The sequence below is a fragment of the Oncorhynchus masou genome, chromosome 21, assembly GCF_036934945.1.
Source record: "Oncorhynchus masou masou isolate Uvic2021 chromosome 21, UVic_Omas_1.1, whole genome shotgun sequence".
NCBI classification, from domain to species: Eukaryota; Metazoa; Chordata; class Actinopteri; order Salmoniformes; family Salmonidae; genus Oncorhynchus; species Oncorhynchus masou.
Window position 1 is genome coordinate 15,604,965 of NC_088232.1, and position 288,358 is coordinate 15,893,322.

Here is a 288,358-nt window from a genome sequence, read left to right on the forward strand (position 1 = left end):
GGTTCATTGGTCCGTTCCGTATTTCTCAGGTCATTAATCCTGTCGCAGTGCGACTTCTTCTCCCGCGCTATCTTCGTCGCGTTCACCCGGTCTTCCATGTCTCCTGTGTTAAGCCCGTTCTTCGCGCCCCCGCTCATCCCTCCCCCCCATCCTTGTCGAGGGCGCACCTATCTACAGGGTTCGTAAGATTTTGGACATGCGCCCTCGGGGCCGTGGTCATCAGTACCTAGTGGATTGGGAGGGGTACGGTCCTGAGGAGAGGAGTTGGGTTCCCTCTCGGGACGTGCTGGACCGTTCGCTGATCGATGATTTCCTCCGTTGCCGCCAGGTTTCCTCCTCGAGTGCGCCAGGAGGCGCTCGGTGAGTGGGGGGGGGTACTGTCATGTCTTATTATGTCTGTTCCTGTCCTTTCTCTTCACTCTGTCTCTCTCTGCTGGTCTTATTAGGTTACCTTCCCTGTCTCCTTCTTCAGCTGTTCTACATCTCCCCTAACTAGCTCATTCATCCTTTCCCACCTGTTCTCTCTTTCTCCTCTGATTAGGTCTCTATTTCTCTCTCTGTTCCTGCTACTTTCAGTGTCAGATTCTTGTTTGTGTTTTTCATGCCAGAAGCAAGCTATCGTCTCGTTTGCTTCCACCTTGTCCTATCCTGTCGGAGTCGGCCTGGCAGGTGCATTGACAACGTCGGAAGAGGATTTATGCCATTCCTGTTTTTTCATTAAAGAACTCTGTTTTCTGTTAAAACCGCTTTTGGGTCTTCACTCAAGTACATAACAAAAGGAATATAACTTTTCTGAAGATGACAGAAAAAGCGTTCCTACCTCTCATAGTGCATCAACATGATTTGAGCATGAGCACGCAGGGCAAAACATAAGTACACACTCTGCTATTACCAGGATGCAGGGATGCAAAATAACAAATCAACATGCTATATTAATATATGAACCTGGTGAAATTCACAAAGTATTTTAATTAACAACTGTTACCCTGGAAACAATCAAATGTATTTCCTTTATCAATATGGAGAAATTGACAGTGGAGTTGGTTAGAGTCTACCATGGACTTCTGACTCCCATGTACACGTTCCCATTGTCAAATAACAAATATAACCGGTAGTGGAATGGCACAATATGTGCATTTTTATGTAAGGCTGTCCTAGTTTTCCACTCAACAATAAATGTCATCAGCCCTTGATTTTATAGAAAAAATGCAATATTTGTCTAAAATAAAATAAAAAAACACATTAGTCAAGGATCCACACTTGACAAGGCAGGTGATATTTGTATTGTCTGTCATTTGGAGGAGATGAGCGGGCAGTTAATCCTTCATTAGCCTGTCCTGGTAGAGTATGGTGTTGTTGAAAACCTGTTATTAGGGTCACTACAGAGGCGATACGCTCACACACCCTCTCTTCCGTCCTGTCCTCTCACATCTAGTCACACTCCATCCCTCGTTTCTCTGTCCTCTGCACCTGGATAGGGGAAGGATGGTGGTGTGAGTGACAGAGAGAGGGAGAGAGCGAGAGCGAGAGTGATGTGTGTGTGTGTGTGTGTGTGTGTGTGTGGTGGGTGGGATGGGGGGGGGGGGTACATAATCAACAGGAGATGGGTGTCAGTGTATCCATTAACTTTTGTATTCTCTCTCTCCTAAGAGGATCTGACAGCCTTGTCCATAGGCTCTCTGCTCACCTGCACTGAGTTCCGGATGTCACACTGATTATTGCATCTTCCTTTAATTAATCGAACAGAAAAACATTGTTTATGAAACTGATTCAACTAGATCTAGTTTCAAAGACATATATTCGCTTTCCAGGACACAGATTAAGTTTAGTCCTAGACTAAAAGCACTTTCAATGGAAAATCACCATTGAGCATGCTTTTTAGTTCAGGACTATATCTGTGTCCGGGAAACCGACTCCTGTATTCATAAAACATTTACGTAGTTATAGCAATAGTGCTTAAAGCTAGACTCTGCAGTTTAAACAATAACAAAGTGCCGCCCTGCCTCTGTTTTGGTACAACACTGAGGGATGGGCCTGGAGAAATGTAACCACTCTCAAATTCGTAGACAGAGCTATGGATGCCAGGACTGACCATCCATAATATCTAAATTATAGTTGTCCACGTTTCGAATCTATACAGTTTTGGTTTGCGTTTACATTGTGTATAAACATTGGAGTAAAACAAGCGTATATTTTGGGTTCTGATGGGGTGCGAGAGTTGATCTAAGCTGGTGACGCATTCATAGTTATATTCTTCAAGAATCAATGGGAATATATCATTAATTTATAAGTCCAAAAATCTATGTAGCGACTAAGGATTCTAGCTTGAAAATTCCATACAGGGAAAACACAGTAAAAAACATTTAAAACACAAAGTTAAACTTCCAGCTGTAATAATGACATTGGGACATGTACTTTCATGAAATTGGGACACTGGGACATGTACTACATGAAAAACGACAATAGTATACTGTAGTCTTACTATATACATTTTTTAAAATTGGGAACTTTACTGCCGTATTCACTGTTGTGTTTTTGCTCAGTGTTTTGGCACAAAAACACTAGTGAATACTGTAGTACTTTCTGTAATGTTTTAGTGGACATTACTGTGGCACAGGGGTTGGAAAGGGTTCAGGGAACAGAACCAAATACCGCAAAATTACAAAACTTTTCAAGGAACAGAAACGGAACCGGGAACAAAAGTGATCGGTACTGTTCCATAACAGAACCAGTATTTTTTAAATCATGGGAACCGGTTAATATCGTTCTTTTACGTTCCAGACATTTTTTTGTACCCCCCCCTCCCCCCCAAAAAACCCACTATGCAAAGCCCTCACTGTCACTTGTCTTTAGCTTAACTTAGTCTGCAGTGTCTACCTGCAAGGTGGAAATCTTTGCCAGTGTGTGTGTGTTTCGGCTAAATGCCCCTTCCTCCAACAAATCATAGGCTACTGTACAAGCATTATTACAAGCATTATTTGTTATTAGCTAGAGAAGAATGGATTAACTTGTTCAATGCTAAGTTAAGGATAGGCCTAGTTTTCACGTTTCACGTTGGATTTAGTAACTACAAAAAGGTAAGACATCTTTTTAATTCTGGTGCCGCTCTGTACACACAAGCTTGTTAGCTAGATAGCTCAAAGAACATTAATAGTTCCTCCATAGAAGGACCTCATATAATTATATGGACCTATTTCAGATAATGCATGTCACAACAAGATGCCCAGTGCTTCAAAACTCCTCCTTAACCCACCCTCTCTCTCTCTCTCTCTCTCTCCACCCGCAAAATGTCATTCGCATCTTGCGCCATACTGTAGGCTACACTTGTCTGTCCGCATGTAAACAAATAGCTTATCTTGCTCTATCCGCACTGGTAGGTGAAGTCATTTAACGAGTTAAATGTAAAAACAAAAATTAATTCACAGGGTAAAAAAGGAACAGAACGGACCGATACAAACTTGTTTTTTTGGGGGGTTCGAACCGGTCAGAACTTTGTTTTACTGGTCGTAAAAGTGGAACGGAATGAAAAAAATGGTGGTTCTGTTCAGAACAAAAAGATTGGGGGAAAAAATGACGGTCCCAGTAGGATTAACTTCAGTGTTTTTGTTTTATAATCTTTTGTTTTATTATCTTTAAAAACAAAATTCTTGGGGGGGATTTCTCATTGAGGAAACTCACTGGACAAACACTAAAATTAGTGATGGGATGATTGATAGCGGAGCTCCGACACTCGGATGCAGTTTCCTAACCACTACTGATTCGACACAACATTTGACAGATGTTGGAATCTCTATTGCACTCCACACTGCCCTTTCCCACCTGGACAAAAGGAACACCTACATGAGAGTGCTATTCATTGACTACAGCTCAGGGTTCAACACCATAGTGCCCTCAAAGCTCATCACTAAACTAAGGACCCTGGGACTCAACACCTCCCTCTGCAACTGGACCCTAGACATCCTGATGGGCCGCCCCCAGGTGGTAAGGGTGGGTAACAACACATCTGCCACGCTGATCCTCAACACGTGGAACCCTCGAGGGTGGCGTGCTCAGTCCCCTCCTGTACTCCCTGTTCACCCATGACTGCATGGCCAAACACGACTCCAACACCATCATTAAGTTTGCCGATGACACAACAGTGGTAGGCCTGATCACCGGCAACAATGAGATCTGGCAGTGTGGTGCCAGGATAACAACCTCTCTCTCAACATGATCAAGACAAAGGAGATGATCGTGGACTACAGGAAAAGGCGGGCCAATCATGCCCCATTCTCATCAACGGGGCTGTAGTGGAGCAGGTTGAGAGCTTCAAGTTCCTTGGTGTCCACATCACCAATGAACTATCATGGTCCAAACACACCAAGGCAGTCGTGAAGAGGGAAGGATAACACATATTCCCCCTCAGGAGACTGAAAAGATTTGGCATGGGTCCTCAAATCCTTAAGAAGTCCTACAGCTGCACTATCGAGCGCATCCCGACTGGTTGCGTCACCACCTGGTATGACAACTGCTTGGCTTTCGACCGCAAGGTGCTACAGAGGGTAGTGTGTACGCCCAGTACATCACTGGGGCCAAGCTTTCTGCCATCCAGGTCCTAAAAATGGTCAAAGACTCAGCCAACTTAGTCACAAACGAGGTATAGTGACGCAAGTTACTTACCTTATGACACAGACAGCTTCATCGACAAAGACAGGTAAGGGGCCTCCCGAGTGGCACAGCTGTTTAAGGCACTGCATCACATCACTAGAGGCGTAACTACAGGTCCGGGTTCAATCCCGGGCTGTGTCGCAGCCTGACCACGACCGGGAGACCCATTAGGCAGCGCACAATTGGCCCAGCATTGCCTGGGTTAGTGGAGGGTTTGGTCAGCTGGGATGTCCTTGTCCCATCGCGCTCTTGCGACTCCTTGTTACGGCCAGGTGCATGCACGCTGACTTCGGTCGCCAGCTGTACAGTGTTTGACACATTGGTGCTGCTGGTTAAGTGAGCAGTGTGTCAAGAAGCAGTGCGGCTTGGCAGGGTCCTGTTTTGGAGGACGCATGGCTCTCAACCTTCACCTCTCCCAAGTCCATACCTGGCTTGATAGAATAGTGGGCTTATTCCCCAGGCAAAGCAGATTATTTTGGTTAAGAAGTGCATTAGCAAAAAGCTTTGTCCTTTCTTTCGAACAAAATGCAATTTACCACTTGGCTGTCTATTATATCACCCTGTCACAGGACCTCCCAGTCAACACCACCTCATAACATTGCCTGCTGCAGTTGCTCAAGAGATGTCCAGTTTGCAGCAGAACATGCAGCATAGGGAAGACCAGCAAGAGAGCCCTCATCAGAATCATGCAGACATGCTCTCGCTGTGAACATTCCTATGAATGGAACAGTCAGCCACATGTTAGCAAGTTTCCGGCCATCAACCTTCACCTGTCAGCGGCAACAGCTTTCACAGGCTCATCATTTGTACAAATACAGAAGGTAACCCACTTAACTACATTTGATAACCCAATTGTGAAACATCATTTATGTAAACTTACATTATTTGATGCTCATTTTCTACTTCTTAGATGCATATAATGCCGAGGGAATAGCCTAGCCTGATGGAACTAGGTGGAATAGCCTAGCCTGTTCACCATTCTATTTTACTTAACATTTTATGATATCTGAAGTGAAATTGAAAGGTGAACACAGCAATCAGGTTGGTTCTAAGGCTAACCATATCCACCATTGATAATATAATCAGTGCTCTCTGAGTGTGTGTGTGTGTGTGTGTGTGTGTGTGTGTGTGTGTGTGTGTGTGTGTGTGTGTGTGTGTGTGTGTGTGTGTGTGTGTGTGTGTGTGTGTGTGTGTGTGTGTGTGTGTGTGTGTGTGTGTGTGCGTGTGTGTGCGTGTGTGTGTGCTTGTGCGTGTGTGTGTGTGTGAGAGAGAGAGAGAGAGAGAGAGAGAGAGAGACCTGCATCTTTGATGAGGGTCCAGGAGCTGATCAACGCTGCTGTCCCCATCAATGGGTTTCTGGCAAAGACTTCACCTCCAGCCTCACCTCTTGCCAGCTCACCAACGGTCGTCGATGGGGAGAACAGAATTAGGTAGGTTTTGTTTGACCTGTCAAACTCCAACATAGTACCTGTTTGTGTGTCAGATGTTACCTATCCTAACTGTCATTGTTGATACAACAGTGACTTTGTGTGTATGTGTTCACAGAAGCATGTATGGAGACTTGCAAAATGATGTGATGAAGTCAACTGACAGAAGGGCTTGATATTGATGTCTCTGATTGGAGAGAGACCTGGCAATCGGCACAACATTTTTACGAGACACCAGTTTGACTTGTCTTGACTTTTTTCATTATTGAATTGAATGGTATGAGTCAATATAGGGAGGGAGAACCCCTGTGTATTCTTCACCAGGATCAGGGAACTCCTGTTGTATATGGGACACCAGGAGGGTAAAACCACTCTGACATGTTTGCCAAGGTGGCCCCATTACCATCAGACAAAATGCCAATAGACACAGTAACTGTATCAGCTGGGAATGACAATGAAAGATGAACTGTGCACGTTGTTAAAATAGCAGATGACTGCTTCTATGCTTCTATGCTCTATTATGTAAAGGGTTGTTTATTCTTCATGGACCTGTTGCTACTTTTGAAAGTTTTCAAAAACAAGTTTAGAAAATCGTCATAAATTCAGCAATTGCATTCTCATATTACTATGTAGGCTACTGACCTATTCAAAGCTTATTCCAGCATCTCTCCATTCATCTCCTGTTTCAGCCTCCAGTATTTATGCTGCAGTAGTTTATGTGTTGGGGGGCTCGGGTCAGTCTGTTATATCTGGAGTATTTCTCCTGTCTTATCCGGTGTCCTGTGTGAATTTAAGTATGCTGTCTCTAATTCTCTCTTTCTCTCTTTCTTTCTCTCTCTCGGAGGACCTAAGCTTTAGGACCATGCCTTAGGACTACCTGACATGATGACTCCTTGCTGTCCCCAGTGATCGGCTATGAAAAGCCAACTGACATTTACTCCTGAGGTGCTGACATGTTGCACCCTCGACAACTACTGTGATTATTATTATTTGACCATGCTGGTCATTTATGAACATTTGAACATCTTGGCCATGTTCTGTTATAATCTCCACCCGGTACAGCCAGCAGAGGACTGGCCACCCCTCATAGCCTGGTTCCTCTCTAGTTTTCATCCTAGGCTTTGGCCTTTCTAGGGAGTTTTTCCAAGCCACTGTGCTTCTACAGCTGCATTGATTGAAGTTCCCTTTAAACACCAACCTCTACTGGGTACCTTAATTACCCATTTAGTTTGAATCACCTGAACAGTTGCTCAGCAGGTGGGGACAGGGATTTGGGATCAGACACCAACATAGGCACAAGATTGAATCCTGGCTATGGTTTATTTTTTTATATCAGTGAAACCACATTATCTTGCTAAATGTGTTTAATTTAGTGTCTACAGGATTTTGTGTCTTCAACAACCCAAGTAATACCACGGATGCACAGTTTAAAATGAATTGTTAACCTGCCAGCTAAAAGGATAAGTAGGATGTGAACCCAACCTTCTAACTAAATGTAGTGTACCAACGCTCACACCTATCCAAAGTACCATGATGTTTTGATGACTGCAATGAGAAAACAAGTCTATGTAAACCAGAGTATGTGAGCAAATATGGGCAGTCGGAACTCTTGCTCACAGCACAGCACTGCTCCTGTGCTCTGCGAAAAATTGCTTGTTGCTCACAGGAAATAAAAACTACGGTCCAAATTCGCTCTATTCATTAAAATCACAATTTAACCAACACCCATCGATTTTTGTGACTATTTGGACCAACCATTCGAAGTATTGAAACCAAACCATATGATTTGAATGAAAATATTTTTTATGAACATGAAAAGCTGAAAGTAAGAAGCGCTAATCATTTAAAAGATTGTGCTCGTGATGATCAAAGCTCAAAATTGGAGAGGCCGAGAAGGCAGATGCTCCATCCTTTGGGATCTCGCTCTGCTCCTCCCTCCACTCCAGCTCCGCTCACATACTCTGATATAAACATCAAACATGCTGATATTTATTCCATTGCATTGTGTTACAAGCTCAGAGCAATTAGCAATTTCTCAGAAAAAAGGGTAAAAGTAAAAAAAAGTGGATGCAATCTGGTATGAAGTATCTGGGGATTATATTGACATCAGAGTTGAATAAAATAGTGGGCCATCAATATGCTTCCAGTTCTGCAAAAAATAAATGGACAAGGGAAAGTTGTGAAATCTTAGTTTATGGGGGAAAATGTTTTCAATTAAAACAGATGGTTGTTCCTAAATTGAACTATAATTCAATGATGCTACCGACATGCATTCCATCATACATGTTCAAGCAGTGTAATGGTATTGTTAAGATATTATATGGTCAGGAAAAAAAACATGCATCAGTATGCAGAAAATCCATACCCCTAAAGAAAGACAAGGGCCTCCCAGATGTGAAACTGTACAATGTGGCTTTTGAGCTGTCCAGAATGGCTAAGCACTGAGGAGAGAGGGGGCTGGGGAGAGATTGGACAGTAGTTTGACAGCTCCTTTGGACCATTACATATTCTATCCCAACAAAGAGCCAATAGTACAGATCTTCAGGGCATCAATTCTATGCCATTCTAGGGCATTGTGGTTGTCAATACATCAAAGGATTAAAGAGTCTCCACATAGACAAATATACAATATGGTTCTGTATGATATAATCCTGCTATTTGTGTGGGGAAACTGTCAATAATGTGGGGAAAAAATGGATAAGAGAAAGGTTCATACTTTGGGAGACGTTGAAGAAGAAATGGGGAATAAATATAACCTTTGTGATATTGACCTATGGAGATATATGCAAATGAAAAGCTGTGTGTCAACACTAGGTGGTGCCATTATGAAAAAGGCAATAATGTAGAATATTTATTTTCTCCACCACGCTCTGTACAATCAGATTCTTAATTTTGCGAAATGCTGTTAAAGTAAAAAAACTTGAGAATTGTGTGGCAAAGGGATTTACAATGTGAGCTACATACTGTAAGAAGACATGGATGTATATTATTTCAAATATTTGGCAAGATGTCAGACAACCCAAGGGAAAAAGTATACAATTTAAAGTTTTTCAATTCAAAGGTTACATAGGATGGGTTTATCACAGGATGATGTGTGTTGGCGATATGAAGGGGCAAAAGGAACTGTCCTTCATGCACTGTGGGAATGCCCAGATGTGCGCCCCCTATGGGACAAAGAATTACAGTGCATGGGAGATGGCATTGGATTGTACCTTGGTCACCATGGCTGTCTGTTGAGTAACAAGTCTAAAACAAGGGGGATTTAAAATATGATGTTTTAGGTATTGTATCAGTTCAAAGGCTGGTCCTGAAACATTGGAAAAGCTCTCATGAGCCCATGTTCACAGAGTGGATGAATATATTGACAAAAACAACAGTGGATTAAATCATGTTAGAAAAAGGCTGGGGACAAATAATAAAAACTCCCAAAAGATATCGGAATGATTCTTGAGTTTCCTTAATGGCACATAAAATAATAACATGGCCATGAAATAGCATATAATTTACCAGGAAGAAAATGTCCCTATGTATTTGTGTTTTTGTTTTGTGTAATGCGTTGGTTGTTTTGTGTTAAAGATGCTTGAAAAAAAATGGACTCAGTTGAGTTGAAGAGGGCCTGATACAGATTGTTAGGAAACCAACTGCATAGTAAAGGTTGTATAAATCCCCAGTGAATATCTATGTGTGTAATCCTCTGCAGTACGCCTCAGCTACAGGCCACCTCCTGCTGAGCAGCGACTGGGTGCAAGAAAAGAAGCCACACTCAACAAAACACTCACCCACGTCCTCGCACAATACCCCAAGCAATTAAGATAAATTCTGTAATGATTTTGTTACTTCATCTTCAGTTTCATTTAACAGCAGGGTAAAAAAAGGGAAATTGTGTGCTTACGGCCTAATTGTACAGTCAATAGGATAAAAAGCATGAAAAGATTTTGAAAAATCCTACAAAGAGATTGGAACTTGAAGGCAGGGTAATAGTGAAGAAGGCATGTTTAGTATTTATGCACATGGGAGATGAAAAGAGGGACTTTCAAGACATTGCCATTACTCAGCATGAAAAGTAGGGCATACAGGAAAAATGTGTGTTAGTTATTGTTCTTAACTGTGCTCTCTCTCTCTCTTTATCTGTCTCTCTCTCTCTCTCTCTCTCTCTCTCTCTCTCCCTCCCTCCCTCTTGTGTGTGTGTGTGTGTGTGTGTGTGCGTGCGTGTGCGTGTGTGTGTGAGAGAGAGAGAGAGAGAGAGAGAGAGAGAGGTGTGTATGTGAGAATGAGAGAAGGGAATATCTAACCTCTGTGTGTACTGGATGTGTGTGTGGATGTGTATGTGCACTTGCACGAAGGTGTGTTGGTTTCTTTTTTGTCCACGCTGCACACACACCTTATCAGCAGCCCTAAACCAAATGGTATTGATAAATGTAGGTAGGCTATAATCACTTGCCAATGTACCATTTAGGAAGCCTCTATACCAAAACAGCATATTTGGATACAGCTTCAAGTAAGGCCTAATCACACCAAAAGTTCACATTTCCACATCTGCATAACAGCTCAGTAAAGCTTACCAAAATGTTGGGGAAATGTGTGGAACTTTTCCTTGATAATGCCTGACGAACAATACATATTATTAGTTGACATAATCGTCTTTTATTGAGCTGCACCAAGTTCATCAATCTAACTACTGTGTTGAATATTCATTATCAGTGAAGTTATTATGATAAACAGTTTTATATAAACGTCGAGCAAGCAATTTTATTTTATTTTATTAAATGCAGTATAGATCATCATTTTATTATGTCTAGGAAATGGGAAATTAACACGTCGCTTGCTTTTGACGTATTCGCACGATGTGCTTATTTTTAGTCCTGACCGATTTATCTGAAAAAATATCTATGAGCTTTTGTGAAAAATAACAGAAGTGATTTGCAAATACTAGTGCATTAAACCCCCCAAAATGTATTTCACATAACTACAACAATAAACATAGTTAAATTCCTATAAATCAAGCTGTTGTACAGAACTCAAGACTTCAACACCCATAATGCATATGGGCTTTAGTTTAATCGAAACTATAAACAAGTGACGGGTTGAGAGGTCGAAGCGAGAAACCGGTTGAATGACAGCACGGCTGTACGTTTGGCTGTGATTAAGGTAAAACATCTTACCGACATACAAAGTACTGGTTTTCAGTTATCCGATAGCTAGTTATGAATTATATTATTTCACCTCACGTATATGTTTGTTAGAACAGGGTTCGCTGTCTTGTTCCCCGCATGTTACAAAACGTCTTGCATAAGTGAATGCCATACTCTGCGTCTCACCACAACCACTGTTCCATTATATTACACAGGAACCGATACTGGAAGTATTGAAATGTTCATTGATGTACTCGATAGACTATATAGCTGTGGCTCAGGTTGGTGCTGCAGTCATTTTCTGCGTGACTGTGACCAGTGATGTAGCTAGTGGTAAAAAAAGGTTAGTAAATTATCACCTCGAGATAAAAACGAACAACTACCGATATAAACCAAGACATCACTTTTTTATTTTTTATTGTTTGATTGCACGGATATTTTTTTGTTGTTGCTGTGTATGTGTTGCTTTACTGTCCAAATCAAATGCCTGGATAGCCTCTCTGTCTGCTTGTTTTTGCTCTTGCTTTGCTTACTGCATTACAGCCTGCCTCTGCTTCACCAGCCTGGTCTCAGAGCATTTTGTATTATTCTGTATGTAAATCCGAGCCACTCCATTTAGTATGATATGCTACGTTTCGTATGGTATGTATTAATTTGTGGATGTCCGTCACCCATTTTGTATGTTACGAATTGCAATTTGTATTATGTTACAGTATTCTGTTACAAATTTGCAAATTGTATGGTATGTTACAAATTCTAGCTAGGTGGCTAACGTTAGCCTACCAGACGAGTTAAATAACTTCTATGCTCGCTTTCAAGGCAAGTAACACTGAAACATGCATGTTCCGGACAACTGTGTGATCACGCTCTCCGCAGCAGATGCGAGTAAGACCTTTAAAACAGGTCAACATTCACAAGGCCAGATGGATTACCAGGACGTGTACACTGAGCATGCGCTGACCAACGGACATTTTCAAGCTGTCCCTGACTGAATCTGTATTACCAACATGTTTCAAGCAGACCACCATAGTCCCTGTGCCCAAGAACACTAAGTTAACCTGCCAAAATGACTACTGACCCATAGCATGACTACGACCCGCAGCATCTGTAGCCATGAAGTGCTTTGAAAGGCTGGTCATGGCTCACATCAACACCATTATCCCAGAAAACCAAGACCCACTTTGCAAACCTCCCCAACAGATCCACAGATGATGCAATCTCTATTGCATTCCACACTGCCTTTCCCACCTGGACAAAAGGAACACCTATGTGAGAATGCTATTAATTGACTACAGCTCAGCTTTCAACACCATAGTGCCCTCAAAGCTCATCACTAAGCTAAAGACCCAGGGACTAAACACCTCCCTCTGCAACTGGATCCTGGACATCCTGACGGCCGCCCCCAGGTGGTGAGGGTAAGTAATAACACATCTGCCACGCTGATCCTCAACAAGGGGGCCCCTCAGGGGTGCCTGCTCAGTTCCCTCCTGTACTCCCTGTTCACTCATGACTGCATCTCCAGGCAAGACTCCAACACCGTTAAGTTTGCCGATGACACAACAATATGACCGCCTATAGGGAGGAGTTCAGAGACCTAGCAGTGTGTTGCCAGGATAACAACCTCGACCTCAATGTGATCAAGACAAATTAGATGATTGTGGACTACTGGAAAAGGATGACTGAGCATGCCCCCATTCCCATTGACAGGGCTGTAGGGGAGCAGGTTGAGTGCTTCAAGTTCCTTGGTGTCCACATCACCAACAAACTGTCATGGTCCCAACATACCAAGACAGTCAAAGAGGGCACGACAAAACCTATTCCCCCACAGGATATTGAGAAGATTTGGCATGGGTCCACAGATCCTCAAAAGGTTCTACAGCTGCACCATCGAGAGCATCCTGACTGGTTGCGTCACTGCCTAGTCACTGCCTGTCACTGCAACTGGTCGGCCTTTGACCGCAAGGCACTACAGAGGTTAGTGCGTACGGCCATGTTCATCACTGAGGCCAAGCTTCCTGCCATCCAGGACCTTTATACCAGGCGGTGTCAGAGGAAGGCCCTAAAAATTGTCAGACTCCAGCCACTCTGGTCATAGACTGTTCTGTCTGCTTACACATGGCAAGCGGTACTGGATCGCAAAATCTATGTCCGAAAGGCTTCTTTACAGCTTCTACCCCCAAGCCACAAGATAGAGTTCCTCTGTCCAGTGTCTGTGTTCTTTTGCCCATCTTTTCTTTTTATTGGCTAGTCTGAGATATTTTTCTTTGCAACTCTGCCTAGAAGGCCAGGGTAGCCTAGTGGTTAGTGTGTTGGACTAGTAACCAGAAGGTTGCAAGTTCAAATCTGTCGTTCTGCCCCTGAACAGGCAGTTAACCCACTGTTCCTAGGCTGTCATTGAAAATAAGAATTTGTTCTTAACTGAATTGCCTAGTAAAATAAAAATAAATCCCGGAGTTGCCTCTTCACTGTTGACTTTGAGACTGGTGTTTTGCAGGTACTATTTAATGAAGGTGCCAGTTGAGGTGTCTGTTTCTCAAACTTGACACTCTAATGTACTTGTCCTCTTGCTCAGTTGTGCACCGGGGCCTCTCACTCTTTCTATTCTGGTTACAGCCAGTTTGCGCTGTTCTGTGAAGGGAGTAGTACACAGCGTTGTACGAGATCTTCAGGTTCTTGGCAATTTCTCGCATGGAATAGCCTTCTATTCTAAGAACAAGAATAGACTGACAAGTTTAAAAAGTGAGTACTATGTTTCTGGCCATTTTTGAGCCTGTAATCGAACCCACAAATGCTGATGCTCCAGATACTGAACTCGTCTAAAGATGGCCAGTTTTATTGCTTTTTTAATCAAAAACAAGTTTTCAGCTGTGCTAACATAATTGCAAAAGGGTTTTCTAATGAACAATTAGCCTTTTTAAGATTATAAACTTGGATTAGCTAACACAACGTGCCATTGGAACACAGGAGTGATGGTTGCTGGTGATGGGCCTCTGTACGCCTGTGAAGATATTGTCGCCGTTTCCAGCTACAATAGTGATTTACAAAATTAACAGTGTCTGAACTGTATTTCTGATCATTTTGATGCTATTTTAATGGGAAAAAATGTGCTTTTCAAAAACAAGGACATTTCAGAGTGACCCCAAACATCTATGTGTACATGCATACAGTTGAAGTAAGAAGTTTACATACACCTTAGCCAAATACATTTAAACTCACAATTCCTGACATTTTAATCCTATTAAAAATTCCCGGTCTTAGGTCAGTTAGGATCCCCACTTTATTTTAAGAATGTGAAATGTCAGAAAAATTGTAGAGATTTATTTCAGCTTGTATTTATTTCATCACATTCCAAGTGTGTCAGAAGTTTACATGCACTCAATTAGTACTTGGTAGCATTGCCTTTTAAATTGTTTAACTTGGGTCAAATGTTTCAGGTAGCCCTCAAAAAGATCTCCACAATAAGTTGGGTAAATGTTGGCCCATTCCTCCTTCAGAGCTGGTGTAATTGAGTCAGGTTTGTAGGCCTCCTTGCTCGCACATGCTTTTTTTCCCTTTCAGTTCTGCCCACACATTTTCTATAGGTTTGAGGTCAGGGCTTTGTGTTGGCCACTCCAATACCTTGACTCTGTCCTTAAGCCATTTTATCACAGCTTTAGAAGTATGCTTGGGGTCATTGTCCATTTGGAAGACCCATTTGCGACCAAGCTTTAAATTCCTGACTGATGTCTTGAGATGTTGCTTCAATATATCCACATCATTTTCCATCCTCATGAAGCCATCTATTTTGTGAAGTGCACCAGTCCCTCCTGCAGCAAAGCACCCCCACAACATGCCGCCACCCCCATGCTTCACGGTTGGGATGGTGTTCTTTGGCTTGCAATCCTCCTCCAAACATAATGATGGTCATTATGGCCAAGCATTTCTATTTTTGTTTCATCAGACCAGAGGACATTTCTCCAAAAAAGTACGACCTTTGTCCCCATGAGCAGTTGCAAACCGTAGACTGGCTTTTTATGGCGGTTTTGAAGCAGTGGCTTCTTCCTTGCTGAGCGGCCTTTCAGGTTGTGTGGGTAAATATACTTTTGTACCGGTTTCCTCCTGCATCTTCACAAGGTTCTTTGCTGTTGTTCTGGGATTGATACACTTTTCGCACCAAATTACGTTCATCTCTAGGATACAGAACGCCTCTCCTTCATAAGCGGTATGATGGCACGTGGTCCCATGGTGTTTATACTTGCATACTATTGTTTGTACAGATGAAGGTGGTACCTTTAGGCGTTTGGAAATTGCTCCCGTGGATGAACCAGACTTGGAGAGGTCTACAATTTGTTTTCTGTGGTCGTGGCTGATTTCTTTTGATTTTCCCATGATGTCAAGCAAAGAGGCACTGAGTTTGAAGTTAGGCCTTGAAATACATCCACAGGTACACCTCAAATTGACTGAAAAGATGTCAATTAGCCTATCAGAAGCTTCTAAAGCCATGATCATTTTCTGGAATTTTCCAAGTTGTTCAAAGGCACAGTCCACTTTGTATGTAAACTTCTGACCCACTGGAATTGTGATACAGTGAAATAATCTGTCTGTAAACAATTGTTGGAAAAATGACTTGTCATGCCCAAAGTAGATGTCCTAACCGACTTGCCAAAACTATAGGTTGTTAACAAGGAATTTGTGAAGTGGTTGAAAAATGAGTTTTAATGACTCCAACCGAAGTGTATGTAAACTTCTGACTTCAACCGTGTTACAGTGGGGCAAAAAAAGTATTTAGTCAGCCACCAATTGTGCAAGTTCTCCCACTTAAAAAGATGAGGCCCGTAATGCTCAACATAGGTACACTTCAACTATGACAGACACAATGAGAAAAAAAATAATCCAGAAAATCACATTGTAGGATTTTAATGAATTTATTTGCAAATTATGGTGGAAAATAAGTATTTGGTCAATAACAAAAGTTGATCTCAATACTTTGTTATATACCCTTTGTTGGCAAACGTTTTCTGTAAGTCTTCACAAGGTTTTTAAACACTGTTGCTGGTATTTTGGCCCATTCCTCCATGCAGATCTCCTCTAGAGCAGTGATGTTTTGGGGCTGTTGCTGGGCAACACGGACTTTCAACTCCCTCCAAAGATTTTCTATGGGGTTGAGATCTGGAGACTGGCTAGGCCACTCCAAGACCTTGAAATGTTTCTTACGAAGCCACACCTTCGTTGCCAGGGCGGTGTGTTTGGGATCATTGTCATGCTGAAAGACCCAGCCACGTTTCATCTTCAATGCCCTTGCTGATGGAAGTTTTTCACTCAAAATCTCACGATACATGACCCCATTCATTCTTTCCTTTACATGGATCAGTCGTCCTGGTCCCTTTGCAGAAAAACAGCCCCAAAGCATGATGTTTCCACCCCCATGCTTCACAGTAGGTATGGTGTTCTTTGGATGCAACTCACCATTCTTTGTCCTCCAAACACGACGAGTTGAGTTTTTACCAAAAAGTTATATTTTGGTTTCATCTGACCATATGACATTCTCCCACTCTTCTTCTGGATCATCCAAATGCTCTCTAGCAAACTTCAGACGGGCCTGGACATGTACTGGCTTAAGCAGGGGGACACGTCTGGCACTGCAGGATTTGAGTCCCTGGCGGCGTAGTGTGTTACTGATGGTAGGTTGTGTTACTTTGGTCCCAGCTCTCTGCAGGTCATTCACGAGGTCCCCCCGTGTGGTTCTGGGATTTTTGCCCGCCGTTCTTGTGATCATTTTGACCCCACAGGGTGAGATCTTGCGTGGAGCCCCAGATCGAGGGAGATTATCAGTGGTCTTGTATGTCTTCCATTTCCTAATAATTGCTCCCACAGTTGATTTCTTCTAAACAATCTGCGTACCTATTGAATGAATGAATATCGGCATGAAACTGATTTCAGATCAATGATTGGTATGCAGATGCTGCATGGATGTTTCACCGTTAACTGTACAGAACTAATATAATGACAAACGCAAGAGTTCTGCTGACCACACCCCCTTGGTTTGAAGCAATTGAAATGGTAAAACCAGCCTATTTCCCAGAGACATGCAATTTCACCCTTGAGGAGGTAGATAATGTGTTGATTTCCCTACCAAACAAGGCAAGTGAATCCGATGGTGTCACTTATGAGGTTTTTTAAAGGCCACACGGCCCCAGTCCTCCCATGCCCTCATGCATATCTTCAATGCCTGTCTGATTAATGGAAAGGTACCCGATTCATGTCTGGGTGCTCTTATCCACGGAATACTAAAAAACATTCAATGTTCCAGATGATCCATCTATACTGAACAATAATATAAACACAACGATTTCAAAGATTTGACTGAATTACAGTTCATAGAAGGGAAGTGTGATCCCGCAGGGGAAGAAGCTGAGTGTGGAGTTCCTGGGCTGGCGTTGTTACAACGTGGCCTGTGGTTACGGGGCCAGTTGGACGTACTGCCAATTTCTCTAAAGTGACATTGGAGTTGGGCTATAGTAGAGAAATGAACATTACTTTCTCTGGCAACAGCTCTGTTGGACATTCCTGCAGTCCGCATGCCAATTGCACTCTCCCTCAACTTGAGTTATCTGTGGCATTGGGTTGACACAACTGGCCTTTTATTGTCCCCAGCACAATGTGCACCTGTAATGATCATGCTGTTTTATCAGATTCTTGTTATGCCATACATGTCCGGTGGATGGATTATCTTGGCAAAGGAGAAATGTGCACAAGAAAAGAAATAAGCTTTTTTTAAAAAGGGACCAACACGAAACATGTTGCATTTTATATTTTTGTTCTGTATACATGGAGAGACAATTCCCTCTTTCCCTTTGTAAAGTGTTCATGAAATGCTTGCTCGCCCACATACTACCATGGCTGTTAGATTCAGGCATTCTCTCCCAAACAAAAGGCATATACAGACACAGACGGCATGAATGAGCATGTTTTCTGCATAAAAACTGGAATTGCTGTCTCAAAGCATGAACTGATAAGCCCCCAACACTAGTGTTCTCTCTGCATGAAACATACAGCTATCATGAATGTAAGTTAAATGTTGCTAGCGGGGGGGGCTTGTCCATGAGTATTCAACCAGACTTGAAATTATTGACATTTCCCCTCTGCCTGTGGCCATGAAGCTAGATGCTGTGAGATCGGTGGTCTAGCAAAGATTCAACATCTGCTTGCCAATGTGCTTATACCAAGTAGGTTCTGAGTGAAATTAATAACAAAATCATTCAAGTGGTGAGAAAGTGGCTATGCTTAAACACACACCACACGTGACGTTCTACTGCTACCAGACTGACTCACCTGTTGAACATGCTCAACAGAAACGATGTGCCAGTTTGGGACTTAGCCAGAGCCTCCCTCCTCCTGGACCAACAGAAGTGGAATGTGCCACTGACAATGAGGACAACTTCCTGGGCTTCAGGAGGAACCCCAATTGGACACTTGTGCTGCTGCCTTTGGAGTCTGGTCAGACTGGCCGGACCCGTGCAACCGGAGCTCAGATGGGCATGGACTGATACGCAAACTGAGCCAGTGACTGCCTCTGATGCAGTTGTGGCAGACCCCTGTGTTGTGGAGGCTTCTTGTCACCCATGACGGAACATCTCCTCCTACATCAAGGAAAACACTCCTCGGTATCAGACGGATGCAGCTATGGCAACACTGGCCTAAGTATGCAGCTGCAACTTGCAGCTCCAGACTGCTGACACCTCTGTCTCCCATTCCATGTATTGTACCAGAATGCTGCCATTGGCGAGGACATTCTCACCTCTACTGTTAAGCTGATACTGCAATTTCAACAAACAAAATATAACCTAGCACTCTTGTACCCTGCAAACCATGACCTATTTTGTGTTCTTCATGAGTCAAATGCAATGGAGTTTGTTTCCCTTGTTGTGAATGGTTACTGTTCATACAGTGTTTTGTACATTGTTAGACATGACTGCCTTGTCGACCTGATAGACAGCGAGGTGAGACGGGTAGTCTCACCAACAGCACACATTTATAAATATTCTTGTGTTTAAGAGGATGGTTTGATGTTGCTGATGTGTTTTCCTGTGTGCCAAATATGCCAGAGGGAGGTGCTCATTTGATGGCTGCATGGAGCAGGTCTCTGCCGACAAGTTTCTTAAATGCCAGCCCCTTGTGGCACACTTGGACAGCCTCGGGTGTAGGTGCAAGCTGGTTGCACAGATATTTGGACACGTACATTGGCTGACAGTGTGTGGCCTCCAGATTGCGGGGCTACCAAAAACTAGGGCTGCTCTATTTCGTCTTTTGTGGGAACCCTAGCTGTTTGGAGAAGGTGGTGCTTTTTGTACCCTTGACTGCTATGCATACAGGGACATTTGGAATGTTTTGGATCCTTTTAAAAAAATATAAATTTTAGTAATGGATTCAAATAAAGTATTTAAAATGTGCGTGCACAACATAAGCTTGTCATCATGCTTGTGTGTCTTCCATATATCACTCAATGCCAGCCTGCGTGTGCTCATTCTAAGTATGACAGTGGTGACTATTGCACTGGAGTTAAAGAAATCTATGATTTAAATGCAGACGCTGCTACATTCAGTGACTGTATTGAAGACTGTCCTCTTCAAGCAACAGTAGTTAAATACTTGAGTATTATATAATATTTAGAAACACTACTTTGCATCCTGTTATCTCTCCCCACAGTCTTTTTAAAAGCTACTTTAATGAATGTAACCTTTACTGTTTGAAACTTTTGTACACGCTATTTGTTTATTAGTTGAAGGTTTGAAAGTGCAAAGAGTTTGGAAATGGTTTATATACAGTAAACACTGAACAAAAATAAATGCAACAATTTCAAATATTATATTGAGTTACAGTTCATATGAGAATAATACATTTTTCGATTGACTGAATCTATGGATTTGACATGACTGGGAAAACAGATGCATAAAATGGGCCTCAGAATCTCATCACGGTATTTCTGTGTGTTCAAATTTCCATTGATAAAATGCAATTGTGTTCGTTGTCTGTAGCTTTTGCCTGCCCATACCATAACCCCACCATGGGGCACTCTGTTCACAACGTTGATAATCCGCAATCCGCTAGCCCACACGATGCAATACAAGTGGTCTGCGGCTGTGAGGCCGGTTGTACAAACTGCCAAATTTTCCGAAATGATGTTGGAGGCAGCTTATGGTAGAGAAATTAACATTCAGTTCTTTGGCAACCGCTTTGGTGAACATTCCTGCAGTCAGCATGCCAATTGCACGCTCCCTCAAGTTGAGACGTCTGTTGCGTTGTGTGACAACACACATTTTCGAGAGACCTTTTATCATCCCAAGCACAAGGGGCACCTGTGTATTGATCATGCTGTTTAATCAGCTTCTTGATATGACACAACTGTCAGGTGGCTGGATTATCTTGGCAAAGGATAAATGCTCACTAACAGGGAGGTAAAACAAATTTGCTTTTCGTATGTTAGGAACATTTCTGGGTTCTTTTTTATTTCAGCTCATGGGACCAACACTTTACATGTTGCATTTATACTTTTGTTCAATGTGTACTTCATCAACTTTATTTCTTTATTATTAGTTGAGTATACCAGAGTGTAATGTTGTTGGACCATATTTTCCTCGCTCCCCCAGTGCCTCCAATGGCTGGCCGGCTGCTGAAAGTGTCGTCTGTTGCAACGGCAGTGGTGGCGTCGTCAGGCTTCTACCTCTACTACAACAACAAAAAACTGGACCCCAATGACATCAGCCTGGTCCGCTTCGGGCGGGCCGCAGCTACGGTCAGTACACAACCACACAGACCCTACTGTAGAGCCACAGCACATAACCATGAGTACACAAACACATCCGTCTGGTCAGTATAGTATACCAACCACACAAACTAGGGTTGTAACGGTACATGTATTCGTACCGGACCGCTCTATATGGGGACTTCGGTTTATGCATAGAAAAGAACTAGACCTGTAGGTTATGTCTCCGCGGCAGTGTATGCCTCTTGAGCGAATCTGAGCTGAAAAAATATTTAAGGTCTATTCAGTTAAAACAAATAGAACCTACGCGCACGTTGCAATTAAATTCCAATCTTAATTGGCTCATTTCAAATTATCCTTTTGTGAAGAGCAGCCGGGAACTAGTTCTGTACAATGGTGAGTGGTAGGGTCGATTAGCCAATGGCATTCTCCATTGTTTAAATCTCCAGTTTGGGAACAATTTGGCTTCCAAGTATATGACAATGGGGATGGACAGAGACTTTTGCCACTGCTCAAAAATAATACAGTGCATTCGGAAAATATTCAGACCGCTTGCCTTTTTTCCCCACATTTTGTGACATTGCAGCCTTTTTCTAAAATTTATTAAATGTTGGGTTATTGTGTAAACTGGAAACCAGATATCCTGAGGTTGCATTTATTGTAGCTGGGGATTTTAACAAGGCTAATCTGAAAACAAGGCTCCCTAAATTTGATCAGCATATTGAATTCGCGACCCCGGGCTGGTAAAATTCTGGATCATTGTTACTCCAACTTCCGCGACGCATACAAAGCCCTCCTCTGCCCTCCTTTTGGCAAATCTGACCAACTCCATTTTGTTGCTGCCAGCCTGTAGACAGAAACTAAAACAGGAAACACCCGTGCTCAGGTCTGTTTAACGCTGGTCCGACCAATCTGATTCCACACTTCAAGATTGGTTCGATCAAAATATATATAAAATATATTTTGATTTGTTTAACACTTTTTGGTTACTACATGATTCCATGTGTTATTATATAGTTTTGATGTCTTCACTATTCTACAATGTAGATAATATAAAAATATAGTAAAACCCCTGAATGAGTAGGTGTTCTTAAACTTTTGACCGGTAGTGTAGGGAAAAATACACGTTTAAAAATGTACACCAATCGATTGGTTGAAAGAACGGACGACCTAGAGTAGACCAAGATGAAATAAAAATGTGTCTTGGACAGCCCTACCCAGCTGCTATTGCATTGGTGTTTATGGGAGACCCACTTCAGTAAGTAGACAGGAACTGACAATTTTTTTCCAATGGTAAACGACTTGAGTGAACTATATTCATTTATCCACCATCTTTGCTATTGCGCCGCTCAGTCGTGACTTGCGAACTTTGCAGGTGTTTCTGATTTGAATTAACAATGCCATGCTGGTGGGTGGTACTATTTTAAATTAAACCCAGCTCAACAAAACAGCAACAACAACAAATAAAATACACATGTCATTTTATAGGGTAAGATACGCCGTAGGCAAGAATTTGCACGAAGCCTGCAGTTTGGTTCAACTAAACTTTGATTAAAATGACTTATTGACTTACATCGTGACACAAACACATCAGTCTCTGATCTCCTTTTGGACAGGCTGCAGCTATGATCAATAACCACAACCACCCAGATTTCGGGCTGAATCCACTGTTGGTACACAACCATGCAAGCACATTAATGAACAAATATGTATTTTTGACTGTTTTCCTTGTAGACTGCCGTGATCAGCTATGACTACATGACATCTCTGAAACATGTGGAGTATGGATCAGAAGAATACTGGGCGCTCAAATCCCAGGTAAGGCTTGGGTTTGGCTATATGGCCAAAATATCACTGTGAAATGTTTCATATTTTTGATGGTATTTTATGTTTAAAAAAATAGTAATTAGTGCATAGGGTTGAAACACATACAGTGCCTTGCGAAAGTATTAGGCCCCCTTGAACTTTGCGACCTTTTGCCACATTTCAGGCTTCAAACATAAAGATATAAAACTGTATTTTTTTGTGAAGAATCAACAACAAGTTGGACACAATCATGAAGTGGAACGACATTTATTGGATATTTCAAACTTTTTTAACAAATCAAAAACTGAAAAATTGGGCGTGCAAAATTATTCAGCCCCCTTGATTGGTATACTGCTATTGTGCATCTCTGAGCGACATGAAATGACTCAGGGAATCGATTTAATGTGTATCTGAGCTATTGCAGTTCAAGCAGTCAGAAAATCGGCCGTTATGATGTAGCATTGAGATAAACGCTCTCGCTACATAATCACGAAAACGTCTGTCATACATGTCAGATGGCCGATGTCATAACGCGAGAGGTTGTCGTCTCTTGAATTAGCCATTGATTATATTTTAGCAATATTTCTAACTCGAGAAATATAATTTAAGAGGGTCTAACACCGTTCTGCCTCTTCAGTCCAGGGTGCATTGTTTGGTGCCATTATGAATGTGTCGTGGTAATTATTCTAATTGAAGGAGAGACTTAGATTTCTTCAAAACAACTGAACTTTTTAAATTCCTGCAGTAATGGAGCATTAACGGGCACCCAATGGTGTAGAGTTAAAGCCCAATTAAACAGGATTCGGTTACAACTCCTTTTTTTGTCCTTGTGACAAAGAACAGATACGTGAACAAAGGTTCATTGTACTCTCATGCAACAGACATCAAGATTTACATTGCGCCACATCTGTCGCTAGTTCAGGTACTGCTTGTTTATACAGAAATACTAATGCAACAGGATACTAAGCCCTTCCCTCAGAATGATGGAGTCCAGTATTCATCTGCCATATGGGATAAATAAACTGAAGATTGGGTCACCCTGGCACTGACAGACAGGCACACAGACACTAATCATGGAATGGAATGTTGTCTTATCACCAAGCCATTGTAAGTCGACAGTCAGCATTAAATCTCAAACACATGAGCTCTTAAGACTCCTATTCTGTTGCCTCCAAGAAAAACAGTGTGAATGTTCTAATATATCAAGACATTATAATATAAAAGTAATTTTGTAATTCTACGACAAATGTCAGACTACTCTGAGGCACATCGATCTGCAGGTTGAACGTTGTGAGAATGTACACTGGTAAATTGGTAGTGCATGGTGTTTGTTCTATACAAGATAAAGGGAAAGGGGGATACCTTGTCAGTTGTCCAACTGAATGTATTCAACTGAAATGTGTCTTCCGCATTTAACCCAACCCCTCTGAATCAAAGAGGTGCGGGGGGCTGCCTTAATCGACATCCAAGTCTTCGGTGCCCAGAGAATTGCATTGTGGGTTTCGTTGTCAACTTGAGCTGAAATAGATTTTCACAACGATTTTCACGTTGCTACCAAACGTGTTATTAAAAACCCCAAAATGAAACATATCTTCACAAAAAACATTGTTCACATATTAGTGTTGTGTAACAGCGCATTCAGGAAGTATTCAGACCCCTTGACTTTCTCCCCCATTTTGTTACATTACAGCCTTATTCTATAAACAATTTCCTCCTCAATCTACACAATACCCCACAATGACAAAGCAAAAACAGGTTTTTTCAAATGTTTGCAAATGTATTAACTGAAATATCTTAACTATTCAGACCCTTTGCTATGAGACTTGAGCTCACGTGCATCCTGCTTCCAGTGATCATCCTTGAGATGTTTCTACAACTTGATTTGGAGTCCCTTTGTGGTTAATAAAATTGATTTGAACATGATCTGGAAATGCACACACCTGTCTATATAAGGTCCCACAGCACAGATCGTGCATGTCAGAGCCAAAACCAAACCATGAGGTCGATGGAATTGGCCTTAGACCTCCAAGACAGGATTGTGTCGATGCACGGTTCTGGGGAAGGGTACCAAAACATGTATGCAGCATTGAAGGGCCCCAAGAACACAATGGCCTCCATCATTCTTAAATGGAAGTTTTGAACAACCAAGTCTCCTTCTAGAGCTGGCCACCCTGCCAAACTGCGCAATTGGTAGAGAAGGGCCTTGGTCAGGGAGGTGAACTTCCAGAAGGACAACCATCTCTGCAGCACTCCACTAATCAGGCCTTTATGGTGGAGTGGCCAGACAGAAGCCACTCCTCCAGTAAAAGGCACATGACAGCCCACTTGGAGTTTGCAAATAGGCACCTAAAGGACTCTCTGGACATTACACAACTCTCTGGTCTGATGAAACCAAGATTGAATTCTTTGGCCTGAATGCCAAATCCATTTTAGAATAAGGCTGTAATGTAAGAATGTGGAAAATGTGAAGCGGTCTGAGTACACTCTAGCTCGCTAAAATATTAATGCATTGCCTATTCCTCTGGTACCGTGCTGTATTAGATACCTATGTTTGCTCTGACTCTTAAGTACATTTAGCAAGCTAGCTAAATTCAAATCAAAGAAATGTTTATTTGTCACATGCTCCGAATACAACAAGTGTAGTAGACCTTACTATGAAATTCTTACTTCCTTACAAGCTCTTAACCAACCATGCAGTTCAAGAAATAGAGTTAAGAAAATATTTACTAAATAAACTAAAGTAAATCAATTTTAACGGAACAATTAAATAACGAGGCTATGTACAGGGGGTACTGGTACCCAGTCAATGTGCAGGGGTACAGGCAAGTTGAGGTAATTTGTACAGCAGGTAAAGTGACAGCAGGTAAAGTGACTATGCATACATAATAAACAGCGAGTAGCAGCAGTGTAAAAACAAAGGGGGGTCGTCAATGTAAATAGTCCGGCTGGCCATTTGTTTAATTGTTCAGAACTCCTTCTTGGGGGTAGAAGCATAATATAGGTCCTGGATGGCAGGAAGCTTGGCCCCGGTGATGTACTTGGCCGTACGTGCTACCCTCTGTAGCGCCTTGCGGTCGGAGGCCGAGCAGTTGCCATACCAGGCGGTGATTCAATGGTCAGGATGCTCTCGATGGTGCAGCTGTAGAACATTTTGAGGTTCTGGGGACCCATGCCAAATCCTTTCAGTCTCCTGAGGGGGAAAAGGTGTTGTCGTGCCTTCTTCATGACTTTCTTAGTTTGTTTGGACCTTGATCGTACGTTGATGTGGACACCAAGGAATTTAAAACTCTCGACCCGCTCCACGACAGCCCCGTCAATGTTAATGGAGGCCTACCTTTTCCTGTAGTCTACGATCAGCTCCTTTGTCTTGCTCCCATTGTGGGAGAGGTTGTTGTCCTAGCACCACACTGCCAGGTCTCTGACCTGTTCCCTATAGGCTGTCACATCATTGTCAGTTATCAGGCCTACCACTGTTACGTCGTCAGCAAACTTAATGCTGGAGTTGGAGTTGTGTTTGGACTCCCAGTCGTGAGTGAACAGAGAGTACATGAGGGGGTTAAGCACCCACCCCTGAGGGGCCCCAGTGTTGAGGATCAGCGTGGGAGACACGTTATTGCCTACCCTTACCACCTGGAGGTGGCCCGTCAGGAAGTTCAGGATCCAGATGCAGAGGGAGGTGTATAGTCCCAGGGTCCTTAGCTTAGTGATGTGCTTTGTGGGCACTGGGGTTGAATGCTGAGCTGTAGTCAATGAATAGCATTTTCACATAGGTGTTCCTTTTGTCCAGGTGGGAAAGGGCAGTGTGGAGTGCACTTGAGATTACGTCATCTATGGATCTGTTGGGGAGGGAAGCGAATTGGAGTGGGTCTAGGGTTTCCTGGATGATGGATGACCAGCCTTTCAAAGCACTTCATGGCTACCGATGGGAGCGCTACAGGGCAGTGATCATTTAGGCAGGTTACCTTCGCCCCCTTGGGCACAGGGACTATGGTGGTTTGCTTGAAACATGTAGGTATTAGACTCAGTCAGGGAGTGGTTGAAAATGTCAGAGAAGACACTTGCCAGTTGATCCACGCATGCTTTGAGTACACGTCCTGGTAATCCATCTGGCCCCGTGGCTTTGTAAATATTGACCTGTCTAAAGGTTTTGTTTTCATCTGCTACCGAGAGCGTGATCACAGTTGTACGGAAAAGCTGGTGCTGCTTCTGTTGCTTGTGTTGCTTGCCCCGAAGTGAGCATAATGGGCATTTAGCTCATCTGGTAGGGTCACGTCACTGTGCAGCTCGTGGCTGGGTTTCCCTTTTGTTGTCCGTAATAGTTCGCAAGCCCTGCCACATCTGACGAGCCTCAATTTTAAGTCCTGTATTGATGCTTTGTCTGTGATGGTTCATCTGAGGGCTTTGCGGGATTCGTTATAAGCGTCCGGATCAGTGTCCCGCTCCTAGAAAGCGGCAGCTACAGCTCAGTGCGGATGTTGTCTGTAATCCATGGCTTCTTGTTGGGATATGTATGTACGCTCATTGTGGGGACAACGTCGTCGATGCACTTCTTGATGAATCTGGTGACTGATGTGGTATACTCCTCAATGCCATGGGATGAATCCCAGAACATATTCCATTCTATTCGATCAAAACAATCATTACATTCATTAAATTGCTGACATTTATTGAATCAACTATGTTTAATTGTTAACCTATTTTAACTTATTTTTTTATTTATTAATCTTGTAACAATAAACTCATTAGAAATTTGGGGCACCGTGAAGTTGTTTACCATCTCACGAATTACTCTAAAATATATGATCTATATATCTCTAAGTCACTTATTAATCATTACCTCATATCAAATTCTGAACATCGCAGACTTCTTGAATCTGCACAAACCCGAGTCTTATTGATCGTTCCGTACCACACATTGATTTGATTATTTTCAAACTAAATGATAATACAGGATAAAGGTCCCTTGCGGAATAACACAAATGACACTCATTATAAAAGAGAGACAACACTTGGATACATTTAGGAACTACGCTCACAGTAATCCTAATACCTTGCCCCGAACTGCCGCCCATTTGGGAAAGTAGTAATGCATGTACTTACGTGTTGGAGGTCTTCCTTCGTTGTGTATCTAGTACTTAGAACAACCGTAACATTGATTGTTAGAGGCTACTTTGTCTTCACCTCGTTGATTTTCAGGGTCATGACCAATGGAGACCTAGCTGCAGCTTGAGTCCTTGAGTATGTTAATTCTTAACCTCTTGGATTTAGGGGGCGCTATTTTAATTTTTGGATGAAAAACGTTCCCGTTTTAAACAAGATATTTTGTCACGAAAAGATGCTCGACTATACATATAATTGACAGCTTTGGAAAGAAGACACTGACGTTTCCAAAACTGCAAATATATTGTCTGTGAGTGCCACAGAACTGATGTTGCAGGCGAAATCCAGATAAAAATCCAACCAGGAAGTGCCGCATTTTTTGAAACCGCCTCATGCCAATGACTCCTTTTATATGGCTGTGAATGAGCTACAAATGAGCTTACGTTTTCCATGTATTTCCCCAAGGTGTCTACAGCATTGTGACGTATTTTTAGGCATTTCCATTGAAGAATGGCTGTAAGGGACCATATATAGCATGTGGTCACATGGTGTCTCCCGCAGAAAACCTTGCGTAAAATACTGAGGTAGCCATTTTTCCAATCGCTTCTTATGAGAAACCAATTGCCTCGACGGATATATTATCGAATATATATGTTAAAAACACCTTGGATGGATCCTAAACAACGTTTGCCGTGTTTCTGTCGATATTATGGAGCAAATTTTGAAAAAAGTTTGACGTTATAGTTGTAGCATTTTCCGGTCGATTTCTCAGCCAAGCATGATGAAGAAACGAGAGCTATTTCGCCTACAAAAATCTTTTTGAAAAAAGGAACATTTGCCATCTAACTGGGAGTCTCCTGAGTGAAAGCATCTGAAGTTCTTCAAAGGTAAATGATTTAATTTGTATGCTTTTCTTATTTTCGTGAAAATGTTGCCTGCTGCCAGCAGAGCCTAGCATAGCATTATGCCATGATAAACTTACACAAATGCTTGTCTAGCGTTGGCTGTAACACATTTTGAAAATCTGAGATGACAGTGTTGTTAACAAAAGGCTAAGCTTGTGTTTGAATATTTATTTCATTTCATTTGCGATTTTCATGAATAGGAAAAGTTTCTAGGGGTATTTATGTCCGTTGCGTTATGATAATGCGTTTGAGGCTATGATTACGCTCCCGGATAGGGGTTTGCTCGTCGCAAGAGGTTAACTCAATCTTTTACACACTTGGGTAAAAAAGGGTGTTTCTGTCATCCTGGCACGCTCTCTGAGCCCCCTCGGGCATGGCTAGTTACTTGCAAAGTACCATAAAAACTATTTCTTGTTAGAAAGGAATGTGAATCTTAACAAATATATTCTCTTCATCCTTTTATTTCATATACAACATAAAGGATGTAAACTTTACATGGTGTGAAAGCTCTTTTTTTTTAAGTGGTAGAAAAAAAATATTGTAACTTAAATGACATCACAAAATAGTCATATCTCATCATTCCCCACATTCGGATGTTGAAAATATTGTCCCAGTGTTCCCTTTTTGACGTTAAGTTTTTGGGTAGCAAAATCTTCTGTAACAGATTCCAATCACCAATACTAGAAACCAAAGGAGTCGTCTGCTGCATGCAATTTACGATTGGTGTGAGATCATAAAACCCCCACCAATTCCTCCTCCCTTCTGTGGGTGAGAGGGCCCAGTAGACATTAATCTATTTTAAACTGATCTTTGGATCCTCACAGGAGAGTCATGACCATAGCATCCCTCATCTGACCACTTCCGTATTGAGCGAGTCACTGGTACTGCCTGCTTTAGTTTTTCCTTGTAAGCAGGAATACGGAAGATAGAATTATGGTCAGATTTTCCAAATGGAGGGCGAAAGCTCTGTGTGGAGTAAAGGTGTTCTAGAGTTGTTGTTTTTTTTTTAATTTAAAAATGTTGTTTTACATTTAATTTTAATTTAATTTTAAATGTAATTGATTTTTTCTCTGGGTACACATGTGATATGCTGGTTAAAGTAGGCAAAACATAGTTAAGTTTGCCTGCATTAAAGTCCTCGGCCACTAGGAGTGCCACTTCTGGATGAGCTTTTTCTTGTTTGCTTATGGCTTTATACAGTTGTTTGAGGGCAGTCTTACTGCCAGCATCAGTTTGGTGGTAAATAGACGGCTGCGAATAATATAGATGAGAACTCTCTTGGTAGATAGTGTGGCCTACAGCTTATCATGAGGTACTCTACCTCAGGCGAGCAATACCTCGAGACTTCTTTAATATTAGACATCGCGCACCAGCTGTTATTGACAAGTAGACACTCACCCCTGCCCCTCGTCTTACTAGACATAGCTGTTCTGTCCTGCCGATGCATAGAAAACCCAACCAGCTCTGTATTATCCGTGTCGTTGTTCAGCCACGTTTCGGTGAAACAAGATTTTAAAGTATTTAATGTCCCGTTGGTAGGATAGTTTTAATCGTAGAGTATCCATTTTATTTTCCAATGATTGCACGTTGGCCAAACGTACGGATGGTAGTGGAAGTTTACTCACTCGCCTACGAATTTGCAGAAGGCAGACCAACCTCCGCCCCCTCATCCGCCCCCTGGTTGATGATATTACTAGGTTAACTAGCTTGTTTTGCGTTGCATATAATCAATACGGTGCCTGTTAATTTATCATCGATCACAGCCAAGCAGGTGATGATTTAACAAAAGCGCATTCGTGAAAAAAAGCACAATCTTTGCACAAATGTACCTAACCATAAACATCAATGCCTTTCTTAAAATCAATACACAAGTATATATATTTTTTAAACCTGCATATTTAGTTCAAATAAATTAATGTTAGCAGGCAATATTAACTAGGGAAATTGTCACTTCTCTTGCGTTCTATGCAAGCAGTCAGGGTATATGCAACAGTTTGGGTCGCCTGACCATTTCTTCCTTACAAAGACCGTAATTTGTCAGAATTTTACATAATTATGACATAACATTGAAGGTTGTGCAATGTAACAGCACTGAAAGAATAAACATTTCGGTTTTGAATTGATACTTTCCGGTTTTGACAATATTAATGACGTAAGGCTCATATCTGTGTGTTTTTTATATTATAATTAAGTCTGATTTGATAGAGCAGTCTGACTGAGCGGTGGTAGGCAGCAACAGGCTCGTAAGCATTCATTCAAACAGCACTTTCCTGCGTTTGCTAGCAGCTCTTCGCAATGCTTGAAGCACAGCATAGTTTACGACTTCAAGCCTATCAACTCCCGAGATTAGGCTGGCAATACTAAAATGCATATAAGAACATCCAATAGTCAAAGGTTATGAAATACAAATGGTATAGAGAGAAATAGTCCTATAATTCCTATAATAACTACAACCTATAACTTCTTAACAGGGAATATTGAAGACTCATGTTAAAAGGAACCACCAGCTTTCATATGTTCTCATGTTCTGAGCAAGGAACTGAAATATTAGCTTTTTAACATGGCACACATTGCAATTTTACTTTCTTCTCCAACACTTTTGTTTTTGCATTATTTAAACCAAATTGAACATGTTTCATTTATTTGAGACTAAATACATAAATAAAATCTATATTAAGTTAAAATAAGTGTTCATTCAGTATTGATGTAATTGTCATTATTACAAATCTATATATAAAAATTGGCCTTAAAAGCCGATATTTTTTTTTTTGGTCCTCCAATAATCGTTATCGGCATTGAAAAATCATAATCGGTCGACCTCTAGTTAGGAGCCTGTAAAACAGCAGTCATCCCCTCCAGCGTCATTCAATTGTAATAGCCAGTTTACTAGCGATAAACATTAGCAGCTAACAAGATTTATTTGAGCCACAACTTGCAAAGAAAAGACAAACTAGCAGACAGTAAGATACACTAACTAATAGTTTAATTATGGAATGCTTGTGGAAAACATCAACATCTTTTGCATCTATCTGACCATGCAGACTGCAGAATGAACAGGCAAGGAAGTGCTTGTAACTCTGGTCGAGCAACTACTCTCTCCTTGAGTGACGGGGCATGGCTTGGTGTGGGAATCGGCAAGCAGCCAGGGGAGAGAGAGAAAGACAACTTAATCAGCAAACTGAGTCAACCATAAAAACTGAAATTACATGCGTCTGACGATACATTGGAATTATACAATGACTGAGGTTAAAGAGCAGACTGTCAGCTTTAATTTCAGCATATTTTCATCCACTTCTACATTAATGTGGATGCTTACATGATTACGGATAGTCCTGAATGAATCGTGAATAATGATGAGTGAGAAAGTTAGACGCACATATCATACCCCCAAGACATGCTAACCTAAACAGGGGAGGTTAGCATTTTTTTTGGGGGGGGGGTGTCTGACTCAATCCGTAATCATGGTAGCATCCACATTTTAATGTAGAAGTGTTAAACATTATATTCTTATTTACAATAAAAGTGACTCCAAAATGACAATACATTGTTTACCATTAATTTCTATCAACCACAAAATAATCTGAAACACAACCAAAACCAACAGCAAATGCATCCAACAAGTTTGTAGTCGCAAGCTTGATGTAATCATTGCGTATGAGGAATATGGGACCAAATACAACAGGAGACTATGTACAAAACGTGCTGTAGTTTGACTCGATATTTATGACATTTATGACCCTCAAATTAAAGCTGACTGTCAGCACATTAATCTCCATAGTTGTATGAAGTACTGGAGTACAGAGCCAAAACAACATTTTGTCACTGTACCAATACTTTTGGAGCTCTCTGTATGTTGTGAGAGTATTGTTGTGAACTGACGTGGGCCTTGAGTTCATGATGCGGCTTTTATTCCCTGCTACCAGAAACCTCTTGATATACTACACTAATTCCGCCACTGTAGCCCACCCCTGTGCTGTGATCTGTGCTTTGTTTGAGAGCGAGACACAGGACCAGGTGATGCTGATGGGTCATGGAGAGTTGACCTTCGATACTTTATATTATATTAGGTAGCATTGTTTAAAGTGGCTAGTGATATATTTTGTATGAATTCGGCTTCTTTGAGAGAATAATCTTTTTTTTTTCTTTTTCTGAGTAAAGACGCAGAGCTGACTTCCACCTCGTTTCTGCCGCATTGATCCACCTCATAAAGGCTCTTCTGAAGCTGAACTCGACGCCGCTCAGATTCTTATAATTCCTTTCAACAGATTCCTATTTTCGCAAATGGTGAAATTACTCGGGCTCGAGTATGAAAGGGGGTTTATTTTGAAAGGGAGGATGGTTGCGGAGGCTTGTGAATTCAGTGTGAGTATGTAGAAGCGGAGGGGGATAAAAGCTAGTGCTTAAGGGGCTAACGTGACAGCCACGGTGTAAACACTTTAGCTCTGCCTCTCCAGATACCTGACCCATACAAGACCTCTGTTCTTCTACTCTACTCTACTCCTCTCTCTCTCACACACACAACTGCACACTTCTTTTCACACTGTTTCTCCTATTGTCACACCGACTCAGTCATCCCATGTATCCCATAATGTGTGTCTCTCTCCACCCCTTCTCCTCTCCCTCACTTTTTCTCTTCCTACCTCTCTCTTTTCTCTCTCTATACAGGCATCAGAATGCATTTTTTAAACCTTCAAAGATGTTCTGACCTTTTATAATTCAGTAGCAAATAGGTATTTTACCCTGCACAGGCTGTGCCTCTTATTCTCACTGCAGGTGCTCACAGGTGCTCACACACACAGATACCCTCATACATGCTGTCATATGTAATTTATTCTCTGTTACCAAGCACACCTTCGAATAAACCATTAGGGAAAACAAACAAGTTTGAAGTTAAGTGTAAATACCGGATAACCATGATTTGTGCCATTTCCAGTTCCCCCTTAAAAATGCCAAAGCCCGGCTCAGACGGCAACACTCAGCCGACCCACACTCGGAAAGGTCAAAGTATCTCACCTGTGCTGCTGTGTGTGTTTGTGTGCCACTTGAGGAGTGCGATGAACCCTGAAGAGCGTGGTTCAACATGACTGCCTCGGCCAGGGTGTGTGTGTGTGTGTGTGTGTGTGTGTGTATACAGAGGGATAGGGACACACACATGCACCCTCTGGGCCCTCTGGTCAAGGCTGGCTACACACTCTGATTAGAATTAATGCAGGGCTGTGATTTAATCCAGAGAGGCGGTCTGCTGCCTGATTATGATGAAGCCATGGCGGTGAGGAAGTGTGTGTGTGTGTGTGGCCTTCATTATGCTGTTCGTTCCTCTGTTTTAAAGGAAGGTTTATACTTTGTCTAACGACATGTCTGTAGGCAAATAGAATGCGATTTAGTCTTTGGTCAAAACTACATTTAATTTATCCTCCTGTCGAATGTTTGTCGACTGTCGTTGCAATAGTCATTTTCCTTGTCGCAGGGACACGAAAAAAGTTTGTCTGTGACGGTCGCAGCCTCTTTTAGTTGCCGGAAACTCAATTGTCATATTTGCCAGAAAGCCATAGTAACAAGACGGTGTAGGCGTTGTAAAATTGTAAACCGGTAGATTATTACTATGTTAATGCTGACGTGTGTACTCTATATAGATTAAAGACGGATTGCCTGGTGTTTGTCTTTATCCTGTGGATTTCATGGACAGTCACATAAAAATAGATTGGACATTAAATTGTGTAGCCTAGGCCTCCGCTAAACCATGTGCAGATGTAGTGGCTCAGGTATTGAGCTTGTGTCTTTAGAAGATTTTGTAACTTGTAGATTGTGTCGTGTGTACTGTTTCAGACATTGTGTTGCTATTGTGTGTTGCCTTAGCTGTAGTGTGGTGTTGTCCAGGTGTTGTTAGCTCTAGTGTGTCATTGACTCAGATGTTGTGATTCCCAGGTGCTGTACGTTCGGTACTAACCGGTCCATGTGAATGCTCTGGTAATGAGCTTTGTTCCACACAGTTAGCTCACTCGCTCTCTCTCTTTTCTCTATCCCTCTCTCCCCCTGCCTATCTGTGGCGCAGGGGCCAGCTGCTCAGTGCTCTTGTTGAAGAGGTTTCGTCAACAGCCACTTACCGAGCCAGCCACTCTGACTCTCTCTCTGGCAGGCCTCATCAAAGGTTGTCTGGAGCACTGAGGGCCATTCATTGACAATTAAGACCTTATACAGACAGCCAAGGGAAGGTTTGGGGCCTCACAGATGCACTAGCTAGGGATTATTAGTGTTCATTGGGGTAGGTGTGTGTGTGTGTCTAGTGGGGATGACGTGGTAGGGGGTGAGCTTGTTTGATGTCTCATAAGGGCCAGGAGTTTTTCCTCCTAACTGTGGCTTGAAGAGGAAATGCATGTATGGATTGTTACAGTTGAGTGGGGATGGGCAAGGCGGGGATTGTTAGTCAGGATGCACTGGTTTGATACAAACTATAGGTAGTTATTAGGCCAACACACATCAAAGGCTGTCTTTGAACATAGATCTCTGGTTTCTCTGGTTTCCCCAACTGCTGTAAACTCATTTAGGACTCCACCGTGACATGGGACATTTCCTTACCAGAAGTATATTTTCTTTCACCTTACTTCGTAGTTCGCAGGTCTGTTTTTCAGTTGATGAGAATAATTTAAATGGCCTTTGGTGTGTGTGTGAGACGCGTACGTACAGTACCAGTCTGGACACCTACTCATTCAAGGATTTTTCTTTATTTGGACTATTTATACATTGTAGAATAATAGTGAAGAAATCAACATTATGAAATAACACATGGAATCATGTAAAAACACAACGGTGTTAAACAAATCAAAATATATTTTAGATTCTTCAAAGTAGCCACCCTTTTGCGTTGATGACAGCTTTGCACACTCTTGCCATTCTCTCAACCAGCTTCACTGGGAATGCTTTTCCAACAGTCTTGAATGAGTTCCCACACATGCTGAGCACGTGTTGGCTGCTTTTCCTTCACTCTGCGGTCCAACTCATCCCAAACCATTGAAGTCTTCACTATTATTGTACAATGTAGAAAATAGTACAAATGAAGAAAAACCCATGAATGAGTAGGTATGCCCGAACATTTGACTGGTGCTGTACATACACATCACACACAGAGAGACAAGCATGCCACAAAGGCCATTTAAATTATTCTCATGGACTGGCAAACATACCTGGAAGGTGAAAGAAAATACATTTTGGTAAGAAAAGTCCTAAATGAATTTACAGCAGTCAGGGTTTAATAAGGAAGCCACAGATTCATCTATGTTCAAAGGTAGCCTTTGATGTTTGGTTTGCGGTCGGGTGGTTGTGGAGGCCAAGTCATCTGATGCAGCACTCATCACTCTCCTTGGTCAAATAGCCCTTACACAGCCTGTTGGTGTGTTGGGTCATTGTCCTGTTGAAAAATAAATGATAGTCCTACTAAGCACAAACCAGATGGGATGGCGTATCGCTGCAGAATGCTGTGGAAGCCATGCTGGTTAAGTGTGCTTTGAATTCTAAATAAATTTCCGACAGTGTCACCAGCAAAGCACCATCACACCACCACCTCCATGCTTCACGGTGGGAACCACACTTGCGGATATCATTCACCGTTCACCTACTCTGTGTCTCAAAGACACAACTGTTTGAACCCCAAATCTCAATTTGGACTCATCAGATCAAATTACAGATTTCCACCGGTCTCATATCCATTGCTCGTGTTTCCTGGCCAAGCAAGTCTCTTCTTATTGGTGTGGGAATTTTTTTTCGTCTAATAATGGACTGTCGTTTCTCTTTGCTTATTTGAGTTGTTCTTGCCATATGGACTTGGTCTTTTACCAAATACGGCTATCTTCAGTATACTCAAACGCATTAAGAAGGAAAGAAATTCCACAAATTAACTTTTAACAAGGCACACCTGTTAATTGAAATGCATTCCAGGTGTCTACCTCATTAAGCTGGTTGAGAGAATGCCAAGAGTGTGCTAAGCTGTCAAGGCAAAGGGTGGCTACTTTGAAGAATCTCAAATATAAGATATATTTGGATTTGTTTAGAACGGGTTACTACATGATTCCATGTGTTATTTCATAGTTTTGATGTCTTAATCAAATTATTCTGAACCCTGGAATAAGTAGGTGTGTCCAAACGTTTGACGTGCGTGTGTGCGTGCGCACCATCGGGTATGACAAGAGGAGGCTGAGCAGACAGTGAAACCTGCTGTCGGATTTCTATTCCCTCCCTCGACTCCCTCAGCTGGGGCTTTTTCACTGCTCACAAGTCAATAGTCAGCGGTGTGAACTAGAGAAATGGCTATCTTTGTCACTTGCAGTAGAGGAAAAACTGAGACAGAAAACAGAGGAGGTGGAGGGAGGGATGGAGAGACAGACAGACAGGGAGAGAAGGCCACATTTTTTAAATCAATAATGAATTTCTTTCACCGCAGCCTTAGTCAGCAGTTTGGGAACAAGGAATTGAATTGGTAACAGTAAATCAAAACATTCATTCAAGGTGTATTGTTTGCCTACACAGATTTGCTGGTGTTGTAGCAGGTGCAGCGAAATGCTTATGTTGCTAGTTCCAAAAGTACAGTAGAATGTCTCTCTCAAATACAAATACACAAATAATATATAAACAACAAATTACAGAATTTTCAATTAGTGGACTCGCTAGAGATGAGATGTGAAGTGAATGCTGTTATCTTCTGCTTATCTAAAAATGGCCGCCTGGGAAATGCTATCAATCCGTTGAGTGTCATGTCTGTCAGGCACACAGTTTTTCTTTTAAACCACTACTGCTTTCAGGCATAAACCAAAGTCTTTATTGGCTAGGCTAAGTATCGCCTCTATACTGATATCTTTTCCCAATGTGTCTGGAGAGTGTCTGACCATCTGTACTCTCCCTCCCAATTTCACTTTAGCCCCTTTTATAGATCAGAGGCTGTGGGGAGCAGTGTTATGAACACACACACACACACACACACACCCAGGTCAGAGCAGTAGGATATCGGCAATTTGGGAAGTTGTGATTACGATGCGGGATACCTGGTGTTACCGTGACAACAACAACCGTAACAACTCCGAGAACAGCGTAGCACTACAGCCTTAATTCGTTATTCATCACCTCCAGGGGTGCTGCTGTCGGCTGCTGTGCTGCCCTCTCTCTCGCTCTCTGAAAGCAGCTGTGTGTAATGTATTTTCTCTCTAGCTGTAGGAGGATGGGGTGGAGGTACATATCTAGCTGTAGGAGGATGGGGGGGTACATATCTAGCTGTGGGGGGGTACATATCTAGCTGTGGGGGGGTACATATCTAGCTGTGGGGGGGTACATATCTAGCTGTGGGGGGGTACATATCTAGCTGTGGGGGGGTACATATGTAGCTATGGGGGGATGGGGAGGGTACATTTCTAGCTGTGGGAGGGTGGGGAGGGTACATTTCTAGTTGTGGGAGGGTGGGGAGGGTACATTTCTAGCTGTGGGAGGATGGGGAGGGTACATGTCTAGCTGTAGGAGGATGGGGAGGGTACATTTCTAGCTGTAGGAGGATGTGGAGGGTACATTTCTAGCTGTAGGAGGATGGGGAGGGTACATTTCTAGCTGTAGGAGGATGGGGAGGGTACATTTCTAGCTGTAGGAGGATGGGGAGGGTACATGTCTAGCTGTAGGAGGATGGGGGGGAGGGTACATGTCTAGCTGTAGGAGGATGGGGGGAGGGTACATGTCTAGCTGTAGGAGGATGGGGGGGGGGTACATGTCTAGCTGTAGGGGGATGGGGGGGGGGGGGAAAACATATCTTGCTGTATGAGAATTGGGGGGTACATTTCTAGCTGTAGGAGGATGGGGGGGGGGCTCATGTCTAGCTGTAGGAGGATGGGGGGGGGCACATGTCTAGCTGTAGGAGGATGGGGGGGTACATGTCTAGCTGTAGGAGGGGTACATGTCTAGCTGTAGGAGGGTGGGGGGAGGGTACATGTCTAGCTGTAGGTGGAAAATGACACTTCCTCAACCCCTGCTGTAACAGCCCCCCCCCCCCCTGCATCATCTCACACCTACTGTACCTGGCTGCTTGCTACAATGGTCTCTCTCTGTCTCTCTGTAAGTTGTGAGTTGTGGCAGTCACTCTCTGTTTCTCTAAAGGGAAGAACAGGGTGTCAGAGTGAGAGAGGAGAGCAGAAACCCCCTACACTCAGCACAGTGCCCAGCCGCCTAACTTGCCTGCTGTGTGTGCGTCTCAGGGCCATGCTGTGTGTGTGACCTGCTGAAGTTCAGGGATGAGTGGGTAACCAGCTGCTGTTCTCTGGGAGGAGAGCTACACAAGAGGTACTAAAGAGACCCAAAGGCCCCTGCTCCCTTACACACTACTGCTACACACTGGCGGCTGTGTGACTGAGAGTAAGAGTGCAGTTTAGGGGTTGTTTATGAGTTAGTGAGAAAGAACGATAATTCAGAAATGTCAGTCACTGCTGTCCATGGTACTGAAGTTAAAAGGTAATGGTGATTCATTTTGAAGAATGACATAAGGAAAGAAATGGTGCATTAGCTATATCATCTTAACATTGGGGTTTAGACCAGATTATTATAGTCTCCTGGTATAACTGGGTTGATGTAGATTATTATAGTGTCCTGGTATTACTGGGTTGATGTAGATTATAATAATCTATATGGGGGTACATATCTAGCTGTATGAGGATGGGGGGGGTACATATCTAGCTGTAGGAGGATAAGGGGGTACATACAGTGCCTTGCGAAAGTATTCGGCCCCCTTGAACTTTGCAACCTTTTGCCACATTTCAGGCTTCAAACATAAAGATATAAAACTGTATTTTTTTGTGAAGAATCAACAACAAGTGGGACACAATCATGAAGTGGAAAGACATTTATTGGATATTTCAAACTTTTTTAACAAATCAAAAACTGAAAAATTGGGCGTGCAAAATTATTCAGCCCCCTTAAGTTAATACTTTGTAGCGCCACCTTTTGCTGCGATTACAGCTGTAAGTCGCTTGGGGTATGTCTCTATCAGTTTTGCACATCGAGAGACTGAATTTTTTTCCCATTCCTCCTTGCAAAACAGCTCGAGCTCAGTGAGGTTGGATGGAGAGCATTTGTGAACAGCAGTTTTCAGTTCTTTCCACAGATTCTCGATTGGATTCAGGTCTGGACTTTGACTTGGCCATTCTAACGCCTGGATATGTTTATTTTTGAACCATTCCATTGTAGATTTTGCTTTATGTTTTGGATCATTGTCTTGTTGGAAGCGAAATCTACGTCCCAGTCTCAGGTCTTTTGCAGACTCCATCAGGTTTTCTTCCAGAATGGTCCTGTATTTGGCTCCATCCATCTTCCCATCAATTTTAACCATCTTCCCTGTCCCTGCTGAAGAAAAGCAGGCCCAAACCATGATGCTGCCACCACCATGTTTGACAGTGGGGATGGTGTGGTCAGGGTGATGAGCTGTGTTGCTTTTACGCCAAACATAATGTTTTGCATTGTTGCCAAAAAGTTCAATTTTGGTTTCATCTGACCAGAGCACCTTCTTCCACATGTTTGGTGTGTCTCCCAGGTGGCTTGTGGCAAACTTTAAACGACACTTTTTATGGATATCTTTAAGAAATGGTTTTCTTCTTGCCACTCTTCCATAAAGGCCAGATTTGTGCAATATACGACTGATTGTTGTCCTATGGACAGTGTCTCCCACCTCAGCTGTAGATCTCTGCAGTTCATCCAGAGTGATCATGGGCCTCTTGGCTGCATCTCTGATCAGTCTTCTCCTTGTATGAGCTGAAAGTTTAGAGGGACGGCCAGGTCTTGGTAGATTTGCAGTGGTCTGATACTCCTTCCATTTCAATATTATCGCTTGCACAGTGCTCCTTGGGATGTTTAAAGCTTGGGAAATCTTTTTGTATCCAAATCCGGCTTTAAACTTCTTCACAACAGTATCTCGGACCTGCCTGGTGTGTTCCTTGTTCTTCATGATGCTCTCTGCGCTTTTAACGGACCTCTGAGACTCACAGTGCAGGTGCATTTATACGGAGACTTGATTACACACAGGTGGATTGTATTTATCATCATTAGTCATTTCGGTCAACATTGGATCATTCAGAGATCCTCACTGAACTTCTGGAGAGAGTTTGCTGCACTGAAAGTAAAGGGGCTGAATAATTTTGCACGCCCAATTTTTCAGTTTTTGATTTGTTAAAAAAGTTTGTAATATCCAATAAATGTCGTTCCACTTCATGATTGTGTCCCACTTGTTGTTGATTCTTCACAAAAAATATAGTTTTATATCTTTATGTTTGAAGCCTGAAATGTGGCAAAAGGTCGCAAAGTTCAAGGGGGCCGAATACTTTCACAAGGCACTGTATCTAGCTGTATGAGGATAGGGGGGTACATATCTAGCTGTAGGAGGATGAGGGGAGGATGCATATCTAGCTGTAGGAGGATGAGGGGAGGATGCATATCTAGCTGTAGGAGGATGAGGGGAGGATGCATATCTAGCTGTAGGAGGATGGGGGGAGGATACATATCTAGCTGTAGGAGGACGGGGGGAGGATACATATCTAGCTGTAGGAGGACGGGGGGAGGATACATATCTAGCTGTAGGAGGACGTGGGGAGGATACATATCTAGCTGTAGGAGGATGGGGGAGGATACATATCTAGCTGTAGGAGGATGGGGGGAGGATACATATCTAGCTGTAGGAGGATGGGGGAGGATACATATCTAGCTGTAGGAGGATGGGGGGAGGATACATATCTAGCTGTAGGAGGATGGGGGGAGGATACATATCTAGCTGTAGGAGGATGGGGGAGGATACATATCTAGCTGTAGGAGGATGGGGGGAGGATACATATCTAGCTGTAGGAGGACGGGGGAAGGATACATATCGAGCTGTAGGAGGATAGGGGGAGGATACATATTGAGCTGTAGGAGGATAGACATATCTAGCTGTAGGAGGATGAGGATTACGTCTCTGGCTGTAGGAGGATGAGGGGAGGGTACATATCTAGCTGTAGGAGGATGGGGGGTACATATCGAGCTCAAGGGGGTACGTCTCTAGCTGTAGGAGGGTAGGGGGTACATCTCTAGCCGTAGGGGGTACGTCTCTAGCTGTAGGAGGGTAGGGGGTACATCTCTAGCCGTAGGGGGTACGTCTCTAGCTGTAGGAGGGTAGGGGGTACATCTCTAGCCGTAGGGGGTACGTCTCTAGCTGTAGGAGGGTAGGGGGTACATCTCTGGCTGTAGGAGGATGGGGGGGTACATCTCTAGCTGTAGGAGGATGGGGTACATCTCTAGCTGTAGGAGGGTAAGGGGGTACATCTCTAGCTGCAGCTCTAGCTATAGGAGGGTAGGGGGTCCACCTCTAGCTGTAGGAGTTACACCTCAAGCTGTAGGAGTTACACCTCAAGCTGTAGGAGTTACACCTCAAGCTGTAGGAGTTACACCTCAAGCTGTAGGAGTTACACCTCAAGCTGTAGGAGTTACACCTCAAGCTGTAGGAGTTACACCTCAAGCTGTAGGAGTTACACCTCAAGCTGTAGGAGTTACACCTCAAGCTGTAGGAGTTACACCTCAAGCTGTAGGAGTTACACCTCAAGCTGTAGGAGTTACACCTCAAGCTGTAGGAGTTACACCTCAAGCTGTAGGGGGGTACACCTCAAGCTGTAGGGGGGTACACCTCAAGCTGTAGGGGGGTACACCTCAAGCTGTAGGGGGGTACACCTCTCGCTGTAGGGGGGTACACCTCTCGCTGTAGGGGGGTACACCTCTAGCTGTAGGAGTTATACCTCTAGCTGTAGGAGGGTAGGGGGTACATCTCTAGCTGTAGGGGGTACATCTCTCGCTGTCGGAGTTACACCTCTAGCTGCAGGAGGGTACACCTTTCGCTGCAGGAGGGTAAGGGGTACACCTTTCGCTGTAGGGGGAAAATGACACTTCCTCAACCCCTGCTGTAACAGCCTCCCCCCTGCATCATCTCATACCTACTGTACCTGGCTGCTTGCTACAATGGTCTCTCTCTGTCTCTCTGTAAGTTGTGGCAGTCACTCTCTGTTTCTCTAAAGGGAAGAACAGGGTGTCAGAGTGAGAGAGGAGAGCAGCAACCCCCTACACTCAGCACAGTGCCCAGCCGCCTAACTTGCCTGCTGTGTGTGCGTCTCAGGGCCCATGCTGTGTGTGTGTGACCTGCTGTAGTTCAGGGATGAGTGGGTAACCAGCTGCTGTTCTCTGGGAGGAGAGCTACACAAGAGGTACTAAACAGACCCAAAGGCCCCTGCTCCCTTACACACTACTGCTACACACTGGCGGCTGTGTGACTGAGAGTAAGAGTGCAGTTTAGGGGTTGTTTGAGTTAGTGAGAGAGAACGATAATTCAGAAATGTCAGTCACCGCTGTCCATGGTGCTGAAATTAAAAGGTAATGGTGATTGCTTTTGAAGAATGACATAAGGAAAGAAAGGGTGCATTAGCTATATCTTCTTAACATTGGGGTTTAGACCAGATTATTATAGTCTCCTGGTATAACTGGGTTGATGTGGATTATTATAGTGTCCTGGTATTACTGGGTTGATGTAGATTATAATAATCTTGCTTGTTTGTCGGTGACCAAATACTTATTTTTCACCATAATTTGCAAATAAATTCATAAAAAATCCTACAATGTGATTTTCTGGATTTTTTTTTATTAGTTGAAGTGTACCTATGATGAAAATTGCAGACCTCATCTTTTTAAGTGGGAGAACTTGCACAATTGGTGACTGACTAAATACTTTCCCCCCCCCACTGTAGTCTCCTGGTATAACTGAGTTGATATACATTATTATCGTCTACTGGTATAATGTAGATTATTATAGTCTCTTGGTATAACTGGGTTTATGTACATTATTATAGTCTCCTGGTATAACGTAGATTAATATAGTCTCCTGGTATAACTGGGTTGATGTACATTATTATAGTCTCCTAGTTCAACTGGGTTGATGTACATTATTATAGTCTCCTGGTTCAACTGGGTTGATGTACATTATTATAGTCTCCTGGTACAACTGGGTTGATGTACATTATTATAGTCTCCTGGTACAACTGGGTTGATGTACATTATTATAGTCTCCTGGTACAACTGGGTTGATGTACATTATTATTGTCTCCTGGTATAACTGGGTTGATGTAGATTATTATAGTCTCCTGGTTCAACTGGGTTGATGTACATTATTATAGTCTCCTGGTATAACGTAGATTATTATAGTCTCCTGGTATAACTGGGTTGATGGACTTTTTAATAGTGCTTCAGTCCTCCAGTTCAATGACTGCAGATACAGACTCTAGTCTACAACCCCAGTAGATCCCGCTATCAATCTGCATGACTGGATCCTCCTTATACTCATCCAGCTCTGTTGCTCTCTTCCTTCAAGCATTCTCCTTTAAACTTACAAGCAGCGCCTGTCTAACGTAGTGTTTTCAAGCAGTGTGTGAATGAGTGGGCTGATCCAAGTGTGAGAGACTTTCCCAGCTTCCAATCTCATCTACTCTGAGTAAGAGAAGGGGAAAGAGAGAGAGAGCGAGTCACACTTCCTTACACACACTTTCTCTCTCTCTCTTATATATATATATATATATATATATTATATATATTATATATTATATATATTATATATTATATATATATTATATATTATATATTATATATATATATATATATATATATAATATATATATATAATATATATAATATATATATATATATATCTCACACACTCCTGCTCTGCACACACAATCAAACTTTTCTGATGTAAGTGATAATCTTGTCTATTAGTCTGGGGAGAGTTCATAAGATGGCCGCCGAAGTTGTGATGTGATTAATGACTGTATAACAGGCTGGTAGAGAGAGACGAGGCCAAGGTCAGACTCTACAGTACTGTAGCTCTCCCATCCTGATTACCATTAGCACGGACCCATTCTGAAAGCCCTCATCTATCACTTAGACTTTCAATAACTTTTATTCACATTTTAGGTGAGGTGGATTTGGTGGAGGTGGTAATAAAATGCGAGTTAGGGCCAGAGCTTCATTGTGTCAGTCTTTCAGTCATTCCATCTCAAATGACACCCTATTCCCTAAAGTAGTGCGCTTTGTATGGAATGGTGCGGTTTTGGGACAGTCGAGTAAAATGGTGGATGAAAGGTAGGGCTGGGAATTGCAAGGGACCTCACAATACGATATTATCACAGTACTTAGGTGCTGATACGATATGTATTGCGATTCTATAATGTGTAAATTGACGTTACAAACATATTGCTTTCAGAAAGTATTCACACCCCTTTTTAGACATTTTTGTTTTTACTGCGGGATTAAAAATGTATTAAATTATTATTTTGTGTCACTGATCTACACATAATACCCCATAATATGAAAGTGGATTTTTTTTTTTTTTTAGAATTTTTTGAGAAAAAAATTAAATTAAAGCTGAAATGTCTTTTAGTTAAAGTATTCAACCCGTTTGTTATGGCAAGCCTGAATAAGTTCAGGAATTAAAATATCTTTCAAATCGCTTAAGTTACATGGACTCATTCCATGTTCAACAATAGTGGTTAACATGTTTTTTATGTCTACCCCAACTCTGTGGCCCACACATATAAATGATCTGTAAGATCCCTCAATCGAGTCGTGAATTTCAAGCACAGATTCAACCACAAAGATGAGGGAGGTTTTTCAATGCCTCGCACAGAAGGGCACTGATTTGGTAGATGTGTAAAAATGAAAAAAAGACGCTGAATATCCCTTTGACCATGGTAAAGTTATTAATTAGGCTTTGGATGGCGTATCAATACACCCATTCAGTACAGTTACAGGCGTCCTTTTTGAATTCACACTGTAACAAAACAAAATGGGTAATAAGACAAGGGGGTTTGATACTGTCTGAGGGCACTGTATGTCTACTGCAGAGAGACGAGGGAGCTTAAGGAAAAATAGTTTTTCTAAGTCGTGGAAGTAAAAGTGCTGAAAACGAACTTGGAGAACAAGCCATAGGAGGAAAAATACCAGATTTTTGGCGCTTGTACAGCCAACTAGCAATAGCTAACGCTATCTAACAACATTTTTTTTTTTATCGAGATAATATTGTTGAAAAATTGTGATATGTAACTATCGCGTTTTTCCCCAATCAATAATGAAAGGGTGAAAAGGAGGAAACGGCCTACATTCGACTTCTACCCTCATCTTTCTCCCTCCAATTCCCACCCCTTTAAAACAGAGCATGCAGGACAAATGAATTAATTTCCCTTTAAAAACCTCAAGGTTGCAATACTATTTTAATTTTTTCCTTTTTCTTTACAAATTTGATAGAGACAACCTGTTGTTGCTTGTCTTTTGGACCAGATTGCCCGTAGTGATATTCAGTAAGACAGTTTGGGTACGATCTGTTTGTTTTTTTAACCTTCAGGCTTTATATTAACCAGGACCAAATGGACCCATTTCTCTATATTTTCAGCAAGTTGCACAGACACTGGACACTATTGTACTAGATACCCTCTCTCATGCTGTGTGTGTCCACTGTGTCTACTGCTTGTGTGTGTCGGCTTCTTTTAGTTGTGAGTGGGTCAACCTGAGACAACAAAGCCCCTGTAGAGAGTAGTTTAGCCTGTGATGTAGCGTGTCTGTACATTTTATAAATCACACAGCAAGGCCTACCATGGGCCGTAAGGGGCCTCAAAGAGCCCGTAAGTGGAAATCAATAGTGAATATCAATCAAAGAGCGAGTGAGTGTATGAATACGACACTGCCCACAGGCTGACCTTCTCTCTCTTTACCTGCTGCCTCCCACAGGGTAAATAGCCAATTACACACAGGCTGTGTGGGGGAGAGGTGTGTGTATGCATGCCTATATGCAAGTGTGTGTGTGTGTGTACGCGTGTTTCCATATCTGTGTGTGTAAACGAGCATCTTCCCCGATATGGCTAATGGGGGGTAATTAATCAGTTTGTGAATGTAAAGTGCTGAGATGTGGGAAGTCATTATTACTGGGCTGCTGAAACAGCATCTCTCACTGGTTCTGTTGAGAGGGCATGATGGCAATGGTGGATATGAGGGCCTCATAGCACTTACACACTCACTCTGCTGGCTGCCTATTGTCAAGGTGATAATGAGGTGTGTCTGGGGAAAGCCTTTTTCTCCATAATGTAATCAGGTTAGAGATGAACTAGGCCTATTTGTGTGTGTGTGTGTGTGTTGTATAATGTAACATAAATCCGCTGCCAAATTCTTAATGAGTCAGTTGACCTTAGGTGCAGCCTTTCGAGAAACAATCCACTGAAAGTCCTTCCATCTCTGCGTTGACACAATTTATATTTACCAGCCATAGACATTGATACAATTTAAATTTACCAGCCAAAGACATTTGTTCAGCTGTCTTTCACACGAGCCTTGGACGAATGGACTTTCACTCAACGCGTCTCCGGCATAGCCAACTCTCAACAAACAACAACAATAAAACACACCACTTTGCAGTCTTCACATTCAAACATTGACTCATCACGGCCCACCACAGACCACGTCCCGGTCCCTCGCTGACTCTGCTGATGAGAAGACCAAGTAGAAGAAGAATAGTTCACACACCAACAGAACTCTGAGGAGAGGACAAGGCAACAACAAAGCTGCGAGCTGGCTGATGCAGATAGTGTTATCAGTGTATGAGATTATGCAATCCTCAACACTTTCACTCTTTGTCTCTCTGTCTCTCTCAGGCACTTGGAGGGCCTTTGGTTCAGGGAATACAGGCTCCTGAGCTATTAGCATCTCATTACCCGCAACGCCAGCAGCTGATTGGCAAATTAAATGTAGCTTACTTAGTCCTCATGAATAATGCATAGGGATACTGGCTACTGTAGCGAAGGGGTGTGTGTGTGTGTGTGGGGGGGGGTTGGAGCTGTGTTCGGATAAAGGGGGTTAATAGTGCCGTCTGTTAGGGAAGAGTTTGGTGTGCATCAGGGAAAGAACCATCCACCTCAGTCACAGTGCTCGTAGCAGATATACAGACTTGTTCAGAACAACGTGTGGTAGGCCGTACAATGTGGAGCTGTTACTTTGGCTCCAGATCTTTAAGCTATACCTTTTTTTTTCTTTTTTTCTTACCCCCTTTTCTCTCCAATTTCGTGGTATCCAATTGTTAGTAGTTACTATCTTTTCCCATCGCTACAACTCCCGTACGGGCTCGGGAGAGACAAAGGTCGAAAGCCATGCGTCCTCCGAAACACAACCCGACCAAGCCGCATCCAACCCGGAAGCCAGCCGCACCCGGAAGCCAGCCACACCAATGTATCGGAGGAAACACCGTGCACCTGGCGATCTGATTAGCGGGCACTGTGCCCGGCCCGCCACGGGAGTCGCTGTTGCGCGATTTTTTTTATTTTATTTGTTTATTTCACCTTTATTTAACCAGGTAGGCTAGTTGAGAACAAGTTCTCATTTGCAACTACGACCTGGCCAAGATAAAGCATAGCAGTGTGAACAGACAACAGAGTTACACATGGAGTAAACAATTAACAAGTCAATAACACAGTAGAAAAAAAGTCTATATACATTGTGTGCAAAAAGCATGAATAATTACAATTTTGCAGATTAACACTGGAGTGATAAATGATCAGATGGTCATGTACAGGTAGAGATATTGGTGTGCAAAAGAGCAGAAAAGTAATTAAATATAAACAGTATGGGGATGAGGTAGGTAAAATTGGGTGTGCTATTTACCGATGGACTATGTTCAGCTGCAGCGATCGGTTAGCTGCTCAGATAGCAGATGTTTGAAGTTGGTGAGGGAGATTTTTTCAATTCGTTCCATTCACAGGCAGCAGAGAACTGGAACGAAAGGCGGCCAAATGAGGTGTTGGCTTTAGGGATGATCAGTGAGATACACCTGCTGGAGCGCATGCTACGGGTGGGTGTTGAGACAAGGATATCCCTACCGGCCAAACTCTCCTTAACCCGGATGACGCTAGGCCAATTGTGCGTCACCCCACGGACCTCCCGGTCGCGGCCGGCTGCAACAGAGCCTGGGCGCGATGCAGTGCCCTAGACGACTCAAGCTAAACCCTTTTGAAATAAATAACCACGTCTGACTTGGCAGCCCTGTTCCTTGAGTGAGACCCAAGCATAAATCGAAATTAGGAATTTTCTTTCTATTACCTTTCTGAGATACTTAGTCCTCTGATTTTATGAAAATGGTCTGTTTTTTGGATTTCAAGTTCGTAGGACAATTTTCAGGCAGCGTTGCATAAATGGTTTGAATTTTGAAAGGATCTGTCGCACACCCGGACGTTGATGGTGCAATAGATGAAGGGTAACACTGAAATGGAAAAAGGGCATTCAAAAATTATATTAGAATTAGTAAAAGCATCAAAGGAAAAATATACTGTCATGTACTTGCATAGATGGCTTACAAAATATGTTTGTTTTTTAGGGTGGGGGGGAAGCGTGGCCTCAGACAAGTGGACAGGTCTTTAATGTTTCAGATGCTTCTGATGCCACAACCACAACCATACCGACACACAACAAATACCAGTAAGAGAAATCTGGGTCTAAGGAGCTGCACTAATGTTTGACATTGAACATAAAAATACGACCGGAACATGATGCAATTTTAGGACACATCGCCTTTTTACAACTGTGGGTCTTCCAGGGTTAATATGCATGGCGAGGGTTGGGTCTGTTGTTCTGTTGCATTCCATTCTAGGCAGATCTAAAAATTACTCTCAGTGCGTGTAGCCTTAACGCTATCAGACAGAGTGATGTTGATGGGAGACGACGGGAGAGCGGGAGAGAGAAGCAGTGCTTGATTAGCATGCCGAGAGATGAGAAATGCACCCTGGGTACCAGGAAATGGCGGCTAGCGAGCGTGCCAGAAGTCACACAGATGTTTCATTGTTATGCTCGTCTTTACAAAATCAGCGCTGTTTAAAAAAGGGGCCGTACCGGCAAACGAGAGAGGGAGGAGAGAAAAAACAGAAAGCGATGTCACAGAGAGGGGACAAACGAAGCTGATTCCTGTGTTTTTCTCAGCTGCGCAGCGAAAAGGCAGCCACATAAACAAGACTGATTTTCTATTTTGAGGGTGGCCATTTTGAAGGTGGCTTTTTCAAAAAGCCCCGGTTCACTCCACACATCTGCAGCGGGTTTCAAGCTAATTCAACACACAACACCCTCTCCTCAGGGCAAACAGACACTCAGTTCCTCCTCTGCTGAAAACTGTAAATCTCTACCCCCCCCTCCCCATTACAACAAACACGGCCTCTGAAAGGAAAGCTATCTCGAGTGAGGTTCTGAAATGGAAAAAGCAAGTTTAGATGGTTCGATGGTAAACCGTTTCTTTTCTCTATTGAGAAGGTAATGACACAGTTGGTGGGTATCTGTGAAATGCTCCAGTCATATGAACACACAGTGGGATGTTTGCTCAGCACAGTGCTCTCAGACAGAGGCTGGAATCAAAGGAAGTCACCGCTGATTGGGTGGGTTTTTCTATATGAGAGAAGCAGGTGTTTGGCTATAGTAGTGTGTTGCCAATTGGGTTCATATTAAACAGCTCATTGACTTCTCTAAGGGACCGAGTTTCCAAGCTTCAAAGGAAGTCATACCTGATTGAGTGGGTTATACAGAGATGCAAGGCAGGTACTGTAGTAGTGTGTTCATCAGTGTATTGGTGGAGAGGTGCTGTCTGATTTGAAGGTGTGTGAGTTGGATTGGCCCATTAAGGTCGTGCTGATTTTGCAACTCTTTAAAAGGGGATTTTTTTTTTTCTCCAAGAGATATCAAAGATGAAAAACAGTATGAGCCCTAGTCCATTCTAAATACAATTGAATCAATACAGTCAAGGCCTTAATCCTTGATGTGGTAGCACCTGCAATTTATTGACTTAGATTCACAAAAACTCAAGGTGATCAGACATCAATTTCAATATTCTATGAATAATTGAGCTGGTAGGTTGTTCAGTTGACTGCCCTTCTAGAAGTAACCATCAATTACCTTATTCTGAGTGAAAGGTGTTTTCTCCTTTAGTTAAATAAAAGCTATGATCCCATTGACTTTGCATTACGTTGTTCATTCATTAGGCCGTTTGGGTGAAGAAGTGGCTTTAGTCTAATTGATTGGCTTAGCCCTCTGAGTATTGGAGAGTGTGTTATTTGCCCTATTGGCTTTTCCGCTACAGATATTAATGAGAAACATTAGATGGGAGAGCAGGCTGGCAGACTCCGAGGGTAAGTGTAATTGTCATTTACTGTGCATTGGCCCTGCTCTCCAAAATGTGTGTGTGTGTACGCCTCCTTCAGGCTGGAGAGAGATTGGGGACGGAAGAAGTGGCTTCAGTACGGTTCAGTTCATTAGGGAGATGTAGTGGAAAGGAGGTGCCCAAAAGTCACTAAGCAATGTCCATTATCACGCTCTAGAATCAGGCTCACGACATAAGACACTATTTGTAAATTGGTTATTTTAGTAGTTGAAACAGCATAATAACACGTATCTGGTAGAAATACAGGACATTTGTTTTAAAACTGCAAAATGTTCTCTCTGCCCCATGGCAATGTGTAGAACTGCTGAAAATAAGCTTTGATGCTGCAAAGGTTTCTCTCTGTGAACAGTTTGGGGTCGAATGGGTGGTTTGTTACTACACCGATAAACGACAATAGCCATCTGGACCTTTGCCAGCTAGGAAATTGGTGTGACTCAACCTTCTCAAATAGTACTTGAGTACTCATGCAGTAGACTAGAGTATAGCAATATTAATAATGCTGTTTGCACCCTCCACCACTAGAGAGCAGCACTGACCACAGTCCTTCAGTCTGAGAGAGAGGAGCGAGACTGCTCTTAACATCTGCTTTGATAAGCCTGTGCTGTCATTGTGCAGCAGGCAAGGCAGCTCTAAACTGTTGTTGTGAGGGACGGATGTAAATTCGGGAATACATAACTCACGACCTTCAAGTCCTCTTAGCCACTCTGTTTCCCCCAACAAGGTTGAGGGATCCTCGGACAAGTTGAGGGGGGGGGGGGCGCAATTGGAGCGTTATCATTGGTATCCCGGCGCCGTTCAGAGCAGCGCTGACGAGCCCAGTTCCAACATCACACAATTTTTTTTTCTCTCCCTCCACCACTACCATGGGCAGTGGCACCCTGAACAGAAGCAGTCTGTCTGTGTGTCTGTCTGTCTTAGGCCTAGTTTTTGAGTGACATTGTTCATTTCATTATCAATATCTAATTGATTTTATAACTCTAGCGCCGTTGATTAATAGGCTAGTGGAAGGCTAATTAAAATGCTTTTAGCACATGTAGTCCAGGCCACCACTTCCACCATAACCATTACAAGACTGACGCTTACATTTGCCAGCACTTATGGCAGAGCCCTGAGTCGATCCATTAACGTAAACAGGCCAATAAAAGGAGTTTGATTGGAGTTAGTGGTGAATTAAGCACTGTACATTTGGAGCCAGACGAGAGAGTCTGTATAGAGGGAGATTTTCTGTCTAACATCATTCTGATGTAATTCTTTCCACAGGATAAATATAGTCTCAATGAATACACACAGAGTTGAAGAGGCCCACTCAGTAGTCATGTCTCTGGGGACAGGGAGCCTCTCTTAGCCCCATGTCCATCTGGAGGGGACCCTGACCTGGGCCTCTGTCCCTGAGGAGCCTTGGATTTGAGTGAGAAACCGAGAGAAGATAGAAATTATGCCATGTAATAGAAGGCTGTTTTTCTTTTCTCCACGTGTACACATTATGTGTTGACTAGAGAACAAGAGACTGGTAGATGGTAGTAGAGTAGCCATTTTATCACCATCCAGCTTACATACCTGGTTCAGACCATGACTTTTTCATTACACGAGCATAATTCTATTTTATTGCTCCCCAAAGGGGAAATTTGACTGCTACCCGACGCTATATCAGACACTATAGAACGTAAAGACTGCCGCAGTCGGTCAACATTGGAGAGGGATGAACATTTCATCTATATAAATATATATGATGAATATTTTAAAGTATGTATTCCCAGTGTTTCACTGCTCTGTAGTAACCAGGCCAGTTCTCCCTCTGGCTATAGTGGCTAATCGGTCCATACATTAGAGGTAGATGAAGCGGAAACATTAGCATTGTGTGAGCTGCTCGGGAGTTATGGTGTTGGGATGTTCTCCTTCCCAGGATGTAATAATAATAATAATAATAATAATAATAATAATAATAATAATGGCATAAGAGTGTTGTGTGTCTATTGTTAGTTTGCCCATTTCTTTTCACATTTTTAGATGTTTTTAGTCTTAAAAGCTAAATTCAGCCATTGTAGTCTATTAGAAAGAACAAGAATTAACAACCAACTCTTCTGTCGCTAGCTACAGTATACTACCCCATGTCTCTGGAGAAATGGAGAGCAAGAGTTAGAATCTGTCGTCTTCTCTGGCATGTTTTGGTACAGAAATGAAAGGATGCCATACAATTACATTCAAGCCATGTGTGAACAAACAAGCTATAGGGCATTTTAGAAGGTTGCAGAATCACGCGCACAATTTACATTTGTAAACGCTTTTTAAGTAACTAGGAATTTTAAATGTGCTTTCCATCAGACTGCTTTTTTTGTCCAGATCTTAGCATGGCGAGTAGAGGATATTTTCCTGGAACCAGACTCGGTGTCTGAAATGGCACCCTTAATAAAATGCACTACTTTTGACCAGAGCCCTATGGGTGCCATTTGGGACGCATCATAACTGTATCATTCTTACCTCATCTCTCTCTCTCTCCCTGCCTGGCCCTGGGCTGGGGATGGGAATGGGGAGGACGGTGACTTACCTCATCTCTCTCTCTCTCCCTGCCTGGCCCTGGGCTGGGGATGGGAATGGGGAGGACGGTGACTTACCTCATCTCTCTCTCAATTCAATTCAATTCAAGGGCTTTATTGGCATGGGAAACATGTGTTAACATTGCCAAAGCAAGTAAGGTAGATAATTGTTATTGTTTATTTCACTTTATATATTAACAGTAGACATCACACATACAAAAGTTTCAAAACAATAAAGACATTACAAATGTCATTATATTTTATATATATATATATATGTGTGTGTGTGTGTGTGTGTGTGTGTGTGTGTGTGTGTGTATATATATGTATGTATATGTATGTATGTGTATATATATGTATGTATGTGTATATATGTGTGTTTTAACAATGTACAAATGGTAAAGGACACAAGAGAAAATAAATAAGCATAGATATGGGTTGTATTTACAATGGTGCGTGTTCTTCACTGGTTGCCCTTTTCTCGTGGCAACAGGTCACAAATCTTGCTGCTCTGATGGCACACTGTGGAATTTCACCCAGTAGATATGGGAGATTTTCAAGATTGGATTTGTTTTCGAATTCTTTGTAGATCTGTGTAATCTGAGGGAAATATGTCACTCAAATATGGTCATACATTGGGCAGGAGGTTAGGAAGTGCAGCTCAGTTTCCACCTCATTTTGTGGGCAGTGAGCACATAGCCTGTCTTCTCTTGAGAGCCATGTCTGCCTACGGCGTCCTTTCTCAATAGCAAGGCTATGCTCGCTGAGTCTGTACATAGTCAAAGCTTTCCTTAATTTTGGGTCAGTCACAGTGGTCAGGTATTCTGCCGCTGTGTACTCTGTTTAGGGCCAAATAGCATTCTAGTTTGCTCTGTTTTTTTTTGTTAATTCTTTCCAATGTGTCAAGTAATTATCTTTTTGTTTTCTCATGATTTGGTTGGGTCTAATTGTGCTGCTGTCCTGGGGCTCTGTAGGGTGTGTTTGTGTTTGTGGACAGAGCCCCAGGACCAGCTTGCTTAGGGGACTCTTCTCCAGTTTCATGTCTCTGTAGGTGATGGCTTTGTTGTGTAAGGTTTGGGAATCGCTTCCTTTTAGGTGGTTATAGAATTTAACGGCTCTTTTCTGGATTTTGATAATTAGTGGGTATCGGCCTAATTCTGCTCTGCATGCATTATTTGGTGTTCTACGTTGTAGACGGAGGATATTTTTGCAGAATTCTGCGTGCAGAATCTCAATTTGGTGTTTGTCCCATTTTGTGAAGTCTTGGTTGGTGAGCGGACCCCAGACCTCACAACCATAAAGGGCAATGGGCTCTATGACTGATTCAAGTATTTTTAGCCAAATCCTAATTGGTATGTTGAAATGTTTGTTCCTTTTGATGGCATAGAATGCCCTTCTTGCCTTGTCTCTCAGATCGTTCACAGCTTTGTGGAAGTTACCTGTGGCACTGATGTTTAGGCCAAGGTATGTATAGTTTTTTGTGTGCTCTAGGGCAACAGTGTCTAGATGGAAATTGTATTTGTGGTCCTGGTGACTGGACCTTTTTTGGAACACCATTATTTTGGTCTTACTGAGATTTACTGTCAGGGTCCAGTTCTGACAGAATCTGTGCATAAGATCTAGGTGCTGATGTAGGCCCTCCTTGGTTGATGACAGAAGTACCAGATCATCAGCAAACAGCAGACATTTGACTTCGGATTCTAGCAGGGTGAGGCCAGATGCTGCAGACTTTTCTAGTGCCCGCGCCAATTCGTTGATATATATGTTGAAGAGGGTGGGGCTTAAGCTGCATCCCTGTCTAACCCCACGACCCTGTGTGAAGAAATGTGTTTTTTGCCAATTTTAACCTCATACTTGTTGTTTGTGTACATGGATTTTATGATGTCGTATGTTTTACCCCCAACACCACTTTCCATCAGTTTGTATAGCAGACCCTCATGCCAAATTGAGTCGAAGGCTTTTTTGAAATCAACAATGCATGAGAAGACTTTGCCTTTGCCTTTGTTTTGGTTTGTTTGGTTGTCAATTAGGGTGTGCAGGGTGAATACATGGTCTGTTGTACAGTAATTTGGTAAAAAGCCAATTTGACATTTGCTCAGTACATTGTTTTCATTGAGGAAGTGTACGAGTCTGCTGTTAATGATAATGCAGAGGATTTTCCCAAGGTTACTGTTGACGCATATTCCGACAGTAGTTATTGGGGTCAAATTTGTCTCCATTTTTGTGGATTGGGGTGATCAGTCCTTTGTTCCAAATATTGGGGAAGATGCCAGAGCTTAGGATGATGTTAAAGAGTTTTAGTATAGCCAATTGGAATTTGTTGTCTGTATATTTGATCATTTCATTGAGGATACCATCAACACCACAGGCCTTTTTGGGTTGGTTGGAGGGTTTTTATTTTGTCCTGTAACTCATTCAATGTAATTGGAGAATCCAGTGGGTTCTGGTAGTCTTTAAAAGTTGATTCTAAGATCTGTATTTGATCATGTATTTGTTTTTGCTCTTTATTCTTTGTTAAAGAGCCAAAAAGATTGGAGAAGTGGTTTACCCATACTTCTCCATTTTGGATAGATAATTCTTCGTGTTGTTTGTTTAGTGTTTTCCAATTTTCCCAGAAGTGGTTAGAGTCTATGGATTCTTCAATTACATTGAGCTGATTTCTGACATGCTGTTCCTTCTTTTTCCGTAGTGTATTTCTGTATTGTTTTAGTGATTCACCATAGTGAAGGCGTAGGTCTCTGTTTTTGGTTGGACAGGTTTCTCAATTTCTTTCTTAGATTTTTGCATTTGTCATTGTTGTTAATTTTCTTCGGTTTTCTATTTGAGATTTTTAGATTTGATAGGGAAGCTGAGAGGTCAAATATACTGTTAAGATTTTCTACTGCCAAGTTTACACCTTCACTATTACAGTGGAACGTTTTACCCAGGAAATTGTCTAAAGGGGATTGAATTTGTTGTTGCCTAATTGTTTTTTGGTAGGTTTCCAAACTGCATTCCTTCCATCTATAGCCTTTCTTAATGTTACTCAGTTCCTTTGGCTTTGATGCCTCATGATTGACTATTGCTCTGTTTAAGTCGACTGTGATTTTGCTGTGGTCTCCCTGCCTGGCCCTGGGCTGGGGATGGGAATGGGGAGGACGGTGACTTACCACATCTCTCTCTCTCTCCCTGCCTGGCCCTGGGCTGGGGATGGGAATGGGGAGGACGGTGACTTACCTCATTCTCTCTCTCTCTCCCTGCCTGGCCCTGGGATGGGAATGGGGAGGACGGTGACATCTGCTTGATAACTGTCAGAATCGGGACGCTTTAATTACTGCCTCAGACAATGGAGCGTCGGAGCTCTGACACTTTCCTTTAGAACGTTCCCGGAACCATTGTGTTGTTAATCTGTCAGTGGGGACTAGGGGTTCTGTGTGGGTTTGTGAGTGTGTGTGCCTGCAGCGGGTGAAGGGATTCGGCAGGGACTCGCTCTGCTCGCAGGGTGAACTCATTTGCATATATATATTTTTTTTGCTGTGTACTCTACGAACGTTGGCGGCCGTATATCGGGGGCAGGAAAAGCTTCCTCAATGATGTATGGACTTCTAGTCCAACTGACACACACACACAATAGTGTGGTGCGTTCTTGGTCGATGACACTGATAGTTTCAACAAAGACCCGGGGCAGATATTGTAAGGGCATCATCAATGAATAGGCCTAAATGACATGGCATGTTTTTATTGTCCCATGGGGGATGTTTCGAGGAAAGTGTGTTAAGGTGTGTAGGACTTTGCAGGGCCTTTTCAGGTTGCATTAACTGAGTGCATTCCTTAGCTCGCTGAATTAATTCTGACGACTTCCTTTGTTGGTGCACTTGTGGAAAATGGAGGTGATTTCCCCACAATAATTTAGTGTTTGTGAGCAGCCCTTCTGAAGCTTCTCCTGTTGATAGATGGTGTAATTGATGTAGCTCGCGGTAAACACTTTAATGATGGACGAAGCATCTTCACGATAGGAGAGAGAGAGTTATCCAGGACCAAGGGGTAGCCCTTAACAATACCTCAGCTCTGTTTACATATTGCAAAATGGCGTTTATGATCGTCACTCTTACAGCAGTTTAATTCACGTCGTAAAGAACGAAAGTAAAATTGCTCAAATTTAATGACTTGGATGGGTTGTGTGTTTTCGTATCTTAACTGTATTAGGTTATACACTGTAATGTGCTCTGTTGCATTTTTTTTTTGAAAGACTCCAAGAAGGCAGTGTATTGTTATTTCTTACTGTTTGGAGTCTATATATCCAACTCCTTTTAATTGTGATAGAGTTTATACTAATAATATAAATATACTTTCTGGGGAAAAGTTGAAATCCTTATCTAATGCAAATATTAAATCCATTCACCTCTGGATTAACATGACTAGGTAGGTTAAATGAGCTTGCACAGGAGACAACATTTCTCTGACTCATGACACGGATAGGTCTATATTACAATATTTTTCTTTTTTACTTTTGTTGAGGAGAAATTGGAGAGGAGGAGAAAGTGAAGATGTATACATTTCAACTAGCTGTTAGACTTGGTGAAATGTACCTAATGGTGACGATTATATTCTATATCCATATGATTGTCATTGCGCATCACAGTGACAGGCTAAGCACTAGGGGACCTTGGAGAGTACTGAGGAGGCTCCTGTGACTCTTTGTCACTGAGGTGGGAAAGAAAGACATATCTGATCCTGAAGACCTTTCCTCTCTTTCAATTATGGCAGCACCCCGCACCTCTCTGATTCAGAGGGGTTGGGTTAAATGCGGACAACACATTTCAGTTGAATGCATTCAGTTGTACAACTGACTAGGTATCCCCCTCTCCCTTTCTGCAATCTACTGCTCTCAACAGCTTTCTGCAATTTACCTCTCTCGCAGTTATCTCATCTTTCCATCTCTTTCTGCTATCTTCTTTAGCATGTATCAAGCCATAGGCCTAGCAGATAGGCTACACAGACACGTGATGGATAGAGCAAGGATGTTGAAACACTAGAGGCTTCTCTGTGTGTGTCACCCTATACGATTGCTCATGGTAGGCCTGTTTCATTGTGTGTGTGTGTGTGTGTGCGCGCCACCCAGTGGCTTTTGGTAGACCCGTTCAAGTGTGTGCGTCTGGAAGCAACGCTGGAATTACTGATGCGTGACAATAAAATGCAGAGCATGAAATTAGCTGACGCTCCCAGCAAAATCACTACTGTTCCTTTCTTCTCTCTCTCTCCCTACTCCCTTTGTTTTTAACATCTGACATTCAGTAATGTATTCATAGCTATTTGTATTATTTTTCTACCCATCACATTTCATATGACGAGTAAAGTCGATGTATAAAAATAAATCCCCGACAGCTGTGAAGGAAACAGGAAGTTTCGTTACATTTGTGTAAAGGCCAACAGACAATTTGTTTGAACAACATGGTGGGGGCCTTTCTGTGTTGGTATTATTAATAATGCGAGAAAGGACAGTGGATCTTCTTTAGGTGCAAGTATTGACATAATAACCATATTGAGGCAAACTTGAAGTCACGCGATGATATGATATGTGTGGTTCTCCCGCTACGACCTGGGAAAACCATGCCGTTTATTAGGCTACAGATGAAATAAATGATGAAGCACTTCACAGGGTGGTGATAGTGCACATTGATGAGCTTGATGCTCCTTTCCAATAAATCAAGGGTCTTATTTTGGTGACATGGTGATCGATGCTTGGCTGCCGTTTGACAAATAAAAAATATTCTCTACTCGTCATGTAGACTAGCCTGTCCGGCACAGCCTACCTGCACTGTGTCTGCCAGCTATTGTCTAGAACGCAGATGCCAAGACGGGAGTAGGCACATTTAGCTTATTTAATGCAACAGTTTGGGACAAAATGATCAGTAGAGTTGAAAATGCGATTAAGTTCTCAGCAACAAAACCAAAAATTGTTGCTCAAATAGAAAGGGGAACTAACAACAACCAAAGCCTAAACAGGTGGGGTTTTAGGAGGGGTTCGGAGTGACGCATGGGTGTGTCCACTGAAAGTTGACTAGCAACAACAACTTGGCCATAAGTCACCCACCATGAAGGCCCACTAAATTAGTCAGAGGCAAACAGAAGAAAAACCCACACCAAATTTAGACAGGAAGCAAACAAAAAAAGTGGAGCAAAACGGGGAAGATAATATATTGTTTGTCTGGAACTCAAATAGGGAGAGCCAACTAAAGGTATTTGTCCTCCACATCTCTCAAGACAACTGGAGCTCTGGTCCAGCCATTCTTAAATAGCACCATGGCCAGCACAGGTGAAACACCTTCCCTCTAACGAGATGACCGACCACCACAAGTGTAATACAGACTGACTAACAAGGTGACACCAAAAGGTGAGCCCTATGTGCTAACGTCCAACCTTGAAGTATAATATTGTAACACCTTCCCAATTAAGACAACAAATATACTGAACAAGGAAACTAGGTGTATGTCGCGGGCCTACTTCACAGGAGAGGCATTTGAACATAAACATTTTTTTTTATAGCTAGCTAAAAACTAACCATAACTTTTCTTTCTCTCTACCGCACCTGCTGTCTCGACCTCTGACTGCTCGGTTACGAAAAGCCAACTGACACTTTACTCCTGAGGTGCTGACCTGTTGCACCCTCTACAACCACTGTGATTTATTATTTGACTCTGCAGTTTATCTATGAACATTTGAACATCTTGAACAATCTGAGTCTTTACTCTTATCTCTACCAGGTACAGCCAGAATAGGACTGGCCACCCCTCAGAGCCTGGTTCCTCTCTAGGTTTCTTCCTAAATTCCTGCATTTTCTAGGGAGTTTGTCCTATCCACGTGCTTCTACATCTGCATTGCTTGCTGTTTGGGGTTTTAGGCTGGGTTTCTGTATCACGTTGACATCTGCTGATGGATTTATAAATTCATTTGATTGATGGTTTACAACATTACTTTTAATTGCCTGGTTTGCTATATTGACATATAGTAAATTAATTAGTCTGCCAAGTTTGATGTCGGACGACAATAGAATGTTCATGATGTCACTGCGACAACTGTATACAGACATGTCGATAGACGTCGTACAAACCAGCCTTTAGTCTTAATCTTTGTTGAGGACACTACTGTACTCACTCTGGTAAGCACATGGCCTCACATGTGAATACTTAAAGATGTGGGGCGAAGGCTTAAGAGGGTGTGAACGATACTGAATTGGTGTAGACACAGAAGAGCTCTCCAGTAGTAGTACCAAAACATTCAACGGCCATTTTCACAAAAGTGAGGTTACAAGTTTATCAACTTTCAAAGCAGAATTGCTTTCCCATTTGTTCCTCAACTAGTGTATGATATATATAATTTTTTAGTGCTGAGTCTTTACGTTTATCCAATGTAAAAAAACACAATTTCCAATTTATGTATGTAAGATTGAGCCGGTCTGTCACAAATTTGTTTACATCCCTGTTAGTGAACATGTCTCCTTTGCCAAGATAATCCATCCACCTGTGGCATATCAAGAAGATGATTAAACAGCATGATCATTATGCAGGTGGACCTTGTGCTGGGGACAATAAAAGGCCACCCTAAAATGTGTAGTATTGTTACACAACACAGATGTTTTGAGGGAGCGTGCAATTGAAATGCTGACTGCAGGAATGTCCACCAGAGCTGTTGCCAGAGAATTTAATGTTAATTTCTATACCATAACCCAATGTCGCTTTAGAGAATTTGTCAGTACGTCTACGCCGACCCAGGACCTCCACATCCGGAGTATTTCTGTCTGTAATAATTCCCTTTTTGTGGGGAAAACTCATTCTGATAGGCTGGGCCTGGCTCCCCAGTGGGTGGACCTGGCTCCCAAGTGGGTGGGCATAAGCCCACCCATGGCTGCACTCCTGCCCAGTCATGTAAAATCCATATATTAGGGCCTTATTTATTTAAATTACTGATTTCCTTATATGAACTGTAAATTTATTAAAATCCTTGAAATTGTTTGATGTGGCATTTTTGTTCAGTGTATATATCCTATATTTTTGTTTGACAAGTTTGCTCACAACCAACAGAAAATAACTTCCATCTCACAACATGATCAACTTAAATGCGTCGCCTTCTCCAATATAAACATGGTGCCGCGACTGGCTGTCAACAATTAGTTAAAATAGGAAGTTTACATACACCTTAGTCAAATACATTTAAACTCAGTTTTTCACAATTCCTTACATTTAATCCTAGTAAAAATTCCCTGTCTTAGGTCAGTTAGGATCACCACTTCATTTTAAGAATGTGAAATATCAGATAAATAGAGCAAATTATTTATTTAAGATTTTATTTTGTTCATCACATCAGAAGTTTGCATACACTCAATTAGTATTTGGTAGCATTACCTTTAAATTGTTTAACTTGGGTCAAATGTTTTGGGTAGCCCTCCACAAGATTCTCACTGAGTCAGGTTTTGAGGCCTCCTTGCTCGCAGACACTTTTTCAGTTCTGTTCACACATTTTCTATAGGGCTTTGTGATGGCCACTCCAATACATTGACTTTGTTGTCCTTAAGCCGTTTTGCCACAACTTTGGAAGTATGCTTGGGGTCATTGTCCATTTGGAAGACTCAAACTTTAACTTCCTGACTGATGTCTTGATGTTGCTTCAATATATCCAGTTTTCACTCCTCACGATACCATCTATTTTGTGAAGTGCACCAGTCCTTCCTTCCCCCACAACATGATGCTGCTACCCTTGTGCTTCGGCTTGCAAGCCTCCCCCTTTTCCTCCAGACATAATGATGGTCATTATGGCCAAACAGTTCTAATTTTGTTTCATCAGACCAGAGGACGTTTCTCCAAAACGTACGGTCTTTGTCCCCATGTGCACATGCAAACCGTAGTCTGGCTTTTTTTTATGGCGGTTTTGGAGCAGTGGCTTCTTCCTTGCTGAGCGGCCTTTCAGGTTATGTCGATATATGACTCGTTTTACTGTGGATATAGATACTTTTGTACTGGTTTCCTCCTGCATCTTCACAAGGTATTTCGCTGCTATTCTGGGATTGATTTGCACTTTTCACACCAAAGTACGTTCATCTCTAGGAGACAGAACACGTCTCTTTTTCCTGAGTGGTATGACGTGCCCTGGTGCCATGTTGTTTGTACTTGCGTACTATTGTTTGTACAGATGAGCGTGGTACCTTCAGGGGTTTGGAAATTGCTCCCAAGGATGAACCAGACTTGTCTACAATTTATTATTATTATTTTTTAAATCTGAGGTCTTGGCTGATTTCTCTTGATTTTCCCATAATGTCAAGCAAAGAGGCACTGAGTTTGAAGGTAGGCTTTGAAATATATCCACAGGTACAAGCCATGAGATCATTTTCTGGATTTTTCCACGCTGTTTAAAGGCACAGTCAACTTAGTGTATATAAACTTCTGATACACTGGAATTGTGAAACAGTGAATTATTAGTGAAATCATTTGTTTGTAAACAATTGTTGGAAAAATTACTTGTCATGCACAAAGTAGATGTCCTGACCAACTTGCAAAAACTATAGTTTGTTAACAAGAAATTTGCGGAGTGTTGAAAAACAAGTTTTAGTGACTCCAACCTAAGTGTATGTAAACTTCCAGCTTCAACTGTAAATACAAGGCAAAACAGCCACCGTGTGTTATTTTTTTTAAATAAAGATTTTTTTATGATCAACCACGTGACAATAATTTGTTCTGTTCCACAAAAACGAGCAAATGAAAATCGGAACTGGCACCCAGAACAGTAGAAATGGTAAGATGATAAATTGTGTGCGCCACCTATGAAATCTTTATAAAATAATTGCCTCCACGTTTCCATGGTCAGATTTTGGCTATAGACTTTTTTTAAACCAAGGTGAGACATGCCTCATGATATGAGGTAAAACATGCAGGTTTCAAACAATTAAGTATATTTACAAAATGCATACTGCCTGCAGCTCACGTTGTAAAGTGGAGGGTGACGCGCTGACAGCCTGTTGCCTGCACTTGAATGGGGAGGAGCACTTCAATTACCATTTGAGAAATAAAAATAGCTCCTTTTTTATTAGTCGTTCACAAAAAACAGTTTGTAACACGCGATTGCATTTAGAATTGTTGCTCAGTGAATGAATGGTCTTCATAAAGCACATGTTTTACTCCAGCTGCACCCAGCTGAGGAGCAGCAGGTGAAATCCCACTCAAATAGTCTGTATGCTGTGCACGTGTAGTTGTTGGATAAATAAGATGCATGACAACTAACAAAAATACAACCAGGCCAATTTCATTTTAAATTATGCAAATGTTCCTATAGACCGATAAGCATGACGGTCAAATATTTATTTCCATCGACTGGTATTTCCATCAATTAATAAAAAACATTATTTTGCAATGAGATTTTTTTTCTTTGTCAGTTTGGCCGGCAATTTTACTAGATGGTCTGCTGTGAGCTGAGTAACGAGCAAATCATCAGCATCCTAATAATGAATAGACCTTGTTCATTCTCCACTAATCTCTCACAACAGACCACACACACACACACACACAGCATCCAATAATAAATAAGCCCTGTTCATACTAATCACAGTCATGTAACGTGTGTGTGTGTGTGGGGCAGCAAAAAATCAATTACTGCTCTAGCCCCAACCCACACAAGCCCAGAGCTGCTCTTGTCTGAACGGAGGGGTGAGACCAACCCTCCAAGCTCCTATGTAGGACTCCCCATAGAATTAGAATAATTTTTTTCATTTCTATGCTAGGCCCTAAGCATATTGTTTCATGTATAAATAAGGTTTTTGTGTGAATATTTGAGCTATATGTGTCTGTGCATGCACATGTTTATCCTACAATGTATCTCCATACATTTGAGGTCTGGCATTGTGCCATTATTAATCTACTATCTGCCCATGTTACCCTGCCGGACCCTAGTAGTCTGCAGCACAAAGAAGCAGGATTCCTAGTAAACTATTTACCGTCAGTGCCTAATGGTATCTGAAGGCTGGTTGTTGGACCCAAGGCAGATTGAACCAGGCCCCAGAGTCAACTCTTTAATTACAGGCCTCCACAGGGCCATCTACACCTATACGAACCTAGGGATGTATGCACATGGGAACACACACACACACACACAGTCTTACCTCAGCTTGCAGCAGACAAAGAGAGAGGACGTCTATAGCAGGTGGACCCAGAGACATCCTGCTGTTTAAATGAGCGAGGACAGGTATTCAGGCTCTGCACTTGCACACGGCTGACGGTCTACAAGTATGTCTACCTCCCTGGTACAGGCCGAGTGGTCCTAATGCCTGCCAGGTTCACAAGACTAAAGAAGCTATGGTAAGGTAGCGCAACATACGGTGGGAAAGAGAAAGGGAGAACAACTTTGCGAGACTGAGGAAGAGCGAAGGTTATACTGCGTAGAGAGGGAGATGAGAGGATGAGAAAGGGAGAGAGAGCAGATGAGCAGTATAACCTTCTCAGTTCTTCCTGAGCTCTCTGACTCTTTCTATGCCTGTTTCTGTCTCTCTCTTCCTCTCACTTTCTCTCTGCCTCTCTCTTTCTATGCCTCTCTGCTTCTGTCTCTCTGTGTTTCTTTTTCTGCCTCTCTCGTTCTGGCCTGTCTCGCTCTCACTCTTTGTCTCCGTTTCTGTCAGACCCTATAGACACTCGACGAGAAAGTCCATTAGCCTCTCCTCATTAGGAGGACGTGACATCATTAAGTACAGTCGACGCTCTTACATTGTCATCAGACAGCAGCACTACTGATACACTACATCCTGTATTGTCATCCATCCTTCATCCGCTGTCTCTTTAATAGGATGTGTCGTTTAAATGTCACCCGACGCATCGCCTGTAAGGAATTGTCAAACAGTGGTCGTCAATGCTATGCCTCCTGGTTACAAGTCCTCATGATAGTAATGTATCGGTCCTCAAAGCACTTTACGATGTAAGAAGGGCGATTTTTAAAACCCAAATGAGAAGACAAGAGAACACATTCCTTGTCTTGTTTAAACCATCAGTCATCGATACTGAAGTTCCCACTTGGTCCCACTGGTTATTTCTTGAGGATCCAAGACACAGACATAGAGGAGCAGCCTCCACCTAAACCCTTAAAGCCCTAACTGAAAGGAACGGCTTGTCGGCTATTGAGCCTGTAGCGTAATTAATGGCAACACTGAGAGGGGCCTGTGTCTCAGCGCTCTCTTTCAATTGTAGGTAATTGATCTTCAAAGCCAATACAAACAAATGGAAAATCCTGAGTCTTGGACTGTGTTTGTGTGTGATATGATGAATAGATGTGTGTTTGTCTGTGACTGTGTGTTTGACTGTGTCTCCTCTCTGTTATAGTCGATGCACTCCAGTCAAGTTGTTAGTGCTGGCTCCTCTGACCTCTTATCCTCTTTATCTGACCACACCTTACATCTAGCCAACACCACTAAACTTCAGACATTTCCATGACATTTGAGTCATTTAGCAGACGCTCTTATCCAGAGCGACTTACAGGAACAATTATGGTTAAGTGCCTTGCTCAAGGGCACACCAACATATTTTTCACCTAGTCAGCTCGGGATTGGAACCAGCAACCTTTCGGTTACTGGCCCAACACGCTTAACTGCTAGGCTACCTGTCGCCACACACGACAGGTAGCCGAGCCTTCACTCAGTCACACACTGCTGGCTTGGATTAGCAAGCATCTCATTCAGAGAGTACGCGGGTATGGTAGTGGTTCCTAGTGACGATCTGAGTGTTGCTGTGGGGATCAAGGGGTTGCGGTTTGAGGAACCAACTGATTTAAATGCACTTATTGTAGCCTCATGGCTCTATACTGGAGTACCACCCAGCATTATTGCTATTTTGGTATTTTATTAGGATCCCCATTAGCTGTTGCGAATGCTGCAGCTACTCTTCCTGGGGTCAACACAAAACATGAAACATGACATAATACAGAACATCAATAGACAAGAACAGCTCGAAGACAGAACTCCATACATTGTCATGACTCCCACCAGGGGCCTCATGGCCCTATACTGTGTAGTACCAGATACCATTATGGCGTGGCTCCACCAGGGGCCTCATGGCCCTATACTGTAGTACCAGACAGCATTATGGCATGGCTCCACCAGGGGCCTCATAGCCCTATACTGTAGTACCAGACAGCATTATGGCATGGCTCCACCAGGGGCCTCATGGCCTTATACTGTAGTACCAGACAGCATTATGGCATGGCCCCAAGAATTCACTTTCTCAGAATCAAATATCCTATATCTCTGTACTGGCCACTCCAGTACAAAGAATGAGGAAGTGGACTAGGCCTCTATTTAAATGTTCACTCACGCTCCCACACATTAGTAGTCACAAAATTAAAAAAACATTTGTGGACTTTTTTGTCAAAGCTTTGGGTGTTTGATCAATAAAAGAAGAGTCAAAAGCACTTGTGTGTTTTGGTTAAATCATTAAACAATTTACACACACACACACACACACACACCATTCTCCCATTGTGTGACACACAGATTATATTGAAGCTCTGGAGCATTAATCCACACCGGCTTGGCTCCTGGTCTGTTTGACATAGAAAGACTGCATTAGACATCATTGATTAGCCATCTTGCCTCGGGGGCCACAGGCAGCGCGAGACAGATTTAAACATCACTTCAGATGAGTGTTGTGGTGGGCTAACGACAGAGCGGGACTAGGGAGAGCTCGGAGGTCTTCAATGTAACATGACAGAGCAGGGTTTTAAACTGCTGTATAGATGACTCAAGGGCCCGGTTTAGGGTTTCTTCAGTTGGTGTGAACATTTTGATCATTTTTAAACATTTATTTAACCTTCATTTATCCAAGAAAAGCCCATTGAGACCCAGTCTCTTTCAAGGGGAGACCTGGCCAAGAAGGCAGCAACAATCAGAACATTACTTAATTAAAACATTGAACAATACAACAACATGATCCAGCCTTAGTAGTAGACACAGTGCACATGTGTGTACATCTCTGGCTGTCTAAGTTGTGTGTGATGGGTCTGTGGTAACCCCTTGTGGCTCATGTTAGTGCTCTGGCTGTGATGAACATTGATAATGACCCTGTAGAATCCTGACAGTGTTTTTGCACTGCTCCTCTAATGGTGTGTGTGTGCTAATGTCATTAATGTCTGCAGTTATCATCCCTGTCGCACACACTGCTCTGCTATTGGGAGAGGGAGAGAGCTGAGAATAGCTGCGAGGGGGGGTGGGAGCTGCTAGAATAGCTGCGAGGGGGGGGAGCTGCGAGAATAGCTGCGAGGGGGGTAGGAGCTGCTAGAATAGCTGCGAGGGGGGAGCTGCGAGAATAGCTGCGAGGGGGGAGAGCTGCGAGAATAGCTGCGAGGGGAGAGAGCTGCGAGAATAGCTGCCAGGGGGAGAGAGCTGCGAGGGGGTGGAGAGCTGCGAGAATAGCTGCGAGGGGGAGAGCTGCGAGAATAGCTGCGAGAGCGGGGGAGAGCTGCGAAGGGGAGGAGAGAGCTGCGAGGGGGGGGGAGCTGCGATAATAGCTGCGGGCGGGGGAGAGCTGCGAGGGGGAGGCTGCGAAGGGGAGGAGAGCTGCGAGGGGGGAGGCTGCGGGAACGAGAATAGCTGCGAGGGGATGGAGCTGCGAGAACGAGAATAGCTGCGAGGGGGGAGAGCTGCGAGAACGAGAATAGCTGCGGGGGGATGGAGCTGCGAGAACGAGAATAGCTGCGAGGGGGGAGCTGCGAGAACGAGAATAGCAGCGAGGGGGGAGAGCTGCGAGAATAGCTGCGAGGGGGTAGAGCTGCGAGAATAGCTGCGAGGGGGTAGAGCTGCGAGAATAGCTGCGAGGGGGGGTAGAGCTGCGAGAATAGCTGCGAGGGGGGTAGAGCTGCGAGAATAGCTGCGAGGGGGGTAGAGCTGCGAGAATAGCTGCGAGGGGGTAGAGCTGCGAGAATAGCTGCGAGGGGGTAGAGCTGCGAGGGGGTAGAGCTGCGAGAATAGCTGCGAGGGGGTAGAGCTGCGAGAATAGCTGCGAGGGGGGTAGAGCTGCGAGAATAGCTGCGAGGGGGGTAGAGCTGCGAGAATAGCTGCGAGGGGGGAGAGAGCTGCGAGAATAGCTGCCAGGGGGAGAGCTGCGAGAATAGCTGCGGGCGGTGGGGAGAACTGCGAAGGGGAGGAGAGAGCTGCGAGGGGGGGGAGCTGCGATAATAGCTGCGAGGGGGAGAGCTGCGAGGGGGGGGGAGCTGCGAGGGGGGAGAGCTGCGAGAATAGCTGCGAGGGGGGAGAGCTGCGAGAACGAGAATAGCTGCGAGGGGGAGCTGCGAGAATAGCTGCGAGGGGGAGCTGTGAGAACGAGAATAGCTGCGAGGGGGGAGAGCTGCGAGAATAGCTGCGAGGGGGGAGAGCTGCGAGAATAGCTGCGAGGGGGGTAGAGCTGCGAGAATAGCTGCGAGGGGGTAGAGCTGCGAGAATAGCTGCGAGGGGGTAGAGCTGCGAGAATAGCTGCGAGGGGGGTAGAGCTGCGAGAATAGCTGCGAGGGGGGGAGCTGCGAGAATAGCTACGAGGGGTGAGAGAGCTGCGAGAATAGCTACGAGGGGTGAGAGCTGCGAGAATAGCTACGAGGGGTGAGAGAGCTGCGAGAATAGCTACGAGGGGTGAGAGAGCTGCGAGAATAGCTACGAGGGGTGAGAGAGCTGCGAGGGGGGGAGGGATCTGCGAGAATAGCTGCGAGGGAGGGAGTGAGCTGAGTATAACTACGAGGGGGGGAGGGGGGAGAGCTGCGAGGGGGAGAGAAATGAGGAGCGAAATGTAGGGATAAAGAGGGAGTGAGGGGGCTGGGGTTAGTTGAGGGAAAGAGGGAGACTGAAATGGATGGATTGGGCTAGATAAACAAAATAGAGGGAAGAAGAGAGGAAGTGAGGGGGCTGGACATAGCTTAAAGTGAGAAGCTGAGGGGGAGAGAGAAATGGAGGTAGAGGGGTAAAGACATCGATAAATGGAGAGATGGAGTGAGGGGGCTGGCGATCGGTATAGCACGGAAGCAGTAGCATGGGGACAGTTTCTGTGTGTGGGTATGTGTGTCTGCATAGCATGTTGAGGATGTGCTAACATTGGACACCCCCTGTTTTGAGAGTGGGCCATAGCCTTGGCTCCCTGAGCGGCGCGGTCTTCACGCCCAATACAAATCTACAACACCATGATGATGGCATTCTGTTACACTGCCACCAATGGGGAAGATAATTAACTGCAGTGACTGAAATAGGAGAGGGTAGATGGAGAAGGCGAGAGAGAGAGACTGAGGGGGTTTGTGTGTGTGGTGCCAGGGTAAGGCTGGAGGGGTGACAGGTGGCACGGTTTTTCCCTAGAGGATAAACCAGTGGAGAGGAAAATTCAACCTCCTTCCTCTCATTCCTATCTCATTTTCCCTCTTCCCCTCCTATCTCATTTTCCCTCTTCCCCTATCCTATCTCTCTCCTCATGTACCCCTTCTTTTTATTGACAATGTTTCCTTCCCTCCTTTCTCCTTCAGGCCCTGTTCCATACCAACTCCTCAACTCTTCAAATCATCCCCTTTCACGCACTTTTTTTAAATTCCTCCTCTTCTCTCCTCTCCTTCCCCTTTTTCCTCGGTAGCTCACTCAGTGTGTGTGGGGGTGAAACAGCCCATGTTTGGTTTGGCTCCACGGTGAAGTGAACGGTCTCCTCATGGCCTGACTGTGTAATTATCTGGGAGCTATACAGAAAGACTCATGCGAAGACCAAATTACAGCTGAGGAATTTGTTGATGCAATGAAAGCCTTTAAGTCCCAGGAAAACTCAAGTACTGGGGGCATACCAAACCTTTTTTGATGTACTCAGTGGATCATTATTAGCATTTTTTTAAACCAATCCTCTAAAAATGGTAGATTATCCAATACTGAACAAGGTCTGATTTCATTATTACTGAAAACTGGAAACAAAAATCTGGGAAACCAGGCCTGGTATTCATAGCTGACTTTGAAAAGGTTTAATGTACGACTGGAATTTATATATAAATGCCTGGAATATTTCAATTTTGGAGAATCACTTATACAATGGGTTAAGGTTATGTATAGTAACCCTAGGTATAAACTGGTAAATAATGACTACTTCTCAGAGAGTAATAAACTGCCAAGAGGCGTAAAGCAAGGTTGTCCACTATCAGCATATCAATTTATTATGGCCATTGAAATGTTCGCTATTAAAACCAGATCCAACAATGGTATCAAGGGCCTAGAAATCCTGGGCTTAAAAACATGTCGTTATTAATATTTTCATTTAAATCCACAATTAGAATTCCTCCACAGCCTCATGGATGATCTAGATCCTTTCCCGATTACAACCAAATTATGGTACTATATTACGTATTGGATCACAAAAATATACAACTTTTACATTACCGTGGAGTTTAACAATAAAATGGTCTAACGGTGAAGTGAACATACTTATATCTACTTATATTCTGAAAGAAAGAAATTATCTCATTCCAACACATTTCAATAGAAAGTTAGCAAACAAAGATAAGATCTTGCTTCCATGGAAAGGAAAATACCTGTCTATTTGTGGAGAAATCACCCTGATCAACATTATGGCCTTGCCTACACCTGGCAAGCCAGACCCAATTTAATGAGCCTATTTATATAATGAATAGGGCAGAAATGGTTTAAATGTTAAAGCGTTAGTCCTCTCACTAAAGGCTTTAGTAAGATGTTCAAGAATGGCCTTTTACCCTTTTATTCAGATTACAAGCGCACATTCAGGTATTTTAAAATGATATAATCTCTCAAATATTGCTATTTTTAAAACAAGCCATATACAGTTAGTTGCAAATTCAATTTAATCCCCCGGAAAAGACAAGAAATATTACAACAAATATTATGGTTAAACAAAAAAAAATGTTTTTTTGAAAAAGGTATATAATATTTGTAAATTATATCCTAACTAGGGCTGTTGGAGATATGTCACACACGTAGCTAACAAAAATATATGGAAATGTCTGCTCTACTCAAAATTACAACCAACTAATTGCAGCATTACTGCAAAAATGGAGAGGTAAGTGGAAGGGGGAGAAAGTAAGGAACTTGTTTGTCAGGCATGCATTAAAGGAAATTATGATAAATTAAAAGTACCAGTTTAATTTAAGGGCTGAAAAATTGAAAGCTGTGCCATAAAAATTGCACAATTCTTGGGGACGAGATTTTTAATTGTACCGATTCCATGGCACATGGTTTTTGAACTGATACACAAAACAGCGGCAGATTAAAAACTTTGAAATTATTTTCCAAAATTCTTGCAACCAGTAGAATGTTATATATATGGCGGATACAACCATCCCAGCTCTGCAGATTTAGCTGCAAACTGTCCACATTTATTCATTCAAGGATTTTTCTTTATTTTGACACATGGAATCATGTAGTAAACATTTAAAAAAAATATATGTATATATTTCATATTTGAGATTCTTCAAAGTAGCCAACCTTTGTCTTGACAGCTTTGCACACTCTTGGCATTCTCTCAACCAGCTTCACAGGGTAGTCACCTGGAATGCAATTCAATTAACAGGTGTCCCTTACATTGATGGAGGCCACAATCTATCTGCAATATTAAAGCTGATCTACCCCCTAAAAAATAAAAAAATAATTATCTGGGAGTTGGAGAGAGGAGAGGCTGCTGCTGCCTATAGTGGATCTGGCCCGGCTCGTTCTCTCTCACTCTCTCTCACTCACTCACTCACTCACTCACTCACTCACTCACTCACTCACTCACTAAAATGCCCACCGAACAACCATCCAATCTCCCACCCACCCTATTGTGAGAAGATGATGCTTAAAGGATGCAGGGTTGAAGTGTGTGAATGTGTTTTTGTCCGTGTGCCTTGAGCATGTTCATTCCTCAACAAACGACTGAAACACTGGAAACCAGGGAAGCTCGAATGTATGTAGAAATGGAGCACACTGCATACATGTCCACTTTAGCCAGTTCTAGTGTCACTGACGTTAATGTGCTGCTAACAGTTTAACTTCCTCCACTGCCCGACTGCCCCATACTGGGCTACAAACCAGTGATCTTCTCAAATCAAATTCTATTTGTCACATACACATGGTTAGCACATGTTAATGCGAGTGTAGCGAAATGCTTGTGCTTATAGTTGTGCTTATAGTTCCGACCATGCAGTAATATCTAATAAGTAATCTAACCTAACAATTTCACAACTACCTTATACACACACACAAGTGTAAAGGAATTAATAAGAATATGTACATAGAAATATATGAATAAGCGATGCCCGAACGGCATAGGCAAGATGCAGTAAATGGTATAGAGTACAGAATATACATATGAGTAATGTAGGGTATGTAAACATTATATAAAGTGGCATTGTTTAAAGTGGCTCGTGATACATTTATTACATACATTTTTCCATTATTAAAGTGGCTGGAGTTGAGTCAGTATGCTGGCAGCAGCCACTCAATGTTAGTAATGGCTGTTTAACAGTCCAATGGCCTTGAAATAGAAGCTGTTTTTCAGTCTCTCGGTCCCAGCTTTGATGCACCTGTACTGACCTCACCTTCTGGATGATAGCGGGGTGAACAGGCAGTGGCTCGGGAGGTTGTTGTCCTTGATCTTTTTGGCCTTCCTGTGACATCGGGTGGTGTAGGTGTCCTGGAGGGCAGGTAGTTTGGCCCTGGTGATGCGTTGTGCAGACCTCACTACCCTCTGGAGAGCCTTACGGTTGTAGGCGGAGCAGTTGCGGTACCAGGTGGTGATACAGCCCAACAGGATGCTCTCGACTGTGCATCTGTAAAAGTTAGTGAGTGTTTTCGGTGACAAGCCAAATTTCATCAGTCTCCTGAGGTTGTAGAGGCGCTACTGCGCCTTCTTCTCCACTCTCTGTGTGGGTGGACCATTTCAGTTTGTCTGTGATGTGTATGCTGAGGAACTTAAAACTTTCCACCTTCTCCACTACTGTCCTGTCGATGTGGATAAGGGGGCTGCTCACTCTGCTGTTTCCTGAAGTCCATGATCATCTCCATTGTTTTGTTGACATTCAGTGTGAGGTTATTTTCCTGACACCACACTCCGAGGGCGCTCAGCTCCTCCCTGTAGGCCTTGTCGTTGTTGTTGGAAATCAAGCCTTCCACCGTAGTGTCGGCTGCAAACTTGATGATTGAGTTGGAAGCAGGCATGGCCACGCAGTCATGGGTGAACAGGGAGTACAGGAGAGGGCTGAGAACGCACCCTTGTGGGGCCCCAGTGTTGAGGATCAGCAGATGTTGTCTGGGAGCAAGACGTGGTTCGCGACGGGGCTGGTATTTCTTTTGTAGTCCGTGATTGACTGTAGACCCTGCCACATACCTCTCGTGTCTGAGCCGTTGAATTGCGACTCTACTTTGTCTATACTGAAGCTTAGCTTGTTTGATTGCCTTAGAGGGAATAGCTACACTGTTTGTATTCGGTAATGTTTCCGGTCACCTTGCCCTGATTTAAAAGCAGTTGTTCATGCTTTCAGTTTTGCGTGAAAGCTGCCACCAATCCACGGTTTCTGGTTGGAGAATGTTTTAATAGACGCTGTGGGTACAACATCACCGTTGCAATTGCTAATGAACTCACTCTCCGAATCAGCGTGTTCATCAATGTTGTTGTTCGACGCTATGCGGAACATATCCCAGTCTACGTGATGGAAGCAATCTTGACGCGTGGAATCTGATTGGTCGGACCAGCGTTGCACAGACCTCAGCACAGCTGCTTCCTGTTTTAGTTTGTCTATAGGCTGGCAGCAACAAAATGGAGTCGTGGTCAGCTTTTCCGAAAGGAGGGTGGGGGAAGGCTTTATATGCGCCGCGGAAGTTAGAATAACAATGATCCAGGGTTTTGCCAGTCCGGGTCGCGCAATCGATATGCTGGTAAAATTTAGGGAGCCTTGTTTTCAGATTAGCCTTGTTCAAATCCCCAGCTACAATAAATGCAGTCTCAGGATATGTGGTTTACATAGAGTCAAATGAAGTTCTTTCAGGGCCGTCGGTGTCTTCTTGGGGGGGAATATACACAACTGTGATTATAATTCAAGAGAATTCTCTTGGTAGATAATGCGGACGGCATTTGATTGTAAGGAATTCTATGTCAGGTGAACAAAAGGACTTGCGTACCTGTTTGTTGTTATGATCACACCGCTTCTCTTTAATCATAAGGAATACCCCCCCCCCCCCCCTCGCCCTTCTTCAAACAATGGATCCACTTCGGGAAAGTCCTATTCCTGGTCGTAATGTTGGTGAGTTGCCGTTGCTCTTATAGTTCCTCTCTACTGTATGTAATAAAACCTAAGATTTCCTGGGGAAAAAAATGTAAGAAATAACACACAAAAAAACAAAATATGGCATAGTTTCCTAGGAACGCGAAGCGGCCATCTCTGTCGGCGCTGGACCATACTCCTTAACAGCGTTCCAACGGGTTGAGCCACCCAAAAGGTACTTCTTGGATGGCTCCATCTGACATTGCAAGCTGGCTTTGGAGTTTTTTTGTTTAAAATTTCTTATCGTTTTTGCATTGTCGAGAGGGAACCGGCAAGTGATCATTTCGTATACCATGTGTATCCTGTGCAAATGACTATTAAAACTGAAAACTTGAGTGAGCTTACTGTATGTTCTTAACTCTGTTACAATAGGATGGCTGATGCTAGCAGATGGAAAGGCTAATGCTAATTGATGACTAGTAGATGATTGCCAATGGTAGCTAATGCTAGCTGTTGGCTAGTGCTACAGTGGTTGATATCTAATGCTAGCATGGAATCCATATAGCCACATCTGACTGGCTAAAGGAGAAGTCATATAATGAAGTGAGCCTCTGTTCCCAGACGGTGCTGATGTGGAGTGGTCCCCTGACGGTTAAGGGGGTTACAGAGGGGTACAGGGGGTTGCAGGAAGAGCCAATGTGTGTTTTTGGCAGGGGTAAAGGGCTAAAGGGAGCTCATTTCACGCCCCTTTATTTGCACAGGTCCCAGGAGAGCGACATTATCAACTCCACCAGCTGGTTCACACACGGCATGGAAATCACATAACACTTAACGGCCCTTCAGATGCAACAATGTGCTTGAGAGATAATGCTGAACGTGTGTGTGTTTTTGTATTTGCCATCTATTTTCATGCCCTGTTGGTACAAAACTGAGTCTGTTTTGATAACGATGATGACGTTCATGTCATTGTTAGCGGCAGTGTCGACGTTGACTATGATGACCTTGACTCATGGCCATGATGTTGATGATTACGACGATGACAATGAAATGGAGGACGATGATGAGAAGTCAACCATTATTCCAATGACGTGTTCTCCCCCCTGCAGGTGCACCGTCGGTCAGCTGAGAGACTGCGTAACCTGTGCTGCGCCAACAGAGGCACCTTCATCAAGGTGGGTCAACACCTGGGAGCCCTTGACTACCTCCTACCTGAGGAGTACACCTCCACCCTCAAAGTCCTGCACAGCAGAGCACCACAGAGTTCTATGGAGGAGATTCAGCAGGTCATCAGAGAAGAACTGGGGAAGGAGGTAGGCCTGGGGGGGTGGGTGGTAGATCCTGGAGTAGATGTGTTTGTATGTTTATTGATTGTGAATATGGGGACAGTGGAGTTTTTCAGCTTTTTTGAGCATTTAATCCCACTGTGAACTAAACAAGTGGGAAGATTGTCTGGTGAAAAGCTTGGTAAATCAGGCCCTTGGTTCTGAAAGCACATTGGGTCTAAATAAGGACTGTTCCAGAAGCATTTTGGTTATACTTTAGATGGGTCTTGCGTCTGTTTTGTTATGACAGTCTTTTAGACTGTGTCTGAGACGAGGTAATTGTTCTGTTATTTGGGCACGACTTTACTTGGTCCCTCTGTCACTTTCTGATCTCTGTGTGTGTATGTGCGCATGTTAGATGGTCTTGTCATGGTTAGTTGGGTTCACTGCAGCAGCCAAATTATCCCTCAGTCTCTCCTCTCTTTTCTACTCCTCCATCTCTGTCTCCATGCACGCACCTCTGTTTATGACAGAGTTGTTCAGTTGAAAAGCCAAAGCTGTTTCCCACGTCCCCTGGCTCTATTTAAATCAGGAATTATTGATAGTACAGAGAGGTGTAGCTTGGAGGCAGACAGACAGGTTGTTTCTCTCTTACAGCAAAACACTGATCCTGGACCTGATCTTATTCTTATTTTCAATGACGGCCTAGGAACAGTGAGTTAACTGCCTTGTTTAGGGGCAGAATTACATATTTGTACCTTGTCAGCTCAGGGATTCGATCTTGCAACCTTTCGGTTACTAGTCCAACGCTCTAACATTGATCCTGTGATGAAATCATCCAGCCAGAGGCACTGTACTAAACACTTAAGCAGACTTCTGCTTAACATTAAAGGTACCAGGCTTAACTTCATTTGTCCTGAGATTTTCATTAAACATGTGTTAGCTTCAGTATGTGAGTCAGAGGAGGAATTGAAGTTTATCTTTCATGTCTGACAGATTTCTGCTTCCTTACTCCTGAGGAGCTGACCTGTTGCACCCTCGACAACCACTGTGATTATTATCTGAACATTTGAACATCTTGGCCATGTTCTGTTATGATCTCCACCCGGAACAGCAAGAAGAGGACTGGCCACCCCTCATTGCCTGGTTCCTCTCTAGGTTTCTTCCTAGGTTTTGGCCTTTCTAGGGAGTTTTTCCTAGCCACCGTGCTTCTAAACCTGCATTGCTTGCTTTTTGGGGTTTTAGGCTGGGTTTCTGTACAGCACTTTGACATCAGCTGATGTAAGAAGGGCTTTATAAATACATTTGATTGATTTAACTTTGTTCAGTTGTCAATAAATGCCATGTTCATTGTGAATTTAAAGTTTCAACAGCTGTCTACTTTATTATAAATTATTTTATTATTGGTAATTAGAAAACTACCTCAACATTTCTTTGTCACTCGTCTGTTGTTCCTCATATGGTTAGAGAAGTTTCAGAACTCTTTTTACAGATTACTCTCGTGTGTGTGTGTGTGTGTGTGTGTGTTACAGGTCTGCTGCGGCAGATATTACTTTGTCTTTGTTTCCAGCCAGCTTATTAAGTCAAATCAGGGTAGGCTATTTGTGTGAGAACGCATTCATTGGCAGGCCTATTCTAGATTTTTCCCGGTACATCATCATCATTCAGTGCCTCGGAAGAGATTAAGGTTGTACGAGCAGCAAGGCGTGACATCCACACACATTTCCTGCTCCTGAATATGTGTAAATACCTTCTCTCTAAATACAGGGTAGGGAATTATCAATGTGTTGCCTCTGATAGTCCCGACACACACACTGTGTGTGTATTTGCGCCACACACAATATGAGTGTCAGGTATCACAACGACAGTAAGGGACTGGTACTTTAGATAGCTACATTTTTTAACCTGGGTGAGTGGTGCTAAAACATACCAGCGACATTTTGTAATTATACTATACCATTGATGTGCTGAGGTCGTGAACTCTCACATGGTCGTGGACAAGGCCTAAGTTATTATGTTCAGAGGGCCTACAATGTGTTTCATGCGTGTTTACTGCTTAAGACATCATTTCCTGAGAGCAGACTTGAGGCAGAATTTTTAACTCATTCTCTCTCCGTCTCTCTTTGTGTTTCTTTTTATTCCTCCAGATTTACCAAATGCACCACCAAAATACAACATTTGACCCTCCTTTTCTGTTAAAAACCAGAGCACGTCTCGCTCTAGCAGACTGTTAAGACCTGCACCCTTTACTGTAGCATCCTTGAAGAAGGTGTGCCTCTTGGAGAAATTATACTTTTATTATTTGGGCCGTAAAAGTCCTTGTTTTTATGAATTTTAGATTAATACGAATGAGGTGTGCTTGAATTAGGAATTGTTCAGGCTTCAAGTTGGCTCAAAATAGGCTATTGCTGCTGTGGCAGGAAGGGAGCGTTCAGTGGCTGGCAGGAGTGTGTTTGTTTTTCGATTAGTTTGTTTAGTGTGTGTTTGTGTTTTGCCGCTGCTCCCTCATGCACAACCTCTTTACTGACTGAGTGAACCACATTAATCAGTGTCTCACACATACACGCACACACACACATCATGGGACTTATGGAGAAGGAGGGGTGAAGTATGATAGAGGGAGGAGCACCACGTAGTGACTTCAGAACGTATTCACACCCCTTGACCTTTTCCGTATTTTGTTGTCGAAAATCTAAAATTGATTAGATTTTTTTGTCATTGTCCTACACAAAATACCCCATAATGTCAAAGTGGATTTAAACACAAAAAAAATATGTTTACAAATTAATTAAAAGCTGTAATGTCTTTAGTCAATAAGTATTCAACCCCTTTGTTATGACATCCTAAATAAGTTCAGGAGGTCACATAATTTGCATGGAAAATAACAGTATTTTTTGAATGACTAACTTATCTCTGTCCCCCAAACATACAATTATCTGTAAGGTCCCTCAGTCGAGCAATGAATTTCAAACACAGATTCAACCACAAAGACCAGGGAGAGTTTTCATTGCCTTGCAAAGAAGTGCACCTATTGGTAAATGGGTAAAAGTTTAAAAAGCAGACGCTGATTATTCCTTTGAGCATAGTGAAGTTATTAATTACACTTTGGATGATGTATCAATACACCCAGTCACTACAAATATACAGGCGTCCTTCCTAACTCAGTTGCCGGAGAGGAAGAAACCGCTAGTGGTGATTTTAAAACAGAGTTTAATGGCTGTGATAGGAGAGAACTGAGGATGGATCATCATCATTGAAGGTACTCCACAACATTAACCTATTTGACAGAGTGAAAAAAAGAAGCTGGTACAGAATACAACAATTCCAAACCATGCATCCCGTTTGCAACAAGGCACATTTTTGGGGGTAAATCCAATACGACACATTATGGAGTACCACTCTCCATATTTTCAAGCATAGTGGTTGCTGCATCATATTATGGGTATGTTTAATAGTTTAGGACTTGGGAGTTTTTCAGGATAAAAAAGAAATGGAATGGAGCTAAGCACAGGTAGAATCCTTGAGGAAAACCTGGTTCAGTCTGCTTTCCACCAGACACTGCGAGATTAATTCACCTTTCAACAAGACAATAACCTAAAACACAAGGCCAAATCTACACTGGAGTTGCTTACCAAGAAGACAATGAATGTTCCTGAGTGGCTGAGCTACAGTTTTGACTTGCATCTAGTTGAAAATCTATGGCAAGACCTGAAAATGGTTCTCTAGCAATGATCAGCAACTAATTTGACAGAGCTTTGACAAATTTTGAAAAGAATAATGGGTAAATGTTAGGCAATCCAGGTGTGGCAAGCTCTTATGAGACCTACCTACAAAGTCTCTCAGCTGTAATCTCTGCCAAAGGTGCTGCTACAATGTATTACTCACAGGTGTGAATACTTATGTAAATTAGATTACTTTATTTCATTTTCAATCAATTTGCAAAAATGTCTAAACATGTTTTCTCTTTGTCATTATGGGGTAATGTGTGTAGATGGGTGGGAAAACCAAATCAATTGAATCAATTTTGAATTCAGGCTGTAACACAACAAAATGTGTAATATGTAAAGGGGTATGAATACTATCTGAAGGCACTGTATGCTGCTGCCATAATTGTTTGATTATAGTGATTTAATATTACCATTTGTTGCTGCTATATTGTTTATTACAATTATTATGACCATTTGTCGCTCTGGATAAGAGCGTCTGCTAAATGACTTAAATGTAAATGTAAATGTATTCTGCCACTTTTACCCCGTTTACATGTACATTCCTTCCTCAATCCCTCCAGCACCCTCTACATTGGAATAATGGTATTGCACTAAACTGTATATGGCGTTTTCGTGTTTCTTTTCTTCTTTCTCTTCTCTCGCATTTCACTTGTTTAATTTCTGATCTATATTACTACCTCTATTGTGCATTTTACATTCAGCATCACTGCGTCAAGGGAAATCTACTATTCTTTCTAACAACAAAGATGTCTACATATGCACTGTGTACGAAACATTAAGAACACCTGCTCTTTCCATGACATCGACTGACCAGTTGAATGCTATGACCCCTTGTTTATGTCACTTGTTAAATCCACTTCAATCACACAACTCGATATTAGGAAGATGGGTTTTAATGTCTTGCACATTCAGTATATTTCAGGATGTTGTGTATCCCTGGAAATAATCAGAATTCATGTAAACATGACAGTTTTCAAAACATAGTTTGTCCAAAAAAAAGTGGTCTGTTGGCACAACTTTCCCGGGTATGGTGTAAGTGGAGAATTGGGACAGGGTAAGTTGAGCTGCCTTTGGGACAGTGGGTGATGGTGCTGGTTGATCAGTTTAATGAATGGAATGGGGGTGTGGTATATTGTATATCGTAAATGTATGCATCCCTACAGATTTACACTGAGTGTAGAAAACATTAGGAATACCTTCCTTATATTGAGTTGCACCCCCTTTTCCCCTCAGAACAGCCTCATTTTGTAGGGGCATGGATTCTACAAGGTCTCAAATGTTCTACAGGGATGCTGGCCCATGTTGACTCCAATGCTTTCCACATTGTGTGAAGTTGTCTGGATGTCCATTGGGTGATGGACCATTCTTGATATTCGCGGGAAACTGTTGAGCGTGAAAAACCCAGCAACGTTGCAGTTCTCGACACACTGAAACCGGTGTGCCTGGCACCTATTACCATACCGGCTTCAAATTCACAGAAGTATTTTGTCTTGCCCATTCACCCTTTGAATAGCACACATGCACAATCCACGTCTCAATTGTCTCAAGGTTTAAGCGTCCTTCTTTAACCCCGTTATCTACACCTATTGATTCCAAGAACACAGGATGAGACCTGTGTTCTCGGATGTGGATTTAACAAGATTCATCAATAATGGATCACAGCGCTCACTTGGATTCATCTGTTCTGTCTATGCCATTGACAGAGCAGGTGTACCTAATATTTTGTACCCTCAGTGTACATCTCTGTTCAATATCTCTTATTCTTCCATTCCTTGACCACTTGTCTGGGACAGGGATGTTGTTTCAATGTGCCAATTAATAGGCAAGTTCTCATCATTTGAGGCTACTAAGTCCATGAAACTGGTCTCTGAGATTCTTGATAGGTTTAGGAAGCTCAGACTCCGTGTGTGCCCTGCTATCATGGCCTCTCTTTTGTACAGGCAGATGTTTACTTCTTTTTTTTTTTGTCAGTGTACCTCTTCTGTGTCATTCAGTCCATTTTTTTCATCTCTTGATGCTGCTTGAATGGACTTCTTCCCTTCTCTCAAGTCCTTGGCTGCTCTCTCAAGAACCTCAAGAGGGGATAGAACCCTTCCTGTTTTGTGTTTGTATATACGGGGCATGATGATGTCTGCTCTGTAACAATAAAAATGCTCCATCATGAGTTCATATTGCATGACACATTGCAAAAATACTTTGCGTATTGGCCCAGGTCCAAATCGGAGTTGAGCGTGCGTAAATGGAACATTTCCTTTTTTATGAGCTTTTCTCTCTCTTCGTATTCTGACCTTGAACTTAAGCTCGAGAATAGCATGCTATTCACCCACTATTCATGGGTGCTCAAATAAATGGTGTGGAAGAGGTGTGTATACAGATATGCCGTATTCTGACCTTGACTTAATTCCCCCCAATAATGCCACCACCTTTACGTGCGAGGAAATGATGAATAAGGTCGAGCAAATCCCACCGGTTTCAAGGTGGAAAAAGCATTTACTTAATTTTTTTCTGATTAGAAATAACACCATTGTCTGTGCACTGTAATTTACAACTTGATAAGATCTATTGATTAGAGCTAGGTCAATGAGTAATCCGTTTGTAGAAGGGGATTGTAAATATGCACAGCTAATATTTTAAGGTCATTTTTTCCTTATGATGCCTGTATGTGAAACCAGCCATATGGAAGCAAACTGAAAATAATATCAACGTGATGTATTGCATAGTGAAATAGGCTAGAAATAGCTGTCATGTTATTCATGACAATTGTGGGCCCTTTTTATAATTTGCCTGGATGAAATTTGGAGACCCAAGCTGTAGGCGTCTGTAGAGCTGACCCTGCCGAGTTGATGTTTTACCGTTGTCATGTTACCGTTGTCAACAGTTCCATGATTAGTGAGAATTAGGGTAGATTTATAGGACTATTGTTGAACCCCTATTGTACACTTTTTTTTTCCATCTTCCAATATTTAATGGATTGAACTTGAATATGGCAACTTTCAGGATGAATCAACCCACTATTTATTATTCATCAATGTACAGTATGTCATGAGTAAAGCTCTCCAAACTTAAAAAAAAATGATTCATACATACTTTCCTAACCCTAAAATGTGCCTAAGTAATCTACAAGATCAGAGTTTTTTTTTTTTATCTACCAGTTGGTGCTGAAACGGAGTCAAATGTGCATAGATGGCTTTATTTCATTGATCTCTATATTATGAACCTTTTCTGTTGACAAAATTATAATCAAAGTTCACCATATTTAAAGATAAATGTAGTGAAAACCCCTTTGAATGAAAACTCCAAGTGGGAGGGATTTCATCGGTTGAATGAAATATATTCTGAGTGCGCAAGGTAGCCACACCTGCAAGAGCGCCTTACTAAGTTAAGTCTGAATACTAGAGGTTGACCGATTAATCGGAATGGCCTATTAATTAGGGCCGATTTTCTAGTTTTCATAACAATCGGAAATCGGTATTTTTGGGCGCCGATTTAAAAAAAAAAAATATATATATATATATATATATATATATATTTTTATACCTTTTTTAACTAAGCAAGTCAGTTAAGAACACATTCTTATTTTCAATGACGCCCAAGGAACGGTGGATTAACTGCCTTGTTCAGGGGCAGAACGACCTTTTTTCACCTTTTCAGCTCTGGGGATCCAATCTTGCAACCTTACAGTTAACTAGCCCAACGCAATAACGACCTGCCTCCCTCTCGTTGCACTCCACAAGGAGACTGTCTGTTACGCGAATGCAGTAAGCCAAGGTAAGTTGTTTAGCTAGCATTAAACTTATCTTATAAAAAACAATCAATCATAATCACTAGTTATCATCAACCATGTGTAGTTATTACTAGATATTATCTAGCGTGTCCTGCGTTGCATATAATATGACTGAGAATACAAGTATCTAAGTATCTACATACATTCAAACAGCACTTTCGTGCATTTTGCCAGCAACTCTACGTTGCGCTTCAAGCATTGCGCTGTTTATGACTTCAAGCCTATCAACAACCCGAGATGAGGCTGGTGTAACCGAAGTGAAATGGCTAGCTAGTTAGCGCGCGCTAATAGCGTTTCAAACGTCACTCGCTCTGAGCCTTCTAGTAGTTGTTCCCCTTGCTCTGCATGGGTAATGCTGCTTCGATGGTGGCTGTTGTCGTTGTGTTGCTGGTTCGAGCCCAGGGATGAGCGAGGAGAGCACTGTCAATACTAAAGTGCCTGTAAGAACATTGAATAGTCAAAGGTTAATGAAATACAAATGGTATAGAGAGAAATAGTCCCATAATTCCTATAATAACTTCAACCTAAAACTTCTTATCTGGGAATATTGAAGACTCATGTTAAAAGGAACCACCAGCTTTCATATAGCTTTTTTACATAGCACATATTGCACTTTTACTTTCTTCACCAACACTTTGTTTTTGCATTATTTAAACCAAATTGAACATGTTTCATTATTTACTTGAAGCTAAATTGATTTTATTGATGTATTATATGAAGTTAAAATAAGTGTTCATTCAGTATTGTTGTAATTGTCATTATTACAAATAAATAAATACAAAATCGGCAGATTTAATCGGTATTGGCTTTTTTTGGTCCTCCAATAATCGGTATCGGCGTTGCAAAATCGGCAGATTTAATCGGTCGACCTCTACTGAATACCAAAGGGCCTCCCGAGTGGTGCAGCGGTCTAAGGCGCTGCATCCCAGTGATAGCTGTGCCACTCGAGATTCTGGGTTCAAGTCCAGGCTCTGTCACAGCTGGCCGCGACTGGAAGACCCATGGGGTGGCGCACAATTTGGCCCAGCGTCGTCCGGTTTAGGGGAAGCTTTGGCCGGGATGTCCTTGTCCCATCGCGCACTAGTGACTACTGTGGCGGGCCAGGTGCAGTGCACACTGACACGGTCGCCAGGTGTACGGTGTTTCCTCCGACACATTGATACGGCTGGGTTAAGTGGGCATTGTGTCAAGAAGCAGTGTGCCTTTGGACGCACGGCTCTCGACCTTCGACAAGACTAACTTCTAATAATAATTTCTATGTGCTATGGTGGCCATTGGCTCAACTTACCACATGGCAAACATTTTGACTATATTACACTAAGACAGTTAAGGATGAACTTTCATGTTTGGTTTCCGACTTCATATTTTAGCTTATAGAGACCCAAACTGATGTATAAAACAATCTTTGGTTTGGATGCAAGCATCATGAAACCTATTACACAAATTAAATAGAATTTGTGAAAATCCTTTTTTGGACCTAACTTGCTTACCACTTTTTCCATGTGGTTTCTTCCTTCACAGACTCCATGAACTGAATGGAGTCTTCCTAAATATTTGCTCATCTGATTCATTTTGTGTCTGGTTTCTTAGAAACAAGCGGTGGCTCAACTAACCCCACTCTCCCCGTACATGTAACAGAACTTGAAACTTTCAGCCAGCTGAGCATGTAAATGTACATCGTCTCCCTAATGGCGTGTGTGTCTTGCTGTTTTAGTCTTCAAGAGATTGAACGGGATCTTAAGCACTTACAAACTCGTAACATATTGTACGAATTGGAAACTTATACAAATCTTCAGGACGTTACCTTTCATACAAAACAGATGATGTTGTAGACAATTGCAACATTTTCCTGGACCCATTTTGGCTTGTGAGTGCTACTTTCAGAAGTATATATAAAACCTCTATCAACACTTTAATGATTGTATGTGGACTGGACATCCAGAGGTGATGCGTCAACTGTGAAGCCCATTATAAACACACAATGCTAACTAATAAGATAGGGCCCCCCTCCCTATCTGTGTCCATCTGTGTCCGGTCACATCATTTAACACTGCCTGAACGGTGCCAGCCCTCAGCCTTGGATAAAAGAGAAGAACATGCTTTATAAGGATTGGATTCCAAAATATCACCAACACATGTCAGTGTGCTTGGCAGCAGTGGGTTGTCTTGTTGTGTCGGGCTATATGAGTGTGACAAGATGGCTTCTGTTCCGCCCAACACACACCGCCTCCATCTACCCACGGCCACAAAGAGGGCATGCTCACCCTGTCCTTCCTGTCTCCATATGGGCTCTTTGGGCTCTTCCTCTTGTGACTCATCATTCTCTTTCTCACTGCCAAATGCTGGGCGTTAGCAAGTGACTTGCCATAGCCTAGGACAACCCCATCCTACACCACACACTATCCTATACAACCCCTTCCTACATATTTTACATTTTAGTAACTCTTTTCCAGAGCGACTTAGCACGTGTAGACTCGCAGTCTGAGTAATAAATATTTTCCTCAAGTCAGTACTCTTAAGAAAAGACAAATGCGCGTAAAAAAAGACTGATAAGACTGAGATGTCTTATTTAAAGTAAAGATTCACCCATTTTGAAAGTTATGCTGTTTTTGTGCATCTCTGAGCAATGTTCTATCGATTCCCTGGGTCATATCATGTTTTCATGTGTATCTGAGCTATTGCTGTTCAAGCAGACAGAAATTTGGCTAATATGATGTAGCACTGCGATAAAGGCACTCTTCTAACACGTTTCCTATTTGTCTGCCTCTTTAGCCCATTCGCTGCGGCACCATGCAATGCATGGTGCCGCAGCGAATGTCAAACAACTGCAGGTTGAACAGGGTGAGATCGTAGGATCCTAAATTGATAGCTGTAAAATCACCTAAACAAACTGCACTAACTACTATTTCACGTTCTGATATTGACTTCGCTATTATTGTGTGTAGCTACATTTGCTAACTAGCGAGCCAGCAAGCCCATAGAGAGAGCGTTGCATTGTGGGTTTTATAGTCGACTTGAGCTACAACAGATTTTCACATGTTGCTACCAACCTTATTATAACGACAAAATTAAACACTTGTTCACAAAACATAACACTGACAATTATAGATTGGTTTTGTGTGGATTTGTCCTTTTAAGATATTCTTTGAAGAGGTAGGATTTTAGACGGTTTTGGTAGATGGGCAGGGACTTTGCTGTCCTAGCATCTGGGGCAACATTGGGTGCCAGGACAGAGAAGTACTTTGAATGGGCTGAGCGGGAGCTAACCTCCTGTAGACGTGGGACGGACAAGAGACCAGTGGTGTCAGAATGGAGTACTCTGGTTGAGGTGTAGAGGTTGAGCATAGCCTGACAGTAGGGAGGGGCAGTTCCCCCTCACCGCTTTGTAGTTTTCTCAGCAAAAAAATATAATAATCATAGGGGTCAGGAATGAGTTGATGAGGTAGGTGAGGAATGGGAGAAAGTCTCCAAAGATATTCTGGAAGAGGGGATGGGGTTGAGTGGGCAGGTTGTCGGGCGGCTGGACATCACTAGTCATCTGGAGAGAGAGGGAAGAAAGAGGTCAAGGCGTAAGGTAGTTCTGTGTGAGTGGGACCAGTGGACTCCGTAGGCTGAGTGAATGAGGAGTGGATGTCATCAACTTTTTTTCAAAGTGGTTGACAAAGTCGTCCACAGAAATTGAGGGAGGAGAAGGTGGAAAATAGTTTCCTGGTGTCGGAGGCAGAGGCTTGGAATTTAGAGTGATAGGAAGTGGCTTTAGCAGCAGATACAGAAGAGGAGAATGTGGATAGGGAGTGGAAGGTTGATATGTCCAACGGAAGTTTAGTTATCTTCCATTTTCTATGTGCACGCAGTGAGTCATTCCGTCACGGAGCGGGAGGGGAGGTTTGAGCCATGCAGGAGGAAAGGGGACAGTGGAAGTCAAAGTAGGCGGAAAGGGAGGAGAGTAGGGTCAGAGGCAGAGTCAGAACACAGGAGGGAGAAGGATTTAGCAGAAGGGAGAGCTGATAGGATAGAAGAGAGAGTTTAGATTGCAACGTCACATGACCATCTGGGTGGGGGCTTAGTGGGTTGAGGAGAAAGTGAGAGAGAAAATAAACACATTTGTGATCAGAGACCTGGGGGGGTTGCGGTGAGATTAGTAAGCGAACACCCTCTAGTGTAGATGAGGTCAAGTGTATTGCCTGCCTTGTAAGTGGGAGGGGACTGGGAAAAGGGTGTGGTCAAAAGAGTCAAAGAAATTAGTTGAAGTCAGGCATAAGGAGGTTGATGTCGCCCCGTAAGAGTTGTTGCCATCGTCGGGAAATAAGCTTATCAAGGTGTCAAGCTCATTGAAGAACTCCCCAAGGGCACCTGGTGGGTGATATTTGACAAACAATGTTAAGCTTGAGTGGACAAGTGACAGTGACAGCATGGAATTCAAATGAGGAGATGGACAGGTGAGAGAGTGGGGGAAAAGGAGAAATGAGTAGCCCTGTGCCACCACTATGACAACCATATGCTCTTGGACTATGAGCTGACATGATGAGAGAGCAGCTGGAGTAGCAGTGTAGTGTTCTCTGGGGTAATCCATGTCTTCGACAGGGGCCAGAAGGTCGAGGGACTTTAGGGTGACAAAGACAGAGGAAGTCAGCCTTGTTGACTGCCTATCGGCAGTTCCAATTCCACATGGGTTGTGCGTGCAGGGTAGACTAGATGAGAAGGGTTTCAGCCACTGGGAGAGGAGTGAAAAAAAGATTGAAATCGCACACATACTTGACCAAGCTACAAAAGAGCAAAATGAGAAGAGAGTCGTGTGAAGCCTTCCTCAAATAACTCGGCAGACCAACTTGGCTGAACGTCTTTGTTTCGGGCGGCAATACCGGCGCTTGATTGAAGTGCTAACACTATTTGCTCATTGCCTGGAAGAGGTGAAGAAAAATACCCCCCCCCCAACAGACACAGCCACCAAGTATTACAAAGTTATCATGAATTGACCTGAAACCAGTCCAAGTCCATGTTCCAATACTTCAGTCACAAGTACTGAGCATTCAGCAGTTCAAAGCAATGATTAAGTAGGCTATTGAGTAGAAGGGCAGCACTTAACTAAAATTTCCCTATCCAGACTTTAAACAACAACACTTATTGAAAGACAAAACATATACACTAGTTGACCAAAAGTATGTAGACACCTCATCTAACATCTCATTCCAAAATCATGGGCATTAATATGGAGTTGGTCCCCTCCTTTGCTACTATAACAGCCTCCACTCTTCTGACAAGGCTTTCCACCAGATATTGGAACATTGCTGCGGGGACTTGCTTCCGTTCAGCCACGCGCATTAGTGATGGGAGGCACTGATGTTGGGCAATTAGGCCTGGCTCTCAGTCGGCGTTCCAATTCATTCCGAAGGTGTTCGATGGGGTTGAGGTCAGGGCTCTGTGCAGGCCAGTCAAGTTCCTCCACAACGATCTCAACAAGCCATTTCTGTGTGGACCTCGCTTTGTGCACGGGGGCATTGTTATGCTGAAATAGGACAGGGCCTTCCCTAAACTGTTGCAACAAAGTCAGAAGCACAGAATCGTCTACAGTGTCATTGTATGCTGTAGCGTTCATATTCTCCTTCACTATAACTAAGGTGCCTAGCCCGAACCATGAAAAACAGCCCCAGACCATTATTCCACCTCCACCAAACTTGACATTTTTCACGATGCGTTTTGGCAGGTAGCGTTCTCCTGGCATCTGCCAAATCCAGATTCGTCCATCAGACTGCCAGATGATGAAGCGTGATTCATCACTCCAGAGAACACGTATCCACTGCTCCAGAGTCCAAAGGCAGCGGGCGTTACATCACTCCAGCCGATGCTTGGCATTGCATATGGTGATCTTAGGCTTGTGTGCGGCTGCTCGGCTATGGAAACCCATTTTATAGAGCTCTCAACGAACAGTTGACCGAGGCAGTTCTAGCAGGGCAGAAATTTGACGAACTGACTTGTTGGAAAGGTGGCATCCTATGACGGTGCCACGTTGAAAGTCACTGAGCTCTTCAGTAAGGCCATTCTACTGCCAATATCGGTCTATGGAGACTCCATGGCTGTGTGCTCAATGTTATACACGTGACAGCAACGGGTGTGGCTGAAATTTTTATGTTACAGCCTTATTCTAAAGTTGATTAAATAGCTTTTTTCCTCATGAATCTACACACAATACCCCATAATGACAAAAAAACAGGTTATTAGAATTTTCAAATTTATTACAAATAAACTGAAATCCCGTTTACATAACTATTCAGATCCTTTACTCAGTACTTTGTTGAAGCAATCTTTGGGAGCGACTACATTCTTGAGTCTTCTTGGGTATAACGCTACATGCTTGGCACACCTGTATTTAGGGAGTTTCTCCCATTATTCTCTGCAGATCCTCTCAAGCTCTGTCAGGTTGGATGGGTAGCGTCGCTGCACAGCTATTTTCAGGTCTCTCCAGAGAGGTTCAATTGGGTTCAATTCCAGGCTCTGGCTGAGCCACTCAAGGACATACAGAGACTTGTCCCGAAGCCACTCCTGCGTTGTCTTGTTGGAAGGTGAGCCTTTGCCCCAGTCTTGAGGTCCTGAGTGCTCTGGAGCAGATTTTCATCAAATATTTATCTGTTCTTTGCTCCGTTGATCTTTCCCTCAATCCTGACTAGTCTCCCAGTCCCTGCCACTGGAAAAACATATCCACAGCATGATTCTGCCACCACCATGCTTCACTGTAGGGATGGTGCCAGTTTTCCTCCTGGCATTGAGGCTTGGCATTCAATCTTAGACCAGAGAATCTTGTTTCTCATGGTCTGAGTCCTTTAGGTTCCTTTTTATCAAACTCCAAGTGATCTGTCATGTGCCTTTTACTGGGGAGTGGCTTCCGTCTGGCTTTACCATAAATGTTTGATTACTGGTGTGCTGCAGAGATGGTTGTCATTCTGGAAGGTTCTCACATCTCCACAGAGTGACCATTGGGTTCTTGGTCACCTCTCTGACCAAGGTACTTCTCCCCCGATTGTTCAGTTTGGCTGGGCGGCCAGCTCTAGGAAGAGTCTTGGTGGTTCCAAACTGCTTCCATTTAAAAATGATTTAGGCCACTGTGTTCTTGGGGACCTTCAATGCGGCAGGCATTTTTAAGTACCCTTCCCTGTACCTCAGAGCTCTACGGATAATTCCTTTGACCTTAGGGCTTGGTTTTTGCTTTGACATGCACTGTGGACCTTATATAGACAGGTGTGTGCCTTTACAAATCATATCCAATCAATTGAATTTACCACAGGTGGACTCCAAGTTGTAGAAACATCTCAAGGATGATCAATGGAAGCAGGATGCATCGGAGCTCAATTTCGAGTCTCATAGCAAAGGGTCTGAATACTTATGTAAATAATGTATTTCTGTTTTTATTTTTAAGAAATTAGCATACATTTCTAAAAAACTGTTTTTGCTATGTTATTATGGGGTATTTTGTGTAGATTGACGGGGAAAAAGTGTGTAATCCATTTTAGAATAAGCCTGTAATGTGGCAAAAGGGACAGAGTCTGAATGCTTTCCAAATACACTGCATTTGATTGAAGTTTTATGCAAAAAAAAAATGTATAATCAAACAAACAGTCCTTCGTTAGAGTTTAGAAATGAATATTCTCTCTGCACACTCAACAGTCTGTCACAGTGTGTGTCATGGAACAGCTTGAGAAGAAGCAGTGTTGATGAATACAGTAAACCAGTTGGCTCTTTGAGAGGAGAGCGTTCTTTTTTTCCTTCCGTTTTCGCACTGTTTCCATTTTGTGTTTATTTTCCCCCCTAGTACCATTTGTGGTGACATATGCAGTCCCACTGTGTGTATCTGGACTGGTGCTTACTGTTGGCTCCACAAGCTGTCAGCTCTCCTCTCTTGTGAAAAGACTAAAAAAGCATGGCTCTGCTATGCCGTTTCACCAAACTAAAAGCATGGCTCTGCTATATGCCGTTTCGCCAAACTAAAAGCATGGCTCTGCTATATGCCGTTTCGCCAAACTAAAAGCATGGCTCTGCTATATGCCGTTTCGCCAAACTAAAAGCATGGCTCTGCTATATGCCGTTTCGCCATACTGTAAGCATGGCTCTGCTATATGCCATTTTGACAAATTAAACTACATTTGCATATTTGATAATCAGTGAAATTAACATAAATGGTGAGCCTTCTATGGAGAAGGTGTGGTGCCCCAAGCACGCGGGCAGATTGCTCCCTAGTCTGTTGAGGGTAAGATCTACAACTGATTAAGGATTCCTAGATGTTCCACTCTGGCAATACATGCGGTTTTACCTGGACTTTATCACAGTTTGGCATATTTACATAATGAAGTCGTTTCCATCAATACTGTTCTCATATGTAGTCCCCATAATCATTGCATCAGACCCACATACTGTAATTATATAATTCATAATCGCATGATTTAATGATGAGTTTGAACCTGCTAGTCTCACTCCTGACCTAACACTCAAACATGAACGTTAGCCCTTCACACATCTTTTTCTGAGGCAGTACAGGAATAGAACACTCCAAGGCACCGACAGCATTCATGTCTTATTTCAAAGCAATCTGAGCACCCAGAAAGTCAATACTTTATTGTCATTATTCACCCTATATTTAAAGGTAGCCTGCTCGTCTCGCGTTACAATACTCTCCAGTCTCGTTCATCACTCGGAACAAATATATAGGAAGCTTGGGAACCGACGCTAGTAGCTAGCTTTTTAGTGATAAACATGTTTGGCCTGACAAAGGACATCAAATTAAAGTTTATTTGTCACGTGCGCCGAATATCTTACAGTGAAATGCTTACTTACAGCCCCTAACCAATAGTGCAAAAAAAGGTGTTAGGTGACCAACGGTTAACTAAAGAAATAAAACAACATTAAAAAGACAGGCTATATACAGTAGCGCGGCTACATACAGGCACCGGTTAGTAGGGCTGATTGAGGTAGTATGTAGATATGGTTAAAGTGACTATGCATATATGATGAACAGAGAGTAGCAGTAGCGTAAAAGAGGGTTGGCGGGACAATAGCGCTACAAGACTTGTTAATGTTATACAAAAAAATACATTCATATCGGAGCAAATTCATCTCCGGAGTGATCTCAGCGCCATTGTGTTGGAACCATTTTAGAGTTGATCGTGCAGAGTTCCTGTCTGCTGTTGGGTGTAGCCTCTCCAATGCACAGGGAGAGCTTGATAATGTAGCTGCTTTCCAATGTACCCCTTACTACTGTGGAATAAGTGCTTTACAATCTCCCTCTGTGTCGATAAAGTAATACAGCTTCTGAGGCCATGATATTGTGCATATGGTACTCTATGCCTGAGGTACAAGGCGGAGATGATTTTTATGGTGGCGCTGGTATGGCTCAGACACTCCTCGGCCTATCAGCAAGCACTATGGGGTTGTCAAGAATCCAGCTGTTTGAGATTGTAACAGCTTTTAGAACGTGACTGCTTTAGAATATACCGGTAACAGATTTTTAGAATATGACTGGATAGGAATTTAGCAGCTTGAGAATGTTCAGGTAACCGTTTGAGAACGTGACTGCGTTAGATTGTTCCGATAATAGCTCTGGAATGTTTTTTTCGAACTGCTTTCAGAACGGTACCGCTGAGGCACATGTAGAGAGGGGATTGAAAAGCAGAGGGGGTGCCTCTTGGCTCTGTTCTCTCCATATTACGAGATTAACATAGTAGTACCATAAAGACACTGTCACTTTCTCTCTCTCTCTCTCTCTCTCTCTCTCTCTCTCTTTCTGTCTCTGTCACTCTTTGTCGCTCTGTCTCTCGCTCTCTCGCTCTCCCCTCCATCATCATCATCATCATTCCTCTATTCCCTGCGGCAGACTTGTATCTCTCCATCTGCACAGTGCTCACGCTTATGAGACTCACATTCACATTACCATGCTGTTCTACTCAGGCTCACTGGGTTCCCCCACTACAGAATAGGAACATCATTAAGTCTGGAGGACTGTAGCCAGGAACTAATGGACTGTAAATGACAGGAATGAATGTATAGGGAACAGTAGCAAGTATGTGAATATGTAGTGAAGCTTTTGATTCTATCGAGCTATATGATTTACAGTGCATTCGGAAAGTATTCAGACCCCTTGACTTTTTCCACATTTTGTTACGTTACAGCCATATTTTAAAATGGTTTTAAAAAATTTTTCCCTCATCAATCGACACACAATACCCCATAATGACAAAGCAAGGTTTTTGGACATTTCTGCAAATGCATTACAAATTTAAACTGATATCACATTTACATAAGTATTCAGGCCCTTTACTCTGTACTTTGTTGAAGCACCTTTGGCAGCGACTACATTCTTGAGTCTTCTTGGGTATAACGCTACATGCTAGGCACACCTGTATTCAGGGAGTTTCTCCCATTCTTTTCTGCAGATCCCCTCAAGCCTTGTCAGGTTGGATGGGGAGCGTCGCTGCACAGCTATTTTCAGGTCTCTCCAAAGAGGTTAGATCGGGTTCAAGTCAGGGCTCTGGCTGTGCCACTCAAGAAAATTCATAGACTTGTCCCGAAGCCACTCCTGTGTTGTATTGGCTGTGAGTTTAGGATTGTTGTTCTATTGGATAGTGAACCTTCACCCCAGTCTGAGAACCTGCTCAAGCGCACTCAGGATTTCATCAAGGGTATCTCTCTTTGCTGTGTTCATCTTTGGCTTCAGTCTGGCTACTCTACCATAAATGATTGGTGGAATGCTGTAGAGATGGGAGAACCTTCCAGAAGGACAACCATCTCCACTGAAGAACTCTGTCACTCTAACAGAGGTACAATCGGGTTCTTGATTACCTCCCTGACCAAGGCCCTTCTCCCCCGATTGCTCAGTTTGGCCAGACGGCTAGCTCTAGGAAGAGTCTTGGTGGTTCCAAACTTCTTCCATTTAAGAATTATTCAGGCCACTGTGTTCTTAGGGACCTTCAATGCTGCAGAAATGTTTTGGTACCCTTCCTCAGATCTGTGCCTCGAAACAATCCTGTCTCGGAGCACTACAGACAATTCTGTTGACTTCATGGCTTGGTTTTTGCTCTGACATGCACTGTCAACTGTAGAACCTTGTATAGACAAGTGTGTGCCTTTCCACATCATATCCAATCAATTGAATTTACCACAGGTGGACTCTAATCAAGTTGTAGCTGAGCTCAATTTCGTGTCTCATGGCAAAGGTTTTGAATACCTACGTAAACAAGTTATTTCTGTTTTAAATTTTTTTAATAAGTTTGCTAAAATGTCTAAACTTGTTTTCGCCTTGTCATTATTGAGTATTGTGTATAGATTGATAATGGAAAAAAACAGTTTAATACGTTTTAGAATAAGGCTCTAACGTAACAAAATGTGGAAAAGTCAAGCGGTCTGATTACTTTCCGAATGCACTGTATAGTTCACGGCAGGGCTGGGCAAGCTTCGTCCAGTGGGCTGGAGAAATTGTAGTATGTAGAAATTAATTTTGACAAACAATTCGGTAAAAAAAAAAAAACGTGGCACTCTGTTGAATTTCGAAATTTCGATGTGGCCCTCGAGCCAAATGTTTGCTCACCCCTGGTCTAGGAGGGTGAAAACCTTTTTGCTTTTACATGTTCATTGTTCATTGTTCACAATGTTTAAATGTTCAGCATGATATCTTGACAGTAGGTCACTGTTTTGAATGAACCAATATTGTTATTTATTGATTTATTTGAACCCAAATGCCTCCTAGAGCAACCATCCACCATTATTGTTCTGATAGACCGTCTCTCGTCTTAACTTCCTAAGCAGGTCAGACAATAGAAGTTGTGAATGGAGTTTTAGGTCAGAGTGGAGTGGCGCTAGTAGCGATCATTACTGGTCCCAGTAAGTTTTGACAGGTCTGTGATCATGATGTATGGTGGGGCCTGGGACTCGGACTCCTCTCTGTCTGCCATCCCTCTCTGCCACGGTCTCTGCCTTCCGGCTTAACACGAAAACCGCTAAAGCGGCCATTTTGACTGCTCATAATTTCATTTTTTTTATTACTCCAACATTTTTTTAAGTCATTTTTTTTTAAGGCTATATAATACTGCCAAACAGAACTAGGGTTATAATCAGTTTTAGGAAGTCATGTCATTTTCTTGAATGGTTTTCCTCGTTGCCCCTCCCAACAGTAGGGCCTGCTCTGCTCATTCTTCAGACTAGAGGTCGACTGATTAATCGAAATGGCCGATTTAATTAGGGCCGATTTCAAATTTTCATAACAATCGGAAATTGGTATTTTTGGACACCGATTTGGCCGATTTAATTTTTAATTTTTTTTTATTTATTTTTTTAAAGCAGCTCTTCGCTCTGCTTCAAGCATTGCGCTGTTGATGACTTCAAGCCTATCAACTCCCGAGATTAGGCTGGTGTAATTGATGTGAAATGGCTAGCTAGTTAGCGGGGTGCGCACCTATAAGAACATACAATTGTCAAAGGTATATGGAATACAAATGGTATAGAGAGAAATAGTCCTATAAATACTATATTAACTACAACCATAAAACCTTAAAAGTCTCATGTTATAAGGAACCACCAGCTTTCATATGTTCTCATGTTCTGAGCAAGGAACTTAAACGTTAGCTTTTTTAAATGGCACATATTGCACATTTACTTTCTTCTCCAACACTTTGTTTTTGCATTATTTAAACCAAATTGAACATGTTTCATTATTTATTTGAGGCAAAATTTATTTTTATTGATGTATTATATTACGTTAAAATAAGTGTTCATTCAGTATTGTTGTATTTGTCATTATTACAAATACATTTTTAAAAATCGGCAGATTTAACCGGTATCAGCTTTTTTTGTGGTCCTCCAATAATTGGTATCGGAGTTAAAAAATCATAATCGGGCGACCTCTACTTCAGACAGTTGAAAGTGCAGTGCCCAGCTCATAATCACCCCGACAACTGAACCTAAACTACACCGAAACTAATTTCACACACATAACAGATAAAATAAATGAAGGAAAGTATGATGGGGAGAAGGGGTGAGTTGATGAGCTAGGGGAAGCAAACAATGCATAATTATGTAATCACCAATTGTGAACGAAGAACAGGGCGGGCCATTCTATTGATCCATTCTAATCATAGTTCTAATCTTAAAATGGTAGGTACCCTATATCAGTTCACCGAATCTAAGCTTTCTTGTCTGTCTACTCTGGTATACTTGGAGTCGGCTACACAGGGGGAGCGTGGGTAATTGTACATGCTGATGAACGGCTCTTAGTATCCACATCGGGCAGTAGGCGCAAGTGTCGGAGAATATGGTGATGAGGCTTGTGGGACCTTACATTGGCATGGGGAGCAATGTCACCATAGACACAATGCTGTATATCAAATTGTGTCAACTGTTAGGACAAGGATAACAGCTCGATTATATCCAACTGATGACTTGCATTAATTTTAAGCTTTTATTGCTTTTGCGCCGAGTTTCCCTGTTTATCAAGGCCACTTGGCACTTATGATGTTTAGGCTACTGATGTTTTCATCATTTGACTGCGTCTTCTCACTGGCTTGGTTTTTTTTTACATTTATTTTGTCGTTATGAAAATAAGCTGTTACTGTGTTCTGACGCATATGCTTGCTGTTTCATAGTTGTAACAAAGACACTCCACAAATAATATTTTTTTGAACACTTGCATTTTTGGCATGTTTTGTTTTTACATATCGCCTACTGTATCATAACACAATAGCATTTTCATTCGTTTATTGGAAATTAAATACAAAATCGTTTCCTGTTACCCAAGGCCTTCATAAACACAACCAAATTATTATTTTTGCCATAGCGTATATGAAATGTATCAATTACTGTTAGAATGTTGTGGTCAGAATGACTGCTCTTTAGCTTGAAGGGTGTTCCATCGAGGCCCAGAGGTTCTTGTGTTAAACAGCCTGAATGGGAATATGGAGGTTAAAGGTGACTCTGAAGACTACACTCACCCTTCAACGTTTTAAAGTGATAAAAATGCTAAATTTATTGATCGACTTATGGCGTATGTTGACTGTTATTCATAATTTTATAGTTGGTTGAATAATTTATGAATGAATGTAGGGTTCTTAGACTAGAGACCTCAGTGCTTTATTCAGTGTGATGATACTCATTCAACATGACAGTATATTTAACAGGAATGTGTGTTCAAATTCTACCAATCAAAGACATTGTTTACCAATCAAATACATTGTTCTCAGATGGCTATCTGCATAACATGCACCCGGCATGGATCTCTGCCTCTCAGAGTGAAAAAAAAACTGATTGTCTGCCTGCTGTGTTCTGTACAGCACTGCAATTTCATCCGGAAGTTTCTAAATTACAACATACACCCTTTCATTACTTCTTAGAATCGGATTTTGTATCCCCTTTAAAACACGTGCTGACAGATCGAGAGAGAGACTCCAGCTCATGTAGCATCCGTTCCCAAAGTGGGCTGGTACTCCGCTCATCTGTAAATGCCAATGAGAAAGAAGGGAAGAGAGAAATAAGATTACAGCATTTTTTTAATTACACCTTGTGAAAGAAGCAACAATGTTCACCACTATTAGTGTCAGCAGCAGCGAACAGGACATTGCATCAGTGGCTGCGAAACACACTCTGCTGTTTGGTTGTGCTGTTTTGTCTGTGTGTTTTGTTGCTAAAAGTAGTCATTACCTCTATCGGCCATGTTAAAGTGACAAAGCCACCAGGCTACAGCGGTCAGGCCACTATAAGAAAAATATTCCACTGCTTGGATGTGTCGACACTGCTAGGCCTTATTTAACTTCCAATGCAGTAGGGAAAACAGATTGCTTTGGTATATACTGTTTGTGTGATGTGAATTGGTGACTGTTGAGTGTGTTGGTACAATACAGTACACAGTAGGCTTGGGAAGTATCCAGATTGTCATACCTTCATACTGACCTTATGCCATCCTGGGATATCCAGTAGTACCGTCACCGAACACAAGGGGAGCTATTTTTAAACCCCACTGAGCCTCTGTAATCCAAATGTGACCCACTGGCCCGAGTCGGTCTTATGTAGCTAAATCTGAATTATTTTTTTTTTTTTCACATTTTTACATTGGATAAAAGTAGACTTGGAGCTAAAATAAAATGGTATATCATACACTACAGTTGAGGAACAATGGAACAGTAATTCTGCTTTGTAAGTTGATAAAAATGTAACCTCACTTTTGAGAAAATGGCCTTTGAATATTTTGGTACTACCACTGGAGAGCTCAACAGGCAGCTTCATTAAATAGTACCCACAAAACACCAGTCTCAATGTCAACAGTGAAGAGGCGACTCCGGAATGCTAGCCTTCTAGGCAGATTTGCAAATAATCATAAAACACGGGACGAGATGTTAAAAACTGTCCATTGTGCCAACAGATGGAATGCACTCACATGAGATTTGCCGTGATGTTGACAGAGTGGCATGGGAGGTTTATTTCTTAGACTGGGTTAAGATGTCAATTTTGGGACACATCCTCAGTAGTGTGCCTTCGAATCAGTGGGTGTTTCGGCCTTTAATCACTAAACACCCTCATCAAAGGTGGCCAGCTAAAGGGTGATCAAGCCTTAGCTTGTGTCCCATGCCCAATTAAGATGTCCCACGGGACTATGCAGGGCAGGGGCGTCCTCTTCCCTGAGCCAGCCCTACAGCTGACCGCATACCTCATGACCGCAGCTGACAAAGGTACAAATCTGTCGTTCTGCCCTTGAACAGGCAGTTAACCCATTGTTCCTTGGCTGTCATTGAAAATAAGAATTTGTTCTTAACTGACTTGCCTAGTTAAATAAAGGTAAAATAAAATATCTCAGACTGGCCTAAAAGAAGAAAATATTAAGATAGGCAAAAGAACACACACACTGGACAGATGAATTTTGCCTAGAAGGCCAGCATCCCGGAGTCGCCTCTTCACTGTTAACATTGAGACTGGTGTTTTGCAGGTACTATTTAATGAAGGTGCCATTTTAGGACTTACGAGGTGTCTGTTTCTCAAACTAGACACTCTAATGTACTTGTCCTCCTGCTCAGGTATGCACCGTGGCCTCCCACTCTTTCTATTCTGGTTCGGGCCAGTTGGTGCTGTGTTGTGATGGGAATAGTACACAGACCTCGTACAATGCTTCAGTTTCTTGGCAATGTCTCGCATGGAATAGCCTTCACTTCTCAGAACAAGAATAGACGGATGAGTTTCAGAAGGAGGTTATTTGTTTCTGGCCATTTTGAGCCTGTAATCGAACCCACAAATGCTGATGCTCCAGATACTCAGCTCGTCTGAAGGCCAGTTTTATTGTTTCTTTAATCAGAACAACAGTTTTCAGCTGTGCTAACATAATTGCAAAAGGGTTTTCTAATGATCAATTAGCCTTTTAAAATTCTGATAAACTTGGCACGTTGTGTTAGCTAATCCATTGGAACACAGGAGTGATGGTTGCTGACAATGGGCCTCTATATGCCTATGTAGATATTCCATGAAAAAATCAGCTGTTTCGAGCTATGATAGTCATTAACCACATTAACAATATCTACACTGTATTTCTAATCAATTTGATGTTAGTTAATGTACAAAAAAATTGCTTTTCTTTCAAAAACAATGACATTTCAGTGACCCTTTTGAACGGTAGTGTAGGTCTATCAACAGTTTTTGCAGTGACATCAATAAATAAATAAAATGTATTTTTTGAAGCCCGTTTTACATCAGCCAATGTCACAACGTGCTATACAGAAACCCAGCCTAAAAGCCCAAACAGCAAGCAATGCAGATGTAGAAGCACATTGGCTAGGAAAAACTCTCTAGAAAGGCAGGAAGAAACCTAGAGAGGAACCAGGCTCTGAGGGGTAGCCAGTCCTCTTCTGGCTGTGCCGGGGGAGATTATAGCAGAACATGGCCAAGATGTTCAAATGTTCATAGATGACCAGCAGAGTGAAATAGTAATAGTCACAGTGGTTGTAGAGGATGCAACAGGTCAGCACCTCAGGATTAAATGTCATTTGGCTTTTCATAGCTGAGCATTCAGAGTTCGAGACAGCAGGTTTGGTAGAGAAAGGGAGTAGAAAACAGCAGGTCTGGGACAAGGTAGCACGTCCGGTGAACAGATCAGGGTTCTATAGCTACAGGCAGAACAGTTGAAATTGGAGCAGCAGCACGACCAGGTGGACTGAGGACAGCAAGGAGTCAGGGCTCAGGTCCTCAGAGATGGGCGGATAATTAAAGGGAGCATACTTAAATTCACACAGGACACTGGGTAAGACAGGAGAAATACTCCAGATATAATAGACTGACCCTAGGCCCCCAACACAAACTATTGCAGCATAAATACTCTCCCTAGCAGAGCTGGTTAACATTCTATTGAAATGGTTACTTGCATAGTGGAGTTTTTTGTTTAGACATGTAGCTAAACAATGAACCATAATCCCAACTCATGGCTCTGTGATACAAATCATTTTACTACACAGATCATACACGTAACATCAGATTGCGAGCCAGCCAATGCTAGCTAGCTAGCTAACAGTACTTTTTAACTTGAAATGGAAACTACTTTCTGACCAAATTAGAAATGTCTAATATATGAAAGTATCAACAGTTTTTATATATATAGCTACACTTGCATACTTTCATATATTACACATTTCTAATTTGGTCAGAAAGTAGTTTCCATTTCAAGTTAAAAAGTACTGTGTGTGTGTGTATATATATATATATATATATATATATATATATATATATATATATATATATATATATATATATATATATATATATATATATATATATATATAAAAAACCTTCACACTTGGCTGACACAATGAGTGGGCTGGACATGCTAAGAGATGAGTTCAGATTGGTCTGCTATGCAAGCTTCTGTCTGTTGGAGCTGGTCATGTGTAGGTAATCCTGACTAATACCGTGTGTGTGAAAAATATATATATATATAAATATAAATATATATATAAATATATAAATATATATAAATATACATATATAAATATATATATATATATATAAATATACATATATATATATAAATATACATATATAAATAAATATATATATAAAAATATATATATTTATATAAAAATATATATATATATAAATATATATATATATATAAATAAATATATATATATATATATAAATAAATATATATATATTTATATATATTTATATATATATATTTTTTTTTTTCACACACACGGTATTAGTCAGGATTACCTACACATGACCAGCTCCAACAGACAGAAGCTTGCATAGCAGACCAATCTGAACTCATCTCTTAGCATGTCCAGCCCACTCATTGTGTCAGCCAAGTGTGAAGGTTGCTGACTTTGTTTGTGACTAAACCAACTAGGGTCGTAATTTTAACAATTGTATTCATACTTAAAGTTGGCATACAACTTTTATTAAGGCACATGAAAGTTCACATGTTCCAGAAGGCATTTCTGCCCCCCCAAAAACCTAATTTAGATTATTTTTTTTAAAGCTTTTGTTCAAATGACTCTCCTGTGAAGTAGTGACGTGCGATATATGCCTAGTTTCCTGAAACGAGTCACAAATGTTAGCAATGATAACAAGTATATGAAAAATCCCATAGCAAATGGGACCCTCAAACCTGGCTCACTTGCTCTACCAAGTGAGCCTCAAAGGATTTTATACAGCATGTCTCTTAATCCAGTAGGGGATTTTCTGCTGTTACAAGGGAAGCTTGATTTTGAGAGAAGCCTACCACTTAGTTAGCTAGCTACTGAGCGAGCAAACCAAATGAACAACTGCAGAGCATTTGGCACATTTCAGACAGTTAACATGATAGTTACAAGATGTCTAGCTGGCAAACATTTAGTTGTTAATTCCATACGGTTACTAGATCATCTGGTGCATGCTGCACAACAGTGGCAGAGTAGCCTAGTGGTTAGAGCATTGGACTAGTAGCCAAAGAAAGTTACAAGTTCAAATCCCCCAGCTGACAAGGTACAAGTCTGTCGTTCTGCCCCTGAACAGGCAGTTAACCCACTGTTCCTAGGCCGTCATTGAAAATAAGAATTTGTTCGTAACTGACTTGCTTAGTTAAATAAAGGTAAAATTAAAATAATAATAAACTCACAAGGCAACGTGGCTGAGGGCTACCGCTAAGCTTCATAATGAAAAAGGTGACCAGTGAAATACGTTATCTCCTAACGTATTGTACATGTTGACTGCATGTATTTACTTATACAAGTAGCTACAAATATTGTAATTTATAGAAGAAGAAAAAACAGTTCGACGGCATTGGAAAACCATTCTGTGGCTATTTCCAAGTCCCCCTGTATATGTGGTACACAGACTAGTAACGTCACATGCACACATACACAAACTGTGTTGGCATTTCCTGTATTCGGACTGTACATCATGTCACAACACCGTGCTAATGTATTCCTTTATGTGTGCCAAGTGCCAAAATTGTTGTGTGTGTGTGATATTCCAAACGTGTCCAATCCCAGGGCATAGAATGGAAACATCATTTTCTGCTCCTGTTGTCCCCCCGGCAGGTAGGCGTATAGCTTTAGTAATACGTTTCCCTGAGAGCTCTCTGTCTGATAGATGTACTATCAGCAGACCCACTAAAGAGCTACTCACAGGCCCCTGTTAAAGCTGGAACAATCATTTCGGTGTGAGTCCCAAATGGCAGGCTGTTCCCTATTTTAGTGCACTTTTTTTTACCAGGGCCCATGGAGAATAGGGTGCCATTTGGGACGCTGACCCAGCCTCGCCCAAACCTGTCCTTCACCCACATATAGTAGCCAGACCTGCACTCCCAAAATAACTCATATTGAGTAGTCTACATATCCGGGTTTATTTGATATGGTCCCTAGGACTGCAGCGTTAAAAGGTTTTATATGTATATTCAATTAGTGAATTAGTGTAACGTGTGCAATATGAACACAATCTGTTTTAATATGGAACCACCTCTACAAACAAAAATTCAAACAGCAATCCTGGGAAAAATGTGTACTTATAAAAAAAAACTTATGTCCAGGATGGAGGGAGAGCCAGAGAAAACATGTAATGGGTCCATAGCCTGGAGGGCAAGGATCGAAGTTAATTTGCCTGTTTAAACATGCCCAGATGAAACGCTTGTTCCTAAAGAATTTTCCTATTCAAATGTCACTTTGGATCACAGCTGGTGTGTGTGTGTGTGCGCGGCCTGGGGCTAAGTGGAGCAGCAGGCTGGTAGGATAGGACTCGTCTTTGACCAGTCATCATAGCTCTGGCCACTCGTACACTCTGTAGTGTCCCCCTGCCCGCATAAGATTGAGAGAGACCATCCTTCCTTCCTTAGAGCTGGGTGCCATGTTGCTGCCTCCAGAAATCCTATCCAAGAGTATCTGGATTCTGGATAAAATTCTGAGTCATTCTAATCCCTCTCCTCTACCAAAGCAACAAAAAAACTGTTCTTCTCCTATACATTATGATGATTTAGGGATGTAATTTGACAGGGTTGACCTACTAGAGAGTACAAAACAGGATCAGATCGAGTCGTTGTGTTCAGAGAGGAAGAAAATGTTCCAGGTGACAGGTGTTTAACGTTGTTGTGTACCTGTGTTTATCCATGCATGCGTATATCCTTCTCTGTGTGTGTACTGCTTTATCTCCTAAAGTGTTATACAAGTTGACTGCAGGTATTTACTTAAGTGTAACAAAAAAAGTAGCTACATTCCGTGGCTATTTCCAAGTGCCCTGGTATATGGTATATACGGTATACTGCCCAAGTCTAGTAAACAGGCTAGTATGGTCACACTCACACATACACAAACGATGTCTTAGCATTTTCTGTATTTGGACTGTACATTAGGTCATAACGTGGTGCTAATGTATTCGTATGTGTTTTTGACCTTCACCTGTGGAATCGTCTGAAAGAGTTGCTGAGGAGGTATTTCTGTCGGTAATAAAGCCCTTTTTTGTGGAAAAACTCATTCTGATTGGCTGGGCCTGGCTGCCAAGTGGGTGTCCACCCTCAGCAACTTATGGGTGGGCCTTCCAGGCCATGGCTGCACCAGTGCCCAGTCACGTGAAATCCATAGATCAGGGCCTAATTCATTTTATTTAAATTCACTGATTCACTTATGAACGGTAACTCAGTAAAATCTTTGAAGATTTTGAATTTATATTTTGATTCAGTATAATATTGCAAAAAATGTGTCAAAGAATAATCCTGAATACAAAGCATTATGTTTGAGGCAAATCCAACACAACACATCTCTCAGTACTACTCTTTATATTTTCAAGCATACTGGTGGCTGAATCATGTTCTGGGTATGCTTGTCTTTTGCAAGTTTTTCAGGATAGAAAGAAAATGAATACAGCTAAGCACAGGCAAAGAGGAAAACCTGGTTCAATTTGCCTTCCAACAGACACTGGAAGAAAAATCCACCTTTCAGCAGGACAATAACCTAAAATGCAAGTCCAAATATATACTCGAGTTACTTACCAAGATGGAATGACTGGCTGAGTTTTGACTTACATCTATGGCAATATTTGAAATTGGCTGTCTAGCAATGATCAACAACCAACTTGAGAGCTTGAATTAAAAAAATAATAATGGGCACATATTTTCCAATCCAGGTGTGCAAAGCCCTTAGAGACTTACCAAGACTCACAGCTGTAATCACACCTGCCAAAGGTGACTGTATTGACTGTATTGCTTGTATTGACTCAAATTTGATATGAGTATGTTGTGTAGATCGTTGATTTAAAACAAATTATCCATTCTAATCCCACTTTGTAACACAACAAAATCTGTGCGAATACTCTCTGAAGACACTGTGTATCCTTCAGTGTGTGTACCTGTGCTTATGAATTCATGAATGTGTTTCTGCATTGTGTGTGTGTGTGTGTGTGTGGTGTCATGGTAGGCTGTAACCCTGAGGCTTGATCTCAGCAGGTGCCTAGGGGTCAATGCAACCCCCCTCTGGGATTTGTGCTCTGCAGGGTCCATGGTCCAAAGATTTCCTTCAGATAAGGCGCAGCATGAGAGCGAGAGAGAAGAGAGGAAATGAAGATAGTGGGGGAAGGAGAGAGAGAGAAAGAGAAGGATGTGGATGGAAGAGAGAGAGACCCCTGTACTGTATAATGTCAGTACAGGAGATAGCGAGGCCGGCAGCTAAGTGCTTTTGTCCCCGTTTTATCCTCTGAGCCGAAAGGTCCCGGATAAAAAGGCTGGAGCTGCAGAACAGTCTGTCATTCTTTCTCCCAGGCCTGTGGTTACACTGGCTACCTGCAGAGAGGAAGGAGGGAGGGAAAAAAATAGAAAAAACGAAAGGGAAGGTTACGGTGACAGAGAGATTGACCTGACCTCGTTTTCAAACACTTTCATTTTCAAACCCAGTCAGTAAAATGGTTCTGCTTTTCAAGGTGACGTTATTGGGTTAACTCCCTATAGGCCGCCCGTGTCGCGCAGCTGAGAGTCGAGTGGAGACGAACGGATTTGGTTCAGCCAATCAGTCGTCCTGATTGGCTGGGACTTGGAAGAGTTTTCTGAATCATTAAGTTTTTGAGTAATTGTACATTTTTACAATATTTGTACTTTAGCGGTCACCCTGGCCTGATATTGGATACACTATCTAGCTACCTATCCTTACTGCTGGACAGCAGTGCTTGGCAAGAGAGAGCGAGGGTCACTGTGCCCCATGTTGCCAGCTTGCAGTGCAAACTCTCCCAATTGTGCAGTGTAACGTTCTGCTGTATCACAGTGACATCCAGATGGTTACTACCACTATTACAAGCTATTTCTCATGTAGGCTGCTATCCTACTCCAAATCAAATGAAGTGGGATGGGACAAATTGGACTCATTAACTACCACCGGCGACTTGATACAGCAACTGTTGCCCGATGGGAAGCAGCTCATGTCGGCAAGCATGTCAATACAACAGCGTTGCACTGGCTTGTCGTAACGTTTATAGGGACAACCCCCTTTTTTCAATTTTCACCTAAATGATATACCCAAATCTAACTGACTGTAGCTCAGTACCTGAAGCAAGGATATGCATATTCTTGGTACCATTTGAAAGGAAACACTTTGAAGTTTGTGGAAATGTGAATTGAATGTAGGAGAATGTAACACAATAGATCTGTAGAAGTAAATACAAAGAAAAAAAAACGTTTTTTTTTCTCTTACACCATCTTTGAAATGCAGCAGAAAGGTCCTGTTCCAGCCAACACTCTGGTTGTAATTCCAATGGTGTCCACAAGATTGCAGCAGTGTGTGTACAAAGTTTCAGACGGATAACTTGAAATATGGCATTTAGCTTGAAGTCACTCAGGTATATTTGGGCAAATCGTGAAGGAGACATTTGCATTCATATTACATTTGTCTGCAAAAAAATTGTAATCTGTATACGTGGACTTCGATTTAGCTTCTCCAGTATTAGTAGCCATATTATAAGTTCTACATTTGCAAAACAACCAGTTTTCATAATTGAATATTCTTATAATTTTTGTCCAAAATGAAAAGGCATGCTGTCGTACAAGGTTAGTAGCTACATTTTACGACAGATACATGGTTTCCGGATACTCGCATAAAGCCCGACTCATTGGCTATCTAGCTAGCTTTTTTTGACCCCGATTTGATGCTTATTTGACAAAGTTAGCCGTTCAAGTGAAGAACGCCGTGTCATCAGCGTGCCATGAATCCGTCGCTCTCTGACCAAATATGGTGTTCTATAGGCTATTCTACACCCCTAATGATATAGTGAAGTCTCGTTACGTTCTAAGATATCTGATGAATACATACGAACACAATTTGACTGGTTGAAACAACAACGTTTAGGGTGAGATTTTCAGATTCCTTTCTTTGCAAATTGAGCAAGTGGAAATACAAAATCAATCGTGCATGCTATATGGACCTTTTTAGGATATGAAAAAGGATTTTATCTAACAAAACGACACTTCATGTTATCTCTGGAACCCTTTTGATGATAAATCAGAGCAAGATTTCAGAATGTAAGAACACATTTCACCTTCAGAGGTGAATTTATCAAACCTATCACTGTGAAAAGTGTTTTGTTAGGAGCTCTCCTCAAACAATAGCATGGCTTTTTTTTGCAGTAATAGCTACTGTTAATTGGACAGTGCAGTTATACTAACAAGAATTTAAGCTTTCATCCGATATAAGACACCTATGTACCGACATTTTGTTGTTTCCCTTAAACCTGTGATGGATGAGTCCTTCCCAGCTAGTTAGCTGGCAACAGCATGGCGCTAGTTAAAAGGTATATAAAAAGATCCGATCCCTAACTAATTGGCATGTCATGGTGATATCCAGATGGTGACCAACACTTCAAGTTATTTCTCCCTCTCCCATTTGAAATAAACATGGCTTTTTTATATACCTTTTAACTAGTGCCATGCTGTTGCCAGCTAACTAGTTGGGAAGGACTCATCCATTCGTCTCCACCCGACCCTCAGCTGCGCGAATTACGTCATCAATTTGGGCACCAGTCGTGTCGGTATAGCCTCTCTCCTCTCAGAAATGTCTTTCAGTCTCTGAATGATGATGTCATTCACAGCTAGTTATTAGAATAATTGGATTGGTCGAAACTAGAGTAACAATGTTTACCGTACTAACTGCAATTTAATTAAATGGACACACATTATCAGCTAGGCCGACTTCTTAATAAGCAACACTGGTGCACACTTATTTAAAAAAAATCTAATTCCATTTTTTTCCTTGCTCTAGCCTTGAGAATGAATAAAGTGATTTTATTTATTTTATTTTTGCCCCCAATATGGAATTATTAGATTTGGCCATGTGTCCATTTAAATGCATAGCCTCGGAAAACCAAAAACTATTTCAAGTGGAAGAGAGCAACAGCAGCCTGCTTCATGTAGAACACTAGAATTTTTCTATTTCAATGATTTAAGATAACATCACCAATTTCAAAAAGAGGTCCACAGTAATGTGGCCCTGGAAGGGGAAAAAGATAGTTTTGCCAATAGGGGGGAGAATTTTTTTGAAATAATAATTGAAACTACACTTTACTATAAAAATGTTAATGTTCAATCCGTCTACAGAGGGTAATTCAGCCGCTTATAGAGGGGAGAGGGAGACAAAGAGATACTATATACGGAGAGAGAGAGAGAGAGAGAAGAGCGAGCAAGGAAGCTGTTGAAGGAAGAGGAGGAGAGGGGAGAGCCTGTGGTGTAAGAGGGAACACTCAGACGTATAGACACCTTAAACAGATACAGCTCTTCACCTTCAGGCATCCATATTTATAACCCAGCAGGACAGCAGCTTCTACAGATAATGGACATTTCATTTACTGCAGAGTGTGAAGTCAGTGAAGTGCTTTCAAAGACATGATGGTTGTGTGGTTGGCATGTGTGGGTGACTGGCCTACTGTGTTTTGTGTTGCTGAATGATTGTATTGGTCTTCGGGTATGTGTTATGGGTCTTGACCCAAAGCCTCTTTCTCTAGAGATGCATCTCTAGGCCTGCTCTCTACCTCTCTCTTACCCTCCCTCCCATCCACCTTCTCCTCCCTTCTCTCTATTGTTTAATTTCTCAGTCTGATTGAGATGATATCGCGTCGCTAACAGTCATGGTCGCCGGCGGCCTTCCCATTGGCCATCGGTTGGAGGGTTAGTGTCAGGGGTCAGGCGGGCATTATCTGGCCAATCGCAGCCGCCCCGCAGATCTGCCTTCCCAGTCATCTGAGGTTTAAGATAAACTGCTCTGCTGTCTGCCGCCCGCCGCAGGGCAGCCGCGAAAAACACGCAGATTATCTGATAATTTCATAAAAGGACAGGCCGGGTCAGCTAAGCAGACAGGCGTGGGAGACGCTGCGGAAAAAGGAGAAAAAAATGGAGAGAGAGAGGAGAGGAAAACAATGAGAAGAGAAGTGGTGTTGTGTTGACATTGCTGTGGTCTTTATAGATAGATTACATATTTTTGTCGGGATCTTATCATTTGATTGCGACACGTGACATATTCCTATGTGTCAGCTGTCCCAGTCATTGTGATGCACGCAGCATAGATGTTTTCTCCTAATTTGACCAGTTTCTCAAATCAGGAGAATCATCCTGCTGCAACAGGATATGTTAATTATACATGGATTGTAGAGGTTGATGCCGTTATCGTTTGGTCAAGTCTGAAATCATAAAGTGGCACTTGCGAACTTTAGAAGACTTTTTAAAACCTTGAATACACAACAAGTTTGCAGTTGCAGGGAAATTCTTTGTGACAACACAGTGATTTAAGATGGTACACCTGTATATGTCGTGACCATATTGCATATGCCACCTTATTGAATAAGTATCCTTTACTAGTATGATACTATAAACTATTACAATACAGTGTTGTTCCTGGGGGGAGCATATTACATGTGAATACACCACCATACATAGCCAACCATAAATCGTTTTGTGTGGGGAAGCATATTGCCTGTGACACCTTGTTATATTACCACACTATCCCACCCACCATCATTAGGCCTATAGCTGTGTTGCGGTAGGGGAGCATATTGCCTGTGACACCTTGTTATGTTAACAGGCTATCACACAGGCTATTACAGCACAATAGAGTGCCTCAGTGGGGAGTGTATTTAATGTGACACGCAGGCAGGCAGGCTGTATGCATACTGTAATGAGTCCGGTCCCAGAGGACTGTCGCTGCTTAACCTTCGCAACCCCTTCGCTAATTACTGATCCAACTGCTACTGCAGCTGAGGGAAGGGAGGGAGGAGGAAGGGAGAGGGGAAGGAGGAGAGAAGGTAACCCCCAGTTTGGTGATCAGTGATATTAATGAAGGAGGGAATACCCATTACTAGACTTGAGGAAAGATCGGTACTGTTATTGGAAGAGATTTATAATATAAATATGGGCTCGGCTACCCGAGGGGAGGAGTGTTAGGCTACCAGATGCCTGATAAATAGTCGTGGTATATAGCCTAGCTCTTATCCATGTACTGGAGCAGTACTGTGTGCGCTCGTCCTTTGTTCTAGCTATGTGTTTCCACATGTGTGCCAAATTCCTGTGGAGTGTGTGTGTGCGCGTGCGCACTTTCTATTGGTTGTGTTTAGTCATGGGTTTTCCCCAACTGCAGTTAAGCAGGTCAGAAGGTACATTTGAAGTCATTTAAACTCAACCACTCCACAAATTTCTTGTTAACAAACTATAGTTTTGGCAAGTCGGTCAGGACATCTACTTTGTGCATGGCACAATACATTTTTCCAACAATTGTTTACAGACAGATCATTTCACTTCGAATTCAATGTATCACAGTTCCAGTGGGTCAGAAGTATACATACACTAAGTTGACTGTGCCTTTAAACAGCTTGGAAAATTCCAGAAAATGTCATGGCTTTATAAGCTTCTGATAGGCTAATTGACATAATTTGCGTCAACTGGAGGTGGACCTGTGGATGTATTTCAATGCCTACCTTCAAACTCAGTGCCTCTTTGCTTGGCATAATGGGAAAATCAAAAGAAATCGTCCAAAAATTGTAGACCTTCTGAAGTCGTGTGTGTGTGTGTGTGTGTGTGTGTAAACTACCTTACAAAAGTTTGGGGTCACTTAGAAATGTCCTTGTTTTCCATGAAAACATACATGAGTAGGAAATGTTGACAAGGTTATAAATAATGATTTTTAATTATAATTGTGTCCTTTCGTCAAAGAATCCTCCATTTGCAGCAGTTACAGCCTTGCAGACCTTTGGCATTCTGTTGTCAATTTGTTGAGGTAATCTGAAGAGATTTCACCCCATGCTTCCTGAAGCACCTCCCACAAGTTTGATTGGATTGATGGGCACTTCTTACGTACCATACGGTCAAGCTGCTCCCACAATAGCTCAATAGGGTTGAGATCCGGTTACCATGCTGGCCACTCCATTATAGACAGAATACCAGCTGACTGCTTCTTCCCTAAATAGTTCTTGCATAGTTTGGAGCTGTGCTTTGGGTCATTGTCCTGTTGTAAGAGGAAATTGGCTCCAATTAAGCGCTGTCCACAGGGTATGGCACGGCGTTGCAAAATGGAGTGATAAATCTTCCTACTTCAAGGTCCCTTTTACCCTGTACAAATCTCCCACTTTACCAGCACCGAAGCACCCCCAGACCATCACATTGCCTCCACCATGCTTAACAGATGGCGTCAAGCACTCCTCCAGCATCTTTTCATTTTTTCTGCGTCTCACGAATGTTCTTCTTTGTGATCCAAACACCTCAAACTTAGATTTGTCTGTCTATAACACTTTATTTTTTCATATCTGTCGAGTGTCCGGGTTATTTTGCCCACCTGAATCTTTTTTTCTTTTTACTGGCCAGTCTGAGATGGCTTTTTCTTTGCAACTCTGCCTTGAAGGCCAACATTGAGACTGGTGTTTTGCGGCTACTACAGTGAGGGGGAAAAAGTATTTGATCCCCTGCTGATTTTGTACATTTGCCCACTGACAAAGAAATGATCAGTCTATAATTGTAATGGTAGGTTTATTTGAACAGTGAGAGACAGAATAACAACAAAGAAATCCAGAAAAACGCATCTCAAAAATGTTATAAATTGATTTGAATTTTAATGAAGGAAATAAGAATTTGACCCCTCTGCAAAACATGATTTAGTACTTGGTGGCAAAACCCTTGTTGGCAATCACAAAGGTCAGACGTTTCTTGTAGTTGGGCACCAGGTTTGCACACATCTCAGGAGGGATTTTGTCCCACTCGTCTTTGCAGATCTTCTCCAAGTCATTAACGTTTCGAGGCTGGCGTTTGGCAACTCAACTTCAGCTGCCTCCACAGATTTTCTATGGGATTAAGGTCTGGAGGACGTTAATGTGCTTCTTCTTGAGCCACTCCTTTGTTGCCTTGGCCATGTGTTTTGGGTCATTGTCATGCTGGAATACCCATCCACGACCCATTTTCGATGCCCTGTCTGAGGGAAGGAGGTTCTCACCCAAGATTTGATGGTACATGGCCCCGTCCATCGTCCCTTTGATGCGGTGAAGTTGTCCTGTCCTCTTAGCAGAAAAGACCCCCAAAGCATAATGTTTCCACCTCCATGTTTGACGTTGGGGATGGTGTTCTTGGGGTCATAGGCAGCATTCCTCCTCCTCCAAACACGGCGAGTTGAGTTGATGCCAAATAGCTCCATTTTGGTCTCATCTGACCACAACACTCTCATCCAGTTGTCCTCTGAATCATTCAGATGTTCATTGGCAAACTTCAGACGGGCATGTATATGTGCTTTCTTGAGCAGGGGGACCTTGCGGGCGCTGCAGGATTTCAGTCCTTCACGGCGAAGTGTGTTACCAATGGTTTTCCTGGTGACTATGGTCCCAGCTGCCTTGAGATCATTGACGAGATCCTCCCGTGTAGTTCTGGGCTGATTCCTCACCGCTCTCATGATCATTGCAACTCCATCTTGCATGGAGCCCCAGGCCGAGGGAGTTCTTTTGTGTTTCTTCCATTTGCGAACAATCGCACCAACTGTTGTCACCTTCTCACCAAGCTGCATGGTGATGGTCTTGTAGCCCATTCCAGCCTTGTGTAGGTCTACAATCTTGTCCCTGACATCCTTGGAGAGCTCTTTGGTCTTGGCCATGATGGAGAGTTTGGAATCTGATCGCTTCTGTGGACAGGTGTCATTTATACAGGTAACAAGATGAGATTAGGAGCACTCCCTTTAAGAGTGAAAGACATGTGGAAGCCAGAAATTTTTCTGATTGAGAGGGGGTAAAATACTTATTTCTCTCATAAAAATGCAAATCAATGTATAACATTTTTGACATGCGTTTTTCAGGATATTTGTTGTTGGTTTTCTGTCTCTCACTGTTCAAATAAACCACGCTACACGTTCCCCAAGGTCACCCCCCCGACCCCCTCAACTCAAAAAGTGGCACACAGAATGCAAAAATATTCTTAGAAATATTTAACCTCCACACAAGTCCAATAGCTCAAATGAAAGATAAACACCTTGTTCATCTACCCAGCGAGTCAGATTTCTAAAATGTTTTACGGCGAAAACATAGCACATATGTATGTCAAACCACCACAAAGACACAGACGATATGTAGCCATTTTGTTGAACAAAAGATGCAATCACAAACGCAGGATTAAAAGAAAAATAATTCACTAACCTTTTGAAAATCTTCATCAGATGACAGTAATAGGACATGTTACACAGTACATTTGTTTTTTTCAATAATGTGCAATTTATATCCATAAATCTCTGTTTACATTGACGCCATGTTCAGAAAATGCTAAAAAATGTCCGGAGAAATTATAGTTAACTCCGCCAGATAACAGCAATACACATCATAAACTTTGACTAAATATACATGTTCTGCATATAGTTAGAAAGCTACACTGCTTCTTAATGCAATCGCTTTGTCACATTTCTTTTTAACGTTACAGAAATCGTTTACTATTCAATAATCTGAGACGGCGCTCAGACATAAGCAATATTTCTCCGCTATGTTGGAGTCAACAGAAACACAAAATTACAACATAAATATTCCCTTACCTTTGATGGTCTTCAATCAGAATGTAGTGGAAGGAGTCATACTTACCCAAAACATCGTTTGGTTTCAAGTCATGTGTCTTTGTATTAGCAAATGCGACAAGTTCCAGCTGAAATGCATCCAAAATGACTTCTGGTCCCGAGGGGTTGCGCATCAAAACTTCAAAATTACATATTATATGTCGACTAAACTGGTCAAACTAAGTGCAGAATCAAGCTTTAGGATGTTAATAACGTACAAAACAATTGGCGATTCAACCGGAAAAAAGCAATTCCTCTCAGACAATCTGGAACGGAGGAATGACTGTGTACAATTCGTGTACAATATTTTGCCTGCCAAAGGGTCAAAGCTCGCGGGATTTGCACAATTAAACGCTCTACTTATAGAAGACATCTCGCAGAAGACATAGAAACTGTTCCCAGATCCATAGCTGGTTGGGAAGGGTGGGGGCGATGACGTCAAAGTTGGCCCAACTTTCCTGATGAGAAAACTTGTTTGGGAGATTGGCTGCCCTGTGAGTTCTGCTATACATACAGACATAATTCAAACGGTTTTAGAAGCTTTAGTGTTTTCTATTCAATAATAATTATTATATGCATATATTAGCAATTTTGGACAGATTTTTTTTCAGTTTACAATGAGCACGCAATTCATCCAAAGGGGGCAGTATTGTCCCGAGCCTTAACAGGTTAATTATAGACTATTCATTTCTTTGTCAGTGGCGAAAATCAGCAGGGGATCATACTTTTTTCCCTCACTGGGAAAATGTAATGAAGCTGCCAGTTGAGGATGTGAGGTTTCTGTTTCTGATCACTTTTAGGTTATGTTAACGGACACAATGTGCTTTTCTTTCAAAAACGAGCAGATTTCTTAAGTGACTCCAGACATTTGAACGGTCGTGTATAAGGTTGGGTTTCCCCCATCTGTATGGGAGAAGGTGACTCTTCGGACTCAGGCGTGCCAGGAGTGCCCACTTTTTCCCCCTGGCATTGCCACCTGTCATCTGGCACAGGTGACACAGCTCACCTGGCACCGCAGGGCAGAAACAGACCCTGGCCTCTCGCCCGGGTCTGTCTCTGCCCGCTCCGCTGCCTGTTTTATGCCCGCTCACCGCCTGTTTGGCTGGCTGTGTCCACTCCTGTCGCCATCCTGACTGACACACACATACACACACCTGTGATGACTGGCACACAGGGCAGAATCCCAGACAGCCAGCCCAACACCAACACACCTCTAGACTTGCAATATATCATCCAACTCTCACTGGATGTCACAAGGTATTGGTGCCATTTGTATGTTCGTGTGTGTGTGGTGTGTGTGTCTGCTCGCATGAATATGTTTACTGTATGTATGCGTCTGTAGTTTGGGGTCATTGGGCTGTGTTTCTTTGCTGCAGTGCCCAGTGTGCTGTCTTTGATATTAAGGGCTCGATGAGTGTGGGCTGGGTGTCATAGACAGTGCAGCTTGGTGAAACTGTGCCCATGTTTGTTCTCTGTCTGGCTGTCTACGGTCCTGTTCCATACATACCTAGAGGGGCCAGAGAGGGGTAGAGGCTCACCTTGGCTCCTCCTTGACTTTCAGTGGGCCACCATTTTAGAGAGAGCGGGATTCACTGTTCATTTCGGATTGTTTGTTTGTTTTACTTCTATTTATTGTTTAAACATATGTTTCCCATTCCAATAAAACCCTTTGATTTAAGTTGAATTGACAGATGGAGAGAGAGAGAAAAAAAGAGCGGGATAGTCATGAAGCCAGTAGGCCAGCCTTGTGTGAGAGAGGCGGATGGAAGACGTGATGGAACAGAATTGTAGAGAGATGTCATTGTATTTCTTGCTCATAAAAAGAGGGGGGAGAGGGAAACAGCCTGTAACACAGCCTGGTGGCTGTTGTTCCTGCGGCTCCATTAGAAAAGGCCAGTCATGCAGAAAAGCCCTGACTCACTGATTGATAAGGGGCTCAACTATACACAACACACACACATACATACGTGCACACAGACACGCATACACAAACACAGATGGATGCATGCACACAAAAACACACATCCCGGGGGTGCTGCTCCTCTCTAACTATCTCTCTCTCTCCCTCCCTCAGCTCTCTGATCTGTTCATCTCCTTCGACGTGAAACCCCAGGGCGCGGCGTCGCTGGCCCAGGTCCACAAGGCAGTGTTACATGATGGTAGGACGGTGGCTGTGAAGGTCCAACACCCCAAGGTCCAGACACAGAGCTCCAAGGACATCGTGGTCATGGAGGTAATGCCTGTCTCTCTGTGTTCAATTTCCGTCGACGTATCTTCTGACATATTACCTCATCAATGGTCTCTCCATAATGTCTTTCTCTCAGTCTCCCTGTCTCTCTTTCTGTTTTCTCTCTGTCTCTCTCTCTCTCTTTGTCTCTGTCTCTCGCTCTCGCTCGTGTTTATTTGTGTATGCATGCGTGCATGTCTCTGTGCATATATATGTGCCGGGCGTACATGCGTGTTCCCCCTCTAGGTCCTGCTGAACATGGTCCACTGGCTGTTCCCAGACTTTGCCTTCATGTGGCTGGTGGAGGAGGCTAAGAAGAACATGCCTGTAGAGCTGGACTTTCTCAACGAGGGACGCAACGCTGAGAAGGTGGCGGTCATGCTCGCACACTTCCCCTGGCTCAAGGTACACACACACACACGTTGTTACGCTGCTGGAGTATACAGTATATTTTTCCTTGTCGTCTATTTGTCTACTGTCTATTTCCCTATTCTTCTTTTAGCTTCGGTTGAATGTGGCTTAGTGTAACTGTTCAGAGAGCATGATTGATTAAGAGCAGCTACTATCGATCAGTGTGATAGTGAATGTTTGCAGAGAGATATGATGCCTGTGTGTTTTGGGGAGGTGTGGAGGAAAAGAATAGCAACTCCTCTAACGGTTGCGATCATGTTGTCATGCAATTGTGAAACATCCTCCCTTCCTCCATCCCTTTCTCAGGTACCTAAGATCCACTGGGACCTGTCTACCAGGCGGATCCTGACCATGGACTTTGCCGAGGGAGGCCAGGTCAACGACAGAGACTATATGAGGAGACACAGCATCAACGTCAATGAGGTACGACACCATGGCCTCATTTATTAAGTCACACCGGAGCAGAATTTTTTTAGGGGACGAACAGCGAAAATGAGCGTTTGTTATTGGGCAAATCCATGTAGTCCCTCCCTGTTTGTCTGTTTTCTTCTGTTTGGTGCATATCGAATATGAGCCATATCGTGAGCTAATCCTCACTTCTGTGTATTTCCCTGCATTTTCGTCCTCATTTTGGGAACGTGAGTGAGGCCCACAGTAAAAGTCCAGACTTGACTATTTACTATCGTCAATGCATAACGTCGTCAAACTACTTCAGAGAAAGAAACAGTGCAGAGAGAGGGAGAGAGAACAAATGAAGCTTCCTAGGCTGACGTCTTATACAGCCATCCTTTTCTTCCTCCCTCCCACCCTCTTCCCCCCCATCACCAGATGAAGAGGGAATTAAAGAAATCTCTTTTTCATATAAAAGACTGGTCTCTGCAGATGGATTACATTTATTCTCGTTTGCCGCCTATTGTCGTGGCAGCGGCTCCGTGTCTGACAGAGTACTGTTTAACTCGGCTGCCGGCTGCATTCAGGCCTGGGCAGCACATATTGGCAGGGGTGCGATACCGATCATTACACCTAGGCACAATGGTGGAACACAAAAGCCATGGGAGTCTGTGGAGAGCTGGCTAATACTGGGGAGGCGTGGTTGGAATCATAGGAGACTGGTTTGATAAATACCGTACAGTCAGACGTGTGTGTGTGTGTGCGTGTCTGGGGGAGGGATGCACTTGGGAGGGTTTGTGCGTGCACTTTTGTAATCTGTTAACGTGTGTGTTGACCCCGCTGTCTGTTTGTGTTGATCGTTATGCATGCTTATACGCACCTGTGTGTGTGCGTGTGTGTCAGGGATGTGGCTTGTGTGGGCTTTTGACAGAATCAGCAGAGAGACACTAATGGTTTATTGATTGATAATAAAGTGTGCGTTATCACTGAGGTTTTTGGCTGGGAGATTGCCGCTCTGCTCTTATTGTTTTTCTGTTACTGTGTGATGTCTTCCTGATAGAAAGAAAGATAATTATTGTTTCCTATCTCTCTCTTGCTCTCTCTTTCTTCCATCTCTTTCTTTCCGTCTCTCTTTAGGTCGTTCTCTTCCTCTCCCCACTCTTTGTCTTTTTTAAATGTCTGGGAAAGAATGAGAGACAGAGGAAGAAAGAGACAGGAAAAAGAGGAGACGTGTACATGACTGCTGCCCTCTGCTCACCCAAGCCACGGCTGCCAGTCAGGGCTCTAGAGTGCAACCATTTTAATCGCATATGCGCGTAAATATTTTGCTGTGCGACCTGGAATTTTAACTTGAGAGCACCAGTGTGCCTAGAAAAATGTAAGGATTCAAGCTTTATTACCTAAAATATTGTGCACCTAAATTTATTTGGCGCACACGTGCTCCTTGTAAAAAAAAAAGTCAGCATAGAGCCCTGCCAGTATATTACATTGCAACATCATGTTCCGCTGTGGATGTGTTTCCGTGTGGGTGTGTTTCCGTGTGGGTGTGTTTCAGGGTGTGTTTCCGTGTGGGTGGGTGTGTTTCCGTGTGGGTGGGTGTGTTTCCGTGTGGATGTGTTTTAGGGTGTGTTTCCATGTGGGTGGGTGTGTTTCCGTGTGTGTGTGGACAGGGTTAAAGCTCCATTCCAGTTCACACATGCTGATTATTTGGCTGATGATCTGCTGATTAGTTTCATACATCTCTATTAAAATGAAACGTTTTGCTTACTCTTTATGTATCCAATCAATCACGCCTCAATGTGCCCTCGAAACATGGACACACACAAACACTTGCACTCACACACCCATATGCACACAGGATTTCAGATGTATATTTCAGTGCTGCACCTACAGCCTCAAAATAAGCCATTACTCTTCATAACAGTTAATTTCATGCCTTGCTTTACAGCAACAGAGAGGATGGGAGCGAGGGGGTGGGGGAAAGGGGGAGAAAAGAGAGAGGGAGAGACGAGTGAAAACAGGGTAAGAAATTGCAAGGAGGAGAGACACAGTAGAGCGAAAGAACAGAGAGAGGGAGCAGAGATGGTGACACCTTCACTTTTTCCACATTTTGTTATGTTACAGCCTTATTCTAATATGGATTACACTCTTTATTTCCCTCATCAATCTACACACAATTTCTCATAATGACAAATCAGGTTTTTCAATATCACATTTACATAAGTATTCAGACCCTTTACTCAGTACTTGGATGAAGCACCTTTGGCACCGATTACAGCCTCGAGTCTTCTTGGGTATGACGCTACAAGATTGGCACACCTGTATTGCACAGCTATTTTCACGTCTCGGGTACCTTACCCGTTTGTATACATGGCTAGCATAATAAATGATTATTATTTAACGTTCAAACGGCTCTCCTGTGACGTAGGTACGTGCGACATGCTCCTAGTTTCCTGAAACGAGTCACAATTTTATGTGGTTTGAAATACTATCAACTTTTAGGATGCTGATGAAGGTGGCACCTTGACAAGACGGTATCTTCATGCGCATTCTCGTTTTCTCAAGATGCAAGAAATGCTTAATTCTTCAGGAGTTAATATTGAGGCTGTGTGTGAGGTTATAGACCTTCTGTCAGAGTCCAGATTTCCGTTTCCATTTAACCCATCAGAAACAGTAGGCCGCAGATCCCTTGACGTGCCATAGGCCTCTTCTAAGTCCCCATCTTGTGACGGTCTAATTTGTATAGTGCCTAACACTGCCGGCACTGCTATCATCCTTTTTTTTTATCACTTCACCAAGTCTTTCCCAAACATGGGGCTACTTTTCTGGCCCTCCCGTCTCTTATTTTCAGCTCCGTTTCAAAGCTTTTCTCTTATTGAATTCAACTGAACTTTTTTTTTTTACTCTGAAGATTGACAATGACATTTTTCTTGCCCATTCCAAAAATTATGTGCGATAGGGGGGGTAGGCTATTTGGCACGTGCACAGTTAGACCTTAAAAGTTAGACTTACGCACAAGAATGATACATTTATGGATTTTTTTTAAAGGTATTGCTTCCCAATATTTCATGACCCTGAACCCGCCCGGGTTATGAGTCAACCCACGCATCTAGCATGCATATCTTAGTAGGCCAGAGGTATGGGCAAGTCAATGGGCGGACATAGCGGTAATGGATCAAGCTATAATTTCTCTCGGTGTAAGTCTGTCACACTAGTAATATTCCATCAGCTTTGGCCCCCAGGTGTTGTCTGTGGAGCCGTTACACACTCGTGCAGGCATGCACACACACATGCAGGCAAAGCGCACACACACGTATGCAGACACACACATTTTGTTATTCTATCATCATGGGCCCCTAAAAATGTATTTCTATTCAAAATCTTATTTACCCTAACACTTACCCTAACCCTAAATGAGGGAGAATTTTCCTTGTTTTACTATCCTTGTGGGGACTATAGGGGATTTTAGGTCCCTACATGGATAGAAGAACCCCGCCCTCCTGAGGGGTAAGGAGTGATTCTGCCTGCCTGCAAGCCTGCTGTGATGCTGTGCTCCATCTGGTAGACACTCAGACACGTTACTGTTGTTATTGATGCACTTATGAATACTGTTAGTCACACAGCTGTCAGTGATCCTGTGTGTGTGTGTGTGTGTGTGTGTGTGTGTGTGCACATATGCACGCATCTGGAGAGATACCCGTAACTCTGAAGTGATGCTCATTGACTCACACTTATCAGACTGTATCTTCCTCCAGCTCTTTATAGTTTGATCAATAAAAGCCAGATAGGGCAGGAGAGAGTATGATTGAGAGCATAGATTACACAAATATTATTTGACTGATCATCAACACACACATACAAAGAAGATAGACTCCCAGGCATGAATCATACTGATCACACACACCAGTGATGTTGTGTTCTAGGCATGAATCATACTGATCACACACACACACACCAGTGATGTTGTGTTCTAATGTGCCCCAGAGTGTGTGTAGGAGGCCCAGGGATACAGTCAGTGTGAAAGATCAGTATGATTAATGTCTCGAGGTCTGTATCATTTAATTCTCTCTCTCTCGTAGTGTGTAGACAGTGAGTGATGAGTGTGTATGGTGACTCTATGCCTGATGACACACTCATTATTACTATGACATAAACACTATTGCTGTCAGCCACACTCTCCAATGATATGAAGAAGAATAGGAGGGTCTGGAGTAGGGACTGGGCAAGAGGCTGGGTGCAGATGTAGGGGTTGGATCTAGAACCCATTGGTAAAGGGTTGGGGCGAGAACCCATGAGAGGTTGCAAAAGAGGACAGCAAGATAATGAGAAAGGAGAACTAGATGGGAGAAACGTTGTGAGAGAAAGTTTAGACAATTAAATTGCGAAACACCGAGAAGGAGATGGCGATAGAAGGAAAAAGAGGGATGGAAAACGAGAGAGTTGTGACGATGAGAGAGAGTACCCTGTTGAGGGTTCATCAGGCAGAGGCTAGCCAGGCTACGCTACATTATGCTAGCAACTCCGAGAGCCTGGCTGAGTGAGTGAGATGGAGAGGAGGACACTTAACTCTGTAAAATGCTGTTTCCCCAACTGTTAGTTGTATTAAAACCTACACAAGAGGAGGAGAGAGAACTGCTCATCTGTTCACTTTCCTCTGCATAGATCATTTTACAATAAACAGAAGTGTGTGCACAAATACACATAGTACACACAGATTATCCAAAACTCTGCATCATCAGCATTCTTAACAGCGTAATATATGTCTTGGATATATTCGCCAAACTTTTGTCTCCCAAATCATCTCTATGGTTGGATAAATGAAAAGGTAAATCTGTTTATCCATGCCGTGCACGTCGGGGTCGAGTCCAGAGAAAAGTCTATTTGGTCCATCATTAATCTTTTGATTACACACACGGTGGCGACTCGCGCGCCCCCCCCCCCACACACACACACACAGACCTACACAGATGCCAGGGCCAGTTAATAATTCTATCCATTCTCACCTGGCCGGACAGACTCATTTATTATGTCTAATAACGCTCACTATCAGCTAATGCCCGGGCCCGCCGCTACTGTGGCCCCGTACAGTGTGTGTTTGCGTGCATGGAGACAAAGATATACACTCTTTTTATGACGTCAGATAATTCTCTATCTATCCGGATTTAAAGTAAACTGTCTTTATGTGGGTTGCTTGCGAGGCAGTAGCCATCTGCAGTTTTCCAATTTTCAACCAAGTGCCGTGCAGAGTCTTTGTAATGATTTGATAGAAACAATGGTCTCCTCTTTCTAAATGACAAGCACAGTGCAGATGTTAAGACGGAATAAACTGGGGATTGTGTGTTTATAAACTGGGATTTGGAGAGAGAATATGACAATCCAGACTTGTAATCCCATGAGAGGAGTAGAGATTACAGACAACACAGATTAGGAGTGTCTGGAGGCACGACAACTTGCATCTGCTATATTGTTTCATCAGACACACTACACAGTCTTTGAGGAAACCGTGTCAGGCCATGGCTGTGTTTCTGACTGTGGGATGTCTTCTCAATTGACTATCTCTTTAAGCAGTATGTATTTTATTTTAAACTATGGTTATGTTAGCTCTGCGCTACAGACCTGTGCTACACTATGCCTGTGTTAGCGTTAGCATGGTCACTATGTTACAAAACTCAGCTAACCCAAACCATTGCCAGTGCCTTGACACACCATGTTAAGTGGATACATTGGCGTAGCTGTACTGTATGCCTGCTGGAGTGGTAAGTCATTGGTGCTTTGACAGCGTTAGATAACCAGCCTAGAGAAGAGGGTTGGCGTAAAGGTATGCTACTGAATTCTTCTATGAGAGCGCCTATGAGAGCCATTAAACCTAAATTACCCACGTCACAGCACTGTACCCATAACAATAGGCTCTGCCCCAAATGGCTGTGGTCAAAAGTAGTCCACTATATAGGGGATACACTGCCATTTGGGATGCAACCATAGTAATTCAATGAGTTGCAATGGAGGCACTTAATTTCTTTCAGCGTGTCGACTCGCAGTCTCGATGAGTCTCAGGGGTTTGTGTGTCAATGTGTCTGCATGCCATGCGCGCATGAGTACCAGTCATGACATCACAATGCCCCATGTCAACTTGATCACCATTCCAGAGGTACAATTACATATGATTCATATGTGAAAGCTGAGCTCTGCATGTGGTTTGCCTGTGGATGTATACTGGGTCTTAGCTATTCAAACATTATTCATATTTAACGTCCTGGAACGCAGCCATCAGCTGGAAGCCTTACACGAAACCCAAACCGGCTGCGCACGTGCGCCATCGAGCATAAATGTATTTTGTACCCCCACACCAAACGCGATCACGACATGCAGGTTAAAATATCAAACCAACTCTGAACCAATTATATTAATTTGGGGACAGGTCGAAAAGCAATAAACATTTATGGCAATTTAGCTAGCTAGCTTGCTAGCTAATTTGTCCTATTTAGCTAGCTTTCTGTTGCTAGCTAATTAGTCCTGGGATATAAACATTGAGTTGTTATTTTACCTGAAATGCACAAGGTCCTCTACTCCACCAATTAATCCACACATAAAACGGTCAACCAAATTATTTCTAGTCATCTCTCCTCCTTCCAGGCTTTTTCTTCTCTTGACTTTATATTGCGATTGGCAACAACCATAAATTAGGTGCATTACCCACACTGACCTCGTTCGTCTTTCAGTCACCCACGTGGGTATAACCAATGAGGAGATGGCACGTGGGTACCTGCTTCTATAAACCAATAAGGAGATGGGAGAAGCAGGACTTGCAGCGCGGTCTGCCCTTGGCAACGCAGACGCTCTTTGGCGCGTGCACAATTATTGAATAACGCATGCGACGCGAGCGGTGTAGTCAGCCTGTCACCTGACGGCTTCCCTCATGAGAAGAAGGGAGTGTGGCGCAGTGAGGTTCATCCACTTAATGTCCATGCCCTCACCTACACCACAAGCCATGTAATCAGCCGGGAACGCGCCCACTTGCTTGAACATGCACAGCTGAATTCAATAGGCTCATTAAGGGTTTGGCTGGCTACTCAATCAGGCACCTCACTTATTAGCTGCTGGTTTCCCCTCACTGAGAGAGCAAGTCGGAAGTTTACATACACTTAGGTTGGAGTCATTAAAACTCGTTTTTCAACCACTGCACACATTTCTTGTTAACAAACTATAGTTTTGGCAAGTCGGTTAGGACATATACTTTGTGCATGACACAAGTAATTTTTCCAACAATTGTTTACAGACAGATTATTTCACTTATGATTCACTGTATCACAATTCCAGTGGGTCAGAAGTTTACATACACTAAGTTGACAGCTTGGAAAATTCCAGAAAATGATGTCATCGCTTTAGAAGCTTCTGATAGGCTAATTTACATAATTTGAGTCAATTGGAGGTGTACCTGTGGATGTATTTCAAGGCCTAACTTCGAACTCAGTGCCTCTTTGCTTGACATCATGGGAAAATCAAAAGAAATCAGGCAAGACCTCAGAAAAAAAATGGTATACCTCTACAAGTCTGGTTCATCCTTGGGAGCAATTTCCAAATGCCTGAAGGTACCACGCTCATCTGTACAAAAAATAGTACGCAAGTGTAAACACCATGGGACCACACAGCCGTTATACTGCTCAGGAAAGAGACGTTTTCTGTCTCCTAGAGATGAACATACATTGGTGCCAAAAGTGCATATCAATCCCAGAACAACAGCAAAAGACCTTGTGAAGATGCTGGAGGAAACAGGTTCAAAAGTATCTATATCCACAGTAAAACAAGTCCCATATTGACATAACCTGAAAGGCCGCTCAGCAAGAAAGCCACTGCTCCAAAACTGCCATAAAAAAATCCAGACTACGGTTTGCAATGTCCTCTGTTCTGATGAAACAATAATGGAACTGTTGGGCCATAATGACCATCGTTATGTTTGGAGGCAAAAGGAGGCTTGCAAGCCGAAGAATACCATCCCAACCATGAAGCACGGGGGTGGCAGCATCATGTTGTGGGAGTGCTTTGCTGCCGGAGGGACTGGTGCAATTCACAAATAGATGTCTTCATGAGGAAGGGAAATGTGTATGTGTATATATTGAAACAGCATTTTAAGACATCAGTCTGGAGTCTGGAAGTTAAAGCTTGGTCGCAAATGAACAATGACCCCAAGCATACTACCAAAGCTGTGGCAAAATGGCTTAAGGACAACAAAGTCAAGGTACTGGAGTGGCCATCACATAGCCCTGACCTCAATCCCATAGAAGATTTGTGGGCAGAACTGAAAAAGCATGTGTGAGCAAGGAGGCCTACAAACCTGACTCAGTTACACCAGCTCAGGAGAAATGGGCCAAAATTCCCACAACTTATTGTGGGAAGGTTATGGAAGGCCACCCAAAATGTTTGACCCAAGTTAAACAATTGAAAGGCAATGCTACCAAATACTAATTCAGTGTATGTAAACTTCTGACCCACTGGAAATGTGATGAAAGAAACAAAAGCAGAAATAAATCAGTCTCTACTATTATTCTGACATTTCACATTCTTAAAATAAAGTTGTGATCCTAACTGACCTATTTGAACTTGTAACCTTTGGAATCAGAGGCAGATGCTTACACCCATCCGCCATCCCCGTCCGTAACGCTTTAGCAAAATCAAAACCTACTTGAAGGTAACAGCACTCATTGTTGCCCCTAGAGGCCGGTTTCCATGTGATCTCCTGACGTCCTCATACATGGATGGACGTCAAATACTGACTTGTATCACGGGTGACCTGGCTGCTTCATCAAGCATTCATATCCCAGGAGTGGGTGGAATGTCCTATATAGAGGAGTGCTCAGTGTCATCACTTCCTGTAACCTGAAACAGGATGGGGATGTCACTGATTACTGCCCCTATATACAGAACCTTCCACCCCCACCTGGGATATGAATGTGTGTGGCGTTTTCCTTTTTATTTTTCATGAGTTCACCTCTAATACCAGCACCTCCAAAAAAGTACCTTGATGTGCGTATGTTCTTCAGCTTTGGTATAGGGGAACTCATGCATGCAGACATACTGAAGCACAAACCTGCACGCGTACACACAAAGACACAGGTACACACAAGCCTTCGAGTGGACACGCTGAAAGAAATTAAGTGACTCTATTACAACTAGAGATGGGCACGGTTATTTGAATATTCCAACAGACGTTAGTATTTGATAACATGCAAGAGATTTCATTTAAAAATGAACACAAAAATAGATCTTAGTGAAAAGGCTTTGTAATTAAAAATAAATATATCTGTGACATTTCTACATTCAAGGATAGAATAACAAGCAGAGTCTCTCACACGGTCACACACACAGTACCTGTGCTCTCACACGGTCACACACGCTGCTTCACGCTGCTTATTGTTGCGGAAACTGACCCACTATGCTATTTACTTTCTATATCTACGTTGTATCGCTAAGTCACACATAACCCCCTAGAGTCAATGTCTGCGCCCCGTGGAAATCTAATTAGCATAATAAAAAAATCCTCCTAAAATCTGTCAATTAATTATTATTTTTCTATGTGTCTCAAATCACCGCATATGCCGATGTCCTGCTTCCGCAGCTGCGGTGACAGAGCTAGAGGTCTTTCTCAGTATCTCAGATATAAGACACCGACACTTCAGAACAAACTTCACTTCCTTGATGTTTTTTGGGGGGGGACTATCTGTTGTTCCATGTAGTGAATCTGTTATTCAATGCTTTTGTATGAGCTGATTGCAGGAAAGCTCCCCCAAAATAGTATTATGCTGACAACAAGTAGTAACGTATTATGCATGCTGACTTTAAGTGACACGCTTTCCAATTTTGTTTTTAGAAACAGGACAAGAAAAGACCATTTGATTTAGCCTTTCATTAGCTTAGAGTCTTCTGATCCACGTCGCACCATCAGAAACACGTCAGTTTGCTGCCAAAGAACATGTAAAGTGTAAATAGTTTGAGTCAAGCATGCCATTTATTGATTTGCCATTAGTAGTGCTAGAAACATGCTAAACGCCTTGATGACTAGCATCTAATAGACTGTGTTAACATTTGCTATGGGATTTTCCCCAGCATGCTACAGTGTGTCAGTCTTAAAGAAGGACATGATTGCGATTTTACACTGCTAATTCTCCCTCTGGGTTCCCTCCTACTGACTTAGTTAGCCTCATAGCATATTTCAGCCACTTGAGTTACTGTGGGGGGGGGGGGGGGGGGCAGGGGCGAGAAAAGGTGGGTTGGTTCTATCCTTGTGGAGACCTAAAATCCCCCAAATTCCCCACAAGGATAGTAAAACAAGGAAAATGGTCCACGATGGGAAAATTTCCTACGTCCCCATGATGACAAATGCTATTTTAAGCGTAGAGGTTAGGTTTAGGAATAGGGTTACATTTAGGTCCCCACGAAGATAGAAAAACATTACGTGTATGTCTATTTCTTGGGTCTACTGTGATATGAGATTTGGATTATCTTTGTGTGTGTGAGAGAGCCTTCCCTCTCTCTCCCCAATGAGAAATAGAGTTCTAATTAATGGCCATTAGTAGATGCCTATTCCTTATCAGCTCTTTTGTTTGCGGTCTGTGTCCTTATTAACTTGTGTGTGTGTGTGTGTGTGTGAGATTAATTATATGCAGGGCTCTCCAGACAGGTTGAATGGTGTATCAGAGGGACCCTAGCAGCGTGATGTCTTGTACAGCACAGACGTACACACAGGGGCCACTGTTTAACTCTGTGTGTTTGAGTGCGTGTCTGAACCTGTCCTGTGTCTGTAGTGTTTCAGCTTTCTGCAGGACGACAGCTGTGTGTGTGTCTGTTTCTTGGGTCTGCTGTGATATGACCCACAGTCTGTATCTCTGTGTGTGTGTGAGAGCGATTGAGAGACTCACTGACGTCCTTCCCCCAGTCTTTCTCTCCTGTGATGTTACTATTTTTAGACTGATGATAAAAAGAGCTGTCCTGGGGGATCCCTGAGAAAGAATCCCCCTTTTTTTCTCTCTTTCAGCCCCCTCTGAGAAAGAACAGAGATACCTGGGGTTGTGTCGTGCTGCTTAGTCAATATGGTGTAATATGGTGCCAAACACTTCAACTATGACAGACAAAATGAGAAGAAAAAAAATCCAGAAAATCACATTGTATGATTTTTAATGAATTTGTTTGCAAATTATGGTGGAAAATAAGTATTTGGTCAATAACAAAAGTTTATCTCAATACTTTGTTATATAACCTTTGTTGGCAATGAGAGGTCATTGACCAAATACTTATTTTCCATCATTTGCAAATTAATTAATTAAAAATCCTACAATGTGATTTTCTGGAGAAAAAAATAATCTCATTTTGTCTGTCATAGTTGAAGTGTACCTATGATGAAAATTGCATGCCTCTTTCATCTTATTAAGTGGGAGAACTTGCACAATTGATGGCTGACTAAATACTTTTTTGCCCCACTGTATATCTCATTTAAAAAACAAGTACCATTTTAAGATTAATTTATTGAAACTTTAATGATTATATTAGATCGTGGAACACAGTCTTCAAAAGGTAGTAACATCAGCAGTGGCTCTTGCTTGTGGAAGCCTATGGCTGTGCAATGGCAAAGCCTTGTTTGGTCAATTTAACAGACAAGATGCTCTTATTTCCCAAGACCTTATCACAGTCAAGACACCTATTTTATACTGAAGAACATGTAATAGAACAGAATAAAATAAAACGAGCGATCATTTGACAGTGCTCTTCTTTTTATTTTTTTTTACTTGGCAAGTCAGTTAAGAACAAATTCTTATTTTCAATGACGGCCTAGGAACAGTGGGTTAACTGCCTGTTCAGGGGCAGAACGACAGATTTTGTACCTTGTCAGCTCGGGGGTTTGAACTTGCAACCTTCCTGTTACTAGTCCAACGCTCTAACCACTAGGCTCTTTCAGCTCTACAAGTTGAAAGACACATTTTTCAGGGTTACAAACCTAAATCTATCTATCTTTTTGATATACAGATGTTCAATTTAGTTTATGCCTGTTTTTTGTTGTTGTTCTAAATTGATTAACAATTCTTCATTGAACACTGCATGGTGATGAAATACAGTGCATTCGGAAAGTATTCAAACCCCTTGACTTTTTCCACATTTTGTTACTTAACACCCTAATTTTAAAATTGATTGAACTTTTTTTGCTCATCAATCTACACACAATCCCCATAATGACAAAGCAAAAACAGGTTTTTAGACATTTTTGCAGATGTATAAAATATGTAATAAATCAAATCAGATGTTAATGCGAGTGTAGCGAAATGCTTGTGCTTCTAGTTCCGACAATGCAGTAATAACCAACAAGTAATCTAACTAACAATTCCAAAACTAATTTCTTATACACAGTGTAAGGGGATAAAGAATATGTACATAAAGATATGAATGAGTGATGGTGCAGAGCAGCATAGGCAAGATACAGTAGACGGTATCGAATACAGTATATACATATGAGATGAGTATGTAAACAAAGTGGCATAGTTAAAGTGGCTAGTGATACATGTATTACATAAGGATGCAGTAGATGATAGAGTACAGTATATACCTATACATATGAGATGAATGATGTAGGGTATGTAAACATTATATTAGGTAGCATTGTTTAAAGTGGCTAGTGATATATTTTACATTTCCCATCAATTCCCATTATTAAAGTGGCTGGAGTTGAGTCAGTGTGTTGGCAGCAGCCACTCAATGTTAGTGGTTGCTGTTTAACAGTCTGATGGCCTTGAGATAGAAGCTGTTTTTCAGTCCCTCGGTCCCAGCTTTGATGCACCTGTACTGACCTCGCCTTCTGGATGATAGCGGGGTGAACAGGCAGTGGCTCGGGTGGGTGTTGTCCTTGATGATCTTTATGGCCTTCCTGTAACTTCGGGTGGTGTAGGTGTCCTGGAGGGCAGGTAGTAAGCCCGCCAGGATGCTCTCGGTTGTGCATCTGTAGAAGTTTGTGAGTGCTTTTGGTGACCAGCCGAATTTCTTCAGCCTCCTGAGGTCACTTCTTCACGATGCTGTCTGTGTGGGTGGACCAATTCAGTTTGTCTGTGATGTGTATGCCGAGGAAATTAAAACTTACTACCCTCTCCACTACTGTTCCATCGATGTGGATAGGGGGGTGTTCCCTCTGCTGTTTCCTGAAGTCCACAATCATCTCCTTAGTTTTGTTGACGTTGAGTGTGAGGTTATTGTCCTGACACCACACTCCGAGGGCCCTCACCTCCTCCCTGTAGGCCGTCTCGTTGTTGTTGGTAATCAAGCCTACCACTGTTGTGTCGTCCGCAAAGTTGATGATTGAGTTGGAGGCGTGCGTGGCCGCGTAGTCGTGGGTGAACAGGGAGTACAGGAGAGGGCTCAGAACGCACCCTTGTGGGGCCCCAGTGGATCAGCGGGGTGGAGATGTTGTTGCCTACCCTCACCACCTGGGGGCGGCCCGTCAGGAAGTCCAGTACCAAGTTGCACAGGGCGGGGTCGAGACCCAGGGTCTCGAGCTTGATGACGAGCTTGGCGGGTACTATGGTGTTAAATGCCGAGCTGTAGTCGATGAACAGCATTCTCACATAGGTATTCCTCTTGTCCAGATGGGTTAGGGCAGTGTGCAGTGTGGTTGAGATTGCGTCGTCTGTGGACCTATTTGGGCGGTAAGCAAATTGGAGTGGGTCTAGGGTGTTAGGTAGGGTGGAGGTGATATGGTTCTTGACTAGTCTCTCAAAGCACTTCATGATGACGGAAGTGAGTGCTACGGGGCGGTAGTTGTTTAGCTCAGTTACCTTAGCTTTCTTGGGAACAGGAACAATGGTGGCCCTCTTGAAGTATGTGGGAACAACAGACTGGTATAGCGATTGATTGAATATGTCCGTAAACACACCAGCCAGCTGGTCTGCGCATGCTCTGAGGACGCGGCTGTGGATGCCGTCTGGGCCTGCAGCCTTGCGAGGGTTAACACGTTTAAATGTTTTACTCACCTCGGCTGCAGTGAAGGAGAGGCCGCATGTTTTCGTTGCAGGCTGTGTCAGTGGCACTGTATTGTCCTCAAAGCGGGCAAAAAAGTTATTTAGTCTGCCTGGGAACAAGAATAACTTATTTACGTAAGTTTTCAGACCCTTTGCTATGATACTTGAAATTGAGCTCAACTGCATCCTGATTCTGATCATCCTTGAGATATTTCCTCAACTTGATTGGAGTCCACCTGTGATACCTTCAATTGATTGGACATGATTTGGAAAGGCACACATCTGTCTATATAAGGTCACACAGTTGACAGTGCATGTCAGAGCCAAAACCAAGCCATGAGGTCGAGGAAATTGTCAATAGAGCTCAGAGACAGCATTGTGTTGAGGCACAGATCTGGGGAAAGGTACCAAAAATGGCTGCAGCAATGACGGTCCCCAAGAACACAGTGGCCTCCATCATTCTTAAATGGAAGAAGTTTGGAACCACCAAGAGCCGCCCATCCAAACTGAGCAATCGGGGGAGAAGGGCCTTGGTTACTCTGACAGAGCTCCTGAGTTCCTCTGTGGAGCAGCACTCCACCGATCAGGCCTTTATGTTAGAATGGCCAGATGGAAGCCACTTTGGGACAAGTCTCTAATGTTCATTTAGTGGCCTGGCCAGAGGCCAGAGTTGAACCCGATCTAACGTCTCTGGAGAGACCTGAAAACAGCTGTGCAGCGAGGCTCCGATCAAACCTGACAAAGCTTGAGAGGATCTGCAGAGATCGCTGTCTAAGGTTCTTCAACAAATTTCTAAATAATGGTCTGAATACTTTTCAAAATGTGATATGATGGGGGGTTTTTGCAAACGTTTCTAACCCTGTTTTTGCTTTGTCATTATTGGGTATTGTGTGTAAATATTATTATTTATTTTTTTATGCTTCTGAATCAATTTTAGAATAAGGCTTTAATGTAAATAAATTATGCACTGTATGGCCAGGACATCTGTTTGTGAGCAGGCCTAAGCTTAATGATTCTGATCAAACAAATATTTTTGCATATTTTCAGTGTGGAACCGGTCTATGTTTAGAGGGGTAATAACCTAGGCCAACCAATTCTAAATGCCACTATCAGTTGACAAAGTAGGGTCGTCACTGACGTTAGTTACCACAGCCACAGTCATAAACCCTGCCTGTTTCTACAATTGTGTTTCTTAAAATCTGATTTTGAACCTAATCCTTAACCCACTGTTCCCCGGGCATCGAAGACATGGATGTCGATTAAGGCAGCCCCCCCCCGCACCTCTCTGATTCAGAGGGGTTGGTTTAAATGCGGAAGACATATTTCAGTTCAAGGCATTCAGTTGTACAGCTGACTAGGTATTCCCCCTTTCCCTAACCTTAAGTCCACAAACACACACAGTCCCTGAAGCTGAGAGGAGCAGGGATAACACTGTGCTGACAGGGATGCCCTTATCTCTCTTTCGTATTCTGCCCAATGACATGACACTTGTCAGCTCACAGACACCTCATATTCTCTCTCTCCCACTCTGGCATGATGGGAAAATAAGTGTTTTACAGAGAGGGAGAGAGGGCAAGTAAGGTGAACAGAGGGGACTCTTGGCACTGCTCTGTAAACTAATTTTGTGCTCCGTGGACATGCCCTTTAATCAATTACAAATATTGGTAGATGCTGCTGCCTCTCCTCTCTCCCTCCCCCTCTTTCTTTAATGAGTAGGGGCATGTGTACCAAAACGTTGGTGCTTTTTTGATACGATAACATGACAAACGGTCCGTTATTTCAATTTGATCAGTTCTTCTATCGAATGTGTCACACATTTTGGAAATCCACTAATGGAAAGGCGTTCCCAGTGGGCATTCGTTTAGATTTTTGCCAGACCTTGAAAGTGGTCTCCTGATGTGGTATCAAATGTTATTTGTCACTTGCTTTGTAAACAGGTGTCGACTGACAGCGAAATGCGTACTCCTTTTTCAACCATGCAGAGTTAAAGAGAGTGACACAAGGAATAAATACACAGTGAATAACAATAACAATAACATATTGTAGCAGGCTTAAGGGTGTGGGGTTTCCACGTCACCAAGTTCAATAACAAAACATGCACCAGTAGCACAAATATGATGCAAGTGAGAAGTTTATTAGCGATTTTCGTACACCAATTACTTCAGTCCACAAGCTGTTCTCGTTGTCCGTTCCGTTCTCCAGCGGTAATCCTAAAACAGCCAATCCGACAATCCAGGTCACAAAGGATAATCTCACAGATATTGTTCTCTCTTCTACCACTCTTCATAAATCAAGTTTTTCTCTCCATTCTCTGCCCCTTTTTGCAGGCCGCTTCCTCTTATCCTCCACTGCTCCCTGGCTTAATGATCCACAGGCTTGGGCAGGAAGTCCATATAAGGCTCGGGGGTGGAGCCAGCGGGCTGCAAGATATCTCCCCTCAATAACCACTCCCCTCAATAACCAGTCCCTTCACCTCTCCCTGCCGTCTGCCACCATATGTAGAGGGAGTACCAGGAATTGGGCATGGACTCGACAAGGTGTCAAGTGTTCCACATGGACGCTGGCCAATGTTGACTCCAATGCTTCCCAAAGTTGCCAAGTAGACTGGATGTCCTTTGGGTGGTGAACAATTCTTGATACACACGGGTGAAACTATTGAGTGTGAAAAACCCAGCAGCTTGACACAAACCTGTGCGCCTGGCACCTACTACCATGGCCAGTTCAAAGGCACTAAATCTTTTGTCTTGTCCATTCACCCTCTGAATGGCGCACATACAAAATCCATATCTCATATCTCAATTGTTTCTCTCCTTCTCTAACCTGTCTCCTCCTTCATCTACGTTGATTTGAAGTGGATTTAACAAGTGACATCAATAAGGGATCATAGCTTTCACCTGGATTCACCTGATCAGTCTCTGTCATGGAACGAGCAGCTGTTCCATATAGTGTATAAGCATTGTTGTGGGCTTAATTTCAGATGGTGTTTTTTTTGTCAGGTTTTCACTCTCAAATCGCACTTTTGAAATAGAAAAACAACACAAATTATCGTGATATTTAACTTGGTATTGAAGTCAAATTCTGGTAGGTGCAGCAGATAGCCTAGCAGTTAGAATCCCGGGTCTGATGGGAGAAATCTGTCGAAGTGAGCTGGCAACAGGAGGGTTGCAGGTGTCAAATGCCAATGTCTGCCGTTGTTCCCATCAAATCAATCAAGCCCATTTATTTTCTAAAGCCCATTTTACAACAACAGTTGTTACAAAGTGCTATACAGATACCCAGCCTGAAACGTCGAAGAGCAAGCAATGCAGATGTAGAAGCACAGTGGCTAGGAAAGGGAGAGAGAGAACACAGATGTCTGCGTGAGGATGATGGTAATGCACTCCGTATGAGCTGCATCCTAAAGATGTGTCATTATTCACAATACACACAAACAAAAACTGGTCAGGAAATGCCCAGGCTGCGTGAGGCCTTGTGGGGGTTCTGACATTAGTCGACTTAGCCCAGCCCAAAGACGAAGACCACTTCATGGGGTTCCTATGGCTGGGTAAAGTGGGTGAAGGATTTTGAAATTGTGTACTTTTTTATGTTTAACATACACACACAAACACCCTCTCATCTGCCTTCTCTCCAATAATAAAGCTTTTGACAACGTAACTACACACTGAGTCAGAGTTGGAAGTGATTGTTTCTTTTCTTGTTGAATGTTTTGTCTGGTGATTTTCGATTGACACACACTGTGCCCTGCTTCTCCTCTGTGAGACTGTCACACACACATCACGACGCAGTGACTCAACATGCTGTGATTCATCTGCGCATCAAACACACACGCGCGCGGCCCCCTGGACTGATTGTCTCAAACAGACACCTGTGTGTGGGTGCATATTTGGCTATGTATTTGGTTGTAGGACAAACTGTGCAGCTTCATTGTAAAAGTGACATTGCTGCAGTCTGCTGTGTCCTCCCTGCTTTTTCAAGATTGCATTGCTGTGTGTAGATCCATATCACAACTGAACCAAAAACGAATGGAATGATTGTGTAGGATTTATAAACCTGTCTGGCTTTGTATATTCTGTTCTCTCCTTGTATACTATAGAACTGTTAAGATGCTGAGTACAAATAAAGTGAAATGCCCAATTTATACCAGCCCAGCATACATATACAGATAGTCTGTGTGAGTGTGTTTTAGATCATGCTGATGATTTTAGGTTAGCTATACTGTATTGTAGAATGGAAGCACACACACAAGCACCCCATCTCTTGCACCACACTTATCTCTCCCTCCCTCTCTCCAGATTTCTCAGAACTTGGGGAAGATGTACAGTGAGATGATATTTGTGCATGGCTTCGTCCACTGTGACCCCCACCCAGGCAATGTGTTGGTGAGGAGGTGTCCCAACACCAAGAAGACTGAGATTGTCTTACTGGACCATGGCCTGTATCAGGTAAGATGGGAGGGGGGGGGGTGTTCGGGTGTATATTTTGTAACAGGATCAGGCCCTCTATCAGATGAGGCATTTGAGGTTCTAGCCAGGCCGATGGAGGAACCTGGTAAAGCAGCATTAATCACACATTACACCTAATTTTTACCCGACACCCTGGGTCATCAGTATAGACATACACACGCAAGTAGAGAGTAGCACAGTCATGAACGTGCTCACACACACTGACCAGTGGAGGCTCCTCAGAGGAGGGAGGGGAGGACCATCCTCAGTGAATTTCATCAAATTAAAGTAGTGAAACAAAAGTTATCCTTAGATAAAACTATACTAATTTATATTCACGTCACGAAATCATTCATCAAAACACACTGTTTTACAATGAAGGTGTACAGTAGTCTCAACAATACTCTCTGGGATAGCACCATGGTGTAGCCAGAGGACAGATATTTTCCATTCTCCTCTGGGTACATTGAAGTCAATGTAAAACCTAGGAGGCTCATTGTTCTCACCCCCTTCCATATACTTGCACAGTAATTATGACAACTTCTGGAGGATGTCCTCCAACCAGTCAGAGCTCTTGCAGGATGAACTGACATGTTGTCCACCCAATCAAAGGATCAGATAATTAATCCAGCATTGAGAGCATAAGCTACAGCTATCTAGCATTGCAGTGCATAAAATGTGGTGAGTAGTTACAGTTTTGAACAAATGAAATTCTTCAAAAATGGAGGAGAGCAAATGGAGCGAGCTAGTTTAGCCTGCTTAAACAGGGAGGGATATTATGTTTGCTAGCTGGCTATGGCTAACAAATCAAACTGTCACATGTGCCAAATACAACATGTGTAGACCTTACCGTGAAATGCATACTTACAAGGCCTTAACCAACAGTGCAGGTTACCTTCACTTTCTTGGGCACCGGGACTATGGTGGTCTGCTTGCAACATAATTGGTATTACAAACTCCATCAGGGAGAGGTTGAAAATGTCAGTGAAGACACTTGCCAGTTGGTCGGTGCATGCTTTGATTACACGTGCTGGTAATCCGTCTGCTTTGTGAATGTTGACCTATTTTAAAGATCTTGCTCACATCAGTTACCAAGAGCATCATCACACAGTCATCCAGAACAGCTGGTGCTCTCATGCATGCTTCAGTGTTGCTTGCCTTGAAGCGAGCATAAAAGGCATTAAGCTCATCTGGTAGGCGTGCGTCGCTTGGCAGCTCGCATCTGGGTTTCCCTTTCTAGTCCGTAATAGTTTTCAAGCCCTGCCACAGCCGATGAGCGTCAGTGCCAGTGTAGTAGGATTTAATCTTAATCCTGTAATGACGCTTTGCATGTTTGATGGTTCGTCTGAGGGCAGAGCGGGATTTCTTTTCAGCTTCCGGATTAGTGTCCCGCTCCTTGAAAGCGGTAGCTCTAGCCTTTAGCTCGATTTCGGATGTTGCCTGTAATCCATGGCTTCTGGTTGGGATATGTACGTACGGTCACTGGGGACGAAGTCGTCAATACACTTATTGATGAAGCCGATGACTGAGGTGGTATTCTCCTCAATGCCTTACCTCCTTGCTTCATTTGCACATACTGTATACAAATTGTTCTATTGTGTTATTGACTGTACATTTGTTTATGCCATGTGTAATATTGTGTTTTGTCGCACTGCTTTGCTTTATTTTGGCAAGGTCGCAGTTGTAAATGAGAACTTGTTCTCAACTGGCCTACCTGGTTAAATAAAGGTGAAATAAATAAAATCCCGGAACATATTCCAGTCTGTTTTAATGTCCCGTTGGTAGGATAATCTTAATCATAGGTCCTCTGTTTTATTTTCCAATGATTGCACGTTGGCTAACATTGGAAGTCTTCCAAGTCTAGGTAAGCGTTTGGTTTGATTAATTTATTGCCACCAGGGCCCTAGTAGCTATGCTGACTATAACGTGAGCTAATATGGTAACAATGATGTAGGCTGTGTGTAGCAGTTAGCGGTTATGCAATGGAGGTTTGGCTTGGAAAGGTTTTTTTCGACCGGGTCAGACAGCTGTTATCTTGTGCAATGTAGTACGAAGGGAAAAGGTGAGAGGATGAGAGCACGTAGATGTGAGAAGGAATTATGTAATGACCATAGTGATCATTTTTATGTGGCTGCCATGAGTTAATTGTGTTTTCGGGATAGGGATGTATTCATTCCGCTGATTCTGTTGAAAAACGTTTCTTAAACAGACGCAAACGAGGATGAATGTACCTGAATTTGTCTAATAGAAACTCTTGTTTGCAACTGTTGTACTAAAGATTACACACTAGGTCAGCTAGGTGCTGGCAAGAGTGTGCAAGGCGGCATTGAATGTGTCACTGTCTCACACCTTGATTACGCACATTTGTCTATCGACCTGTGCATCTATGTTGTACATTTCTATTCGTACGCTAGGTTGTAGCAACTTCATGATGGTTATGGGGAAAATTTGAGTATCATGTGGTAAGTAGCCTAAACCTTTCGACATTGAGCTGGATGAATGGAATATGAATGACAGTCATCCTATATGTTGTAATAGAAATAAGGCCGTGCTCACAAAAAAAACAAAAAAAAACATCCTCCCTCATCTTAAACGGCACCAACCGGCACTGACATACATTCACGCTAGAGCAGACTGAAAGCTTTTCAATAAACTGCAAAGATGTGCTTCACCATCAGACAAATCCAGCAGCATGTTTGACAGTCACACACATATACACACACACACATACACACACACACACACACAGGTGCGCCATGCATACAAATCCCTGGGCCTCTGTCAGCCCAGGATGGTAGATGTAGTGGTTGTAAGTGCAATCATAAAGATCATTTGGTGATGAATTATGCTCCTCTGATGCTGGCTTATGAAAGGATGAACAAGAAAGAGAGCGTGAGAGTGAAATAGAAAGAGAACCCACTCTCCTCCCCTCTTCCTTCCTTTGACCATAATGGAACCAATTTAGCAGTAATGAGTTGAGATCTGAGCCTGGCTTTGGACAGAATGTTAATTCTCCGCTTGTGTGTTATTTCTATTGGGGGCAATTTTTCCATGTTACACGCTGCTTTCATGTTAATGGTGTGTGTGTGTGTGTGTGTTTGTTTGTTTGTTAATCGTGTGGTAGTCTCAAAGTGCTGCTGTGCTTCATTGGTATGCTAATGAGCAAGTGTTCCTTTGATGGGGATTGGCTGAGCTTTTTACTCTGTAAATACAGCGAGGAGGAGAGCTTGGTTAATGCATCAGGACGCTCTTGTCGTGCACTTGTACACACATGCACGTACACACACATACTCACACATTATCACTTATTTATATATATATATATACATACATACACACACACACACACACACGAATAGAGTAATAGCCGCCTTAATGCATCAGAATGATTGTGTCTTTCACTCTCTTGCTCGCTCGCACGCACACAGACACACACTCAGTCATGAATACTTTTCATTTCACAGGTACTGTTTTTAGAGTTGAATTTTAAGTCTCACTGTTTTAGACTCAGTGAGAACTGGACTACTGGTGCATTTTTAAGCCCCTGTACTTTCTTTTCCCTCCAGATCCTGCTGCCAGACTTCCGGCTAAGCTATTGTCGTCTGTGGCAGTCCCTGATTAAGGGGGACCTGAATGGGATCGAGAGGTACAGCCGACGCCTGGGTGCGGGGGACCTCTACCCCCTCTTCGCCTGTGTCCTCACTGCACGCTCCTGGACCTCTGTCAATGCTGGCATCGGCAACACCCCCGTCACACACTCTGAGGTACCCATTCTCACTCGCGCTCACACACACACACACACACACGAGGTGGTGTAGACACACACACAGTCCGACGCTCTGTACACACGCACATGCTGGCATACACACTCGTCACACAGAGGTAAACGCATACGCATTTTTTTTGTGTATGTGTTTCTGTGTGCGTTCATGCATGCATATGTGTGGGGCCGGGACCAAGCAGGAGTGTGTCTATGGGTGGTAGAGTGCCATCTGTGGAGTGATGGGGACTGTGTTATGCAACACAGGGACGGGTAACACACTAGTATGTACTGCCAGAATAGTACATGCATAATAATTATGATAGCGAAGCTATTTGCTATAATACTGTTTATCAGAACACAACAAACTAGAAGCTCTTAGCCCGGCAGATACCCAACATGTACAATCGCAACCTCCAAGGAGAGCACATTTATGACACCACATTGTGTTCTGTTTTGACTCGCTCGCTTGCTCTCTCACACACACCCTCCATCCCCTCTTCCAGTTAGACTACAAGGGGATGTTTGCCAGTAGTCTGCTCTGGTGTAATTAAGTGTAATTATAAAGTCAGGTTGGCAACATACAGCTCTGACACGGGCAGAAAGGGAGCCGCCGGCTCATTAGCATAAGAAAGAGGCGATAAGGACATTGCATTGGAGCCACACGATAATAGGCCCTGTGAGAGGGAGTGGGAGAGATGGAGGGAGAGATGGGGAGAGGGGAGGAAGAGACCATTTGATGGTGGATTTTCAGTACGCACATTACAGGGCCTACTGTCTGAAAACGGCATTACTTTTTACAGTTTCAAAACAAGCCCACATTGTGGCTTGTGCCGCCAACTCAACTCAGATATTTCCCTTGAATCAACACATTTACATTACATTTAAGTCATTTAGCAGACGCTCTTATCCAGAGCGACTTACAAATTGGTGAATTCACCTTCTGACATCCAGTGGAACAGCCACTTTACAATAGTGCATCTAAATCATTTAAGGGGGGTGAGAAGGATTACTAGGGGTGGGGGGTGTGTTAATTACTATTACAGGGCTACAGACTAACATGTTCCCTTGTTGTCACTGGTGCCACTTACTTTTTCATATGGCGACACCAAATAGTAATCTTAAGAAGTAATTCATAAGTATAATAAACACACTACTGAGGTATTCAAGAATTAAGTTGTTTTATCTAACACGTCCAAGCAGGAATACACAATTCAAGATATGTTGATGTGCAACCTAATCCAGTGATTGTCATGAGTTTTGGGTTGTCAATTAGACGATATAGTTGCTATATTTTACTGTCAAAATAGGACTCCAGCTTTTTTATTTTGAAAAGACATGAATTGCGTACATCTTTATGTGCACTAACTAGTATCATAGGCTAATTAATTTGGGGTTCAACAGCTGAGGAAGTGAAAACTCAAAGCACATTAACTGGATCGCTAACTCTGACTATAATACTCACTTCTAGTGTCCATGTATTCATCCAACAGTAAATGTAAAGACCTTAAAAAAAGTTGGAGTTGTAAGCTACTACCCATGAGACATATAGACCTCCATATCTCAAAGCTATATGAAATATGTTGGTTGTAAAATAGTTGCTCTTGAGCTGAATATTGAGTGTTGAGAAAAGAAATATACTTTGACAGGAATGAAGGGGCGACTTTTCCAAAGCTTTGTTTTTCCCTGAATTGCATTTTGAAATGTTATACGATCAGACAATTTTTCTCTCGATAGGATGGATTGGGGGGGGCGAGAGAGTGGCGGGAGAGAGAGAGTGGCTCGCTCATCACAGCAGCAGGCCCCAGCAAGGGCACAGGGCAGGGCAGACACTTTCATTACAGGAATCAAGAGGATAATGCACTTTACTGTTCGACTAAATCATGGTTTTAGCCGGCCAAAAAATAGGACGTTTTGAGTGAGGTGACAATGTAGAATGTGCTCTACCTTTATAGGCACCCTTTCCGTTTTTTACGATCCATGACCTTGGCTGTCTAACTGATGACAGCGTTGGAGCAGGTGTCTGCTGATGCCACGTTTTTGTGTGAGCTCAGAATACCGGGCCGGCCCATCTTGGTTGGGAGGGCCTGCCATTGTCCTCTGATCAGCCAAAGGCTCATTAAAGATTAGTATAACAAAGAAATTGTGCAAAACATTTTTTTTTAAATCTTAACAGGCCTCTGGCCACGTCACCTTTTTCAATGTTTTATATTTATGTAAAAAAAATAACATTTTGCTTGTGCAAATTGTGACAAGCCCACCCAACAAAACAATTGTCCAGCCCGTCTGGCATTTGCCAGAATTGTCAGATGGCCAAACCGCCTCTGGTTAAGTTGTCTACATTCTAAATGGGGCCAGAACACTACCACTGTCTGTGTTGTCAGTGTTAAAGATCAGTGATGATTTGTGTGGGTAGGAGGAGTTTGAGTGGCAGTTGACTAGAGTGTTGTTTCAAATACAGTTAGAGGTCACTCTATCTCTCACCTCTCTCTATCCTGTCTGTCTCTGTCCTGTCTGTCTGGTGCTCTCATTACCATACTGATGAATTCATGCTGTTCACATCAATCTGCAAATGTGCCTTTTGTCTTTAAATTAATACATTTAAGAGGGTGTCTGTTAGCTTTGGGTCACAGTTGGTTTTAGCATCAACTTTGTTTAGCTTTTCGAAACCGTATCAGCAAAATATTTAGCCAACAATGTTCTATTATTTTACTGAAAAGCCTTTTTACATTAGCAGATTAATCTGCTAATCCTTGTATGTTGACAGAGAGGCATGGGGAAAGTTGGTATATGTTGGCTTCCTTTTAAAGATGGTTGACATGACGAGTGAACTTATAAAATACAATCTTAGTGTTAGGCTTTCATAGGGCAATTCGGAGAAACCGATCGTAATGTTGGCGTGCATAGAAAAGAGTCGTGCGTGCATTCAGGTGCGCGCTCCACAATAGACAACCGTTGGCTCATTCTGTACAGAGCAACCCGGGGTATGACGCCATGTCATCTTGTAACTCCACATCAAACATGGTGATCCTAAACGTTGACACGTGTTTTACGATATGGAAATGTGACACGTGACACGTTTGGACTCACAGGAGTTTGGCTTGTATGACATCAAAGTTGTATTTATTATAACCCGCAGCATCTCATCTTTCAAAATACATTGAGTCCTTTTAATTTACAGCACTTCCCTCACTCAAGACATCAACAAATGTGCAAAAGTTGCCTAATTAAGAAGGAGGGATTGGGGCAACTTCTTGTCGGGTCTCTTGCAGCTTTAAAGCTAATATCCTGTAATTCTACACGTTTTGCCAAGAGGCAGAGAGAACTTTATAGTTTTAAAGCTTACATTACAGTGCATAAGAAGTATTGAGTTGTAAAATGGATGACAGTTGGAGAAACTTTACTGTGGATACCAATATCCATGTGAGCCTCCCACACCCATGTTGCCCAGGTTTAAGAACATATATTCTAGATGAATAATATCACATTGTATAATTATTATTTTTTATTTTTTTCACCTTTATTTAACCAGGTAGGCTAGTTGAGAACAAGTTCTCATTTGCAACTGCGACCTGGCCAAGATAAAGCATAGCAGTGTGAACAGACAACGGAGTTACACATGGAGTAAACAATTAACAAGTTAATAACACAGTAGGGAAAAAGTCTATATACATTGTGTGCAAAAGGCATGAGGAGGTAGGCGAATAATTACAATTTTGCAGATTAACACTGGAGTGATAAGTGATCAGATGGTCATGTACAGGTAGAGATATAGGTGTGCAAAAGAGCAGAAAAGTAAATAAATATAAACTGGTAAAATTGGGTGGGCTATTTACCGATAGACTATGTACAGCTGCAGCGATCGGTTAGCTGCTCAGATAGCAGATGTTTGAAGTTGGTGAGGGAGATTTTTTTTAAATTCGTTCCAGTCACAGGCAGCAGAGAACTGGAACGAAAGGCGGCCAAATGAGGTGTTGGCTTTAGGGATGATCAGTGAGATACACCTGCTGGAGCGCGTGCTACGGGTGGGTGTTGCCATCATGACCAGTGAACTGAGATAAGGCGGAGCTTTACCTAGCATGGACTTGTAGATGACCTGGAACCAGTGGGTCTGGCGACGAATATGTAGCGAGGGCCAGCCGACTAGAGCATACAGGTCGCAGTGGTGGGTGGTATAAGGTGCTTTAGTAACAAAACGGATGGCGCTGTGATAAACTGCATCCAGTTTGCTGAGTACAGTATTGGAAGCTATTTTGTAGATGACATCGCCGAAGTCGAGGATCGGTAGGATAGTCAATTTTACTAGGGTAAGTTTGGCGGCGTGAGTGAAGGAGGCTTTGTTGCGGGATCGAAACTTTGTGCAACCGACTCTAGATTTGATTTTAGATTGGAAATGTTTGATATGAGTCTGGAAGGAGAGTTTACAGTCTAGCCAGACACCTAGGTACTTATAGATGTCCACATATTCTAGGTCGGAACCATCCCGGGTGGTGATGCTAGTCGGGCGTGCGGTTGCATGCAGCGAACGGTTGAAAAGCATGCATTTGGTTTTACTAGCGGTTAAGAGCAGTTGGAGGTTAGGTAGCACAGTGTCCAAGGATGGGCCGGAAGTATACAGAATGGTGTCGTCTGCTTAGAGGTGGATCAGGGAATCGCCCGCAGCAAGAGCAACATCATTGATATATACAGAGAAAAGAGTCGGCCCGAGAATTGAACCCTGTGGCACCCCCATAGAGACTGCCAGAGGACCGGACAGCATGCCCTCCGATTTGACACACTGAACTCTGTCTCAAAGTAGTTGGTGAACCAGGCATTAGAAAAACCAGGCATTAGAAAAACCGAGGCTACTGAGTCTGCCGATAAGAATATGGTGATTGAAAGAGTCGAAAGCCTTGGCCAGGTCGATGAAGACTGCTGCACAGTACTGTCTTTTATCGATGGCGCTTATGATATAATTTAGTACCTTGAGCATAGCTGAGGTGCACCCGTGACCGGCTCGGAAACCAGATTGCACAGCGGAGAAGGCACGGTGGGATTCGAGATGGTCAGTGACCTGTTTGTTGACTTGGCTTTCGAAGACCTTAGATAGGCAAGGCCGGATGGATATAGGTCTGTAACAGTTTGGGTCCAGGGTGTCTCCCCCTTTGAAGAGGGGGATGACTATGGCAACTTTCCAATCCTTGGGGATCTCAGACAATATGAAAGAGAGGTTGAACAAATTACACCCTCTAAACTTATTCCACAGATCCCTTGGCCAACATGTGGTTAATATGTTAGTAATACTCATAAACATATGAAATGTAATATTACAGTACCAATCAAAAGTTTGGACACACCTACTCATTCAAGTTTTTTTTTAAATATATTTTTTACTATTTTCTACAATTTTTTGAATAACAGTGTAGACATCAAAACTATGAAATAACACATGGAATCATGGAGTAACCAAAAAAGTGTTAAACAAATCAAAATATATTTAGCCACCCTTGGACTTGATGACAGCTTTGCATATATATATATATATATATATATATATATATAATATATTGATCTGGCTGCGGATACCCTGCAGTACCTTCCTCTGACCTACTTTGAGAACCCCTGGTGTCGCGCACTGTACACTCTGGAGAGAGCAGAGAATTAAAAAATATATATTTCACCATTATTTATTAACTAGGCAAGTCAGTTAAGAACAAATTCTGATTTACAATGACAGCCTAGGAACAGTGGGTTAACTGCCTTGTTCAGGGGCAAAATGACAGATTTTTACCTTGCCAGCGCGGGGATTCGTTCTCGCAACCTTTCAGTCACTGGCCCAATCCTCTAACCACTAGGCTACCTGCAGCCCCAAGGAGAGCAATGATGAGGAGAGAAGAAGAGGAAGGGAAGGATGAGGGAAGAGAGGTCAGCGTACCTAGCTGGAGTGTATAGTTGTGCATTTAACATCAGATCCCATCTGAAAGCGCAACATGTTGAACGTTAGGACATAGTAGTTATTCACTACTTCAATTGAGCCTTCCTATCTGAGAGAGAACAGATAAGAGCTCTGTTATAGCCACAAAATGTGTGTGTGTGTGTGTCAGTAATAAGCCTGGGTTCAGTGCTGTGGCTTTTCTACCAGGGCCGAGTGGGGCGCATAATTAGAGGCAGGGAGAGACTGATGGAGAGAGAGCTTTCATCAGACGAAGGGAGGGAGAGAGAGAAAGGGGCAGAGAGAAAGAGAGGATCGATAATAGGAGAGGTAGGAGAGGAGTGGAGATTGAGGGTGGATAAATGAAAGGGGGAGAAAAAAGAGAGGAAGAAATGGGCAAGAGCAGGGTGACGAGATTGTGAGACTGGACAGCAGTCATAAGGACAGACTCTCTCGGTTTGATCTCTCCCTATGGCCCTGGCTCTATGTACCCAACTCTGTCTGAATGGCTGTCTTTCCTCATCTGTAAAAGTGAGTTCCAATGCAATGCATTTAGGCTTGGGCGATATATCTTTATACCGTATACCGGGGTATTTCAAAATACAGACGGTAGATTTTCAATACCTTTATTTATATATATATATATATATATATATATATATATATATACACACACACACACTACCGTTCAAAAGTTTGAGGTCGTTTAGAAATGTCCTTGTTTTTGAAAGAAAAGCAGTTTATGTCCATTTAAAATAACATCAACATTTCTTTTTTATTATATGTTTATTATTTTAAAAAATAAAAGACAGCAACATTGACATGCACTGTTGAATGGGATGTCCAATTTAGAGGACAAAAGTTAACTCACCCATACACAAAATAAAACTAAATCCTATTAGGTGGTACTTGTATAAGAAGACAGCATATAGCCATTAAAAGCAGTGTTAAGTCAAAAATAAATATTGAGTGGAGTACAGCACAGAGTAGCAGCAGATTGTCAACCCAGTTATGAAGCGCTACTTGACCATTTATCCAGTATCGGCTGACATATTTTGTAAAACCCTGGACTTCTTGGAGGTATTGTATCGAATCTTTTCCATATGTATTACATTCCCTAAATCCCGTAACCACATTCCAAAGGTAGGTACAGTCTCCAACTTCCAAAATTGCAATATGAGCCTTTTCGCTAATAGAGTACAAAGAGAGACAGCCTTCCCTTCCTGGTTATTCCCATCAACTGTACCAAACAGAGCGATCAATGGATCTGGGGCTATAACTCTATTGAAGGCTTTAGATAAGTAATAGAACATGTAACTGAGGACATGTCCAGAATAAGTGGGTCAACGTCCCCTCATCCTGCTTGCACCTCTCACACAGTGGTAAGGTGTCCGGAAATATTTTATGTAGTTTCACTTTTGAGTAATGTAACCTGTGTATCACCTTAAACTGTACAAGGTTGTGTCTGGCATTCCCTGAACTGTGGTTTATATTTCTGAAAGCCTCTACCCAGTCCTCATCTGAGCTTTATGAACCAAGTTCTTGTTCCCAAGCCCTTTTAATAGTGTCTGTGGATACCTCTATGTGGGCCTAGCACATCATACATACCAACCCTTTTGAATGGGGTTTGACAAGGATCAGGCTTTGACAAGGATCAGGCTATCTAATTATGTAGAATTATTTGGCTTAATGCCATACTGTGGGAAATGTGTCCTTAAGAAATTCCTGATTTGGAGGTATCTGAAAAATGTGTTGTTGGCATGTTAAAGTTACCCTGTAATATTTGAAATGAAGCTAACTGACCATTAATGTATAAGTTACCAATTGCTGTGAGCCCATTCTCCCTCCACTGTGAAAACACCATATCATCCAATGCAGGGGGGAAAGCATGATTCAGGCAAATTGGGCTGTCTATGTAAATAGTGGGTATGTTAAGAAAATACCTCATCTGTTTCCAGATCCTAAGCGTATGACAAATGATTGGATTAGAGTCATAGGTGGCTTTTTTCCACATATGCTGGACTATTACCAAGTGCAGGGAGTGAGGAACGTTGACAGGAGGCCTGCTCAATCAAAAGCCACGAAGGCATATAATTCTGTCGCATCCCAGGTAAACCTTCCCTCCAGAAAGACACACTGTTCAGATTAGCAGCCCAATAATAGTTTATAGTGAGGAAGGCCAAAGCCCCCCTCTATCTTGTACTTGCACAAATGCTCATTTCAAATTCTGGATGCCTTGTTATCCCATAAAAATGGAATTACTATTGAATCCAGTTTCTTAAAATAGCTTTGTGGTATGAAATTGGGTAGACATTGGAAGAGGTAAAGAAACCTGGGTAGGAGAACCATTTTAATAGTGTCTATACGACCAACCAAGGAGAGGCAGAGTTTTCCAAAAATCTATATTTTGTTTAAGCTGATAAATGTTTGTTCCTATTCACTTTCAATAGCTGATCAAGTTCTCTTGTCACAACAATGACAAGGCTTGCGAACTTGTCCATCATTGTTCTAAATGGGGTAGATTGCAGAAATTGCATATCCACAGGCCGTGATATTGGCATCAATTTGCTTTGCTGCCAGTTCATCTTGTAGCCAGAGCAGGAGCCGAATCTATTTTTCAAGTTCAGTAAAGGGGGAATAAAAGTTTTAAGCTTGGATAAAAACAAAAGAACATCGTCTGCATATAGGGACATTTTGTGCTGCATGTCTTTTATTTTAACCGGAGCTATATTGGCACATGCACGAATGAGAGTTGCAAGGGGTTCCATGGCTATAGCGAAGAGAGCAGGCGAAATAGGGCACCCCTGTCGGCAGCCCTTGAACAGGTGGAATGACTTTCCAAACCCAAAATGATCCAGAACAGATATCAAAAACTCTTCTCTGCGTCAAGAGCTATTACCACTGCCTCAACTTTATGATCATGATACATTACGTTGAAAAGGCGTCTCAAATTGTAGTGTATATGTCGGCCCGGGATAAAACCTGTCTGGTCAGGGTGTATGATGTCGGAAATATATTTTTTCAATCGGTTTGCCAATATCTTTGTCAATACCTTATTTTCTATGGGGAGTAATAACACTGGGCGATAAGACGACATCTCCATGGAACCTCTATCTCTTTTCAAGATCAATGCTATTGTAGCCTCATACAGTGTTTGCGAGAGTTTGGCATTTTCTTTGGAATGTTTAAACATTCGCAACATAAGTGGAGTTAGACTGGCACAGTACTTCTTATAGAATTCTATTACATATCCATCGGGCCCAGGGGCCTTGCTGTTTGGAAATTGTGCTGTCGCTGTGTTAATTTCCTCTAAAGTTATCCCTGCATTGAGTGCAGCAGCTACCTCCCTGTCTAGTTTAGGAAGTAAGTTCACATTCAGTGAGAAAGTGTTCCATAGTTTGTGGATCAGTAGCATCACATTTTGATTGGTATAGCTCTGAGTAAAACCACGCAAAGCATGTATTAATTTCCTGTGGATCTGTTACTATTTTACCCGTCTTGTCTTTTATTTTGTGAATAGCTCTAGATGCCTGTACATGCCTTAGCTGTCTTGCTAATAATTTGTGGTTTGTCACCCAGTTCAAAATAACTTTGTTACGTTCCAGCAAGTTAAGATCCCAACCGTTTCGAAAGGATTGTATTGTATTCATATTTCAACTTAGTGATCTTCTCAAGGACTGCATTCGAGGAATTCGTCCTAAAAACGTTCTCCTGTTCCCCTAACTCTCAATTTCTCTCGGCCTTGTATTGGCGTGTTTCATCCTCTCTGATGTATAATAAATGTAACCTCGAATCACAGGCTTTAGAGATTCCCAAAGGGTGGAGTCATCAACATCCGCTGTGTCGTTAGCGCCGAGGAAAAAGGCAATCTGCTCCTTCAAATACTGACAAAAAGTCTCATCTTTCAACAAGCATGCGTCTAAGCGCCACGGTCGCCGACCTGTAGACTTATTGTCGAGTTTCAACACAATGGACAGAGGAGAGTGGTCCTTAATTAGAATAGGGTGATGGGTAACTGATGCAGTTGCTGAAATTAGTTTGGAGTCTTCTGGAATATGATTTATGAACTGACAAAAATAAAGAATAATCCCAATCTGTTGGGTGCGTCCGTCTCCAAATATCGACAATGTTAATAAGATTTGTCATCAATGTATTTAGACAGACACTGGCATTTGATTGTTGAAGTGACCTTGATAGCTGTTTATCTAAAAGAGGATCTAACGTACAGTTAAAGTCACGCCCAACAATAACACTTGTATCCAAGATATTTGGTATGGCCTTAAATACCCTTTGAAAAAAGAATGGATCATTGAAGTTGAGTCCATATAAATTGACCACAATACTATACCGACCACTAGGATCTGAAATCAAGGATGATTAAACAAAAGGAATGGGTTTCCTTATCAGGATTGCTACCCCTCTCGCTTTTGCATCAAAATTAGACTGGTATATCTAACCGATCCAGTTGACTCGTAGCTTGGCCTGAGCCAAGCGTTTAATATGAGTTTCTTGAAGAAGCACTATGTCAGCGCCCAGTGATTTAGATGAGAAAGAACCTTAGCTCGTTTCACGACATGCCCTAAGCCATTACAGTTCCAGATGACTATCTTTATTCCACCAGGTCTACTCTGTGCTCGGTCACTATGTGGCATTTCTTACTTAAGAGCAAGTTGTTGCTGGCATACAAAACCCAAAAGAAAAACATCCCACCATGCAGGAGCTTGTCATGCCACCTGTATTAAACATAAAACACAGAACCCATCCCCCCTCCCGTCCCATTACTGAGTGACTTCACCAAACGAAGCACTCGTTGACCTCCCCAAACGAATCCTTAGTTGAAGCTGTATATCTAGACACCCTAAGTCATCTATAGATGCTCCGCATATAAACAAATATTAAATAACACTTAACTCTCACGTTAGGGGGGGAGCGGCGCTAAAACATGATAGACTAAACAATGCCATAACATCTCACCCATCCATATAAGTCCCAATGTCTGATCTTCTAATCGAAAAGACATAGGCAGGAAATTCAAATACATTCCTGGCCTGTATTTATCCTCAGCCAGGGAGCTTGCTTGACAAGAACAGATTGGCCTCTTGGGTTGTCAAGCGTACGTGTTGATCCCTCGACTGTCACCTTAAACCGGGCTGGGAGGAGGAATCCAAATCGGATGTTTACCGACCTGTGTTTTTTGCTTAACTCATCATACTCTTTCCATTGGTTCCTCACCTCCAAAGTAAGATCTGGCTAGAATTTGTATTTATTTATTTCACCTGTATTTAACCAGGTAGGCTAGTTGAGAACAAGTTCTCATTTGCAACTGCGACCTGGCGAAGATGAAGCAAAGTCGTTCGACACATACAACAGAGTTACACATGGAATAAACAATCATACAGTAGAAAAATCTATATACAGCATCTGCAAATGAGGTAGGATAACCTCTCTGGGATAGGGGGCAGTATTTTCACATCCGGATGAAAAGCCTGCCCAACGTAAACTGCCTGCCACTCAGGCCCAGAAGCTAGGATATGCATATAATTAGTGGATTTGGATAGAAAACACTCTGAAGTTTCTAAAACCGTTAGAATAATGTCTGTGATTATAACAGAACTGTTTTGGCAGGCAAAACCGCGAGCACAATCCATCCAGGGAAAAACATTTTTGAGGTCATTGTGTTTTCCAATGGTTTCTATGGGGAGCCCTATTTATGAGGAACCTAGTTGCAGTTTCTATGGCTTCCACTAGATGTCAACAGTCTTTAGAGTGTTCGTTTTTCTTTTGAGAAATGAAGAAGTAGGGCTGTTCTTTGTAAGTGTCACTCCAGGTGGGCTTCTACTGTTTTAGTGCGTGTGAACTGGAACGCGATTCACATTGTTTTTATCTGGTATTGGGAACAGTTTATTCCGTTAAATTTGATTATTTACATTTTAGGATACCTGAGGTTGGATTAGGAACGTTGTTTGACATGTTTGGACCAAGTTTACAGGTAACTTATTAGATACTTTGTAGTCATGTTGGGCAAGTTGGAACCGGTGTATTTCTGAATCAAACGCGCCAAATAACTTTTGGGGATATAAAGAAGGAATTTATCGAACAAAACGACCATTCATTGTGTCAATGAGACATTTGAGATTGCAAAAAGAAGATAAGGTATGGCATTTATTATATGGCTATTCCTGACTTTTGTGTCGCACCTGCCTGGTTGAAAAATTATTTTCATTTGTTTGTATGCGGGGCGCTGTCTTTTTGAAATCTGACACAGCGGCTGGATGAACAAGAAGTTAAGCTTTATTTTGATGTATTACACATATATTTTTGTGAATGTTGAATGTTGATATTCCTGTAGTTTGAATTTGGCGCGCTGCCATTTCACTGGATGTTGTCAAATCAATCCCGCTAAAGGGATTGGCGCGTGAAGGGATCCGTAAGAGGATAAGAGAGGTAAGGCAATAAATAGGCCATGGTGGCAGAGTAATTACAATATAGCAATTAAACACTGGAATGGTAGAATGTGCAGAAGATTAATGTGCAAGTAGAGATACTGGGGTGCAAAGGAGCAAGATAAATAACTACAGAATGGGGATGAGGTAGATTGGATGGGCTATTTACAGATGAGCTATGTACAGGTGCAGTGATCTGTGAGCTGCTCTGACAGCTGGTGCTTAAAGCTCAATTGGAAAGTCACCCTGGCTCTGTTGTAGTTAAAGGGGAATTTATGACTAGCCAGCTTGAGGATGAGATCCCTGGTCTGGGGATAGTGCAGCCGTGCGATGAATGGTCTTGGTAGCGCGAACTTGGCCGGCTTCGTTGCCTGATCTGTGTGTGCGGTCGATCAGGATGGCCGTTTTGAAGTGTTCACTCCCAAGCAATGCCCGTATCAGCTCCGAAACTAATTCAGTGGGTTTCCCGCTCTGTGTCCTCCTGGATCCCACATATTCGGATGTTCTGGAGTCTTGAATGCAACTCGGGCTTTCAGGGTTTTGTTGTCATTTTTGAATGTTGTGCACTGTTTCTCTTTGTCCTGTAGCCTGGCCACGTGATCAACTGTCGTCTGCTCAACTTCATGCACCCTGCCCTTAGCTGCCTTCACAGTTTCAGTCAAAGTCCCAATACTCTTTGAGATATCAGCCAACCTTGTGTCCACCTTCTTGCTTAGTGAGTTGATAGCATGATAGCAACCAGTAGGTCACTTTGAGTAGGTTCGGTGGGGAACTCTTGGGAGCTAACGTTATCATCTTCAGCTAACTCCTCATGGGCCGGCCATGTTGAAATTGGTTCCTTGTGTATCTCATTCAAATGATCTTGTTTAGCTTCCCCTTTTTTGGTGCCTTTTACATTTGTCATATTGCCAGACAACATTTGAAGTTATAGATTGTGAGATGTTAAGATAAATATGAATTTGTTTCAGAATTGAGTGGAGCTCAAGCAAAGCACGTTCTCTAGCGCCCCCCCATCCCAATAACATCAAATTGATCAGAAATACAGTGTAGACATTGTTAATGCTGTAAATGACCATTGTAGCTGGAAACGGCTGATTTTTAATGGAATATCTACATAGCCGTACAGGGGCCCATTATCAGCAACCATCACTCCTGTGTTCCAATGGCACGCTGTGTTAGCTATTCCAAGTTTATCATTTTAAAAGGCTAATTGATCATTAGAAAACACTTTTGCAATTATGTTAGCACGGTTGTTGTACTGATTAAAGAAGCAATACACCTGGCCTTCTTTGTGTGTGTGTGTGAATATATATATATATATATATATATATATATATATATATATATATTCACACACACACACACACACAGAAAGCCATATTAAATATACTGCTCAAATAAATAAAAGGAACACTTAAACAACACAATGTAACTCCAAGTTAATCATACTTCTGTGAAATCAAACTGTCCACTTAGGAAGCAACACTGATTGACAATACATTTCACATGCTGTTGTGCAAATGGAATAGGCAACAGGTGGAAATTATAGGTCAATTAGCAAGACACCCCCAATAAAGGAGTGGTTCTGCAGGTGGTGACCACAGACACTTCAGTTCCTATGCTTCCTGGCTGATGTTTTGGTCACTTTTGAATGCTGGCGGTGCTTTCACTCTAGTGGTAGCATGAGACGGAGTCTACAACCCCCACACAAGTGGCTCAGGTAGTGCAGCTCATCCAGGATTGCACATCAATGTGAGCTGTGGCAAGAAGGTTTGCTGTGTCTGTCAGCGTAGTGTCCAGAGCATGGAGGCGCTACCAGGAGACAGGCCAGTACATCAGGAGACGTGGAGGAGGCCGTAGGAGGGCAACAACCCAGCAGCAGGACCGCTATCTCCGCCTTTGTGCAAGGAGGAGCACTGCCAGAGCCCTGCAAAATGACCTCCAGCAGGCCACAAATGTGCATGTGTCTTTTCAAATGGTCAGAAATGGGCTCCATGAGGGTGGTATGAGGGCCCGACGTCCACGGGTGTGCGTTGGGCTTACAGCCCAACACCGTGCAGAACGTTTGGCATTTGCCAGAGAACACCAAGATTGGCAAATTCGCCACAGGTGCCCTGTGCTCTTCACAGATGAAAGCAGGTTCACACTGAGCACATGTGACAGACGTGACAGAGTCTGGAGACGCCGTGGAGAACGTTCTGCGGCATTTCTTTGGGGGGGCCGCACAGCCCTCCATGTGCTCGCCAGAGGTAGCCTGACTGCCATTAGGTACCGAGATGAGATACTCAGACCCCTTGTGAGACCATATGCTGGTGCGGTTGGCCCTGGGTTCCTCCTAATGCAAGACAATGCTCGACCTCATGTGGCTGGAGTGTGTCAGCAGTTCCTGCAGGAGGAAGGCATTCATGCTATGGACTGGCCCGCCCGTTCCCCAGACCTGAATCCAATTGAGCACATCTGGGACATCATGTCTCGCTCCATCCACCAACGCCACGTTGCACCACAGACTGCCCAGGAGTTGGCGGATGCTTTAGTCCAGGTCTGGGAGGAGATCCCTCAGGAGACCATCCGCCACCTCATCAGGAGCATGTCCAGGCGTTGTAGGTAGGTCATACAGGCACGTGGAATGTGACTCCAAATCCAGGGATGATAAATTTGATTTCCATTGATAATTTTTGTGTGATTTTGTTGTCAGCACATTCAAGTATGTAAAGAAAAAAGTATTTAATAAGAATATTTCATTTATTCAGATGCAGGATGTGTTATTTTAGTGTTACCTTTATTTTTTTTGAGCAGTGTATATAATTACGATCTTTGCTCCATGTGCAGTTGCAAACTGTAGTCTGGCTTTTTTTATAGTGGTTTTGGAGCAGTGGCTTCTTCCTTGCTGAGCGGCCTTTCAGGTTTTGTCGATAGGTTATGTCCCATGATGTCAAACAAAGAGGCTTTGAGTTTGAAGGTAGGCCTTGAAATACATCCACATGTACATCTCTAATTGATTCAAATTATGTCAATTAGCGTATCAGAAGCTTCTAAAGCCATGACAATATTTTCTGGAAATTTCCAAGTTGTTCATAGGCACAATCAACTTTGCATGTAAACTTCTGACCCCCTGGAATTGTGATACAGTGAATTAGAAGTTACATAATCTGTCTGTAAACAATTGTTGGAAAAATGACTTGTGTCATGCACGAAGTAGATGTCCTGACCGACTTGCCAAAACTATAGTTTGTTAACAAGAAATTTGTGGAGTGGTTGAAAAACGAGTTTTAAATACTCCAACTTAAGTGTATGTGAACTTCCGACTTCAACTGTATATGTTTGTGTGTGTGTATATATATATATATATATATCATACTTTTTTCTGGTTGGGGGTGTGTGCTAATTATAAGAAATGTAAGATGTGTCAAATAAATGATATCCAGCGCAGGGCTCCAGCTTTGCATCTGGTTTGCAAACTTGCAAGCGATGAAGCTTGATGACAAGATCAAGCTTCTTGGTGACAGCAGAGACATTCAAGCCTGAGTGCCAGTCTCTTTAGCTAACATTCTACTTCTTGCCACTCCTTGTCATTGCAATAGAGACTGGCCTTTCTGCCACCTTCAAATATGAACATTCAATTATTAATGACCTCATGGAGAACAGTGGAGTTGATCCTGATTCGATAACCCTCACAGCTATCCTCCAATCACAACAATTATCCAAACGTTTTTTCCGACACAGAACACGTTGGTATCCTTGTTTGTCCTGACAAAGCCAGTCTGTCAAAAGTTTATTGCTCATGTCTAAATTCTTAAACTAAGTGCATACTGCAATTCCAACCACAAAACCTCTCTGCTTTGATCTTCAGCCTCAAAATACAATAAATTGCCTAGCTAACAGCTAAACTTAATTTTTTGACTTTGTTATAATTCTAATTCTATTTTAGAGGTGCCACATGGAAAATATTTGTGTTTTTTCCAACAACCAATTTACAACTGCGCTGTAAATCCAGCTGCATATTGAACGTTGCGATTCCCGAAAGGCCAGTCTCTTTGGCAATGACATGGAGTGTTAGCTAGAAAGACTGGTGCCTAGATGAGACATTCAATCCCCTCCTGGTTAAGATCATTATGCAATTCCTAAAGTTACAGGTTTCCTTATCATTCCTTGTATGTCTTGTTCTTTTCCAATCACTAAGAACTCTATAGAAATCCTTGTGTAAAGTGACAGAAATACTTGGTGAAAGCTGATGACACACACACACGTCTCTGAGGCAATGTAGTGCTCCTTCCAGTTGGTTTGTTAGGCTCCCAAACAGAACAAAAGTGGGAACATTAGCAGAGAATTGGAATGAACGCAATTTACATTTATTGTGGCATGAAAAAATGCTAGCTTTGAGTCTGAATAGGAAGCAGCAATCACCGCTGCCAGCTGAGAGGGAGGGAGCAAGGGAGGGGGAGGGAGGGGGGTAAGAGATGGGGGAGACTGACAGAAGGGAGAGACTAAGAGAAAGAGTAGGGGGTGTAAGAGTAAAGCAATGAAAGGGAGAGAATGGAGAGAAGCGAAAGAAAGATGCTCGACAGCAGCAATACAAAGAGAGTAAAAGAGAGATAAAGGAGAGATGAAGGGAGAACAGACAGATTGAAGAAAGAGAAAAGCACGTCCATTCTGTTAGGTAATTGTTGGGAACACATGAAATCGGTCTGTCAGTCAAATCCTTTCAAATGTCACTGTGTTGCTTGTCTAGTCCACAAAGCATGTCCCTTCTATCTTCTACCGGGCTTACCATGGAGCGTGTGTGTGTGTGTGTGTGTGCTCGTTCGTTCGTTCCAAAGCCAGAGATGTATACAGCGTTATGATAATTATCATCCATGTTGCCACCAAAAGTTCTGAGATGATTGCGTTCTACTGAGTGCCACTTAGGTTCCCATGACAATAGCATTTTGATTTGGAATATCCCGTAATTATATAGACCTTGCTTGACTTGATTACATTTCGAAGTCATCCTGTGTTTATAATGTTCTGTTCTTTGTGTGTAACCCTCCTGTACCTGTCTGTTCCCCTGCCTCAGGCAGACGCAGGCGGGCACAGGTGGGCAGGCGGGCACAGGTGGGCAGGCGGGCACAGGTGGGCAGGCGGGCACAGGTGGGCAGGCGGGCACAGGTGGGCAGGCAGACGCAGGCGGGCAGGCAGACGCAGGCAGGCGCACACAGGCAGAGAGACGGACGCAGGCGGGCAGGCAGACGCAGACAGGCAGACGCAGGCGGGCATGTAGACGCAGGCAGGCAGGCGCACGCAGGCAGAGAGACGGACGCAGGCAAGCGGGCAGACAGACGCGGAGGGAGGGACGCGGAGGGAGGGACGCGGAGGGAGGGACGCGGAGGGAGGGACGCGGAGGGAGGGACGCGGAGGGAGGGACGCGGAGGGAGGGAGGGACGCGGAGGGAGGGAGGGACGCGGAGGGAGGGAGGGAGGGACAGGGAGGGAGGGACGCGTAGGGAGGGAGGGAGGGACAGGGAGGGAGGGACGCGTAGGGAGGGAGGGAGGGACGCGGAGGGAGGGACGCGTAGGGAGGGAGGGAGGGACGCGGAGGGAGGGACGCGGAGGGAGGGACGGGAGGGAGGGAGGGACGCGGAGGGAGGGAGGGACCGGGAGGGAGGGAGGGAGGGACGGGAGGGAGGGACGCGGAGGGAGGGACGGGAGGGAGGGAGGGACGCGGAGGGAGGGAGGGACCGGGAGGGAGGGACCGGGAGGGAGGGACCGGGAGGGAGGGAGGGACGCGGGAGGGAGGGACGCGGAGGGAGGGACCGGGAGGGAGGGACCGGGAGGGAGGGACCGGGAGGGAGGGAGGGACGCGGAGGGAGGGACGCGGAGGGAGGGACGCGGAGGGAGGGACCGGGAGGGAGGGAGGGACGCGGAGGGAGGGAGGGACGCGGAGGGAGGGAGGGACGCGGAGGGAGGGACCGGGAGGGAGGGACCGGGAGGGAGGGAGGGAGGGACCGGGAGGGACCGGGAGGGAGGGAGGGACGCGGAGGGAGGGAGGGACGCGGAGGGAGGCACGGACGCGGAGGGAGGGAGGGAGGCACGGACGCGGAGGGAGGGAGGGAGGCACGGACGCGGAGGGAGGGAGGGAGGGACGGACGCGGAGGGAGGGAGGGAGGGAGGGACGGACGCGGAGGGAGGGAGGGAGGGACGGACGGACGCGGGAGGGAGGACGCGGAGGGAGGACGCGGAGGGAGGGACGGACGGACGCGGAGGGACGAAGGGAGGGACGGACAGACGCGGAGGGAGGGACGGACGGACGCGGAGGGAGGGACGGACGCGGAGGGAGGGAGGGAGGGACGGACGCGGAGGGAGGGAGGGACGGACGCGGAGGGAGGGAGGGACGGACGCGGAGGGAGGGACGGACGGACGCGGAGGGAGGGAGGGGAGGGACGGACGCGGAGGGAGGGAGGGAGGGACGGACGCGGAGGGAGGGAGGGACGGACGCGGGGAGGGAGGGAGGGAGGGAGGGACGGACGGGGAGGGAGGGACGGACGGACGCGGAGGGAGGGAGGGAGGGAGGGAGGGACGGACGCGTAGGGAGGGAGGGACGGACGCGGATGGAGGTAGGGACGGAGGCGGAGGGAGGGAGGGACGGACGCGGAGGGAGGGAGGGACGGACGCGGAGGGAGGGAGGGAGGGAGGGACGGACGCGGAGGGAGGGACGGACGCGGAGGGAGGGAGGGACGGACGGACGCGGAGGGAGGGAGGGAGGGACGGACGCGGAGGGAGGGTCGCGGAGGGAGGGAGGGACGGACGCGGAGGGAGGGTCGCGGAGGGAGGGAGGGACGGACGCGGAGGGAGGGACGGACAGACGCGCGCACACACGGGCAGACGCGGGCGGGCAGGCAGACGCGGGCGGGCAGACGCGGGCGGGCAGGCAGGCAGACAGACGCGCACACACACACAGGCAGACAGACAAGCACGCGCACACACACACAGGCAGACACAGGCACGCGCACACACACACGCAGACACGCAGGCAGGCAGACACGCAGGCAGGCAGACACGCAGGCAGGCAGACACGCAGACACGCAGGCAGGCAGACACGCAGGCAGGCAGACACGCAGGCAGGCAGACACGCAGGCAGGCAGACACGCAGGCAGGCAGACACGCAGGCAGGCAGACACGCACAGACAGACAGAGGCACGCACAGGCACGCACAGACAGACAGAGGCACGCACAGGCACGCACAGACAGACAGAGGCACGCACAGGCACGCACAGACAGACAGAGGCACGCACAGACAGACAGACAGACAGACAGACAGACAGACAGACAGACAGACAGACAGAGGCACGCACAGATAGACAGACAGACATGCAGACAGACAGACGCGCACACACACAGGCAGACAGTCTCACACACACAGGCAGACAGACAGACAGGCGCACGCAGACAGACAGACAGACAGGCAGACAGACAGACAGACAGACAGACAGACAGACAGACAGACAGACAGACAGGCACACACACAGGCACACACAGGCAGACACACACGCAGGCAGGCAGGCAGACAGGCAGACAGACAGACAGACACGCGCACACACACACACAGGCAGACACAGGCAGACAGACAGACAGACAGGCACACGCAGGCAGGCAGGCAGGCAGGCAGGCAGGCAGGCAGGCAGGCAGGCAGACAGACAGACAGACAGGCACGCACGCGCACACAGACAGACAGACAGACAGACAGGCACGCGCACACACACACACAGGCAGACAGGCACGCGCACACACACACACAGGCAGACAGACAGGCACACACACAGACACACACAGGCAGACAGACAGGCACACACACAGACACACACAGGCAGACAGACAGGCACACACACAGACACACACAGGCAGACAGACAGGCACACACACAGGCAGACACACACACACAGGCACACACACAGACAGACAGACAGACACGCGCACACACACACACACACAGGCAGACAGACAGACACGCGCACACACACACACAGGCAGACAGACAGACACGCGCACACACACACACACACAGGCAGACAGACAGACAGACAGGCACGCGCACACACACACACAGGCAGACAGACAGGCACACACACAGACACAAACAGGCAGACAGACACACACACACACACACACACAGGCAAACACACACACACAGGCACACACACAGACAGACAGACGCGCACACACACACACACAGGCAGACAGACAGACACGCGCACACACACACACACACAGGCAGACAGACAGACACGCGCACACACACACAGGCAGATAGACAGACTGTCTGTCTGTCTGAGGGGGATGCGGGAGTGTGCTTAGCCGAGGAATCACACCTCATCCTCCCAGTGCCTAACTCTCTCTCACACACACACACACACACAGTGGCATCAGCAGTAGGTGTTTGCCCAGCGTCTGTTATCTGAAATTGAGTTTATTGTGAAATAGGAAAGTAGCTGTGACTCCTAGACCAGACAGAGCTAAGTGAAAGACCAGACCCTGCAGCTTTAATCCATGTACTGAAATCCAAAATGCGCTACACACGTTAGATCGTCCCCGTAAATGCTCTTTTCATTTCCCTCTGATGTTTTGAGGACAGAGAACACAAGGAATCGGGGGAAGAATTGAGAATCACCCTATAGCTATTACTCCTACACACACACACACACACACACACACACGTACACTGCATACTCACTCACTAACACAACAATAGTAATGGGGAATACAGAAGAATAAATCTGAGGGACTGACTGAACGGCGCTCTCGCTCATAAACACACACACACACTGGAGGAGTAATGGGCTAGGTGCAGGCAGTATTTCACCCTACCAAACAGATCTATGCCCACACACACACACACACACACACACACACACAAGGCGCTCTGTATTTGTGTGACTGACTGAGGTTGTAATGCGCGTTGTAAATCTACCAATAAGTAGATGGCGTGCATTTAAATCGTCCAGTAAGGAGACTGTGTGCATATAAATCTACCAATGCGTAGTTGGTATGCGTGAGTCAGTAAGTGTTTAGTCCGAGCGTGGTTTAGTGTGTCGGGCCAGACTCGTATCACAGGTTTGAGGGATGGGGAGTATCACCAAACTACGCATCCAGGACAGATAAGACATCGGTCCAGACTATTGATGGCACCAAATGTTGTTTATTTTCATTTCCGTTAACTGTTACAAGGCTGTTACGTGATTCCGCTTGACAGGATTATGTTACGTATATGCATACACACACACACAACCACACACTGGATGAACTCTAGGCCAAGGGGCACATGGGCAGGGGTTGATAGATCTGTTTATTTGGATCCCAGTAAGTTCTCGTTTAGTCTACTTAAGCATCTTCCATCACTTGGCTCTCTTTGTTGTTGACACGCCTCTTGCCAGGATCAAAGCAGTTTAGTGTCAGGCGTGAAGGTTGTGGGTTAGCTAGGGGGTAGAAGAAGGATGAGGGGGTGATGGGGTTCCGTCTTTCATTTCTGATTGCCAACTTTCCTTCCATTAAAAAAAACAACACTTTGTGTGTGTGTGCATTTATATAATCTGGACTATTCTGCCGTTGTTTTGGGAACCTATGTGAGTCCCGCACACACCAGCACAGTAGCAGTAGGAATTGAAGCCACTTAATTTAGGCCCTTAAGCCTTCCACCCCTCCTCCTTTCCTCCTCCTTTTAAGGGGCTTATGGGGATAAACAAAGTCAAATAAATGCCCGTTTGACATGTTTCCCAGGCTCCCCCTCTCTAAGTCCTATAGTTGATGGACGGCTATTAGCATGACAGGTTGTTGAAGAGGAGGGAAAATGGCCTCAGTGCCACCCTATATATCCCCTCGTAGTACACTTTTGACCAGAACCCTAAGTGGGGGAATGAAAGATGAAAAAGGAGGATGGTACAGTCTCTGAAAGGAAAACAATAAATACTTGTTTTACAGTGCTGCAATTTCCTGACAAATGCACAGTGCCTTCAGAAAGTATTTGCACCCCTCGACTTTTTCCACATTTTGTTGTTACAGCCCACATTTTCTTTTAAGATTTTGTCATCCCTATACAAAATGTCAAAGTGGAATTATGTTTTCAATTGTTTTTTATTTTATTATTATTCAAATTATTTCTGTAAAAAAATATATATATGAAAAGCTGAAATGTCTTCAGTCAATAAGTATTCAATCCCTTTGTTATGGCACAGCTAAATCATCATTAACAAGTCACATACGTTGCATGGACTCTGTTGTCACATCTCTAAAAATGATGTATTTGGGTGTTCTTGGAACTATTGTTCAGGTTTTTCTTTTACCCCTGCAACTTCAGAAAGAGCATGAGGAAGTATATTGCTGGTGCGGTAAGATTCTCAAAACCAAGTGAAATTGCAAAAAAAAGTGTCTGTTGACTGTAACATGTCATTTACAGTGCCTTCAGAAAGTTTTCACACCCCATGAATCTTTCCACATATTTGTTATAGGCTGAATTTAAAATTGATTACATTTGGATTTTTGCTGTAACTGTGCTGCACACAATACCCCATTTCATAGTGGAATTATGTTTTTAGACATTTTTACAAATTGCTACAATTTTTTAAAGCTGAAATAACTCTAAGTATTCAACCCTTTTGTTATTGAAGTTATTAATTAAATGTTATGGATGGTGTATCAATACAACCAGTCACTACAAAGATACAGGCGTCCTTCCTAACTAAGTTGCCGGAGAGGAAGGAAACCGCCCAGGTATTTCACCTTGAGGCCAATGGTGACTTTAAAACAGTTACATTGTTTAATGGCTGTGATAGAACTGAGGAAGGATCAACATTGTAGTTACTCCACAATACTAACCTAAATGACAGAGTGAAAAGATACACACGGGTACTATTGAGTGAACCAGCAGCATTGCAGTTCTTCACACAAACTGGTGCGCCTGGCCAGACCCCATTCAAAGGCACTTACATTTCTGGGCTTGCATATTCACCTGCTGAATGGCACACATACACAATTGTCTCAAGGCTTAAAAATCATTCTAACACCTGTCTCCTCACCTTCATTTACACTGATTTGAAGTGGATTTAACAAGTGACATCAATAAGGGATCATAGCTTTCACTTGGATTCACCTGGTCAGTGTTTGTCATGGAAAGAGAAGAGAAGGTGTTCTTCATGTTTTGAATTCTCACTGTATGTCTTGTGTGTAGCCTATGTTGCAGAGGAAAACAGTGGTTTGTTTGGTTTGTATGTACAGTATGCGCTCTCTGTCTCAGCTCTCTCTGCCCATCTCTTCCTCTTTGTTTCTCTTTTTTGAAATATCAAAATACTGTATCACTTAAAGATGACTGATTTAATGTAGCAGGTATGTCTTACAGTAGCAGGATCAGAGTTGCTCTTCTAACAGGGGGGATAGGCATAGGGATAAGGATGAAGGGATAGGGAAAAGGATGAAGGGATAGGGAAAAGGATGAAGGGATAGGGAAAAGGATGAAGGGATAGGGAAAAGGATGAAGGGATAGGGAAAAGGATGAAGGGATAGGGATAAGGATGAAGGGATAGGGCAAAGGATGAAGGGATAAGGATGCCTATGTTGCAGAGGAAAACAGTGGTTTGTTTGGTTTGTAGGTACAGTATGCTCTCTCTGTCTCAGCTCTCTCTGCCCATCTCTTCCTCTTTGTTTCTGTATCTGTTTCTGTATCACTTAAAGATGACTGATTTAATGTAGCAGGTATGTCTTACAGTAGCAGGATCAGAGTTGCTCTTCTAACAGGGGGGATAGGCATAGGGAAAGGATGAAGGGATAGGGAAAAGGATGAAGGGATAGGGAAAAGGATGAAGGGATAGGGATAAGGATGAAGGGATAGGGATAAGGATGAAGGGATAGGGATGAGGATGAAGGGATAGGGATGAGGATGAAGGGATAGGGATGAGGATGAAGGGATGAGGATGAAGGGATAGGGATGAAGGGATGAGGATGAAGGGATAGGGATGAGGATGAAGGGATAGGGATGAGGATGAAGGGATAGGGATAAGGATGAAGGGATGAGGATGAAGGGATAGGGATGAGGATGAAGGGATGAGGATGAAGGGATAGGGATGAGGGGATCGGGATAGGGATGAGGAGATCGGGATAAGGATGAAGGGGAAAGGATGAAGGGATAGGGAAAAGGATGAAGGGATAGGGATAAGGATGAAGGGATAGGGATAAGGATGAAGGGATAGGGATAAGGATGAAGGGATAGGGATAAGGATGAAGGGATAGGGATACGGATGAAGGGATAGGGATGAGGATGAAGGGATAGGGATGAGGATGAAGGGATAGGGATGAGGATGAAGGGATAGGGATGAGGATGAAGGGATAGGGATGAGGATGAAGGGATAGGGATAAGGATGAAGGGATGAAGGGATAGGGATGAGGATGAAGGGATAGGGATGAGGGGATCGGGATAGGGATGAGGAGATCGGGATAAGGATGAAGGGGAAAGGATGAAGGGATAGGGAAAAGGATGAAGGGATAGGGATAAGGATGAAGGGATAGGGATAAGGATGAAGGGATAAGGATGAAGGGATAGGGATAAGGATGAAGGGATAGGGATACGGATGAAGGGATAGGGATGAGGATGAAGGGATAGGGATGAGGATGAAGGGATAGGGATGAGGATGAAGGGATAGGGATGAGGATGAAGGGATAGGGATGAGGATGAAGGGATGAGGATGAAGGGATAGGGATGAGGGGATCGGGATAGGGATGAGGGGATCGGGATAGGGATGAGGGGATCGGGATAAGGATGAAGGGGAAAGGATGAAGGGATAGGGAAAAGGATGAAGGGATAGGGGAAAGGATGAAGGGATAGGGAAAAGGATGAAGGGATAGGGATAAGGATGAAGGGATAGGGATAAGGATGAAGGGATAAGGATGAAGGGATAGGGATAAGGATGAAGGGATAGGGATACGGATGAAGGGATAGGGATGAGGATGAAGGGATAGGGATGAGGATGAAGGGATAGGGATGAGGATGAAGGGATAGGGATGAGGATGAAGGGATAGGGATGAGGATGAAGGGATGAGGATGAAGGGATAGGGATGAGGGGATCGGGATAGGGATGAGGGGATCGGGATAGGGATGAGGGGATCGGGATAAGGATGAAGGGGAAAGGATGAAGGGATAGGGAAAAGGATGAAGGGATAGGGAAAAGGATGAAGGGATAGGGAAAAGGATGAAGGGATAGGGAAAAGGATGAAGGGATAGGGATGAGGATGAAGGGATAGGGATGAGGATGAAGGGATGAGGATGAAGGGATAGGGATGAGGATGAAGGGATAGGGATGAGGATGAAGGGATAGGGATGAGGATGAAGGGATAGGGATAAGGATGAAGGGATAGGGATAAGGATGAAGGGATAGGGATGAGGATGAAGGGATAGGGATGAGGATGAAGGGATGAGGATGAAGGGATAGGGATGAGGGGATCGGGATAAGGATGAAGGGGAAAGGATGAAGGGATAGGGAAAAGGATGAAGGGATGGGGATGAGGGGATAGGGATAAGGATGAAGGGGTAAGGATGAAGGGTTAATGATGAAGGGATAGGGAAAAGGATGAAGGGATAGGGATAAGGATGAAGGGATAGGGATAAGGATGAAGGGATAGGGATGAGGATGAAGGGATGAGGATGAAGGGATAGGGATGAGGGGATCGGGATAGGGATGAGGGGATCGGGATAGGGATGAGGGGATCGGGATAAGGATGAAGGGGAAAGGATGAAGGGATAGGGAAAAGGATGAAGGGATAGGGAAAAGGATGAAGGGATAGGGATGAGGATGAAGGGATAGGGATGAGGATGAAGGGATAGGGATGAGGATGAAGGGATAGGGATGAGGATGAAGGGATAGGGATAAGGATGAAGGGATAGGGATAAGGATGAAGGGATAGGGATGAGGATGAAGGGATAGGGATGAGGATGAAGGGATGAGGATGAAGGGATAGGGATGAGGGGATCGGGATAAGGATGAAGGGGAAAGGATGAAGGGATAGGGAAAAGGATGAAGGGATGGGGATGAGGGGATAGGGATAAGGATGAAGGGGTAAGGATGAAGGGTTAATGATGAAGGGATAGGGAAAAGGATGAAGGGATAGGGAAAAGGATGAAGGGATAGGGATAAGGATGAAGGGATAGGGATAAGGATGAAGGGATAGGGATGAGGATGAAGGGATAGGGATGAGGATGAAGGGATAGGGATGAGGATGAAGGGATAGGGATGAGGATGAAGGGATAGGGATGAGGATGAAGGGATAGGGATGAGGATGAAGGGATAGGGATGAGGATGAAGGGATAGGGATGAGGATGAAGGGATAGGGATGAGGATGAAGGGATAGGGATGAGGATGAAGGGATAGGGATGAGGATGAAGGGATAGGGATGAGGATGAAGGGATAGGGATGAGGATGAAGGGATAGGGATGAGGATGAAGGGATAGGGATGAGGATGAAGGGATCGGGATAAGGATGAAGGGGAAAGGATGAAGGGATAGGGAAAAGGATGAGGGGATGGGGAAAAGGATGAGGGGATGGGGAAAAGGATGAAGGGATAGGCATAGGGAGAAGGATGAAGGGATAGGGATGAAGGGATAGGGATGAGGGGATAGGGATGAGGGGATAGGGATGAGGGGATAGGGATGAAGGGATAGGGAAAAGGATGTAGGGATAGGCATAAGGATGTGGGGATAGGGAAAAGGATGTGGGGATAGGGAAAAGGATGAGGGGATAGGGAAAAGGATGAAGGGATAGGGAAAAGGATGTAGGGATAGGCAGAAGGATGAAGGGATAAGAATGAGGGGATAGGGAAAAGGATGAAGGGATAAGAATGAGGGGATAGGGCAAAGGATGAAGGGATAGGGCAAAGGATGAAGGGATAAGGATGAAGGGATAGGGATAAAGATGAAGGGACAGGGAAAAGGATGCAGGGATAGGGAAAAGGATGAAGGGATAGGGAAAAGGATGTAGGGATAGGGAAAAGGATGTAGGGATAGGGAAAATGATGTAGGGATAGGCATAGGGAGAAGGATGAAGGGATAGGGAAAAGGATGAAGGGATAGGCATAGGGAAAAGATGAGGTGATAGGGAAATGGATGTAGGGATAGGGAAAAGGATGAAGGAATATGCATAGGGAGAAGGATGCAGGGATAAGGATGAAGGGATAGGGATAAGAATGAAAGGATGAGGGGATAGGGAAAAGGATGAGGGGATAGGGAAAAGGATGAGGGGATAGGGAAAAGGATGAGGGGATAGGGAAATGGATGCGGGGATAGGGAAAAGGATGAGGGGATAGGGAAAAGGATGTAGGGATAGGGAAAAGGATGTGGGGATAGGGAAAAGGATGTGGGGATAGGGAAAAGGATGTGGGGATAGGGAAAAGGATGTGGGGATAGGGAAAAGGATGAGGGGATAGGGAAAAGGATGTAGGGATAGGTAAAAGAATGAAGGGATAGGTAAAAGGATGAAGGGATAGGTAAAAGGATGAAGGGCTAGGGAAAAGGATTAAGGGCTAGGGAAAAGGATGAAGGGCTAGGGAAAAGGATGAAGGGCTAGGGAAAAGGATGAAGGGCTAGGGAAAAGGATGAAGGGCTAGGGAAAAGGATGAAGGGCTAGGGAAAAGGATGAAGGGCTAGGGAAAAGGATGAAGGGCTAGGGAAAAGGATGAAGGGCTAGGGAAAAGGATGAAGGGATAAGAATGAGGGGATAGGGAAAAGGATGAAGGGAAAAGGATGAGGGGATAGGGCAAAGGATGAAGGGATAGGGCAAAGGATGAAGGGATAGAGCAAAGGATGAAGGGATAGGGAAAAGGATGAAGGGATAGGGAAAAGGATGAAGGGATAGGGAAAAGGATGAAGGGATAGGGAAAAGGATGAAGGGATAGGGAAAAGGATGAAGGGATAGGGAAAAGGATGAGGGGATAGGGATAAGGATGAGGGGATAGGGATGAGGGGATAAGGATGAGGGGATAGGGAAAAGGATGAAGGGATAGGGAAAAGGATGAGGGGATAGGGAAAAGGATGTGGGGATAGGGAAAAGGATGTAGGGATAGGGAAAAGGATGTAGGGATAGGGAAAAGGATGTAGGGATAGGGAAAAGGATGAAGGGATAGGGAAAAGGATGAAGGGATAGGGAAAAGGATGAAGGGATAGGCATAGGGAAAAGTATGAGGGGATGGGGAAAAGGATGAGGGGATGGGGAAAAGGATGAGGGGATGGGGAAAAGGATGAGGGGATGGGGAAAAGGATGAGGGGATGGGGAAAAGGATGAGGGGATGGGGAAAAGGATGAGGGGATGGGGAAAGGGATGAGGGGATAGGGAAAAGGATGAGGGGATAGGGAAAAGGATGAAGGGATAGTGATAAGGATGAGGGGATAGGGAAAAGGATGAGGGGATAGGGAAAAGGATGTGGGGATAGGGAAAAGGATGTGGGGATAGGGAAAAGGATGAAGGGATAGGGATGAGGGAATAGGGAAAAGGATGAGGGGATAAGGATGAGGGGATAGGGAAAAGGATGAGGGGATAGGGAAAAGGATGAGGGGATAGGGAAAAGGATGAAGGGATAGTGATAAGGATGAGGGTATAGGGAAAAGGATGAGGGGATAGGGAAAAGGATGAAGGGATAGGGAAAAGGATGTGGGGATAGGGAAAAGGATGTGGGGATAGGGAAAAGGATGAGGGGATAGGGAAAAGGATGAGGGGATAGGGAAAAGGATGAAGGGATAGGTAAAAGGATGAAGGGATAGGTAAAAGGATGAAGGGATAGGTAAAAGGATGAAGGGATAGGTAAAAGGATGAAGGGATAGGTAAAAGGATGAAGGGATAGGTAAAAGGATGAAGGGATAGGTAAAAGGATGAAGGGATAGGTAAAAGGATTAAGGGATAGGTAAAAGGATTAAGGGATAGGTAAAAGGATTAAGGGATAGGTAAAAGGATTAAGGGATAGGTAAAAGGATTAAGGGATAGGTAAAAGGATTAAGGGATAGGTAAAAGGATTAAGGGCTAGGGAAAAGGATGAAGGGCTAGGGAAAAGGATGAAGTGATAAGAATGAGTGGATAGGGAAAAGGATGAAGGGATAAGAATGAGGGGATAGGGCAAAGGATGAAGGGATAGGGCAAAGGATGAAGGGATAGAGCAAAGGATGAAGGGATAGGGATAAGGATGAGGGGATAGGGATAAGGATGAGGGGATAGGGATAAGGATGAGGGGATAGGGATAAGGATGAGGGGATAGGGATAAGGATGAGGGGATAGGGATAAGGATGAGGGGATAGGGAAAAGGATGAAGGGATAGGGAAAAGGATGAGGGGATAGGGAAAAGGATGAGGGGATAGGGAAAAGGATGAGGGGATAGGGAAAAGGATGAGGGGATAGGGAAAAGGATGAGGGGATAGGGAAAAGGATGAGGGGATAGGGAAAAGGATGAGGGGATAGGGAAAAGGATGTGGGGAAAGGGAAAAGGATGTGGGGAAAGGGAAAAGGATGTGGGGATAGGGAAAAGGATGTGGGGATAGGGAAAAGGATGTGGGGATAGGGAAAAGGATGTGGGGATAGGGAAAAGGATGAAGGGATAGGGAAAAGGATGAAGGGATAGGGAAAAGGATGAAGGGATAGGCATAGGGAAAAGTATGAGGGGATGGGGAAAAGGATGAGGGGATGGGGAAAAGGATGAGGGGATGGGGAAAAGGATGAGGGGATAGGGAAAATGATGAAGGGATAGGCATAGGGAAAAGGATGAAGGGCTAGGGAAAAGGATGAAGGGCTAGGGAAAAGGATGAAGGGCTAGGGAAAAGGATGAAGGGCTAGGGAAAAGGATGAAGGGCTAGGGAAAAGGATGAAGGGCTAGGGAAAAGGATGAAGGGCTAGGGAAAAGGATGAAGGGCTAGGGAAAAGGATGAAGGGCTAGGGAAAAGGATGAAGGGATAAGAATGAGGGGATAGGGAAAAGGATGAAGGGAAAAGAATGAGGGGATAGGGCAAAGGATGAAGGGATAGGGCAAAGGATGAAGGGATAGAGCAAAGGATGAAGGGATAGGGAAAAGGATGAAGGGATAGGGAAAAGGATGAAGGGATAGGGAAAAGGATGAAGGGATAGGGAAAAGGATGAAGGGATAGGGAAAAGGATGAAGGGATAGGGAAAAGGATGAAGGGATAGGGAAAAGGATGAAGGGATAGGGAAAAGGATGAGGGGATAGGGATGAGGGGATAAGGATGAGGGGATAGGGAAAAGGATGAAGGGATAGGGAAAAGGATGAGGGGATAGGGAAAAGGATGTGGGGATAGGGAAAAGGATGTAGGGATAGGGAAAAGGATGTAGGGATAGGGAAAAGGATGTAGGGATAGGGAAAAGGATGAAGGGATAGGGAAAAGGATGAAGGGATAGGGAAAAGGATGAAGGGATAGGCATAGGGAAAAGTATGAGGGGATGGGGAAAAGGATGAGGGGATGGGGAAAAGGATGAGGGGATGGGGAAAAGGATGAGGGGATGGGGAAAAGGATGAGGGGATGGGGAAAAGGATGAGGGGATGGGGAAAAGGATGAGGGGATGGGGAAAGGGATGAGGGGATAGGGAAAAGGATGAGGGGATAGGGAAAAGGATGAAGGGATAGTGATAAGGATGAGGGGATAGGGAAAAGGATGAGGGGATAGGGAAAAGGATGAAGGGATAGGGAAAAGGATGTGGGGATAGGGAAAAGGATGTGGGGATAGGGAAAAGGATGAAGGGATAGGGATGAGGGAATAGGGAAAAGGATGAGGGGATAAGGATGAGGGGATAGGGAAAAGGATGAGGGGATAGGGAAAAGGATGAGGGGATAGGGAAAAGGATGAAGGGATAGTGATAAGGATGAGGGGATAGGGAAAAGGATGAGGGGATAGGGAAAAGGATGAAGGGATAGGGAAAAGGATGTGGGGATAGGGAAAAGGATGTGGGGATAGGGAAAAGGATGAGGGGATAGGGAAAAGGATGAGGGGATAGGGAAAAGGATGAAGGGATAGGTAAAAGGATGAAGGGATAGGTAAAAGGATGAAGGGATAGGTAAAAGGATGAAGGGATAGGTAAAAGGATGAAGGGATAGGTAAAAGGATGAAGGGATAGGTAAAAGGATGAAGGGATAGGTAAAAGGATGAAGGGATAGGTAAAAGGATTAAGGGATAGGTAAAAGGATTAAGGGATAGGTAAAAGGATTAAGGGATAGGTAAAAGGATTAAGGGATAGGTAAAAGGATTAAGGGATAGGTAAAAGGATTAAGGGATAGGTAAAAGGATTAAGGGATAGGTAAAAGGATTAAGGGATAGGGAAAAGGATTAAGGGCTAGGGAAAAGGATGAAGGGCTAGGGAAAAGGATGAAGTGATAAGAATGAGTGGATAGGGAAAAGGATGAAGGGATAAGAATGAGGGGATAGGGCAAAGGATGAAGGGATAGGGCAAAGGATGAAGGGATAGAGCAAAGGATGAAGGGATAGGGATAAGGATGAGGGGATAGGGATAAGGATGAGGGGATAGGGATAAGGATGAGGGGATAGGGATAAGGATGAGGGGATAGGGATAAGGATGAGGGGATAGGGAAAAGGATGAAGGGATAGGGAAAAGGATGAGGGGATAGGGAAAAGGATGAAGGGATAGGGAAAAGGATGAGGGGATAGGGAAAAGGATGAGGGGATAGGGAAAAGGATGAGGGGATAGGGAAAAGGATGAGGGGATAGGGAAAAGGATGAGGGGATAGGGAAAAGGATGAGGGGATAGGGAAAAGGATGAGGGGATAGGGAAAAGGATGTGGGGAAAGGGAAAAGGATGTGGGGAAAGGGAAAAGGATGTGGGGATAGGGAAAAGGATGTGGGGATAGGGAAAAGGATGTGGGGATAGGGAAAAGGATGTGGGGATAGGGAAAAGGATGTGGGGATAGGGAAAAGGATGAAGGGATAGGGAAAAGGATGAAGGGATAGGGAAAAGGATGAGGGGATAGGGAAAAGGATGAGGGGATAGGGAAAAGGATGAGGGGATAGGGAAAAGGATGAGGGGATAGGGAAAAGGATGAGGGGATAGGGAAAAGGATGTGGGGAAAGGGAAAAGGATGTGGGGAAAGGGAAAAGGATGTGGGGATAGGGAAAAGGATGAAGGGATAGGGAAAAGGATGAAGGGATAGGGAAAAGGATGAAGGGATAGGGAAAAGGATGAGGGGATAGGGATAAGGATGAGGGGATAGGGATGAGGGGATAAGGATGAGGGGATAGGGAAAAGGATGAAGGGATAGGGAAAAGGATGAGGGGATAGGGAAAAGGATGTGGGGATAGGGAAAAGGATGTAGGGATAGGGAAAAGGATGTAGGGATAGGGAAAAGGATGTAGGGATAGGGAAAAGGATGAAGGGATAGGGAAAAGGATGAAGGGATAGGGAAAAGGATGAAGGGATAGGCATAGGGAAAAGTATGAGGGGATGGGGAAAAGGATGAGGGGATGGGGAAAAGGATGAGGGGATGGGGAAAAGGATGAGGGGATGGGGAAAAGGATGAGGGGATGGGGAAAAGGATGAGGGGATGGGGAAAAGGATGAGGGGATGGGGAAAGGGATGAGGGGATAGGGAAAAGGATGAGGGGATAGGGAAAAGGATGAAGGGATAGTGATAAGGATGAGGGGATAGGGAAAAGGATGAGGGGATAGGGAAAAGGATGAAGGGATAGGGAAAAGGATGTGGGGATAGGGAAAAGGATGTGGGGATAGGGAAAAGGATGAAGGGATAGGGATGAGGGAATAGGGAAAAGGATGAGGGGATAAGGATGAGGGGATAGGGAAAAGGATGAGGGGATAGGGAAAAGGATGAGGGGATAGGGAAAAGGATGAAGGGATAGTGATAAGGATGAGGGGATAGGGAAAAGGATGAGGGGATAGGGAAAAGGATGAAGGGATAGGGAAAAGGATGTGGGGATAGGGAAAAGGATGTGGGGATAGGGAAAAGGATGAGGGGATAGGGAAAAGGATGAGGGGATAGGGAAAAGGATGAAGGGATAGGTAAAAGGATGAAGGGATAGGTAAAAGGATGAAGGGATAGGTAAAAGGATGAAGGGATAGGTAAAAGGATGAAGGGATAGGTAAAAGGATGAAGGGATAGGTAAAAGGATGAAGGGATAGGTAAAAGGATGAAGGGATAGGTAAAAGGATTAAGGGATAGGTAAAAGGATTAAGGGATAGGTAAAAGGATTAAGGGATAGGTAAAAGGATTAAGGGATAGGTAAAAGGATTAAGGGATAGGTAAAAGGATTAAGGGATAGGTAAAAGGATTAAGGGATAGGGAAAAGGATTAAGGGCTAGGGAAAAGGATGAAGGGCTAGGGAAAAGGATGAAGTGATAAGAATGAGTGGATAGGGAAAAGGATGAAGGGATAAGAATGAGGGGATAGGGCAAAGGATGAAGGGATAGGGCAAAGGATGAAGGGATAGAGCAAAGGATGAAGGGATAGGGATAAGGATGAGGGGATAGGGATAAGGATGAGGGGATAGGGATAAGGATGAGGGGATAGGGATAAGGATGAGGGGATAGGGATAAGGATGAGGGGATAGGGAAAAGGATGAAGGGATAGGGAAAAGGATGAGGGGATAGGGAAAAGGATGAGGGGATAGGGAAAAGGATGAGGGGATAGGGAAAAGGATGAGGGGATAGGGAAAAGGATGAGGGGATAGGGAAAAGGATGAGGGGATAGGGAAAAGGATGAGGGGATAGGGAAAAGGATGTGGGGAAAGGGAAAAGGATGTGGGGAAAGGGAAAAGGATGTGGGGATAGGGAAAAGGATGTGGGGATAGGGAAAAGGATGTGGGGATAGGGAAAAGGATGTGGGGATAGGGAAAAGGATGTGGGGATAGGGAAAAGGATGAAGGGATAGGGAAAAGGATGAAGGGATAGGGAAAAGGATGAAGGGATAGGCATAGGGAAAAGTATGAGGGGATGGGGAAAAGGATGAGGGGATGGGGAAAAGGATGAGGGGATGGGGAAAAGGATGAGGGGATGGGGAAAAGGATGAGGGGATGGGGAAAAGGATGAGGGGATAGGGAAAATGATGAAGGGATAGGCATAGGGAAAAGGATGAAGGGATAGGGAAAAGGATGAAGGGATAGGGATGAGGGGATAAGGATGAGGGGATAGGGAAAAGGATGAGGGGATAGGGAAAAGGATGAGGGGATAGGGAAAAGGACGAAGGGATAGGGAAAAGGATGAAGGGATATGCATAGGAAAAAGGATGAAGGGTTAAGGATGAGGGGATAGGGAAAAGGATGAGGGGATAGGGAAAAGGACGAAGGGATAGGGAAAAGGATGAAGGGATAGGCATTGGGGGAAGGATGAAGGGATAGGCATAGGAAAAAGTATTAGGGGATAGGGATGAGGGGATGGGGAAAAGAATGAGGGGATGGGGAAAAGGATGAGGGGATGGGGAAAAGAATGAGGGGATGGGGAAAAGGATGAGGGGATAGGGAAAAGGATGAAGGGATAGGGAAAGGGATGTAGGGATAGGCATTGGGGGAAGGATGAAGGGATAGGCATAGGAAAAAGTATTAGGGGATAGGGATGAAGGGATGGGGATAAGAATGAGGGGATGGGGAAAAGGATGAGGGGATGGGGAAAAGAATGAGGGGATGGGGAAAAGAATGAGGGGATGGGGAAAAGAATGAGTGGATGGGGAAAAGGATGAGGGGATATGGAAAAGGATGAAGGGATAAGGATGAGGGGATAGGGATGAGGATTAAGGGATAAGAATGAGGGGATAGGGATAAGGAAAAGGATGAAGGGATAAGGATGAGGGGATAAGGATGAGGGGATAGGGAAAATGATGAATGGATAGACATAGGGAAAAGAATGAAGGGATAGGCATAGGGAAAAGGATGAAGGGAAAATAATGAGGGGATAGGGAAAAGGATGAGGGGATAGGGAAAAGGATGAGGGGATAGGGAATAGGATGAGGGGATAGGGAATAGGATGAGGGGATAGGGAAAGGATGAGGGGATAGGGATAGGCATAGGGAGAAGGATGAAGGGATAGGCATAGGGAGAAGGATGAAGGAATAGGCATAGGGAAAAGGATGAAGGGATAGGGAAAAGGATGAAGGGATAGGCATCGGGAAAAGGATGAGGGGATAGTTGTGAGGGGATAGGGATGAGGGGATGGGGAAAAGGATGAGGGGATAGGGAAAAGGATGAAGGGATAGGGAAAAAGATGAAGGCATAGGGAAAAGGATGAAGGGATAGGCATAGGGAGAAGGATGAAGGGATAGGGAAAAGGATGAAGGGATAGGGAAAAGGATGAAGGGATAGTCATAGGGAAAAGGATGAAGGGATAGTCATAGGGAAAAGGATGAAGGGATAGGCATAGGGAAAAGGATGAAGGGATTAGCATAGGGAAAAGGATGAAGGGAAAAGGATGAGGGGATAGGGAAAAGGATGAGGGGATAGGGAAAGGGATGAGGGGATAGGGAAAGGGATGAGGGGATAGGGAAAGGGATGAGGGGATAGGGAAAGGGATGAGGGGATAGGGAAAATGATGAGGGGATATGGATAAGGATGAAGGGATAGGGATAAGGATGATAGGGAAAAGGATGAAGGGATAGGGAAAAGGATGAAGGGATAGGGAGAAGGATGAAGGGATAGGGAAAAGGATGAAGGGATAGGCATAGGGAGAAGGATGAGGGCATAGGGAAAAGGATGAAGGGATAGGGAAAAGGATGAGGGGATAGGCATAGGGAAAAGGATGAGGGGATAGTTGTGAGGGATAGGGATGAGGGGATGGGGAAAAGGATGAGGGGAGGGGGAAAAGGATGAGGGGATAGGGAAAGGGATGAGGGGATAGGGAAAGGGATGAGGGGATAGGGAAAGGGATGAGGGGATAGGGAAAATGATGAGGGGATAGGGATAAGGATGAAGGGATAGGGAAAAGGATGAAGGGATAGGGAAAAGGATGAAGGGATAGGGAAAAGGATGAAGGGATAGGGAGAAGGATGAGGGGATAGGGAAAAGGATGAAGGGATAGGGAAAAGGATGAAGGGATAGGCATAGGGAAAAGGATGAGGGGATAGTTGTGAGGGATAGGGATGAGGGGATGGGGAAAAGGATGAAGGGATAGGGAGAAGGATGAGGGGATAGGGAAAATGATGAAGGGATAGGGAAAAGGATGAAGGGATAGGCATAGGGAGAAGGATGAGGGGATAGGGAAAAGGATGAAGGGATAGGCATAGGGAAAAGGATGAGGGGATAGTTGTGAGGGATAGGGATGAGGGGATGGGGAAAAGGATGAAGGGATAGTGGTAAGGATGAGGGGATAGGGAAAAGGATGAAGGGATAGTGGTAAGGATGAGGGGATAGGGAAGAGGATGAAGGGATAGGGATGAGGATGAAGGGATATGCATAGTGAAAAGGTTTAGGGGATAGTTGTGAGGGATAGGGATGAGGGGATGGGGAAAAGGATGAAGGGATAGTGGTAAGGATGAGGGGATAGGGAAAAGGATGAAGGGATAGTGGTAAGGATGAGGGGATAGGGAAGAGGATGAAGGGATAGGGATGAGGATGAAGGGATAGTGGTAAGGATGAGGGGATAGGGAAGAGGATGAAGGGATAGGGATGAGGATGAAGGGATAGGGATGAGGATGAAGGGATAGGGATGAAAGTATAGGCATCTGGGATGGGATGAAAGGATAGGCATAGTGTAAAGGATGAAAGGGTAGAGTTATTTGGTATTTTATTAACATCGCTAATAGCTGTTGTGATAGAAGCAGATACTTTTCCTGGGGTCCACACAAAACATGAACCATTAAATAATTCTGAACATTAATAAACAACAACAGCTCAAGGACAGAACTACATCAATTTAAAATGTCACATGGCCTACATGTCAGTACATACACACAAAACCTAGCCATGAGGTCAAAGGAATTGTCTGCAGAGCTCCGAGAAAGGATTGTGTCAAGGCACAGCTCTGGGAAAGGGACCAAAAACCTTCTGCAGCATTGAAGGTCCCCAAGTACACTGTGGTCATCATTCTTAAATGGAAGACGTTTTGAACCACCAAGGCTCTTCCTCGAGCTGGCCACCTGGCCAAACTGAGTAATCGGGGGGAGAAGGGCCTTGGTCAGGGAGGTGACCAAGAACCCAATGGTTACTGACAGAGCTCCAGAATTCCTATGTGAAGATGGGAGAACCTTCCAGAAAGACCACCATCTATGCAGCACTCCACCAACTATGCCTTTATGGCAGAGTGGCCAGACGGAAGCCACTCCTCTGTAAAAGGCACATCACAACCTGCTTGGAGTTTGTCAAAAGGCACCTAAAGGACTCTCAGATCATGAGAAACAAGATTCTCTGTTCTGATGAAACCAAGATTAAACTCTTTGGCCTGAATGCCAAGCGTCATGTCTGGAGGGAAAGATGAACAGAGCAAAGTACAGAGATCTTTGAAATCCTGCTCCAGAGACTGGGGTTGAAGATTCACCTTCCAACAGGATAACAACCCTAAACACACAGCCAAGACGACGCTGGAGTGGCTTCGGGACAAGTCTCTGAATGTCTTTAAGTGGTCCAGCCAAAGCCCAGACTTGAACACAATCGAACATCTCTGGAGAGACCTGCAAATAGCTGTGCAGCCTCGCACCCCATCCAACCTGACAGAGCTTGAGAATATCTCAAATCAAATGTTATTGGTCACATATGCATGGTTAGCAGATGTTAATGCGAGTGTAGCAAAATGCTTTTGCTTCTAGGTCCGACCGTGCAGTAATATCTCAAAAGTAATCCAACAACTTCACAACAACTACCTTATACACACAAATGTAAAGGGATGAATAAGAATGTGTACATATAAATATATGGATGAGCGATGGTCGTGTGGCATAGGCAAGATGCAGTAGAAGGTATAGAAAACAGTAAATACATATGCGATGAGTAATGTAGGATATTTAAACGTTATTAAAGTGACGTTATTTAAAGTGACGAGTGATACATTTATTAAATGTATTAGTGGCCAGAGAGTTGAGTCAGTATGTTGACGCAACCACTCTGTTAGTGATGGCTGTTTAACAGTCTGATGGCCTTGCGGTAGAAGCTGTTTTTCAACCTCTCGGTCCCAGCTTTGATGCACCTGTACTGACCTCGCCTTCTGGATGATAGTGGAGTGAACAGGCAGTGGCTCGGATGCTTGTTGTCCTTGATGATCTTTTTGGCCTTCCTGTGATATCGGGTGCTGTAGGCGTCCTGGAAGGCAGGTAGTTTGCCCCCAGTGATGTGTTGTGCAGACCTCACCACCCTCTGGAGAGCCTTGCGGTTGTGGGTGGAGCAGTTGCAATACCAGGCGGTGATACAGCCCGACAGGATGCTCTCAATTGTGCATCTGTAAAAGTTTGAGTGTTTTAGGCGATAAGCCTAGATGGCCAGATCTGCAGAGAAGAATGAGAAACTCCCCAAATACGGATGTGCCAAGCTTGTAGCGTCATACCCAAGAAGACTCGAGGCTGTAATCGCTGCCAAAGGTGCTTCGTCAAAGTACTGAGTAAAGTGTCTGAATACTTATGTAAATGTGCTATTTAATTTGTTAATCTTTGCAAATGTATAAACCTGTTTTTGCTTTGTCATGGGGTATTGTGTGTAGATTGATGAGGGGGAAAAACATTTAAATCCATTTTAGAATAAGGCTGTAATTTAACTAAATGTGGGAAAAGGGGTTTGAATACTTTCCATTTACATTACATTTAAGTCATTTAGCAGACGCTCTTATCCAGAGCGACTTACAAATTGGTGAATTCACCTTCTGACATCCAGTGGAACAGCCACTTTACAATAGTGCATCTAAATCATTAGGGGGGGGGGGGTGAGAAGGATTACTTATCCTATCCTAGGTATTCCTTGAAGAGGTGGGGTTTCAGGTGTCTCCGGCGGGTGGTGATTGACTCCGCTGTCCTGGCGTCGTGAGGGAGTTTGTTCCACCATTGGGGGGCCAAAGCAGCGAACAGTTTTGACTGGGCTGAGCGGGAACTGTACTTCCTCAGTGGTAGGGAGGCGAGCAGGCCAGAGGTGGATGAACGCAGTGCCCTTGTTTGGGTGTAGGGCCTGATCAGAGCCTGGAGGTACTGCGGTGCCGTTCCCCTCACAGCTCCGTAGGCAAGCACCATGGTCTTGTAGCGGATGCGAGCTTCAACTGGAAGCCAGTGGAGAGAGCGGAGGAGCGGGGTGACGTGAGAGAACTTGGGAAGGTTGAACACCAGACGCCTTTCCGAAGGCACTGTAGATATTCCTCTTGTCCAGATGGGATAGGGTAGTGTGCAGTGCCATGCCGATTTCATAGTCTGTGGATATATTGGATGGGCGGGACGGTATATCCCGAGAGAGCCATAATTCCATGAAACAGAGTATGTTACAGTCCCTGATGTCTTTCTTGAAGGAGATCCTCGCCCTGAGCTAGTCTACTTTATTGTCCAGAGATTGAATATTAGCCCTCCGATTACAGTGAAGAACGAGACCTGCCTCTGTTCTGGACCAGCTATAGTTTTTCTAGGTCCATATTTGCAGCACCTGCCCATATGACTGGGCAATAATTAAGATAATATAAAACTAGAACCTGCAGGACTTTCTTTGTTGAGTGTTGTGTCAAAAAAGCAGAGCATCCCTTTTTTTACAGATACTCTTCACAACCATTGAATCAATATGTTTTAACTATGACAGTTTTCAATCTAAGGTAACACCAATAAATTTAGTGCCCTCAACTTGCTCAACAGCCACATTATACATTGTCAAATTTAGCTGAGGTTTACAACTTGTACCAAATACAATGCTCTTAGTTTTGGAGATGTTCAGAACTAGTTTATTACTAGCCACCTATTCTAAAACTGACTACAACTCTCTGTTTAGGATTGCAGTTATTTCACTAGCTGTGGTTGCTGATGCATATCGGCTTGAATCATCAGCATACATAGACACACATGCTTTGTTGATTGCCAGTGGCAGGTCATTGGTAAAAACAGAAAAGAGTAGAGGACCAGTAGAGCTACCCTGCGGTACACCACATTTTACATGTTTGACATTAGAGAAGCCTCCATTAAAGAAAACCCTCTGTGTTATATTAGATAGATAGCTATGAGTCCACAATATGGCAGAGGTTGAAAAGCCATAATCTGTTGTTGAAAAAAGCATGTGTGTTATGATCAATAGAATCTAAGGCTTCACTGAAATCTAACAGGACAGTTCCCACAATCATCTTTGTTTCAATTTCTTTAAACCAATCATCAGTCCTTTGTGTAAGTGCAGTACATGTTGAGTGCCCCTCTCTATAAGCATTCTGAAAGCCTGTTAATGTGTTTGCCGAGAAATCGCATTGTATGCACAAACAATACAGTCTAAATATTTTGTCAGGTATTTTTAGATAAGTGTAGCTGGTTCAGACTAAATGTTCTCTACTTCTGTCTGGCATACTGAACTACTGATGACCAGAGACCAGACTGGCTGCTTTGATCCTGGAATGAAACAGTCTACAGATCAGGCACTCTGTCTACCCTTCCTTTCCTTTAACACTATCCCTCTCCCTCCATCCCTCTCCTTCAACCTGGAGGGAAGCCAAAGTAATGGCAGAGCACCCTTTACTGGTTTTAACAGCCAACTAATCAGCTTGCTACCAACTCTTAGCAAACTTTGGGTAAAAAGGTTTTTATAAGTAAGTCAATAGCGTTTCTAGCGGTGTGAACGGTGTATCTGTGTTGCTGTTACAGAGACTGGAAGACTGTATTAAATGAGTCAGCAGAAAGACTCAGCCAGTCAGTCTGTGATCTCTCTAAGCTCTGTCAACAAACACACATCCTCTGGGACGTACGCTGACTGACTGCTCATACTGACTCTGAGAGACAGAGAGGCTGGACCAAGGAGACAGAGAGAAGGGGGGTGAGGGAGGGAGGAATCACAGCTGACTTCACACTTTAGAGAGAGAGAGAGACATCTTGATCAAATCAAATCAAATGTATTTATATAGCCCTTCTTACATCAGCAGATATCTCAAAGTCCTGTACAGAAACCCAGCCTAAAACCCCAAACAGCAAGCAATGCAGGTGTAGAAGCACAGTGGCTAGGCAAAACTCCCTAGAAAGGGAGTTTTCATGTTCATAAATGACCAGCATGGTCAAATAATAGTAATCACAGTGGTTGTCGAGGGTGCAAAAGGTCAGCACGGCCAGGTGGACTGGGGACAGCAAGGAGTCATCATGCCAGGTAGTCCTGAGGCATTGTCCTAGGGCTCAGGTCCTCCAAGAGAGAGAAAGAGAGAATTAGAGAGGGCATACTTAAATCCACACAAGACACCGGATAGGACAGGAGAAATACTCCAGATATAACAGATTAACCCTAGCCCCCTGACACAGAGGAATATCTTCAACCACCAATTTACCATCCTGAGACAAGGCCGATTATAGCCCACAAAGATCTCCGTCACGAGACAACTCTAGGGGGGCACCAACCCAGACAGGAAGATTACGTCAGTGACTCAACCCACTCAAGTGAATTGTCACTAACGTGGTCTTCTTGTCTGGGTTGTTCTACCTCTTCAATTGCATCTCCTGATCAATGTCTGACAAATTATCAATCTGTTGTTTTAAACAATGTATGTGCTTTGAGTATTGTTAATTTTATTTTCTGTTATTTCTCATGTCTGTGTGTGTCTTTGCGTCTCTCTCTCAGGACGTGGAGATCAGGTCGAACGCAGCTCTCTACCTCCCCCAGATCAGTGACCTGCTGAACCGCGTGCCCCGTCAGATGCTGCTGCTACTGAAGACCAACGATCTTCTCAGAGGCATTGAGACCACTCTGCAGACCAGAGCCGCCTCCTCCTCCTTCATCAACATGTCCCGATGCTGCACCAGGGCTCTAGCCAGGTAGACCCTGACCTCTAACCCCTAACCCTATTCCTGCAGACCAGAGCCTGCTTCTCCTCCATCATGTCCCGATGCTGCACCAGGGATGTAGCCAGGGAGACCCTGATCTCTAACCCCTGAAATCTAACCCCTAACCCTGCAGACCAGAGGGTTCCAGTCACTCTGTGACAGTCCTGCTGCTCTGTCCACCACACGCACCACTAATCTATGTGCATCCCCTTAGACAAGCAACACAAACACATGCTTTGACACACACATTTGTATCACATCAGTTTCAGTAATCATTATTTAAGCTTTAGGAAAATGTAAAAATTTCTTACTTGCGGTCCTTCCCCCTCCTCACTCTCTTCCTTCCTCCCTCACAGCTCCTCTCTGAATGTCTGTGTGTGTAATTGGCTGGCTGAATGCTGTGATTATATTGTACTTTCAGTGGCAGTCAGGAGTGGCCATATTGATTCAGTCTTACCATTGTAATGAACAACTCCATGATTGTCTCTGAGAAAAATCATTAGGACAGAGAGGAGGGGAGGGTGCTGGATGCCTCCGTGGGGAAAAAAGGGGGATGAGAGGGGTGGAGGAGAGGAGATGAAGTATGAGAAGGGTGGAAAGGAGGAGCAAGGAGAGTGGAAAAAATGAGGAGAGATGGGAGGATAGATGAGGAAAAGAGAGGTGCAATGGAGAAGAGGGGGAGGCAGTGAGATGTGAAATTCAGTGTTTTGCTCCAGCAGCTCTCTATTAAATCTAAGCAGTAGTTGAACACAAAATGCAGATCTACAGGGAATTAGATGGGGAATATTGGGCTTAATTGAGCTTGCCTGGCTCAAAAATAGTGGCGAAAGTGCAAACCCTGCCCATTTGCTCTGGCCCTCCAGGCAGATTCAATCGGACGCTCAAAGTATTTGAAAGAAAACAAATATAACGAGAGAGAGAGACTTTGCGATGGCTTTCCCTGTGCTGTGTAATTGGTTGGGAGAGGAGGAATGATGGCATAGACACGATGTCCCTTCAACTCTTTCCTCAAGGAGAGCACATTGTCCTACCACAGGCCGCACACACCAGAGAGAGCTGTCTGGTACAGCAGAGTCGATGTCTCCCCAGTCTGTGCTGTGACAACACTACAGTGTGGTGGAGGATGATCCTTCTAAAACAGTCAGTAGTCAGTCATGTTACAATCTCACCATGGTGTTATGCAGTGACTAACGCAACACTGGGATTCCTGGTGGGAGTCCCAGTATTCCACTGTTATACTGTACTGCGCTGTCTCATCATATTTCTTCTTTTTTAGGGGGTAGATCAGCTTTAATATTGCAGATACATTGTAGATTCCATCATTGTAATTGTCTGCATCACTTCCAATCCCCCATATATGTATTTTTCAAATACATAGTTGAAGTCGGAAGTTTACATATACCTCAGCCAACTACATGTAAACTCAGTTTTCACAATTCCTGATATTTAATCCTAGTAAAATTCCCTGTCTTAGGTCAGTTAGGATCACCACTTTATTTTAAGAATGTGAAATGGCAGAATACTAGTAGAGAGAATGATTTATTTCAGTTTTTATTTCTTTCATCACATTCCCAGTGGGTCATAAGTTTACATACACTCAATTAGTATTTGGTAGCATAGCCTTTAAATTGTTTAACTTGGGTCAAACATTTCAGGTAGCCTTCCACAAGCTTCCCACAATATAGCTGGTGTAACTGAGTCAGGTTTGTAAGCATCCTTGCTCGCGAATGCTTTTTCTATAGGATTGAGGTCAGGGCTTTGTGATGGCCACTCGTATACCTTGATTTGGTTGTCCTTAAGCCATTTTGCCACAACTTTGGAAGTATGCTTGGGGTCATTGTCCATTTGGAAGACCCATTTGTGACCAAGCTTTAACTTTCTGACTGATGTCTTGAGATGTTGCTTCAATATATCCACATAATTTTCCATCCTCATGATGCCATCTATTTTGTGAAGTGCCCCAGTACCTCCTGCAGCAAAGCACCCCCACAACATGATACTGCCAACCCCGTGCTTCACGTTTGGGATGGTGTTCCTCCAAACATAATGATGGTCATTATGGCCAAACAGTTCTATTTTTGTTTCATCAGACCAGAGGACACTTCTCCAAAAAAGTACGACCTTTATCCCCATGTGCAGTTGCAAACCGTAGTCTTTGGAAGCAGTGGCTTCTTCCTTCCTTTCAGGTTATGTCAATATAAGACTAATTTTACTGTGGATATAGATACTTTTGTACCTGTTTCCTCAAGCATCTTCACAGGATCCTTTGCTGTTGTTCTAGGATTGATTTGCACTTTACGCACTAAAGTACTTTCATCTCTAGGAGACAGAACGCGTCTCCTTCCTGAGCGGTATGAAGGCTGCGTGGTCCCATGGTGTTTATACTTGCGTACTATTGTTTGTATAGATGAACGTGGTACCTTCAGGATGTACCAGACTTGTGGAGGTCTTGGCTTGATTTATTTTGATTTTCCCGTGTCAAGCAAAGAGGCACTGAGTTTTAAGGTAGGCCTTGAAATACATCCACAGGTACACCTCAAATTGACTCAAATGATGTCAATTAGCGTATCAGAAACTTCTAAAGCCATTTTTTCAGTTTCTGGAATTCTCCAAGTTGTTTAAAGGCACAGTCAACTTAGTGCATTTTAACTTCTGACCCACTGGAATTGTGATACAGTGAAGTAATCTGTCTGTAAAAAATTGTTGGAAAAATTACTTGTGTCATGCACAAAGTAGATGTCCTAACCAACTTGCCAAAACTATAGTTTATTAACAATAAATTTGTGGAGTGGTTGAAAAACATGTTTTAATGACTCCAACCTAAGTGTATGTAAACCTCCGACTTCAACTGTGTGATTACAGGCTCAAAATGGCTAGAAACAAAGTGCTTTCTTCTGAAATTCTGTTCTGAGAAATGAAGGCTAGTCCATGCGAGAAATTACCAAGAAACTGAAGATCTCGTACAATGCTGTGTACTACTCCCTTCACAGAACAGTGCAAACTGGCTCGAACCAGAATAGATGCACCGGGGCCTCCCACTCCTATTTTGGTTAGGGACAGTTTGCGCTTTTCAGTGAAGGGAGTAGTACACGGCGTTGTACATTAACAATATCTACACTGTATTTCTGATCAATTTGATGTTATTTTAATGGACACAAAATGTGCTTTTCTTAACAAGGACATTTCTAAGTGACCCCAAACTTTTGAATGATAGTGTATATACATATATTTTTTTAAATATATTTTCCTTTATTACTTTCTAACCCTACCACCCCTCCCCTAATTGGAATAAACTAGTGAACAACAATGCGTAGGCCTCTACGTCCAGTTTATACATACTATTTTCATTTTATGGACAAAGTCTATTTTACTATAGTTCTATTTTGTTTGATTTTACTCCTGTCCTTCCTCTCCCTTCAACCTCTCCCATCCATCCAGTTTGATTTCTATTTGCCATATCTTTAAAACTGTGGTCTTTCACAAATGTTCTTAACCCATATACGTTTTACGGACACAGTATGTTTTACACTAGTTATCTTGCTATTATTTGTTGCTAGTAGTCCCAACCTTCAGCTCCATTCAACCCCTCCCAGCTATCTCACCACCATCCAACCCCTCCCAGCTATCTCACCACCATCCATATTGGATTTTGTCCTCTTTCTTTCTGTCCCCATCCATCCCTCCCTCTCTCTTTCTAATTCTCTCTCTTTCGCGCTCTCCCTCTCTCTCCACCCCTCTCTCTCTCTCCCCCTTCATCTCCCCCATAACTTGCTGGTTCCTAAGATTACATCACACCTTGTTTCCTGTCAGGCACAAGCGGAGCAAGGCGCAGTCGAGGGCACGGCGTCTCCAGATCACCATGTCGGAGTCTCTGACCCTTTGGCAAATCAGCCTGTACGAACTGTTCCTGTGGGTCAAGGGCTCAACGCTAGGAGGCTGGGTCGGTTCACTACTCAGCTGTCTACACTACACACACTGATCAGAGAAGAGAGGCAACTACACAGACACGCATAAAGACACACACACAGGCAGACAGACAGACACATGCACACTTATGGGTGTACGCATGCACACATATCACACTACGGCGTACACAAATAGGGCCTTTGGGATGCAGAGTCATGAAGACACACCAACAAAACTTGACACAAATGCATACACACAAACACACACACAGTTGACACATACACACGCACAGTCAGGCAATCCGCTCCAAATGCACGGAGACAGTTTAACCACTGTGTAAACCGATGGATAGACAGAGGTAAAACGCAAAAATATAAACGCAACATGCAACAATTTCAAAGATTTTACTGAGTTACAGTTCATATAAGGAAATCGGTCAATTGAAATGAATTCATTAGACCCTCATCTATGGATTTCACATAACTGGGCAGGGGCACAGCAATGGGTGAGCCAGTCCTTGCTAATCAGAATGAGTTTTCCCCCACAAAAGGGTGTTAACTATTGGCACGTTAAGTTCACATTTGGTGACAACTCAATCAATTGAAGATCAAAATTTGATGTTGAACTGACATCTGTGCCCAGTGAAATATGGTCAAAGCCACTCACTGTACATAAAATGGCAACAGTTTGTATTTATTCATGTTACCTCACTACTGTATGTACTGTAAATGTGCAGTGATGCAGAATGAAGTGTCATATTTTTGTTCAGAAATGGATGGACTGTTTTCCAAATTTACATTCCTCTGCTTTTCTTTGTTTATCTCCTCTTCCCCCTTGATTCTGCAACAATTCCACTCTCCCTCTTTCTTCACCTCACTCTCTCTTCTACCACCCTCTCCCTCTTCTATCTCTCTCTAATCTCCTCAGAACATTACTGTTACTGTCCAGCTTTTTCTAACCACTGGTTTCTCTAGCAAATTATTCAATTTACTGTAATCGAATTTTACCTTGACCATTGTCAACATACAGTTCCAAGACTGTATGTTTAGCATTGGTATTGCTATCATTTTATTATACGGATTTAAATTTGTCATCTTCGAATATGATTTAGTTTGTTGATTATTCTGTGAATTATTTTATTTTTCCTATTTATTGCTGTTGTTGGAGGTGTGGAGGAGAGAGGAGTTATTGTTCACTCATAATGAGTTTGCATGGGGAATGGAAATAAATGGAAATAATCCCAATTGAACACACACACTGCTCTCTCTCTGTTTTAGCTTCATTGTCTGTTCTGCAATGCATTGTATTTTGGGGGGAATTCTTGTCATTAAAAACACCAACTAAACAATTTGGATAATGCTGTGGGGGGGGCAGAGTTATGTATATTTACAAAATCTGTATTTTGTACAGCAACTGAGTTAATACATGTTATAATTACCTTATAGCTGTGAGTCTTTCTGGATACGTCTCTAAGAGTTTTGTACACCTGATTATACAATATTTGCTCATTAAGCTTGAAACAATTCTTAAGGTTCTGTCAAATTGATTGTTGATCATTGTTAAAAAGCCATTTTCAAGTCTCCATAGTCAAAACTGTAACCAGGCAACTCAGGAACATTCAATGTCATCTTGGTAAGCAACTCCAGTGTATATTTGGCCTTGTGTTTTAGGTTCTTTTCCTGCTGAAACGTGAATTTGTCTGTTGGAAAGGAGACTGAACTAGGATTTTGCCTGTGCTTAGCTTTATTCCGTTTCTTTTTATCCTGAAAACCTCCCGAATACTTGCTGATGACAGTCTAACTTTTTTAAAGTCACTGTTGTCCTCATGGTGAAATCCCTGAGCGATTTCCTCTCCGGCAACTGAGTTAGGAAGGACACCTGTATCTTTGTAGTGACTAAGTGTATTGCTACACTATCCAAAGTGTTATTAATAACTTTACCATGCTCAAATGGATATTCAATGTCTGCTTTTAAAATTGTTACCCATCTACCAATAGGTGCACTTCTTTGCAAGGCATTGGAAAAGCTCCCTGGTCGTTGTGGTTGAATCTGGGATTGAAATTAATGTAGGAGAATATAACACATTAGACCTGGTAAAAGAGCCTGAGACAGCAATGGGGTCAAACTGTAGAACCCAGTTCCTACATTTTAATATAAAAATAGATTTTATCAAATAAAACTATGCTACATTTTATATGATGATAAATCATATGATAAATCAGAGCAAGATTACTGAATGTAAGTTCATTATTTACCTTCAGAGGTGAATGTATCAAACCAGTTACCATGGTAAGTGTTTTGTTGTTGTGTACTCTCCTCAAACCATAGCCTGGTATTTTCTTTCTATAATTGCTACTGTAAATTGGACACTGCAGTTAGATTAACAAGAATTTAAGCGTTCTGCCCATATAAGACATATCTATGTCCTGGAAAGTTGGCTGTTGTATACAATGTTTTCTAATCACATTATTGCATATTGAGCAACAAAAGTCCTGGTTTAGGGACACCGATCCTGTAGAGGTTACTAAACACTATTATTGCACACAGTCCATGCAACTTAATATGTGACATTATTACTCCTGAACTTATTTAGGCTTGCCATAACAAAGGGTTTGGATACTTATTTACTCAAGACATTTCACCTTTTCATTTTTAATTCATTTGTAAAAAATAAAAATCTAAAAACATGAAATTATGGAGTATTGCGTGCAGGACAGTGGCACAAAACTTTATCAATTTTAAATTCAAGATGTAACACAACAAAATGTGAAAAAAATAATGGGGTGTGAATACATTCTGAATGCACTGTAAATGGCATGTTATAGTCACCAAATTCGTTTTTTTGCGATTTCACTTGGTTTTGAGAAACTTAACCCACCAGCAATAGACTTCCTCATGCTCGTTCTGCAATTGCAGGGGCACAGAAGAAACCGGAACAAAGGCTCCAAGAAACCCCAAATACATCATTATTTAGAGATATGACAAATGCAAAATTGTCTTAACAGTTCAACTGTAATTTTCTGATTTGTTTAAACGATTTAATTAAATCATGTTAGTTCACAATGCAGATAATGGTATTGCAGTTCCATACACCTTACTGTTGATCCCCACCCACTCAGCAACGATGGTAATTAATGCCAGTTTTAGGTTCTCTGCCGTGAGCCTCTCCTCCATGTTCAGTGGTCAGTTCATGGGACTTCATGTCCCACTTCTCATCATTTGGGGCGGCAGGTAGCCTAGTGGTTAGAGTGTTGGGCCATTAACCGAAAGGTTGCTCGATCGAATCCCTGAGCTGACAAGGTAAAAAATCTGTTGTTCTGCCCCTGAACAAGGCAGTTCCTAGGCCGTCATTGTAAATAATAATTTGTTCTTACCTGAATTGCCCGGTTAAATAGAAATAAATACATGTGATGGTGTGTTGCAGTGATGTATGACAGCATTTTCATAGTCCATCAATCTGTTGCGCCATGTATGGTGTTTGAGAGTTGGCGCTTTGTACCTGCAGAGCAATCATTGTACAATTTCTCCATCCAAGGCAGTCGGTTTTTTGACATGACATCTTGTAGCCTGGTTCTAGATGCCATCAGGGTATTGAAGCCGACCCTCTATTTCTGTAATCAGCGCTGTGATTTTTCTCACTCTGTCCCTTTTCACACTTCTTTCGTGTGAAGAGCCTGTCTGTCTGTTGGGGGCCTGCACTGCTGTCAGCAACAGTTTAGGTCTCACGGTGCCGCCCTTTCAGATGGTTAAGCATTGCAACTGTAATGCCTCGCCAAGTTTGCATTTCACCACCACCTCATTTAACTTAAAGTATTGCCATATAGGACTTCGCTACTGTCGCTTCCCTGTCCCACTCTCTGTATATATATATTGTTTGCCACTTATACTATGCTATAGCCAATGTAACTTCCTTTAGCTTTGGCCTGCGAACACACAGTCCTGACGAATCCTTTGTGTTCATGCTGTCCTTTCCTGCCAGACTCACTTATCACTCCAACAGGTGGGCTCTGTGCATAGGACTTCCGTGTGTGTGTAGTCACTGTGACTATGGCCACCATGGCTGAAATGGAACTGCTGAGTCCCATGTCACACTCATTTATAGCATCAAGTCCTGTGGCTACCAATCTCTGCTAACACACACACTCCCAGCAAGAGTCAAGGGTGCTTATGAACTTTTCTGCATGGGTTACATCCACACAAATTGCATAATTGACAAATTTAGCACTTGCAGAAATTGATAATATTTTCCTGTTCTTCGAATGCAGGGTTATGATGGAGTTAATGAGATTCTATGTCTGGTGATTTTCAATGCCAAGTCAGGTGAGTTGGAATTCGTCGTGGTTATGTTTGTATACATCGTGCAGGATTTATACCCTACAGCCACTTGAGGGGTTAGTGAAAACGTTGATGACTGGAATATGGAAAAAGTATCGTCAAACTTTCCTCTACTGCTCGTCCATTGTTCCCACAAGCAAGGGTGGAGGCCGATGACGTCTCATCAGCCCAACTCCAAGTTTGCAGTTGTCTAAAAAACATGTTTTATTTTATTTATTTTATTGTTTGTACTTTACTGTATTCATACTTGAGATATAGTTTTTATTTAATTATATCACTGAGTCAACCGCTCCATTGGATTTAGGTACTATCACAATTAGCTCAGTCTCATGTCAGAATTAGACGTTCACCAATGTTTCTCAAACTTCAAATATCAAAGTGTTTACAGCTAAATTTAGGCATTAACTTTGAATTTCTGATGTTTGGGTTAAGTTTAGGCATTAACCCTTACCTAAACCATTCGGAGGTAAGGTTTGGGATAGGCTTAAAACAAAATCTCAAAAACAACTATCGCTCTATTCGAACTTGCAATCTTTGGAGACAGATGCTTACACCCATCCTCTTCCACAATGCTCAAGCAAAACCGAAACCTACTTGAAGCTAGTTGCCATTTTCCACATCAGCTCCCGAGTCCTCAGACATGGATAGACGACGAATACTGATTTGTATCGCAGGTGACCAAGCTGACTATCAACCACTGACTGTAATTTCTAGTAAATACAGTCTGCTGTAGTTATGTGAAATATGTATAACATACTTTTGTGTATATAGTTTAACATACTTTTGTGTGTATATATAGTGTATGCGGACACCCCTTCAAATTAGTGGATTCAGCTATTTCAGCCACACCCTTAATGACAGGTGCATAAAATCAAGCACACAACCATGCAATCTCCATAGACAAACATTGGCAGAAGAATGGCCTTACTGAAGAGCTCAGTGACTTTAAACGTAACACTGTCAAAGGATGCCACTTTTCCAACAAGTCAGTCTGTCCAATGTCTGCCCTGCTAGAGCTGCCCCGGTCAAATGTAAGTGCTGTTATTGTGAAGTGGAAGCGTCGAGGAGCAACAACAGCTCAGCCGCATATTGGTAGGCCACACAAGCTCACAGAAGCGCATCAGCTCAAGAACTGTTCATAGGGAGATTCATGAAATGGGTTTCCATGACCGAGCAGCCGCACACAAGTCTAAGATCACCATGCGCAATGCCAAGCGTCAGCTGGAGTGGTTTAAAGCTCGCCACCATTGGAACTGGAGCAGTGTAAACGCGTTCTCTAGAATGATGAATCACGCTTCACCATCTGGCTGTCCCACGGATTAATCTGGGTTTGGCGGATGCCAGGAGAACGCTACCTGCCCAAATACATAGTGCCAACTGTAAAGTTTGGTGGAGGAGGAATAATGGTCTGGGGGTGTTTTTCAAGGTTCGGGCTCAGCCCCTTAGTTCCAGTGAAGGGAAATCTTAACTCTACAATATACAATGACATTCTTGACAATTCTGTGTTTCGAACTTTGTGGCAACAGTTTGGGGAAGGCCCTTTCCTATTTCAGCATGACAATGCCTCCATGCACAAAGCGAGGTCTATAAATAACTGGTTTGTCAAGATCGGTGTAGAAGAACTTGACTGGCCTGCACAGAGCCCTGACGTCAACCCAATCAAACACCTTTGGGATGATTTGGAACGCAGACTGCTTGCCAAGCCTAATCGCCCAACATCAGTTCCCAACCTCACTAATGCTCTTGTGGCTGAATGGAAGCAAGTCCCCGCAGCAATGTTCCAACATCTAGTGGAAAGTCTTCCCAGAAGAGTGGAGGCTGTTATAGAAGAAAAGGGGGGGACCAACTCCATGTTAATGGCCATGATTTTGGAATGAGATGTTCAACAAGCAGGTGTCCACATACTTTTCATCATGCAGTGTATGTTTTAACTGAAATTCACACCTCTCACAGAATTGACCTGTCTGTCACCCTTAGCCTTGATTTGATTAGCCTTCCCACCCAGTTTGTATGTTTCTCCCAGCCTGGATACTCTCTCCCTGGGTAGGAGCCGGCAGACAACACCCTCATCTCTTTCCCCTTGTCCTAATGACGCTGGCCCATGAAGGTAGGGGGGGGTGTGTGTGTGTGTGTGTCTGTGTCTGGATGCCAGGCGAGAACCATCCATCTCTGTCACTGTGACCCGCCCAGTGCTGCCAACACTAATCTACCCAGTAATGGTGCCTTTCTCTCTGAGTTCCACTGTACAATTCTCTCGCCCTCTCAGAGCACCACTGTAAAAAAATGTTTTTATTTCTCTCCTTTCTCCCCCTCCATCCCCCTCTCTTCTCCTACTCCACTACCCCCTCTCTCACATTCTCTCTCCCTTTCAATGTTGTTGCCCACTCTGCTCCCTAGCTATCATTGAAATCTGTTTACATGTCAGTGTCAGATGTCGACCTCGCCTCCTGATTGACTGATAGCCTCACGTCGCTGATTTCTGATAGTTACCTAGTTTTCTACCGGGGATTCAGATGGCAAATGCATGTGATTTGTATCAGGAAGTGGTCCATTGTAATCACGTAGAGCTACTGGTTTCATCTCAAAAGCACCCTATGCCTTATAAAGTGCACTACTTTGGACCAGGGCTCATATGTCTGGTCAAAAGTAGTGCACTATGTAGGGAATAGGGTGCCATTTGGGATGCACACAATGAGTAGCTGAGATTATCTCTGATAAAGTGGAGGGAATTGGAGAACCTATTGCAGAGAATGCAGACCTCTGAGTCACTGAAGTCATCAATGACGTTTTATTTATATCTGGGCTGTAATGAAGCGCGTTGAACCAATTGTCCAATATAGAACAGGTCGTATTTCCTATGTTCTAGATCAAGAAAGTGTTCTACGTTCTAGATCTATAGGCCTATATGCTCTGTTTCTATAGGAAAGCCATTGTGTGACCCTTTGACATTTTGAGGCTATCCAACCAGTAACAGTGGTTTAAGCCCCGGACCCAGATTTAAGTGAAAAGGCAACCATGAAAGACGTCCTTTAATCTGCTAATGGAAAAGCACATTAGGTTTACGCTTCAATTTCATTCCTTCTGTAGTGAGAAACATTAGAGACCACACACACTTGCACACAAACGCAGAAACAAACACACAGACTTCCCCATACTCACAGCAGGCCCTGCTGCTGGAGGGTGGAAGTACTTTTCCCACTGTCTGCATGTTGGCGGCAGTTGAAGCCCAAACCAACATTATTTTGCTCAGATGGTGAATTTATAGGATTATGTCCATTTTGTCCTTATTTTCCCTTCTCCCCTCCTCCTGTCATCTCTGTCCACCATTCCTCTGTCCTCTCCTGTAATCTCGGTGGAACAGAGAAACATACCCACCGGGCACACCACGTCATTTCATTGTGGAAATGTGTATCATCTTTGGTTGAGACGTTGCTCAATGAGATTTGAACCTTTTATTCACCCTCTCAAAAAGACAGCTAGAAGTTCGTTGAATTCTCCATGTGTTACCACTATGTTTTCAATCGTCTAAGAGCACAACCAAATTCAATTAGAAATCTGATTTTTGGTTTAGTTGTCATTTAAATGTGCTATCATTGCACTTTCCACCATATAAAAACATTACAAAGTTCAAATGGGAATACAATGTCACAATCAAATGACCTGGATTGTAGTTGAGATGGGGGTGCAAGCGCAACACAATATTTTTAATGTTTTGTTCACTCAGTGTATATTTTGTGGCACTGATTTAGGCTGACTTTAATTCCAGTTTGTCTATAAATTAACAACTGATATGTTGGATTCACCTCTCCATCTCAACCAAAAACCTTAGTTACAGAATAGAAATAAGTCAAACTTTAAATGCATTTCAATAGTTTTATTTGATCCTATCCTTTAACTTGGATGTTTTGTTGAAATGTAGACGTGAATCCATCATTCATTATTAACTTGAAGATTCAATTTGACATCAACAAAAGCTTGAAACCCTAGACCTATACTGTATGTTTTGTTCAATCCTGGTTTTAATTTAAATAATAGCTGTTGATATCTTTGCAATTGCTATACAGTACCATTGATGATATGTATGACTTATAGTATGGTTACATTTCATTTGCTCTGTTACAACTACCCTTTTGGAATGACTTCAATAGCAACAGTGAATCTGTTTAGTTCTTAAGAGATCTCTCAATAGTTATTCTCACAATAGCACATTGGTAGTAGTCAGTGACAAATATCAAAGTTAAGCTGGGCTTGGTTAAAACCCTGGATGGGAAACAAAATGGATAGCTGTAGATAGATAACCCTATTACAGGGGCTGAGTCACTGGCTTACTGGTGCTCTGTCATGCCGTCCCTAGGAGAGGTGCGTCACTTGAGTGGGTTGAGTCACTGATGTGATCTTCCTGTCTGGGTTGCCCCCCCCCCCTTGGTTGTGCCGTGGCGGAGATCTTTGTGGGCTATACTCGGCCTTGTCTCAGGATGGTAAGTTGGTGGTTGAAGATAACCCTCTGGTGTTGTGGGGGCTGTCCTTTGGCAAAGTGGGTGGGGTTATATCCTTCCTGTCTGGCCCTGTCAGGGGGTATCATCGGATGGGGCCACAGTGTCTCCTGACCCCTCCTGTCTCAGCATCCAGTATTTATGCTGCAGTAGTTTGTGTCGGGGGGCTAGGGTCAGTTTGTTATATCTGGAGTACTTCTCCTGTCTTATCCGGTGTCCTGTGTGAATTTAAGTATGCCCTCTCTAATTCTCTCTTTCTCTCTCTCGGAGGACCTGAGCCCTAGGACCATGCCTCAGGACAACCTGGAATGAGGACTCCTTGCTTTCCCCAGTCCACCTGGTCGTGCTGCTGCTCCAGTTTCAACTGTTCTGCCTGCGGCTATGGAATCCTGACCTGTTCACCGGACGTGCTACATGTCCCAGACATGCTGTTTTCAACTCTCTAGAGACAGCAGGAGTGGTAGAGATACTCTTAATGATCTGCTATGAAAAGCCAACTGACATTTACTCCTGACGTGCTGACTTGCTGCACCCTCGACAACTACTGTGATTATTATTATTTGACCATGCTGGTGATTTATGAACATTTGAACATCTTGGCCATGTTCTGTTATGATCTCCACCCGGCACAGCCAGAAGAGGACTGGCCACCCCTCATAGCCTGGTTTCTCTCTAGGTTTCTTTCTAGGTTTTGGCCTTTCTGGGGAGTTTTTCCTAGCCACTGTGCTTCTACACCTGCATTGATTGCTGTTTGGGGTTCTAAGCTGGGTTTCTGTACAGCACTTTGAGATATCAGCTGATGTACGAAGGGCTATAATAAATACATTTGATTTGATTTAGATCAACTCTCCAGTAGGAGGTGCTTTCCAACCGATTCGTTTTTTTCTGAGAGTGGACATAACGTTGAAGATCTGACGTTGTTTCAAAGGTCCAAATTCAACATACACCAGGTTTGTCTATGATGAAAAGTGGTTACCCTAATGACATAATACTATGGTTGAAATTTCACCCTCAAAACAAGTTTACTGTCACGTTGATGACTTTTTGCAAATCCAAAAGATTTTGCCACCTAGATTTCACATCACAATACGTTGACAGATTACGTTGAAACAACGTTGATTCAACCAGTTTGTGCCCAGTGGGTATCTTGTACCTAATCATGATCTAATTAATAATATTACACTGAATATCAAAGCATTATAAAAGTGCAATCAAGCTGATTGGAGGCCCAAGGCCTCAATCCCTCATCTAATCTCATTCTGTGGTATTATAAGCAGCTTGTCAAGAAATATAATTTCAAACAGAATTGACTTATCACAGATTAGAGCGAGAAACACAATCAGGAAGAGAGTGGGTTTTCCTTCCATCCCTACCTCTCTGTGTGAGGGGGATGGGGGGACTGCTGCCTGCCTGTCAATGTGCCTCAGTGACTTTCCTGTCTAAGCATGCGTGGAAGTGGAGGTTGGTTTAAGCAATTTCACAGCTGACAGTCTGTTTTTCATTGGGTCAGATAGAGTGGGTGTGTATGAGGAAGTCTGTGCGTGTGTGTGTACGTGTTTCCCAGTAGCGTCACCACAGAGGTCTGACCAAACAATGACTCAAATTAATCATTCCATTTATCCTGCCCAGAAATGACTACACAAATGTATTAGATAAATACTCTGACAAACCGTACATCGCTCTGCTGTATACTGTATGTACTAGGTGGCTCTGTGATACAGTTAAGCCATTTGACAGAGATATTACAAACCAAAACCACCAAACCGAAATCAAAGCAGCTACGAGCTGGCAGAAATGCAATACAAATTTGGGTGCTTTTGTACTGTGTTTCTGCATCAGTTGGAAGCGAGTTCATTTGATAGCATGAAATGACATTAGTATTAACAACATGGCTGCTTTGAGCCAGCAGCAGAACAGCATTTACTTCCTTCAAGCACTTCTGGGGTGTCAATATCTGACTGTGATATAAAAGACTGAAGTATGAGGCTTCATCTCCAGGAAAAACATTTTTATTTTCCTAAATCCCTAATCCTGACCCCGACCTCACTCCTAACTTGAAAACTGATCCTAAATTAAGAAATAAGTAGCTCATGTACTTGCTCATCAATTCTGTTGATAAAGCAAATGTTTTCCTCTGTAGTGTGGACATCTGATGGCTACTCTTCTATTCCCATCATTGTACAGTGAGATGGATTGAGGATGAGAGTGCTAAACCATATCTGTCAAACGATTTAATCTGGATCACGAAATAAATAGTTTTTCCTGTAGCCTTAGAAACAGAATGCGATGAGGTGTGTGTGTGTGTGTCTCTAAAACTTTAAACACGGGTAACTGGTACCTATATTGTACTCCCCAAGGGCTCCAGAGACTTTTCCAAAGGACCCTATGGACATAATGTCCAGCACTAACACGAGAATGTAACCCTTTTGAATTGGTGATCTGCTCACTATTATTAGCTTCAATGTGTTCCTCTCCAACTTCTCCACTACAATATCATTCCCAGCTTCGTATTATCCAGATAGATGTTGTGCATCTGCATGATTCTGCAATCTTTCCCTCCAGATGGAATAATGAAATAAATAAATAAACATGTATCTATTAGTTAGTGGTATGGGTTATTCACATAACCACAGAATGTCCACAGAGCACATAGAATCTCATTATTGTACTCCCGCTGTGTAGTGCACACCATCAAATAGAATCAAAATGATATATTTATGTTCTCTTCTCAAGTTCACATCCAGAGCAACAGCAGTAGTGCTTTCCCTCTCTCTCGTGGGTGGTGTCAGGATTCACTTTACACGCCGCTGCTCCATATCTTCTACTTCCCCTCTAATCGATCATCAAAGTGGCTCGTTATCTGTGTTTAATGTAATTAGCATCCCCCGAGCTGGAAGCCACAGAGAAGCTAGCTAGAGGAAACAGGGTTGTGTCTCAATAGATTACAGATAAAGTCTCTCCTTACAGGTGCTGGAAGCCACAGAGAGGCTAGCTAGGTGAAACAGCTGGGGTGTGTCTCAATAGTCTACAGATACATCCTCCACTCTCTCCTCTCCTTAATCTACACTGGAATCTACAGAAAAACTGCTGGGGTGTGTCTCAATAGTCTAAAGATACATAATTTCCTTGTCTCCTTCATTGGATCTGGAGGCTACAAGGGAGCTAGCTAGGGGAAACAGGGTGTTTCTCAATAGTCTACAGATACATCCTCTCACTCTCTCCTCTACTTAATCTAAACTGGAATCTACAGGAAAACAGCTGGGGTGTGTCTTAGTCTACAGTGCATTCGGAAAGTATTCAGACTCCTAGACTTTTTAAAATGTTACATAATAGCCTTATTCTAAAATTGATTAAAAAGCAAAAACAGGTTTTAGACATTTTTGTAAATGTATAAAAAATAAAAATAAACATTACATTTACTCAGTACTTTGACGAAGCACCTTTGGCAGTGATTACAGCCTCAAATCTTTTTGGGCATGTACCTATATTTGGGGAGTTTCCCATAATTCTCTGCAGATCCTCTCAAGCTCTGTCAGGTTGGATTGAGAGCCTCGCTGCACACTTATTTTCAGGTCTCTCCAGAGGTTAGATTGGGGTCAAGTCCGGGCTCTGGCTGGGCCACTCAAGAACATTGAAAGACTTGTCCCGAAACCACTGTTGCATTGTCTTGGCTGTGTTCTTAGGGTCGTTGTCCTGTTGGAAGGTGAACCTTCACCCCAGTCTGAGGTCCTGAGGGCTCTGGAATAGGTTTTCGTCAAGGATCTCTCTGTACTTCGCTCCGTTAATCTTTTCCTCGATCCTGACTAGTCTCGCTGCCGCTGAAAAACATCCCCACAGCGTGATGTGCCACCACAATGCTTCACCGTAGGGATGGTGCAAGGTTTCCTGCAGACGTGACGCTTGGCATTCAGGCCAAAGAGTTCCATCTTGGTTTCATCAGACCAGATAATCTATAACCCCACCAATCTTGAGTCCTTTAGGCAAACTCCAAGCAGGCTGTGATGTGCCTTTTTACTGAGGAGTGGCTTCCGTCTGGCCACTCTACCATAAAGGCCTGATTGGTGGAGTGCTGCAAACCGATTGCTCAGTTTGGCCGAGCGGCCTGCTCTAGGAAGAGTCTTGGTGGTTCCAAACTTCTTCCATTTAAGAATGCTGTAAGCTACTGTGTTCTTGAGGATCTTCAATGCTGCAGAAATGTTTTGGTAGCCTTCCCCAGATCTGTGCCTCAACACAATCCTGTCTCGGAGCTCTACGGACAATTCCTACGACCTCATGGCTTGGTTTTTGCTCTGACATGCACTGTGGACAGGTTGATGTTTATCCAAATCTTGTCCAATCAATTGAATTTAAAAAAGGTGGACTCCAATCAAGTTGTAGAAACATCTCAAGGACGATCAATGGAAGGAGGATGCATCTGAGCTCAATTTCGAGTCTCATAGCAAAAGGTCTGAATACTTATGTAAATAAGGTATTTCTGTTTTTATTTGTAATAGATTTGCAAAATAATCTAAAAACCTGGTTTCACTTAGTCATTATAGGGTATTCGTGTGTGGATTGATAAGGGACATGTTTTATTTCATCAATTTAAGAATAAGGCTGTAACGAAACAATCTGGAAAAACTCAAGGGTCTGAATGCTTTCCGACTGCACCGTATATCCCCTCCTCGTCTTCTTCATTGGTGCTGAATCCACAGAGAGGCTTGTGTTGGGAAACCATTAACTAGCCTAGTGATTTTTGCTGCACTTGTTATGTCTAGGAGTCTTAGGCCTAGCTACATGGTCTGTGACCTGGTTTGATGTGTGCATAAAGTTGAGAAGTAAGCTTGTGCGACCAGGTGTTGACAGCACCCTTACCTTCTGGTAAGGTTAAAGGCCAGCTCAGTCATGACTCGCATGGTCGGGCAGTCCAAGCAGATTAGTATTTGTTTAAAGTGGAACCGAAAATAAATATATACAAAAATAAAACTATGCCTAAACTAAAGAGGTTAGCTAACACAAAACCACAAACACTGGAAGGTCGAGAGGCCTCTGGTCACAGAATGCCAATCATCCTGATTGCTCACACCTGTCGACTTATCCAGGCTTCCTGGCAGAGCACAGCCCTTGACACGGTTGATGCTGCCACCTGCAATAACACTAGTTAATGGAAACAGATACATCCTCTTCTTGTCTCCTATACCGGAGCTAGAAGCCACAGATAGGCTAGCTGGGGTACTTCTGGTCTCTGTCTCATTAGTCTACAGAGACCTCTATGCGTCGTCTCATCTCCTTCATCGGTGCTAGAAACCACAGAGCCTAGTGAGGGGAAACCGCTGAGGTGTGTCTCCAGTAGTCTATGCGTGCCTCCCCTACTTGTCGTCTCCTCTCCTTCATTGGTGCTGGAAACCACTGAGAGACTTGCTGGGGAAACTGCTGGGGTGTGCCTCAATAGTCTACAGAGGCCTCCTCGCCTACATACAGGATAGGTTAACCTGTTATGATTGATGCTTTTACAGGGGATTTGCTTTCACCTGTTCACTTTGCAGATAAAGGAAGGAAGGATTAGAATATTTTTTTGAACAAGGTCATAACAGAAAACCGGGCCCTCTCTGTAAACATATGTGGAGCGAGTGGGACAGGCCTCGTTATGAGCGCGTGACAACTTGGTGCTTGCACGTTTGGTTATGTAAGTGTATTTCTGCTGGCTTGAGTGGGACTGGCATCAACAACAGCCCAAGTGGCTTACATAAAACGTCGTGAGATCCACTGACTGGCAAATTGCATTCACCTTTCACATTGCTTAATAGGATGGACAACGATGCAATTAGCTGGTGACATGGACACATTTCCCCACGCCGTCGTGCTGCGTTTGACTTTGAGTAGAAAAATAAATAAAATATGTGGGAAAATAGGATAAATTCTTTGTAATGTGTTGCATTCTGTCTTTGTCTCTGCTAGGCACATTATTGAACAATTTGACGGCTAAATATAATCACCAGTCTCGCAGAAGTTTGTCGCACGTGCACACACACGCGTATGTACATACACAAACTCTCTCTCGCCCTCTCTCTCCTTCAGTTTATCTTGGTAGGAAATTAAGGATAGCAGTGATCATGACACACGATACCCAATCAATAGGCCTAGACAAAGCTTAGAGGGAGTGACTGATGGAGAAGACGAGAAAATGATCCCTCATTGATCCTTCCAGCTCTCTTTCCCTCTTTCCCTTCACTCCACTTCAGATCTGACAGACCGATGAACAGTCTAAACATGCCATACTGTACATTCAAAAATCACAGCAGAATCGATTTAAGGCTGACACTGACTTCGAATTGTTTTATACTTTTGATACGAAAGTATATTTGAGCAATTCCGTTTTCTTTTGAAACCTTAGTATATTTCAAACCAAATACTTTTAGACTTTTACTCAAATAGTATTTTACTGGGTGACTTTCACTTTTACTGGAGTCATTTTCTATTAAGATATCTTTACTTTTACTCAAGTATGACGATTTTAGTACGTTTTCCACTACTGAGTGAAAACTCTCCCTGAATGTCCTGGATGACACTGGTAGTATTTACACATTGATTTGAACAGGAGTGAACTAACATGCTGAGTAAGCACTCTGTATTATAAGAGAGGCTCAATGGCTTGACACAGCAGGTCATTGGCTTGTCAAACTGACTTTGCTGGTGTGTGTGTGTGTGGGTGGTCACAGCACCTCTCAGCTTTTCAGACACACATGCATACCATAGGTCCCTCAAGGAAGCCATGACTTATACACACAAGCGGGAGAGATAACACTGTGATCTGATCAATAGCACTTTGGTGGCCAAACACACTCTGTTTCTGCACCCAGAGGACATGCCAGTGGAGGGCAATACAAATCCTAATGGACCTGTCTGTCTCTCACTCTCTCCTCTCTCTCTCTCTTTCTGTTTGTCTGCCATATTCTGTCTCTCTCTCCCGCTCTCTGTCTGCAGGGCGAAACTAACCGAAAGAGGATACTTGAGCACTCTTCTTCCTCCCTCCTTCTCCAGCTCAGGCATCTTGCCATCCAGCCCTCAATTAAGTATTCTTGTCTCACATCGTTCTCCATCCATTATTAATGTGGGGTATTCCTTTCTGTTAAATACACGGGCTCAGACACCCAGACATATCATAGCTTTGACCAGCCCTACTGGGATCTGCAGGCCTATGGTGTCAGAAATTCCATCTGGATCAATACAGCTCCCACTTTATGATATCTATCCACACATGACTATTGTCTAAAGAGAGAGGCGAGTGGAGAATTGTTGAAATTGGTGCATGCATTTGGAGAGCGAGTCTGCGTGCGTTTTTGTGAGAGCTTTTTCACTTCACAGCACTCAGCTACATAGTCATAAGAGTGTTTACAAGGTTTTTTGTAAAGGAGCAGTTTGGACTAAGTGAGCCGTTTGTCTACAGTGGATCCTGTCTACCCTGTCTATCTCCCTCACACCAGCAAAGATCCTGTATATTTTACCAAAGCTTAATGTAGCCGGGCGAAGTAAACTAAGCACGGGACACAAACTAGTTTTGGGCTGTTTATTCTGTCGAAGCTTAAATATAAAATAGGATAATGTAGGAGGGAAATCACTACAAGGTGAAGTCACCATGAAGTAAAGTTCAGTCTAAATAACAATCAAGTGAAATAAATATGTTAGTAAAGTGCATAAACAATGAGTACAATAAGTAAAATGCATGAACGGTAGTGGCACTGCTTTAAACACACTGTCCATGTGATACCCTAACTCCACATGGAAAAGTAGATCCTCATCTCACCCATACAGCAGCTTCAAATAATGTTAGCATCAACTCCACATAGTTCGGAGAGCACTATTATTCAGCTAGCAAGAAACTAACATCTTCATGTCAATCCATCTAAAGTAACATTGGACCCATAATGGATTTCAACAGCTCTCCAGTGTAATTGCTTGCTCACACTCTTACACAATGCATATGCGCAATCCCATAACCCCTTGCGCACATTATTTATGGATCTCGTAAAGGAACAGTGCCTTCTAGTGTATATAAATTAATTCAGTGTTGTGTCTGACTATCATTAAATGTGAAGACTGTTATTTTATCAAATCAATTCTCTGTGTAATTATTATTACGTGATTAAACTAATAATGTAAACTTTAACTATGAAGTCGGGGCACCACGGGATTATGTTTCGTCTCTATTTCCCGAATCGACTCTTCAGATATTTTCATATCTTATCGATTAGTCTTCTATTAATTTATCATTATTACCTCATCAGTTCTCATTACTGAATGTCGCAAACCCTTGGATATCTGCACAAACACTAATTTCCATAATGAATCAGAGCTATACAACTTTGCTTAATTATTTATTTACTAACTAACTAAAATCATAGAAATACATAAACAAACAATATAGTTATTGGTTACTAAACCAGTTTGATGGCTTGGTAGACAATGGAAAGGGTGGGGACAGACAAAAAGCGGGAAAGACAAAATGGTTTCACTGCACACAGTTGATAATTATGTTCATTGAAATGCTAATCCTTTGCACATGAACGACCGCTCATTCGAAAATAATTGCAATGTACAGTGCCTTGCAAAAGTATTCGGCCCCCTTGAACTTTGCGACCTTTTGCCACATTTCAGGCTTCAAACATAAAGATATAAAACTGTATTTTTTTTGTGAAGAATCAACAACAAGTGGGACACAATCATGAAGTGGAACGACATTTATTGGATATTTCAAACTTTTTTAACAAATCAAAAACTGAAAAATTGGGCGTGCAAAATTATTCAGCCCCTTTACTTTCAGTGCAGCAAACTCTCTCCAGAAGTTCAGTGAGGATCTCTGAATGATCCAATGTTGACCTAAATGACTAATGATGATAAATACTCCTACAACTCATCCAGAACGCCGCAGCCCGTCTGGTGTTCAACCTTCCCAAGTTCTCTCACGTCACCCCGCTCCTCCGCTCTCTCCACTGGCTTCCAGTTGAAGCTCGCATCCGCTACAAGACCATGGTGCTTGCCTACGGAGCTGTGAGGGGAACGGCACCGCAGTACCTCCAGGCTCTGATCAGGCCCTACACCCAAACAAGGGCACTGCGTTCATCCACCTCTGGCCTGCTCGCCTCCCTACCACTGAGGAAGTACAGTTCCCGCTCAGCCCGCTCAGCCCAGTCAAAACTGTTCGCTGCTCTGGCCCCCCAATGGTGGAACAAACTCCCTCACGACGCCAAGACAGCGGAGTCAATCACCACCTTCCGGAGACACCTGAAACCCCACCTCTTCAAGGAATACCTAGGATAGGATAAAGCAATCCTTCTCACCCCCCTTAAATGATTTAGATGCACTATTGTAAAGTGGCTGTTCCACTGATGTCAGAAGGTGAATTCACCAATTTGTAAGTCGCTCTGGATAAGAGCGTCTGCTAAATGACTTAAATGTAATGTAAATGTAAATACAATCCACCTGTGTGTAATCAAGTCTCCGTATAAATGCACCTGCACTGTGATAGTCTCAGAGGTCCGTTAAAAGCGCAGAGAGCATCATGAAGAACAAGGAACACACCAGGCAGGTCCGAGATACTGTTGTGAAGAAGTTTAAAGCCGGATTTGGATACGAAAATATTTCCCAAGCTTTAAACATCCCAAGGAGCACTGTGCAAGCGATAATATTGAAATGGAAGGAGTATCAGACCACTGCAAATCTACCAAGACCTGGCCATCCCTCAAGTTTCAGCTCATACAAGGAGAAGACTGATCAGAGATGCAGCCAAGAGGCCCATGATCACTCTGGATGAACTGCAGAGATCTACAGCTGAGGTGGGAGACTCTGTCCATAGGACAACAATCAGTCGTATATTGCACAAATCTGGCCTTTATGGAAGAGTGGCAAGAAGAAAGCCATTTCTTAAAGATATCCATAAAAAGTGTTGTTTAAAGTTTGCCACAAGCCACCTGGGAGACACACCAAACATGTGGAAGAAGGTGCTCTGGTTAGATGACACCAAAATTGAACTTTTTGGCAACAATGCAAAATGTTATGTTTGGCGTAAAAGCAACACAGCTCATCACCCTGACCATACCATCCCCACTGTCAAACATGGTGGTGGCAGCATCATGGTTTGGGCCTGCTTTTCTTCAGCAGGGACAGGGAAGATGGTTAAAATTGATGGGAAGATGGATGGAGCCAAATACAGGACCATTCTGGAAGAAAACCTGATGGAGTCTGCAAAAGACCTGAGACTGGGACGGAGATTTGTCTTCCAACAAGACAATGATCCAAAACATAAAGCAAAATCTACAATGGAATGGTTCAAAAATAAACATATCCAGGTGTTAGAATGGCCAAGTCAAAGTCCAGACCTGAAGCCAATCGAGAATCTGTGGAAAGAACTGAAAACTGCTGTTCACAAATGCTCTCCATCCAACCTCACTGAGCTCGAGCTGTTTTGCAAGGAGGAATGGGGAAAAATTCAGTCTCTCGATGTGCAAAACTGATAGAGACATACCCCAAGCGACTTACAGCTGTAATCGCAGCAAAAGGTGGCGCTACAAAGTATTAACTTAAGGGGGCTGAATAATTTTGCACGCCCAATTTTTCAGTTTTTGATTTGTTAAAAAAGTTTGAAATATCCAATAAATGTCGTTCCACTTCATGATTGTGTCCCACTTGTTGTTGATTCTTCACAAAAAAATACAGTTTTATATCTTTATGTTTGAAGCCTGAAATGTGGCAAAAGGTTGCAAAGTTCAAGGGGGCCGAATACTTTCGCAAGGCACTGTATATATTTACGCCCTTATGTCAGTGTTTAACCATTTCCAGCCGTGTAGCCAATGCTACACGCTGTATGGTCTCCGTGGCCTATAGAACTGTAGTTCTTAACCATTTCAAGGCCAACATCACATTATATCCTTTCACAAATAGTTTCATATTTACTTATTTTATCCAACATCGAGATGTAAATCTAATAATTGAAAAGTGTACATAAACAGAGATACAGTAATGTGGGTATCCTGTCTTTCATGAGGTCACCAAATGAAACAACTTTGACAGGATTGTTCTTTAAATACCCACTGACCATTCCCACATTCTCAAAAATATTAATATTGTTTAATTCTCCCATTTTGGGGATTAGGAGTAATGGCAAGAGAAGCTCTTTTTTCTCCGTAGACTCTCCCTCAATACTGCATGTCAGTTTCTACCAGGTATTTATGATCGTTGTATAACCTGATGTGGGAGAGAGAGTGAGAGAGGGGGGGAGTCACGATATACATCCAAAAAGGGCCACGTCGTGACAACAGCTACATGCTTTTACCACCTGGCTGCATTCTCCCCTGCTACAAAGTCACCGTCCTCTGTGACTTAGCACAAGTTTCTAACTTCACTTAGAGTTTCTGTCAGGATTTGGCCAGGGTTGTTCCGGGTTTTTGTCAGTAGATGTCCCCATTGTGCTTTTTGTCCCTGTGTTTTTCCCTTGATCCCCATTATTGTTTGCACCTGTGTCTCGTTCCCCTGATTGTATTTAAACCCTTTGTTTCCCTCAGTTCTGTGCTCTGTGTTTGTATGTTAGCACCCTGCCCTAGTGTTCTGTGTGCTCTTGTCGATTCCGGGTGACGTTCTTGTGGTATTCTTTTTTTTGTTTTTGTTTATTTTTGGTGAGTTTCTTTTGAGTTCTTTTGTGTTTTACCTACCACCTTTTGGATTTGCCATTTTTGTATTTTAAGATTTTTTCTTTATTAAATACACCGTCTTAAGTACTGCTGTGTCTGCCTCATCTTCTGGGTTCTGCTGTCTATTCGTGGCTCAGTTGGTTAAGTGACTGTTTCTCACTCCGGAGACCCAGGTTCGAAACCGGGTCCTGACAGAAACACAGAGCCAAAAATGAACCCAGAGGCAGCCAGTTCCCAGGACCTTTTTGCCACACTGTCCCACCACCAGGAGACTGTCCAACGCCACGAAGCCGCCCTAGTTCAGCAAGAGGCCTTAATGGCTAGACATTCTCATCTTCTGTCGGAGATGCTGACTTCCATTAAGCAAATATCTGATCGACTTACCCCGGCAACAGTTCCCGTCCCAGTACCTCAAGTTCACGTACCCATGGCAGTTAACCCCCTGGCTGAACCTCGTCTTCCACCTCCCCAACGGTTCTCAGGTGATCCAAGTGCTTGTAAAGGGTTTCTCACTCAATGTTCTCTCTCCTTTGAGCTGCAACCCTCGTCGTTTCCCACCGACCGGTCTAAGATCGCATATATCATCACCCTGCTGTCGGAAAAAGCCCTGGCCTGGGCTACTGCTGTGTGGGATGCCCATAGTTCCTGCTGTGCCAGCTACTCTGCCTTTGCTGAGGAATTCAAACGAGTGTTTCAAGGCCCAAGCAGTGGTTCTGACTCAGCCAAACAGCTCCTGACTCTCCATCAAGGTTGGCGCAGCGTGACGGACTATGCCATCCAGTTCCGCACGGTGGCAGCAGCGAGTGGCTGGAACAACGAGGCGCTCACGGTGTGCTTTCTGAAAGGCCTTTCCGACACTATCCAAGATGAACTGGCCACTCGGGAACCACCGGACAATCTCGAGTCCCTGATCAAGTTGGCCTCACGGATTGACCAGCGTCTGAGAGAGAGAACTCAACCGTAGACCTCTAGCTCCTATCAGTCCCAGCTCCGAGTCCCCACCTTTATCATCACTGGCTCCACCGGAACCCATGCAGATTGGACGCATCTCCCAGGCTGAGAGAGACCGCCGGATGAGGGAGCGACGCTGTCTATATTGCGGCAAACCGGGCCATTTCCGTTCCACGTGTCCCGGGCTCCAGGGAAACGCTCTGTCCCGTACAGACCGGGGGGAACTGTAACGGGAAACATAACCTCCTCCCATCCGTCCAACTCCCATCTGCTCATTCCAGTCACCCTCTCCTGGGACAACCACAAGCTTCACCTTCAAGCCTTGGTAGACTCTGGAGCCGCAGGTAACTTCATGGATGGTGTCTGGGCGAAGGAGAATGGCGTTCCCTCTGAACTTCTAAGTGACCCCATGAGGGTTACTACATTGGATGGAAGCCCTTTGGGATCTGGACTTGTCACTCATGTCACTACCTCCTTGAGACTTTCAGTTTCACAACACCAGGAATTGATGAACTTTCATTTGATCTCCTGTTCCGAGTTCCCTCTCGTCCTTGGATACCCCTGGCTTCACAGCCATAACCCTCACATCGACTGGTCTGTGGGCACTATCAAGCAGTGGGGTCCTACGTGCCAAGCTACTTGTATTTTCCAGAATTCCCCGAGTTCTACTCCCGAGTCTTTAGAATCCATCGACCTGACCCGAGTTCCCGAGTGTTACCATGACCTCAAACTGGTGTTTAGCAAACAGAGGGCCACCATGCTACCACCCCATAGATCTTACGATTGCCCCATCGACCTGTTTCCGGGCACTTGCCCCCCAGGGGTCGGATCTTTTCCCTATCTCCACCCGAACGAGCTGCTATGGATACCTACATCAAGGACTCTCTGGAAGCAGGCCTCATGCGTCCATCAACCTCCCCGGCGGGAGCAGGGTTTTTCTTTGTGGCCAAGAAAGATGGTGGGTTACGTCCTTGCATCGACTACCGGGGACTCAATGACATAACCGTCCGTAACCGTTACCCGCTACCCCTTATGGCCACAGCCTTCGAGCTGCTCCAGGAAGCAGTTGTTTTCACTAAGCTTGACCTGCGGAACGCATACCATCTTGTGCGGATCAGACCTGGTGACGAGTGGAAGACCGCTTTCAACACGCCTACTGGTCACTATGAATACTTGGTGATGCCCTTCGGCCTGACCAACGCCCCAGCGGTGTTCCAAGCGCTCATAAACGATGTGCTTAGGGATATGCTTAACATATTTGTGTTCGTTTACTTGGATGACATCCTCATCTTTTCGAGCTCCCTTCAAGAACACACTAAGCATGTCAGACAAGTACTCAAACGCCTCCTGGACAGCCATCTGTACGTTAAGCCGGAAAAATGTGAATTCCATTCATCCCGAGTACAATTCCTGGGATTTGTAGTGGAACCCGGTCGAATCCAAATGGACCCTAGGAAGGTAGGGGCGGTAGCGGATTGGCCCACCCCCAAATCCGTTAAGGATGTTCAGCGTTTCCTGGGCTTCACAAACTTTTACCGCAAGTTCATCAAGAACTTCAGTTTGGTGGCAGCTCCTCTCTCAGCTTTAACCAAAGGTGGCAATGCAAGGTTTTTTTGGGGAAGAGAAGCTGAGACGGCCTTCCAAGGACTCAAGCAGCGCATCCTCTCTGCTCCCATCCTGATACTACCGACTACGGATGAACCATTTGTGGTGGAGGTAGACGCATCAGAGGTTGGTGTTGGAGCTGTCCTGTCTCAGAGGGGTGAAGACAAGAAGCTTCATCCGTGCGCTTTCTTCTCACACCGGCTTACCCCGACTGAGAGGAACTACGATGTGGGGGATCGTGAACTCCTAGCGGTTAAGATGGCATTGAAGGAATGGAGACACTGGCTCGAGGGGGCTTCTCACCCGTTTCAAGTGCTTACGGACCACAAAAATCTGGAGTATATCCAGCAGGCGAAGCGATTGAACTCTAGACAAGCTAGATGGTCTCTTTTCTTCAATCGATTCCAGTTTATCCTCACCTATCGGCCCGGGTCGAAGAATCTCAAACCGGATGCCCTGTCCCGAGTCTACGCTCCTGCCATTCGAGATGACACGGACATGCCTGTCCTTCCTGCTGCTAAGATTGTGGCTCCGATCTCGTGGCAAGTTGAGGATACCGTGAGACGTGCTCAAGCTAGCGAACCGGACCCTAAAGGAGGCCCTGCCAATCGGTTGTTTGTCCCCAAGGCAGTGAGGACTCAGGTCCTTCTGTGGGGGCACTCCTCTCGCCTCACCTGTCATCCGGGCGTAGGTCGCACCTTGGAGTTCATCCAGCGTAAGTTCTGGTGGCCTACCATAAGAGAAGACGTTGCCACTTTCGTCAATGCCTGCCCCGTGTGCTGCCAGGGCAAATCTTCTCACCTCCGCCCTCAAGGACTCCTTCATCCTTTACCTGTTCCCCACAGACCCTGGTCCCATATCTCATTGGACTTTATTACTGGACTTCCTCCATCCCATGGCAATACTACTATCCTAGTCATAATCGACAGGTTTTCAAAGGCGGCCAGGTTCGTCCCTCTGACTAAGTTACCTTCTGCCAAGGAAACGGCTGAGTTGGTAATTAATCATGTGTTCCGAGTCTTCGGCATTCCTCAAGATGTGGTTTCTGACAGAGGTCCCCAGTTCGCCTCAAGGTTTTGGAAGGCCTTCTGCCAACTCATGGGGGCTTCTGCCAGTCTATCTTCAGGGTATCATCCGGAGTCCAACGGCCAAACAGAGAGGATGAATCAAGAGCTGGAAACCACCCTCCGATGTATGACTCGTGACAACCCGTCCACATGGTCATCCTTTATTGTTTGGGCCGAATACGCGCACAACACCTTGTGCTCCTCCTCCACTGGTATGTCCCCGCACTAGTGTCAGTTTGGCTATGCTCCTCCATTGTTCCCGGACCAGGAGGCAGAAGTCAGAGTGCCTTCAGCCTTGAGGTTCGTCAGACGCTGTCGGCTTATGTGGAGGAAGACCCGTCTTAATCTGATGCGTTCCTCACAGAGGTATCAACAACAAGCCAACAGACGTCGCCGTCCCGGGCCTACCCTGCGCCCCGGCCAGAGAGTCTGGCTTTCCACAAGAGACTTACCTCTACGGGTGGAGTCTCGCAAGCTGTCCCAAAAATACATCGGTCCCTTCAAGGTTGCCAGGAGAGTTAACCCAGTTTCTTATCGCCTACACTTACCCAGATCCCTTAAGATTAATCCCACATTTCATGTGTCATTGTTAAAACCTGTTGTTTTTTCCCCTTGTCCCGGCAGACAGACCTCCCCTCCGCCTCGTGTCATTGGAGGCCAGCCGGCTTATACCGTCCACCGGATACTGGATTCCCGCCGGGTGCAGCGGTCCTGGCAGTATCTGGTGGACTGGGAAGGCTACGGTCCTGAGGAGCGCTCCTGGGTTCCTGCCAAAGACATCCTGGACCCTGACCTCATTCGTCAGTTCAGGGTCCTCCACCCTGAGAGAGCTGGTAGGAACGTCAGGAGCCGTTCCTAGGGGGGGGGATTCTGTCAGGATTTGGCCAGGGTTGTTCCGGGTTTTTGTCAGTAGATGTCCCCATTGTGCTTTTTGTCCCTGTGTTTTTCCCTTGATCCCCATTATTGTTTGCACCTGTGTCTCGTTCCCCTGATTGTATTTAAACCCTTTGTTTCCCTCAGTTCTGTGCTCTGTGTTTGTATGTTAGCACCCTGCCCTAGTGTTCTGTGTGCTCTTGTCGATTCCGGGTGACGTTCTTGTGGTATTCTTTTTTTTGTTTTTGTTTATTTTTGGTGAGTTTCTTTTGAGTTCTTTTGTGTTTTACCTACCACCTTTTGGATTTGCCATTTTTGTATTTTAAGATTTTTTCTTTATTAAATACACCGTCTTAAGTACTGCTGTGTCTGCCTCATCTTCTGGGTTCTGCTGTCTATTCGTGGCTCAGTTGGTTAAGTGACTGTTTCTCACTCCGGAGACCTAGGTTCGAAACCGGGTCCTGACAGTTTCTCTGTCGAACACAGTTCCCAGACAGGTTATAACTTGGTACAACACTTTGGGACTGAATGGAACTGCATTATTTCAAGCTGATTTACCCCTTGCGTTTGCTCTGGTAATCTGCATGGAGCAGGAACGGGCACTTCAACCTCTGGTTCATTCACAGAATCATCTGCATGAACTGGCTCAGAAACATCTTGTTCCTCAGTAACATCTTCATGTTCCTTTCTACCGGACAAATTGCTCCCTATCAACGTTACCCACAGGCTGTGTGTTTTCCTTTCAATAAGAGACTTCCTCTAAAACTACAAACTCAGGAGCAGAAGGCTCTGGCAAAGACTTAACAGGAGGGCCGTTGGGGTTTACTGGCACACTGCTCCTCACTAGCCCAGGAGCAGGGACAGGATGGACTCTCACACACAGCCTTAGATGAACCCTATGAACTCTACACGGTGGGACCCCAAGCATCCTGAATCTTGTTTCTACCCTGAGGTCTGTGGCGTAAGTAAACCAACTGGTCCCACATCACAATGAGTGGACAGTACACTTTGTCTTTGAGGTTCAACTCTCTGCTGCGTTTTGTTCAGTGTACTCTCTTGCTCTTGCGTGTGCCTCATTCAAATGCTCCTTGTGAACAACCAACCAGTCATGTTTATTGTGGAGAACCTAACAAAGCATCAACAGGAAGGTAAAAGAGGTAGCACGCCGAGAACCCAGCAGTGGAATGGGGCATCACAGTGTAGGCATACACCAACTCTGGTAATTGCTAAGGCAACAGTGCTTCTTTTCTGGAGAAGTGTGCACAGGAGATCATGGAATGTTCTATTAAGGGTGATGGGGGACGTGCAGGTTTTGTTGACTCCATAAAGCTTCCACAAAAATTAAGCGATGACTTAATTCTCTAAATTTCTCTCTGTCAGAGTGCAATCTCTTAGGCATCCCATACTTCATGAACCACTCCTTGAGAAGGACCTTGGCTAATAGTATCTGCTTTCTGGTCACAAGTAGGAAACGCTTGAGTGAACTTAGTGAAAACATCTGGTACCACTAACACTTTCTCACGACCATCAGACGCAGGTTCAAGAATGGTGAAATCCACTGCAACAACTTTAATGGGTTGTGAAGCTAGGAAGGGTTTAATTGGTGCATGTATTTTGGGCTGTGGCATTTCTTGCTAACTGAGCCACCCATCTTTGCTCGAAGGCTGTGGAAAAGTGACAAAGGGTTGTCTGTTATGACAGTGAAGTTAGTGCCCAAAAGAGAACCTCGAAATGTTTCTGAAACAGCCCACTTCAGGGCGAGGAGCTCAAGTTTCATACTGCTGTAGTTCCTGTCAATCTTTTCAGCATTACGGAGCCACCTGCTGGCATATGCTATTACTATCTTCCTATATCCTTGCTGCTGGTAGAGAACAGCACCTAATCCTAGGCCACTTGCAATAAATGTACAAGTAAAGTGTAACCTAACACAGGAGAAGTGGTCAGTTTTCTCTTTCAACAGCTCAAAAGCAACCTACCTCTCAAAAGCAACCTGCCACTCAGATGTCCATGAACCTTCAAATAACCTTTTCGCTTTTGCAGAGATATCTTCTCTGAGACACGTATTTACTAGGTCATGGAGAGGGCCAGCCAGTTTGGAAAAACCATCAATGAGCCTCCTGTAGTAGTTACAGAAGCCAAGAAATGACCTCAGATCTTTGAGACTACTGGGGACTTGCCACTGTTTTACAGAGGTGATCTTCTTTGGGTATATCCCAATACCCTCTGCTGAAATCTGATGCCCAAAGAAACATCTTGTTAAAGTAAATGGTACTCCTCAAGCTTCACTTTCAACCCTGTCTCTTCAGTACTGTCTCAAGTCTCTCCAAGTGGTCCTGGAGCGTCTGAGAGAACATGAGTATAACATCCAAGTATGCTAACAGTATCTGAAAGACTAGGTCACTCATAGTAACTTGAATGAGTCGATGAAACGTAGCAGGCCCATTTACAAACCCCAAACAACATCCTAAGATATTCCAATAATCCAAAAGGAGTTGTGAATGCTGTCTTGTTTCTGTCACTTTCTTGAACTGCAACCATTGGTAAGATCATTAGTCGAAAATAACTTTGCCACATGAAGAGTGTATTACTTATAGCTTGTCTAAACTTTTGTCGATGCGTGGCAAAGGAAAAGCATCATGTCTAGTTTTTGTGTTCAGTCGCCTATAGTCAACACATAGACGAAGAGTCCCATCACTCTTACGGACTAGGACCACAGGGGAAGCTTATGAGCTCGAGCTTGCCTGAATGACACGCTTCTTCAGAAGCTTGATGATGTGCTCCCCAACCGCTTTGTACTGTGTAGGAGGAATGTGGCAGCAGGGCTGTGTTACTGGTGTGTCATCGACCAAATTAATCTAACGTTTGACTTTATCAGGTCCTTATCCTGGAAAGTAAACACGTCTGAGTAACTGGTCAGATAGCGTGGCTTGTTCTTCCTGTGTCCCACCGATGTGTAGGCTGTCCAATATCAACTGAAAGTCACTGTCAGATGTTTGACCTTCTTTTCTGTCAACAGTCACTTCTGTGTCGGCGGAGATGGGCTCAAACTGCACCTCACATGGATCACTGTCAACACACTCAATCTGAGTCTGAATGCCAAGTCAGCTCCTATCGTTCAACTACACATCCTCCTGAGAGAAATCTACAACTTGAACTGGAAACAAGTAACTCTTTGACTCCACAAGTGTGGGAACGAACAAGAGACCACCTGGCAATGGTGCGTTAGCTCGCTCCATCAGCATCCTAGTGCCATCTCCCAAGCATTTCACTACACCCACTATAACATCTGCTAAATATGTGTATGTGAACAATAAAATTGTATTTCATGTGAGAGAGTTTTAAGTTCCCTTGCGTAGACTGTGGCTACAGATGACACAGGTACATGTATAGTATCCTTACCAGCCACACGGGGACCTGAAGACTTTTCAATAACATCACATTGCTGTACTCGCTGAAAGGCTTCTCTCCAATCAGAATTCAACTCTCCGTATAGAGTTGTTTCAAACTCGGCATGGACTAGTTGTCTGCATCTGCTGATGTTCTTTGACTACCAGGAAGCCACACCCGGGTAAAGTTGTCCCCATGGTCTCTACATCTAACTCAAGGTAACCTAGGAAAGGGATTTCCAACCCATTAGCTGCAGTTATCTGAAGCCATCCTGCTGTCGAAAGCATGTCTTCAACTTCCCCTAATAAGAGTTCTCTGAAGAATGACTCATGGATAGTGCTGACTTGGATCCCGGTAACCAGCAACCCACCCCAAATCTTGAGAACTAGAACTGTACATTTTCCCACTGCGTGCTCAAGAAACCTGTCACGACAACAAGTACTGTGGTGTAAGCCTACAGATTTTTCCCGTATTGCCCAGTTCTTTGCAACCACGGATGCTAGTTTTCCTGAACACCAGTAGCTTGTGTGGTAGTGGACTCATTTACTGACATACTCTTCTTTGTGCACTGCTTAACAATGCGTCCCACCCCTTTACCCTTGAAGCAAATGGGCTGACCGTTATCAGTAAACTTTGGTGTGGCACTAGGTTTCCAACCTGTGTCATTGCCAGTCTTCTCCTTGTTCAGAGCAAGACCCCAGATTGCGTTTGTAAGCTCTCCAATGGCTTTACTGTGCTCGGCCACCACTATAAGAACATCTTCCAAAGAGACAGCTGATTTCTCCTGTACATCAATGACAGAACACTGAGAATCCCTCCCTGTCTTGTCACACAACACTTTCCTTCTCTTGACAACCTTATTGTAACAGTTGATGATCAGTTGATGTCTTCCTCACATTAAACAGAGTAGACTGAGGCCTCTTCCTGACTAACTTCCGCAGCTCTCTCTTGAGAGCAGGATCTATGACGCCCTCAATGAACGGGTTTGTGACCGTTTTAAAACGTTATCCTCGGGAATTACATCTTGTTCTTGTACTGATCGAAATGTCTTCGAGAGGGCAGGTAAAGTAATCACGAAAATCCTCTCCCTGATGGTGTGTAACAGCTCACTGCACTACTCTGTATAAGCCCCCTTTAGATACGAGAACGGTTTACTGGGCTGCTTTGACTCTCCACCCTTGCGTAACCGCACTTCCTCTCAGGCTGACCCCCTCAACAGAGACGGTATGAAATCGACATTTTCAACAGTGCTCTAATTACACTTTCAACCTCCTCAATGAACTCATCAACTGACCAACCATCTTTAGAGACATCACCACTAAAATGCTGGATCTGTCGCTCTATAGGTACATACAGTACACATATGACCTTGTTGACCCATTACCAAAGCGCAATAGTTGCCATTGCTTTGTCATGTTTCCTATTTAGTTTTGCAATCTGTGACTGTAAGTCAACTACAGGGTTATCCTCATCACATGCTGGCTCTGACATTGTGGAATGTTGGTCTCAGTCAGTTCAAGGATATACTGTAGAGTAGAAACAGTCTCTGAAAGTTGCTGGTTGGATGGAGATGATGGCAGATGGTCCTCTGCGATGATCTACAATGGTTCACAACGCTCACTGGATCCCGGCAGTCTGGTCACTGAAGTGCCACAGCAACCCCAGGGAGGCCTCACTGCCCAATCCCATAACTGCTTGCACACATTATTTATGGATCTCTTAAAGGGACAGTGCCATCTAGTGGATATAAATGAACACAGCTATGTGCTTTTACCAGCTGGCTACATATAGTTATTGCAACTTTTACATTAAACCTACATAACACTTACAATACATACACATTATGAAATGAGACTGCATATGATGGAAGTGGAAATTGTGGGCCACTTCAAACCATCTAGGGCCTCATTTATAACCGTTGCGTAAATTTCACACTAAATATCTACAATAATATTGAGCTTTATAAGCTTGCTGCACACCATACATACGCTTGTAAATCAGTCCTGTCATAAAAATGTGCACGCGGGAACAAGCATTATAACTCCACCTGAAAAATGCCCATCATTCACCTTTTTATGGTGAAAATAACACCCTTTTTTGCTGTAGAATTTGGAATTAGGCCAAGACAATATCTAAAAGAAATAGCCATGACTAACTTCTTTGGTTGTGTTGGCAGAAAGTTTCCTTTTGCAGTGACATTTGCTGTATCTGACCATTTCAGTTGTTGTGGAACTGCAAACAGATTGTTTGAATTCAATAATGTTTTGCATTGTACTTTTTCCCCGAATCTAAACATGCTCTGCTTTGCGTGCGAATTCTGAAACATTGTCTACTCTTATTTTTTTTATATTTTTTTTACTACAGTAGGCTTAGTCGTGGCCAACACACATCAATGCAAAATATCAACTGTCTGTTCTCTTGTTAATTCTACTGTACGTTAGACTATGAACTGCACTCCTTTTCAGATGCATAGAGTAGAAACTTAAATTATAATGTAATAGGCCCAATTAAATCAGAGATGCGCATGTTCATTTGTTGCCATGGCTACTTTGGGAATATAAACTCATCATGGCCAGAAAAGGTGGGGAATTTATTTTGCAAGGTGGTTAACACGGTCAACTTTGGATTATCCAACTTTAGGTTTATAAGACCTTCCCCTGGAGGCCGCCAAACTATATATGCAGGCTATGATCTTCTCACATCTGAGATTTCCCCTCACTTGCTCGTCACAAGCAGGAGCTACTATTCTGAAACCAAGTGAATCACTCTATGAACAAACACTTAAGATTATTGATAACAAACCAAACTGTTACCACCGTTGTCACCATCATTCACAAACGTAATTTATTCAGTCTGGTTAGCTTTAAGCAGCATGTAGATGCAAGTCTCGTCTTTAAGATCCTGAATGGTCCTATAGGGTGGCGCATAATTAGCCCAGCGTCGCCCAGGTTAGGGTTTGGCCGGCGTATGCTGTCATTTTAAATAAGAATTTGTTTTTAACTGACTTGCCTAGTTAATGTTAACCAGCTGGCTAATTGTTGGCCATGAAAGGAAGTTAGGCTAGCAAGCAAGCATTTTAGCCAAGTATGCTTGGACAACAAATACTCAAGGTATGACAGAGTGAGACCGTTTCGGCAACATGAAAGAGAGGAGGACGGCATCGGCATTTCTCTACATGTAGGGTGAGTCAACATATTTGTTCTACTTATGCACACACTGAAATCAGTACCATGGACAGCCACATGATATTTAACTTATTTTGATTGGAATAAAATGTTTTTGGAATCTTTTGTCACTGTACTAGACTTGGCATAGGTGATTTGATAATGTTGAAATAGTCCTGTTTTCTTTGCAACTTGCAGTAACTCTCCGGTGATCTAAATCAATAGTTTAGTCGCCGAAAATGTTGAAATCATTAACTTGATTGACCAAGCTGGTAGTCATGTAACTGTTTGTTACATGCAATATGCTTTGTAGACTTCACCGGACAGATGTTGCTCTCCAGTTTTATGATGAAACAAAGCTGTGGTTTAATTTATTCTGCCATTGTCTTCTTACTGTCTTACTTCTTACAGTATATCACGGTGGCAGGGCATGAACTAACAGGTTAAAGAGCAAACAACGCAATTATCACAACACATATACTGTAGGTTGTAATATGATGACTTTTTCCCCGGCTTGGCTTCCCCAGAGATTTTACCCATACACCGCTACTGTGTTTATCCTCTTCAAAGTAAGGCCGGCTCACTTTGGATAATAACACATTGACCTCTCTCTGCATCGGGAAACAATGGGTCAGTTCCTTTCATTTTACCTACTGTTGCTTCTGATGAGGAAAATGAATATTTTCTCTCAGTAAGACATGAAACCGGTCTGCAAAGAGAACGAGGCAGACTCCAAACGAGGGTCAAGACAAGAACCTGTAGTAACCATTTTCATAATGAGTAGGTATCAAATTTCTTGGAAGATCCCCCCCCCAGTTTGAACTTATTCTGTTTTTGTACAGAGATGTTTGTTTTTTTGCTGAAGATTGTGGAGTTGTTATTGCTGTGAAGTGAAGACATGCTGGGAGCACCGTTTTGGAACATGGTGGGCTGAATTACTTTGGTCTGACCTTTTCAAAATTGTCATAATTTTACAAGTCAAGCACATGAGAGATTCTGGTTCGGTTCTCCTCTCCCTCCCCCTCTCCCTGTATTACACACCCTTTCTTGCACACCAACGCACTGGCAGGCTCTCTTGCTCTTCCTCACCAACACACTGTACTCTCACAATCTCTCCTTCCCTCTCACACACACTCAGAAAACTTGAATACATGGCAAATTTGCATAGAAACACGTGAAAAGCCACATTTAAGGACCAGTGGTATCTACCAGCTGTATTATGTGATCAGCTTACCCTACATAATCTCCTCCATGGTGTGTTCTGTACTAGATAATTTATCCTCCTGTTCTATGTGCTGTAGGGACAGAGCATTGTCAGATATTAGAAAGGGAGAGCTACTTTGCAAGGAGACGTGTCATCCTGACATTGACGTGTCACCAGGTGTACTGTAGAATCCTGACATTTGCGAGGACATTGTGAGGAGGAAAGAGTGTGTGTGTGAAGACTACACACGAGTGTGCAGAGCATGAAAGTCGGTGGCTTGCCGCCGTGTACTGCAGTTAAATGGGGCTTCACTCCCGCACTCCTTTTTGCCTCTTTCCCTTTCACACCCATTAAATGCTCTTACGGCCAGGCCCTTGTATGCAATTGTCAAAAGCAGAGCTCCAAGATCCCACGGCAACCACAACCAAAGAGGCAATGTAAAATCAAAAGTAATTTATTAGAAGTTTACAAAGGTGACAATTGCTTAAAAAACTTTTGTTGATATGTTCTCTGTTACCGTCTAAATGTGCGTTAGAGTGGAGTGACATTTAGCCTAATTACCCAGTTAGAAACGTATAGGGAGGCTAGATGTTAGTACTACAAGTATCACTATGAGCCCTGGGGCAAAACTAACAGCAGCAATTACTTCACTCACAGAGTAGATGCTGTGTTGTAATGTTGATAGCCCCTCGCCGTAGATCTTGGTGCAGCTTCTCCACTCTGCGACTACAGCCGCAAGGGCGGGTCCCTTGAGGCTGTAGACACGGGGACAGCAACAAAAAATGGTTAGCTTGTATACTGATCAACAATTGGAGTCCCACTCACATGTTAGAAATAAGCAATTTCCTTTAGTAGTGCTATATGAGAGACGTGTAACGAAGTCTTTGTAGCACAGGCGATCAGCGGAGAGGAGTCAGATGTCCATTGTGGAGAGGTTCCCAATTGAACAGCGTCCTAAAGGTAAATGCCCATTTCCTTTTGTGTTTCGTTTATAGGCGTGTTTAGCAATTGGTTTGGGGAGGAAATAAGTGATGGGGATTGGCAACAGCTATCTCATAGTCAATTATGTCCATGCCAATCTGTAGAAACACAGCACACCATACACATAGTTCATGCAATTCAATTAAATTTCACACGTGAGAATGTAAGGAGTTAAGTGAAATCGAATTGTTGTAAATAACACAGCACACACGAGTGAAAGTCAATCATAAATAGGGGATGATAGCAAAATAAGATGCTAATGAGTAATATTTTTATTTATTATTTCACCTTTATTTAACCAGGTAGGCTGGTTGAGAACAAGTTCTCATTTACAACTGCGACCTGGCCAAGATAAAGCAAAGCAGTGCGACACAAACAACAACAGTTACACATGGAATAAACAATATAATATAACAAATAATACAATATAATAAACATGTTGCTAATATAAATATAAGGTGGAATGGCAGTCTCTACCCACCAGGCACAAAAGTCAATTCAACATCTATTCCATTGAAATTGTGGAAACAACATTTCAACCAGTGTGTGCCCAGTGTGTAGTTTAGGAAGAGTCAATGTCATTTGTGACACAATCATGTCAAAAGGTCAGAGAAAATGTGTATTTTGTGGCCCAAACAGTAGCTGGTCCCCACCAACATCATAGCTCTCTGTGGGTGACAGAAAACTATTGTGATCTTTACGCCCAGCACTCAACAGTTGATAATGACACTGGAGATGTGTCGTGACGTGACTATTAGTAATCTGATGACTGTTATTCTGTCGAATCAACCGAATTATGTTTCATTGTCACACGATTCAATTAACTCATTAGGAATTAGTTGCACTACGTGAAAAGTTGTTTAACGATTTTCTATCTCCCGACTTAAACTCTAAAGATATCTCTTACGTCAATTATTAATTATCAGTCTCATTCTAAACGTTGCATAATCCTTGGATCCGCAAGAACATTTTGAATATATATATAGGAAATATATAAATATATATTAAATAAATTAAACAAACACAGAATAACCATACACACTTGCATGAGATGAAAGTCCCTAGTGGACTGATACAATATGATGGCTTGTGACACAATGGAAAAGGGGTGGGGAAAGATAGAGAGGGAGAGACAAAGAGAGTCAACTTATCGTACATACATTTGGAAACTAAGCTCACAGTTCCCAGCACCCTAACCACTGCTCTTTCGGATTAGAATTGCAATATATATTGTGGCAAAGAAGGGGGTCGAGTGGTAAATGGCAGATATGTGAGAGCAGAACTAATAAACGGGCTCTGTCCAATCACTAAAATGGCCACCCCTGTCAGAACTACAGATCACAAAATGGCCGACCACCAAAACTACAAGTCCCAGAAGCAAGGGGAACCCTCAGAAGGTGGAGCCAACCCACAGATAAAGGGTCAAGAATAACCTTGAAGAGGTTTGCCACACGTGGTGGAGGATGCGGACATGGACTAACTATACCACTGGTTAGGTAGAAGAAAAAGAAAAATGTTCAGTTAGCACTCCAAAGGGGAGTTAGGTTTTTTTTTGTGGCTTTGTTTGGTTAGGACAGTTTCTCAGGAAAATGAGTATGGAGGGAGCCATACAGGCCCTGTTACAAGCGGCGGCCGCCCAACAAGAGGCAACTAGAGCTCAACAAATAGCTCATCAGGATGCAATGCGAATGTATCAGGACACGTTACAGGTCCAGCACCGCACCAACCAGCTGCTCAAAGAAGAGCAAGAGAGAAACACCCGGGAGTTAAGAGAAGGCCTAAAGGTTCTAGCGGACCAAATTGGGGCTCAATTACCAGCTGCAAATACCCAGAGGAGGGCCAATCATTTTCTTCAAAAAATGACAGCGCAGGATGATGTGGAAGCATATCTTACCACCTTCGAAAGGACGGCAGAGAGGGAGAAGTGGTCAAAAGAAGAATGGGCAGGGCTTCTGGCACCATACCTGGCAGGGGACGCTCAAAAAGCGTATTTCGACCTGGAGTTGAAAGATGCACAGGATTACGATAAACTAAAGGGAGAGATCCTGACTAGACTGGGAGTGACCAATACCGTGAGGGCACACCGCTTCCAACAGTGGTCCTACCGACCGGGACAACCCCCACGAACACAGATGTTCGACTTGATTCACCTGGCACGGAAATGGTTGCGACCAGAGACCCGGTCATCCGCCGAGATCGTCGAGACCATCGTACTCAACCAGTTTCAGCGAGGTCTACCCCAAGAAGTGAGACGATGGGTTGGCCAGAACGAGGTACTTTCCGCCGACCATCTCGTGGGCCTGGTTGAACGGTATTATATGGCAGGAACAGCTGAGCAGGCACAGGAGGAAAGATTCCCGTTCCCCAGGCATGGGCAAACCAGTGGACAGGGTAAGGCTGTCCCAGCAAGTAGAGGGGGAAGAGAGCAGCGTGGGGCCATGAGGAAAGAATCAGAATCAGGCCGAGACACTAAGGGAAAAAACGGAAACCGGGACTGGGTGTCGAGGGGGTCTCCCCCCCGAACCCCTATTATCTGTTACAATTGTAATCAACCAGGACATATTGCAGCCTACTGCCCTATTAAAGAAGAGCCAATGCAATGTAACCTCGGTGAAAATGAAGATGATATACGGTATGCATGTCCTGTTGTAACCACTGTACTTGAAAGATCAAGAAACAATCATCTGTGCAGGGTGAAGGTTGAAGGGAAAGAGGTTGAAGCACTGCTGGATTCCGGCAGTATGCTAACCCTGGTCGTTGCAAGCCTAGTGCCGAATCATAAACTGGATACAAGACAGGATATCAGTGTTACATGCATTCATGGGGATACCCGTCTGTACCCCACGGCCTTAGTGAGCATACAAACAGAGGACGGTCTGCTGGATTATGAGGTCGGTGTGGTCCCAAAGATGCCATATGATGTAATATTGGGTAGAGACTTTCCTAACTTTGCGAAGTTAGGCCATAAGAATGGCATATTTGAGAAGCCAACAACCCTGACCAAGCAGGAAGAAGCATGGGGCCTTCAACCAAAGCCAGGAAAAGAGGTCTCCCAGGGGACAACATCACAAGTGCTAGTAGGGGAGGAGGAGGATGAAGTGGCAAACCTCGCTGATAACGAACAGCCCGGTACTAGTGGGGCTGGGGTCGGTCTGAATCCAGAGGACGACGATCTAGAACCCGCAGACCTGGCAGGTTCCTTGACTAATTTTGGGACGGCCCAAAACCAGGATCCAACCCTGCAGCAAGCCAGAGCAGATGTGCAGGTCGTAGATGGTACTCCCATAAATGTTGGTATGATGCCTAATAGTTTTCCCCACTTCATCATGAAAAAGGGTTTGGTGTACAGAGTCTCGAAAATAGGGGTTGATGTGGTGGAACAGTTGTTGGTTCCCACTCGGTACCGGAGGATAGTACTGGATCTAGCTCATGGGCACATTCTGGGTGGACACCTTGGTATCGATAAAACCCGAGACCGGATTGTAAGGAGGTTTTACTGGCCAGGAATTCAAGCTGAAGTGGCTCGGCATTGTGGAGAGTGCTGGGGTTTTCTCCCTTTGAGCTGGTATATGGGAGGCATCCCCGGGGAATCTTAGACATCGCCCGGGAAACCCATGGAGCACCAATCTACCCCGTATATGAGTGTCATAGAGCACGTCACGGCAATGCAAGACAGGATAGCCACAGTCATGCCCATCGTCAGAGAGCACATGAGACAAGCACAGGAGCACCAGCGGCACACTTATAACCGGCAGGCTACCCTGAGAGAATTTCAACCGGGAGATAAGGTGTTAGTGCTGATCCCCACGGTAGAGTGTAAACTACTGGCCACATGGAAAGGACCATATGAAGTACTGGAGAGAATAGGAGAAGTCAATTATCGGATCCGACAGCCAGGTCGACGGCCCCAGGAACAGATTTATTACATAAATCTGTTAAAATCATGGAGAGAGAGAGAAACACTAATGGTCACATACCCCACAGACACTCAGGAGACAGCCGAAGTAAATATCTCACCCACTCTGTCCCCAGCACAAGTACAGGAAGTAAAGACCCTGATCCAGAAGAACAGAGATGTGTTTTCAGAGGTACCTGGCCGAACTGAGATTACGGCTCATGATATCGTTTCCCTACCAGGGAGAAAAGTGAGTATGAGGCCATATCGGGTACCCGAGGCTCGACGGGCCGTGATTAGAGCAGAGGCAGAGAAAATGTTGACAGCTGGAGTGATCGAAGAGTCACATAGTGAGTGGTCTAGCCCAATTGTGATGGTCTCCAAGCCCGATGGGTCTTTGCGGTTCTGTAACGACTTTCGGAAGGTAAATGAAATTTCCAAGTTTGATGCTTACCCCATGCCCCGAGTAGATGAACTACTGGAGAAAATTGGTAATGCTCGGTACATTACGACTCTTGATCTGACAAAAGGGTACTGGCAAATTCCTCTGATCCCCAGGGCCAAAGAAAAGACAGCCTTTGCAACACCTGACGGTTTGTTTCAATACACCGTCATGCCATTCGGCTTACACAGGGCCCCAGCCACCTTTCAACGGCTCATGGACAAAGTCCTAAAACCGCACAAAGCATATGCCGCAGCTTATTTAGATGACATGGGGATCTACAGCCCAGATTGGGAATCCCACTTACCCCGGGTACAGGCAGTGTTAGACGCCCTTAGAAAGGCAGGGCTCACGGCAAACCCTGCCAAGTGTTATATGGGGTTAGAGGAAACAGAGTATCTGGGATACACTGTGAGAAGAGGGTTAATCAAACCCCAACATAAGAAGGTGAAGGCAATTAAAGAATGGCCGAAACCAGTAAATAAGAAGCAGGTTCGAGCCTTCCTAGGGCTGACGGGTTACTACCGGAAGTTCATCCCAAGTTATGCCACAGTGGCCGCCCCACTTACCGACATGACTAGAGCCAGAGGGCCAAACATGGTCAAATGGGATGAAAGGGCCACCAAAGCATTTAGGACATTACAGGAGGCTCTCTGCTGTAATCCAGTGCTGGTGGTACCAGACTTTGAGAGAGAGTTTATGGTTCAGACGGATGCCTCAGAGGTCGGCTTGGGAGCAGTGCTATCCCAAGAGGTAGAAGGGGTGGAACACCCCATCCTGTTTTTAAGCAGGAAGCTGGAACCACGGGAAACCAACTACTCAGTCGTTGAGAAAGAGGCGCTGGCAGTAAAGTGGGCTCTAGAAAGCCTGAAATACTACCTGCTGGGGCGCCACTTCACTCTCATCAGTGACCATGCCCCACTCACCTGGATGCATAGGGCTAAAGAGAAGAACGCTTGGGTGATGCGGTGGTTTTTGAGTCTCCAACCATTTCATTTTGACTTGAAACACAGAGCAGGGAAGGAAATGGGAAACGTGGATGGGTTATCCCGCATGCATGCATATTTTGCTGCGGTAGCCCGACCTAGGGGGTCGGATCTAGGGAGAGAGATGTGTGGCAAAGAAGGGGGTCGAGTGGTAAATGGCAGATATGTGAGAGCAGAACTAATAAACGGGCTCTGCCCGATCACTAAAATGGCCACCCCTGTCAGAACTACAGATCACAAAATGGCTGACCACCAAAACCAAAGTCCCAGAAGCAAGGGGAACCCTCAGAGGGTGGAGCCAACCCACAGATAAATAACCTTGAAGAGGTTTGCCACAATATTTACGCGTAGACGCCGCTCTCTCATCTCATGTTGAAACCAATCGATCCGTCTATGGGTAGTGGCTCGAAATAAGGCTCTGGTTGTCCCTCAGAGGTCACAATGTCCTTCTTAGTTGTAGCGCTTCTCTGGTCGTGGAGTGTTCATTTGAATAGACACTTCAGACATACCAACAGTTGTATCAGAGGGGATTGTCTTACTTCCCCCATCGTGTCTTTAGTCAAAGTTTTAGGACCACTTTTACATGCACAGCTGCAGACTGTGAATGTTCTGGTCTAGTCTTTGAGCGTTTCAGAGTGTCTCACCATTTTGTAACGTTCGGCTCGCACTGTACGTTGACTGGTCTGTGGAGTTTAAACCATTTTCAGCCGTGTAGCCAGCGCTCCACGCCGTCTGGTCTCAGTACAAAGTTTCTAACCATTTCAATGTGTGGACCGCGGCCTCACGTCTTTTTGGTCTTGTAGTTTTAACCATTTGTGACGTCCGGTTTAAACCATCCGTCTTTTTGCTCGATATGTTCATTCTTAGCGAGTCCTTTTAAGCACTGTGGCCACGGGGCATTTCGTCATGCTGACACGAACCCTGAGCTCACTTGCGCATGGCTACTGACTGGGCAGAAGTTTATATGAAAAACAATTATCTAATTTGGTGTTTCTCTCTGTTTATATTTCTGTGGCTCGTATTTCAGAAAGTCATCCTCACCGCTGGTAACTTGACCACAGTAACTGTATGAGAAAGGATACTGGAGAACATGCACATCAAATGACTTCAAAAATGTCAAGGCAAAAGTGATGTCTATCAAAGCAGAAACTAGCTGCTAGTTGTGTTTTGTATTGTAGTTATATTTTGTACAATATGGGCCAAATATTCGGTCCCACTTTTTGGAGATAATCTCCCATACAGATCATCTGTGGGTGCTCAAACTATCAACTATGACTTTGACATCTAAAGTGGTTAGACATTCTTTTGCGATTTAATGTGTATGACAACTTTATGGGTTTTAAACCTGGACCCAGGAGGCTTGTGTCTCTTGAGAATTGAAAGCCGTGAGGGGGAGTTAGTATTGTACATATACATCCAACTAGAAACCCAATGCACTTCAATGTTCTCCTCAGAAATGGCTTTACCTGGTACATTGCTGTCATTTCCGTGTCCTGCTACAGATGCTATTTAAAGCCGAGAGCACCGGGCTGGAGTGTTAAGAGGTTCCACTTGGGTAGAGAGGCAATGGCCGCTTTGAGGAATAAAGCAACACAGAGTTTATGAAGATGCCGTTCACGTAATTATAATAATTATCTTTGAAGAGGGGTTGACAGGGAGGCCAGAGAGTGAGAGAGAGAGAGAGCTACTGTTACTTATAATCTTGTTGTGGAAAAGCCTTCCTTCCTTTCTGTCTGCCTTATCTCTCCCAATCTACCTCCTGGTTTGTCACACACTCCTCTAGAAGGAAAATTCATTGTCTTCTCATTCTCCTTAACCCTTCTAAATAAACATTTCATATATTCTCTTGTTCACCACGCACACACACACACAAATACACACGCATCAAATCAACATACATACGTATGTACTCATGCACACTTCTTACACACACACACACATATCATTACGTCCCCTGAATTCCTATCGGACCTTGTAGTCATAGCAGATAATATTCAAATTTTTGGTGACTTTAATATTCACATGAAAAAAATCCACAGACCCACTCCAAAAGGCTTTCGGAGCCATCATCGACTCAGTGGGTTTTGTCCAACATGTCTCTGGACCTACTCACTGTCACAGTCATACTCTGGACCTAGTTTTGTCCCATAGAATAAATGTTGTGGATCTTAATGTTTTTCCTCAAAATCCTGGAAAGCTCAAAATCCTCAAAAGCTTGCAATTGCAACAAATAATCTGCTCAGACCCCAACCAGGGAGCATCAAAAGTCATGCTATAAATTCCCAGACAACACAGATTCCTTGATGCCCTTCCAGACTCCCTCTGCCTACCCAAGGACGTCAGAGGACAAAAATCAGTTCACCACCTAACCGAGGAACTCAATTTAACCTTGCGCAATACCCTAGATGCAGTTGCACCCCTAAAAACATTTGTCATAAGAAACGAGCTCTGAAGCAAGTTTCCAGAAAATTGGAACGGAAATGGCGCCACACCAACCTGGAAGTCTTCCGAGTAGCTTGGGAAGAGAGTACCGTGCAGTATCAAAGAGCCCTCACTGCTGCTCGATCATCCTATTTTTCCAACTTAATTGAGGAAAATAAGAACAATCCAAAATGTATTTTTGATACTGTCGCAAAGCTAATTATAAAGCAGTATTCCCCAAGTCAGGATGGCTTTCACTTCAGCAGTAATAAATTCATGAACTTTGAGGAAAAGATCATGATCATTTGAAAGCAAATTACGGACTCCTCTTTAAATCTGCGTATTCCTTCAAAGCTCAGTTGTCCTGAGTCTGCACAACTCTGCCAGGACCTAGGATCAACACTCAAGTGTTTTAGCACTAGATCTCTTGACACTCTAAACCTTCAAACTGCATACTGGAGCCTATTCCAACTAACTACTGAAAGAGCTGCTTCCTGTGCTTGGCCTTCCTATGTTGAACATAATAAACGGCTCTCTATCCACCGGATGTGTACCAAACTCACTAAAAGTGGCAGAAATAAAGCCTCTCTTGAAAAAGCCAAATCTTGACCCAGAAAATATGAAAAACTATCGGCCGATATCGAATCTTCCATTCCTCTCAAAAAATTTTGAAAAAGCTATTGCCGCAGCAACTCACTGCCTTCCTGAAGACAAACAATGTATACATAATGCTTCAGTCTGGTTTTAGACCCCATCATAGCACTGAGACTGCACTTGTGAAGGTGGTAAATTACCTTTTAATGGCATCAGACCGAGGCTCTGCATCTGTCCTCGTGCTCCTAGATCTTAGTGCTGCTTTTGATATCATCGATCACCACATTCTTTTGGAGAGATTGGAAACCCAAATTGGGCTACAAGGACAAGTTCTGGCCTGGTTTAGATCTTATCTGTCAGAAAGATATCAGTTTGTCTCTTTGAATTGTTTGTCCTTTGACAAATCACCTGTAAATTTCGGTGTTCCTCAAGGTTCCGTTTTAGGACCACTATTGTTTTCACTATATATTTTACCTCTTGGGGATGTCATTCGAAAACATAATATTAACTTTTACTGCTATGCGGATGACACACAGCTGTACATTTCAATGAAACATTGTGAAGCCCCAAAATTGCCCTCGCTAGAAGCCTGTGTTTCAGGCATAAGGAAGTGGATGGCTGCAAACTTTCTACTTTGATACAAAACAGATAAAACAGAGATGCTCGTTCTAGGTCCCAAGAAACAAAGAGATCTTCTGTTGAATCTGACAATTAATATTGATGGTTGTACAGTCGTCTCAAATAAAACTGTGAAGGACCTTGGCGTTACTCTGGACCCTGATCTCTCTTTTGATGAACATATCAAGACTGTTTCAAGGGACAGCTTTTTTCCGTCTACCTAACATTGCAAAAATCTGAAACTTACTGTCCAAAAATTATGCAGAAAAATGAATCCATGCTTTTGTTACTTCAAGGTTAGACTACTGCAATGCTCTACTTTCCGGCCACCCGGATAAAGCACTAAATAAACTTCAGTTAGTGCTAAATACGGCTGCTAGAATCCTGCCTAGAACCCCAAAAAATGATCATATTACTCCAGTGTTAGCCTCCCTACACTGACTTCCTGTCAAGGCAAGGGCTGATTTCAACGTTTTACTGCTAACCTACAAAGCATTACATGGGCTTGCTCCTACCTACAGTGCCTTGCGAAAGTATTCGGCCCCCTTGAACTTTGCGACCTTTTGCCACATTTCAGGCTTCAAACATAAAGATATAAAACTGCATTTTTTTGTGAAGAATCAACAACAAGTGGGATACAATCATGAAGTGGAACGACATTTATTGGATATTTCAAACTTTTTTAACAAATCAAAAACTGAAAAATTGGGCGTGCAAAATTATTCAGCCCCTTTACTTTCAGTGCAGCAAACTCTCTCCAGAAGTTCAGTGAGGATCTCTGAATGATCCAATGTTGACCTAAATGACAAATAATGATAAATACAATCCACCTGTGTGTAATCAAGTCTCCGTATAAATGCACCTGTGATAGTCTCAGAGGTCCGTTAAGAGAGCATCATGAGAGCATCATGAAGAACAAGGAACACACCAGGCAGGTCCGAGATACTGTTGTGAAGAAGTTTAAAGCCGGATTTGGATACAAAAAGATTTCCCAAGCTTTAAACATCCCAAGGAGCACTGTGCAAGCGATAATATTGAAATGGAAGGAGTATCAGACCACTGCAAATCTACCAAGACCTGGCCGTCCCTCTAAACTTTCAGCTCATACAAGGAGAAGACTGATCAGAGATGCAGCCAAGAGGCCCATGATCACTCTGGATGAACTGCAGAGATCTACAGCTGAGGTGGGAGACACTGTCCATAGGACAACAATCAGTCGTATATTGCACAAATCTGGCCTTTATGGAAGAGTGGCAAGAAGAAAGCCATTTCTTAAAGATATCCATAAAAAGTTTTGTTTAAAGTTTGCCACAAGTCACCTGGGAGACACACCAAACATGTGGAAGAAGGTGCTCTGGTCAGATGAAATCAAAATTGAACTTTTTGGCAACAATGCAAAACGTTATGTTTGGCGTAAAAGCAACACAGCTCATCACCCTGACCGCACCATACCCACTGTCAAACATGGTGGTGGCAGCATCATGGTTTGGCCTGCTTTTCTTCAGCAGGGACAGGGAAGATGGTTAAAATTGATGGGAAGATGGATGGAGCCAAATACAGGACCATTCTGGAAGAAAACCTGATGGAGCCTGCAAAAGACCTGAGACTGGGACGGAGATTTGTCTTCCAACAAGACAATGATCCAAAACATAAAGCAAAATCTACAATGGAATGGTTCAAAAATAAACATATCCAGGCGTTAGAATGGCCAAGTCAAAGTCCAGACCTGAATCCAATCGAGAATCTGTGGAAAGAACTGAAAACTGCTGTTCACAAATGCTCTCCATCCAACCTCACTGAGCTCGAGCTGTTTTGCAAGGAGGAATGGGAAAAAATTTCAGTCTCTCGATGTGCAAAACTGATAGAGACATACCCCAAGCGACTTACAGCTGTAATCGCAGCAAAAGGTGGCGCTACAAAGTATTAACTTAAGGGGACTGAATAATTTTGCACGCCCAATTTTTCAGTTTTTGATTTGTTAAAAAAGTTTGAAATATCCAATAAATGTCGTTCCACTTCATGATTGTGTCCCACTTGTTGTTGATTCTTCACAAAAAAATACAGTTTTATATCTTTATGTTTGAAGCCTGAAATGTGGCAAAAGGTTGCAAAGTTCAAGGGGGCCGAATACTTTCGCAAGGCACTGTATCTCTCTGATTTGGTCCTGCCGTACATACCAACACGTACGCTAAGGTCACAAGACGCAGGTCTTCTAATTGTCCCTAGAATTTCTAAGCAAACAGCTGGAGGCTGGGCTTTCTCCTATAGAGCTCAATTTTTATGGAATGGTCTGCCTACCCATGTAAGAGACACAAACTCGGTCTCAACCTTTAAGTCTTTACTGAAGACTCATCTCTTCAGTGGGTCATATGATTGAGTGTAGTCTGGCCCAGGAGTGTGAAGGTGAACGGAAAGGCTCTAGAGCAACGAACCGCCCTTGCTGTCTCTGCCTGGATTCTCTCTCCACTTGGATTCTCTGCCTATAACCCTATTACAGGGGTTGAGTCACTGGCTTACTGGTGCTCTTTCATGCCTTCCCAAGGAGGGGTGCGTCACTTGAGTGGGTTGAGTCACTGACATGATCTTCCTGTCTAGGTTGGCGCCCCCCCTTGGGTTGTGCCGTGGCGGAGATCTTTGTGGGCTATACTCGGCCTTGTATCATGATGGTAAGTTGGTGGTTGAAGATATCCCTCTAGTGGTGTGGGGGCTGTGCTTTGGCAAAGTGGGTGGGGTTATCTCCTTCCTGTTTGGCCCTGTCCGGGGGTATCATCGGATGGGGCCACAGTGTCTCCTGACCCCTCCTGTCTCAGCCTCCAGTATTTATGCTGCAGTAGTTTGTGTCGGGGGGCTAGGTTCAGTTTGTTATATCTGGAGTACTTCTCCTGTCTTATCAGGTGTCCTGTGTGAATTTCAGTATGCTCTTTCTAATTCTCTCTTTCTCTCAGAGGACCTGAGCCCTAGGACCATGCCTCAGGACAACCTGGCATGATGACTCCTGGCCGTGCTGCTGCTCCAGTTTCAACTGTTCTGCCTGCGGCCATGGAATCCTGACTTGTTCACCGGACGTGCTACCTGTCCCAGACATGCTGTTTTCAACTCTCTAGAGACAGCAGGAGTGGTAGAGATACTCTTAAAAAATGAAAAGCCATGAAAAGCCAACTGACATTTACTCCTGAGGTGCTGACTTGTTGCACCCTCGACAACTACTGTGATTATTATTATTTGACCATGCTGGTAATTTATGAACATTTGAACACCTTGGCCATGTTCTGTTATGATCTCCACCCGGCACAGCCAGAAGAGGATTGGCCACCCCTCATAGCCTGGTTCCTCTCTAGGTTTCTTCCTAGGTTTTGGCCTTTCTAGGGAGTTTTTCCAAGCCACCGTGCTTCTACACCTGCATTGCTTGCTGTTTGGGGTTTTATGCTGGGTTTCTGTACAGCACTTTGAGATATCAGCTGATGTACGAAGGGCTATATAAATAAATTTGATTTGATTTGATCACAGCGGCCTCCGTACTGAGGCAGTCTTCTGACGTCTTGTTCTCTATGATGATAGTAATGCCAACTGCAGGAATGATGACAATTGCTTTGAATTCAGAGAGCTTTGCTTTCAACTGGTATTGCCAATGCGCCGTTACACAAATAATTGAAAAGCACCAAAACCACATCACTGAATTCCCACTGTCTCACTGGAAGAAACGAGTAGCTATTTTTAGTAACTGCTTCAAGTTTTCCCTGTAAGGAAGTAGTGTGTGAGATTTAAGTGTTTGTGTGTATGTGAGCGTGTCCAGAAGTCTGTGTGTGTGTGAGTGATAGAGAACCTTAGCTACTGTGTCTTTTTGTCTCAGTCAGCCACAGTATAAAAGGACCACAGGGCAGTTTGGCAGGAATATCAAACTCCATATGTGTCATAGAGATAGTTTGGGGAGGTGTGTGTGTGTGGGGATCAAATCAAACTTATAGTGAAATGCTTATTTACGAGCCCCTAACCAACAATGCAGTTTCAAAAAATAAAGATAAAAGTAACAAGTAATTAAAGATCAGCAGTAAAATAACAATAGCGAGACTATATACAGGGGGGTACCGATACAGAATCAATATGCAGGGGTACCAGATATTTGAGGTAGTATGTACATGTCGGTAGAGTTATTAAAGTGACTATGCACATCTGACAACAGAGAGTAGCAGCGGTGTAAAGAGGGGGTGGGGGGCACTGCAAATAGTCTGGGTAGCCATTTGACTAAATGTTCAGGAGTCTTATGGCTTGGGGGTAGAAGCTGTTTAGAAGCCTCTTGGACCTAAATTTGGCGCTCCGCTACCGCTTGCCGTGCGGTAGCAGAGAAAAGTCTATGACTAGGGTGGCTGGAGACTGACAATTTTTAGGAACTTCTTCTGACACTGCCTCGTATAGAGATCCTGGATGGCAGGAAGCTTGGCACCAGTGAAGTACTGGGCCGTACGCACTACTCTCTGTAGTGCCTTGCGGTCGGAGGCCGATCAGTTGCCATACCAGACAGTGATGCAACCAGTATATATTGAATTGTTTTATTTCTGCCTTTTCTATTCCAGACATTCTGAAATTCACTAAAGCATCCCATGTATGTGACTTCAGTCTTTCACTTTTCAATGGAAATGGAAATTATAATACGATTTTTAAAAAAGCTTTTTCATTCGTCTGTACAATTGTTTTTTGAGCAGGGGTTTTTCCCTCGTCTGAAATACAAGTCTGTAAGTGAAATGACGGAGGATATCACAAGGCTTGAGAGGCACCTCGATGGTGCAGCTGTAGAACGATTTGACGATCCGAGGACCCATACCAAATATTTTCAGTCTCCTGAGGGGAAACAGATTTTGTCATGCCCTCTTTTGTCATGCCCTCTTGCCCATGTGTTGAGGATCAGCATGGCGGATGAGTTGTTACCTACCCTTACCACCTGGGGGTGGCCCATCAGGAAGTCCAAGATTCAGTTGCAGAGGGAGGTGTTTAGTCCCAGGGTTCTTAGCTTAGTGATGAGCTTTGAGGGCACTATGGTGTTGAACGCTGAGCTGTAGTCAATGATCAGTATTCTCACAGAGGTGTTCATTTTTTCCAGGTGGGAAAGGGCAGAGTGGAGTGCAATTGAGATAGCGTCATCTGTAGATCTGTTGGGGCGGTATACAAATTGGAGTGGGTCTAGGGTTTCTGGGATGATGGTGTTGATGTGAGCCATGACCAGCCTTTCAAGGCACTTCATGGCTACAGACGTGATTGCTACGGGTAGGTTGTTGTTTCGGCAGGTTACCTTAGTGTTCTTGGGCACAAGATCTATGGTGGTCTGCTTGAAACATGTTGGTATTACAGACTCAGGCAGGGAGAGGTTGAAAATGTCAGCGAAGACACTTGCCAGTTGGTCAGTGCATGCTCGCAGTACATGTCCTGGTAATCTGTCTGTGAATGTTGACCTGTTTAAAGGTCTTACTCACATCGGCTGCGGAGAGTGCGATCACACAGTCGTCCGGAACAGCTGCTCTCATGCAGTGTTATTTGCCTCAACGCGAGCATAGAAATAGTTTAGCTCGTCTGGTAGGCTTGTTTTACTGGGCAGCTCTCTGCTGTGCTTCCCCTTGTCATCTAATGGTTTGCAAGCCCTGCCACATCCTACGAGCGTCAGAACCTGTGTAGTACGATTCAATCTTAGTCCTGTATTGACGCTTTGCCTGTTTGATGGTTCTTCGGAGGGCATAGCGGCATTTCTTATAAGCTTTCGGGTTAAAGTCCTTCTCCTTGAAAGCAGCAGCTCCAGCCTTGAGCTCAGTGAGGATGCTGCCTGTAAGTGAGGATGCTGCCTAGGCAAGTCAGTTAAGAACAAATTCTTCTTTACAATGACGGCCTCTGTACCTCCTTCTGCCCCTAGCTGTGCCCTGGACACCATATGTGAATTGATTGCTCCCCATCTATCTTCAGAGATAGTGCTGCTAGGCAACCTAAACTGGGACATGCTCAATTAACACCCCGGCCATCCTACAATCTAAGCTTGATGCCCTCAATCTCACACAAATTATCAAGGAACCTACCAGGTACAATCCCAAATCCGTAAACACGGACACCCTCATAGATATCATCCTAACAAACTTTCCCTCCAAATACACCTCTGCTGTTTTCAACCAAGATCTCAGGGATTAGTGCCTCATTGCCTGCATCCGTAATGAGTCCGCGGTCAAACGACCACCCCTCATCACTGTCAAACACTCCCTAAAACACTTCAGTGAGCAGGCCTTTCTAATCGACCTGGCCCAGGTATCCTGGAATGATATTGACCTCATCCCGTCAGTAGAGGATGTCTGGTTATTCTTTAAAAGTGCCTTCCTCACCATCTTAAATAAGCATGCCCCATTCAAAAAATGTAGAACCAGGAACAGCTATAACCCTTGGTTCACTCTAGACCTGACTGCTCTTGACCAGCACGAAAACATCCTGTGGCGTACTGCATTAGCATCAAATAGCCCCGTGATAGTTTTCAGGGAAGTTAGGAACCAATATACACAGGCAGTTAGGAAATCTAAGGCTAGCTTTTTCAAACAGAAATTTGCATCCTGTAGCACAAACTCCTCCCAGCTGCCCACTGCTCTGAGGCTAGGAAACGCTGTCACCACCGATAAATCCACTATAATTGAGAATTTCAAAAAGCATTTTTCTACGGCTGGCCATGCTTTCCACCTGGCTACCACCTATCCCAGTCAACTTCCCTGCACCCCCCACAGCAACTCGCCCAGCCCCATTTCTCCTTCACCCAAATCCAGCTAGCTGATGTTCTGAAAGAGCTGCAAAATCTGGACCACTACAAATCAGCCAGGCTAGACAATCTGGACCCTCAATTTCTAAGATTATCTGCCGAAATTGTTGCATCCCCTATTACTAGCCTGTTCAACCTCTCTTTCCTATTGTCTGAGAATCACAAAGATTGGAAAGCTGCCGCGATCATCCCCCTCTTCAAAGGTGGAGACACTCTAGACCCAAACTGCTACAGACCTATATCTATCCTACCCTGCCTCTCTAAGACCTTTGAAAGCCAAGTTAACAAACAGATTACAGACCATTTTGAATCCCACCATACCTTCGCCCCTATGCAATCTGGTTTCAGAGCTGAGCTGGTCCTCAAGGTCCGAAACGACATCATAACCGCCATCGATAAGAGACATTACTGTGCAGCCGTATTCATCGACCTGGCCAAGGCTTTCGACTCTGTCAATCACCACATTCTTATCAACAGACTCAACAGCCTTGGTTTCTCAAATGACTACCTCGTCTGGTTCACCAGCTAGCTTCTGAGTTCAGTATGTCAAATCGGACGGCCTGTTGTCCGGACCTCTGGCAGTCTCTATGGGGGTGCCACAGGGTTCAATTCTCAGGACCGACTCTCTCTCTGTATACATCAATGATATACATCATCACTACTCTGGACGGTTCTGACTTAGAATATGTGGACAACTACAAATACCTAGGTGTCTGGCTAGACTGTAAACTCTCCTTCCAGACTCACACTAAGCATATCCGATCCAAAATTAAATCTAGAATCGGCTACCTATTTCGCAACAAAGCCTCCTTCACTCATGCCGCCAAACATACCCTCGTAAAACTGACCATCCTATTGATCCTCGACTTTGGCGATGTCATTTACAAAATAGCCTCCAACACTCTATTCAGCAAATTGGATGCAGTCTATCACAGTGCCATCCGTTTGTCACCAAAGCCCCATATACTACCCATCACTGCTACCTGTATGCTCTTGTTGGCTGGCCCTCGCTTCATACTCGTCGCCAAACCCACTGGCTCCAGGTCATCTGCAAGTCTTTGCTAGGTAAAGCCCCGCCTTATTTCAGCTCACTGGTCACCATAGCAGCACCCACCCGTAGCACATGCTCCAGCAGGTATATCTCACTGGTCATCCCCAAAGCCAATTCCTCCTTTGGCCGACTCTCCTTCCAGTTCTCTGCTTCCAATGACTGGAACGAACTGCAAAAATCACTGAAGCTGGAGACTCATATCTCCCTCACCAGCTTTAAGCACCAGCTGTCAGATCAGCTCACAGATCACTGCACCTGTACATAGCCCATCTGTAAATAGCCCATCCAACTACCTCATCCCCATGCTGTATTTATTTATCTTGCTCCTTTGCTCCCCATTATCTCTACTTGCACATTCATCTTCTGCACATCTATCACTCCAGTGTTTAATTGGTATATTGTCATTCTTTTGCCTCCATGGCCTATTCATTGCCTTCCCTCTCTTACCTCATTTTCACACACTGTATATAGTATTTTACTATTGTATTATTGACTGTTGGTTTATCCCATGAGTAACTCTGTTGTTGCTTTGTTTATCTTGGCCAGGTCGCAGTTGTAAATGAGAACTTGTTCTCAACTTGCCTACCTGGTTAACTTCTTCGATATAGGGGGCGCTCTTTTAATTTTTGGATAAAACAACGTTCTCGTTTTAAACAAGATATTTTGTCACGAAAAGATGCTCGACTATGCATATAATTGACAGCTTTGGAAAGAAAACACTCTGACGTTTCCAAAACTGCCAAGATATTATCTGTGAGTGCCACAGAACTGATGCAACAGGCGAAACCAAGATGAAATTTCAAACAGGAAATGGCCCAGATTCTGAAGGCGCTGTGTTCCAATGTCTCCTTATATGGCTGTGAATGTGCCAGGAATGAGCCTACACTTTCTGTCGTTTCCCCAAGGTGTCTGCAGCATTGTGACGTATTTGTAGGCATATCATTGGAAGATTGACCATAAGAGACTACATTTACCAGGTGCCCGCTTGAAATTATTGCGTAATCTCCAGCTGCGTGCATTTTTCCATTTTCTTCAGAGGAGAAACACAACTGCCACAAATGATATATCATCGAATAGATATGTGAAAAACACCTTGAGGATTGATTCTAAACAACGTTTGCCATGTTTCTGTCGATATTATGGAGTTAATTTGCAAAAAAGTTTGCCGTTGTAATGACTGAATTTTCGGGGGTTTTTCTTAGCCAAACGTGATGAACAAAACGGAGCGATTTCTCCTACACAAATAATCTTTTTGGAAAAACTGAACATTTGCTATCTGAGAGTCTCCTCATTGAAAACATCCGAAGTTCTTCAAAGGTAAATGATTTTATTTTAATGCTTTTCTTGTTTTTGTGAAAATGTTGCCTGCTGAATGCTTGGCTAATGCTATGCTAGCTATCAATACCTCTTACACAAATGCTTGTGTAGCGATGGTTGAAAAGCATATTTTGAAAATCTGAGATGACAGTTGTTAACAAAAGGCTAAGCTTGTAAGTGAATATGTTTCTTTAATTTAATTTGCAATTTTCATGAATAGTTAACGTTGCGTTATGCTAATGAGCTTAAGGCTATGATTACGCTCCCGGACACGGGATTGCTAGAGGTTAAATAAAAAATATATATACAAAACAGAACAGTGGACTAACAGCCTTGTTCCGGGGCAGAACGACAAATTTTTACCTTGTCAGCTCGGGGATTCGATCTAGCAACCTTTCGGTTACTGGCCCAACACTCTAACCACTAAACGCTGAAGCAGATATGGTGTACTCCTCAATGCCATCGGAGGAATCCTGTAACATATTCCAGTTTGTGCTAGCAAAAAAGTCCTGTAGTTTAGCATCTGCTTCATCTGACCACTTTTTTATTGATCTAGTCACGGGTGCTTCCTGCTTTAATTTTTGCTTATAAACAGGAATTAGAAGAATAGAATTATGGGAAGATTTGCCAAATGGAGGGCGAGAAAGAACTTTTGAGTTCTTTTTCCTCTGGTTGCACATTTAACATGCTGATAGACATTTGGTAAAATGGATTTAAGTTTCCCTGCATTAAAGTCCCCGGCTACTAGGAGCGCTGCCTCTGGGTGAGTGATTTCTTGTTTGCTTATGGCGGAATACAGCTCATTCAATGCTGTCTTAATGCCATCCTCTGACTGTGGTGGTATGTAAACAGCTACAAAGAATACAGATGAAAACTCTCTCGGTAGATAGTGTGGTCTGCAGCTTATCATGAGAAATTCTACCTCGGGCAGGCAATAGCTTGAGACTTCCTTAGATATCATGCAACAGCTGTTGTTTACAAAAATACATAGACCGCCACCCCTTGTCTTACCAGACTCCGTTGTTCTATCCTGCCAATACATCGTATTAACCAGCCAGCTGTATGTTGATATTGTCGTCCTTCAGCATCGACTCCGTGAAGCATAAGATGTTACAGTTTAATGTTGTGTTAGTAGTTTAATCTTCCGCATAACTCGTCGATTTTATTGTCCAAAGATTGCACATTTGCTAGCAGAGTGGAGGGAAGTGGGGGTTTATTCAATCGCCTGCAAATTATTTTCTTTCCCCACCTCCTCTTCACGGAGATCGGGGCCTGTTCCCGAGGAAGCAGCTTGTCCTTTGCATCGGACTCCTCAGAGTCGTGAAAGGAACAAGAGTATTCAGCTAGTTATTTTCGGTCATAAGAGACGGGAACGGCAACGGCAACATTTTGTACAAAATAGGTTAAAAAAATAAGTTGCAAATAAGTGAACAAAAAAAAACACAATCGGCTGGGGGCACGTAAAACGTCTGCCCTCTTCTCCGACGCCATCTTATGATTTTTAAGGTTATGTGTGTGTGGTTGTGCGTGTATATACGTGTATGTTTGAAAGTCACTATTCAGCCTCTCAGTCAGTCTAACTGAATGTGCTCTGAGCACGTGCACAACAGTACACTACACTACACAAGCCACCTGTGGGCTCTGGATTGATTCACCTGGCCTGAAGGCTTCCGACTATAATTGAAGAACATTGGCTGAGATCTTTATGAATTAACCACAGGAATCGATATGAGACAGAGGCTAACAGTAGTATATCTCTAGGAGAGAAGAGAGGGTAAGGAAAGGGACTGAAGGGAAATGAGGTGGAGATGAACTGCACCATGCACCTCCCAAAACCTGGGCATCAAAACAGGAGGCCCACAGTACTTCACTCCCTCCATCACCTGTAGCTGGAGCAGCTGTGTGCACACCAAAAATGAATGAATCCATAACTGCCTCTGCCTACTTGAAGTGGAGATTATGGAATTCAGGGAGAGCAAACAACAAAAATGTGACACTATCCAGACACTGATGGAAGAGTTGAGGCATTTCCAGGAGGAGAGCAGTGCTTCAGAGGAACAATTAAGACAGAAGTTAAGAGGGAACACTGAACAAATGACACACTCCAATGATGCCCAACAAGAGGAGCTGTGTCTGTTATAGGGGGAGCTGCAGCAGAGCGAGAGGGATATCAATGCCATCGGTTAGCAACTTCTGACTATACCACCAACAGAGGAGCACCATCAACCAGGTGCAAGCCCAGATACCCCTGAACACCGTGCAGCCTTCAACACTTCTGCCTCCCAACTGCAGTTCTGATAGACTCTAATGGAAAGTATCTGGAAGGTAGGGGACTTTTCATTAGACAGCTCCATTTTGGCATCGCACTACTGACAGTGCCCTACAACAGCTCTATCAAGCAACTAGCTCTCATAGTCTCACGTCAAAATTAGACATTCATCCGTTTCTCAAGTCACATTTCGAAGTTGTTCAAAATGTCCATTTTTTTAAGTGTCTACGGTTAATTTTAGGCATTAACTCCGAATGGTTGAGGTAAGGGATAATGTTTGGGATAGGCTTAAAACCAAAATATAAAAAAACAACTTTCTATCGCTGGATTCAAACTTAGAACCTTTAGAATCAGAGGCAGATGTATACACCCATCCATCATCCCCATCCACAATGCCCTAGCAAAACTGATGCCTACTTGAAGGTAACAGTTGCCCCTAGTGGCCGGTTTCCACATCATCTCCCGACATTCTGAGATATGGATGGACATCTAATACTGACTTGTATAACGGGTGACCTTGCCGCTGTCAAGCCAAACCGGAAAGTCCTGACAACCTTGTCATACATATACGGGGACAAATAACCTGGGCACAAAAGAAGAACGAGGGGCTGAGGAAGTGAGAAAGTTGGCAGAGAAAGCACACAACCTGTTACCAAGGACAAACATTATCACATACGCCTTTCTACCAAGGAAAGATCTCCTCTGGCAAATGATCCACAATGTCAACCAAAAAATCTCCAGTGACTGTGCCTCACTACCAAATGTTAGCAACTCTCATCACCAGAGCCTGAATTGTGAGCACATGTATGCTCATGTACACCTGGACCATGAGGGAGTACGTAATCTTTGCCAAAGACCTGAAGGAGTTCCACAATCATACCAGCCCAGCAACAGAGCCCCTCCACCTTCCCGCTATTCAAGGAGAGAGGAAGCCCATCTCAGCTGAGCCAGACGCAGACATCTTCAGCCCCTAGCAACATGTCCGAGCCCAGCGGCACTAGACCCAGCCCAGATCAACCCAGCTGTGCCAGAACCAACCCAGCTCAGCCCAGCCCAGCGGTGCCAGACACAGCTCCGTGAAGCCCAACTTCACAGCACTGGAATGTACTCTAGGGGTAGGGAAAATAGTGGCCAAGAGGGTAAAGAGGGTAAACCAGCCCAGACCTACCACAGCCTCACTGCTAAAACTGATGTGCAAACTCCTAGAATAGGCATACAGTAAGTTGGTACGCTTAGTCTAACCATTGTGCGGGTGCTTCAACTACACACATCCACATCAACTGCTGGAAAACACACACGCACATGTTTGGAATCTCCTGTTCTATATTTGCTTGTGTATTAATTTCCTATGTACTTTAATTTCCTATGAAACTAACTATTTGTTTTTGGAAAATCCCGGGTGTTGTTTTACCTTAGGTCTTAACGCCACAAACCCAGATTTTCTTAACACCAAAGGTCAAGACATAATAGTACTTCCAGAAACATGGTGTTTGTGGTGATATAGGTACTCAATGTCCTTCAGGCTATAGGGAAATTCTACTTCCATCATTAAAACATAAAACAGGACAGGGACTCGGGAGGAATTATCATATGGTAGAAACGGGACCTTTCACTGGGCCAAATCAAAAAGTGTAGCACCCACATTTTGGTTAAAACTCAACAAAGGCACAGTCCTTAGTGACAATTATTTATATCTAGGTGTGGTGTATGCTTCTCCCTCAGATTCATTTTACAATGAGGATCCGTTTCATGATGATCTCCAAAGAGACACCAAACAGTTTCTAGCTGAGGGAAATGTGCTTTAATGGAGATTTTAACGTTTAATGAACCTGAATGTGTAAACCCTGAGGGTAATGGACATATATTTGGACATCCCTCCTTTACACCCGAGTCCCATCACTAGTAATATAAATAGCCCTGAACAAAAATGGAAAGGAGTTAGTGCATCTCTGTCAAGCCTTAGGTCTGTATTTTTTTTAATGGCAGGATTCTTGGGACCAGTGTTGTTAACTATGCAATCTCAGACTTGGCTCCTCCATTAGTGCATTAATGTCAGACCACAGACACCATTGTCTGACCACTGCCAGATGAGTGTCTTGTTGAAAAGACTTCTCATCCCAAAGACCACACAAACAGAGCCCTGAACACTGATTAGTCTAAATAAAACATACAGATGGGCCCCTGATAGCTCAACACACTTCAACACAGCATTGCACTGCCCAGAAATTACAAACTGTATGAATGATTTCCTTTCAAATACTCAGCCCAAACCTCCCTGACATAAATTTGTCTGTGAATAAATTAAATTAGATATGTATTTATTTTACCTTTATTTAATTAGGCAAGCCAGTTAAGAACAAATTCTTATTTTCAATGAAGGCCTAGGAACAGTGGGTTAACTCCCTTGTTCAGGGGCAGAACGACAAATCTTTACCTTGTCAGCTCGGGGATTTCGATCTAGCAACCTTTCGGTTACTGGTCCAATGCCAGTAACCGACTAGGCTACCTGCCTCCCCTGAAGCAGATATGGTGTACTCCTCAATGCCATTGGAGGAATCCTGGAACATATTTTAGTTTGTGCGAGCAAACAGTCCGGTAGTTTAGCATCTGCTACATCTGACCACTTTTTTATTGATCTAGTCACTGGTGCTTCCTGCTTTCATTTTGGCTTGTAAGCAGGAATCAGGAGGATGGAATTATGGTCAGGGCTTTGTGATGGCCACTCCAATACCTTGACTTTGTTGTCCTTAAGCCACTTTGCCACAACTTTGGAAGCATCTTTGGGGTCATTGTCCATTTGTTTGGCCCATTTTCGACCAAGCTTTAACTTTAACTGATGTCTTGAGATGTTGCTTCAATATATCCACATAATTGCTCCTAAGGATGAACCAGACTGAACTACAATACAATTTCTTTCTGAGGTCTTGGCTGATTTATTTTAATTTTCCCATGATGTCAAGCAATGTAGGCCTTGAAATACATCCACAGGTACACCTCCAATTGACGTAAATGATGTCAATTAGCCTATCAGAAGCTTCTAAAGCCATGACATAATTTTCTGGAATTTTCCAAGCTGTTTAAAGGCACAGTCAATTTAGTGCATGTAAACTTCTGACCCACTGGAATTGTCATACAGTGAATTATAAGTGAAATAATCTGTCTGTAAACAATTGTTGGAGAAATTACTTGTGTCATGCACAAATTACATGTCCTAACCGACTTGCCAAAACTATAGTTTTTAACAAGAAATTTGTGGAGTGGTTGAAAAATGTGTTTTAATGACTCGATCCTAAGTGTATGTAAACTTCTGACTTCAACTGTAATGCTCCCAGAAAGAAATTAATTGGCTTTCTATCCAAACACAGAACAACAGAACACATGCACACACTAATAAACCATCATGTTCATCACAGAAGCAGAGGGAAAGTATTTGCATGTTTTATGGATTTTAAGAATGCTTTTGATTCCATAAAGCATGATGGATTATATTACAAAACCCTCCAAAGCGGCATTGAGGGTAAAGTTTACGACATTGGGACATCTATTTACTCGAACAGCATATGTAGTATTAAACTGAACAATTAAAAGAACATTGTTTTTTGCACAATACAACTTTCAGAAAACCAAAGTTGTGTTCAAACATTTGACTGGTACTGTATATATTTACCAAAAAATATATGGGGGATTGGAAATGATGCAGACAATTACATTGATGGAATCTACAATTTATCTGCCATATTAAAGCTGATCTACCGCCAAAAGACCCCACCTTCACCAGGACGTTAAAGGATGTTGCTCTGGGTGGCCAGTCCATCTCACCCCACAGGAGCAGCAGACACCAACACTGAGACAAATCAGACACTCCTTTAGACCTGCATTCGGTGACGCCTCACAAAGACTGGAAAACTGCCAGCAACACTGGCCCCCACACCACCCTCTACCACTTCTCTCTCAGGAACTGCATACAGATACATTGATCTGTTCAATCAAATCAATCACATGTATTTATAAGGGTGGCAGAACAACTGCAACTGGAGCAGCAGCACAACTAGATGGACTGGGGACAGCAAGGAGTTATCAAGCCAGGGCAACTAAGGAGGGGCTCCATAAGAAGCTTCTCAAGGTCCTGGAGTGGCCTAGCTAGTCTCCAGGCCTGAACCCAATAGAACATCTTTGGAGGGAGTTGAAAGTTAGTATTGCCCAGCGACACCCCTGAAACCTGAAGGATCTGGAGAAGGTCTGTATGGAGGAGTGGGCCAAAATCCCTGCTGCAGTGTGTGTAAACTTGGTCAAGAACTACAGGAAATGTATGATCTCTGTAATTGCAAACAAAGGTTTCTGTACCAAATATTAAGTTCTGCTTTTCTAATGTATCAAATACTTATGTCATGCAATAAAATGCAAATTATTACTTAAAAATCATAATGCAATTTTCTGGATTTTTGTTTTAGGTTCCGTCTCTCACAGTTGAAGTGTACCTATGATAAACATTATAGACCTCTACAAGCTGTCTAAATAGGACAACCTGCAAAATCGGCAGTGTATCAAATACTTGTTCTCCCCACTATATATATATAGTGGGGACATAAACAGGATAACAGCTAACATTTTTTTTATCTTACTCTTAAGAACTAACTTAATAGTTAGTAGTTACTGTATTTCTGACTGCTATTCTTTCTTTTTGCTAAAAACTAAAAACATCGAAACAAGAGGAATTAGCGATACGAAATGGTGACATATGGACAATCCATTTTAAATCACTCTACAACATTGTTCAAATTGACAAAAACAAAGAGCAATGCCAAATTCATGGGAAGTTGAATGGATGAGAAAAAGCTATGAAGGATCATCAAAATCCATTGGACTCCCAAAATACTGACCAGAAGCTCTATAAGAAAGGCCCTCAAATTTAAAAAAGCATGCGGACCTGATGGCATCCAAAATGAAATGCTCAAACTCACTAGTGCAAAATTTCAATTGGCTATATTAAAACTGTTTAATTTTATCCTGAGTGTAGGTTATTTCCCTGACATCTGGAATCAAGGACTCATAACCTCTTTAAGAACGGAGACAAATTTGACCCTAACAATTACAGAGGCATTTGTGTGAACAGTAACCTGGGGAAGGTTTTCTGTAGTCTTATAAATGTAGTTCTAAACTTCCTTAATAAGCACAATGTCTTGAGTAAAAGCCAAATTGGATTTATACCAAACATCGCACGCCTGATCATATTTATCCGCTTACTTTATCAACTTCCAAAAAGCATTTGATTCTATTTGGCACACAAGCCTGTTCTACAAAGTTATTGAAAGTGACATAGGGGGTAAAACATATGACATAATTAAATCAATGTATACTGGCAATACGTGCAGCATTAAAATTGGCAAGAAAATAATAGAATTCTTTAACCAGAGTCGGGCCTTCGCCAGGGTTGCAATCTGAGCCATGCACTCTTCAATATTTACGTCAATGAATTGGCCACTATTCTAGAAAAATCCTCAGCCCCTGGTGTTGGTCTCCACAATTCAGAGGTTAAAGGCCTACTCTTCGCAGATGACCAATGCCTGCTGTCACCCACAGCACATGGCCTACAGCAGAACCTGAGCCTGGACCTGCAAGAGCAGTACTGCCAGATTTGGGCCCGGCAGTAAACCTCAAAAATACTAAAATGATGATTTTCCAGAGAAGATCCAGATCTCAGAGAATTAAGTTCTCAATTGGTACAAAAGATATAGAGTACTGCACACACAATTACTTATGTTTAAAAATAAGCTCAACTGGACACCTTAATGAGGCAGTGAATGAACTGAGAGAGAAAGCACACAAGGCATTCTACGCGATTCAAAAACAAATTCAAGTTGAAATACGTATTCAAATTTGGCTAAATCTAATTGAATGTGTCATTGAACCAATTGCACTTTATGGCAGCGAGGTGTGGGGTCAAAACAAGATTTCATCAAATGGGATAAACACCCCATTGAAACCCTGCATGCAGAGTTCTGGAAGATTCTCCTAAATGTCCAGAGGAAAACTACAAACAATGCATGCAGGGCAGAATTAGGTCAATATCCACTAATAATAAAAACTCAAAAAAGAGCAATTAAGTTTTGGAAACATCAAAAATACAGTGACTCCCTGCAATGCCAAGAGCTGAGCAAAGAAAAGAGTCCCATCATCCAGCTGGTCCTGGGGCTGAGTTCACAAACCTGTTCTAATAACACACTGAAGCCTCAAGACCAGAACATCCAATCAATCAGAATAAAACAAATTACAACACAAGCAAAACAAAACTACATTGCTTATTGGGAAGCACAAAGCGAAATGCCGTGCTATCGGGTCCTAAATCGACAGTACACCGTGGCTAACTATTTGACAGTGGTTACTGATCGAAACCTTAAAACTTTGACAAAGTACAGGCTCAGTGAGCACAACCTTGACCTCGAAAAGGGTAGACACAGGAAAACCTGGCTCCCTGTAGAGGAAACACTGTGCAACCACTGCACCACAGCAGAACCTGAGACAGAGCTCCATTTCCTGACAAAATGTAAAAAAATATAAAACAATTAGAGAGTGTAATTTCCCCAAATTTGAAACCCTTATTCAAGGTTTCAAAGACCTCTGATGAGAATTGACTACCTGTCCTGTTGGGGGAGGACGCAGAGAGCTGTGGGTTGGCAGCGCACTACATTGCTGCCTGCCATAAGATGAGGGACAGTGTCTGACAGACCAATCAACCTGCACATGTCCTCTACTGTATGCTTATTGTTCAATGTGTGGTTATTTTGACCCTTGGTTATTGTCGTCCCGTTGACAATTTTGATTCTTATTATATTAATATTGTAAATATCCAAAGTAAGCGTTTGGCAATATGTACATTGTTACATCATCCCAATAAAGCAAATTGAAATGGGAGGGAGGGCAAGAGGGAGAGAGAGAGCTTAAATTCACACAGGACACTGGATAAGACAGGAGAAAAACTCACACACAAACTATTGCAGCATAATTACTGGAGGCTGAGATCTATTCCCAAGCTGTACGCTGTGAAAAAGGCCCCACGCAGAGTTTGGAGAATTGCCCTCCACATCACCCTCTTCAAATCCCCCTACAACTTCCCTCCCATGTTACCAGGCCCACCTCAGCACAGCTCCACCTGACCCGGACCGCTTCAGCACAGCTCTACACGACCCATCACAGCACAGTTCAACCAGACTCAGCACAACTCCACCAGACCCGGCCAATCACAGCACAGTTCCACCAGACCCGGCCCATCTCAACTCATCCTAGCTCTACACAGCACCGACTACGACCATAGAGTCTGACAAAATACTGTTGAGGGTAATGCACCACATCAAATCAAATGTATTTATATAGCCCTTCGTACATCAGCTGATATCTCAAAGTGCTGTACAGATACCCAGCCTAAAACCCTAAACAGCAAGCAATGCAGGTGTTGAAGCACGTTGGCTAGGAAAAATTTCCTAGAAAGGCCGAAACCTAGAGAGGAACCAGGTTATGAGGGGTGGCCAGTCCTCTTCTGGCTGTGCCGGGTGGAGATTATAGCAGAACGTGGCCAAGATGTTAAAATGTTCATAAATGACCAGCATGGTCAAATAATAGGCCTGGGACAGGTAGCACGTCCGGTGAACAGGTCAGGATTCCATAGCCGCAGGCAGAACAGTTGAAATTGGAGCAGCAGCATGGCCAGGTGGACTGGGGACAGCAAGGAGTCATCATGCCAGGTAGTCCTGAGGCATGGTCCTCGGGCTCAGGTCCTCCGAGAGAGAGAGAAAGAAAGAGAGAATTAGAGAGAGCATACTTAAATTCACACAGGACACCGGATAAGACAGGAGAAGTACTTCAGATATAAAAACTTGACCCTAGCCCCCCGACACATAAACTACTGCAGCATAAATACTGGAGGCTGAGACAGGAGGGGTCAGGAGACACTGTGGCCCCATCCGATGATGGGTCGTGGGCCAAACAGGAAGGATATAACCCCACCCACTTTGCCAAAGGACAGCCCCCACACCACTTGAGGGATATCTTCAACCACCAACTTACCTTCCTGAGACAAGGCCGAGTATAGTCCACAAAGATCACGTCAGCCCTCATATGCTGAGAGTTTGGAGTTTCGCCAGCCACACTGCCCTCAACACCATCCTATTCAATACCCCCCACAACCTCCCTCTCAGGCTAATTTTGGTTACCCTCCCTACTGCCATCCCCAGATAAGGCCAGGGACACTGCTTCCCCCCATGGCAGCCACAAACCGGCAACAGGACCACACCAAGGTTTCCTGTGCACACCCAGAATGGAGCATTGGCAGCCACTCCAGTCCTCTGCAGCAGCTCCACTCCTTTGGCGGGAGCTTCATCCAGGTGGACTGAGCTCTGCCAACACTGCTCTCCCAGTTCCTGCATTCAGCAACTTGAAGGATGTCTGTCAAATGCTTTGTCTGCTCTGCTGTCACGTGGTTAGCCAGGGACATTGGCAAAGTCTCAGCTCATTCAACAAATAGCTGCAGATGACCCTACGCCTGTTAGCTCTTATGGGAATGAGCTGAATACCTCCTCTGACTTTAAAACTCTTCAGGGGCTTGGGCTAATGCACCTAACTAAATGTGCGAAGTATGACTTCAAAAATGGGCACAATTGACATTTGGGTACAGGACTTGTGTCCTGACATTCTGATTCCTTTGGAAACATGGTTAAATGTTTCTGTCTCCGATAAAGACTTTGAAGTATATTGTGGCAGATTACCGAAAGGGGGAGGAGTGGCCATATATGTAAAATATATTTATATATTTATTTATTGGAATTTTTAGCTCCTGGTTGTAGATGTGTCCATAAACCAGAATACCTATTTATTTGTTGTCTTCCTGCCTAAGGAAGTTTTGCCTGACATTGGCATCTGAGTGGCGCAGCGGTCTAAGGCACTGCATATCAGTGCTAGAGGCGTCACTACAGACCCTTGTTCAATTCTAGGCTGCATCACAACCGTTCTTGATTAGGGCGGTACACAATTGGCCCAGTGTCTTTAGGGTTTGGCTGGGGTAGGCCGTCATTGTAAATAAGAATTTGTTCTTAACTGACTTGCCTAGTTAAATAAAGGTTAAAAAAATAAAAAATAAAGAATAATGGGATGTGATGCTTTTAATCATCATTTTATCTCGACAGGCTTTTTATTTGAGAGAAACTGTGATTTAATTGACCCTGGTCTGTCAATACACTGCTCTTCCCTCTGCCAACCTCCAGATGACTCTACGGTTGACCCGTCAACTTTGTTTTCATTTCAACAATTTACTACAATGTGCTAGATGTCTTGCTTGAGATTAATGTAAATAAAATCCACTGGGGATGATATGCTTGATCCATTTTTGTTGCAGCTCTCTGCCACCCTGATGGCTGAATCATTAACCCATATTTTTAACCTGATTATTATATCTGGTACTATCCCCAAGATTTGGAAGGCGGCCATGTACTCCCCTTTCACAAAGGTAATGACCCTCCTGACTTAAATAATTAATGCCCTATTTCTAATCTTTCTTGCCTAACTAAAATATTAGAATCCTTGATTAGTTCTCATCTACGATCTTTCTTGTCTTTGAAACGTATTCTAAATGTAAATCAGTCAGGTTTTCTACCAGCTCATAGCACTTTCTCTGCTGCATCCTTACATGCTGAACAGACCGCACGTGCGTCTGCCATCGTACACATGTTGATTTTGTCCCCCACACCAGACGCGATCAGGACACGCAGGTTGAAATATCAAAACTCCAAACCAACTATATAAATTTGGGGACAGGTCTAATTTGGGGACAGCAGCTTGCTGCTGCTAGCTAATTTACCCTGGGATATAAACATTGGGTTGTTATTTAACCTGAAATGCACAAGGTCCTCTACTCTGACAATAATCCACAGATAAAAGGGTAAAAGTTTGTTTTCTAGTAATCTCTCATCCTTCAGGCTTCTTCTTCTTTGGACTTTATATGGCAGTTGGCAACCATCTTTAAGGTGCATTACCACAACTGACTGGACTGGAGTGTGGACCATCGTGGGTATATGCTCTTAAAAACCAATGAGGAGATGGGAGAGGCAGGAACCAAGTTATATTTTAACGCCTGGCTAAGCGGACGCACACGAGCACTGTGGGTGCAATAATTTAATAATATGTATGTGTAAATATACACTGCTCAAAAAAATAAAGGTAACACTTAAACAACACAATGTAACTCCAAGTCAATCACACTTCTGTGAAATCAAACTGTCCACTTAGGAAGCAACACTGATTGACAATAAATTTTACATGCTGTTGTGCAAATGGAATAGACAACAGGTGGAAATTATATGCAATTAGCAAGACACCCCCAATAAAGGAGTGGTTCTGCAGGTGGTAACCACAGACCACTTCTCAGTTCCTATGCTTCCTGGCTGATGTTTTGGTCACTTTTGAATGCTGGCGGTGCTTTCACTCTAGTGGTAGCATGAGACGGAGTCTACAACCCACACAAGTGGCTCAGGTAGTGCAGCTCATCCAGGATGGCACATCAACGCAAGCTTTGGCAAGAAGGTTTGCTGTGTCTGTCAGCGTAGTGTCCAGAGCATGGAGGCGATACCAGGAGACGTGGAGGAGGCCGTAAGAGGGCCACATCCCAGCAGCAGGCCCGCTACCTCCGCCTTTGTTCAAGGAGGAGCAGGAGGAGCACTGCCAGAGCCCTGCAAAATGACCTCCAGCAGGCCACAAATGTGCATGTGTCTGCTCAAACGGTCAGAAACAGACTCCATGACGGTGGTATGAGGGCCCGACGTCCACAGGTGGGGGTTGTGCTTACAGCCCAACACCGTGCAGGACGTTTGGCATTTGCCAGATATCACCAAGATTGGCAAATTCGCCACTGGCGCCCTGTGCTCTTCACAGATGAAAGCAGGTTCACACTGAGCACGTGACAGACGCAACAGTCTGGAGACGCCGTGGAGAACGTTCTGCTACCTGCAACATCCTCCAGTATGATCGGTTTGGCCGTGGGTCAGTCATGGTGTGGGGTGGCATTTCTTTGGGGGGCCGCACAGCCCTCCATGTGCTCGCCAGAGGTAGCCTGACTGCCATTAGGTACCGCAATGAGATCCTCAGACCCCTTGTGAGACCATATGCTGGTGTGGTTGGCCCTGGGTTCCTCCTAATGCAAGACAATGCTAGACCTCATGTGGCTGGAGTGTGTCAGCAGTTCCTGCAAGAGGAAGGCATTGATGCTATGGACTGGCCCGCCCGTTCCCCAGACCTGAATCCAATTGAGCACATCTGGGACATCATGTCTCGCTCCATCCACCAACGCCACATTGCACCACAGACTGTCCAGGAGTTGGCGGATGCTTTAGTCCAGGTCTGGAAGGAGACCATCAGGAGACCATCCTCCACGTCATCAGGAGCATGGCGTTGTAGGGAGGTCAGGCGTTGTTGGGAGGTCATACAGGCACGTGGAGGCCACACACACTACTGAGCCCACTGATCCTCTTTTTGACTTGTTTTAAGGACATTACATCAAAGTTGGATCAGCCTGTAGTGTGGTTTTCCACTTTAATTTTGTGTGACTCCAAATCCAAACCTCCATGGGTTGATAAATTTGATTTCCATTGATAATTTTTGTATGATTTTGTTGTCAGCACATTCAAGTATGTAAAGAAAAAAGTATTTAATAAGAATATTTCATTCATTCAGATCTAGGATGTGTTATTTTAGTTTTCCCTTTATTTTTTTTGAGCAGTGTATTTTTCAAGCGGTGTGGTCAGCATGTTAGTTATGAATGATGTGCGTCACTATACGGATAAAAGGCAACAATGTGCTGCCCTCTTCATTGACCTGTCAAAGGCTTTCTATACTGTTTATAATTCACATCTATTTCAGTGTTTCCTCAAATCAAATGTTATTGGTCACATACACATGTTTAGCAGATGTTAATGCGAGTGTAGCGAAATGCTTGTGCTTCTAGTTCTGAACATGCAGTAATAACTAACAAGTAATCTAACAATTTCACAACTACCTTGCACACAAGTGTAAAAGAATGAATAAAAAGATGTACATATAAATATATGGATGAGCCATGGCCGAACGGCATTGGCAGGGTGCAGTAGACGGTATAGAGTACAGTATAATACATATGAGATGAGTAATGTAGGGTATGTAAATATGATATAAAGTGGCATTATTAAAAGTGACTAGTGATACATTTCTTACATCCAATTTTTTATTATTAAAGAGGCTAAAGATTGTATTCAGTATGTTGGCAGCAGCCACTCAATGTTAGTGATGGCTGTTTAACAGTCTGATGGCCTTGAGATAGAAGCTGTTTTTCAGTCTCTCGGTCCCAGCTTTGATGCACCTGTAATGATCTTGCCTTCTGGATGATAGCGGGGTGAACAGGCAGTGGCTCGGATGGTTGTTGTCATTGATGATCTTTTTTGGCCTTCCTGTGACATCAGGTGCTGTCGGTGTCCTGGAGGGCAGGTAGTTTGCCCCCGGTGAAGCGTTGTGCAGACCTCACTACTCTCTGTACCAGGCGGTGATACAGCCCGACAGGATGCTCTCGATTGTGCATCTGTAAAAGTTTGTGAGTGTTTTTGGTGACAAGCCAAATTTCTTCAGCCGCCTGAGGTTGAAGAGGCGCTGTTGCGCATTCTTCACCACGCTGTCTGTGTGGGTGGACCATTTCAGTTTGTACATGATGTGTACGCCGAGGAACTTAAAACTTTCCATCTTCTCCACTACTGTCCCGTCGATGTGGATAGGGGAGTGCTCCCTCTGCTGTTTCCTAATGTCCACGACCATCTCCTTTGTTTTGTTGATGTTGAGTGTGAGGTTGTTTTCTTGACACCACACTCCGAGGGCTCTCACCTCCTCCCTGTAGACCCTCTCGTCGTTGATATTAATCAAGCCTACCACTGTAGTGTCGTCTGCAAACTTGATGATTGAGTTGGAGGCGTGCATGGCCACATTGTCATGGGTGAACAGGGAGTACAGGAGAGAGCTGAGGACACACCCTTGTGGGGCCCAGTGTTGAGGATCAGCGTGGTGGAGATGTTGTTTCCTACCCTCACCACCTGGGGGTGGCCCGTCAGAAAGTCCAGGATCCAGTTGCACAGGGCGGGGTCGAGACCCAGGGTCTCGAGCTTAATGACAAGTTTGGAGGGCAGTATGGTGTTTAATGCTGAGCTGTAACCAATGAATAGCATTCTTACATAGGTATTCCTCTTGTCCAAATGGGTTAGGGCAGTGTGATTGCGTCGTCTGTGGGTGTCAGGTAGGGTGGAGGTGATATGATCCTTGACTAGTCTCACTAAGCACTTCATGATGACAGAGGTGAGTGCTGCAAGGCGATAGTCGTTTAGCTGAGTTACCTTAGCTTTCTTGGGAACTGGAACAATGGTGGCCCTCTTGAAGCATGTGGGAAAAGCAGACTGGGATAGGGAATGATTGATTTTGTCCGTAAACGCACCAGCCAGCTGGTCTGCGCATGCTCTGAAGACGCGGCTAGGGATGCCGTCTGGGCCAGCAGCCTTGCGAGGGTTAACACGTTTAAATGTTTTACTCGCAATAGCTGCGGTGAAGGAGAGCCCGCAGGTTTTGTTAACGCCCGTGTCGGTGGCACTGTATTGTCCTCAAAGCAGGCAAATAAGTTGTTTAGTTTGTCTGGGAGCAAGACATCTCGGTCCACGACGGGGCTGTTTTTTTTTGTAGTCCGTGATTGATTGTAGACCCTGTCACATTCCTCTCGTGTCTGAGCCGTTGAATTGCGACTCTACTTTGTCTCTATACATGCATGTTTCCAGTTGCCCTGATTAAAAGCAGTGTTTCGTACTTTCAGTTTTGCACGAATTCTGCCATCAATCCACGGTTTCTGGTTGGGAAAGATTTTAATAGTCGCTGTTGGTACAACATCACCGATGCACTTGCTAATAAACTCACTCACCAAATCAGCGTATACATCAATGTTGTTGTTTGACACTATCCTGAACATATCCCAGTCCATGTGATCGAAGCAAACTTGAAGCGTGGAATCAGATTGGTCGGACCAGCGTTGAACAGACCTGAGCACGGGCATTTCCTGCTTTAGTTTCTGTTTATAGGCTGGGAGCAACAAAATGGAGTCATGATCAGATTTTCCGAAAGGAGGGCGCGTCATGGAAGTTAGAGTAACAATTAGTAACAATTACCAATATTGAAAAATTGTAACCTGCACTTGTATGCTGATGATATTGTTGTGTATGCTATTGCCCCCACCGTTGACCAGCCTCTATTCAAACTACAGTCTGCCTTTGTGATAATACAGAAAAACATTTGTATTGGTCCTATGTGTAGCTGGTGTAGGGAGTCAGGCGTAGGACAGCAGATATGAGTAATCAAAGTACTTTACTCAAAAAATACAAATATACAAGGCAACAAATGATAGCCCACAAACATGGATCGAATTACAATAAACAATCACTCACGAACACAACATGGGGAACAGAGGGTTAAATAATAAACAAGTAATTGGTTGAGTGAAGCCAGGTGTGATAAGACAAAGGCAGAACAAATGGAAAATTAAAAGTGGATCGGCGGTGGCTAGAAAGCCGGTAACGTCGACCGCCGAAAATCGCCTGAACAAGGAGAGGGACCGAATTCGGCAGAAGTCGTGACAACATTGTTGATCTGAAATGTGTATTGAACGCAGGTAAAACTAAGTGTACGTTGTTCTCTAAAGTGCATAAAAATAACTAACGAATAACTAACTAAAATAATGATTTTAGCATTCGGAAAGAATTCAGAAGCCTTGACATTTTGTATACATTACAGCCTTATTCTAAAAGGGATTAAATAACACGTTTTCCTCATCAATCTACACACAATACCGAGTAAATTCAAAGCAAATACTGGTTTTTAGAAATGTTAGCAAATGTATAAAAAAAATCCAAACCGAATGACCTTTTTTACATAAGTATTCAGATACTTTGCTATGAGACTCGAAATTGAGCTCAGGTGCATCCTGTTTCCATTGATCATCCTTGAGATGTTTCTACAACTTGATTGGAGTCCACCTGTGGTAAATTCAATTGATTGGACATGATTTGGACATGATTTGACACACCTGTCAATATAAGATCCCACAGTTGACAGTGCATGTCAGAGCAAAAACCAAGCCACGAGGTCGAAGGAATTGACCGTAGGGCTCCGAGACAGGATTGTGTCGAGGCACAGATCTGGGGAAGGGTACCAAAAAATGTATGCAGCATTAAAGTTCCTCAAGAACACAGTGGCATCCATCACTCTTAATAAATGGAAGAAGTTTAGAACCACCGAGACTCTTCCTAGAGCTGACCGCCCCAGCCAAACTGAGCCATCGGGGAGAAGGGCCTTGGTCAGGGAGGTGACCAAGAACATGATGGTCACTCTGACAGAGCTCTAGAGTTCCTCTGTGGAGATGAGAGAACCTTTCAGAAGGACAACCATCTCTGCAGTTTTCCACCAATCAGGCCTTTATGATACAGTGGCCATATGGAAGCCACGACAGGCACATGACAGCCCGCATGGAGTTTGCCAAAAAGCACCTAAAAGGACTCTCAAACCATGAGAAACAAGATTCTCTGGTATGATGAAACCAAGATTGAACTCTTAGGCCTGAATGCCAATCGTCACGTCTGGAGGAAACCTGGCACCATCCCTATGGTGAAGGTAGTGGTGGCATCATCATCATCATGCTGTGGGGATATTTTTGGCGGCAGGGACTAGGAGACTAGTCAGGATCGAAGGAAAGATGAACAGAGCAAAGTACAGAGAGATCCTTGATGAAAACCTGTTCAGGACCTCAGACTGGAGCGACGGTTCACCTTCCAACAGGACAACGACCCGGGACAAGTCTCTGAATGTCCTTCAGTGGCCCAGCCAGAGCCCGGACTTGAACCCGATTGAACATCTCTGGAGAGACCTGAAAATAGATATGCAGCGATGCGCCCCATCCAACCTGACAGAGCTTGAGAGGATCTGCAGAGAAGAATGGGTGAAACTCCCCAAATACAGGTGTGCCAAGCTTGTAGCGTCATACCCAAAAATACTTGATGCTGTAATCACTTCCAAAGGTGTAAATAGTCTGAGTACTTATGTAAATGCGATATTCCGTTATTATTTTTTATTTGCAGACATCAATCTATTATGTGTAGATTGAAGAGGGGAAAAAATATTTAATACTTTTAAGCTAAATAGTAGAATGCAGATTATTCCGTCAACGCTCCTATCAGTCCTAGACTATGGCGACATCATCTATTTAAACGCAGCTGCCACTTCATTAAAGCTGTTAGATGCAGTTTATTATAGCACACTACACTTTATTATGGGTGACAATTTTAGTACTCATAACTGCCATCTCTACCAGAAAGTTGGTGGGCCCTCTTTGATGTCACACAGGTTGATACATTGCTATGTTTTCATTTAAAAAGCACTTTTACAAATAGTCACACTGTACCTAACATCTTTGCAAAACTTTAGACATACAAGTTACCACACGCGGTCTCAGGGATGGCTAACTTTCGAAATTCCTTTGGTCTCTACTGAGTTAGGTAAATCAGCTTTTCGCTTTCGTGCACCTTGTTATTTATACTTGTATATTGTAGTTATATTTTGATGTGTGTATATTCTGTAATTTATATAATTCGGGTCTCAGTATCACTCCCTGATAAAATAAAGGTTAAATAAATAAATAAATATATTTTTAAATTACAGACCTAAGCAAAAGTAGAGGGCAGTGTGTCATGCCGCCTCCTGGGTCCTGCAGTAAGGCCACACAATCTGGAGGCGTGGGCATGGTCAGTCCCTTTGTGCCAGAACACACCCACCCACCTTCCAGCCCACCCAGACACATGCACACGCACACACAGACACGTGGGATGTTTTTAAATTGATTTTAAGAAACATATTAGTATCAAATATTGAACATTGAATTGGTTTGGTTTAAAAATGTAGGCCTAATTGTGTTGTTTAATAAGTCTATTGATGCACCCAAGTAATCTAAGTAACATAATAAAAAAATACCCATCGGAATCCATCAATTTAAAGTAGAGATATGTTGCATAAGCTCTGTCTCAATCTAACGCATCTGCCAATGGCGGCCTTCTGCATCTGTGGTGGAAGGTGTATGAGCTCCAGCAGTGTTTGTCAGACCATGAGACATTCCTCAAAATCGGTCTAGTCACTAGAATGTCTGTTGTGACTGAAAGATTTGGCCTAAAATCTACCCTATGGAAAGATAATTCTCACACGAACACAATGGTGTTCTCTGTTTTGCTCTACGACCCCCATAAGCATCTAAAAGTAACAAGGTACTGGTTGAAAAAAAATATTTAAGAATGGAGGTAGTTTTGTGCCAACAGAAAAAAAGTGTCAAATTTGAATCCAAAAAACGAAATATTTTCTGAGCTTTCTTATATCTCCTAGATTATGACAGACACTTCAAAACCTTATTCCTCATGTTTTATTTGTTGACTCTGTTTTGCCATTTATTGATGTGTTATTCAATGTGTTTCTATGGGCTATAGAAGTAAAGGTCAAATTCAATATTTTATCATATTATTATTTTGTTTTTGATACCTACAGGGGTCCTAAAATCTCAAATCAATCAATCAAATGCAAATACTGAGCAATATTGTTGCTTCCACTAGTCCTGTGGTCTCGAACAGTCATTCGGATTCCCATTTAAAATAGTCTTTTGAGCTATTAAAATATCATCCATAATATTTTTGAGGTGATAGAAATGCTCAACATTTTTAAAAAAAGTATGTTTTTTTTCATGACTAAATACTAGGAAGTTTGAAGAGACAGGCTGAGTGGACGGGGAGCTTATATTCATGAGCTCGCCTTGACTGACAGCTCTTTGAAACGCCTATGTCAAGAAACTTGGATGCAGTGTTGCAGTAAAATCATGTCACGCAAATTTGGTGACACGCAAAGCAACCTAAACAACATTGAATTAAAAAAATATATATTCTCTTGTTTGGCATGCCTCTTGCAGTTCACAACAGCACTGATAGATGTGTTGACATGACAACTGTATCAGAGTTTTGAATGACCCTTTCCCCCCTTTCCCCCCTTTTGTTCCATGCTGGCTGAAGACCAAGCTAGCCAGTAACTTGCTAACAGCAGACACAGATGAAAGGGGATGTCTTTGCCATAGATGTAAACTGTTAATTAAATGTGCTGACACCCTACAGTTACATTTTGGACCCAGTAGAGTAGCTATCTAACTACAGTATATAAACCACATCCCTCTGCAAGCATGCCTTCTCTGATGTTGGTTACAAGGCAGTACTTATTTAAATTATGTAAGAGAATATCATGTTACCATTGGTGTATTATCATTAGAGTTAGGGTGAAGCAATTCTATCCCCTTAATAATTCTGCCCCCTGAATCCAATTGTTTAACATGGGGGTGGGGACCTGTAACTTTCTGATCAAATTTAATCAATATAGAAGCAATAATAATTTGTCATACTTTGGTCATCATAGTTTTTAAAAATCTGGATTCATCCAAATATCATCCAATTGAATGAAAAACATGATTTGGACTGTTCATGACCTTTAAGGGCAACACCATTATGAACATTTTTGCCAAAAACATGGTTACCTCTGCCAGTAGGCTGACTCTTGGCCCCAAGACAATAACATCAAGCACTATTCCAAATCCATAAAGAAATTGTTAATTGACAACAAAATCAAATATACAGTACCTGGGCCCCATGCTGCACAGTATTTGCCAAAGAGGGGAGATGCTGCTAAGCTAACATGCTTACTGTGACTGTGAGAGTGTTTGTGAACCGGCGCAGCCGCTCAGCAGATCCATCCATCATGGCCATGGAGCTTTGGAGCGGCTTTGCTCTGCTGGCCAGCAGAGTTCGATCCATGGCTTGGGCCGAGGTTCAATTAAATAATCCGCCAGGTTTGTGATGGATCATTTGGGCTATGGGTCTATGTCATGTTTAACACCTGTTGTTCGAGATATTATGGTTGGGCTAAGAGTAGGTCTAGATGCTGAACTCGTGCTTGGTATTAGCCTATGACCTCCATACTCAACTGGACCACAGATTATGTTTTTTACTCACCCAGGCTTCGACCCCTGGTATCATATAAACAAACATACGACATGGAAGAATGCATAGAACTGCAGGAAATTTGATTTAAAACTGCAAAATGTTCTCTCCGCCAACAAGAGGGGTGTGAACCGTTTGGTGTCACAAACGTATAAATTACATTATCCATAAGGACCTTTGCCACCTAGGAAATGTGTGTGACTGGATCTTTTTTATAAAATATGTTTGTCTGTGTCACTCTCCGTTTTAGAATAGCTATTATCTTGTCGATTGTGACAAGGCCTGTGCTTTCCGTGGTCCTGCTCCACGTGGTGTTCTTTTGAGTTCAGCTCTGAGGTTGTAGGCCGGCCTCAAGATAAAATCGTGCCTCTCCGTAGTCTGAAGTGGCTTCCACTCTGCTCTACTTCATCAATATAATTCAATGAAATGAACATCTATTCAATTATTTTAATCTGAATTACTTTATTCATCCATTTATGAGACATTGTCAGAGCACTGATCTGCACTGAAATAAAGGCAGGATAGGTGAAAGTAATATGGCGGAGGCCGGCTATGGAGGTAGGTAGCCTATTATTATTTTACTCACCTGTCCCGTTCTATGAGATCAGTTGAAGGAAAAGGGGGCCAGGAGAGAAATCTTCCACAGTCTATTGAGATCCACCCACGTGTCTGGAATATGAAAAAGCGCAGCGCCAGGCGCTGGCAGTCTCATCCAAGTGTCTCAGTTTTATACAAAACATTTATTTTTCAATGTTTTAATACAAATAGGCTATGTAGGCCTATCTGGAAGTGCGTTTTGGGTTTGCGCATCACTTTGTAAACCATATAATTGTCAGTTAAGGAAGAAATTAGTAATTAGGCAACTTTTCCACATTACTCTGTTTGTGCAACACAGCTATGCAAATATTACCGTTTCTACCGATTTGTTTTAACTATAGCTTATTCCAGACACACACGCCACGGCATGCTCTGTGAAAATCATGCCTTCACTGCTGTGTCTCTCCCAGACTACGCCTTTAAATGGGGCGCGCGCGGAGGTGGTGCTGAGGAGAGACCAGGAGAGGGCGGACCCGTGCGAAGTGTGTGTGAACATCCCGAGATCGGTCGCCAGTCGCACGGATCGAGCGCGCGGCTCTTGTGATGCACTGTAGCGGAGAACGACCGGAGAGAGACAGAGGAAAGAACAGCCCAATAGCCCCGATTTAACGTCTGGTACTGTGTCAGAAGTCTCGCTTTAATCGGCACCGTGTTTATTCATTCTACTCGTTTTTTTTTTTTTAACGAACCTGGATTTAAACATTACCGGAGTTTATTGTCGGATTATTATGCATTGGATATTATCCCATAACTAAGGTCAGTCGTGCTCTATTTTCTACTTGCCAAAGGGCTCCTCTTGTCATGACTAGCAAACATCCAAAATATAGTTCTAATCGTTCCTTCGGAACACATTTGGATTGGAATGGGGATGTTAAAGTAGACATTTTGAACATGTTTGTAGTTTCGGCTGTCGACAGTCTGGAACAAGTTGGGACGTTAAGAACGTCGACATGTGGTCAATACTACCTAATCATAAACTAAGCATTGCACTATACTAGTAATTGACTGGAAACATAATGATATCGACGAATAAGGTCGCTTTTGCTGCAGGGTGGTTTACGGGTAGGCCTATAAATGGGGCATTCCGGCCATGACGGCTCGGGTGATTCTCTGCCCATTCCCCGGTCAACGAGGCCAGGGTGACAGGCATGGACAAGCCCCGCGGGAATGACAGAATTACGGTCACATCGCTCAGCTCGTGGCCACAGGCAATATTTATAATCGGAATTATTCATATTTTATAAAACACAGAGCATTATAGGCATCATAACAAGCAAAAATGACGCTAAATAAATGGTTGCTTAGGCTACGACTCTCTTCCAAACCACGCATTTAGTTCTCGCCTGAAAAGTAGCTTTGAATAATGGATACAGGGGTGTCCAGTGTCTTACGACCGCCAGCGTGCATGGGGCTATTTTAAAATGTCAATGACGGTTCAGAGTAAAGAAATTCATTTAACGAACCGGTGCTGCATTATCAGGGAAAACAACAGATGGGTTATGTCTAAAATGAGACAAAAAAACATGTTGTCTGTTTTGATACTGTGAGATAAAAGACAATTCAGACATGGGAATGCTGCTTTGAATTTGATATGGGGACATGACCTTCTATGTTCCATTGATTGCCCCTACACTGCAGACACCATGATGGAGACCAGACATTTGGCCTTCCCCCCCCCCCTTTTCCCTCTAAAATGATATTATTTTACAGATGAATTCGTGTATGCTCATTTTAACGAAATAGACCCATCTCCATTTAGAATATCGTGGAGAAGAAAGCATTGTCTTCGTATGGACATTTTTTTTCACAGACATGGGTTGTTCATTTGTAGCAGATAAGACATACCATACAACCGGAAACAATCATATAACAACACGTTAGAGTCAAATATTTATCATCAGATGAGTCTGTATTTGGATTGTAAAAATAACGCAGGAAACGTGATGTTTTTTTTAGGCGGCGGGTAGAATTCGTTCCCTACGGAATCAAATGAGCTCGTGAGCTCTGCAGAATGTCGAGGGAGGGTGTTTTTAGGGTGCTGGTGATCTCCATGAAATCTGACATGTATGAACACGCTAGTGGATTTTTTTCTTTGAAATTAACCATGTAATGCAGCCAATCTCTCACATTTTAGAAGAATGCATGTTGGATTTTAGATGATCAATATCTAACAGCTCACAAAAAGACAACAATTTTGCGGTAGAAATATAACGACACTATTAACTCCCTGCATCTTTGTTTTAAATCATGCATTTGAACACCATTTATAGTTTAATGTTTTTGTCTTAAATCAGGAATAGATAAATTACTGTAGGAAAATCATGTAAGAGATCACAAAATGGTGGTTAAAATTGTCACGTTTTGACCTCATGATTTTTCTCCAATAAAGGTCTGATCAGCACCTTCGCCACTCGTGATGAAATAGTAATAAAATCCACGGCAATTTGCCAGCAGAATTGGTGACGTTTGAAGTTAATTTATCATTGTGGCACACGTTCGATGTTTGGGATTTACAATGTAATAGGCTTAGTGAACACATCAGAATGCAGGGAAAACTCCTTATCAGGCTTTTTCAACGGGCAGAAATGCCTCAGAAATGGGCGTGACCCCTGTGAAATGCGTCTCTTTTCTCACACAGCAAGCAAGGCCTAAAAGGTAGCAGCAGTCCAATGCACTACTATAAAATTATAGTTGAAATGGAGATTCTATCAATTTTTTTATTTTATTTATACATTAAAAAAACATGATTTACCATTTAATAAGAAAACAATATTTTATCTAGATAAAATGCCGTTTTTTCCCCCCACAAAATATACACTTTTTTGTTTTACGTGAATGTTTTCCACGGATATTATTACACCCAACTATTAGGCCTAAATAAAATATGATAGCCGCTATAAAAAATACATATTTGTATTATTAAATCATTTCATGAAAGTAGGCCTAGGCTAATCGACATTTCTCCCATTTAGGCCAACACAGGAAACAAGAAGAACACAAGAAAGATGAATTCAATATTTAAGTGGTGTAGGCTATGCGGTCGTGCTATGCGCATTCCCTGCGCTGCTCCTGTGGTTATTGTGCGGTTGTGTGATTTGGCTGTACTGTCTGCGGGGTGGCGGGCGGTGGTTGGTGCGTGGTTTAATTTGGCTGTCCTGCTTTCTGGGCGCTGGTTGGCAGGCGATTAACTGCTCTGACAAATCAACCGAAAACGGCCAAGGGCTCTCAAGGTAACGTTAATCCGTATGGGCGGGAGAGGGGGTACAATATTACTCACATAATAGGCTACTACTCACAATATCATTGAGGATGCTCCTTTTCCCATATAAATAAATACAACACAGTGTTTCAACGTTTTTAAAAAATTGTATGATGATTATAACATATTTTTGACGCAGATTAAAAATATCCTATTATGTTTGTCTGAATGCGTAGGCCTATTTCACACGAAATGTAATGTAGTTCAAATAATAAAATATTTAACGGGCGTGATTAAAGATGCGGAGGGAGGAAAAATAATCTCCGGTTGTAGAAATTGCGTCATGCCTTCCTAAATAAAACGACGTTCAACAGCTCACAGTAATTTCATGCTTCTGAGAAAGGCCCTGCAATTTCATCTAATTCATTTTGTATAGGCCTATTTGTTGTGTGCGTGTGTGTGTGCGCGCGCGCTCGCGTGCATATACTTGTTGGTGTGCGTGTGCGTATGTGTGCGTAAAACCACACACACACGCACACACACACACACACGCACACACACACAAAGACGAATTACACATAGGTGTCTAATGACCGAAACAAAATTGAGGGTGCAAGAGATTATATAGTAAATGTAAAGCAACATACTAACAATTATAATAAAAACACTATTTCTATTGCACCATTTATAACAAATATAAAATGGATTTTTTTACTTTTGTCAAATGAAAGGTGTTTACTATATGTTCTCTGGGGTGCATGCTGAGTCTTCCCCTACTATGCAGATGTTGCTACAGAATGATGTATGGTAGAAGTAGAGTAGTGAAATGATTAAGAATATCACCAGCATTATTATTCATAGTATGTCTATACATGCATGTAGACATGGGTTAGTATTGGTTGTGTGTGTGTTTGTGTGTGTGTGTGTTGCTGCAGAGTGATGTAATGCAGGTTAAGGATTATTTGAATTAGATAAATGAAGATAAAGATCAACTAGATTAATTTAAACAGGGATTTTCTCTGTGGTGTGAGGACTGGCCCGGCATATGCATTAACTGTGTGTGTGTGTGTGTGTTTGGCTGAGCAAGTGTTGCAGTAGAGTGATGTAATGCAGGAGACGGGCTGTTATTAATCGTTTAGAACGATAGATAAATCAAACAGGGTTTTTCTTGGATGCAGATCTCGGTTGATTGCTTAGTGTTGGTAGCATCGTTGCAGTGTGTGTGTGTGTGTGTGTGTGTGTGTGTGTGTGTGTGTGTGTAGCAGTGTGGGGGTGATGTAATGCAGGAGAGAGGTGCTGCAGCAGAACGGCTCTCCCCTCCCTTCCGTCCCCCGTCACCCAGAGGAGGTGTGTCTCTGTCTCTCTTCCTGCAGAGAGCTGAATGCCCACTCTCTCTACCCATGCTGGGCACCGGGCTGGACTCATGGCTCTGCCCGTCTGGCTGTGGCCACTTGTGCCCACTGAAATACTAGAATACTTAGGGGGGTATTTTTCTCCCTATACTCCCTTTTTTATGGTGAAACTGGTGAAATCATGCCCGTTTGACCATATTCTAAAATGGACCAATCTGTCAATTTTTCCCTTCTTCTACCCAGGCTGTGCACCAGTCTGCACCTATGTCTCTGCCTGTCTGTCTGTAGCTGGTAGGATATATGAACAAATGGATCCCCCCCTCCATTTTTTTAGATCACAAGTGTGACGAAATTGGATAGGTGTAAGCAACATGGTGGGGAACTTTGCCTCCACCCACGCTGTAGCATAAATGATTATTTAGGCTGTGCCTGTTTGTCTGTACCTGTCTGTGTGGCTGTGTAAATACTGTTACAAATACATTTCCTTCCTACCTCTCTCCCCCTTCCCTTCTTTCCATCGCTACTTTCTCATCCCATTCTTTCTTATTAATAATGACGTAACAAAACATAGTATGTGTATTATTTGGTCTGTATCTGGTCTTATTCATTGTAATTGCTGATGTCAGACACAATTGAGTAAAGTGTGTTGTTTAGTATGTGCCAACCAGTCTGTACAAATAGACAAATCCTCCCTCTTCTTTCTTTCTCCCCATCCCTTCCTTTGCTCATCACTGAAACTAAATTGGATAGGTGAGAACAATTTAGAGGGAGCCTTGCTTTCCCCCAATGCTCTTAGATTAGTCATTAGACAATAATGATTTAGACTGTGTCTGTTCACCAGAAAATACATCCTCCCCTCTATTAGTCTCTCTCTTGCTCTCTCATACTCCCCCCCCATCCCACACACATGACTGGTTTAGTTCTGGCTTGCCGTATTGGTGGTGATGTCATCCACACACCGTTCCAGGACTGTGTACCCCCTCCATATCAAAGAGAGAGAAAGTGTGTGTACTGCAGGGGAGCGAAGGTGTGTGTATATTTGTGTGTGTAGGTTGGCAGCAGGGATATAGGTGACTCACTGTTTATAGGGTGTGTGTGTGTAAAGTCTGCGTGGAGGAAGAGATGTTTGGTGGATGACTGGGAAATTGGAGAATCTCACTGTAAAATGTGTGTGTGTGTGTGTGTGTGAGAGAGAGAGAGAGAACGCATCCTCCTCTTCCGTTATATCAGCTGACTGCCACAGAGGACATTTTGTTCCAGCATCCAGAGTGTGTGTGAAGCCACGGCAGTGTGTGTACTCAATGCACCTGCAGTGGTACTAGACACATCAGTGAGGTGTGTCTGTTTGACAGTCAGGGCCAATGAAGAGACCGCTCTTATTAACATGGCTCTCTCAGATTCCCTCCCCTGCCTTCCATCCCTCTGCTTATTGTTTTCTAATGGGAGGCCAAACCCCGGCTGCTTTTGTCCCTGTGTGTGTCTTCCCTGTGAGGCGCGGCAGACTCCTATCAATGGGAACAATGGTCCATGCAGTTTAGCCTTTTAACCCCTGCCCATCCACCTGCAACAAAAGAACACACACACACACAGCAGGGAGAAGGTGTGTGGGCTACTGCCAGGGTGAAGTATCAGTTACGAGACCCCCCCCGCCCAGTGTGTTCCGGTCCAGTGGGCCCATGCTGACTGCTGGGGCCTTTGTCCTGTGGTACCGAGGCGAGGGCTGAGACTATTGGCAGGTACACAGGGTGCCTATTAGGTTAGATGCCTATTCGGTTACCCTCTGTATGGGGCGGTGGAACTTAACCCTGCTTATTGTTATCGTAATACTTGAAGTCCCTCTCAACATGGGGGAGAACTATAGCTGCGTTTAACTGGCCTGGATAGGTATACTAAACCATACTGGGTAGAAGCCAAACTTTCTATGTGTGTGTTCCTGGTGAGTGTAGGCTACTGTAGATATCTCTGGTCGTGGGGCAGGCTGCTGATGGCCAGACGCTGGCTTGTCATTACATCACTACAGTGTCACAGAGCAGCATATCCCAGCGATGACACACATCAAGCTGATATGTCAGCAGGGATTTGACTGTGTGTCTGAGAGTAGTGCTGGCATACTGTACACCCTGGCTTCTATTTGGGTTGGGGAGCAGTGGAGACAGTGTTGAACTGGGTGGTTCTCTCACTCGCTTGCTCTCTCTGTCCATCGATCTCAATTTCTCTGTCTTTTTGGTTTCTCTATCTCTGCATTTTGGAGTAGTGCAAGCCTATGGTTATCTAGAACCTTATCTGTGTCTCAAGATAGATGGAAATGTGGGTCAAGTTAGTGTGTATTTTGTTACCTCGAGGACAGCTCTCATGAATGAATCCTAAAAGGACCTGGCATAAACTGTTACATCTCATTAAAGGAGAACTCCACCCTATGTTTTGGTATTTGTTTAATTAGTCAATTGTTGATATAATCCCAAAATACAGAAATCTGTCCCGTAAAAATGCATTTTCAGTAGGCTAGCCTAGAACAGATTGGCGATAGAATGAAACACAAACATTTCTAAAGAAATTACATCAACCAGACCCTGAATCTTGTGTTTAATATTACAAAACTCAATGTTTGATGGGACTAACGATCGGATAGTTAGGTTAGGAGACATGTTAGCAACAATCTTGACGCAAAGAATAAGTTCACCGGGGAGAAATGGAGGGAATTGTCCAACACATGGTCACATGGTCTCTCTAGACGTTGTACCTGTTTAGGCATTGGGGTCTCTCTTGTCTCTGGCCCTGCGTATTTAGGTCTCTAGTATTCTAGTGTCTCTCCTTCCTTTGTTTTGTGGTTTCTCTTTGTCCATCTGTATGGTGCAGTCAGCAGAAAGCCCCGTTCATTCCCCTGGCCATCAGATAAGGGCCATCTCTGCTGGCCTGATTGATAGTCGGGGGCTGCCAGCAGAATAATGGTGCTAATTTTCCTAGCAGATGACAGATAGGGCCTAGACCTTTACCGAGGGAAAAAAAACTGCCACTTTTAATTAGGTTTGGTGACTGGTAATTGTATCTCTAACATCAGATACAATGAATTATGCACACAGATCCTTCTATTTTATTTGTTATGGTTCAAAAGTACAGTATTTGTCTGTGTTTCCAAATTGTCATGTCTTCACATGTCCGTAGCAGTTTGTAGCGAAGGCTCGTTTGCAAACGTACGTCTCTTTTTTGGTGAACGACGAGAATCGCATCGGTAAAAGAGCCGTTTATTTGGCTCCCTGATTTGCATAGTGCTACCTAACTGCTTTTTTTTTTAGCTTCAAACAACGATTATCTGCATAGAAGTAACAGTCATTCTCTGAAGGTGATGAATCCTTACTACAGAAACAAAAGTGAGGAGAGCGTTTCATTCTGGTCCACGAAAATGTTTGCAGTTTGTAAAAAAAATATATCTTATTTGAACACGCATATCACAATCTTCAAAATCTGACATAATGCATGGTAGCCTACGTTTGCTTAGCGATTAACTGAAATGTCTGTTATTTTTGGGGTTTCAAACAACTAGCCTAATTGACGGATGTCGGTTCAGTTATTTGAATTCCATTTTTTTTTTCAGGGAGCTCAATGCGCATTTTCTGACTGCAGTTTCTATAGAGATAAATCACATAAATCAAGTCCGAACTGTGTGATGTAGTTTCCAACAGGCCAACATTCTACATAGTTTAGCATGCCTACTTGTCCGGAGACAGAGAACCACAGATTATCCATTATATCAGAGAGAGAGTGGAAGGCCCAGCTCAGCAAGTTGTTTCGCCCACCAAAGGAGATTTTGTATGTTGAAAAAAAATGAATGGTTTATTTGCTGCGTGAGGTTAATTGGATCTAATAGAAGTTTCATAATGCTAAAGTTAGGAGTGTACTGATATAAGTAGGACATGTGACATCCCGGCATCTTTGAGAAAAAACACTTGGCCATGCATATTCATAGCATGAGGCTAGTAGCATAGAATATATTTAAAAAAAAACATAAGTCCTTTAGCAGCCACTCTTATCCAGAGCCACTTACAGTAGTGAGTGCATACATTTTCATACTTTCTTCGTACTGGTCCCTCCATTGAATACAGTTGCTTGATGTCAACAACTCTCATTGAATATTCAAAAAAGGATTACAATAATGAGATACATCCACCAATCCAAATAAAGGATAGGTGGCAGCCAGACAGCCCGCCATGCTGCTGTGTGGACAACGTGTAACGGCCGTTGGTGGAAGAAGGTGAGGACCAAAGCGCAGCGTGGTACGCGTTCGTCATTTTATTGGTGAAGCTGAACACTAAACAAGCAACAAAAGAACAACCGAAAAAGCTCCGTCAGGTGCAAAACACACAAAACAGAAAATAACTACCCACACCACACAGATGGGAAAAGGCTACCTAAGTATGGTTCTCAATCAGAGACAACGATAGACAGCTGCCTCTGATTGAGAACCACACCCGGCCAAACACAGAAATCCAAAACATAGAAAATGAACATAGAATGCCCACCCTAGTCACACCCTAGCCTAACCAAAAGAGAGAATAAAAACCTCTATGGCCAGGGCGTGACAGTACCCCACCCCCCCAAAGGTGCGGAATCCGGCCACAAAACCTGACTCTAAAGGAGAGGGTCCGGGTGGGCATTCTTTACGGCGGGGCTCTGGTGTGGGACGTGGACCCCGCTCCACCTTAGGCTTGGCCACTTAGGTGGCACCTCTGGAGCGGGGACCCTCGCCGCCGATCCCGGACTGGGGTCCCTTGCAGCGGCCCCCGGACAGGAGGGCGACTCTGGCAGCTCCGGACAGGGGGGCGACTCTGGCAGCTCCGGACAGGGGGGCGACTGGCAGCTCCGGACAGGAGACAGGCACAGGACTCACCAGGCTGGGGAGACCTACTGGAGGCCTGGTCCGTGGAGGAGGCACAGGATAGACCAGGCTGTGGGGGAGCACTGGAGATCTGGTGCGTAGCCTTAACACCACTCTTCCAGGCTGAATGCGCACTCAAGCCCGGCACGTGCAGGAAGCTGGAACAGACCGCATTGTGATCTCCTGGCGAACTGGGGAAACCGTGCCTAGAGCCGGCGCGGGATATCCTGGCCCGAGGAGGCGCACTGGAGGTCTGGAGAGCAGAGCTGGCACCATCTGTCCTGGCTGGATCCTCACCCTAGCCCGGCAGATGCATGGAGCTGGAATGTAGCGCACCAGGCTCAGAATGCGTACTGGAGATCTGTAGCGCCAAGCTGGCACAAGATGTGCAGGGCTGGGGAGGCGCTCAGGAGGCCTGGTGCGTGGGGCTGGCACAGTCTTCACCAGACGGCTAGCACGCACCTCAGGACGAGTATGGAGAGCTGACTCAGTTGACATCAAATCGAGGACACGCTCCGTCGGGCGGATGTCGTGCCTCATGCACCAACACAGCAGCTCTCTCATTGCTTTCTCCTCCAATCTTCCCATCAACTCCCTCACTGTCTCTGCTTCGCTTCCTTCGCTCACCTCCAATTTCACCCCATAGCACAGGGCCTGACCAGTCCCATGCTCGCCACGGTAAGCACAGGGAGTTGGCTCAGGTCTCCAACCTGACTCTGCCACACTCCCCGTGTGCCCTCACCCAAAAGTTTTGGGGCTGCCTCTCGGGCTTCCTTGCCAGCCGTGTTCCCTCGTAGTGTTACCGCTCAGCCTTAGCTGCCTCCAGTTCCTCCTGTGGACGGCGATACTCCCCAGCCTGTGCCCAGGGTCCCTTGCCTTCCAGTATCTCCTCCCATGTCCATTTCTCCAGATAGCGCTGCTCCTCCTTACCAGGCTGCTTGGTCCTTTGGTGGTGGGTAGTTCTGTAACGGCCATTGGTGGAAGAAGGTGTGAGGACCAAAGCGAAGCACGTGTTCGTCATTTTAATGGTAAAGCTGAACACTAAACAACAAGCAACAAAAGAACAAGCTCCATCAGGTGCAAAACACACTAAACAGAAAATAACAAAAAAAGGCTACCTATGTATGGTTCTCAATCAGAGAAAAAGATAGACAGCTGCCTCTGATTGAGAACCACACCCGGCCAAACAACACAGAAATCCAAAACATAGAAAATGAACATAGAATGCCCACCCTAGTCACACCCTGGCCTAACCAAAATAGAAAATAAAAACCTCTCTATGGCCAGGGCGTGACACAACGACTCCCTTTGTTTGTACAGAGAGACATGTCTCTTGTCAGTAAATCCATAATCTTTGATTATATTGACCAGATACTCTAGTGGCCCTATAACAATGAAAATACATATCTTCCAAAATGGAAGGCAGTCAGGAGGAGGCAAGATCAGGTTGAACCATTCTAACCAACGAGAGGGCAGATACGCGTGTGAACAACAGGCACAACGGTTTCCACTAGTTACCACAGTCACAAAGTCTAAACTAACTTTAGGATAAAGTTTAAAATCACATTTTAAGAAGATAAATTGTAGAAATAGGCGGGTTTATGACTTTATGGCAACTAGTGACTACCAGGCACAACTTCGATATGAAGTCGATTTTCAAAAGGTTTGCCGGGATGTCACTTGTTCTAGTTATATCAAGTATACTCCGAACAACCTAACCATTACAAAATGTCTATTCCATCAAATAAGCCATTCCATTTTTTTGTTAACCAAATTCGACACTCTCATTGACCTACGTACAAAAACTCCTTGCTTGGTGAGCAAGAAATAATTAGAATCGTCGCCAGGGGGCAGATGGAAGCGGTGTTTGTAGGCTACAATAACTTAGACTTCAGGTCCACTGGGGTTAGTTCAAGTAGCCTGTGTAAGCTACATGCAGGTTAAAGCGCGTCTCGTGTGAATTCTTATGTGGATTAAATGAACCCTATTTGTAGGGGTTAGATTTCATTTTTGTTAAGGAAAATCCATATTTATTACATCAATTGTTTTATTATATGTTCAAGGTCACCAATTGGTGACATACATTCATGGTTATATCAGTGCCTGTGTGGTCCAGGCAGTACAAGCGCTGGCAACGGCACACATGTGCAAGACCAGGCATGGGTTTGAATCTGGTCTACTACTGCCCTTTGAGTTTTCAGAGAAACTAGTATTTTACTTGTATTCTTACTCAAGTAATTTCTGAAGGAAGTAACTGACTTTGTACTCCGTTACATTTGACCTAATCGCCTCAGTTACATAGATTTATCTTATCTAGATTTATCAACAAATGCAATTGCATTTGAAAGCACATAAATACCATGACGAGATCCTGAGGCTCATTGACGTGCCATTCACCCGCTGTCATGTTTCAGCATGTATGGCCCCATGTCGCTAGGATCTGTACCCAATTCCTGGAAGCTGATAATGTCCCAGTTCTTCCATGGCATGCATACACACCAGTTGAGCATGTTTGGAATGCTCTGGATTGACGTGTACAACAGCGTGTTCCAGTTCCCGCCAATATCCAGCAACTTCGCACAGCCATTTAAGAGGAGTGGAACAACATGCCACAGACCACAATCAACAGCCTGATCAACTCACGCTGCATGAGTCAAATAGTGGTCACACTAGATACTGACTGGTTTTCTGATCCACACCCTTACCTTTTTTAAGGTATCTGTGTGATCAGCAGATGGATATCTGTATTCCCAGTCGTGAAATCTATAGATTAGGGCGTAATGCATTTATTTCAAGTGACTGATTTACTTATATGAACTTTAACTCAGTAAAATCTTTGAAATTGTTGTATGTTGCGTTTTTATATTTGTTCAGTATAATATGCATTCAACATCACATGCACTTGAAATGATATTGTGAAATACGCTTTCATGAAATACGCTTTCAAATTCCAATGTCTCGAGTACCATATACCTTTTTATGCCATTGTTCACATTGATATTAAGTCAACATTGAATGAACGTAGTTGAAATTGTACAGCCCACGTACCTTGTTTGACGTCAGTCTTCATTGGTGAGTACCTGTGCTGGGGGACATCTGCAAGATAGTGCTGGCAGGCTTTAATATTAAATTCACGTCAAATCAATTACACTAAGTTGTTGTCCTTTTTGTTTGCTGTCACAGTTTGCCATAAATTGTAAAAAAAAACAACAACTAAAAACTAAATGTGTAACTCGTACTGAAGTAGTTTTCTTACTGGATACTTTGTTACTCTTACTTATGTACTTAAGGCTAATTTAACTTGAGTAAATTACAATCTAAGTAACAGTACTTTAACTTAAATACAGGTTTTCAGTACTCTACCCACCTCTGCAAATTATACATTGCCTAACTATAAAACGTTGGCGATCATCGACTCTGGAAGAAAGTTGATTGTTTATCAAATCAACTCATCAATTTAGCCAGGGCAACACAAACAGTAGATTATTGGTTTTCACACCTATTATTATGTGATTATTGATAGGTTAATAATATTGGTTAATAATATTGGAATATAATCAAATAACAAGGGGCCTATTGCAGTGATGGCACTAGATTACCGCTAATTGTTGTCTCGTTAAACCATTAATATGCGCTGAATTCACCTGCACAGCTGATCTCCATTGGAACCATTACTGGTCACCTATACTGCTCCCTAAAAGATTATGTTGTGCTTCCTTAGTCAGAGATCTGTATATAATGACAAGATGCTCATGTCTCCGCCCTAACAATGGGAGTCGACCCACATGCAGGAAGGTTGCCGCATATTAAGCCCATTGAGCTTATTTTGGCAAGAGTGAGCCCAATCACGTCACCTCTCACTCAGTCCTGCTTGTAACCAAAGTCATTCACAACCTTTATTTAACTTGCCAAGTCAGTTAAGAACATATTCTTATTTTCAATGATGCCCTAGGAAGAGTGACACAACAACTGCCTTGTTCAGGGGCAGAACGACAGATTTTTACCTTGCCAGCTCAGGGATTCGATCTTGCAACCTTTCGGTTACATCGCTCTAACCACTAGGCTACCTGCCGCCCCATATGTTCGCCCTCTGGTTGGCATTGTCATCGGAACAACATAGTCCTTTTGAACAGACTAAGGGCGATATATCTATTTAACACGCATTCTGTACAATATAAATAAATAATTCCCTCATTTACCATTGCAAATCTACTGTGGCAATTTACCTGACACTTTGTATGAATGCTGTGTTAATATTTTATTTGTTCACTATTTATGTTATCCAAAAGTGTCTGGAAATTGTCATTTATTATTAATGTTATATAATAATAATATGAATAGATTAAATTTTTATAGCACTTTTCAATATAGTAATAATCTCAAAGATGCCTTTAGAACAACAAAACATTTGTTAGCCTATTGACAGTTCTGGGTGGAAAATCTTCCACGGTCGTACACAGAGGCAGGTGCAAGTCCAACAGGTCACATCGTTGTGTCCGATCCGCTCTCCATGCGTACCTTCCTCACCTGTGCAGTCCACATCTCGTCCGACTGAGCCCGGCTGAAGGGTTGAGCAGGGGGTAAATGATGGTCAGATCCGGGAGGGAAACAAGTCCGAGGTCACGTCACCTCTTGCCCTCCTCAGTTGTAGACTCCTTGGTAAACTTCCTCTGAAACAAACTTGTAGCACCCACCTGGGTGAAGCCATGCATCCTCTAAGCTTATCAAGATCAAGAGTTTAAATAATCCTGGACTGTCTATATTTGAAATGTGTAACTACATCAAGTCATTTGGGAGACTGTGTTATTTGTGCCAAAAGGGCTTGGGGCGAAATCATCAAACCCACGTGGACACCATAGGCCTATGTGCACACTGAAGGAAGCGACCCTAACCGCTAGCCCACCCCAGGCCATGATTGAACTCAATTTTGACAGTTCATTCGTAAACCTTACGATACACTCAACCTTTGTATGTCGTAGCTTAGTGGAGACCAGTATCTATCTTGTGTTATTAAGCTATATAAAATGACTGTTGGTGATGGGTATGGCTGCATTTCAGATATTTCTGTACATTTGAATGTTGCAGTAATGGGACCTAGGCCTATATCGTTTGAGAGGGAGCGTGCGAGAGAGAATATTATTTGAAGATAGCAGCCCTAATCCCAATGACTCGATTGCCCCCCACATGAAGAGAAAATGAACTGCTAATCTTAGCCATTCCCGAGGCTCATTTGAATTTCCTGATGCATCAGGAAAATTATCTGCTACAAAAAAGGGATCAAGTTAAAATTCGACATCTGTAATGCATAGTGCATTTAATGTCTAAAAAACAGTGATACTTTTTTATAATCAAACCAAAACCGAACCAAACTCAAAAAGCACTAATCACTAGGCTTTACATTAGAGATTTGCAATTTTTTCGACTCAAACATTTTGAATGAAGAACCGTTTGGGAGTCAAATAAACAGCTTTTTTACATGAACATAGCTACATGATCCTGCTCACCAAAAAGACTCGGAATGACCATCACCAGCAGTTTGGACAAATGTGGAATCAATAAAGATGGGTCCTCTTGCTGAAATAGTAGTGAGGGAAAAAAAGGCCTGTTGTAAAATATCAATCTGTGTCTGGAAACCACAGTTTTTTTTCAGATGGTCTGAATATCAATGTTATGTGTGCTGTGTGTAAATCCTATGCTTCCTGTTTCTGACAGTGATGGAACTGAGGAGATCCAGAGGCTCCCCTGTGAACTACAAATTCCAGCAGGCAACATGAAGAAGGACATCCCGATCACCCTGACAACCAGAAGAGCAAGTCCAATCGGACCTTACGCCATGATTACCCATAGCAATCTCTTTGGACTTTAAAGGATTACAAAGGTCAAACTTTCCTTCCCAACAGAAGGAGAAACTAGTTTAGACTCTTCTCCACTTTTCCTCTCTCTCCCTCCTCCTTTCTTTAACTAGGAGGAAAGGCATCTGCAATTCTACCTACTGTCCATAGCTTGTCAGCGATTGGATAGTTTACTCATGTGCATGGCCTACGACTGTTACTTAGCCTACCTACGACTGTTATCCCAACTACCACCCAACTCCCTGCTGATTTTGTATTAAATCTCTCAGCAGTGTCAACCATATCTGAGTACACTTTTGGATACAACTGTGGATACTCCCTCTAGAATTGGATACTTACTCTAAGACTTTTAAATCAAATCCAATGCTATCTAAGCTTTCAGGAATATAAACTCATTCGTCCTCTTCCTCCTCCTTGTTGACCATGGATGTGCTGGGCTTGTCTGCGAGGCTGCAGCTGCTGCTCTCGGCCTTCCTGGGTGTGTGTCTGAGCCTGGAGTTCACAGCGGCCCCCGGCCAGTGGGCCCGCTACCTCCGCTGGGACGCCAGCACGCGTAGCGACCTCAGCTTCCAGTTCAAGACAGACATGTCCACGGCACTGCTGCTCTACTTCGACGACAGTGGCTACTGCGACTTCCTGCAGCTGATGGTCGTGGAGGGCAAGTTGCAGCTGCGCTTCAGCATCGACTGCGCCGAGACCGCTGTGGTGTCCGACAAGCGGGTCAACGACAGCAGCTGGCACTTTGCCACACTGAGCCGCTACGGCCTGAGGACGGTGCTGGGGCTGGACGGCCAGGTCAAGGCGGACGAGGTGCGGCCCACCGGAGGTAGCCGCCAGCACATGAAAATTGTTAGCGATCTGTTCCTGGGTGGCGTGCCGCTGGACATCCGTACGTCAGCGCTCACGCTGCCCACGGCACGTGATGCCCCACCCTTCAGAGGAACAATCTCAGATCTGAAGTACGGGAACACGGAACCGGTTCTCCTCAGCAGCTTGAGGGTTCGTCTGGAGTCGGAGGGGCGCTGTACCGAGAACCCGTGCGAGAACAGTGGGAGCTGCACCGTGGTGGATGGGGAACCCATGTGCGACTGCTCCAAAACAGAATACAAGGGCCGCTTCTGCAATGAAGGTAAGATCTTATACATTTTGTATTTCCTTTACTGTTCCTGAATGTCTACGTTTGTGCATAGCCTTATGTTCACTTTTAGCCACACAGATTTTACCCATTTAATTTCACCTTTTTTCCTAATCCATAGATCATTTTCATGTTATTCCAGAGGCGTCACTGACCTCATTTGAAGCAGTTTTGCTTTGTTGTTTACTAAGTCGTCTCTCTCAGACTCAGTGTATGTTGTCCCTGTGTGTGTGCTAATCTAAGCGTGGTTAGCGACACGGTTAGCCACCAAGGTGCAGGTTAATGGGACCTCCCTGCAGGGACTGATAAGGACGCCTATAGAGAGAACGGGGGCCTCCTGAGCCCTTTTCTTTACCAATCATGCGATGACAGGTGTTAAAATCACATCCTTTTGTGTTGCAGAGCATTCTGGAACTGCTTTGATTCAATCACAACCTCCATCTCTCTCTTCTTCCTCCACAGCTGGTATTGGTTAGACCCCAAATTGATTTTTTTATAAAAAAAAACCTTTTGGTTAGGTTTTTTTATTCTTACGATTTCTTAGAAGGAGCGTAAGAAAGGCCTTTTTTTATTTGTAAAGGGAGAGTGAATGTTATCTGCTTTATTGCAGAGGATTTTGGGTAGAGAGTTTTCTTTCTTTCAATTGTTAGATACTGTATGCAATGTGGTCATGCACTTATAATATACTGAGGTAATGTCAGTTCATTTGCTGTTTCTTTCTGCTGAAATAAAATATACATTTTGATCTGTTTTAAACTAAATTGGAATTTAATCTGTCCTCTTACAACAATCCTGATATTGCAGCTATAGGAACTCTTCAGGATTTTTTTTTTTTGGGGGGGGGGGGGGGGGGTGTAATCAGAAAACAATGAACAACTCCAGCTTTTTCCCTTTCCTTTACATTCCTGTGAGAAAATCTAAAGTATAGAAGGATACTACTGTTTCTAGTATTCTCTTGTTTCTTCGCCTGCCACTTTAGTAGGTTAGGTTTACAGAGCATGAAGGCAATTTGCATCTGCTTTGGCATCAAGCCCAAACATTAACCAACAGAGAAAACGGCAGTGAATCTGGAATGTAAAGATTACGTTGTTTTTATGTCAGGACATGTTTTTAAAAGGGAGTGGCCTCTTTTTCCTCTATCTTCTCTTGGATGAGCGTTAAACTGCTTCAGTTGAATTTAAGCTTTTCAGTCGACTGGGTGAGGAAGCATGACAGCGTGTGTGACAACGTGTGTGTGACAGCGTGTGTGTGTGTCAAGCCCTGGCGACTGGTTCTCTCTCACTGTGAACACATCCTCACCAAAGGGAGCAAGAAAATAAAATGGCTGGCCTATATGTAATCGACAATGTTAAAAACCCCAGGAGCATGTCTGAGTTTTGCGTCTCTATCAGGAAGGCCCATAGAGCTATCGCTAGCTGGAGACGCTATAGACGCACTCTGATAGGGGGCTGAGTCAGTGGTTGGACCTGTGTTTGTGTGCGTGTGTGTTGACCAGCCCTGTAATGTGTTGGGCCGTGAACAAGGAGTTCAGACAATCCTAAAATAAATAACGCTGTTTACTGGGGTCAAGCTGTATTTGTGTGGACGGCACGCCAATGTACTGCCGCTTAAAATATACAGCCTCTGGATTGTAAAAATATACGGCATCTACTCTCAGACAAAACATAAATACATTCTACACACACACTCACCCACTTTCTTACACTTAACAGCTTTGCAGTAGGCCTACATAGATGCACTGCTTTCACAATATAATAAGTACATGTTATATGGTTGTAATAAACGACTGGTAAGCTAGTAAAACATGTTGCTAAAACCAAAGTTTTGTACACTGTAGGCCTTTTTCCTCAAAAAAAAGGAGCTAACGTGTGGACAGACCTGCTGTGTGTGATGTACTGTACACACAGTCTGGTGACTGCCGTAGGCACGGCAACAGACACCTGACACTTCCCCAGGCGGGGCAGATGGCTCAAATGACCATTGCCATGGCCGCAGCGTATGTTCTGCTCTGCAACGGCCGTACTGTAGTCTGTCTGCTTGTAACATGGTTTGCTGAAGCACCTAGCCTACACTAGTACAGTAATCTGGGATTATCATCCTAGTAGTAATAATAATAATAAGAGTTTGGCAACACCAACACTCAATCTGTCATCTAATTTGGATGGTGTTGTGTGGGATGGTGTATTTGTGTTTGTGTGTGTTTGCCAGCTGTTTACTGCTTAGTTTGTTCCTAATTTGAACTGAATTCAGGCAATAATCAGATAGTGGCAGAGTTTTGCATCTTTCTGAAATAATAAATACTATACTGTATGAAGGATGGCTCTCAGCCATCCCTTTAAGTTTTTTACTGTAGGCCTAAAGAGTAAAGTATAGCTCTATCTCTTCCCTTTATGAATCCTACTGTATAAAAAATAGTCCTTCACCTCAGGTATTGACTTTTCCAGTTGAGGGAAATGATGAGCCTATTTACTTAATTTGAAGAGTGATAAGTAAATAGATACACGTTTGTTAAAGCCCTGCTGAGCTGCAGTAGTGAGAACATCAATCTGTTTTCAGATGTTTGGCTTTCCCACAAGGCATTTGTTTAAAGGTAGAGGCTTATGTTAAAGCAACTGCCAGGTTATAGTTCAATAAATAATGAAAAGTAAACAGATATTTTCGTAGTATACACTAGACCTGTTCACTAGACAGCATATACTGCATATACAGTGTGTATACTGTATACTGCATATACAGTGTGTGTGTGTGTTCACTGGTGGAAAAAAACAAAGCAATACAGTGTAAATAATCTGTCAGCGTATTTTTTTTTAAATGAAGAAAAGCTAAATGAAGAGGGAGACACACACACACACACAGACCACATTATCACACCGTCCACATACCCTTCTTCTTACTAATCTGGCTAATTCCTCAATTCCCCCGTGTCCTCTCTTGGGACTGAGCCATTTAAATGCCACTGCCAGGAGGTCACATTGTGGGCTTCAACACTCTATTGATACAAGACAATACTAGAGGACCCCATCTGAAGAGGAGATTTAAAGGAGATTACATTGAACATGCACACACGCACAAATACAAATGCACACACACACACACACACACCGTTTGAACAGCTTGTCTTATGTTCAGGCAGATGGAATTTGCTCGGTGACTAAATTAATACCTAATACACATCTAATAACTGTCCGGTAAAATCGCTTGAATTTAACTTTTACATCTCTAATACATATCTAATAACTGGCTAGTGAAATCGTTTAAATTAATGTTTAATAGATCTCTGATTGCTGCCCACTGAAAGCCTTTAATGGCGACCAACTCAATTAGACTGGTGTTCATTTCCTTCCCTAATCACTGCCTGTGGTCGGGCTAATCAGGAGACTTACACTGGGGCACATTGGTGGGAAAGAACCAAGGCTACTATTTAATCTTAATAGTTCTGTAAGTATTGTATTTTTTAAGGTTTCAATTAGAAGACAATGGAAAAAGATACGTCATCGATGGCAGAAGTACACAAACAGCCCCTTGGTTTCTATTTTGCCCTCGACATGCTAAAGTGAAACCATGTTCCCGCTGCTGTTGTCTCTGATCATACCCCAGTTCTGTTTTATTGGTCCTGGCTTGAGACTGGATTTAGTGCCAGGGTACCAACCCATGCCCAACCCGATGCCCAAGCTTTAAAACCCTACCTGGGTGAGGGTTCTCTGGGCCCATGAGTAGTGATTTTTAAAAACAATATGACAACAGTCAAAATCATTTAAAACAAGGGCCATGTGCGTTTTAGTTTGAATTGATTCGGTGCGATTCGGTTTGATACGATTCGATGCACTCATTTTTGTTGCTTAAACACTGATTTTCAATTCTAAATTCAAATCTGCTGCTGATGGAGCTCATGAGTTGGGTCTCTCTGAGCTGGATCTGTCTGAGCTGACTTCTCTCTGTGTGTGTGTGTGTGTGTGTGTGTGTGTGTGTGTGTGTGTGTGTGTGTGTGTGTGTGTGTGTGTGTGTGTGTGTGTGTGTGTGTGTGTGTGTGTGTGTGTGTGTGTGTGTGTGTGTGTGTGTGTGTGTGTGTGTGTGTGTGTGTGTGTGTGTGTGTGTGTGTGTGTGTGTGTGTGTGTGTAAATGAGGGACATCTATGGTGTATGTACTATGTAGGCGCCTGAGCTGAGCCAAAAGGGAGACTAGGCATCTACTGCCCCTCTACCACTATCAGATTAGGGTGGAGGGGCAATGTAGACAGGTTTTTTTTGTCCCCCACTTTGGATCTGAAATGACCATCGCCCACTAATTCACCCACTAATTCACCCACCATCGCCCACTAATTAATTAACATTTTTGCTGATTAATTGTTTGAGCTAGTAATGTATCACTATTTATTCTTTACAAATGAGCTATTGCATAGCCAATTAATATATAGCACAACTTTGGATTTCACCCTCATTTCCAAATCGAATGGTTTTGACTGTTCGGAAGTTTTCACGGACTGACCTCCTCTCGCTTTGGCCATGCAGTGCGCCTTGCAAAAGGGATTGCTTTCCTCGTTATGAAATGATCAACTTGACCATATACACTGTGTCATGCCTGCTCCCCCTCCACCTCTCTGGTGTCCGAGGGCGCCAGGCGGCCCATCATTACGCACACCTGTCACCATCGTTACGCGCAGCAGCGCTTCATTGGACTCACCTGAACTCCATCAGTTATTGATTGCGTCCCCTATATCTGTCTATTCCTCAGTTTCATCCCCATATCAGCATGAATGCTGACTCTGTCCTTGTTTTCTTTCATGCCGGTTATTTATTAAATATTCTCTCGATATACTTGCTTCTCGTCTCCCAGCGTCTGTCCTCACACACTGATTGTTTAAAGCAAAACTATCAAAACAATTGCTGATGGTGAAACTGAACATAAAAAATATGTATATTGTAAACCCCGTTCAGCAGGTATAGCCAGATGAAAGTTGTCTCCTGTAGCTTACTTTTATTCCAGTAAAACACTGTTCAGCAGCGTATAGATAACAATAACCTAGCAATTTACATAGGATGTCACTTAACTAATAAAGCGTAAGATCATGCAAGCCACTGTAGTATTTGATGTGGAAGATCAGGAACAGGCCGCCTACCTCGAGTTGGTTACCATGCGAAGCTGAACACAAACTAGGATTCTCAATATGACGCTGTCTCGCAAAATGATGCGGTTCGATTGCTAACGTAGTTAGAACGAGCTGTCTGCGGCTCTAAACAGCCACAATCAGATATTCACATTCTTCAGTCAGACATTCACACTTGCCATGCAGAGTAGCCAATACATTTTGAATGGAATAACATTCTTGTCAACTTCAGAGGTCGATTTGACGCTTGCTCAAGAGCCTACACACATTCTGGGTGATCTCATTGGCTTCTCTGGTGAGCTCTCATTGGCTATTGCTGATCACCGTTCTCCAACCTTGTCATCGCACATCTCACACTACAAAAGCATTGCAGATTGTGTGTCAATAAAATCAAACATGCTTGAAAATACCTGGACGTCTGGGATGGCTCCAAGACAGGATTTGTAGCCCTCAGATTGCATCTCTGACCCGCTCATATTAAACGAGCATCGGTGATGGCCGCGCGCCTCGAGTAGGCAATGACTTGGGGATTCTGTTTATTTTGTTTTGTTTTTGATCTCAAAAACCTGTCTGGGACAGCTAAATCGAGGCCAACATCACGTAGCGTACGTAGCGTACGCCTGGCTTAAGTCAAAGGTTTGTCACGACATGCACAGACGTGTTTAAAAAAAACTCTCTGAACATTAAGCCTTCCTCAGGAAGAGGTCTTCTAATAGGGAACCCTCTGTTTGGTGTGTTTGTGTTAGCAGTGAGAGAGAGAACCAAAGGGCTGGGACAAAGAGTATGGACACAGCCTCCCCTCTACTACTGCTCTAATCGCTTACATCATAAATTCACAACCTGCTTACAGGGAACTGGGGCTTCTACCAGCTTGGATTTATGTCCCTGCTGAGTTTGTGTATGTGTCTTTCTGTGTGTGTGTGTGTGTGTGTGTTTCCCTGTTTGTGTGACTGAAGCTGAATGAAGATATCATCAATGTTTTTCAGAATGTGTTTTTGGGGATCAAGTGGTGTTCAGATGAGATGATGACAATGATGTTCTCATACAACAATATATTCACTTCAATGTAATATATTTGACTGTGCTATACTCTCACTATATACAGTGCCTACGGAAAGTATTCAGACCCCTTGACCTTGTCCACATTTTGTTACGTTACAGCCTTATTCTAAAATGAATAAAATCGTTTTTTTCTTCATCACTCTGCACCCATAATGACAAAGCAAAAACAGGAATTATAGAACATGTTGCTAATATCTAAGAAAATGGCAGCTACCTTTGGCAGCTACAACAGCCTCACGTCTTCTTGGGTATGATGCTACAAGCTTAGGTACATCTGTATTTGGGGAGTTTCTCCCATTCATCTCTGCAGATCCTCTCAAACTCTGTCAGGTTGGATGGGGAATGTTGCTCCACAGCTATTTTCAGGTCTCTCCACAGATGTTCGATCGCGTTCAAGTCCGGGCTCTGGCTGGGCTACTCATTGAAACTCCTGCATTGTCTTAGCTGTGTGCTTAGGGTCATTGTCCGCTTCGAAGGTGAACCTTCGCCCCAGTCTGAGGTTCCTGAGTCCTCTGGAGCAGGTTTTTGTCAAGGATCCCTCTGTACGTTGCTCCGTTCATATTTGCCTCGATCCTGACTAGTCTCCCAGTTCCTGCCACTGAAAAATATTCCCACAGCATGATGCTGCCACTACCATGCTTCACCATAACGTAACGAAGTGTGGAAAAAGTCAAGGGGTCTGAATACTTTCCGGAGGCACTGTACATGCACAGTGTAGTGTCTGTGTATGGTGTCAGGTGTGTTAGGTTTGCATGATAGGTTCCATGCAAATACAAAAAGAGTGTTTCTAATTGTGGAATTCGTTTCCTCTCTCTTTTCCTTTTTGTTATTTTGCTTCTAATTTTCTGCCACGGTGAATCCAGAGGTCAACAATAATATTCCAGGTAAGTGTTCTGAGGAAACACCATCTCATCAAAACCATCTCATCAAAAAACCATCAAAACCATCTCATCAAAACCATCTCATCTTAGAAATAACGCAAAATAATTTAGGCTCATTGGACACTTTGTTATCCATGATAGAAATAAAAACACAAAAAAATTAGGGTGGAAACTGTATTTACGTTTTTTTGGGTCAGTCATGTCTTCATAACCAAAATGTTCCTACAAGGATGTCAGCCCTGCTACTTCTTTAGTTCAACTACTCTAGTCCTACTACGGAAGCTTTCCCTTAGCTGTGGGAAGCTTGTTTGTCTGTGAGTCTGATGCCATGCTTTCTTTCACGGGAAAATATGGGACATCGCAATACTGTACCGACAAAGTATTGGAATATAGGTTCTGAAGTGCTCTCTCTTTCTCTCTCTCTTTTTTCCCCTTCTTTCTGTCATTCATTCCTTCCCTCAAGGATTTTCACATATGATGATGGCGGAGCAAGGTATGCCTCTCTTCTTTCTAATCGCCATCATTTCTGTGTGGTTGTGTGCTGTGTGGTTGTGTGCTGTGTGGTTGTGTGCTATGTGCATGTTTGTTGTGATGTTTTGAAGGTTTTCTCTTCCGATGACAAATGCACTTTTTCCTCTATATGTGGTGTTAATAACAGTGTTACAGTAGTACATAAAAAACAGTAGATTAAAAGTATTTTTGCAATCTAAGAAATGTGTGTTTTTGCATGCACTGACTAACAGGCTTACGGTACTGTCTGGTGTGTGTGTGTGTGTGTGTGTGTGTGTTTGGTGTGTGAAGGACTGAGTTTGAAGCGTCGTGTAGTTTGACAATACTACAGTGCCAATGTGCTACTGTGTATTGATACGAATGACATGCAGATATTAATATACACATATTAATTTGTGTTCTCCACTCATCAAGCACTCTCCCGTGTCAAACTTATTCACTGTTGGTTTTTCTCTCCTCCTCTTCCGCTGTGGACACACCACCTTCTGTCTTCTACGCCCTCTCTCCTCCTCGCCTCTCCCTAGCTAAAAGCAAAGGTACAGATCAGTCTTTCTCTTACCCTCGCTTTAAGAAACCCTGGGCTCGATTGAGTGAGTGTCATGTCAAATACCGTGTGCTCTTTCAAATGTGTTCCTCTGTGTGCAAAGACAAGTGTATTTACGCTATTGTCTAATTCCTTGATGTATGTGATAACAGCGGGCGTGAGTGCAACATAAGACACTCCCCTGGTGTGACGTGTGTCTCTGTGTGTTGCTGTATTGTGTTTACCTCTCTCTGTTTAGCGTTTCCTGCCTAATGGCAGCTCACCAAGGGTGCTTGGATTAGGCAAATTAATTAAATTATCCTTAATTGAAGCAGGAAAACAGAGTGCTCACTGAGTCTGAGTGAGGGAGGGAGTGTGTGGCGCTGTCGTTAGGAATATATTGTAAGTGTACTAAGAGGAAATGGAATTCAGGAATGATCTGCTATAGATGTTTTGAGTACTGGATTATCGACGGAATGAGATTGGGGAGAAAGTCTCTCAGTTTGATGACTATAGGCTGGGAGAGATTTGCAAGGATGTTCAGGAGTGATGTTTTCCACTCTCTCCCTCCATTGTCTGCGGTGGAGTCCATGGATTAGGACATGATAATCTGCTTTTCATATATAAAGTACAATGTAATGTCGGACTGACATTTGAACTGTCTCCGTGATGACATGTCCTTGGGTGAATGATGCAATTACAAGATATGACGTGACGCTGCAATATCTTTCAAATGCACTCCTTTTGTGAGATAGAGAGGAAAGGGAGCGGAGAGAGAAACACTGTAGGTGAGGTGGAGAGAGTGAGATGGAGTGGGGGAAAGATGAATGAGGAGAGAGAGAGAAATACTGTAGGTGAGGGGGAGAGAGTGAGATGGAGTGGGGGAAAGATGAATGAGGAGAGAGAGAGAAATACTGTAGGTGAGGGGGAGAGAGTGAGATGGAGTGGGGGAAAGATGAATGAGGAGAGAGAGAGAAAATACTGTAGGTGAGGGGGAGAGAGTGAGATGGAGTGGGGGAAAGATGAATGAGGAGAGAGAGAGAAATACTGTAGGTGAGGGGGAGAGAGTGAGATGGAGTGGGGGAAAGATGAATGAGGAGAGAGAGAGAAATACTGTAGGTGAGGGGGAGAGAGTGAGATGGAGTGGGGGAAAGATGAATGAGGAGAGAGAGAAAATACTGTAGGTGTGGGGGAGAGAGTGAGATGGAGTGGGGGAAAGATGAATGAGGAGAGAGAGAGAAATACTGTAGGTGAGGGGGAGAGAGTGAGATGGAGTGGGGGAAAGATGAATGAGGAGAGAGAGAGAGAAATACTGTAGGTGAGGGGGAGAGAGTGAGATGGAGTGGGGGAAAGATGAATGAGGAGAGAGAGAGAAATACTGTAGGTGAGGGGGAGAGAGTGTGAGATGGAGTGGGGGAAAGATGAATGAGGAGAGTGAGAGACATATTGTAGGTGAGGGGGAGAGAGTGAGATGGAGTGGGGGAAAGATGAATGAGGAGAGAGAGAGAGAAATACTGTAGGTGAGGGGGAGAGAGTGAGATGGAGTGGGGGAAAGATGAATGAGGAGAGAGAGAGAGAAATACTGTAGGTGAGGGGGAGAGAGTGAGATGGAGTGGGGGAAAGATGAATGAGGAGAGAGAGAGAAATACTGTAGGTGAGGGGGAGAGAGTGAGATGGAGTGGGGGAAAGATGAATGAGGAGAGAGAGAGAAATACTGTAGGTGAGGGGGAGAGAGTGAGATGGAGTGGGGGAAAGATGAATGAGGAGAGAGAGAGAGAAATACTGTAGGTGAGGGGGAGAGAGTGTGAGATGGAGTGGGGGAAAGATGAATGAGGAGAGAGAGAGAGAAATACTGTAGGTGAGGGGGAGAGAGTGAGATGGAGTGGGGGAAAGATGAATGAGGAGAGAGAGAGAGAAATACTGTAGGTGAGGGGGAGAGAGTGTGAGATGGAGTGGGGGAAAGATGAATGAGGAGAGAGAGAGAAATACTGTAGGCGAGGGGGAGAGAGTGTGAGATGGAGTGGGGGAAAGATGAATGAGGAGAGAGCGAGACTTTGATAGATGTGGTCGTTTTTAAGTTTGTCACTGGTTTGTACTGTGTTGACAGACACACACACACACACAAAGAGAATCCCATTGGGGCAAATGCTGGCTAACTGACCAATGGGCCTTTTGGAAAAATTATATGAGCACACACCAGTAAGATGTGTGTTGCCTGAAAAAAAGGTTTTCTAGTTTTCAAACCACCGCTGATGCTGACTCTGCTTATCACAATGACTGCTTTACAGTGAGAGACTGATGATGTAGAGAAACGTGAAGCATTAGCTGCCTCCTCCGCTCTGACCGACTTTACTGTAATAACCCAGAGCTCCCTGGACATTAAGAAGGGATACAATTAGCATGAAAGCAGAGAAATGCCCAGCTGTCACAGTATCAGTTAAAAGGCAAAGTCACAGTCTTTAGTAAGGAAAACCAGACTGTAAAGTCAGGTGTGTTAGTTAGGCCAGGTGTGTTAGGGCTGGGTCAGAACCAAAGCCTGCACACACAGAGGCCCTCTAGGTGTAGGACAACGATTGGCCGAACTACAGGGATATTGTGTGTGTGTGTTCCTACCTTACCTTAAATGAAATACAGAGCAATCCTCTTATTTCCCCATTCCTAGCCCAAAATGTAACCCAGAGAGCTATACTGTAAACCCCTGTGTTGTATCAATATCCTCCTCTAGTGCTGAACTTGTTCCCTCTCTCCTTCCCTGTTCCTCCTGTCTGTCTCACTTCCTGCTTCCTGTGTTTAATCCCTCCGGGAGACGGCAGACATTATTTCCCATCAGCCCCCCTGTCGGCTCCTGTTAAGCAGACAGGACCTCCATTACGGCTTTATTTGCATCCAGTCGCAGCTGCGTAGACAAGAAGACAGAGGGACTCACAGAGGAAGATGGAGAGGGGGGTGTAATAGAAGAGTGTGTAGCTGTCGTGTGGAGTCACGCATATTGCCTTGCTCTCTCTATCTCATTGTTTCTTTATTCTCCTTTCGGTCTCTTTCCCTCCTCTCTCCTACTTTCCAGCTCTCTCTCCCTCTCCCCTCTCCTGACAGTGTTTCCCAACACTAGCAGGCTTTGATGTGGTGGAATTCATGGTGGTAATTCTCTAGAAGTCACTGTGGGCTAGCTGTTCTAACACTGCTGAGGGCAGGTAGTGCTTACATTCAGCTGGTTTCACGTAGAGGTTACACTTCTACCCTCCTCTCGATGGTATGCTATAGCTACTGTATGTCATAAGTACACTGGGACTTTTCCTGTGTGCCTCAGTTATTAAGTGCATGGCATTAGCATTGACAGGGTCGTGGGTTCGATTGCCACTTAGGCCAACAATGCAAAAAGGAATGGCGCTCAATGTTGCAATGAATAATAGATAAATGCAATACCTTAGTTTATAGTATGATACAGACTGTGCTTGCACTTATGGTCTGTATTTGGCCAAAGCAGAAGTTTTGTTGTTTTGGCCCAGACCTCTCCATCTCCTTCTGATATCATATGAAGCTTATAAACTTATAAACAAAGCAAAAATATCATATTTATCCTGTAAAGCCTCAAACAACAGAGGTTGTGGCCCATGTTAATGTTTTTTAGTTTTTTTTTTTTAGAAAAGGGGTCCAGTGATTGCATGTGATATTCTACCAGCTCTCACGGTCTCATGTTCAAAATTAGACGTTCATCCATGTTTCTCAAACGTCAAATTTAGAAGTTGTTTCAAAAGTCAGATTTCAAAGTTAACTCCTATTTTTTTTTAAACTCTGAATGGTTAAGTTAAGGGTTAAGGTTTGGGATCAAACTTTCTATCACTGGATTCAAACTCGCAACCTTTGGAATCGGAGCAGTTGCTTACACCCATCCGCCATCCCTGTTCATTAAACCTTCAGTAAAACCAAAACCTACTTGAAGGAAACAGCGCTCTCTGTTTCCCCTAGTGGCCGGTTTTCACGTCATCTCCCGATGTCCTCAGACATGGATGGACGTTGAATAGTGACTTGTATCATGGGTGACCTGGCTGATGATATTATAGCTCATTGGTTTCCAAATGATGGTGCCTTGCCTTAGACACCCCTTATTTAGCCTTTTAATTCATGATGTCGCTTACTTAACCAAATCAATGTATAATTTACGGTTTCATTCTCTATCATTGACATCTTTGTAACAGTTATTAAGGTGATGTAAAGGCAATATTTCTGCACTGTGAAAACGGTGGTAACTCAAGGATATCAGTGGTGTCATTGAGTAATGGTAGACAGTTGTCTTTTCTATGGTTGACTGACTGATGCTGTAATGCAGCCATGAGAGGGTGAGAGATTGCAGACACCAGCTGGAGAGAGAGTGAGAGACCGAGATACACACAGAGTGAGGGTAGTAGAGTTACCCCAGAACAGTTTGGATTTCAAATGGTACACCCCTGAACTTCTCTCACACACACACACACACACACACACACACACACACACACACACACACACACACACACACACACACACACACACACACACACACACACACACACACACACACACACACACACACACACACACACACTGAGGCTGATCTCGGTTGCCATGCCTCATGTTGGCAGCGGGCATATGCCGACAAA

General features: G+C 43.6%; 2 protein-coding genes across 9 annotated transcripts in view; both read left to right on the top strand.

Moving 5' to 3' along the window:
• Positions 1–11,135: 11,135 nt before the first annotated feature.
• Positions 11,136–196,304, top strand: adck1 (aarF domain containing kinase 1). 2 transcript variants are annotated; one of them, XM_064927552.1, is made up of 11 exons: positions 11,136–11,222; positions 20,833–20,978; positions 22,683–22,766; positions 75,874–76,077; positions 116,125–116,283; positions 116,524–116,682; positions 116,995–117,111; positions 135,362–135,511; positions 139,078–139,275; positions 181,325–181,518; positions 194,532–196,304. In XM_064927552.1, exons 2-11 carry the CDS (start codon positions 20,841–20,843, stop codon positions 194,536–194,538), a joined length of 1,410 nt encoding a protein of 469 aa, XP_064783624.1. In that variant the 5' UTR covers positions 11,136–11,222; positions 20,833–20,840; the 3' UTR covers positions 194,539–196,304. The 2 variants fall into 2 exon arrangements, with proteins under 2 accessions (XP_064783624.1, XP_064783623.1); XM_064927551.1 differs by lacking the exon at positions 194,532–196,304 and adding an exon at positions 185,338–186,686.
• A 63,413-nt stretch (positions 196,305–259,717) lies between these two features.
• Positions 259,718–288,358, top strand: part of nrxn3a (neurexin 3a) — a 470,965-nt gene continuing 442,324 nt past the window's right edge. For 4 of the 7 annotated variants that reach the window (XM_064927554.1, XM_064927555.1, XM_064927557.1 and 1 more), the window contains exons 1-4: positions 259,718–259,986; positions 274,367–275,635; positions 282,671–282,691; positions 283,152–283,181. In XM_064927554.1, the coding sequence (XP_064783626.1) occupies positions 274,930–275,635; positions 282,671–282,691; positions 283,152–283,181 (757 nt within the window). In that variant the 5' untranslated portion in view covers positions 259,718–259,986; positions 274,367–274,929. Of the gene's footprint in view, positions 259,987–274,366; positions 275,636–282,670; positions 282,692–283,151; positions 283,182–283,722; positions 283,735–288,358 lie in introns of all 7 variants that reach the window. The other 3 variants (XM_064927556.1, XM_064927561.1, XM_064927553.1) reach the window with 2 other exon arrangements.

What these genes read in the sequence shown, in the direction of transcription:
- adck1 (XM_064927551.1), top strand. Translation starts at nt 20,841, where the DNA reads ATGGCTGGCCGGCTGCTGAAAGTGTCGTCTGTTGCAACGGCAGTGGTG. An exon ending in ACTGGGCGCTCAAATCCCAG is followed by an intron (nt 22,767 to 75,873) that starts GTAAGGCTTGGG and finishes TCCCCCCTGCAG; the next exon opens with GTGCACCGTCGGTCAGCTGA. An exon ending in CACACTTCCCCTGGCTCAAG is followed by an intron (nt 116,683 to 116,994) that starts GTACACACACAC and finishes TCCCTTTCTCAG; the next exon opens with GTACCTAAGATCCACTGGGA.